Source organism: Agelaius tricolor, unplaced genomic scaffold (assembly GCF_023055355.1).
Source record: "Agelaius tricolor isolate 1412-34295 unplaced genomic scaffold, bAgeTri1.0.p SCAF_2, whole genome shotgun sequence".
NCBI classification, from domain to species: Eukaryota; Metazoa; Chordata; class Aves; order Passeriformes; family Icteridae; genus Agelaius; species Agelaius tricolor.
This window is the reverse complement of record NW_027269262.1, coordinates 30,089,396-30,309,766: the sequence shown is the minus strand read 5'-3', so window position 1 is coordinate 30,309,766 and position 220,371 is coordinate 30,089,396. Positions and strand designations below refer to the sequence as shown.

The window sequence follows — 220,371 nt, the reverse complement described above, 5'->3', positions numbered from 1 at the left end:
AAGGGACATATCTCTGCCTTCTCCAGCTATCCTCCCTTTTTGAGCTACATTAATTTGGCTTCTTGACTCCTTTGTTTTAGGGTGATTGGGAGAGATCAGCTGTGGAAAATGGTCCAAGCACAACCAGTGGTGGACACATTGCTCTCTATCAATACATTTTGAATGTTAACAACAAATGAAGTTCTTCCTTTTCTGTTTAATGTAGGAACATTAAAAGAGAACTTATTGTATATTGCCCTTATTTGTCATGATAAAGAATTCCAGAGCTGATATATGAATATCTACCTCTCCCTACTTTTTCATCAAGAATAATCTTTACCTCCAGAGTATGAAATTTTGACAGTAAGATGGAGCTTTCACAGTTTCCATCTGACGTTATTTCATCCATGCTGGAGTAGCATGACTCACTACTGCCAAAACAAAGAGCTACAGACCTGAGCAATTCAAGGCTGCAAGTAATGAAGCCAGTGGGGCTGTGAGGGGAACTGCTGCAAGTGGGAGCATACAGCAAAAGCAGGTGCAGGCATCAGCCCTCTTGGCTCACCAGCCAAACGCTCACACCACAACATAACCAAATATGGAGAGAAGACAAGTTGGAAAAAGAACTTAATCCTTAAAAAAAGTTCTACCTGATTGTGCCTCCCTCAACAGGCAGGATTTGGCAGTGGAACAGCCTACAGACTTAACTGGAAATCTGTGTGTGCTGGCAGCAGTTTATTGCTGGGTTCATTATTCTGCATGGTTTTGCCCTTGCAATTACTACAACTGCCTCCTTTTTCCCTTATGCAGTCTTTTTGTTTGCCTGTTTTAAGTCTGAGGTTTGAATCTGTTCACATGTCCTTTGTTTAAACACATCCCTGCTGCCTTCAGGTGTGTTTGTTGATCCCTTGAGCTGAAGCTAGAGAAAAAAAAAAGTGGCACTGGATAACAACACATTGCATCACCCTCACAGAGAGTGGGAAAGCACATCACTTCCTCCCAGCCTTTTGTCCCTGGAGCCCTTCAGGTTTCTGCAGCAACTTAGCAGGCTGACTTCATTCCCATGGTCTTTTCAAGCTGCTGGGATTTGCTCATTTACCTTAAGGAACTGATAGTATAGAAGGAAAAGCTTTGACAGTAGTGTTGAATGGGCTGGTATTTAAATCTGCATTCATTGAAATGACTCCAGATGAAGTAGCCAGTGTATCAAGCTATCTTACCACTCTTTGCTCTTCAGAAATCTGCATTGTATGTGAGAGCAGATACACATCACACAGAAATTACCCTGCCAGGGGATGCTTGAGCTAGATTTTGTCTAAAAGTATGTGATGATATTTGGTTTATGATCTTGAGAAATCGATATTGACCTGCTGTTTAATTTAAATTTAAAAAACAAACAAACGAACAACCAAAATAACCTAAAAAAAAATTTCAACAATTTAATATCATGTTCAGAAAATCTTGTTTTAAGATAAATTTCAGGTGATCTATGCTGGTCCCCTAGTTTTACTGCTCGGCAGTGACATGTTCAGCACTGCTAATGCTGTGTGTTGCTTTGTGCTCCTCTGACTTTTATGGTCCCAGGGTCCTCCTGGAGTCTGCAGGCACAGCTTAGGGAAAGCTATTCATCCCCTTGTCTGAGAAAATAGATAGAAAAGTGGATTAGAAAAACAAATGGAACCTATTTGGTTTTGTGCAGCATCTGGAAAGCAGAATTCATCTCCGTAAATGCAGAAGCTCACCTCAGAGCTGGTCGTGGGGGAGTGCCCTTGACAGACAACGGAGAGAGAATCAGTGCTCAAAGGGAACAAGGGCATGGCTCAGCTCCTCCTAAAGGATGTGTCTGGAACAGATCACACGACTCATGCCCTCAGCATGCCTGGTTCTCTCCATGACTGTGGAGACAGCCTGGGCTGACCACCTCACACGCACGGATCTACACCACAGGTGTCTGGAATTCAGGATACAGCCTCTCCTTTAAACATAGCTGGAACAAGATTGCACTTCCTAAAGCCTTTTACACACAGCAGCCCTGGTCCCAGTGTGTGCTGTGCCTCTCACCTGCACACAGGTGATGTGGATGTGTGCTCCCCTAGTGCCATGGTTGGCATCTCTGTGTTTCATAACCTCTCAGCTCACTGCTTCCAGGGCAAGGCAGCAGTTTCAGCACAGTTTCTCACCAAGTGAGCTTTACCTCTTCCAAAGAGAGCTCTGGCTCCCTTTTCTCTGCTTGCCCCAGTCCTGTAACCTGTGCAGCAATACCAGAAATCTTTTTTTCAAACAAACACTGTCCTGCTGTGTAAATTTAGCATTTTAAGGTTCTTCAGTTAGAACAGAAAGGCAAAGATTACCCAAATGGTCTGGATGACACCATAACACACCTCTCTGCACCAACGTGTTCAAGACTTGGTGTTCACAGAGCACTGGATAACAGTCATTACCTGTAGTGGAAAATCTGTGCTGTTTAAAGGACCAGTTGCATAAACCTGATCCATTGGATGCCAGTTAGCATCCACCCTCAGACTTTTGGCATATTCCCAAATCAGCCTTCAACTGAACAAGCTTTGATCAGTTCCACAAAATGAATGACACATGATTGTAGGTTGCAGCAAGATATTGAGGTGAGGGCAAATGTAGCATTATAAGGAAGCAGGTAAGAGCAGGACTTGGTTATTTTGTCACTTCAGTGACAGAAGTGGGAACAAGCATCAATTGCCCAGGTTGTTTTGATTTTTTTTCAGACAATGGTCATAATTATAGATACGAGCCTCTTGGAAGATCAAGGACTGCAATTATGGGATGTTTGTCATTTGAACACTTGGCAGTAACTGACATAGAAATGTATGCATCACTCTGAATGTTTGGAGTCTGTCCAAAGACATAGATGGCTGATACCACTTCATACTCTTAATTTCGTAATTGCAACGGACTGCTATTTTATGTGAATTTTACTCTTCCTGGTGTTCTGGCTAAACTTAACAATATTGGTTCACTTAACTTATTAAAAGTTTTCAGATTTGATGTTTAATCAAATGCATTCACTCATACAAGTGTGACCTCAAACAAATAGCACAGATTCAATTGATAGTTTCCACTTCTGTGCTGTAAAAAGTTGGAAACAACTCAGACTGTACCTTTGATCTCCAAAGATTGAGGAACTGTTTTAATTCCTTACATGTTTCATTCACAGGAAGAATTACACAGAGGACAAAAAAAAAAAATCTAAGTATTGCCTGTGCAATTTTTATACTATCTCTCTACAGAAATCTTTTATTTATTTTTTTTAACAGTTCCTTCCACTGACATTCAAACTATGCTTATCTGATACCCTATATGAGTTTGGTAATGTGCTTCATTTGAGAATGTGATTATTGAGAAGTCACCTACTGCAACTATATGTATTCAGACAATGCAAATGAATACACACTCCTCTGCGAACACCCTTCCAAGAGTTTCTGAGCTTGCAGCTCTAAGTCATTCACCTCATACTATAAATTGTCAGTGCAGTAACCTTAGGACATCCTAAAACATGACTCTGAAGTTAGTGGATTATGGAGTAAGAAGCAAGTAGGTTACGCATTTATTATATGCATTATTATCTTGGTCTATAATAATGCTGGCTGGCCATGTTAAGTCATGTAGAGAATTATGTTTCAAGACTCAGGTAAGCCTTTGGAATGTGTCAGTATTAAGTGCAATCAAAGGACATTTCACAAAAAGCTATTTCTCCACATCCACTTATCTTCAGTTCAGTGTTTCCCAGCTTAATCTCTGGGCTACCACCCATGTTAAGGATTTTAGTATAAGCAGGACAGTGGATAAATAAATATCTATTGAGAATTGTCCTGCAGGAAGAGTATGCAGGGGGAAAAAGCAGTAACTGCTTCTTCACAAACCACACAAACAATATAAGTCCTGAAAGCTTTTGCAAATTTGTTTTACTTTTCAAGCTTATATGAGTCCTCAGTGTATCATGTGAAGAATGTTACCATCATTTAAGATGCCTTCAGCCTGACGGTGAAAGTACATGGATTATGGCAGCAGAAGCACAGGCAGGAAAGCCAAAGCAGATCCTCTTGTTCTTCTCACAGCCCAGCTACTGCTGTCTTCCCAAGCAGAGCAGGTGAAAAATTATTTGCTCTAATGTCCAGAGGAAAATAAGTTCATTGTTGTGCCTTTTACAATGTTCCCCATTGAGGAAGGCTCCTTGTGAGCAACACTGCAGAAGTGGGTGAAAGTATGCACAGAACCACAAAATTATTTGTGTTGGAAGAGATCTTTAAAGATCATCTAACCCAAGACCTCTGTCATGGACAGGAAAATTTTTCCCTAGACCAGGTTCCTTATAGTACAGACCAGTCTGACCTTGGACACTTTCAGTGATGGAGTAGCCACAACTTCTCTGGGCACCCCTTTCATTTTGTTCACTGAAGTATTAAAAGAACTATAAGGCTCCCATATGAGTGAATTTAACCTCTGGAAAACACAACTTTGCATCAATCTGTTCAATCTTACCTGCACATGAATAAAATAAACCAAAACCAATCTTTGTAAGCATTGTTGAGTTTCAGTTTTCAAAGAGACAGAAAGAAAATTAGGGTGAGGATTTAGACCTATTGAGTATAATGTAAGTAGTCACAGGCTATAAAATGAGAGATTTTATTAACCTAGGTGAAAGAAAAGCAGGAAATTGCCACATTATATCATTTTCCAGCGAGGAGCCTCTGGTGGAATTGCTATTTCCAGGAGGGCGTAGTGATCCTAGAAGTGCGAATTGATTTAGATTTTTCTCTCATCATTCCACTGTGAAAATAAACTCTGAGCTTTTGCCAAATTCTGTAGGAGTGTCTCTTTTTTAAAATCATTATTACAATAAGGTCAAGTTCTTCTTAAACAAAACACTTTATATGCTTAATATCTCATATGCTTGGTGTTTATCTGCCACATCCCAATATTTTACAAGTGTCCCATAATGATAGCTTCCTCTTTCACGCTGCATTTTGTAAAGAGATTTCAAAGCATTTCCCAAAGAAAGTGAACTGTAATTATGCACGTGGTAGAGATGGGGAAACAGAAACACCAAGAGGTAAAGCAATTTGCCCAAGGTGACAGGACAAATTAGAGGCAGAGTCAGGCATAAATCCCATGTCTCTTGCTTTTTGCTTCCTTGCTAACCACAGCCTCACTTGGAGATAGTATCAGCAGCTTGTAAAAACAGTAGGGAACTGCTATGGGAGTACTACAAAGTGCACCCTGATGTGAAGCTGATATGGGACCAGAATCAGGTCCACCTGCAGTTCTTGGTCACAGGGGTAACAGGTAAATGCTAACTGATCTGAGAGGGGCTTGCAGAGCAGTGCTGGAGACTCCTCACTGAACCTTGGGTGGGTAGAGGGGCTGCTGAAAGGCAGAGCAACCTCCATGGCTGCTGCATGGAGGAATCCTCCCTTCAAGCACTGAGGCACTGATAACCTCATGCTCCTGAAGATGCATTCCTCAGAAATCAGGCCCACACAATTTTTCCCCTTCAGCAGCGATCAGAGTGGCTGAACATGGAGACAGAGGACTCTGTAGAGCAATGTGGAGCTGCTTTGTCCCTCAGGACATCGCACCTTGGAGAGATGCAGCGGCAGCCCTCACCACCTCATTGTGCAGCAGAAGGATTCCTGCATTCCCACAGTGCAGAAGGCTCCAAACTCTCCCGCTATTTGTGGTTTATTTGCCACGTTAAGATTGATTTGAAATTATTTCCTGTGCATTCGCAAACCCAGCAAGCAGTTTCCCTTTAAAGTGCACCAGCTGTGACACAGGGCAGGTTCTGTAATTTCAAACGAGGCGCTAAGAGACTACTCCTTTCAACAGCTTTTTTTTTAATGAGGGTGGGTACCTGTTGCAATGAATCAATTAAAACTCCTCTGACACACAAGTTGCGTGTTGCCAGACCCGTTTCACAGGTTTCTCAGGAGGGAGGCTAACATGTGACAGCACACAGAGAAGCCAAGAGTACTGGAGAAGATCAGAAGCCTGCATGAGTGAGCTCAGCTTTCCCAAATATTTTCTTAAAGCGCTATTCAAGGGACCACTGACCTCTGCAACAGACAGCACCATGGTGGAGCAAGAGATGCTGCTATCGTGTGCTTATCCTCCAGAAAAGTGTAAGTGACCAAATATGATTTTGCATAAGAAATGAAAACAGGGTGCTGGAGGAAGGAAATGAAAGAAATTATCTAGGTTGTATAATTGAAAAGACTGAGGGAATAGAGGGGAAATGCTGAAAGAAGGAAATAAGGAAGCTATTAGCTTTATATTGTAGGCATGCAATTGAAATACGATTAGCGTGCTTGCAAGCAAAAGAAAGGATGCTTGTATGCACAACTCTGATATAAAAGCTTCTTGAAGAAACTTGCTTTAATCTTCGGCTTTCTGTTTGTATTTGCAAAGTGCTGTGGTGTGGAGCTGCTTGTGTGGTAGAGAACATGAACAATGAGCTTTGATTTAGTTACTTAAGAAGCAGACTGGAGTGCAAAGAAAGCATTTTCAAGGAAGACATGATTAAAATCAACAGTTTAGGCTTTTTTAACAATGCAATGCCTGTTTTTCCTGACATCAGCACACTTTCTGATATTTTATCCAAATATCAGCTGAAATTAGGGTACAGTGGGAGCATACCCAAATCCATCCCTCCTTCCTGAAAGCACACTGTCACAGAACCTCTTTGTGAACAAGAAATTTTATTTTTATTACCAGAAAATATAATACATACTATATACCAAATAAAATCTCTACATATTGGCTTTTAAAATGCCTGAGAATGTTTTAAAAGACTAGTGAAATAACTAATTCAGATTTCCAGCATGCTAAAGATGAGTATGACAGAAAGGTAGAAATGTAGCTGACTGCAATAAAGTCAGGTAACTAAGTGTGGACTGGACATGTCTGAACAAAATATTAAGCAAATGTAGAAATAGAACTGGTATGTCCTGAAGCCGCTTCAGTGCACTGCCAGAACAAAATCCAGTGAAAAAAAAAAAAAACCCAAACAAAAAAAACCAAACCTTCTCCTTTCAACTAAAGAAATTTGCTTTTTGAATGGCCTAGCTTGCTTCATGATTAGGTTATTTAAAATTTACTCCAGAATGAAGGATTGTCTTTGTTCTGTTTGTAAAACTATCACCTTGCACGGGGCTTTGTGTTCATTTTTGGGAGCAGAATAGGACAGGGATGTCAGCAAAATGCAGTTTATCTGTTGAGAGACGTTTTCACTTTTGTCTTGTTTTCTACTCCCTGCTTTGTATATGCAAAGGACAAGAGAGGGATAAAAATCATCCTTACCACAGTGTCCTGTTGAGCTGACTTAGAAGCTCATAACCAACTGACTGTGACAGAGTTTAAATGAAACCTGGAGTTAAAATATCTGTGCTATTAAAAAACCCCAATCAAACCACACTTTCTTTTCTGCTGCCTAGTGTCCTATTAAAAGGTTTTTTAAAAAGCAGGATTACAATAGTTTATTTTTAGCTTTGCTGTAACCTCAGCAATATAAATTATTGGTTTTGTTTCATGGACTGTTTTTTTTTTCTGTTGTTCATTTTAATGTTAGATAGAAAATGGGAATCATAGTGGGTTAAAATCATGCAATTGCCTTTTATGGAAGACTTAAAAAGTCACTGAACCTCTCAAATTGCTCAGTTTTGTGTATGAAATTTAACTTCTTATTGTGTGTCATTGTATTTGCATGTGTGAGAGAGAGAGATTTCTCAGTCTAAGTTTGACTGTCAAATTCACAGAAATCTGACACGCAGCACTGTAGGTGCTGAAAAAATTGCATAGAGAAATCAAATCAAGCCCAAAGGAACTAAATCCATAGGAGGAAGGAAGCCATGTAATACCTCAGGATGGATGAGCTGGGTCCACTAATTACACCTTCTGGTGCCATGAATCAGGAGTGACCCCCCTGAAGCCAACAGAGTTACCCCATGGGCTTAGGAAAGGACTATGGGGAGGAACAGCCTTGCTGCATTTACAGTATTAAGCTCTTGTGTGTATCTGACATGTTAAAAAGACAAACAGAGCACTGAATGGGTCCATTCTAGCTGTAAAGGGTCAAACTATGCCTCAGTGGGTGATGCTTTTCAGCTCAAAACTAAGTGATATCTTGGATTGTTCCAAGAGGTTAACCTGCTGGAGATTTAAGTTTATAAATAAAAACCTGAGTCTTTTAAGAAATTCTTTCTGCTAAGCATGGTATGTCTTTGGAAGTCTGGACCTACTTGTTGGGAGCTGTTGGTTTTCTACCTGTTGCTATGTGAAGTCAACAAGAAACTCAAAACTTTATACCTGAACTAAAGGTCTGGCTGTCTGTCATGATGCGTTTTCCATGCGCCTTCTGCTTAATGCCATTTGTCTCCCTAAAAGTCTTGCAAGGGAAAACTAAGATATTTGGGGTTTTTGACCTCTAGGACAAACCAGAATGGTCAGAACATTGAAAAATCAGCCTCCAGTTAGTCACATGGCATGTTTTCCATAGAAATGTGAGGGTCTAGTGCTGTAGTGTCATGTTATTCAGTCCGCAGGTGAATATTTTCTCTTCCCTTGAAGGGAATATGAGCTGGGGTTTTCTGTGGTCTGTAGCCATATTTCACCAGGTATTTAGAGCAAACTCTGTTGAAGCTATTAGAAATTCTCTTGGCAGAGGTGGCTTTCAAAGGAAAAAATAGTAAATTAGCCATTACAATGGATTTTACTCCTCTTAGAAAGAAAAAAGTGTATCAAATATGTTGTTGCTACTAGAACAGGATAAACAGACTTCTAAACTATGTGACATAGTTACACAGTATTCCTAAACAGCTGCTTGCAAATGTAAATTTCTAAGGAAAATTACAGAAACTATCTTTTTTGCACTTCTCCCTTTGCATTATCATCTGTTTTAATAATAGTTTCATATCTTTGGGTATTTTGAATATCTTAAGTTAGGCTGTTTCTTTAGGTAATATTTGTACATTCCCAAAGCCCAAATATAGAATTATTTTTTTATTAATTTATTAACTCTAGAAGAGCATATGACAAAATCACACTGGTCTAAGCCTTTATTAAAAAACCCAAAAAACAACCAACCAAACAAAAAACCAAGCAAACAAAAACCAACAAAAACCCAAATCAAAACAAAAAATAACTCACCAACAAACAAACAAAAAACCCTCGAGAAAAACCCCCACACTTTTGTACTTGTACTTTAATTTTCTGTCATGCAGTTAATAACTACTTTTTTTTCAATTATTCTAAAAGCAAACCAACTTTCTCTTAGAAGCAAACAAAGATATTTCAACCACAAATTATGTTTGTAGGGAGGGTTGGGGTTTTTTTTGTTCATTTGCTTGGTTTTGACCACTGTTTCTCAGCTATAAAATGTCAAACACACTTTCAGGATGTCTTACTTAGATTTCAGATTTGAAAAAATATTGTATAGTTAATATATTTCATGCTTGCTGTCTAAGAGCAGCACTGTGGTGTTATGTGTGTGCAAATGAGAAGATGTGGGAAATATCTGTTCTCTCTCTGTCTCGAGAAGACAAAAATATGGTGGTTGCCTAGGAGGAGTATTTAAAAAGTCTTTATTTGAAACACTTTTCCCAGACACTTGCTCATTCTCAGTCTCTTTTTTTTTTTATTTTCATTTTTTTCCTTTTCAAATCTAAATGTTTTGTTTGGTCATGTCAGAAGGCATTTTTTTAGACTTAGACTTTTAAATTAATGATCATCCTCAAAGCAGGGTGATTCCTGTTAGCAATATCACTTTTTATAATCACTTCTCAAATTTGCCTGTAAAGACTTCTTTTCTTTTGTTTGGATTGTGGATTAACATATTAAATAATGTCAGACTAAGAACTGGTCTCAGGTGGACCACAAGAAAAACAGCCCTAGCTATCTCCTGATGAACAGCTACCTTCTTAAAACCTAACAGGGAATCAATTTCTAATTTATCTAACACACTCTTTGTAAGTTCCAGTAAATGCACATTTTGAATTAAAAAGCCATGTACAGTTAAATTGCATGTCTTGGAGAAATCAAAATATACTGTTCCAATACAGATACAGTTCTTGAACAGAGCTGTCATACTGTCAAAACAAAAGATTTATTTAAGGAAATCTGTTTTCCAGGGAACTGTGCTGCCTGTCAGCTTTTTTGGCTGATTTTTTTGGTATCTTGCCAAATTAACACATCAGTTTATGTCAATCCAATCTATAGCTGTAGTCAGCTAATAGGAAATGAAGTCTGTATCACTCCTTAATTTCTGAAGATCAGATATGTCCAAAGGAAGTGAAAATAAACTGAAAACAAGCCAAAAGCAACACACATGCTATTCACATGCTTCTCCACTCAGAGCCACATTGCAAGATACTTCCATGTGAATTCCTGTGTGCTGAATTATCTTTGGAAGAAGGGCTTATGCAATGCAAGGGTGGAGCCCAGGCAGACATGTAAGATGGACAAATGTGCCTGTCAAAGGTTACAGAGAAGTATATGTGGGGAAACAGCTTATGTTCTTCCTGAGTCGAATGGCCACTAAAAATCTTCTCTGCACAAAGTTGGTATAACCACTGCTTACTGCTCATTCTGCACAGGTTATTTTATATGTCCCAGAAAAATGCCAGGCTTAGCTGGAAAAGTGGATGGAACAAACTGCCAAACTCTGCAGGCTCCTCCAGGGGCCTGGCAGCTGCATAAAGGCTGCTCAGGAGCCTGGAGGATGCAGGGACGTTGCCCACACAGCATCCTTGTGTTTAATGTTTGGCTGTTTGTGCTGCTGTGGTAACGCGGGTGGGAATGCTACCAGCAGCTGGAGGCGTGCAGCTCCCCGTGCAGGGAGATGGGCTCTGGGGGACAGTGGGAGGCTGGCCTAGGCTAACTCTGCAAGAAAGAGAAACAATGTGCAGGGACAAAACAGCAGGAGGAAGTTTAAAATGGACTCAGAATATATCTGCAGTATCACTTAGGATACATGTCGCATCTCAAAGGCATCATACACACATCTATGGCCCACACATCTGGTTCTGGGTCCAGGAAGGTTTCTGACTCTCTTGAGGTTTTTTTTCTTCAATCACATCTGCAAGTATCTTCATCACTTTTGCATTACTGGGTTCCCAAGGGGTAGAGGCTCTACTGCATTGGCCACACAAAGCTGTTGGTAGTGAGGTGTCCACTTGTATTTCTCGCCATACCATAGCACAACCTTGCCTATGAAAAATAAAACAAAAAGCCCTAAAAAGCAATCCTGCTATCATATCTTTGGCCCAGTTATGCTGTCAAAGTTGTAATGATATAACTGAGAACAAAATTTTGTATGGTGTTTCCTTCCAGAGTGATGGAGTTTGGAGCAGGAGACTCTGTTCTTTGATGCTCATTTAAAAGGAGCAAGGTGTCAAATCCACATCAGATTTTCTGACCTGGGACTTGACCCAGCTGAGACATTTAAGACTAAAATCCCAACAAAGCTGCTGGTGATTAAAAGCTTTTTTGCTCTTCAGTTTACCAAGATCTTGAAGCTGTTTATATCCTGAGATGTCCCAGTCTTAGTGGAGTTGAGTGGGTAATTCAAGTGTCACTTTGTACATACCCCTAACTAAGCCTATTGTAGGGACAATTGGTCCCACAAATGTGTTCTAACCATACTCAGCTTCCAGGAACATATTTCTCACCTTATTATGTAGAGTGACTCTTGCTTTTTGCTGCCAAAATTCAAAATTCCTGTTCTCTGCCCGAGCACTTCATAGTAGACTGAGTATTTACTTTAGAGGGCTTGGAGATTTTCATTCCCTATTTGAACAGAGAATGCTCAAATCTTTTCAGCCTCTTGAGACACAGCCATGCCAGCAGCAGAGAGGCTACTCTGGCAACAGGCAGTCCCACTTCAACCATGCCACCAGCCTGGTGCTGGTTACTCACTCCAAGCAGAGCTGCACAGGCCTGAGTTTTAGTTTTCCTACTGGGACTTCTTTTTCTTGTCATTCACATTCAACCACCAGTGGATAAAACACAAAAAACCAAGCAGAGACAAGGGCCAGAAGCCTGGATGCCCTCATGCCAGGTGAGTGTCCTGAGCATGAGGAAACCTGACTCAGTTGCCTAATATGCTCTTTCTCTTTATGGAGTAGTTTCTTGAAATGTTTCCTGCACAGTTGCAGATGGAGGATGAGGAGCACATCCCTCCATCCCACTCAGACTGACCTACTTTAGAGCTGCTAAAGGCATAAGCTTGGAGGGAAGGAGGGTGGGCAGGAGCAGCAGCCCCCTTCCCACGCACACTGTGCAGCCAAAGCAAGGAATCAAACTTAGGACATCCAATTCCCAGGTCACTGCTTCAGCAGCAGGGTCTGCTGTGGTTGTGTGGAAACTATGGCAAAGAGGGAACATAAAAAGCTTAAGGCCTGCACAGTTCTCTGAAAGGAAGGAGAAAACAAGAAAAAGGAAAATAAATAAAGGGGGCAAAAAAGCCCAAAAAATTTTATTTTGGAAAGGATCCAGTTTGCAGATCACAACCAGATGCAAGTATCTCCTTGCAGGTCTGACAGGTAGGTTTTAAGGTTTCCCTCCCCACCCAGCCAGCTTTATTGGCTAGGTCTGTGCAGGTACATGCTAAGCTCCTTGGGGTTGTTATTGCTAGCTCCTAACACTCTTTGTGCACTTTATAGATCTATTGCTCAGGATTCAGACTCTGCTCAAAGGCCTGAGATCTTAAATACGGGGTATTACGCCAACTTAACGCTGAGTCACCAAAGCCCTTTATTGAATCTGGCCCCAGTGTATTTTTCAGGCTTATTTGCAGAGCAGCAGGTATTATTACTAGGAGTAACTGGGTTAATAACAGGGCCTCCTAGAGAGAAAGCAATTTGTAACACCTCTGATGCTTTGGCTGAAACATGTTCATTATCTCCATTCCCAGTTATGTAACAGGGAGAAAAGTATCCAAAAAATACTTCTTGCAGAAATCTCTGCAGTACCCGCTGCCTGTATGGCCACTGTATCCTGTTTGCTCAGACTTACAGGGTTACAGTTGCCTGGAACATCCTCAGCAGAATGCCCCTTGAGTTTTGGTAGCTGGACATGGGTTAAAACAATAAATGCAACAAGCACACACACACAAAAAAACCCCAAAACAAATAAACAAAAAACAACAACAACAACAAAAGAACAAAATTAAACAAAACACTGAAAAAACCCCAAATATCAAAACAAATGAAAACCCCCCAAGAAAATCAACAAAAACTCAGACAAAAAGACCTTTATCTTCACTGTGGACAGACAGTTGTTGCAAACTCAAAGTCTGACAGATGTGGTTTTCTGGCAAGTGGGTGAGAAAAAAGTAATATCTGAATCATGTTAGGGAGAAGGGTGAGTCTTTTCTTCTTCTGTTTGAGAGAAAAAGATTTGAAAACTTTCAAAGTTGTCCTTAGCAGCTCTACATGCAACATATGGTCCTTCCTGAGCTTTTGACTGTTCCCAATGTGGGACTCTGCCAAATGAAAGTTAAACAAAAGCTACCCTTACAAAAATATTTAGGAAGCCCTGTTTTAGAAGTGACTGCACATGTTGGCTGTGACTCAGAGCACACCCACACACTGGGTAGATAGATTATCATCTAAACCACTAGGCAAGTTCCAATTCTTGCTCAGAAGGTCAAAAAAGCCTGGGAAATGTCCATTGCTCCCTTTCTCCTCAGAACAATTATTTTTTTCCAGATTACAAAGTCATTTTGGATGGCACTGAAACAGTGAAGTCAACTGATTTATTGTCATAAACAATTGCATTCAAAGTTCAGAACCAATTTTGTAATTTCAGGACAAAAGAATAAAGTAGAGATCAAAAAACAAATTTTAAAAAAGGAAAAGGAAAAAAAATCATAGCGAAAAGGCGCAACACTCCAAAAGCCAAACCATTTCCTTTAGATTGGTTTCTTTTAACATTTGTTCTTGCTGCACAGAAACCAATGGGATTCATAAAATGTTTGCTAGGGAGGTACATATTAATTGAAGAGAGATGAAAGCCAAAAGTGTCCTTCATAACGTTTTGTCCAGAATTAGAAAAGGTCAAATCTGATGGTTTTTTTATTTGATTTCATATTATGAGATCACAACAGCTCAAAATACTGAGACTGCCATCTGCATTTCCCTTGGCTTCCACATACAGTAGCTGGCCTGTTTCCAACACCCCTGTGACTGAAGTCCCTGCACCTCCTTTGCTATTTTTAGGAAGGCAATGGATGCCCACCTTCCCTGCCCTTCCTCCCACCCTGAGGAGACAGGGGTGAAGCTGGGGTACAGCTAATAGCACTGGGAGAATTTATGAGGCTAGAAATTAAGTTGTCCTGAAGTTTGAGGTACCTCCTAACCAGGAGAGAAAAAAAGATTATCAATAAACCTTTTCCATAGTGGTCCATATTTTATGGGTTGTGGCTAAAGGCTTTTAGTATAGAACTAGAAGTTGTGGGTTGTCCTGAAGACCAAGGTTTAGTCTGTTCTACAAACCTCAGACATTCATGCAACCTAAAACATGAATAAGAATATTTGTGAAATCAAAGTAAAGAAAATAAACTTCTAGAGATGACAAAAAATATGTAAAGAAGAGAGAGGCAGAACTAAAGTCAGAACTAAAAGCATTTTACAGGTTTCCAGCTGTGGTATCATATCAAATCTGATTGCAAAGGGAAGCTGGCTAGTTAGGTAATTCTTGTGACATAAGGCATTCTAAGATAGCTCCAGGCTTTTTGTCCGTGCTTCATTCTGTACTTTTACTGTTGTGGCTGAGATAATGAGAAGGAAAATAACATATGGTGGGAATGGAGGGTGACAGAAGAGTCTGAGTAGAAGAAAACACTTCTTCCTTTTTCTTTTTAATGATAATGGGGGAAAAGGGTCAGAAAAGCACAATGATGTGAGTTTCAGTAATATAGAAACAGCCTGGAGCTATATTCACTGTTGCAGACTTGCCATGGAGGAAATACAACAGATCTACAAGATGTATGGCCATTATTAATATTTCAGCTGCACAGGCAAAGCAGGGATTAGTTAAATCTTTATTAATAGTTAATCCCTTGCAAAACCAGGGGCGGAAATACTAACTCACCTTGATGGCTTGTGGTTTGGATTTCTTTTCCCCCAGTGTGGCTTTTCACTGAGCTGCCTGCTGCTCTCTGTGATTCAGAGACAAATGGCCTTGTGAGCCTCCTAGAGAATTCTTTCCCAACAATAAAACCAGCAGGAATGAGAAAGAAGAAAAATAAATGGCATGAAGGAGATGGCTTTTCTATTTCATTCCTCTCACTGGTGCTGTGTGAGAGGTAGTGCAAGAAATTGGACAAAAACCAACATAAGTGTCTAGGACCAGAGTTCAGTAAAACCTGCTTTTCTTCTGCATTTACAGTGTCATTTCAACAAGTTATATCTTGTTCCCTCTTCCAGAGTAACCATCATGTGTTCAACAGTGAGGGTGCTCTTGCCAAAACATTTTTCTTATCAAGATTATTCTTTTGCATGATAAAATATCAAAGACTTTGTATGATTAATCTTTTGAACTTTGCCTGTTAATAAATACAGAATTCTCTCTGGCCTCAGAAATGTTTTCCAGCAACTCTTTTTCTTCAAGTGGAAGTTTTGATGTTTATCAGAACTATTTGGGACACTATTCTTATTTGCATTTTTCTTCTTTATTGAAAAAAAGAAAGAACCACATTTCATGAAGAATATTTTCATTTTCGTTCAATTTTATTTTAATTATTAAATTAAAGAGAGCATGCCTTTTCCTCCCTGCCTTCCCTGCAGGTAGGAGCTAGCCAACCATCCTACAAGAAGCTCATGCTCAGAGAAAGCAATACTGGGAAATTCTGCTAGGCTTTGCTAGAGAGAAATTATCCAGGGGGAAGACAAAAGCATGTTGCTGTAGGAAGGTGTTGTTCTATCCATGGAGATCACCCTCAGGAGCAGTGAGGGACCGTTGTTCCTCTGGAACTGTGGCATTCCCCAGGCATGCCATGTGACAGCCACCATGGCCATGACACAGGACAGGCTGGCAGCACCTGCATTCCTCTTGGTTTGTAACTATCTGAGATGGCAGGAAGCTATTGACCATTAAGTCTTTTTCAATAGCTAGTAGTCATGGCTTCTGTGACAGAAAAGCCTATGGAAACTATGGTTCTGTTCTGCAGTTTTGGATTTGGCCTGTGGGATTTGTTTGTATGTTGTAGGAGGGCTCAGGCAAGCTGTCTTCCTTCTACGTCTCAGTATCATAGTTAGCTGTTTTTCCTTGCTGCTTCCACTTTAGTTTTTTCTTTCTGTGCAATATCAACTTCTCCTCACTGGTGATCACTGAGGGCTCTGCCCTCTCTGGCCATGAGAGGAGAAGACCTTGGATGAGGACTGATGACCAGCCTCACTCCAGGGAGGACAGAAGGTGGAATGTTTGTTGTATTGGGTTTGTGTGCTGAAGTTCTGATAGCTGGAGAAGGGGATACAGGCATGGATTCTGTGAGAAGTTGATAGAAAATTTCCCCATGTTTGATGGAGGCAGTGCTAGGGGGCTCCAAAATGGACCCACTGCTGGCCAAGGCTGAGCCTGTCAGTAGCAATGGCAGGACTTCTGGGACATATTTAAGAAGGGGGAAAACTTACTGCACAAAAGCAACTGCAGCCAGAGTGAGGAGTGGGAATACAGAGCTGAACAGCTCTGCAGATCCAAGGTCAGTGGAGATGGAGGGGCAGGAGGTGCTCTGGGCACTGGAGCAGTGGTTCCCCTGCCAGCTGTGGTGCTGACCATGGTGAGGCAGCTGTGCTTCTGCCGCTCATGGAGGAGCACAGTGGAGCAGAGATCCGTCTGGAGTGCATGGAGGAGCCCACAGCAGAGCGGGTGGAGGTACCTGAAGGACCCCAGGTGAGCCCGGGCTGGAGCAGGATCTTGACAGGACCTGTGGAGAGAGGAGTCTACATGGGAGCAGGGTTGCTGTCAGGACGTGTGGGGGGCCCACGCTGGGGCAGCCCATTCCTGAAGGACTACCTGCTGTGGGAGGGACCCTTTGGCTTTAATGAGCACTTGGTTTCCAGTCAGAGTCAGTTTTCCACAGATGGCTTTCATCTCCAAAATGCTCCTGGTGGGGAAGTGCAGGTCTTCCCACTGCCTGTGGACACAGATGAAGGCTGTGAGGGCTCAATCCAAATCTATGAGGAAACAGGACTTTTGGAGAACCTCAGGTAACACTTTCCATCAGCCCTGCAGTTTTACTCAGACCACCTTGCTGCTGTGATTCCCTCCAACTCTCCCTGAAGAGCCCCACTGGTATTATGGTATTTATAGCTAAAGTGCTCTGGCCACATCAGGAGAAAGGTGAGCAGGTTTCTCCTGATGTGTCTTCTTGAATGACCTCCTGTAGCTTGAGCTCCCTGCCCACAGGACAGCATGCAGAAGAATGCTCCTTGCAGAGTGCAAAGTGAGGCCACCATATCTGTTCCCTTGGTCAGACCAGACCTGAGGGAAAATGTGGGGAGCTGTCAAGTTGCTATACTGCAAGCATGTCAGAAAAAGTGTAGGAGAATGTACAGGCTCCCAGTGGCAGAATGGACAGCTGTTTCCAGCTTCCAGAGGGACAATTGATTGAATACCACTTTCATTTCTGCCTTTCTACTGTTGGGGTTTTTTTTTCTGCTGTGTAAAGGCATAGCAGCAGCAGCAACTGCCAGACAGCACTCTATCCCAGCTCCAGCTGATAATATGTAACAAATATGTGTAAAGTGAAATATTAATTTTCAGCTCTACAAAAGGAGAGAATTAGGTGTGGTGTCCATAATAGAAAAAAAGAATTTTAGCAATATAAACTATACTCCTATTAACATTGGAGTTAATATGCCATTTTCTTAATTGTATTTAATACAATTAAGCTGGAACTGTTTGTTTTTTTAACAATAACTTTTATTGCTATTGTAGTATTATTGCTTGAATTTTTAATGAGGCCAGTGAAATAGTATTCATCAGTTTAATTTTCTGAAGCACTTTGTCAACCCTAGGATATTAACAAAAAATTATAGAAAAGAAATATCTGAGACATGAAGCAGAGCATATTAGCAGTAATCGAGTTCATGCTTATCATCTTTACAACCTCATAGGTACATGTGGTTCTTTGTAGGCAAATATAATGACATTCCTGTGCTTTTTCTATAGTAGGCAATAATCTATCAGCAGACTCATTCTCCCAATTTGATTTTATATCCTCAGATAATCTAATATTGAAAACCTGGAAAGATGCACCAGACTGGTTACTGTGATGAGTAAGCAAACAGCATTCACCTCAGGCTCTCAGTGAAAAGGCAAGGCTGTATTTCAACCTCAGACTCACAATTTGGTATTTTCATGCCACATTTTTTTTTTTAGATTTGCACCAATCTTAAAAAAGAGATTTTTTAAGATTTTAAAAATCTGTAACAGATTAAATCTTACTTAGCCAAGGGAGGAAAACAGTCTGTGAGATGTTGTGTGAATCAAGTATGCCCTTATATCCACTGAGAGCATGTCATCACGGTAACAAAACTCTTGCAAAATCTTCCTGCTGCCCCCATAGCCACAGTTCTTTCCTAAACTGGGGAGCAGGTGTTTACAAAACATCAGTGTTGATTCTTACCAAAGTGATAAGGAAGAGGAAGAAAGCTAAAAGCTGACAGCAGAGAGCATCTACTTGGCAAGTTCTGTGTGCTTGAAGAAAAGACAGCTATCAAATTGGACTTGTTATACTAACTTCTTCCCTTCATATGCTAGCTTACTGCCCCCTGAAAGATTCTTGCATCCTTTTCTGCTGTGACTTGTCTGCATGGAATGAATCTGCTGTATTTTGCGCCAGAAAAAATGAGTTAAACAGAAATCTGATTCATGAAACTGGAATCTTGAGAGGAGAAGATTCCTGGCAAAGGGGACTCCTCTCCTCTCTGGTCTGGTTAGTACTGATGATTCTTCTGGAAAGGAATACTTAATAAATAACAAACTATAGAATGTAAAGATATATCAGTGTAGGAGATGTTGCCATCACCCTCAGGGCACAGTGGCAGCACAGGCTGCCTGTGCAAACTGAAACAGGGCAATTCCTAACCCTGCAGTCCATGTGATTCTGGGTACATGGAAAATTTAGCTTTATAAGGGCATGGCAAATTCCTTCCTTGCTTCTAGTGCCACTGGAAGATCTGTCTACTGTGTCCAAGATGGGTGTAGTGATTTTCCTGAATCTGAGCCACAAGACATCTGCTGGAGGACTAAAGGGAGGAGGAATTCTGCGAGTAATTCATGGTGGCAGATGATAACAGCTTCCTCAGGGCTCTGAGTTGTCTGCTGTGGGAGGGGACCCGGCAAGGCAGACAGCTGGGGCCCAGCCCAGCTCAGCAATACCACCCTCAAAACAGCCTGAGCTGCCTTTCTTCTTCACCTCTCCGGGGTTTCACCCCTGCAGTGCCACACCTACTGCCCACCATGTGCTCTCCTCACCCCACAGTGCAGGTGCTCATGGCTGGAGACCCCTTCTGTGGTGTTCCACACATGGGCAGACCAGTTCATGGCTTGGGCTCCCTTCTGAGTCTCTACAAAGCACTTATTCTGTGCCAGCTTTAAAAAAGCTTAGATAATGTCTAGTATGTCCAGAAATTGTCCTCTTGAGTTTCTTCCTTGTCTTCAACAAAATTCCTTGGAGCCATGCATCCTGGGTGGGTGTAAGACATGTTAAGGAATTTTGATTTCTTTTGCTGTCAGCCAGGGACTGTAAAATGCATAGGGCTGCAGCAGTACTTTGATATCAAAAAAAGGTTCCTGTTTTAAAAACAAACAGGCAGCTGGCTGTACAGTGGTCAGAAATTGGAAATGACTAGCAGCTTTTAAAAGGAAGTCCATCGTGTCTGAAAAGTACCTAAGAAAGAAGGGGAAAGAGCAGATAAGCAAACAGGACAAGTGAAGGATACTACTTTCATTTTCTGGTAGTATGCCAATTTGCAATTGCTGGATATTAGCAAGGTGAAAGGTGTGAATTACAATGACAAAAGAGTCATTAGGCCAATTTTCAACAAATATCCTCAAACTTTGCCTTGTTTCTGATGTAATATAATCTCATTTTAGATCTATGTTTATGTTAAAAGGAGGGAATTAACCCTCCTGGTAATTGCAGACCAGTTAATCCTGCTTTTGCTTACTATGAGGGAATACTGTCATGGGGCAGTTGCTACAGAGCACTCCATACAGCCTGGCTGGTTTTGTTGCCTTGCTCAGGAAATCTCGCTGTCACCTGGCTCTGTAGAGCCCCCCAATCCCTCAGATTTGTACACCCAGGCAGCAAACCTGGCTATGAACTACCTACAGTGGAGAGTTTTGTTTTGAAGAGAAAACAGTGAGGTGGGAACTCACAGGGAGCTGCTCCAAAGAAAGTCTTGTTTCCTCTGTCAATCATTCAAAGACCATCTTTCCAATTTTGGGATTTTTTGCTTTTTAAATGGCTTTGGGCTTTACACCATGTTTTCCCTCAGGCTTGCAGTGCAACCTTTTTTTTTTTAAACCCTACTTTCAACCCTTCTCAAGTGTGATCTTCATTCTTCCTCTGCCTTGGGCTGTATGAGCCCCTAGTGCAACCACTCCTAGTGGGATCCCAGTATTGCCACATCTCCCAGCTGTACTTGGAAGTTTAAGGCTGCTCTTATGGAAGATATGTAAGTGATTAACCAATAACCTGTGAAGAGTTTTTTCAAAACATTACAGATTCTTCTATTCACAGTCATAGTACATTGTAAAAAAGGATTAAATGGGTCCAGTGTTCTATCTCTGAAGACTTCCTTGAAAGCACCTGTTTGCTCTTTTCAGCCTAGATCTCCATCACTGTCAGGGAGCAATGTTCTGTATGATGGGGAGGCTTTTTCTTCACTTTCAGGGCCTGCCTTTTTGCAATTCAAACTTCTTCATAATTCTCACAGATCATTCAGCCTCAATAGATTTCTAGATTAAATAACAATAGTTCAATAGTTTGGACTCTTTTCTTCTTTTCTTTTTTTTTTCTCTGTGATCAAATGTGGGAAGAAACATCCTTTTAGACCATTCCTAGCTGAAGGCAATTCCTGAATATTTGTCTTCCCCAGTGTTTCTTCAGAACCTTATCCTTGTCTCTATTTTGCTGTTTCTTGCTTCTTTAAAACTTTTGGGTTCTCCTTATGTGTTCAGCCAGAAGACCATCACACAGAGAACCTGAATTCCCCAACACTGTTAATGAGCTGATTTGTAAGTGGTGGGACCATAATGAGAAATTCTGGTGCAAATTCTCCCATGTTTTATAAGATTTATATTTGTTCTTATACCCTTAATGGTCTATTAATAGTGTTTCTTTTCCAACTTCACTCAAAAGCCTACTTTTCTGAGACTGTAAGAATTGTAGAACATTCTGACACATTTTGTCAAAACTAGATTCAAAACCTTTTGGGGGTGTGGGAAGAGAGAAGGAGGACAGGCAAGCAGAGACACACTGAGAGAATGATAATGCAATCCTTATTTTCTTAGGACACCATACCAAAGTGTATCACAGACAACTTTTTCATCCTCCACAATATCTCAAAATAAAAATTTAGTGAATCTGAATAAAAGGTCACAATTTGAGTTTGTTTAATGAAAACAGTTCAATGAATAAAAAATACGTTTTTTTCATTCTTTTCACATCATCTGAAATCTCTCAACTAGTTTCTTTATTCATTGGCCAAGATTAAAAAAAACCCACTTAAATGAAAAGCAGGGAAATACAAATCTTTATCTTATGTAAATAACAGGATCAACTCTTTGATTATGATGACAAAGGCCATACCTCTTCTGTTCATCTCTATTTTCAATGCAAAACCATTCTGAGTGTTGCTCTTTCTAACCAATGATGCAATTCCACTGTTAGGATGGAAAGCTCCACAGCTTTCCCAAGTAGGGGATCATAATACAGGTTTCGGAGTTTTTTTCCTTCTCTCTTTCTTTCTATTTTTGGACTTTGACTAAAGCTGGTGAAAATGATACTTTTCCTTCTTATTGGGAATCCAAAGATACCAAGTGAGGACAAATGGAGAAAAAAAATGTTCTAAATGTTCCACAGTGGCAGAACAAAACAAACAAACAAACAAACAAAAACTCACAAAAAAAACCCTCGACCCCCTCCACCAAAAAACCCAAACCAACAAAAAAAAAGTTTTGTAAACAGTTAAAATCTTTTGTTTAGGAATAAAATTGAGTTTGAAAGTTCACTTTCCATTGCTGCCACATGGCTTTTAAGATCCAATGAGAGGAGGGACCAGCTGTGAGATAAGTCTGAAAACCTCTGAATCAACAGGGATTTGAGGCTTTCCAGCCCTGTATTGCAGAGTCTAAAGCTAAGGTACAGTGAAGATAAACCTCAGGGTTGCCAACCCCTTGTTTCTGCAGCAGAAACCTTGGAGATTATTTTTCACTCCATGTGGCAAGGCTGTGCAGGAATCTGACTGAAAAACCCACAAGTAATTACAAGCATTACAAGATGTGAGAGCACCAGAGCCCACTGAGTATCTTCTCAGGAAGTCTTATTTCCCTGTTCTTTAACAGTTACATTTTGGAGAACCATTTTAGTTCTCAGAAATTGAATTTTCCAGTAAAAATATTTTGTTGGAAAATCCCATGACCCTGATTTCTGCTGCCTTTATTAGACAGGGTGATTCTGAGACAGAGGAATTTGGGAGCAAATAGGTTGTAAATGTGGTGGACTTGCAGAGGGCAGAGGACTTACTACTTAGAGATCTTGAGGTTGCACTATAATGGGTGCTGTCCTACGAGGTGCTATGACTACATCTTGTGTATTATACAGGTTTAGCCACATTTTTGTGAGCTATTATTAATGCTGAGTTGCAGCATACGCCTTTGGAAGCAGTACAGTCAACGCATACCTGCTTACAGGGAGAAACAAAAAAGCCTCAAATTTCCTCTTGGCTGGCTCCTTCCTCCTCCACCCAACTCGGTTCATGCCATTCAAAAACAGAAGTTGACATCAAGTCATTTTCTATTGTTGGAAAAACAGTCATAAGAAAACCCACATCCCTTGTTGTAAAGGCATTGGCAGGTTGTGGAACAGGTAAATTTGAGGACTACTTCATTTTAGATTGTTTGCAAATGTGTCATCTTCATTTTTTGCCCTAACCTACTATTATTTTAGCAGTGGTAGCAGGAATGGGCACCTTAGCCACTTTCTAATCAAATTAACCATGCCTCCTCCCACTCAGATGGAAGTCTGGTTGGATTTGCCAACTTGGATTTATGCCCTATGGACATGAGTTCAGAGGCACTTTACCCATTCTCACAGCTTTAGTTGGTTTGTTGCTGAGGTCTAATTCTGTGGTAGTTGTTGGTGATACTTTTGCATGGCTGCACAAAGATGGATTAGCTACTGCACCAAAAAACCCCAAGCAACTGAACTCAGCTGAGATGATCAGACTTGTTATTAAATGCAGAAATCAGAATCAGAGAACAGAATAACTGAGATTGGCAGGTTAGCAAGGAGAATGTCTGAAGAATTTGGATTTGGCTCATTTTATTTTCAGGTGAAGTCACATGGGTTTTGAAATATCTATAGAATAGGCAGGTGTCAAACCACAGTTCTTTTCTGCTTGGAAACTTGGATGGTTCAGGCACTCTGCTGGGATTTATTAGTACAGCTGCAGTTATTTCAGTGGTGATTTGATACTTCACAATAACTAAGGGGTTTTTGCCTAAGGTATGTTTCATCTCACAGTCTTAATTGTGCAGATAGAAAAGATTATTTTTCAGGAAGTTTTATAACCCAAAGTCTAATTTTGGATTTACTCTGGTATAACCAAGAAGAAAAAAAAATCAGATTTTCTATTTAAGATGCTTGTGTTTTAATAGCTTTTTATCTATTTCTGTACTAAAGTTGTGCTGATTTCCAGCTTCTTTAATTAATTGATGCCATGAGTTTAGCATCTGCAAAAGATTAATTTTCTAATACTCCCTTTGGAAATGGTTCTTCTTAAATGACCAGGTATTTAAAGCCACCTTCCTGTCTGAGATGGATTCACTTTTGGGGAAAATCCCTGCATAATTAAAAAATGTTTTTGGATTTTTTATTTATTCACAATTTTCTAATATGCTTGAAACTCATTAGGACGCAAGACTTCATTTATTAGAATATCCTTGAGCAGGAGCAATTGCAGTAAGATTCACTTCCTTAAAGACAAATGTAATCCTTACAGTAATCGACCTACTGTTCACAGTGAAGGACTTCATTAACCAATTTTGATTTAAGGCAGAAATCTAAAAAAAAAAAAAAAAGAACGAAACAAAACACAACCTCAAAGTGAAGGTTACTAACTTTCTTTTATCCTTTCTTTCCCAGTGGCATTGCCACTAGGTTTTCTCTCCACGTATCATAAGATGAAGGCACTGAAATGATCACTGGCTTCAATAAACAATTAAGTTTTCATGCACTATGTTAGCTGTACATCCAGTCTAAGCTGTGGCTTTACCTTTGGGACCATTGGTAATGTTGCGGTTGTCGCTAAATTGGTGTTGGATTCATTTTGTAAATAATTACATCTATTTTTAAAAGAAAGAGTAGCTGTTCTTTTGAGGCTACCCTACTTTTTCACATCAGTTCATGCTGTGGATCAAGACATCTAGAAAAGGTAAAAGCTGAAGGTGTGTTCTGCCCCCCTCCCTTCTCTCTTTCCCCAGAGAAATGCTGGAGGTTTCAGAGCTATCATGGCCTGGAGTGCACTTCATACACTCTTTGCCATTTGTTACCTCCAGCACCAGGGCCCAGGCAGGTGCAGAGCAGGAGGAAGAAGCTACAGGCTTCCTTGCTAATTGGCCCTGCAAAGGTTTATACCTTTAGAGATGCCCTTTTTCTTCCAGGACAGGATCTGGTACAGGGCTAAATGCCAGTTTCCTGCTGCTTGTGCAATCAGTTTGTATGTTCTAGTTGTCTTAGAGATTAAAAAGCCACAGGGTTACACTATCTCTGTACAGCACCTAAATCATCATTCTCCTCAAAGAGACTCTTCAAATTCACATAGATTACTGCTTAGCAACACATGTAAGTCTTCAGGAGACCCACCCAAGCCTGAAGAGAATGTGTCCCTAATACACAACATTGGGCAATCCAGACCAAGCCATGGCTTCCGATCACCATCAGGAGTACCCACAAACCTGTGTGTGAAGTAGTAGCCCAGCATTCAGTGATGATCTACCTTTCCTAGTGTGAGCATTTCCAGTGGACACGTGGCAGATTAGCCAGGCAGAGAGGCATTTCTCCAGTGACCAGCCTTTCCCAGGGTGATATTTCACAAAATCTCAGAATGGGTCTGGTTGGGAGGGACCACAGTGGGTCATCTGGTCCAATCTCCATGCTCAAGCACATTACACAGAATTCCATACATATGGTTTGTGAATATCTCCAGTGAGGGAGGCTCTACAACCTCTCTGGGCAACCTGTTTCAGTGCTCAGTCACTTGCACAGTAAAGAAGTTCTTCTTCATATTCAGGTGGAACTTCCTGGGTGTCATTTTCTGCCCATTATTTTATTGCTCAGCACTGCTGACAAGAGCCTGGATCCATCTGCTTCAGATACTTATAGATACTAATTGCCTCCAGTTTTTGTTTTTCTTAAGGTCCTGCAGGAATCCAGCTGAGCAACTGAGCACTTTGAATATTTCTTTAGCAATACAAATATCAGCAGATTACTGAAAGTTGTGCATGAAAAATGCAATTATAAATTAAATCCTACCCTGATTAATTCTGAAGGTCCAACTTCCACAGCAGTAGTTTTGGGACTTGTTATCACAAGGTGCTGGACATTTTGTTTATTGCTATGATTGAAAGATATTTAACACTGTAACAAACTAGGAAAAGTTAAAGCCCTTGAAATGAAGTTGCACCTGCTCTCATCAGGCCACACATTGGGGTTCTCATCAGGCCACGCATTGGGGTGAGGAAATAAAAGGTCCTGTCTTTTGATCCTGAAACATAGTCAGAGAGCTTTACAGCCTTATGAATTTGAGGAACCCAGTGAATGATGTTCATGTGGATTTTCCTTTCAGCTAAGCACAAAAGCACTGAGGTTCAGGAAAGCTCTAAGAGAAAAGAAGAGGTGAAGGACAATGTTGTGATGGCATCTTCCTTCAAAGCACGCAGTACCTAAAAGGCCATGACATTTACACCCCTGTTCCTTTCTGAACTTAATAGCCTCTGTTATTGGAGCTCCCTGTGACTCTCAAGATTTATTTATCCTGAGAAGCATTATACATTCAATAGTTACTGTAGTTCTGTTTTGGATGGTGTGACTATTGGTATTTCAGCTTTATGGACAGTTCTATGCAGATGATGAGATATAGATGGGTGTGTTGTTCTGCATTTGTTCAGGGCAGCTCACTGCCCAGTCACCAGTCCCAAGGCCAGTGGGAAGGCAGGGATCATCATGGAGGCACAGCCACCACAGCAGCACTTGACACTGGATTTCAGCACTGCTGTGGCCAGCAAGGGTCCCACTCAGTGGCTGGTTGATGGCAATAACTGGGAGCAGAGGAGGGCTGCTGGATTTTATCTCTGGAGATCACAGCTGTTCAGAGGCTGGCACTCACTTCCCAGGACTAGGTTATCTGCAGCATGACTCCCTTCATGACTCTGTGGATGAAAAAGTCACAGCTCTGGGCAGCCAGGGCTGGCTGCATCCATGCAGGTCACTCAGAGCTCAGCCACAGCAGTGGCAGCAATGGGCACAGTGCAGCCAGGCCAACCAGCACACCCCAGCACCTCGCTGGTCTGCAGGCACAGTGGGGGCAGGCAGAGCTGAAGTCACCCCTACCTTGGGCAGTGCTTGCTACAGCCAGAGAAAGCAAAGGGTAAACTCAGACCCAGATGTTTTTTGTTGCTGTTGGAAACAAGTAAAATGCAAATTTTAATGTAAAACAACAGTGGTAACTGTATGAGCTGGTCAAAACTGAAGTTAGAGTTTGCTTTCCCTCTCCTTCTCTGGTATCAGAATGGAATAACACATTTTCTGCCTGTGATAATGTTTCCTATGTTATTTTTTCCATATAATAATGCACTAACATTCATTAATTTTCTTAAAGAATGGACTGTTTGCTTCCTTCCTGCATTTGGCATTAGTTAATGAAGTGCTAGCAAATGTTAACTGAATTCTCAAAGATCTGTTCTTTCATTTTTCTAATTAAGGTTTAATGCAGGCAAATGCATGTAGGGGAAATCTTATTCCTATATTGGAAACAAATGGAAGAAATAGCATCAAATAAATGTTAATTTCAAAACTGTTAGCTGATAAAAATAGGACTAATTACTGTGTACTTCAGAGTAAACTGGAAGAGCATAAAATTGATCTTGAGCCTAATATTTAGAAGTCAATGGGGTAGCAACCTTCAAACTGCTCATTAAAGCATGTTTAAAACCCATATTAAACTTATGCAACACACCTCAGTTGAAAATTTCTGCGTGTACTTACCCTGTTCCCATTCATTATCTTAGGGAAATGTAAAAAAAAACTAGAAAATATCAGTAAGTGTTATAAGGATTTGATAAAGCCTGTTGATATGCTTTGCTGATCCAGCTATTTTTCATTGAATGTCACCAAAAAAAAATATTAATTTTACTTGGCTGTGATGATTTTATTGCTCAGTGGTAAAGGAGAACTACTTCTTTACCCAGTTTCATGGAGCTATGAAATCTATGAAAGAAAATGTGGAGTGTAGTCTCCCTCATTTTGCTGTAGTCCCTTTGCACTTTCAGCAATGTCAGGAAGAAGTTTCCTCTTACCTTCAGTGAGAAATGGATTGGACCCCAAGCCCCCAGTCCAGCAAGTCCTTATGCACACTGACAGCCTCATCAGGGAGTCAAATGGTTATCACAGTTGGAATGCCAAGGAGAAGTCCAAGGACTCAGTTGGCAGCTGGGGAAAGCTAGGAATCTAGCTCTTGGCTAGAAAAATGACAGCCATGGACACTGGCTATAGGCATGTAGGACAGGTCCTGACTTCACCAGAAGTAAGTCATAAGCAGTTATAACCTGCGGGTCTTGAAGTCTCTGCTCTCAGCTTATACCAGAACAGATGGCTTTTAGTTTGTTTTTTAAATATGCCTCATTTGGATCCAGGATCTGAACCCCCTCAGGGCTGCAGGGGAGGTAAATCCTCAGACCTACCAGCCAAGGAGATGGAACGATGGCTGGTCCTGCAATCTCAGTGCACGTGGCACTGTGCAGCACTGTCCAAACACAGATGATCTATAAGTGACTAGGAGCTGCTCTTTTTCCCTAGACTCTGCCTGTGTACAAAGAGTAGTGAGGTAGAGATAGGATTATTGTGTGTTTAACTTCCTGTTATGACCACATGTTTCCAAAAATATTGCTATCATTGTGGGATTCCTGGGAGTGGAGAGGGTCACTCTTACACAAGATGACCCAGAACTGGTATCTGAGCTACAGCACTGAATAGTTTAGACAAGATTACCACTGTAGCTAGAAAACTAAAATTAAGACTTTACAGCTTTCTGGAGAATTCTACCAAATTCTACCTGCACAAAGGTGCTGCCTGTGACAGAAACTCTAGTAGCATTGCTCATGTCCAAAGGGAGGTGAAATCCTCTTTGTGATAAGCTTGTGTGTGCAGTTATGGGTGTATCTGTAATTATAGGCAATGAGAAACAGCGTGGCTTGCTCAATAACACACCTCCTCCCATCGTGACAGACACAGACAGGAACATGCCACATGATGGAGTGGTCACACTCTTATTCCTCCTCTTTCTTTCAGGGCTTTTGGCTCCCCTCTCTGATGTTAACTCATCTCCTCTGTTCAGTCTCAGTTTGGAGCTCTGCTGGCTGCCAAACAGCCAAGGACCTCCAGCAGCCAACATGTCTCTCAAGCCCTCATTTTACATTGCTTCCTCGCTGCAGAAAATCTAATTTGATCTACATTTTAAGGCTCAAACACTTATAAAAGCGTATCATCATAACAAAGATAAGTAGCAAAACAAAGCAGAGTTTTTGGGAGCATCCTTGGAAAATGGCAAACTGCTTTCTGAAAAGAAAAAGGCAAAACTTTTGAAAATGGTATTGAAAAGGAACTGTGCAGTGTGAGGGCTGCAATACACATCAGAAAGGGTTTGAGAGAGGAAAAATGGAGTTACGGAATGAGATCCTTAGATCAGGGATTTGTATTTTGTGTTTAGCAGGAGCATCAGCAACAACGAGCCCTCAGCTCAGTCCACCAGGGCTAACACAGCTGGAAATTCCACTGTTTTCTTTACAGCTAATGTCACATAGTTTAAAACAAAAACAAAAAGCCACCCAAATCAAAACCCCTTCATTTCCAGGAGTCGTAAATTGTTATTACCATGCTGCAACCTAGTGTAAACAGGTTCCTGGCCAATGACTAAGGCTGGTCAGCTGCCCTGCAATGCAAACAGCAGCATGGATCTCTTCCAAAGGTGTTGTTGGACGCCAAAAAGGCTCTGCTTGCTTAGAGTTCCAGACTTCCAGTTTACAGTTTCTTGCTTGATTGAGACCTTCAGGTTTGGGGTATTTCTACAAAGAACTTGAGTGCTGGAAATCTGGAGCTTTATAAAAGTCTGCTTTGCTCAGGAAAAAAGGAAGCTGCGGGATTACCGGGGACACCCAGGTCCGGGTTTGCGTACAGGGCACACCTCCAGCAAGCGAAGGAATGCGTCTCCCCGGAGGTGCAAGGCTGTGTAGTAGCAGCCGAGGTGCACAGAGCAGCACGGGCAGCGTGGGCACTTCTGCAGCAATGGCATTTTCCCTCCTTGCCCGCGCCCCGCCCTGCGCCGCTCCCGGCGGGGGAAGCGGGGACGGGCGGCGGGCAGCAGAGGGCGGCACAGGACTGGTGCAGAGGCACATCAGCATCTTCCTCCGGCAGAGCGGGGAAAAGTCTTACAGCTTTCCTGGTGAACTAGCTCTTGTCAGCTTAAAAGCTATTTTTATGTTTATGTCATTCTTTCTTCCCTTTTTAGAGGGGGGAAAAAGGAAACAAAACCTGCAGCAGTATTTCCAGAACCTTATGAACTCTCAGAAGTGCTATGACTCTGAGAGCGTTTTGTTGCCTTTTCTTTTCTTTTCTTTTCTTTTGGGGATTTTTGTTTTGTGTTTTTTTTTTTTTCCTGGCTCTTTCTGAGAACGATAATTTTGTTTGTTACTTTCTTTTGGTAACTTGAGGCCACTTTCACAGGCTTTGCTCTTGTGGTCTGACTGATCTCAGCTCTCGGATTTGCAAAGACTTTTATTGCTGTTGATGTCAGAGTATTTGCTGTTGAAGACAGACATCCTTTGGAAGGCAGTTTAAGTGTGAAGGGTTTTTGTGAATTCCACTTCCTGCAGGTTTGTCACCAGAGTTGCTCCTGACTCATCCATGAGTTACCCACCTGCAAAGCAGCACTCCTCTCCCACAACCAGCATATTCATGCACAAAATTACTCACGGGTATCTTTCTACTGTTGTTCACACCCTCTCTTCAGTTCAAGTGTTGACTTTATTCAACAGATATTTCCTTTTGCATCCAAAGAGGTATTGTGATGTCCTTTACTTGTAGTGCTAGAAAGTGAGCAGGGCTGAGCAGGAGTTTTATGCTGTTCTTTTCAATCATCAGGCACTGTTAATGACCTATTAAATTCCCACAATGTAGGCAGAAATGGAAGCAAAGTATTTTCTTTTTAGAAAGATGCAACAGACACTGCAGAGGTTCTATGTCCAAGCACAGCATGGTCAGTTCATCTAATTATATTTTCCTTCTCTCTACAAAATCTGCTTTCTTGGGTTTTGCACTTCAGAATCCAATAGAAACCTGTAAACTTTGTGGCTACCTTGGACAGTGAATCCATTTGACTGGGTGTCACTGGAAGTAATGCCTGAGCTCTGCTGTGTCCTCTGTGCCCCAAGCATCCAGACCATTATTTTTTAACATGGACACTTGCTATAAGTACTAGTTGTCAATTTGAATAAAATTCCATGATTCCATCATTAGAAAGTTATTTTTGGCCTCCAAGAAAGCAGTTTATATGGACTCATCAGTCTGGCCTGCTAGCCAAGTATAGCTTTATTCCTTACCCTTGAGTTAGGGTACTAAGAAGGCAAGTAGCCACCAGAAAGACAGGGAAAAATGGATTGATACAAACCTAGAAAGACAAGCTTGGCAGAAATCCACAGTATTTTTTGCTGTTAAAGACTAGTGGTTTTCCCAGCCCAAACACTTTCAAAAACACTCAAGACACCATGGGATTTATTTCATTTTTGGTTTGTTTTTTTTTCTTAAAGCTTCATGAGTTCATGGTGCTATCATAGGAAATGCTACACTGCAATTTCACACATTTCCTATTTTTTTTTTCTAACTGACACACATTTATGGTAATTTCCATCAGTTTTCCAGGGTAATGAAAACAGAGGTGGCAGTTTTCTGAAGAAGACAATTTTCTGGGAGGTTATCACCACAAACAAGCAAACAAACACACACACACCTCTTTTTCTTTAGGCATTTAACTGAATGTAAATTGAATTAGGAGACCACACCTAGATTGCCACCAAATGAATTAATGCAACAAGAAGAGAAAGTGGTGCTTGTGGGTTGTGCCTCAATATAATTCTGCCATTATGTAGAAACTATATCTTGAATTTTAAATCTTCCCAACTTCTATTAAGATGATAGAGTTTCATTTATATTTGAAATAAAAAATAAAATCCCAACCTCTCTAGGGCAAAGGAGAAGTGCTGGTGGGAAGAAAGCTTTATGTTTGGGAGCAGGGGACTAGCCCTCTAAAGCATAATTCCTTACACTAGATTAGACTTGCAATATGGATCTCTTTAGTAGGCCCTAGAAATTAGGACAAATGAGTTTCATGTAGTTTTACTTCAATTTCTTAAAATTACTGAGAGGTCTTCAAACTGGGGCAGAGTCAGATAAAATATCTCTCTCCTCTGAGATGACTAATAATAGTGATTTAAGGGATTTGTTTCTGAGCCTTACTCCCAGTCACCAGAAAAAGCATTCTTTAAATATAATCTATTTGCTCATTCTCGGCTAAATGTATGACTGTAATAAAAGTGTTTTCCTCCCTTCCATATGCTCAAAACCCCCATGTTGCAGTTTCAGAATGGAAAGTTTTATTTGCTTGATCATACCATCTTATATTAATTATAAGGTCATTTCCTTTCAACAAAAAACCCCTAGAATTACCTCTGGAACCCCACTCATCTATGGGACAAATTGTCTTTTTCCTTTTGAGCTATTTATTTTTCAAGCCATTTCCTCATGTTGCATTTTTGAAAATGATAAAATAAATTAAAAATACAGTGTATGGCAGATATGGTCCTTTGCCTGCATTTTAAAGTGGAGTAAATCTGTCTTCTGTGTAAAGGAAGATTTTTTGCATTACCAGAAAACAGCACTGTTGACTGTTTAAAAAAAGTAGTTTATGCCATTATGAAACAGAAAGGCCTGGTTTCTCAGGCAGTCAGCATCATAGAAATTTTTGCTATGACTCAGCTTTACCAAGTCATTTGAGTTCATGCTCAATTTATTTTGTTGCATTAATCATTTTCAAGTTGTCCTCAGAAGTGACTGACAGGCAATGCTTTCCAGTGCTTAGATCCTGGTGTCACTTTCTAAGTCTAAACTCTCATATTTTCCCTGAAATACAATCTGGAGGAGTGACTTCAAGATATTGGAAAAACATGTCCCATAGAAAACTTGCACAGTTGCACAGTTGGGCTGACAGTGATTTTTATTTCCTGCATTTCATTTCTCTCCTATGATGTGTAGAGTTACAGAGCAGTTTTGTCTGATACCAAAAAAAAAAAAAAAAAAAAGATTTACTGTACCAAATGCTCTTTTCACTGGAAATATAAAGGCAATAAAATGATGGTTCCATAATGAATTTTTTAAACTAGCTCTTAAACTTACAACTGTATAGAAATGTGTTTTAGCTTCATGCATATGAACAGTCCTCTTCAGTGTCCATGGGACTCTTTATGGGCACAGAATAAGGCACCTGGGCATGTGCAGTTTAGAGTCCCTAAGTATATAATGTGATTTTTTAATACCCATTTTAACACAAAGATACTAGTTTTTTCAGCAGTTGGGCTTCTTATTCCCATCCTCTCTTAGAATAGAAATAAATAAGATTTAAAAGAGACTAAAACAGTTATTGATTTTTAATATATACCAAGGTCTTCCTGACTGAAAATTTTAATGAAAATCAATCTTCATGTTTTATACTCTTGGCAGAATGTTATTTTCAGCATGTAATATTATATTGAAATGAGTTCTCTTTGTTATACAAAGTACACAAGAAATATTTCAAAAGTATCTACCTTCATATCAAAATGGCATAAGTTTTGTTCCAGTGTTATATAGATTACCACTGTCAATTTCTTCAAATAATTCTTTAACAAAACTCACCAATCCCCTTATAATAAACCCATCAAAAAATTAGAGCTATAATATTTTACTTAAGACTCTTTTTCTAGGTCTTCACTATAAAAAGTAAATAACTAGTTCTGAATATTTGCATGCTTTTGATGTGAAAATCTGTGTTAGTTCCATTAATATTTAGGCACTTGGTACTGCAGGTATCAACCAAATTTTTGCATGAAGTTTAGTGTTGCAAAGTTAATGGCAATAGCATTCTACAGCTGGTACCCCACAAAATAGTCTAGGTACTAAATACTCCTATTACAGCATAGACTACAAATCTTATTTAATTCTGCACTAAGTTACGAGCATTATGAAAGTGGGTTATTTGCAACTGCATCCCCTTAAAAATACTGGATTTTCATGAACATATGTCTAAACATATAACCATCTTCATGGTGACAATTATCCCAGTGTGTGGAAGAGAAACTAAGATATTTAACTGCAAGAGATACCAGGAAAGACCATGAAACCCCTAAAAGGCATGCAGAAGTTGCAGACATTGAAGAGGTTGCATTGCCCTCTCTGCCACAAATCTCCAAAGACTCCCAGACAAATGTGACTTGCAGGAAATGCCAATGTTGTTGTTGTTAGGACTCATCACATAAATAAGCACGGGGAGATCACAAGCTCTTCAGCATTTGCTTCAGGCCTGCTGTATCTCTTCCATTTCTTTGAGCTGCACTTCCCGAATTTCACAATAGATGGGAGAAAAGATTTTTATAACCTAAGGTCTATAACTTTAATGCTGATTGTCAGCACAGTTGCCAAGGTTGAATTTATTGAACATGCTAACTCAAAGAAACTCTTGCATGTAACAGTTGTCTTGGTATTGACAGGAAGAAATCAGCCAGACATGCACCCCCTCACATATAATATTGTAATATTTCCGTAGTACTTTTATCTACTTTTTTATCTTTTACCTTCTACCTTTACAAATATGTTTTCAAGGTGAGGTTATATACACACCAGACAATCTGCATAGCAACACAGGACAAGTTAAATTCAGGTACAGTTAAAATATTCTCCCTTAATTACTTCTTTGGTGTCATTATAATCAATGTAAACTGTTCCATTAACAAGCTACCAGAGAGCTTATAAACAGCTTGTGCTAAACCAGGGATTGAAGGGCAGCTTAAACTCTGAGCTCTATTGCTGTGACAGGATGAGCTTGGGCAATGCTGCACAGCAGTCACCCACGCCAAGGGGCAAACCCTGTGCTCTCGTGCTGTGCTCACTCCTAAGAGCCAGCCAATTCATTCAAGCTGGAGACAGGAGAAAGGCTGGCTGGACTGGGTTCCTAATAGCTTTTAAATACCAGAAGCTTTTTGAGGTTTCTTATCAGTAAATGATGCCAAAATTTCCAGGGAAAGAAAGCTGCTGTTTGTTTTATTTATTCTGAGAAATAAATAATTGTTTAAGTTTGTCTCTACAGACATTTGCAGCACAACAGCAGTGAAGTTCATTTTTCTTATCTCTTTAGAAATATGCATATGTGATGCAGGAAAGGGGAAGTGGGAAAAAAATAGGTTACCTTTTTTATCATTATTTTGAAGTTTCCTTTCACTTTTTCAAATATGCAAAGAAAATCTCTTGAAGTTGTGTGACATATTTTTGCATATAAGCACTCAGAAGCTTTGTATAGCAATATATCACCCCTTAAACCCACAAACCTTTAGCAGTCTATCTGAATTACTTTTTCACTTCATGCAAATCATGACTGAAATTAAAAATGACCTTCAGAGACAGCACTGCAAATGATAGGAAGAACATTTGTAGTGTAGTCTCTGGGTTTATATTTTCAAAGGACCTTGTAAAATTCTTCACTTCCTTGCCTGTGTTGTTTTGGTGGCCAGCAAAGCAGAAGTCATTATGTTTGTTTTACCTCTCTAATGACCATACTTTGCCAAACATGTGTTTGTAAGATACATCACAGTTCTTTAAAAACAAATTGTGTCATGTAATAAAAAAAATAGTTTAAAAGCATTGTGTCAAAGGCTATTTCTGTTCCCAGCTGTTAAAATCCTAGCACGACTTTGCTATTTTCTTTGCCTTTAGAAAGCTGCTGATCTTATATTAGTAAGTGAGCCTAACTTTATAATTGGAACAAATGATGAAATACAGTGAAATCAATAGTAACAGTGTTAAAATAAATATTGTGCAGAAAAACAAATGTTACTATTTATGAATCAGGAAAGGTCACAGACTATAGAAAATAATGAGCGCATTTATCTGAACTACTGTATCAGAGTCAAACTGAAAGCTCCCTGATCTGAGTCACCCCTTTGCAAATGATTCTCTCTTATACTGCTTATAATGGAAACAACTTGTGTAGCCTTTGCCTTTGCTGTCACTGTGGCATAGCTGCAAGACCCCATCATATAGCCCTCACTCCCCTTTAATTCAAGTGGAGCCTTGTTTGATGATAAAACCATTGCAGCAGGGAACTATATTTAAAACTCAGTGACTCATTCATCTTACGCCCTTTTTTGGAGTCATTAGTGGGTCATACAACTGTATATATTTCATTCAAATTTCCATTTATATTCCCTACCTATAATTGTAGCAATTTTGCTCCAAATAATTCTCTGACCAGAATAGCAGCCTCTATGTAACCCACTGTGAGCAGCTACTGCCACCTCCCCTTCTCCTCACCCCCCCACCCCCTCTTTATTTTGTGGTCTGTTCCTTGACAATTTTTTAAACACAGTCTAATCTGAAATTTCCAGATAGCAGCATACCAGGTTGCAGCAGTGTTCAGTGTGTGGTACTTGGAGCTACTGACTCATAAAGAAAGGTTTGGAGGAGAAGCATCAGGAATCATTTGCATAAAGGCCAAATATCCTACTCTTATCAGCCTAATTTGTTTCTTTTCATACTTATAATAGTCTTTTAGCAACTAGAAAATTTCAAAAACTCTTTTGCTTTGCCATTTCCATCCAGTAAAGAAGTTACCATCTTTTTTCTTTTTCTTTTTGAATAGATATGAAAATTAAGTTTTGTTTCAATAACAAACACATCAGTTTATACAGAATCTTTTCATGTCAAAACATCTTTATGGACAAGCATCAGTGATGAGATCAGCTCTGCTTTGAAACCAGTTTTTGTCAACTATCAGGCTTTACAGAGATAGTCCTGCCAGAGGAAATGTGGGTGATTATGTCATATTGTAATTCAAGAATTATAAAAATTTCACATGGAGTGGAAGGCAGGAAAGGAAGAACATGTGACAGTGCTATATATTTGTTTATTTATAGGGGTGGTAGTCAACCAAGAGTACACATCAGCAAACTAGCTCCACACAGGGTCCATATGCATCTGTGCATCAAAAACTGCAGATCCCAGTGGAACTAGATGCCTAGTGGCATCTAAAATTCTTGTTTTGTTCCTACCTTTCCTAATAAAATGGCAAAACACCTATATGTGACCCTTTAAAAATCAGTATGTCCTCCTCCACCATCCTGAAGATTTCAGAGCCATTAGATGCCACTCTTACTACTTGTGTAATCTAGAAATGCTGGCATTCATCTTTTGCTAGGAAAGTAGGAGATAATGATTAGACTTCTTTCTCTAACTAAAACAATTCTAAAGGTTGCTTAGGCACCTGGTCACTCTGGGGAAAATATGCCTCACTCTGCTTGGAATAATTAGAAATGAGAGCACTTGACTGCAGTGCTGGGACCTGGATAATAAATTTTGTTCCTATTTACTCTGGACGGGAATGAGTCAATCTAAGTATCTAAAGTAGCAATTCAGAGCCTATTTTCCTATTTTTGCCTTGCAAGGACATCAGCTTCACTGCAAATTCCATCACAAGGTGATTCAGTGAGAAGAAAACTAAACACCATTGTCTGGATATCTTTGTGCTGCCTCGAAGACTAACTTTTGAGAAATCATGTTGAACTTAAGAAATTTTTGTAACAAAGAGGGAGAAAATCAGGAGGTTATGTTTCTTCTCAAAAGTGGCAAATATTTTAACACAGTTCAGTAACCTCCAAAAAGATAGCTTTGTGACAAGGAATATGTAATATTCCAATAATAAATGGGATGTTGTAATTGAGGAGTTTGCCAGGAGGTCAGAATTATAAATCTGAATTATTTTAACACCTTTCAATCGATTTCTTTCAATTCTTCTCTATGTGTGTAATCCACAGAATGATGACAGTCTTTTCAGAGCATCAAATCATTTCTCATGAGAATTAGTTCATAAGTATGAACAGCATGAAAAGTCAGGTACGGCATGGGTATCTAGAAAGTCTAAAGTGGGATTTGGACTAAATCTAAAACTCCTGCATCTCAACCCTTTATGTTTAGCAGGCAACAAACTACAGACCTTGGGGCTGCACCTGGGGTTGGCAATGCATGGTCAATGTCCCTCAAGCTCCACTCCTGCCCACACTCACATTTGGGGTAACAGGGCTGTGAAACCACAGCTTGGAGAATACCTGGTCCTGATTAGAATCCAGAAATAAGGGATGTAAACTTACTTGCACATAAGAACACACTGGTGGAAACAGATGCCAAGTGAACAGAGGTGCCTCTCTGGAGCACCTGAGGCAGAGATGTGAGATTGGACAGGTACCTGTGTAGGGAGCACTTTCAGCCACTGACACCGGCATCACTCTGCTGAAAACAGTGACCAAGCACTCCTGATTTAATGTGCTGACACAGTTCTCCAACACAACATGAATTGGAAAACTTTCCCTATGTACTCTGTTGAAGCAGCCCAAGAGCTGAATGTAGGATTTTACTCCAGAGCCAGGCATCTGTGTGTTCAGTGCTACAACATTCAGCTTTTAAGTTTTTGGATGCACTCTGCTTTTTTGTGCCTGTCACAACCAATAGCACCAGACATATCTGAGACATGTTTGGAGGGCTCATAGGAGGATAACCTCTCCAGCTGTTTTATATCCTAAATACCTGGAGCAAAAGACCTCATAGTTACTGAAAGTTACTGGAAGTTCATAGTTAAATTTAGAACTTCTTCTCATCCCTCCAAAAAAGGAACTCATTAGTATTTTCACTGTATAGGTTTTTAAAACATCAGCCTGCAAAATCAATTAGTCTAGCCAAGCTTTTGACTTCCCCAGACTCCAGACCTAATTCTTTATGTCTTCTCCCCTTAGCTACATTATAACCCCACGTGCTACTGGACTGAATTGTGCTGAATACAAAAATGCTGAGGCATTTGCACATTTCATTAAGAACTTCTTAACAGAAGTATATTTAAGGGGTTTTTTGTGTTTGGCTTTTTTTTTGGATTTTTTGGGTTTTTGGTTTTGGTGGGTTTTTTTGTTTTGTTTTGTTTTGCTTTGCTTTGCATTGATTGTAACCTTTAGAAAAAAAGCTTCTCTATTACTCATCTCCTGAAACATAGTTTCCTTGTCATGGGGTGGGGAGTGGGTGGGAAGAGAGACCTGTTTTTTTGGTGGCAGGTTTTTTTTCCCCATTTTTGAGTGTTAATGAACACCATTGTAGGGTAACACAGGGAAAAGGGAAGGCTTTTTGTTCCATTCATATAGGACACCGAACAAGGCAGAAGCACTACTGTCACTAATTGGCCTGTGTGCCATCTGTTGGAAGGTGCTTTTGATTTTCACAGTGGTCACAGCAGTGTCACAAGCAATGCAGGCAGAAACAGTTACCCAGTTAAATCCCCTGGGTAGAAATGGTTCACAAAGAACTTGCAAGTGCAGAGTTTTGCCTTTTTAAAAGAGAAGTCTGATTGCAATAGGTGTGTATGTAACAACAAATTAGGAGACTGGTCCAGCCTCTCTTAATTAGAGTGATTTTATAGGATATCAGGCAGTGGTAAGACATAGGATGGCAGCTAAATCTGGCCTACCCTGCAATGTAAATCAGAAGAGGAAAATAAGCTTTAGGTTTTTTTTTTCCTTTAGGGGACATCTCAAGTCTCATCATTAAGGTTTGTTGGTTGTCTGCTAAATTCAAAACAGTACTTCTCAGTGAACCAGGACAGTGACATGTTAGGTTTAAAGACTTTTATTCCACCTTGTTTATACACATGTGAATTGGGAAAAGAAAAAAAGAGAAGGCACTTGCTCAATATGAGACTAAAAATAACGTATTGCAGCATATGATATTCTGAGTTGACTTAAATATCACACTTTTCAAGAGTGTATATAGTGCTATTTTACTTATTTTGGCCTGCAGCACAGTGTACTAAATCTTGTGTGCTCGCCCCTCACTTTAAAGCTGACACAACCAGTACAAAATTAAAATGGACAGCCTGATCAACAACATTCCCCACCCACATCATGCAAATCAATCAACCAGAATGACAAGAAAAGTGCCCAACACTCCCTAAAGGCTCAATTCCATATCTTTTAATCTTCAATTAAAGCAGCTTTCTTCAATGCTCCATCTCAAATTCAAATGATGCAGAACTTAAAATGGACTCCTGTTTTACTTCAGGGAGTGGTAATTTTGAAAAGAAAGAAGTACGTTTTACAGAAAATTAGCATAGTACCATCTTGCTTCTCTTGTGCAGCTATAGTAAATCTATATGCTGGGTTGATTTAAATAGGATTAATTTAAATATGCTTTTCATGGTTAATTGCTAAATGTAAAACATTTGCAAATTTTAGACAAAACAAAAATTATTTGACACTTCTTTCCTATGAATCATACTTTATGATTAACAAAGACATGTCCTGGAGTGGGGAAATACTGTTATAGGCGAATGAAAAAAGATTATAGGAGTTCCAGCAATATGTCTCCATCTTTCATAATTTACAGTCATTATATATTACTAATAAGAGGAAAGTTTGAGTGGCCATAAGGAGCAGTAAAGGAAGACTATGCCAAAATGATAATTTGAGTTGAACACTTGTCAGTAACAGAAAGGCCAATATTCATGTAAATACATATTCAGTATACTACTGATCAGATAATCCAAGTAGATATAAAAATGATTACTCAATTTTTTTTATGCACCTACATGCAAATTTCCCAGCTATGTGTTTAAATGTATTGAAGGTTAAAAGGCTGAATTGATTGTACATTCACTGTTTCCCTTAGAAATGCTTTTTTGCAGCCTGGTACAACTTTCAATGTTTAGGTGTAAGTGCAACATTGTAGGCATATCCTCAGCTTCAATTTTTTCTGGCACCCTTCCACTCTGTTTAACCAATATTTCACGATACACATTTCATGAATCAGCACATGACTTGCTTCATACATGCTTGTAAGTAAATGCAAGCACTTTCAGAAATGTCAGCCAAAGTGTGGGAGGAGGATAATATCCATGAAGACTGTGCAAGCACATAAATTACTTTGGCCAGACAATTTACTGTCAAACTGCTGGGAACATTCACTGGCTGTGTGTATTCACACTCCCCGGCTGTATTCATTTAGACTGGTGTTTTGTGATAATGAGAACATACTTTAAGCCACTTAGGATTTTTTTTTTTTTTTAAAGTTCACAATTAGTTTATGTTTTTAAATGTCTTGTGAACTTGAGATAAGGACAGTGGTTAGAACTGTAGTGTCTCTGGAAGTGGAGAGAAGTTTATTCTGTGCTTGCATATGCAGATCTACCTATAAGGCAGAGTAACCACAGCTCAGATTGCCAAATATTTTTCTTATAGAGATCCTGCTTTTGTTATAACTGTGTCAGAATGTAATCATTTGGGATGAAGTTTCACATCATGAGTTTCTGCTTCTGGCTAAACTGATCATAATTCTGCCTTCTCAAGAAGAATTAAGATAAGGAATTGCTAATTGAAAACAATCACACAATCTCCCTATTTGTAACCATTTTTTGAGAAGCTTTAGCATACCCGTGATTCTGACAGCAAGGAGTCTTTTGTTGACAAGAAGGAATTCCTCCTCAATTTGGCTGATTAAGTTCTGAAAATCTGTGTGTGTGTGTGTGTGCAGATATTTTAAGATATTTTATGGAATCATAGAAGGGTTTGGGTTGGAAAGGACCTTAAAGATCTGGTTCCAACCACCCTGCCATGGGCAGGGACACCTTCCACTAGACCAGGTGGCTCAGAGATCCATCCACCCTGCCCTTTAACATGTCTTGGGATAGAACATTGACAACTTTTTACAGCTGCACACTTTTCCTCAAATCACTACTGGCTAACCTAACTGCAGAATTTATCTATATTAAAAGTAACACTACTCACAGGTTTTTCCTCATCTGGTTTTAACCTGATCCCAGGCTAGGCAGCTGCTCAAACTGCCCTCAGAGTTGTTTGTTACTGTGACAACATTTCATGATGATGCTGAGAAAGTTACTCCAGCTGGACTTCTTTCCTCTGATCAGTAATTGAGTTTTTTCTTTTTGGGGTTTTTTTTTGGGGCTTTTTTTTTTTTTTTTTTCTGAGTAAACTGACCAGAGGTTCAGGTTGTGATTTCTTTTTATTTAAAGAAGTGCTCAGAGATATGAATAAACACATTCAGAAATTTAGTTGAAAAAGTGTGTCTTAGATGTCTTCAGCTGGATACTCAAGAGTATGAAAACAGACATCCAGTCTGTAGGGATTAAGACATCCAGTGAATGGAAGAGAATCCTGAAAAAAGAGAGTTTGTTAGTGTAATTACAGAAAATAATAATGCCTCAGCCACAAAAGGTGAAAATAACAGACACAACTTTTATCCTGTTTGTTTTTATGGGGTTTGTTTGTCTGTTTTTCTTTTCTGAGAGGAGTAGTGGTTTTTCTTTTTAACTTGAGGTTGTTATTCTCATGGAATTAGTATCTTGTCCACATTTTTGATTGTGTGATAGGAAAACAAATTACACTAAATTAATTAATACTTATCTAATTTAGCACAACTTTAACAAGTAGGTGAGGAGTAGAGGATTCAGAAGTGTTTGCTATAAGCTGATACCAGATTTGGAGGGACAAATCATCTCTGGGTGAGAGACAGTGCTTCTATGGTATCCATTGTGTGGCAATCCTAGGTAATAATTTATCTTTTCTCTTCCATGGTCTTAATAATATAGGATTCTCTACCTTTCCATAAAGTCAAGGAATCTGGGAAAGTGCTTTCCAAGAACAGAATTTTTGAGCTGAAAGTAATTGTGTGCAATAGAATCTGTAGTCTGTTCCTATTAAATCTGCAACTCCAAATCAAAAGTGGGGGTTACTCTTCTTCACTGGCATGACTGATTGCCCTTGATGAAATAAGTAGTAGTCTTTACTCAGGAGAAGACTGGGATTACATATTTCTTTCAAGGCCCAGCAGTAGAATTTCTGATGCTTGTAATGAAAGAGTTTTCTGCTGCACAGATTTGGACCTGAGTCCAGGAACTGCACCACTAAATCAAAAGCCTGATGCCCTCGTATTTCATCTCTAAAGTCATCAGGTCCTGACTGTGATTAATTGGAATGGATAGGCTCTCATGCCTCTGAATTAATGCTCCTACAGAACTACATGGGACTATGTGAAGGGCAAGATGCAGTAACCTTCAATATGAGGAGCAGCAGCTTGGCCCTTGGTGGTGTGTTCACTTTGTGTATTTGTTATGTAGCACCGTTTTCCTGCACTCTCTCTAAAAGAAAAGATGTTGACTATTGCTTGCAAACTACTTTGGAAAATGCAGACTATCAGTTCAAAGAAAATTTAACTTCCTTCCATGGGACACAAAGCATTACATGGGTCTAATCCTCACTTACTGAGTAGTAGAGGTTCTGGTGGAAACACACTGACCTAATGGGCTGATTTGAGATGGCAATGCCAATGTTTTTTAACCCTTATTGTTCCAGAGTTAAATAAGCTCACATTCTGGAGTAATGTTATAGAAATAACAAATGAACTAATTCTCATTCTGAATCTCAGAAACAGTTAAATAGAATGAAGCCTCAATATTCCATTAAGGTTTAAATGCATGGAAAATTAGGTTTATGTACCTTTAATAAATGACGGGAGATTAGATTATTAGATGGTTTCCTCAAACATTTGGGAAAGAACACTTTTCAGGGTAGGTATTAGTGAACATGAGCATAAGACAGAACCATTCAGAGAAGGCTGTAGGAAATCTGCAAAATCCTATGAATCAGCTGTGCTGAGCAGCAGTGGGCGTTGTACCTGGTGGGAAAATCTGTGACACGGCTAGGCTCCTCCCAATACTCAAATTCAGATAGGCAGTACTGTGTAGACATGCTCAAACTGGCTCCTGTTCTTCTGCCTTCACTGGAGCTGCTGCCTTCATGTTACTTTCCCCAAACTAGCCAAGAACGTGGCATCCCAAGAAATGGCTCACTAGAAGGGCAGTACAGACAAGCAGATGGCAAGAGCTAAGGTGCATTTTGGAATGCCCCATCTCCACAGCAGACATATTTAGATTGTGTACAGCATAGAGGTCCCTGAACTAAGCTTGGAATGGCAATTTGGAATTTGAAACAATACAGCCATGTCAAAGGAATCATCTGCTAAGTTTTTCTAGGGCCTGTCTCTGGGGTTTTCTTCTGGATTTGGGTCCCTTGCAGGGAACTCGTGGCGCATCAGTTCACTCTCTCCCTGCTCCCACCCCTGCATTTGAGTTAACAGAGATGGCTGAAGGCAGGGGCCAAAACAGATCAGGAGAGCACCATCCAAGTTTCACACAATTTTGGAGGGTTTTTCTGAATACTTTAACCGGACTGTTTCATTGATCTCATGTACAGTCACATTAGCACAAGGGCACATGGACCAAGCACCAGGAAATTTCTTTAAAACTGGAGAAAACATGCCACAGGATTGCTCGACCATTGAGGTACTCTGCTCCAGTTAATTAGCGCTGCAAGAAGGCTCAGCTAATTAGCATGGGTGTAGAGTTGCCCTGACCCAGTTGCTCCGCTCGCAGGACCTGAGCTGATCCCTCGGCACGGCGCTGCAGCGGTGCCCGGCGGGGAGCAGGGACGCGGGGGAAGCGGGAGGCACCACACGCATCCCCGAGCCAGACCTGCCCTCCTCCCGTGAGGGGAGGCGATGGGGCAGGCTGTGCCACACACTGCGGCCTCTGATGACACTTCGCACCTCCTGTGTCGGTCCCGTTCTTCCCCAGGCCATGGCACGAGGCACGGCCGGTTCCTCGTCCCCTGGCAGGGTCCGCCAGCCGGCGGCGTGGTACGAGCTCATGTCAGCCTCTGGAGCCAGCCGCCAGAGCTCCTCGTGCCGCGCTGCCAGCGGGCACAGCCCGGGAGGAGCTCTGGGCACGGAGGGACCCGGGCGGGACCGCGGCCGCCACGGCCGTGCGGGAACAGGTGGCGGCGGGGCAGTCCCCGCCAGCGCTGCTGCGGAGCGGGAAGGGAGGCGAGGGAACAGCCCCGGCCCCGCCATCCGCGGTGACCCCACTCCGGTTCCCCCTGATGGAACGGCGAAAAGCGCCGAAGGGCTCCGAGCGGAGCCGAGGCGGAGAGCAGCGGCGGGACGGGCGGGGGCCTGGGCCGGGCCCGTCGGGGCGCTCCCTCCGCTAGGGGGCGGGCGCGGGCGGCGGGCTCTCCTCAGCGCCCCGCCCCGCCCGGCCGCGCCCCGCCCGCCCAGGCGCAGGAGCCGGAGCCGGCGGCGGGATCGGGATCGGCTCCGTGGTGCCGCGCTCCGCACCTGCTCTCCTCGGTCCGCACGGTGGCGGCGGCCGCGACGGCCGTGACGGCCTTCTGCGCCCCGTGGGGCAGCGGGGCGGCGGCGGCGGCGCGGGGCGGCGCGGCAGGTACCGGGCAGGGCGGCGGGAGCGGCGCGGGGCGCGGGGAAAGTTGGCGCCGCCGGGGCGCCTCCGGGAGGCGGGGGCGGCGGTGCCGCCGGGGCCGCCCCCGCGCCTCCCTCCTCCTCCTCCTCCTCCTCCTCCTCCTCCCGCACCTCGGCGGGGCGGCGGAGTGCCCGGGCGGGCGGCTGGCCCCGCGCCGGTGCTTGGCTGTCCGCCGGCCCCGCGGGGGCGAGCGCTGCTGCCGGCGGCTGGCGCGGGGGAAAGCGAGCGGGAAGGTGCGCGGCCGTGCCGGGCTGGGTGTCAGCCCGTCGGCCGCCGAGCCGTGCCGTGCCCTCGGGGAGCGGCGCTCCGCGTTGTCCCTCCGTTTTCTGTTCCGCTCCGCGTCTTGGGTGCTTAGCGCCGGGCACGGGGGAGGGCACGGGGAAGGTCCCATCCCGTCCCGTCCCCGGGCTCCCCTGCGCTTGCCTCTGCTGCCTGTTAATATAGGGCGAGTTTGGCTTCTTCTCTATTCCCGTTTTTTTCTCCCCAAATCATTGGCAGAGCACCCGACTTCAGAGTATTCTCGAGTCCCGAGTGCCTCGGGCGTATTCAGGAGACAGGGGAGCGCTGCGGGCGCAGAGCGGCCCTGCCCGTGCCCCTGCCCCGATGGGTCTGCCGAAGGATCAGAACCCCAAAGCCCGGAGATACAGTATACCACAGACTGGTTAGCAGCAGCTGCCCCACCTCAAAGGCTGCCGGGGCTCCACAGCGGTTACTTTTCAGCATTTTGGATGCTGACTTGCCCTGTGCAGATAGAAGAATTATCCAGTGTATCTGTAATATAGCTAAGATATATATGATATATCCATGTATGTCAAGTGTGACAACTATTTGCCTCGCTGATGTTATGGAACAGATGCAACAGCGATAAAATAGGATGCCTCTTTTAATATAAAATTCTCATTCATCTTGCAGCACTTCTTGTTTCCTCTCTTGAATGAACTTATCCGAAGTAATTAGTCAGTCTCTCCTTCTGTTGCTCCTTGCTTTCCTCTCTTTCAAAGATACAGTTGGGATTTTTTGTCTTCTCTGCTACAATGGTCGCTTCCCTTGTGGCACTCTTCAGCCTGTCACAAATTGCTACTGCTATAATAACTGTGTAACAAAGCAGAACAAGTTAGTTCTTAAATGCTATTAAATATTGGTATTGCTACTCTATTATTCACAAACTGTCTTTATAGTAGAAATGCGTATGTTACTGAAGTATTAATTTTGCACAGTGTTGCATTGAAGGATTATTTATGTGAATGTAGATGTGTAGAATACTTAGCTTTGGAGAGCAGTCGCACTTTCACTTTTTTTTAAACAAATTTTTTCTGGAACTAGTTGTACAAGAAGCACGTTGTCCCTATTACCCGAGTGGGTTTGATCATAAGGGAAAGAGTCAGAAAACAGAGCTGTGGGGAAGAAGAGTCTCCTCAGTTACCATCTCTAGAAGGGCTTGCTCACCAATGCAATACAAATGCTAAATTTTTATGATGGTGATGTTCTCTGGCATTGTCCTGTGGCAAAAGTGATAGGTTGGTGACAAATACCTAATACATTTTTGTTTTCTAGTTAATAAGAAAAAAATGTAATACTTCACATAGTTCTAAGTACACTTAACATAACAGCTCATTGGAAGGACCAGCTTGTGATGATAAGATTAATTTTGTTTCATTAAACACTCTAATATTGCTGGCTGTGGATTCCTGGAAGAACTCTTAACACTTGCCATCTCTCTCTCTGACTTAATAAGCATTTCTAATGTTACCATATCAACTTTTTTGCATCTTCTAAGACCAGGACAGTTCATTATTTTAGGACATAAATTTGAGTAATATCACAGTGCCATGTTTTACTTTACAGTACTTAACTCTTTACCTTCATGCTTCCAATATACTTTCAGTACAAAGTAAGATGCTGATAAAGCTATAGTTAAGTGATATGCTATTAAATTGCAAAGCTCCGTGACTGCTTCTCAATTCATCATTTTGTATTATTGGTGTAATATGCTTAAAGCAGTAGACAGAAGTAACAAAAAAGTAGTAACAAAAAAGCTAATGGTAGTACCATCATCTTCTTGAATATGTTCATGGCTTACCAGGTGGTAAATCATGTTTTCATCCATTCCAGGAGTCTAAAATATCAGCTGATTTCTAAAGATCTTGGGTGGACTGTTTTTTAGCAGTCAGTATTATAGCAGAGACAGTTGTGCATAGTTTTCTAAGCTGTGACCTACTTTTTACACTGATGGGTAAATGATAGTTTTACATAGACACTGGAGGAGTAACCTTACATAGGTACAACACCAGAAGTCTTGTGCACAGAAGTCATTAATGTTAGATTCTCCAAAGTGGACTAAATGTCAGTACAGTGAGCAGTTGTTCTGTTGTGTCACTTCATTCACAAGTATATATTTGCCATGCTGGCATCTAAACATAGGGGTATTTGTTCATTAAAATTCAACCAGTTAAAAGTAAAATGTAGTGGTGACAAGGACCACAGTTACCAGTCTCTTTGTTTTAAATGTGGTAAGTATTCATTGTAAGTTCTATAGAAACCTTGTGGTGTGGGTTTGGTTTTAGTTGTTGGGGTTTTTTTGGTCTGTTTTTTTGTCTGAGAAGCACATTCCCTAAGCTTCATAAAACTGTGAACTTGAGAACTGATGTCTTTCAGAGGCAACACTGTGTGCTCATCTACTGGAAAGTTTGCACAGAAAAATCAGAGAGCAACATTTTTCAGCTGTTTTCCCAAAAAAGTATATTAAGCAAAAAATATTTATTTTGCTTCCCTCTTGTATTTGTTGGTGTTTGTAGCATTGGTTTCTCTTCTGGCTACCTGTGTGTAGCAGTGCAGCGTACATTTTGTTCTGTGGTGTTGAGTGCATGATGTTAGTCAGCAAGGGAGATTTGGCACAACACTGATGAGAAGCCATAGCTCTGGCACTTTGGCCCCTGATGGAAGCATCCCATACCTTGGACTGGAGCATGGGATGGTTCACTTGAATCAATCAAGTAACTCTGAACTGGGGTTATCTCTTAAGAGAGAGACAGAGTTTAGGCAACTTAATCTAGCAAAGGGAAGTGTCAGTGTTAACTAGAAATGCTCTGCCTGCAGTTTTGTCTTGGAGTTGGATGCTTTTCATGATCTGTAGTGTTTTCCTGTTCTCGAAGCCTAGAAGTCAGAAGGTGTATGTGGGCTTTCTTCATGACAAGTGGGAATTTATGGGAGGTAAATTATTCTTCTGTCAAGGTGTTTACTAAGGAGAAAGAGCAGGTACACAAGCAGTTGGAGTGGAGTAACAGATGTGCTGCAAGTTTCATCCTGACATACCTTGAGATAATTGATTCTAATCTCCCCATACCCTGTGATACCATTGCCTTCAGTCAGCATGCACTGAACCTCACTGAGTAGTTCTAATTTCTATTATTAGCATTGTAATATGAAACTGGGTCACGTGCCCACTATGGGACTTTGTGTTCCTTCTCTTTCTTCTTTTCATACCCTGGCATTCATGAAATGCTACAAAATCAGATACTGTAGAAAACATTGTCTAATAGCTTGCTTTATAAAGCTTTTTTTTGGACTTAATTTTTCTTCCTATTGTCCAGCTGCATTCACAATCTTGAAGAGCCTTCTCGCTGCAGAGAACACTGATACTTCGTACATAATTTGGTTGCTTGAGTTGTGCTGAAATCTGGTCCATGCTGAAGTCTAGTCATGCCTGTCTGCTAGATTTTGGTTTAGATTTCCAAACATTACACATGAGTAATGGTAACAAAGGGTTCCCGTCTTCTGGGTCAAGAGGACTCAAGAGAGACTTGAAAACCTTGTAGGTTCTTGGTGCACTGCTGAACTGTTGTTCACCTGGTGAGTCTCGCATGCTCTTGGCTTACAAGTTACAGATGTCCCAAAATAAGGGCTCTGGACATACATTTGGAATACAGATTATCTATCTGGTACTCCTCAGGAAGATGCAAGGTATTTTTTAATCACTTTCCAGAAAAAAGTTGAAAAAGATACAAGCAGAACTGTATCTGCCTCTTCACCAGTCTTAGAGTTCCTCTGGCTTTGTCTGTCACACTTCTGTGGTTGGAGAGCCTTCTTGTCTCACATTATCTTACTATCCCTTCTCAGCATCTGTCTCCATCCAATAACAATACTTCTCCTTTTAAGAAATGCAGTTCTTCTGTCAAAGAACTGTTGCCACTGATTTAACAGGAGAGCATATCACTGCGTAAGGGATGTGGTGGCTCTCTGCAGGCTCTAGGTCCCTAAGTCTGAACCAGCACATTATCCTAATGGCCTCTATTTGAAATGAAAATCATTAGGAGTGGTCTTGTCTGATGTATCTCTCTGACTAAGTTCCCTCTGTTAAACTTCTCTCTTCAATATGAAGATTACAGAACATTAGACAGGTAATGCAGTTTTACAAATAAAACAGAAATCCCAGAAGCAGTGAAGCATGTGCATGCTATGAGCATATGTTAATCTGTCATATTGGCTGTAATTTCATCAGTTCCCTCTCTTGGCAAGTTTAGGTTTGATACAAGCACAGCAACATATGTTAGGGGGGGAGAGAGTGTCCTAAGCTTTGAATTATGACTAAAAACACTTCTGAGGAAACTGTGGTTTTAGAGTTTGGAGCTGAGAGCAACTCTTCAAGATAAGTGATCTCAATCCCTTTTTTGGCAGGAGGAGTATTAGGCTTTCTAAAAGGTGTTTTGCCAAAAATTAAATTGTTCTTTTCCCTGCATCACAAAGTTGAAATACAGCCAAGCTAATAAGTTGCATGCTTGTTTGTATTGACCAATTCAGTGAGTATGTTTCAAGAGGCAAGGTAGTACCAATCCTTATCACAGCCACCTACTCTATCATCTTTGTCAACAGCCAGCTTTTATCTTACTAATTCAAGCTGGTGGCTGGTGCACTCTGAAATTGGTTAGGTAATTACTCTCAATCAATACTGTGTTACTAAGGTAGTAACTTACCAGACACAGGTTCAGTCACTAGTTTTGTTTTTGGAACTCTTCCACTAATGTTAATTGGTATGCTCATAGAAATTCATAAAAAGTGAAGCAAAAGTCAGTCTTCAAACCTGTACATGTGTGTTAGTGAGAGGTAGAGTTTTACAAGGAGTTCAAGAGGTTTTAAATAATTCAAGGTGAAAATAAAATCAGTGTGTTTTTAAGTTCTCTGCAAGCAGAAGAAAACTGGGTGTACAGAAAGTGATTCCAACTCTTTGTTCTTCTATTGCAATGTAATATAAAACTAATTGTGTACTCTTTCTTTCAGTTCACATAAGTGTTCAAACAAGATAAAATATTTAATTTATGATGTTAAGGTGGACAGTACAAAATATGCTTCACTTTAATATTTTCTGAAGAAGAAGTAATGCTAAAATTTGTCTGAAATCATAAAATGCTTCAGCCTTTGTAGCTGGCAAATACAGTTGCAGTGTTTTGGAGGTAGCTGTAATTTTGCTGATTCTGACAGGTGCCAGTAGTGCTAACCAAGGCTTTTGTCTCAACAATATGGTTTAAAGGTCAAATTAAATGTGCATATGCACAAAGTAAAGCTACCTTTTAAGTTTTTGTGTAGCAAGATGCAAAAAGCCTCTCTTCAAGTAATTTATTATTTATTCTGATCCAGACTTTTTTCTTCTTTTAGCCTGAGCAAGACTTCAAAAAATAGTTCTAGAGAAGGAGCAGCTGAAATCAACAGTGAAGTATTTCACTACTAAGTCAAATGCTGTTTTATTTGCACTTTGAAGTGTGAAAGTAGTTATGATTTGACATCTTGTTCATTGATTTCCTGCTATCCTCTCCCTCCACCCCCAGAGAGACTTTAATCTGGTGTGTGCAGTGTTATGGAAAGCCAGCAGTTCATAACACCAAGCTGTGATGAGTAACCATGGCTATTTCCCTAGCAAGTTATGTGATACAGTTACGCTCTCTGGAATGACGCATGTTATGAATCAAAGCTGGGAGCCTGAACTGTGACTTGTATACATGTGGGATTTCCTACTGTAGTGTTGTTCTTCACAGCCTGCAGTTCTGTGACTATGGATCCTCCTGTTCAACATGGGGTGTTCCCCAGGGATTGGCCCAAGTATGCAGAGGTCTGATCCTGGCAGTTTCACTCACTTTTGGTGGTTTTTCTTTTATACTTAAGGTTTTTATCCCATGTATGTACAGTAGTATTCTGTTTCTACATCTGTGTCAGTCTAAATGCTTTTCATAATTTTTGTGATTTGGGGTTTTTTTTTTGCATATTCTTACATAGATGGGGAGGGACTGTGCTTCTGGAACTATAATGGTGTGGATAGAGGCACAGCTTTTGATTGAGGCAGATGTGAATGTGTACCTGAAGTTAAGGACATGCAAGTTTTTCTTTTTGTTTTTTTTTTTGCCATGGTTTCAATGCTAGTGGTTTGGAAGAAGGTGTCTTCTTGACTGTGTTGCTGATATTCTAACTAGCACATTAAGAGCCTGTAGTTATAGCAGATTGTACTTTGGTCAAGTTGAAGATCAGCTAGCACATGGTAAAGTACAGCTTGCCTTATCTTCACATTGTTCTTTCAGAATATGTGAGTTCATGTTTATTGTAGGAAAGAAAGGCATCTTTGAACAACCTAGTAGCACAAGCTGTCCTTATTGGGTTTCAGAGGTTGCTGTAGGATTAGATCATTTCTAGTTTTTGCACATGCTTCTAGCCATATATATATATCTATATCTATATATATATCTGTATATCAGTAAAGATTTATTAAAGCACTTTGGAAACATGTTTAAAAACATTTGTTTAACATCCTGACCAACTGGGTGCATTAAATTCATACTTATGGTATAGTTCAAGCTTCTATGATGTCCTTGGCTTCTTATTTTTGTGTTCAGTGTGTCAGTGGATTGTGTTGATTATCAAAAGACTTTAAAGAGATAAAATTATTGCACTCAGCTAGTTTCTACTTTCACATAGAATTGCCTGGACTACTGCTATTTGATTAAGGTTTACACCCTTTCATATGCCTAACTCAATTTTAAGTCTTGATTCTCTCAATTTGTGAATCAGTGCAGTTGTTTATTAGAACAATCCTTCTATTAATAATAGTGTAAACTAAACCTGGTTGCCATTTTAGTATCTGTTCTGCCCATTGCCACTTCCATCTATGACATTCTCAGATGCCTAAAAAAGATGTCACAATTTTCACTTGATGCAAACTCATTGGTGAGCTTGACTTTGGGTAGAGCATAAGCCACTCTAAAAATTGTCTTTTGCATTATTCTATTAATAATTAGTTTGAAAAGAGATCATGTCTTTTGATAATATTTTTACAGAAAGACCTTATTGTTTTAATGATCATAAACCTTTCTGTCTTCACAGCATGATTTTGTAAATATAGTTTATTTAGTATGATGCCTGAAAAGGTTGCTAAGAATTTAGCTAAGCATGAGTACTTAGTTAAAAAGCTTAAGTTTTCCATGTATTTAATAAAACAATTTTAAAAATGCAATAGTAGAACAAGACAGTATAGGCTGCTTGGAGAGGTATGTAGCATTTGATGGCTGTTTCACAGAAGGTTGCAAGCCAGTGATAAAAATCCAATACTTGTTTATAACCAAGAATTGTGGAGAACAGTTTGGGGTGGAATCAATTCTTTCTGGTTTACTCCAAAAGTATAAGTAATTTGAGCTATCACTGAGAAAATTCAGATGTGCAAATATTAGGCAACTCCTAATTTGTCAAAATGCTTGTGATGCTATACTTTGTGTATGTAAAATTAACAGCTTTTAGTAAGACTGCACATAGGTGTAGGGTTTTACATTTGCAGCCATGATGGAGGTTTTTCCTTCTTCTTGCTTTCAGATTTGTTTGACTTTAGCAACACAGTTTTTCTTTGAAGTAGTTGCCAGAAAATTTAATAAGTGGAGGAAATTTTTGTGAGACCACACCATTCAGGGAGCACTAGAAATCAAGAAAAAAATCTCTGACATATTTTAGAACTCCCCAGAATACTCTTGTAGTAAAGCAGCTGTCCTAATAGTAGCTTTCTATTCATTAAGTTCAATTTTTGTTAAGTTTATTCTCCAGCTTTGGTTAATGTGCTTCCTGTTCATATTGTAAATGCACATCTGGAGAAAAAGTACCTATCTTAAGGAAGCTGGTGATTTGGCACTTGGCAGCTGATAAGGCTCTAGGATTAAGGGAAGCACAGTGGCTCTTGGTAACTAGGAAGTGATTCAGTGTTTGATAGCGGGAAAAGCTGTGGGTTGTGTGTTTTGTGGTTTTTGGAGTTTTTTTGTCTTATACCTTTTTTGAACAGATAGTGCTTTACTATTTTTCAGATAAATATTTAATCTTTCAATTCATTCATGTGATACTTGGTGCCTTTGACCAGAGGTACCAAATAACTGATGTATCATGTTAAGTGTCCTGTTACTGTTCAATTACAGAGCCTGAACTGGCCAACAGCAGTCTGCATATATCAGGTAGTATCTCCCTGGAATGAATTGGGAACATCATACTTTTGTTGGAGCAGATTGCATAGGGTTGCAGCCTCACAGTTATTTCTCCTTGTCACTATGAGCAGAAGAATTACACAGTTGTTTAAAATTATGCAGTTGCTTAAAATCAGTGCTAAACTGGTAAACCCTGTTTATTATATGTTAGTATTATATTGGCTTTAGATCCTGAGATTGGCTTTAGATCCTGAGATAGCAGTGCATTTGATTTTACTGTGAGTGTCGTTCATCTAACTATACTTGATTTCTAACTAAATTTATGTGACTTGCAAGCCATCAGAGATCTTGTGGTATTCAAACACTAATGCAGTGGAATATGATGTTTGGCATATTCAGAATTAGGAAAATTTTCTTCACCAACTGAATTAGCAAGCTTTGGAACAGGCTGTCCATGGAAGTGGTGGAGTCACCATCCCTGGGGATATTTAAAAGGCATGTAGATGTGGCACTTAGGGAAATGGATGAGTGGTGCCAGTGCTAGACTAATGGCTGGACTTGATGATCCTAGAGATCTTTTCCAGCCTAAATGATTGTATGATTCTGGTGAAGGTAATTGATCACTGAAATAATTTCTTCTTATTTGCGTTGACTTCTTGATTCTGAAAACACAATATAAATAATGTTTCTTCAAAACAACCTTCCGTCTTCTTGGAGCAAAAGGATTGCAGAAGAGTTGTGATTGTTTTATACAGGAAACCACCTTTTCTCATGATATGTTACCTATTTTCATTGGCTTATAAAAGGACTCTAACCCTTTATTAAAAGAAGTTTTGAAGGATAATTCGCTCTGAAAATACAATTTTCAGAGATTAATTAATGTGGTCTTAAAAGCAAGCCTCTAGAATTTGTTGTGTTGGGGTCTAAAGTTAGCTCTGTCACCAAGTGAGCATTCTCAGGAGCGAGTGATTTTGTTACTATTGCCAGTTACAGCCTCTGTTACTTGTTAACCAGTGCATGCTACATTGGACTGACTCGGAGTAGTGTCGTGTTGCGTACTACGGTCATCCGTATTTGGTTTTGCTTTTTCTTTTTCCCTGATTACCCAGGAAGTAAATCTTTCCCAGTATAAAACAAGTGGCTTAAAATATCTCTTTTGGGTGTCAAAGTAAGCTGCCAAAGACAATTACAAGCTATGTTAACTGAGTATGAAGGAAATTAATCTTCATGTTGCTTAGTCTCCCAGATGTCCAGCACTGCGTCTTTATTATCACCTCATTTACCAAAGGCAAAAAGTAGATTTTTTTGGCCTGTGTTTGTCCCTCTGCCTTCTGTCCCCCAGACCTTTGTGAACACATTAATGTAACCAACAAACATGGTCTGTCTCCTCCACTGCTTATCATCATAGAATCATTGAATGGTTTAGGTTGGAAGGGACCTTAAAGGTCATCAAGTTCCAACCTCTGTGTTGTGTGCAGGGACATCTTCCACTGGAACAGGTTGCTCAAATCCCCATCCAACCTAGCCTTGACTCCCACAGGAAAGAATCTTGTCCTAATACCTAATCTGAACCTACTCTCTCCTTGTTTGAAGGAATTTCCCCTTGTCTTGTCACTATGTTCATGTAAAAGATTCCCTCTCCTTTTGTAGTCCCCCTTTGGGGACTAGAAGGCTTTGTTTATTTAATTAAGTAAAATTACTTCTAAGGTCAAGATACTATGCTTATTCTTACAGTTTTTTTTACAAAAGTAGATAGGAGTCCTAATGTTGTAGAAGCTGTGAAGAAAGTGTTGCTGTAGGTGTCACCTCAGTTGTGCACATGGTCACAGCACTGCAGGAGTCCTGTGTCTTATCAGTGGTCCTCAGCTGCCACGTGCCAGCACCCAGAGCTGTGAAATGGCCTCTCTTGCTTAGAGACTGCTCACAGCATTCTTTACAGCACATTTGCTTTTCTTTTCTGGCAATGTGGAGAAAAACTGGCTTTACAACCATCTGCATGTTATAAGGCAAAGTTGAACTTTTAACATGGGTAATAAAAAAGCCTGTTTTACTGGATTGATTCGAGGCAACTTCAAGGCAATCAGCAAATGTGCCTCTTGCCAGCAGATAAGGTTAGACAGCATGAGGAGCCTGGCTTTATTAATGTCCTTTTCCATTCATAGGGATCCCTTTTGGCAGTTGATGTGTGACAAGTAAATGAGGTACAGGCTTGTGTTTCTTTATGTACTTAACTCTGATGTGCTGTCAGGTGACCTCAAGCAACATTGGGTCAAATAAACACTCCACTTCTGAGTTTTGCTGTTTAAAAAGTGTGCTGGTTGTCCATCCCTGCTCCTGTAATGCTCGATCATCTTGGTTTCAACACATTTTATATATATAATGTCTTACAGACCTCAAGCTGTGACCTACATCAAGAGCTTACTGCCTGCCCTAGGGCTGTGAAAGACTCTGCAGATGTCTGTATTGCTCTGCCCACAGGGCAGAGAGTGAGCAGCTGCTTATGTTCACTCACTACCTACACTGGTGCTCTCTGCATCCTCTGTCTGACAGCTGGGCAAGACTGGCAGTATGGAGGAGTGTGTGGGACTCACAAAGGCCTGGGATCTGGGAGAAAAGGGGAAGGGCTCAGGCTTGGAGAGTTGGCACCTTGGAACCCTAAGAGATGAGAGTAGTAGTAGGTGCATGCTCAGAGGCATCTGGGAATGCTTATGTGACTCTCTTAGGATAGTGGATGGTGCCAGAGGTACTCACCGAAAGGGATCACCAATATTTTACCAAGTTATTTAATAATGAATATGGACTTGACCAGTTACATCTATTATAAACCTATAGTTACTTGAAATAAATATTCTGCAGACATTAAATTCTAGTATTCTGCTTTTATTTGCAGGGTGCTTATATTTACTGTTTTCTTCATTTTTGGTGTTTTTTTTTTAATTAGATGCCTGTATATAAAAGGAAAAATATTTGCTTTGAGAACTATATAGCTCTGGGAATAGATTACATAGAGAAGTATTGAAATCTTCCTTGCTGGAAGTATTCAAGGTTTGACCTAATGGGACCTTGGAAAATCTATTTTAAAGCCCTACTTTCAAGAACAGTTAGATCAGATGATCTCCAGAGGTCCCTTTCAACCTAGATTTTTCTATGATTCTGTGATCTAGGTCATGTATAGCCATGTATTTCTAAAACATTTGTGGTAGTATAATGGAAATTACATTAATCTTGTTAAAATAAAGGACATTTTTTCTGTTGAAAATAAATGTGAGAAATCAGTCTGCCACTGCAATACCATTGCCAGTATACAATGATAAACTTACCAAAAGAATTTACATTGTTGTTCTATATTACAGAAATAGCTATAATGCTGATACTCAGTTATTTTTACTTATATGAGAGCAGAAAGAGCTCTTAGTGAGGTTGCATCCTGTAAGGAGTTTGCTTGACGCACACCATGCTGCTTGAGTAGTGTTAAACAACCTAGTTTCAAACCTAATCAGAAACCATTTGACTATTAGTAGCAAATACCTTCCACCCCCCTTTATTATTGGTTATATGTAAATGATGAATGCCTGAATGAGGTTTTATGGCATGTTGTCTATGTATATATATGAAAATAACATATATATTGATATGTTTGTTGCAGAACAAATTGAACGGGTTAAGACAAGCTTATAAATGGTGGAGCTATATTTGTTTCAAAACACTTTGAAGTAAACATACCCTGTTTGTAGTTGGTTTCTGGGCATTTTTGTTGGTGGATTTTTTTTTAAATTTGTCTGTCTGTTTTCCCAATTGGCCAGCTGTAGTGGTTGGCCTTTTTGGTGTAAGTCTTTTTGGTTTTGTCCCAGCCATTCATTGTAGAAATTGTTACAAAGTCAATGTAATCTATTGGCATTCCCTGTATGACATTTCAAATTAGCCTTTCAAATTTTGCCAAGGTAATTCTGCTGTCTGCTGGTTCAGGAAATAGTCCTGAGGTCTGTGGAGATTTCTGTGCATATATTATGTAAAATTTGTACAGGAGACCTAAAAGTTTAGACCTGGCTTTCAGAGTGGAACTTAAAATTCTCTTACTGGAGATAGCAAAATCCTGTAAGCTACTTCATGGGAAAGTATACTTAAATATTCAAAACCTTTTATGTTAACCTGTGACTGATTTGCATGTAAAATTAGGTGCAGGGACTACTTGGTTGAGTATATTTAGTAAGTTTTAAATGCTGTTTCCAGTGCTTAACTTTGCAATAGAAGAGGAGTACATATATACAGATATACTTTACAAGCCTGTTTTATAATGACTCATCAGGTTCTTTTTTAACTTTTTTATTTCTTTTCATTATCTAGTAAAATTATTTCAAGCAGGGAGAAAAACAGTTGCAAGGTCAGCATTTCTCAAAATGAAAACTTTGTATTTTTTTTTACCTGGTGTTGCTAATGATTTATTCTTTTCTTTGTTGCTTTTTTAAATTATTTGATATCTTTACTTTCTTTGCATTTAGATCAGCCCTATTTTTTTTTGTTTTCCTGGCACCTAACCACTTTAGGACCTGCTCTTGAAGTGGGCAGAAAGGTGTTTGCATTGCGCTTGCCTTCCAGAAGAGATGTTTGATGTAGAATTTTCTTATTCTTCCACAACTCCTTAGCATAATTGCAGCCATCACAGACCGTGTTCAAATAGCGCTGCTCCAGGCTCTGGTGTGCTGTCACCTTTCTCTGGATAGCTAGATTTATAATTAACTACTGTTTGCACAATTAAAAATATTATAATTTAGGTGACAGGGGAGGGAAGGGGGGAGAAATCTTCAAACGGATTAGTCCTAGAACAGAGGAGCTGGTGGTTTTGAACGCCCGCTGTCAGCATGAGCAGGGTTCAAAAGCCGGGGCAGGGGCTTTCCTTGGAGTTTGTTCCGGGCGAGAGCAGGCGCTGCGTTGGCTCGGCTCGCAGGTGCTCTGGCACAGCCCCATCTCCGGGCGGGCTTCGGGAGCCTCCTGCCCGGCCCTGGTTAATGAGTAGCTTGGACCTCCGTGTTCCCAGCGCGGGGCGGCTTGACGGTGTCACTGCGGCAGGGTGTGCTGGGCTGGGGACCTGCAGCTGTGCTTTTGGGGGTGGCAGTGGCCCAGCACAGCCGGGCTTCTCTTCCAAGCTCAGTTTCAAGCCTCTTTTGGAGGTTTGCACAGCTGAAAACCAGAAGGAAAGTAGCCATCTAAATCTGCATTTTTGAATTTTTAAATCCTTTTTTTACTGCATTTCTAATGGCAGTTGTATTACTAAATTTTGTAGGTTTGATAACACTTTGTAGTAGCTGAATTTCTAAATTTAGGTGAAAAGTTCTACAGCCTCCTAAGGATTTAATTTTACTTCAACTACGTTGATATTCTACTCTTTTTGCTCTCCAAGTGTTTGATTAATTGATCAAAATAATTTTGGGTTTTTTTCTGAAGCAAATTACAGTATGGTTCCTCTAATTCCACCTACATGAGTAAGAATGCACATTTCTTTTTTACAAGCTTAGTACGCTACATTTGGTACATCTTTGATAGTGTTGCCAGTTTTTCCCTTCGTGACTTAATATTGGTCATTGAGCAAAAGGTTCTTAGAGATAAGAAGGTGATAGTTTGCTAAACTGTTGCATACTGAAAGCTTGAGGTAGAAGAAAGTAATTAGCGTGGTCTATGATGATGGTTGTAGTAATACCACCAGAAAGAGTTGTCATCCTTGTTCTTCTGAGGTTTTCATTTCCCTCTCCTTCTGGAGATATTGATAAGGTGGACCTGAGGAGTTGATCTTGAAGCATTAAACGTGAATGATGGCAAAATATTTTATACTGTGGCAGATCAAATCTTTATCTGTAAAACAAGATGTTAAGACCTGTATTTAAGTGTAGTAGTGCATGTCTGTCACAGAAGTTAAGGTGTGTATGTGGTCACTGTTAGCTGTCTGTACATGAATAATTTGAGTCATGTTGGAGAAAAGGTGACAAATTCAGTAGTAAGAAAATGTCAGATGAGATGCTGAATGAATGCTGAAAATGTTGAATGAGATGCATCTGATTTCTCACCCAACTGTGCAGATAACATTGCTTGAGACTGGCTGGGACTAAAAAGAGGTGCTTTCAAGGAAGCCCTTCAGACTCAGCATGAAATCATGCAAACATTTATGAAGGGAAACCCACAAAAGATACTGAAACTTCAATAGACATTTTAAAAACCAAGCAACCATGACCTCCCAAAAAATGCCCCACACACCATATTTTATTTCACAATAATCAATAGTTTAACCTCTCTCCTTTTTTTTTTCTTTTTTTTTTTTTTTTTTTTTAAAGGGTAGTAGTAGGAATTTGTACAAATCCTTAATACTTTTTTGGTTTTTTTTGCCTGGCACTGATCTAGTTCTTCAGGAGCAAACTTCATTCATTTTTTTAAAGATGCCAGGTAATTCCCCTTCACTATCTTATCTAATTTCTTCTTCCAACCTCTACATGGTTGTCATACCCATGTTACCATTTGCTTTGTTCCATCCCATTATGCTTTAATTCATCCAGCACTTGCTTTTATGTTTGGTCTTCTGCTTATTCTACTTGAAACCCCCTATATTCTTCAGAGCCTGTGCTCATTCCTGATTCAATTAGTCTTATCAGTCCTGATTTATTTTTATGTTTGAACTCATCTGATATAATGCTTTTGAAATTTATGGAAAGGGGAGCTCTTTCTTCATGAATATGATAAGAAATAAACCGGGAGGCATTCTCTTCTTGATTTTTCCTCAAGGTTTTGAAGTGTTTCCCAGCCAGAGCTCTGCTGAGGTCTATCTCTTCGACCTCCCTTCCAAACATGCTGCTGCAATTCACTTTGGCTGCTTTGTGTTTGCTGGTTCAGGGGAGGCAGCCAGCTTGTCATTGCATTCAGTCCCCAGCAAAACTGTCCTACCAATTATTCTTTCTAGTCTTGCAAATTGCCTTTACTTTGATAGAATTTCTGTTCTTGTCATATTGCTTCAAGAGGGGGGCTCTATGCTGCTGCATGAATTTAACCTGGTTGAAAGTTACATACCTTGCAAGTTTTGGCTAGATCTAGCAGTTAATTTGCAGTGCATGCTGAAGCTGAATCCCCACCCCATTTTTGCAAGGGACAAACTTGCTTGGGTGAAATACTAGGTTTTATTAATAGTAGGAAAGTGTATGTGGTGTAGGTCAGAATTTGTACTTTAATTCCAAAGATCATGTAGCCGTTGAGAGCATTCAGCATGAGTAAACATTGATGTCACATTCAGAAAGCTCTCGTGGGCAAGCAGACCACTTACTTGGTCATGACAAGGTACATTTTGCACTAGGAAAGCAATTAAGATTAAATAAACAAAGCTGAGTATTTTTATTTAGGTGTAATTTAGGGTAGGTAATCTGGAGTAGGGGTCATTACCTTTGTTACTGATTACAGCATAAGCTTAAATATTAGAGATCTATGTAAAGGTTTAGCTAATAGCTTTCAAAATCAAGTTGCTAATCTCCTTTATTCAGTTGCTAAGGTAAAATAAGCTTGATGACATTGAAGAACCCATTTCAAATTAATTTCTTCTTTAAAGCTTTCATGACGATCAGCTATTTCCAGGAAAAAAGGCTGGTTTGTCATTGATTTGCTGTACTGCTCATTTCTGGTCAATTGACTAGTCTTAAGCAAAACTAGAAATACAGTACTGTGTTTTCAAGTAGTCCTTGTTTTGATGCCTTTCCTTTAAAATGCACTTCTGGTGTATTGCTGGGTCATGAGAGAAACACAAAGGCAAAAAACCATTAGTAGTTGTGGACTTCTGTCCTGGGTCTCATTCCAGCTGTTCTGTGATCATGGCTCTAACCTGATGAGATGCTGCAGCCAAACCCCTCCAGCTCTCCCAGCCCTTCCACATTAGGTTTTGAGGAATTTGCCTGTGGGGAGGCATTGCCCATTACCTCTGCATTGTAAAAGTGCTGAGCAGTGAGGAAACTGGGAGAGATACCGGATCTCAGGACAGTAAGCAGAGCTTTCCTTTTTTTGCTCCTGTTTCCAGTATAAACCAGCAATGCTGGCCTAGTGCCTGCATTCCTCTGTAATCTGTTGCCACAGCATGCTAAGATTGTTTTGTGGGAAGAAGATAAATATTCTACCTGCCAGCCAGGAATACAAAAACTGAAATAGAAAGGCTTGAGGCATGTCAGATCTACTTGGCAAAATTTGGTGTGTTTGTTTGAAAATGCTTGGCATTGTCTTGTGCACTGAATGATTTGAAACTTAAAAACCAAACTAGCCTCTGAATGATAAACTCTGAAAAATAGCAGCAGTTGATACATAGGAATGCATTCTCAAAAATAAGATGTTTTAATTCTGTAAATTATGTGATCTTGGCTCTGCATGGGAGTTTTAACAAGGTTGAAGAGACTTGCATTACTTCAGATGGCAACAGGAGGCTTTTTTATAAATGAGCATTTGCTGGACAGCTGTGTTAAAAATGAACAAAAAAGGATCTAAATGGCCTGAATTACTTGTGCCAGTGTTATATGTCAGTAGGAGAATTGGAGAAGAAACAAAAAAACACCAAAAAACCTAAAACAACCCCCCCCCTGTTTCCCAACAAAACCAAAGCAGTACTTCACCCAAGACAAGCAGTTCTTTACCAGACTCCTTTACAAAATCTCACTCTAATCCATTCAGTTTTACTCCCTCAAACTCCAGTTTGGACTGCATGGCTCATGTTCACTCTACTTTGGTGGCCTCATGGCAGAAGGTTTATCAGGTATTTGTCTAAAAGCTGCCCCAATATACTTACCCCAGCCTGTGATGGTGGAGGAATGCTCTGCCTTCCCTGGTCTAGGGTGGTATCTGTGCTGCCAGGGACATGGCTGTCCAGCCTGAGCTTGGCACTAAACCTTGTTGAATCCTGACTGGGAGGTTGCTTTTTGGCTCTTTGGGGGCTGAAGTTTTTAGGTGAATGCTTTTTGGAGCAGTGAGGTGCACCATGGTCACAGGGTGTGTGTTAATCTTGTAGGGTGGTCAAAATATTGTCTAACGGGGATGTAAAGATGTAAATGTTTAGATTTTGCTGGTTTGAAGCATACACTATTTAAATACTTAAGGAAAACCAGAAAGCACAAATTGTTTGCAAGCTAGGACGTGTTCTGTAGTATGTTTACTTTATTTTTTCTTCACTGTGTGGAGGAATTACTTTCTTCTTTTAAAGTAAGGATGTCCAAGCACATGCAGGAATGGGAAAAATGTCTATCCAGATTGAATGGCAGTGTTGCTTTTTTTTTTGTTTGCTTATTCTCTTTGTGCAGGAGGAGGAGGACTTGTGCAAAAGGTACAGAGCTGCAGTCAGTGCTACTGCAGGTCCTGGAGAATAGTTTGAACTTATTGATAACAAATTCTTGTGATACTAGATATTTTGAAGTCTGTAAAACAACCTGAAAAGGGAAGAAAAAGGTGTCCTTCGGTAAGCTGAAAATACAAGTATTTCTGTTAGTCATAAATGCAGGAGGAAGATGAGATGAAGAGAGGAAAGAATGGCAGTAAGCTGTTCATCTCTGGCGATTGTTTACAAAATGCAGATGTTCCTAGACTGGCTTTCCACAGTGTGTGTTTGCTTTTTCTTCTTGACTTATAAACCAAATATAATGGGTTGGGTTGGGTTGGGTTTGGAAGGGCCCCAAAGATCACCTAGTTCCAGACCCCCTGCCATGAGCAGGAATATCTTCCACCAGACCATGTTGCTCAAAGCTCTATGCTGCCTGGTCTTGAACACTTCCAGGGGTGGGGCATCCACAGCTTCTGTGGGCAACCCGTCCTAGTGCCTCACCATCCTCATAGTGAAGATTTTCTGCCTAATACCTAAACTGAATTTCTCCTCTTTTAGCCTAAGTCATTACCTCTTTTCCTATCACTATGCCCATATAAAAAGTTGTAAATTTTCTGGAGATGTTTGTCTCCCTTAGTCCCCTCACAGGGCAAGTAAACTTCTTACGTGAACATCTTCAGTTTATCTGAATATGTAAAAACAAGACATTATGTTCAAAGTATCAGGAGGTGTTTTAATTTTATCATGTTGTTTAGGTTTTGATTCTAAGATGCAAGATTTCTGCAGCACATTTTCAAATGCTTTCCTAATAATCATGAGGTAGAACTTTGTGTAATTCCTTCAACTACTTTTGTGAGACTTGAGGATCTCCTGAACTCATCATTTTGAACAGTGCTGGAGTATAAATTGCATTATAGAATTATAGTCTTTAAAAGAAATAGTTTTTTCTCTTCATACAGCTTGAAGTTCCCCTTCATAACATAACTTTCAATTTCCAGATTGCTATTGTGTCCTTCCTTTTTCTTTTAAAGGAAGAATTGCTGTCATTTGATTATTCTACCATTTAATCTTTTTCAATAGTATTCTGCGCTTAACTGCAGATTGCTTGTGCTGTGTTCCAAATCCCTCTGGGGACCTTTTGAAGCCATAGGTTTTATAACAGAAGTCTTCTGTCATGCTTAATGGAATATATTTCAAAAGCTTGCAGCAGAATGTGTATTATAAAATATATGAAACAGGAATGTATAGAAAACAGTTTTGTGAAGTTTTAAGCTTTAAGTTCTAAAAGAAGTATCTGGGTTCAGAAAGATAATTCATAATAATTCTGAAGAGTTTTTTGTTCATTGACACAATTTACAAGATAGGTTTTCTTCTGAGGTCCAAAATGTTTCCTTGCAAAACGTATGAACTGGGTTTTTTTGTTGCCAGCGATAAGACCTTTTCTTCCCAAGCTTGAATGGTACACAGTCCTCTGTTGTGTTGAGAAGTAGATTGAGTATTGCCCACAGTGGAAAACACTGGGTAACAGTGGCACATCTCGATCTGCTACTCAGCTATGCCTGTGCATGAAGGAAACTTCAGTCATCTGTAATTTCAGGCTATTTCTCAATTTCAGGCTATTTCTTAACAATCCAGCACTGAATTTTTTGTGGAATTTCTGTTTTCTTTAAAAGCTGAGTTAGCTTTCCATGGCATTAGCACTCATTAATACTCTCACATCCATGATTAAGGTGTTTTCTTTCCTTCTTTCCCCTTTGGCAAAAAATGGCAGTCACCACTTCCAGCAGCATCTTTCTGAGCTGACAGATTTAAGGGCCATTCAGTCCTTCTGTAGAACAAGTTATTAAGTTTATCCACAGTCCATCTACCTATACCCCTGCTTTTTCAAAGTTTTCAAAAGTATGCTTTGGCAATTATTTCTGTCCTGGTCCATGTTCAATTTGAGGTGGAGGAAAGTGACCAGTTCACAAAATGTCAATAGTGCCAGCATCAGAAATAGTATGTGAACATTTAGATTCACAGCTTTATGTTGAGGCTATACTCTGTTCTGCCTACAATCTGCTGTTTACCTGCTCCTTAAAAAACAGCTAAAATTTCTTTTGCTTTGTGAGGTACAATGGCATGAGTGCTGTTGGAAAGACTGAAGTCTTTGATAACTGTAGCTTTGACATGCAAACGTACTGTGTTAATTGGAGGCAAAAATTGTAAAAGGTCTCTTTTATTTGTCTGGTTAATATGTACAGGAAAAAATTACTCTAGGCATCTATTTGAGATATGAGGAGAGGATTGTTTAAGAAAGCTGGTGTTTGGAGTTTTTTTTAAACATGCCTGTTCTCATAAAAGGCATTTTCTGCAGTTTGTGATTTTTTTTTTTTTTTTGGTAGGCCATCATCATACTGTATTGGCAAATTAAATATTTCAGTGTAGATCAGTAATCTTTTAACTCATAGGTGGAGGACAACAGTTCAAAGTTGTTATCAGAAAAGAGCGTGTCTCACATAGGGAACATTATATGGAGACTTGATACTTTTCTGACACTCTCAGCAACATTCTGAAAAGTGAAAATTGTATGTATTTCTTTATGTTACCCTATAGGGGATAGAGATTTATATTAACCTGTAAGCATGGTGGATAGTGTGAGATTTGTGTGAATAATCCCAGTTTTACTTTAGAGTATTTTTAAAACCAGAAGTAGAACAGAAAGTTTCTCGACTGTTTGATTAGTATCGTACTATGGATATAGTAAAAAATTAGAATTTCCCTCTAAAAGCGTGTTTTGGAAATATATTTTAATACTTAAAGCTTTGGTTATTTTTCTACATCTCATCCTGAGTCTGTCATGCAGATGATTATAATTCTTCTTAAATATAACAGCTTTACTTGGCAGGAGAATTGACATGATGGTTCTTGTTTCATGTTATGTGTCATACAAAAGTTTCATGACACACGGCTTATTGCCAATGGAATGATGTATTTTTTGTATTTCAGTTTTGGTGTGATGATTAATTTGGTAACTAAGATTTCAGAATATTTTTTTGCTTGTCTTTATAAATTTCAGTGGTGAATGCTTATTTACTTGGTTTTGAAAATTTGAAGGTGTAAATTACTTATTCTATATAAACTCATATATTTTTGGGAAATGTTGATAGCTGGGCACTGCAGTGCTCAGCTTTCACTTTGACTCAGTGTTCACTTCCACTCTTCAGTGTTGTTAGTGTAAGGCACTACCAAGCTGGGGAAGGTGAATTTTGGCTTTCATTCTGCAGTTTTTATTTTGAATTCATACAACATTGTTAGTTACTTCCCAAAGGTATTATTTGGAAAATAAAGTAATGGTAGCCCTTGCATTTTTTTGGTGAGATGATTTTCTTTTGTTCTGTGGTCTGCTTAAAGCTGAGGCAGGCAATAGAGGAAGCCCTAGAGTTCCTGAACGCTTTGATTGGCAGCGTGCAGGAAGTGAAGCAGCATGCTGTTTACTGCCCTCAGCACACTGGCTGAAGGTGTTCTTTTAGAAATGGTTTTTAAAAATGAACATCATAAAGATCTCTGACATGAGCAGTAAAAGCTGCAAAAAATGTGAAAGCATTATAAGTGTGTCTTGTTCTCACCTGTATTTCGCAGTATTTTAGCAGTGTGGGGAGCAGGGCTCTTGCTTTTTCTTCCCTCTGCCTTTTCTGCTGTCAATCATTCTGCATGCAGTAGATACCATCTCTTTACTTGTGCTCGTCCTGTGTCTCAGGTCTAGCAATAATGCTTCATTCTCCCTGAAATGACACATTGGATCCTACAGTGCCTTAGCTGTGTGGTTTTATTGTATGTATGCAAAAGAGCATTTGTGAAGTTGGCATTACCAGATTGATACCCTGGAAGTTTGAGGAGTTATTCATACAATCTTGTTTGATCCTTTGCAAATGTGACCAAAATATTTACTTCAGAAGTTGGAATAAAGGATGCTAAAAACACAAGATCTGAACAACACTGAAATTGATGGTCAGTATTGTTTTTCCACCAATAAGCTCTTCTAGAGTTTAGTTACCATTGGGTTATCTGATTTCAAGATTAAGTTTTCAGATAAGCAGTCTTTGCTGCTGAACATGTTGCTGAAAGGCTGGGATAATCCTTCTAACCCCCAGTCCCCCATGTAAAGGCTATTACTATGTAAATAGTATGGTTATTTTGGTCTAATAATCTCTGTTACCCTGATGGCAGCCTGTTCTGCCTCTTCAGTCTTAACAGCAAGAGCTGTGGGGATGGCTGAACCTGTGCATGTTTTACAACTCTTGGGTAAAAATCTCTTTGGTAAATCTTTACAGGTGAAGCACACCTTTTTCAAAAGGGAAGGACAGGAAGAAAGAAGGGTCTCAAAAAAGTTGAACTGAAATCTTTGTCTCTAAAACTTGCACTGGAATGAATATATATGTATGTACAGAACAAATGTTTAATGTGGCTATTCCATTTTTTTTCAGGATAATTTGGTTACTTAGTGTTTTTACTCTGCCACTGTAGGATGGTCCCCAACAGAAATAATGTTCCCAGTGCAGCTGCATGAGTGTATGTAGGTCCCAGGCAGCAGAACTGAAATAAGGATTGGTGGCTTAATGTGGTGCATGGCTTTTCTGCACCAGATACTGCAGCTGCTCACACTGCTGGCATTACCTTCAGTATGATATTGGTTTAGTGGGATCTCAGTGGCATGTCAGTCAGGGTGCAGTATAATGCTGGAACTGAAAGGCATCTCTTCTGGTTTGTCTTTGACATTCATGTCTGGTCCTGCTGAATCCAGAGTTTAAAATAGCTGGATTTCCCATGAAAACACTTTGCAATATGAATTTACCAGGGTTGTGTTATAATGAAAAGCTAAATGAAGTGCAGGGAAAGCTTGCAAATCACTTAATTACTCAATTTATGCACTAATTAAGCGTCTAACCTCTTGTAGTGGTATAGGGACTTTTTAAAATTTATTCACCTGCATATACTGGGTTCTCTTTTAAGACGCAGTGACTACTGTAGATAGGTAGGTAACTGATTCCTAGACATTACTAGGAAAAAATCTAGTTTATTTCCTTTTGGCTTTTAAAAGTGAAATAAAAAGCTAGATTCCAATTCTGTGCTGGTTAGAAGAGGAAAGAGTATTCACAATTAGTTGTGGTCTGGTTTTTGTTTTTAGAATGAGCCTTTCTTTCTTGTACCTACCTTCATTGAAACTAAAATGCTTTGAAGTATGCTCTAAATAAACAGAGGTGTCATACTGTATGTGGTCTACCCTGAAGGCTTATTTGTGGGTGAACTCTGGCATTAAGGGCTATTAAATGGAGAAGAGGTATCATTATATTTTACTGTGGAAGGATGTTTTCTCTTTGCTCAGTTCTGTACTGGTTCTGGGAAATTATGGGCTGGCAATGTGTGTTATGCCTGTTGGAGGTATAACTTCAAAATGCCTATGTTTTTTGCTTACATGGACTAATTTTCTGTGAAGAATCTCTGCCTATAGGTTGTTTTTTTTGTTTTTTTTTTTTTTTCTGGAAAATCAAAGATGATAACTAGAATGATTTAAGCACTAGTAGTTCAATTTTTGATATCATTCTTAGAATACTTAGCTAGACCTATTGATTACTTACATGGCAGATAAGTAGTTTGCTGTGCTTGAAAATATCATAGGTATTTTATATATCATATATAAAAATCCAAGAAAGCCAAATCTTTAATAAAATTAATTTTTGATTTTAGCCTTGCTGTGAAGAGTCTCTATTATAATGATATTGCTGCCCTTCTTAAAGAGAAGTGGTTTGAAAACTTGCAGCTACTGCTTTGGAAGTTCTGTGTGTATCTACACACATGCACCAACTTTCAGTATGGATATTAACCTTTATTCCTGTTCTAAGGAAGGCCATGCTGCAACAAGTCTTTTATTCTTTGTGTCTCAGTTTGGAGGTATTTTTTGGAGGTATTCCTACCATAATCTGTAAGGCTTAATCATCTAAGGCTTTCATGCTTGTTCTATATTTATGGTTTAATTGCTTTGGATCGGATTTTTTTTAGCTTTTGTTTTTCCAAGTAATGTGAAGTTTCATCATGTTGCTTCTGGCTTCCCCACTTGCTTTCTATATAATTTACATGAATATGTCAGGAAAATTTTGTGAAGAAATAACTACAAATAAGGATAAAATGGTGATCTGCACACACTGCTCAAAATGCTGTTTATCTTTTACTTTGGTTATTGCTATAGTAATGCTTGGTAATTTGTATTGTGCTAAATACCTCTTGGGATTTTCCCAAGAGAACTAGAAGAGCTGAATTTTTTTTTCATAGGGAGGCATTTAGTTTCTTATTGAGAATGTGGAAAAGATGAAGCATTTCCTCTGCAGAAGGTGGAAGCAGAGCCTGGTTTTCGTACATAGTGAGTTAAGCCTAATTCTTCTATTTGGAAAATCTGGCTGAATAATTTAGTCGTCATTAAGATGCACTGATGATAGATAGGGCTCTGTGTAAGTAATTCTTAACTACGTGGGCTGATGCATGCTGAAGAGCATTTGTATCAGTTGTCTTAGGGATATACATTGCCACAAAGACACCTTTAATTTGTTATACCTCTTTCCATTCCCATGTCAGTTATTTTGTACCTTTAGTAAAGGAACAGATAACCATAAAATGTAACTGTTATTGAAAGGGCACACAAGACTTGACCATGTTGTTAGTTCTACTGTTTTCCCCTTCCATGTCGGGGTGTTCACTCAGACAATGAAGGTGAGTTGGAAGCACTATCCTTTTGTATATGACATTCCCACAGATTCTGTAATATCTATGATTTTTGAGAGACCAGTGTTTTCAGTCAAGACTGTAATAAACTGAGAAAACTTAGTGCAGTAGTCTCCTCCTACAAAAAACATGAGTGTACCCATTTACAGGAGTAAATTATCCCTACTGACCTGAAGAAGTGGAGGTAATAAATAATTTATTAAAAAAAAAAAAAACAACAAAAACCTCAAACAATCACAAACCCAACAAATCTATTAACAGTTATACACACTATGATTATATGTAGAAGGTCTTTGAGTGTATACTCAGTAAATCTGCCCTTAATTTAATTACTTGGTAAAAAATAAGTTAATGGCAGTTATACTGATAATGGAATCTTAAGCTTTTTTACCAGCAATTTCCAAGCAGTTGGAAAGAAATCAAATGCTGGTATGGAAAAAAAGTATTTTTAAAAGTCAGTCTCAATACAAAAGATGAGGAAAACGTGTTATTTTTGTTCTGCTTGACTGCAACATTACTGTAGGAGAAGGCATGCATAACCAAACTTGTCCAGAAATGTGTTTAATGTACTTGGAAAACATTAACTTCTTTTCATATCTGTACTTGTATTTGTTTCTCCTGTAAGCCTACTGCATGATTTCATTATGGGATAGAATTCCACATGTTAGTTTTATACTTTATAGCTGTGAAAATAACTGTGTTTTCGATGTGTTTTGTTTGTTTGTTTAATTAAAATATACCTCCCAACTTCCTGGATTTTTTAGGGAAAACATGCTTATTTTAGGGAAAGGGAAAAAAGCATTGAAGTACTGACTTGTTGATAATATTAAATTGTCTTACAGGTTTTTAAAATTTGGTTTCATTTCTGAATCAGCCTCCTTCCTGAGGCTACAAACAGGAACTGAGATTTGCATGTAGTGGCTGGTTCTGGTCACTCAGGGCTGGAGGGTGATTGCTAGGGCTTAAGAGCCCTTGTCTTAGAAGTGTAAGGCTTCTGGTTGTGCTGGGCATCTCAGTGGCCCCTCTCCCTTCCCCGAAAGCAGTTGCCATTGCAGGTTCCTTCATGTGCTTCTACATGTTGCACTGGGGTCCATAAGCCATTCCAGTAACCTGGCCTGATTTAAAATACAGCTTTAAACAGCTCACTTATGGATGAAAAGTCATGTAGCAGGTGCCAACAGCTCAGCTGCTCACCTGTCTCCTGTTCTCCTTCCCTTGCCCTTTAGGCTAGGGATTCACTAAGTTGTTTCCTTGCAGACTTGCTGAGCACGTGGCACGCTGAGGTGGGACATGCAAAGTGGTGTGGGCAGGTTCCTGTGGTGTGACACTCGTAACACAGCTCCCTGAGGAGCTCACTTGGCACAGTGGTGCTCAAGGCCATGGAGGTGGGAAGTAGAAGGTGTGGCTTTCTCTGCTGGGGACTCCAGCTGGTGACAGTTTCCTAGGCCTTGATTAGTCCCCTTGAGCTCCAGTTGACTGATAGCTGTGGCATCCAAACACTCAGCCATTTGTCCCTGTCTTGGCACAGTTCCTGTGGTCAGCTGGCTTTGTTGAGGACAGCCTCAGCTGGGGCTCTTTGCTTGCCGTAAGCACAAACCATGAACTCTGTGTTCCTGATGTGATTTTACATAAAATGGTAAAAATAAAGGAATTGCAGGTTTTCATTTGTGAACCCAAACTGGTCACAGTAGCAGGTTTGAAGTTCTCATGATAAATTTCCAACTTACTGCTTCAGTTGGGGAATTGGGCATATAACCCAGCATCCAGCAGATCACCTGAAGGTGTTAAAGCAGAGGTAATTGAAAAACTGGCACAAGGCTACAAATTTCAAACTAAGCACCTCTCATTTTATAATGAACTGCAGTATGAAAGTATGTGTTACTGTTAGCTCTTCGATAGCTTTGGTTATCCAGGAGACAGGCTGGGTTTCCTGCAGAGGGACCGTGGTATGAAGTTGACCTGTAATTACTTGTGGTACTATGCACAGTCACTTAAATAAAAATCATCAATTTGGTTTATTCAGGTTAATTTTTTTGCAGTTATAAGAGTTTTCTTTTTTTGCTGTTTTTTTTTTCTTGTTGTTTTTTTCTGGATTGCAAGCACATGTGTATATAAATGTTATTGATGCTATTTTATTGGCTTCTGCATTTGAAGCTCGAACAAGTGAGTAGCATGATCTGGCTATATTGTAACACTTGAAAAAATAATGCTCTGCTGGACAGGGATTAGAGTTAGGTATCAAAATGTCTGAAGTGTCTCCAGGTGTAGCTTAACTTGAAGCATGTTCTGCACTAGGGCTTCAGGGGCTGAGCACTCTTTGCTCCCTCTCTCTGGGTAGATCAGGAGCAGGGTGCTGGAGACTCCTGTGGACTGCTGTGCTCTGCTGAAGCCTGACAAAGTTAGAATATAATTAGGGCATAGAGATAGGGAATGGTGGAAGTGTAAGATAGGTTGGACATTATAAGCAAAAGGGTCAAATAGCCTTTTTTCACGAATGGAGAAGTCTGTGTGCTGGGACCATTAGGTGTTGGAATGCAGACTGAGCCCTTAAGGCCAGGCTGATGAAGCTTTGAATTTGGCTACCAAAACATTCTCTCTCATCTAGTGGCTGGTCCACAGTGAAGGATAACCTTCCACTTAACCCATCAGTGGACTAGTGGATAGAGAGCTATTTCTGCAAATGAGAAGGTGTTTTTTGCCAGCTGAGGTGGAGAGTGGAGAAAAGACTTTGTAGTATAATTAATGTAGTCACTTGACTTTTTGGTGAAAGGTGAACATGGTGCTGAATAAATAGTTTAAAACTTAGCTGCTAGAAAATTAGAGAATGTGAGACTGAAGACTTCATTTACAATCCTAGTTTGTCATCAACTTTTTGTATACTCCTGATAATTGGATAACTGTATATTTTATTTAACAGCAACCAGTCATGAATTACCCCATTTTCTGGATATAAAAAACCAAAAAACCAACAAAAAACAAAACCTGTGATTAGATGCAGACTGTACATCAAGAAAAATTTCAAAGCAATAGGAGTGTTTGGTGGTTTATATGGAAATATTGTTCATAATTCTCCTAAAGATTACCTCTTCCTTTTTATCCCCTTATTTAAAAACAAAAGAATAAAAAAAGAGCCAGAGAAAAGAAAAAAAGAAACATCTAAAACCCCTAACCCACACCTTTTCTGAGGAAAAAAATGCATGCTGGCTAAAAAAAATGAGTCTTGCTAGCTTACAGTTTTGATTTTAGAAAATATACAATGGTGAACTATCAACTGGCTGACAAAAAAACCCCATGAGAGTGTTGTTGGAAGTGTTGAATGCTAATGTGTGTCTGACTTCTGAGCTGTCTGTGAGAAGGCAATTGTTTTAGCTGCTTCTGAGTATAGATTACACGGACTTGAGTGGAGAAGGATCACTGCACTGCTTTGTTGTCTTTGCAACCCCAAAAAGACCACTTTATGCAATTTTACATTTCATGGCTCTTCATGCTTTTCATGTCTCCCTTTCAAAGAGATATGTAGTAGAGACAATGCTTTGGTACTTTAAGTGATATTTTTTTTTCTAAATTGTTCCATTTCTGTAGCTGTGTAAAAGAAAAGGCAGCCTGTGTTTTAAGGCAGATAGACAGAAAAGGGAAGATGGCAAAATAGTGCTCATATAGGTCCTGTCTAGCTTGGCCAGCAGTCTATGTAACACTCATATTATGCAAGTCCCTTTGTAGCTGTCCCCTTATAAGTGAGGAATGGTTTGGTAATTGGTATGGTAATTAACCTGGAAAACTATCCTCTGCTTCGCTTGCCAACTGGCTTTAAACGCTGTGATGTTAATTGGTAAACTGATCCAGTGAAGAGAGGCTTGAAATGTTTACAGGCTTGTCTGAATTTAATTCACCTCTTATTTCAATGAATGGCTTTTTGTTGTTTGATGGGACTTTCCTTTGTTTGTTTTAATTTGTAAATCCTGGTTTTTAGAGTTTTGGTTTTCATTAAGAGGTTTTTTTTAAAAGAAAAAGCCTAAGCAACAAAATAAGTGTTTTCTTGTGGGATTTTCTTTTCTGGCTTCATGCTAGACTGTAAAATATTGGCATGTTTTAAGAGTTAGTTCTGCTTGCCTTACATATGGTGTTTGCATATATATTCCTGAAACAAAGTGTTACTTGATAGAATCTGATTTGCATTAACTCAAGACTGTTTTGTCAGCTGAGAGTAAACAGAATTATTGTAGTGGAACTTGTATTGTAAATGCAGAAATATGTAGGAAATGTAAATGGGGGTAAGGGTTTTCCTAGTTACAGATGATAAAAACTTGTCTTGATGTTGCCTTCCTACATTATAGTAGGTGTTTGGGGTTTTTTACTGATTTAAACTAAGGCACTGACTCATGCCTAACCCAGGTAGACATTGCAGGGATTACCTGTAATTCTCTTGATAATTTTCTCATCTACAGTATGGGAACCCCTCTATATTTATGCATTTATGTTCTAGTTTACAACAGGCTAATTTTACAACTTATTCTTTTCTAGAAGAAGCATTTGTTAGCTTGGGGTGTAATGAGGTCTTCATGATGTTGTAAGTTACTCTGAAAAACAAACATAGAGAATTATAAGAACTGTCATTAAACATAATTTTTGTTTTATAGGTTATTCAGCAATAGTTATGAACTCCCGTTTACGAGCCTTAGGTGGGAGGATAAATAACATACGAGCATCAGAGCTACCAAAAGAGAAAACCCGATCAGAAATAATCTGTAACGTCCACTTTCTGGATGGCTCAGTACAAAGCTTCAAAGTCAACGTAAGTCTGGAAAACTACTTTCTTTTTAAATACATAGAAATTTGTTTGAAAGCTGCAGATGAAATATGGGACCCTGAGGCATGGTATCTCTAAAAGATGTTGAAGATGTAGCTTTGTCATAACAAACTGCACAATTACTGCTTATGAAGTGGATTTAAAAAATTTGTTTTCAAGCCAACCAACTTCAATGTCATAAAATCATGTCATGCAGATGGTATCTGGAAAAAGGTGTTCTACATGATATGGGAACCACGAAGAAACAGATCTGGTGATCATTATCAACTATGAATAAGTAATTCATATTTAAAGGAAACTCCTGAACTGGGATGTGCTTCTCCTTCAAAGGACTAGTAAAAGGACTCCTCCTGAAAGAAGGAGGCCTTATAAATTCCTGTAGTGATGTCAGTACATATTTTCAGAAATGCAAAGTTGATGTAAACAGTGAAGACGTTGTGGCTCAGTAGGACTGTTCTGATCAGTCTTTTGTACTTCAATACAGTCTCTTTATTTGGGTGTGGGGAGGGAAAGGGGATTAATGGGGGTTTATACTCCGTATTTTTAGTGTATTTTATTCTGCAAGGATTATAACTTTTAGTACTGATTTAAAATATCAGTTCATTTTTGAATGAAAACAAGGGAAACTTCTCAATCAGCTTTCAATAGAATTATTTGACCATGCAGAGAAACTGTGGATAAATTTAAGTAGAATTGCCTTGTTTGAGAAGAAGCATTTTGCTGAGGAAGCTGTATTTAGATATCTTAGACTACACTATGCTTTCTAATAGGACATTCAAAAGTGCACCCAAAAGTTGTATTTTCCCAAGTCTTATTACAGTTCTCTGCAGACTAATTTTGTTTTTTAACTTTGTCTGCTGGATATTGGATACTGATTGAAATATAAATTATCTGATAGGTTAAAAAGGCTACTTCCACCATAGTATATCCAGAATTAGTCTCATTTTAGTATGTATTTTGCATGCTATGTGTTCATATATGTGTGTAATATTGGGGAGTGGAGTAGAAGGAGAGTAAGTAAGAGAAGGAGCAGCACGTTAGTATACAGTTTCCATTGTTTGTCTCCAGCATGCCCTGGGAATTGTCTTGTCTGTCAGTGAGCTGGCTTAATTGCCACCTGCCCTGCACAAGGATCTGTGTAAAGTGAGGAATTCAAAATGGTTTTAAGTCCATGCATAGTAGTATATTTGTTCTTTGTAAACAGATGTTTCACAGCTTTAGGTGTAGTGCTTGGCCTGAATTCCAGCATTATACAAGTGAAATTTGCTCCCCATTTCCTCCTTTAGGCAGTGAGTGCAAAATGGGAACCATTGAGAAGGAACTGTGTAGACCTTAAGGCAGCCTTCTGGTACCTAAAGAAAGCTGGAGAGGGACTTTGTACAAGGGCATATAGTGATACAACAAGAGGGGACTAGCTTCCAACTGAGAGAGGGTAGATTTAGATGAGATATTAGGAAGAAATTCTTTGCTGTGAGGGTGGTGAAGCACTGGAACAGGTTGCCCAGAGAAGTTGCAGCTGTCCCATCCTTGAAAGTGCTCAAGACCAGGCTGGATGGGGCTTTGAACAACTTGGGAGGTGACCCTGGCCATGGTAGGGGAGTTGGAACCAGATGATATTTAAGATGAAATTCTGAACTCAACTGATTTCTCTCCCTACCTTCAGCATATCCTTAGGTTACCACTGCTGGTTACCTCCTCCATCCAGGAATTGTAAGGGCCTCCTTTACTGCAGCTGTGATGCTGAACTGTTCACAGGGGTGATATAGGACTCATTACTGCTCTACATGAAACAAGCAGGGAATGCAGCTACCCTGCTGTGTTATGGCCTAAGAAAAGGCTTTTGCAGATTTATGTTCTTTGAGTACTGAGCTGGTAATGAGGGAGGCTGCATTTTTCTGTGAGGATGGCCCTTCTTGATTATCTAACCTTACAGCAGCCTAAGAATAGGCTTTGCCACACTCTGGTAGCATCATAAAGTCCAGTTCTCAAAAGGATTTGAAACCAGCTGCAGAAAATTTCTGTATCCAAGTTTTGCTTACATTAGCACAAAAATTCTGCCTTTTTGTTTGTGTGTTTATTTTAATTGCCAACATAATTCAGTTTTATCTCTGTGAGCAAAGAATAACTTGGGTCTGTGGTCAGTCTGGGAGTCAGCTGGTCATGAACTGAAGGGCATGTACTTATTGAAAAACGATAAGTTTTGCTCTGAACAGATTTTCCTCACTAATGAAATCTTTCTGTATTGCTTTAGAGAAACTGTTTCTCTTATTAAGATGTTTTTCTCCACATTTAAATAATTTCTGGATGATATGTTAATTGATAGTTCCGTATTTTAAAGAAATTAAATATGCATATCGCATGGCATAATTATCCAGAAGACAAATTAACAGAAATTTATTAATGATGTAGTAGTACATTATTGAAATGAAGGTGCTTTCTGAAGAGACTAGACATAGATACAAGATACATGGATAAAAAGACCTAATCTGTCTTTTGGATATTTTAAATAAGTTTTTTCTAAGCTTTACAATTATTGCTGAAATATGTTGAATTTTTCTCCTCTGTCAGAGATTGGAGAACTAGACCTGAGCAGGATCACTTCTTCTAAAGCATAGAGTTCAGTGTTTTCTCTTTAAAAGAACTTCAGTATTATCAGTGAAAAATTAAGGTTGGGAATTCTTCAGGGTTGTTTGTGGTCTAGTGGTAGCTGGTTCTGATATGTGAAGGCTCAAAGTTTGGATGGATGTTGCACTTTGAACTAACATTAGGCTAATATTTACATATGCTTAAGTATGGTTTATGTTCATTGACATAATTATATTTTTCAGCAACAAATAGTAGAAAGTAACAGTGGAAAAGCAGAATACTTGAAGCTTGGCCTTTGTCCATATAATAGCATAAGTGGAATTGGAGAGTTCTCCCATTCTAAAGACAGTGGGATGGAAACAGCCAGCATTGCTTGTCATGTAGCAGTTCTCTGAACACAGAATTCTTATTGCAAAAGGATTTCTTTCTTTCAAAGTTGTAAGAGGATTATATAGGAAAATAACATTAAAGAAAAGGAATCTCATGGGTAAGAAGAAACTTAAGATAAATTTACTGTAAGCTTAAACAAATGGATATTCCTATGTTGTCATTTCTGTTATCTTGTTGGCAATGTACATATGCTCAAGACTACAAAATATGGGGTGGATTTAAATTTAATAGAAAGATAATTGATTAAATAGTCTAAAGTTACAACACTGATAAAAACTTATATATTTTGGAATTTTGAACTAGTACTAACATCTTGAAAATGATGGTATCTCAAAATACTGAATCTTTTGGAGAGTAGAACAGGGAGAATAGAGATAAAACTTTCATTTCATTCTCTAGACACAAGGTCTTTATAGAGCCTACAGAGCTGATTTTCATCAAATTTTGTTACCGGATGGCAGGGCACTTTTGTAGTTACACCTATATGTTTCTTTCTTCTTAATCATTCTGATGAATGATATTCAGATGCTACTTTGTTTTCCTAGTGGTTCTGTCCGTAGGAGGGTGAATAAAAACCAAGTATTGTAAAACTGGACAAAGGAAAAAAGAAGGTAGATTTTGCATATGGATGTAACCAGAGGAACTTTCTATCTATTGAGAAACCTGAAGATAGCTGCATAATTTCCTTTCTTAAAAGTTGTTCTTATTTATCATTTATCCCAAAAAATATTGGTATTCTGACCAGCTGTAAACAAAGACTTAATTGCAAGAGAGCAGTGCCGTTTTTCTCAGGGACTTGTTACTTTGGCGGAGTAGTGAAGTGATTGGCTATTTTGTTCAACGTTTTTATATAAAAGTGTTATTCCACAGTTTCAGTAAATCTGAAATGTGGATTCATGGTATCACAAAGAGTTCATCAGTATTAACCTGTGGTATGTGCTGATTTTAGGTCATCATTATCAAGAAAGTTCACATGGGAGAACACACAGACACATTCCACTATGTTGCTTACAGTCCACGGAGTATGTTAACTATGCAAGGCTGACATGGCCTTTCTTGTTCCATTGTTATGTGTTTCAGTACTTAGATGGAACATGTCCAAAGTCCAGGCAAAAAACTGAAGGTGCATGGAAGCTGAGAGTTGGAAATGTTATTTCAAAACATATTTGAGGCAAAGACTTGACTGCATTTAGTGCTGAATGTTGCACTTGACTTTAATTATATCCAGGCTTTCTTGAAGCCTCCTAGTAAATTTTAGGTGTTTCAGTTTTATGGTAAGGTTAACTCACCTCTGTCCCTATTTTCACCTCTGTCGTGTTCTAAGACTATAATGCATAGGCTTTTCACCTGGAGAAAATGTTAGCTGTCATACAGATATATAGAGAATTTGCTCATGTGTATGTATGAGTGTGTTTAATAGGTATTTATTATATTATGTATATTACATTGTGCAATAATACAAATCTGTCTGTAACTTTTGATATAAATATGCAGATATTTTCTGGTTTTGCTCTACTTTGACTCATTTACCAGGAATGACCACTTAGGAAGCATGTCTCAAGTAAACTGACTTTTGAGAAGATATAAAACTGACAGTGGCAGATCACTTCTGAATTGCATTGTCTATCAGCTAGACAGTTAATGTTTTTGTCTTATTACCTGGGATTTTTGCTTTTAGACTAGTTGTCTTTTAGTAATAGTGTTTCTTTCTAGAAAAAAAATGATGACGCTGTAATAATTCAAAAATTTACATTAATTGAAGCTTGAATCGTAAGGAATGTTTTTCCTTTTCTTCCACCTCAGTTAAGTTTCTTCTTCCAGTATTTGACAAGGAATATGATGGTTAAAATGAACACCCACAATTATTCGTGGTATGTTTAAAATAATCAACTGAGGTACAAGTCTTAGAGGTTCTTTTTGATTGTGTGTGTGTTTTATAATTTTAAACCATTCATGGAAAAATGCAATCTTGCAGAATTTTTGTGTATCTGTCACCAAGTTTTCCTACTTGGTATTGTCTGATAATACAAGATGGTTTAATGCTAGTCTGTGTCCCTGCATGTTGAAAGAACTGCTGTATGAAGTTTCAGGCTGGCAGCAAATATTTAGTTTTGTATTGAGTCAGGTCAGTATACTTGACTGGAAAGCAGTAAGACAGTATGAAATTTGATGATGCCTCTGAGGACAGTGAGAAAGTGATCTGCCCTACAGCAGGCTTGTTAGTCTTGGCCCTTTGTGGGGCAAGACTTCATAATAAATGCTGAAGGAAAGAATTAGTGGAGGAGAAATTTTCTAAAGTTAGAATGGAATGACTAACCTCATATATATGTTTGTTTTAAATCATTTTTGTGAGGCAGAGGAAACGCAGTGAGTTAAAACTCTGTCCTTGGACAAATATTTTGTATGACCTTTATGTAGGAAAATACTGTGCTAAAGTGTATGGAATCTAGAAACGTTACAGGGTGGGCCAGGAGTTGGCTGAGGAGGTAGTTGTAGATCTTGGTGAGAAGGAGATATTAAATAGTGCAAGGACATTAAAGGGAGTTCTTGACTGTCAGATTTCCTTAATGTGTTGCTCTTGAAACTTTTTCAAAAAATCAAAAATATTAAGTTTGAGGCCTTATTAGCAACAAAAAGATACAGGAATATGAGGTAGCAGGTTATCTTGAACGAGGAGTAATTGCAGTGAGGGGAATCAGTAGTGCAAACAAATAGCTTTTATGAGATGAGGTAATGTTTTTTTAAGCTCAATTTTCAGTTGCAAACAATAGAGAATGGTGGCAGTTTGCAGACTGAGCTGCTCATGTATTACTGTTCTGAAAAAGGTAAGTGCTTTCATGCACCAGGCAAGAATCTTCAGCCAGTGTCAAGGAAGTATTAGCAGTGTTAGTCTTGGCATTGAGGCAGTCCTCCAGGGAATGTCACATGGGGATCCTGGCCACTTGCAGACAAAAGAGGGAAGTTCCAGTGAGGCAGGCTTAGAAGGTAAAACTAGGCTGCTCTGCAGAGGACTGGACCTTAGGAAAAAGCCAGTTCTGTTTATTCTAGATGAACAAAATCTTCCATGGTTGAATAAGGGCATCAGGTTGGTAAATAAATTCCAGGAAGAGACAAGGACAGAGATAGCAGAAGAGCAAATTAGCTGTGTGTTGAATTACTGCGGAAATGAAAAGAAAGTGGTAGCACTGTGTTCAGGCTCATGCACCTTTTAGGACCAAAGGACATAGGCTCTCTGGTTGCAAAGGAGTGTTACAGGCTAAATTAGGAAAGGATGACCTCAAACAGCACGTGGCGGGCAGTGGGCATTGTGTCTGAAGTCAGACTGAATTTGCAAAAGCTTAGGTGGCGCTTAACTGCGAGGTTATCATTACCAGAGAGTGGGGGCAAAGCTTCTGCAGGGGACGGGGAGATATGCTTTACATTGCACTGTCCTCCAAAATGGTCACTTTGTACCACTTCCCTTGTAGAAGTTAACAACCTGAAGAACTTTGCATGCAGATTTACCTCTTTAGTCCCAGGTTCTAACAATTTCCCCTCAAGTTTATGCAGCTTTTCGGGCAGTGAGTCTTGATCACTCCAGGTTCTAGGCAGTATTTGACATTAAAAAGTAATGAAGGGCTTTTTTCTCTTCACAGTTGTTTAACTTACTAGAAATTGAATTTGACTAATTTAAATTTCCTAAATGTTGTAGGAATTTGTTGTGACATGAGTAGAATGTAACAGGTGTTAATTATGAGTGCTCTAAGTATTAATCTTTGACCTATCCAACATAAGCTGTAATTGATTTGAAGACAGATTTAAATGGAGGTGAATAGTGTGTAGTTATGAGGTGGTTGATGCAAAGCTTTTAATACTTCAGAATAAGGATTGGTAGATATCATGAAGGTGAAATAAATAGTTCTTTTCAGGTGGAAACGCACAAACTTCTTGAAAATGTTTCTTTTCAGTAAAAACTTTGAAATTCTCAAGAGTTTGTGTCATTAATTTTTTAAATTACACTATAGAAAAACAGGAGCTTAATTAGGAATGCCTTAAATATTTGCCCTAATGGTTTATAGGGTTAAGGAGAACTTGATTCTAATGCCCAGTATAGCTGAGCAGTGTTCATGTTGGTTTTGCCCTCCTATGGCACAGGGGAGTGAAAATAGGATGTGTTGTAAAGCACTTGACACATTGTAATATTTGAATATGCTGTGGCTATGAATTGTATTGGAATGGATGTCAAAATTCAGAAGCTCTGATGTGACATGCTTAACCTGCCTCACTTTACACATAGGTCTCAAAACTGTTATTTTACAAAGTAAGTTGAAGATTGTGCAGCATGAGTTGTGTGGCCATTTTTAGGTATATAGACCAAAAAATAACTCAAATATTTCTTAAAGCAGTACCAAAATTAAGTAAATAAACATTTCCTTGAAAAACAACAAACCCCCTTATAACTGGGAATTTTAACAAGACTTGAACAATTTAAAATAACATTTTTTATTTAGTTTAGATATCTTGACTGGATGCTTGGTCTAGGTACTGGGAAAAAAACTGTGCATTTAGTACCAGAGGGCAAGAACTGGAACTACATAAAAGTAATGCTGGAAATTATTTTTTTTTTCCTAGGAAATGTGGAGAGGAAGAAGAGAAGTAAATAGATGTGTAGGTGGATGAGACTAGTGCTGGCTGAACAGCTGGGTTTCGGGTTGGGAGACCCATGGGAGCATTGCAAAGAGAGAACTCTGCTGAGCAAGATGTCATAGTGAGGAGCTTGCTTGTCTTTACAGGAAAACAATGGGAAGGCTTAGCAATTCATATATGCTGGGGGAGAGGCAGGAATGCAATTGGGAGGGGCTGGGGAGGGAGAAGGTGAAGGCATCTGAATTGGGATGAAAGACTGGAAGCATGGAAATTGAGAAAGGAATTTGGAGATAATGCTGTTGTGAAGAAAGGAGACCAAAAGGAATAGGAAGTGTTGAAATTCAAACTAAAAATTAGCAGAAGAATCCACCCTCAGTGGACTTGTTCCTGCTCCATTTATAATGAAACCTGATATTCCTGAACACCTTCTTTCATCAAAGTATCTATCCCATCCCCTGTAATTACTCCTTCTGGTCATAATATAACTTTAGGAGCTCCTTTAGATGCTGTCAAAAGTTCACACCATAGGTGTGCAATTAAATTAGGCTTCTGAGTTGTGCAGGTGTCATGATGACACTTAAAAGTGTTTTAACTTTCTGCTTATAAAAACCCAACCCTGAGGAAATGAATATAGTCAGTGCTAAAGATGAGCTTACAGTTGTCAGGAAATGCCCATTATTTCATGAGATGCAATCTGCTGTTTCCATGGGGCCCACTTCTGTACACATATGAATAATTTCTGATGGGCAAATCTCAGTCTGCATGGTGGAAGCAATGCCACTGATGGTGCTGGACAGAGCTGCCTGACAGGTGCATGGTGCCCTGGCTTTGTGTGACAAGGAGTGCATGGTTGCGTGGCCTTACCTGTGACTGGCAGTTCAGTTTCTAAGCTGCATGTTAGGCCTATGCTATTTCAGAAAAAAGTGGGATTTGATCAGTGCTGTGGTTTGACTATGCCAGCAGCCTGTTTGAAAGGTGGGAGTGGGAATGTGCAGCTGGGTTGGTAGGAGGGTGCAAAGCTGCTGCTCTTAGTGGCCACACAGCCTGTACAGGCCTGTGTGGACTCACATTTATTGTGAGATCTCAACTGTTTTCTCTGAAAGTTAGATAAGATGGGAGAGTGCTGGAGAGGAAAAGGTAGTCTCAACATCTGGATGTTGCCTACATTGTTTTCTCCACATGTGCCTTTACAGTGTCAGTTTACATGTGACAGAAAAATGGACATAGCTTTTCACTGGAGGCCAACAGCCTGATATGGCAATGCTGAACATTCAAATCACAAATGAGCTGCTAGGAGTTGTGCTCTATTGAAATGTTGAATAATATTCCATCCTCCAAAGTAAGATGTGTGTCCTTTGCTTGCAATTTTGTTTTTCTTTTCCCATCTTTTTAAATTGGAAGAATGCTCCTATGAGATAAGGAAAGACTATGGAATATGATGCAGTTTAAAGCACTCAATCACACCAGTGTTGCACACTATTAAAAAAATAATAAAAATCTCTCTTCTGAACGGGACTTATTGGACTGCTCTATTATAAAAAAAATGTTTAAGCAAAGAATTGAATTGGCTTATAAGTGAACATGTACATACTGAGCAAGACTGGGGCCAACCACAGTGATGTGGCTTATGCATTAAGTCCTTTGTTTCAAGAGATTATTTTCAAAAAAATCAAGACTTTTTCTTAAGAAATCAGAACATAATAAAACCAGAGCTAAATTTTTAAGAAATTTGTTCAAGAATAAACTGCTTGTCTTTTGCAGTTCAAATAATTTTCCTCTGAGTTTTTGTTTGTTTGGGTTGGGGTTTTTAATTTGGGTGTGCAGATTATTTTGCTTTTAAGAGAGACATTTGGAAAAATCCTAAACTAATTAGGAATCTTTGTTTTCTTTTTCTTTTTTTCAATAAAAAAAAGCAAACTGTCCTGATTTTTGCTCTGTCCAGCAATTCTGTATATAAAAATCTAGAGCTAAGATGCCACACAGCTCTGCACTCACCAAATACTGTTGCAGGCAAAACAGACTGAACTTGGGGATAATAATAATTGAATTTACTACAAACAAAATCAGAGCAGGATAAGAAGTAAAATAAATCTTAAAAACACCTTCCCACCACTCATCTCTCCTGCTCAGGCTCTACCTTCTCCCCTGCAGTGGCACAGGAACACAGGGAAGGGGGATTTTGGTCAGTTTGCCATAGATTATTTCTCCTGCTTCTCAGGGAGAGGAGTCCCTCCCCTGCTCCACAATGTGGTCCTTCCCATGGGAGACAGTTCTCCACAAATTTCTTCAATGGGCTTCCTACAGGCCACAGTTCTTCACAAATTGCAGCTATATGGATCACTCTTCCCTGAGGTGCAGTCCTTCAGGGTCACAGCTTCTACCAGCAAACCTGCTCCAGTGTGGGTTTCTCTCTTCATGGGTCTGCAGGTCCCTGCCAGGAGCCTGTTCCACCCCTGGCTTCTCATTGATTCACAAGCTCCTTTCAAGCATCCCTGCTCTGGCATGGGATCCTCCACAGGCTGCAGGTGGATCTCTGCCTCTCTTGTGGGACTCCATGGGCTGCAGGGACAGAGCTGCTTCACCATGATCTGCAGGGGAATCTCTGCTCTGGTGCCTCCCCAGTACCAAAATCTAGCCACACAAACCCACTACAGCAACCTCTCTATTACTTATTAGCATAGTTAGGATTGCAGTCTTGTTGAGGGGGTTTGTTTTTTTGATTCAGTGTTTGGTGGCTTTTTAAAATAGAATTGGTTCATGGTGTTCTTTGGCAGAAGTTGGTTAATCTGTTCTCCACAATGCCATGGCATGGAGATACTTTTTTGGTTTGGGGGAAATTATACCAGCCTTAGACTTCTGATCTCTGCTGTTTGATACCATGTTGCACCAGTTCTTCTGTGATTCCTGTCATGGGGGACATCTAGGCAGAAAATGGGGTGCCTGAATGGAAGCTGAGTATGTGGACACAAAGGGCCAGGTGAGAGTGCAGTCTGAAGTATGGGGTCTCATGGCTGGATCACAGGATCCCCCTCCTTTTATTTCCCATCCTGGTGTATACTTACTTTGCCTTTTATTAGCTGATGCGGAAGCACAGCATGCTGCTTTATGGCGACAGCAGGGGCCAGAGCAGCCCCGTGTGTCTGCAAGCCATCCCTGCAGGCTGCCACTCCAGGGAAGGGCATGGCTCCCACTGTGGGCAAGGGAGGGGTGACCTGCTTACAATTAATTTGCTGCACTCACATCAAGGGCTGGAATACATGTCTGTTCATATTAGGAAATTTCTTGTGCCTAAAGTATTTTGGAAAGAAACCCAAACCTTTATCAATACCTTTATTGCTGAAAACCTTTGAATTGATGAATTAGCAGCTATTTTATTCCTGAGTTATATTAGGAAAAAAACCAAAACTAAACAAGCTTCAATTAATTGTATCTTAAAATGTATAAGTGTTGCAGATTTTGCTTATAAACTTTTCTTATTTTCAGAAACAAGACACTGGACAGATTTTGTTGGATATGACCTATAACCAGCTGGGTGTGACAGAGAAGGAATATTTTGGTTTACAGCAAAATGAGACTTCAGTAGATTCACCTGTAAGTATAGTAAATAATAAATGTGTGTGCATGTATATGTGTGTATAAATATATACACATGTATGTATACACACATATTCATGCACACACGTGCACATAAACAGTATTTATTTGTAACTATTTTTAATCCATCTAATAGTTTTTCATTTCACAGCGATGGCTTGAACCAAGCAAACCTATTAGAAAACAGTTAAAAGGTAAGACTTATTTTTACTATCTTGGTTGTAACTTTGCAGTTCTGTTTTTCTGCATTCTTATGGCTAGAACAAATGCATATTGTCCAAATGGTAGATTTTTCTTCAAGAGCAAGTCTTGTGTCTTCCAGTCTTTTCAACAGATTCTTCTGCTTTTCTTACTCCTACCTGAGAGGAAAGACCTGTTAGATCATTAACTTTGATGCTATAATAGCAGCTAAACCTGGTTTCTGAGCAGTATTAGACATGCTTAGATGGCCATGAAAGCAGTAGTCATATTGTGGTGCCAGTGAATTCCTCCTGAGAGGGAAGCAAAGGAAGAGGGGTTTTGATTGAGGGAGGAATAGCCAGTTTTGTGTTCTGAGAATTAGGTTCTGAGAATTTCTTACCTCACATACAATAAGAAACCCCAAATTTATGCATTTTTATTAAAAAAAACTAACCAAAAAAACCAACGCCACACACTTCCAGGTGCATCTGTTGTTCTAGTATGTCTTGTTTTTTGCAGCTTTGTCTATCACAGAATGCCTGCCAAGAGGGACAGGCCAGCCAGCATAACCCTGGCTGGAGAGCAGCTTAGGAGTGACACTGAGTGGCCCTGTCCCAGTTTGGGCTGTGGCACTTGAGATATGTTTTTCAGCGCTCTCATTTCTACGTTGTGCGACAGATCACGCATTTTTATTTCAATTCATATACAAAAGTAGCATGTTGGACTGCTGTAATTTAATGTATTTGTATGTTAGATAGAACTGAGCATTAGCCCAGCTGAGATACCTTAAATATATTTAGTGCTTTTCTCTCTTCCAATACTTAGGAGGCAAAGGAAGCTCAGTAATGCCTTTTATGTAGCATATGCGAAGTACTTTCATTTAAAGTGTTACTACATTTGAGAGTATTTTCTTCTCAAAGTTGCTGTTTGGGCATCAGGAGAGACTTTGCATAGTTTCTTTGAGTTTCATGAAAAAAATGCATGAGATGTCTATGTGGTTGTTCATGTAATTTTTCTGTAAGTATAGAAATTAAAATATTATGCTCTTTCTGTTTTAAACTAAATATTGATTTGCTCTTCTAAAATATTGCAGGAGGTTTTCCCTGCACACTTCATTTTCGTGTAAGGTTTTTTATACCTGATCCTAATACACTTCAGCAAGAACAAACCAGGTAACTTCTATTTGCCTTTATGAACTAAGAATGTGTCTTACCCATGTCTGCAGCTTGGCAAATTATGCTTTATTACATGGGTAACTTTCTATTACTCTTGGTATTGAATGCATTTGGAATGGAGAGCTTAATGCCATGCTCAAATGAGTAGTTTCTGATACACTCCAGCTGTACCTCAGAGTTGTAAGCTGTGTATAAGTTAGTACAAAGATGTCGGTGTTAAAAGTACGTTTATTTGTGTCTTGAATTTTTTTTTTTTTTTTTGGGTCTGCATGCCCTAGGTCTATCTATCTTAGAAGTTTTGTATCAACACTGAGTCAGTTTTAAACATGTGTAGTAGATTTAATGCTGAGGGTGTGGAAGGGTGGGGTTTATTTTTTTTGGTGAAGAACTGATAACAGTTCTTGTTTTCTAGTTTGACCATTACTTGTAACATGCAAATATGTATAATGCTTCAGTTTACAATAGACTTCTGAAGTTTTATTTTTAAACTTGTCTTTGAGTTTTTGGGGTGGTGAGGTGCATGAATTGTAAGCAATTTGCAATTAATTTGTCACAAGATTTTAATTGTAAGCAATTTGCAATTAATTTGTCACAAGATTTTAATTGAATACTTGTTTTGTTCAGTGCCTGTAATTTGGAGTTTAGAATTTGAAGGCACGTGTTAATCTGGCCATTATCTGGCATTTCTGTACCACTTTCATTGCTTATTAATTTCAGTGACTTGGGAATGTAAGTAGTACAACATGTGAAATTATATTTCTTGTAGAAAATTTAGCTTTTGACCTGTTTTGGTATTTGTTAATCATGCACTTTTAAGCTGTTTTGCAGTTTAAAACTGAAATTATTCTAAGATCTGCTCTTTAAAGTTATTCGCATGCCCACTCTTCAATATCACTATAAACTAGCATTATCAAACCCTCTAATAAGAGGAAGACTAAACTGCTCTTGGGGAATTGTTTAAGAGCTTTTTTGTCAGCATATGCTGCTAGAGAAATGTCTCATCCTTCATTGACTAGCTCCAAGATAGACTTTCACAGTTAAACCTTGATTGAGATTTGGGGTGTTTTTCCTTTTTTTATTTTTTTTTTAATTTGCATTCAAAATGAGTATTCTAGGGAGAAAAAGAGCCCATTTCAGTGGTTTTTGGTTTTTGTAGTGTCAATTGTGACATTATTACTGCGGCTTTGGAGTTGCAGTAGAGACAGCCAAAGATCCTTAAAAATGTTGTGAGAATAAGTGGGTGTATGACTGTGTATTTGTAAATGCCACTAATATTTGTTCATCTGTTTGTATAGCTTGCTGGGAAATCTAATGAAGTAAAACTTATATATGTTGCTATTTAAAACATACCATTTAAAAATAAATGCACATTTGTTTCTTTTCCAAAAAATTTTTTTCTAGGCATTTATTCTTTCTGCAGTTGAAGATTGATATTGCAGAAGGAAGGTAATAAGAAGAATCTTTGCTTTCTCTATAATTCTTTTAAAAATAAAATTAAAAAGCCTTTGACTTGAGGGTATTGTTGCTGAAAAATTATCCCAGTTATCCTATAAATATGTCTTGTGAAACATTGCTTTAAAGGAAAATCATGTTGCTAGGAAATGATACAAATTTTCTCATAGCTCACTTATTAAGAACGGTTTAGAAGTCTGTTGTGAATGAGCTGTAGGAGATGCTGTGTGTCAACAGGCTCAACATTAGCCACAGAAATATTTATGCAAGGCTTGGTGTGCCAGCATGGAATTCCAAACCTGGGGACCCAATACCTAGTGCAGTAATCAGGAATAGTAACGGGCAGTTCATGCTATAGTTTCTCATTTCAGGGTTATATTACCTATATGGTGGGCATATACCCAATGGTTTATTTGGCTGTGATTTCTATGTGTTTGTAGATTAAAAAAGAAGTAACAAGGAAAACATGGTCCAAGTATTTGCTGCCAAATGTCAGTTACCTACTGGTGTTGGCTTTTTTTCCTTTATAGAGTCAGTTTTGGTCATAAGATCAGAGCTGTCTTTGTGCTTGGCATTTGGGTAATTTTAATGTTTGTGTCTCATTTTAAATACACCAGAATACAGCTATTAATGTCCAGAGCCCCATAAAAATATTGTCTCCTTTTTCTTTGCTGACTAAGCATCCAGCAAGAGTTTGAGCATGTCGTTTTCCGATTAGTTCCTTCCGTTCACTTAAGGGACTTAAGTGTTTAATGTCTGGTACTGTGCTTTAACAATCAAACTGAGTAAGAAAAAAATCAGATATTCTTTTGAAGATAAATTAGTCTTCGCATACTGAACTAATTGTGAGACAGTTTCAATAAGACGTACATACAGCCTATGTTTAAATAAAAATTATTTCCTCTCCTTTCCAGGTTGTCATGCCCCATTAATTCTGCTGTTGTCCTGGCATCATATGCAGTACAATGTAAGTAATATCCAACCATTATTTTGTTAATTAATTTATTTGACTGACTACTTTCTTGGCTCTTTGGCACTGAAAAGTCAGGAAAGATTTCTTTCCTTATCTATTTGTGCAGAGTATTCAGTATGCAGGTGAAGGTTATTAGAGCAGCCTCCAGAGGCAGTCTAAATAGAAAAAGAATACTTTTTAGGCCTGTAAAAAAAAAAAAAGTTGATACAAGAATAATGTTGCTATTTATGTGTGCTTCTGACTGCTGACTAAAAAGTCAGGTTTGCATTGTCAGTGGAAACAAAACTGGGAAACTTACTATGTGTTATAATAGCTACGAGAAAGCATTCCAAGGGAATAAGTGGTCATCTAGAGAATAGATAAGAGGAAGGTAAACTCATGATTAAGAAACTACAGTGTTCTTACACAATGTTTGTTTCATGGAATTTGGTTTGTTAGATATGTAAAACTGGCCCTTTGCAACACATTTAAGGTGACTTTACATATAAGAACTTACATCCTTCTCATCTGCCTTCAGCTAGCAAAAAAATTTCAAATGATGATACTAGAAAAGCATCTTCTGTAGGAAAACCAAACTGGAGTCTGACAGTGCCTTGCAAGCATCCTCAAAAGATAGTGAAAAACAGCTGGAGGAGGACCTTTCTCATTAAACAAATAAAGAAAAAAAGCACTTTGGGGGTTTAGTGGAGTTTGCATATTTGTTAAAATAGTCAGGGGAAAATAAGCGAGAATAGTTGTGTAATTATTTGGCTGAATCTCATTTCTTTTATGGAAAGGCTAACAAGGCCCACAGAAACAATTGAGGTATTTTTGTTTGAAATGAGAACCAAGCTAAAATAATTAAAGTGTGGTTTTCAAAGAGGAATGTGATAAACTCTTAGTATCTATTGAAACCCTAAGAGTCTATGAAACATTTGCTTTTATGTTGAAGTATATAATATGTTGCACCCTTTTATAAAATGAAACTGTAATCAGATTCAAGCTTCAGTAAGAACAGTTGAAATTTTCCAAATTTCCCATAGTCCCAGTTTTTGGTGCCAAATGAAATGCATCCTGCTCTGGTGTTTCTGAGGCCCAGTAAGGGCACTTGAAGGCTGAAACACTCTGCACCATTAGGATTGCTAAATGAATTGGTGATCCAATTGTGCTAAAGCTCAAAAGTGAAGAATGCAAAGGTTTTATCAAAAGGGAAATTAATAATGCTATATCGAGTATACCCCAAATCCCCAAGATGTTCCTGCTTCCCCTTCAGTTTTACGACTGTTCCCTTTTTAGTACTTAGGCTAGGATACCTACTAACACAGTTATCTGTACTAAAGGAGAATGATAGAAGGACAGTGAAGATTGTCAAACAGTGCTAGTGTGTTTTAATCATTTCTTTCATGGTGGATTCTGGATTTTCCATCGAGTTATTTATCTGTTTTTTCTAACTTCTTATGGTGCTGCTTTTACCAGGTGGTGCATATTTTTCTTGTTTCTTTATTAATTAAAAAAGCCACAGCACAGAAAACCCCAAACCCAAAAGCAACTATTTTTTGCTATCTGATTTCCTTTCTGTTGCTGTTTGTGTGATACTGATATTTATTCTCTGCGTTGGTAGGGAATGAAATGCTTATGAATGCTTAAATGAAAGACATATTCCATTAAGTTTTGGGTTTTTTTTGCTTTTACCTGAAGATGATGGCATAGCAAAGACATTTGTGAAATCAGGGATTTCAGTCTCCTTACTGAGTCATGTTTGCTGTGATTCCTGTCAATTGAAATAGTTTTAAGTAGTTTTCTATTAGCATTTTCATTTCTAATCATACTTAGTAAGGAAAGCTGAAGTTCTTGGTATGAGGTAGCTGCTTATGAGAAATCCATTGTCTGAGGTTGCCATGAATCAGTTCTACCTGGGCTGTTTACTGCCACTTCTTGGAGGCTTTCAGGCTGCTCTCTCCTTCTATGCCTTCCCTTGTATGCAGAAGGGGAAATCCATGTTGTCTGATAGCCTTGTGGGTTGTTTATTTAAAAGGTGTAGCAGTTGTTGCTGATGGGAGGGCTGAAGGCAGATCTCTTTCACAGTGTATGATGTCTGGTATTTGATATTTCTGCTCTTGCTTCTTAACTGAAGTTCTTCTGTGTGCTGGTTGTATGGTTGGCTTCAGAGACTTTGAGTTTCGCAAGGGGACAGTTTTTGGTCAAATCTACTGGGATGCTGCTTCTCTGTAGTGCCCTGTGTGCAGGCATTTGGTTCTGAAATAAATCTCTGAAATAAAGCTCTGACGTGTCCCTCTGCCCTGCTGCAACACACCCTGCCTTGCGTGGTGGGGCTAAGTTACAGGGGAATGCAAGTGGGTGTGAATACTGTGTCTGAAGAACATGTGACTGAACCTGATTACGAAAATACTTCAGGCACTTCAAGAATAAGTTGTTAGTGTATTATCAGGAATGTGCTTTGTGACAAAACAGTCAGTGGATTTTGAATTTTTTTTTTTTAAGAAGAACTTGTTAAGGTGCATTTCAAATAATTTCATCATTGTGAAGTTGGAAGGATAGAATCATACTGAAAAAAAACCTTGATAAATCATGTGTTTTTAGTAGTGTAAAATGGGAATGTTGTACTGTCTATAAAACCAAATAAGGAAACCCATACAGTATGACTCTTCCTTTTGTAAATTTCAAATGGTGATTTAGCAACACTTGTTTTCTGTTGCTTCATGTAGCAAATTGCCATTTCCAGGCCATTGTTTAAATGCCCAGATACTGGTATTTAAGAAATCCCCATGGGTTTTGTAGGAATATGCTCTTATGTTAATAAATCCATTGCTGATTTGGACCTTGAATCTGAAGCACAGCAATAAAGCCAGACAAGATGTTATGAATGCTTCTAAGTTTGTTTTTTCCTGAGCATCAGTTGGTCTTGTCTCCTGTGGTACTGCTCCTCTCAGCCCTGCTTTGAGAACCAGGGATCATCTCTAGCACACTGCAATCTGTCTTTGGGACTTGTTCAGAAAGGGGTTGACTGGTTGCTAGGGCTTCCAATGGACTTAAACCTCTTCTAAGGAAAGGAAAGCTGAGGAAAGATGATGCTGAGGAGTCAAGGAAAGCTGAACTTTGTGAACTTTAGTGTGAAAGTCTCTCAGGAACTGGGAATAAGAGTATTAAAATTTTGGGAATGCCAGAAGATTGATGTCCCAGAGAGTGGGCTGTAAGACTTAGAGAAACATCAACACCACAGTGAGGCCTGACTCTTTCTTCTGACTTGCTATCATTTTGCCTTTATAAAAATTAGGTTGACCTCTCAGACTTCCTAGTTTATGGAAACCTCTCTCTTTTCATGGTTAGCATTTGGGGATTTTTCTGTGTGTGCTCCCTACCCATGCTTTCTTCAAGTAAAATAGTGCTCATAAGGACATCTCATATAAGCTGAGAGACTTGCTTACAGATGATGCAGATTTCTGCTTCTTTCCAGGGCATCTTTAACCCTTGTGTCTTAGAATCAAAATCAGACTGGATTAGCAGAGAGAAATTTGAGCTGAATTTCCAGGGTTTGAAATTACTTACTAGGTGTATTGGGTAGTCTGAGGATTGTGTGCATGTCACATCTGTTCTTCTGAAGCCTGCATCAGTGTTGTTCAGAGACACCATTTATCATATCTTACAGTACCTGTCATCAGCAGTGCCAGTGTTATCTGTGTGATGGTGATGAAACTCCCAATACAAGAATCAGCTTGGAGAGATTAATTGAAAAACATTCCCATTTCCTTCCACATAGTTCACTGAGTTCTAGATTGCTGCTCCTGAGCTTGCTAGCATCTCTGTACAACAGATCATCTAAGTGTCCTGATTGTTTACATACAGCAACTTTCCAGCTCTTTTGGGCTGGTTTTCCCTAATTATATTTTACAGTTGTGTTAGGCAATACAAAAGCCACTTCAGGAGATCATTGCTTGAAGTATTTGTGATGGTCTTCCATTAGGCCACAAATAATTTTTGAACTGTAACACTTAAAAACAAGGTATAGTCCCCAGAGTGGAGAACCCCAAATTGGGATACTGGCCAGTGCTGTAGCTGAAGGAGCTGACTTTCTGCAGTGCCTCATAGATTTGACACTACTATTCTTCTGCATTTTGAGTTGGATGACTCTTTTAATTGTTTTTTGTGTAACATAACTAAAAAGGGGGAAAGAAGAGTTTCCCAAGGTCAAGGTCCATGTAATACAGAATTACACTCATGGAAACAGCCTCAAGTTGCACCAGGGAAGGTTTAGGTTCTGTTAGAAACAATTTCTTCACCAAAAGGGTTGTCAGGCTTTGGAGGAGGCTGTCCAGGTAAGTGGTGGAGTCAGCATTCAAGGAGGTATTTAAAAAATGTGTAGATGTGGCACAGAGGGATATGGTTTAGTGTGGGCTTGGCAGTGCTGGGTTAAGGGTTGGACTCAATGATCTTAGAGGTCTTGCCCAACCTAAATGACTTTGTGATTCTCAAATGAGTAGTGATGAATGCTGAGAAACAACATATATGGCAGAGGATGAGATGCATTAGTTTGGTAAAGCCTCACAATGTTTTGGGAGTACTGGTAACTATTCCTTTAAGTCTTTTATTCCAATGTCTCCTCAAAATGAATACTCCCTGTACCTTGGATTATACTTTGCTTTTCTCAGTAGTTTTTTTTTGATTGTGTCTGTATGGTTTCTGAAGTACATGTTGTATTTGAGATGCAGAAACAACAACTCAGTATAATTTATAGTTTCTAATTTGTTTCTTCCTTTTCCTTGTGACTATTGTTTTGTGTTGCTGTTTGACTGTGTCTGGGTTTTGAGCTGCTGATTTTTATTTTTTAGTTCTTTTAATAAAAGGCATTACAATGACTGGCTCATTTTTCATTCTGGAGTGGTAAATAACTTGGAGACTACCATTGTGCATGCATAGTTTTCTCTATTTTTCCTCTACAAATGTTCCTTTGTTTTTATTAATGCCTAATTTCTCATTCTGTCTTACCACAAAATGGCCAGCTGTTGTAAGTGGTCGTAAGCAGCTATTTACAGTCATGCCTATGCTGAACATTTTGTAAGGGCTCTTGAGTGTGAAGCATTATTTCCTTTTGCAAAACAAATTAGTTTTAACTCACATGATAGCTAGTTCTACTTGTCCTGTAGGGACATCACAATTTCTTAGGGACTGAGTGGGTTAGTGTTCATGTTCACATCCTTATCTGGATACAGGTTCCACTTGTTGAAACACCTTTCCTTCTCTCAACATTCACTTCTGAGGGTTTTGGTCCTTTTAGAAATTTCTCTCTCGAAACCATTTTCAACATGGTATCATTTTGATCATTCCAATGTAACTTTTTACCTTTTGCCTTTTAGTCTGTCTTTAGTAAGTGTCTGCATTTTTATGCTGGTTCTTTGAAACTGAATTCTGCTGTAGCAGATTGTTTTATGATTCCAGAAACATTTTAATATTTGAATAATTTTTAGTTACTGTTCAGAAACAGTTTATGCTAGGAAGTTAATCTTTCTTCTGTTCTCTTTTTGTGCCAAGAAGCAATCACTTAAAATTTCTAAACTGATTGAACTGTATAGATTAAGTATCTTTTCTTTTTGTACCTCAGTGTTCATATGAAGATAAATTAATCATTAACCTTTAATACTACATTTCACCCTCATCTCAGGAATGTGAGTCATTATTGCTGTCTTGATTTGGAGGCCAGTCATATGATCCTATGATTTCTATGTTTTAATCCTGGACTACAGTTTTATATGTGAGCGATTTTACAATTTATATGCAAGACTCTTCCTGTGGTTTGTTTATTCTGTTGCCCTCTGAACCTGATCTTTATATGTAGTTATCCTTTTTTTAAACAGGAAACTCAATTCACTTTTGTGCTTTATTCATGTGACCTAGAATATTAAAATTGCAAAAAAGTTACAAATTCAATATGAACCTGCTTGATTATTTTCTGGTACACTTCTCAGGTCTATGGAAATTTGATATTTAACCAGTTTGTAAAGACTAGCTTTTGTAGGCATTCCTTTGGGTCAGTTTGTCCATATGATCTATAACTGATTTCTCATCATGGTTAGGCAATGAGCTATTCATGCATTTCCCTTCTTGTATGTGAAGTTACTTGAAATGCCCGTGTGCAGAAATAGGTTCTGGTGCTATTGCTTTGGATGCAATTCTTTTCCTTGTTATTTACAAGCAAAGTCTGTAGAATTAGAGAACAATGTCATCTGCACCTTGAAGGATATCTGAACAAATTACATTTGAAAAAAGTATGAATATATGACTTCTTTAGGTTTCAATAAGGCATAGAAAGATCCTATGCTTTTTAAACATATATGATCTCAAGACTTGTGTTTCAAGCACTTATAAGCTCTTTCTTTATTGAAAGTTTGTAGAACTAGTGTTTTGGCATGGCTACTTGGCTATTGAATCTTCTTTTACTAGAAATTAAAAATAAATACTCTGGTTTTACTGAATATGTCCTTCTAAATTAATGGTTCATCACATTCCTTCCTTTAAAGCTTTTCATATTCGATATATAACTCTAAAATACAGTATTCTGATATTCAAATATCAGGGTTTGTTTGTTTTTTGACTCATCCTTGGTTCCACTTTCTCTCACTTTGCTCTATATTGTTTGCCAGTTATAATAAATTAAAGAGCAACAGTGGTCTAGAATGGAGAAAGGTTAAAATATTATTTTTATACTCTATCTTCATTGAGTTAGTATCTGTTGTCTCATGATCAGAGCAGAAACTATGTCAGAAGAAACTCAGATTAGAAATAGGTCTTTAATATTTTTTGCCCTTCTTTTCTCTTCTGGAGAAAACCAGTAAAGAGATAGAAGCATCATGGGTTATTATTCTTGCTGGCATCTTGATATGTCCTAACTTTTTTTTCCTGCTTGGATAATTAAATTTTACACAAGATCATTAGTCTAGCAAGATGTTTCTCTTCTACTGCAACAGCTGGCTAGGGAGTTGGAGAAGCTAAATTGCTCCCCTTGTTGGCATGGCCTCAGGTAGCTAGTAGCAAGAGGAAAAAAACCCAGTTGCCTATTTAGAAGATCAGAAAGAAGACTACCTCATAATGTATGGAGGAAATAACAGTTGCCTCTTTTAGAGAACGTAAAATTACAGTAACAATATCTTTTCCTATTGCAAACAAAATTGAAGTAGAAAACGACATTATCTTATTTCTGGTAATCTGCTCTTTTCCCACTGGCAAGATTGGAATTCAAACTGGCTGCAGCAAACCTTAAAGATGTAGATTGTTTCATAGAAAAGATGGGTTGTGTTAATGACTAGCAAAGGAAGGGATCCTCAGTCAACTACTGTAATTGTGAAATTGTGAGTTTTATTTTACACTGTTATTAGCATACTACTTATTTCTAAAAGTTTCGAATTTTCACTTTTATTGTTGTTGCCTTAGACTTAGCATTGTCACGCTTGGACTTTTATCAATATAGAGATATTTCTAAAATCAGTTTCTTGTGATACTTCTGCATTGTCTCTCTTGGTTGATTTGGTGATTTTTTTGTTTTGGTTTGTTTTTATTTGTTCTTGTTTTTTTTTTTCTTCAGATAACTTTACAGTAATGTTCAAATACGATTTTTGGCTCTCATGGAAAATATTTAGTCCTTTGCCTGCCATTTGCTAATTAATTTAAAGTTTAGGCTACCTTTTAAAAGAAAGAACTAAGTAGGCAAGACTTTCTGCATTTAAAGTAAATTAGTTTATAATTCCCTTTTTTATTTAAATATTTCTCTTGATGCAGACAATTAGGTGTGCAACTTTATTAGCTTTGGACTGCATTTCCCTGGGAATTGTACTGTATCATTGTAGTTCCATTGGACCATATAAATCATGCAATTTGAATATATATATATGTGGAAAATATTAGTTATCCCCTGCATTACAGATCCTACATAATTACTATGTGTAAGTTATTTCTGATGTGCCTCTCATGCCCCTCAACTTGAATCACTTAAATATCTATTTTGTATTTTTTTTAAAAAATTTTCTGGAAAATAGTGTTAATATAGTTGATAGTATATCCTAAAAGCGTGCTCTTGAACTTTGATTTAGTTGAGGAGCTTTTGATGCTGAATTGTTTGCAGCCTATCAGTTACTTTCTTTTGTGTTAATTTGCAAAGCATACCAATAACTTCTGGGAAACTTTAGGGCTTTATAACCACTATTCTATACTCCTTATGAAAAAGAAGGTTAGCACAGGTTATAGTTATTTACTTTTTTTAGCAGCTTGGTAATGTTATGTGTCAATCGGCAGTTATTTCACTCTTTCTGTTAAGTAATTCACAGCTCAATTTCTAGGACAGTGTTACAGTTGGTAGTAGAGTGATTTCCACCTGAATTTGGGAAGAGTGGATGCTTTTTAAGTGACAGATCTTGTTGAAAACTTCTAATATGTTCTAGTCAAGTAAATGCGTCAAATTGGTTTCATTTAACATCTCTTACTGAAGTAATTTGGTGTTCTCTGATGTTACAGTGCAGCATGTGTGTGTCAGCACAGCACATGACATCTGTCTGGTGCTGTTACAGGTTGTGATGCAAAAGTGAGGCTACATAAGTAACTAAATAAAGTACTGAGTCATTCAGTGCCTGAGATTATAGTTATGGTAAGTGTATTTTGAAATAAGTCTTACCTCGCTGAGGTCATACAGTTCCCGATGCTCAACACTTCTTGTCTGTTGGGAAATAATTGGTAATTTCTGCATTTTCCCATATGTGTATGTGTTTTAATGAGAAGGAATTTCTTCTAAACAAAAATCCAATTAACTATGAAAACTTTGTATATGTGTTTCTTGTTTTTTAACAGCACAACTTGGAGACTATAATGCTTCAGTGCATTGTTCAGGATATCTTTCAAATTACAACTTTATACCGGAGCAGAACAAAGATTTTCTTACCAAAGTAGAAACGCTACATGAGCAACACAGGTAATGTGAACTTTTAGTTCTCTCTCACCTCTTGAGCTTTTAAAGAAAAAAAAAGATGTCAAAAGGAAGACTTGAGTTCTTAGTAGTTTCATTAGAACAGTATTTTATGTAGCTGTTAAATGAAATACTCTGGTTTATCATAGAGATGCTAGATTAATTATATTCAGAGTGTGATGCTAATGTGTTGAAACATTTAAATAAATTTCTAGTTATAACCTCCAGGAGATTAGTTAGCCTTAAATATTATTAAAGTCAACAATTTAGAACACTATACCAGATGTTTGAGGAGTTTGCTGCATGAAGAACATTTGATCATTTTTCAAATTCTACATATTTTTTTTGTCTAAATATGTGGGAAAAAACTCCAAGAAATGCCATAACCATAAACCACTTCAATTAACTTTGTGCTTTCACTCCTCTCTCCTGAGTTTAATACAAAGGCTGCAACAGATTATTCCAGTCAGTGCACTGCTAATTATTTTTTCTGACCCTGCTGATTTGTCTCTTGTAAGACTGCAGCTTTGGAATTAGTGGTGTTGATCAGATACTTGCAAGGGGAATGCAAATAGACCAATCTAAGAAATTGTCTGTGAGCAAATGAAATCCAAATCTCTGTAGACTTGTTTTCTCTGTCTGTATCTTTACTGCGGCAGAGCTAATTCCCTGCTCTCTTAGTTTCTTTGATTTATACCCTGAAATATTTCCATTTTCATGTCTTCCTAATGTCCCTCAGCTGCCTTTTTCTCATCTTTCAATACTCTTATTTTTTCCTCTGGTTTCTTTACTGCTAGTGGGTGTAGTGAGTAGTTCTGAACTTCACGTGTGGTCCCTAGACATCCAGCACAGGCCTTGTCATTTTTTGGGGCAAAAGAAGATAACCGCTGAACTCTAAACTCCAGCTGTCCTTTCTGTTGGAGATACTAATCTGGGCTGCTTTCCAAACAGTCCATGTTCAGGCACACAATAGCTGATGCTTCTTTCTACTCCTTCCAAATTAATTTGTAGTTTCCAGTAGGCTCAGTAGTTTTTTGAGGGGAAGTTTTTAGACAGGAATGAATAAAGCTGCTTGTCTTTTGGAAGCAGTCACCTTGGAGACCACTGAGGGAAGTTTCTAAAGAGTCTTGGATTGGCTGGGTTGAGCTCAGGTATTTAGTGCCGTGGTAGCAAGAGATATAAAACTGCAGAGTAAAGATCAGAAGTTAGCATTGGTCCAGACTAAGGTGTGGTGGGATCTGTTGGAAAGACACCTTTCTTCTCTGTGTCCTTTCAGTGATATCAGTGCTTTCATTGAGTGTCTTTGGGGTGAAGAAGCCTTGACGGTTGAGAAGTTTAACATCTGTATTGGAATTAACAGAGATGTTGGTAATTGAAGGTCTGAATAAAAATACTGAGTAAATTGGACTTGAAATTTTTTTTTTTTTATTGTTTTAACACGTCTTTAGAAACTTAGCTCTTGAGGCCAATTTACTTCAGAGTGCGAGGAGAGGCAGACAAATTATTGTATATCCTGACAGTATTTCTTGCATACTCCTTTGGCATTCCTGTGTCTCAGATGTGAATTTGACTACATCAGTGCCAAGAGCATACTTGACAAGAATGGCTCGGGTGTTTACCAGAGCTGCTAGGAAAGAAAGATGGAAAGGAAGAATTCACTTTTTTACCTTTGAGAGAACATTGTTCCTTTGGAATGGAATTTCTGCTAATCTGGAATAAAAAATATTTCTGTAAACTGTATAGGTTATCTGTAAGTTATTATAGCTTTGAAATTGGTATTCTTATATTACAGGGTTTCAAAGCCAACTCTATAAACATCTATCCTTTTTTCATTCTTTAGTGTCTATGCTTTGGGAAACTTTCACAAAGGAAAATAAAAAGGCTTGAATTGCTGAAATACAGACTTGAGAAGTTATGTCTTGTTATGTGCTGTAACTCAGTGCAAAGTTTTTGTTACCTAGGTCTTATGTTGCTTTTCAAAATCTGAGGAAGTATTCCCTGAAGAAGTCCATGTCACACTGTTCAGTGGACAGTATGTAGCTGTTAAGAAAGCAGTTTATTGTCATATTGCACTTGTGTAGCTTCAGAAATTTTCCTTCTGTGTTCATCCCTAAATCCATAGGGGGATTTTTTTGTATATAGTTGGTTCTAATGTGGTTTTCCTGCTGTGTTTTGCTGAGTAACATAAGCAGCCTGAGATCTTAGGATGCAGATATTGTCCAAATTGGTAAGGTTTTCATAGTGCTTGCTAGATCCAGTCATCAGTTTGAAGAGAAGGATGCATTTGAAACCAAATAGGATGCTTATATTCCAGATGAGGTTCACTAGTCCTTGGGTATCAACAACTGTAAAAATTGGAACATCAAGACCAGTTTCCTCTTGCCTGTTTATCTCACAGAATAATTACCATCTGCTTAGGGACCTGAAGGTTTCATTTCACCTCTAATTGAGTAGGAGAGTGTAACAACAAGTAAAAAACCTAAGTCTGTGCTGAGATACTTGTTGGCCCTTCAAGACACAAAGCATGACTGGTCTGGTGTAGATGGAGTATACAAATTGAGAATTAAAATTTGCAGGCATATCTTGTTAGTGTGCAGCAGACCTTCTGAACAAAGTACTTGATCAAAATATTTAAAATGACAGCAATGTACTTTTGCAAACATATTCAGCATACTTTTATATAACAAATTGGCCATTTTACATTGGTTTGTTTCTATAATTTTCTGACACAGTGAAAGATACAGGGTCTACTAAAGTTTTTCAGAATCAAGCTGACAAAAGTCAGTATACATGTAGATCTGAGAAACCAGTTTAGCTCAGTATTATGACAAACAGACGTTTTCTTCATCTTTGCTCTCTTTTTTCCTGATGTTATGGCATCCTCAAGCCACACTGGCCATGGCTTTCCAGTTCAAGGTAGCTTTCAGTTCTCTGCAGCATGATGTAAGATTTCCTAGAGTGACTGTTTCAGGGCATTGTATTTGGATGGCTTTGCATTTAAAAAGAGAGATGTTAATTGGGAATAATAGAGGCTGGAGTTCTTAACATAGCTCAATATTATGTCAACTTTTTGCAGGTTGTACCTAAATTGATTTGATTAATGTAATTTTATGCATGTTGTTTTGGAAGCTTACCCAGCAAAGAGTTGTTTTTACCTGTACTCATAGAAGCTTTCTTGAAGACGAGAAGGTCAAATGCTTTTATGATTTTAATGTCTTATCTGCAGGAGAAAAAATATTTTAGGACTTACAGATTTTAGGTTATCTCAGATGGCTTTTCCTTGGTGTGTTTCATATCTTTAACTTTTAGTCTGTTCTCTCTCCTTTATTTTATTAGTGCATTCGTGCTTCTTATCTTTCTTCTTCATGACTACTTTCTGAGAGACTATGAAATACACAGTATTTACAGATACAGCTTCTTATTAAAAATGTCAGATTTTATAGGGGAATTGTTTCCTCATCCCTTTGAAAATAACAGATAACAAAGATTTTTCTAAAAATAGCTAGTCCAGAATGGCTAAGGTAATAAAATCACACATAATTCACTTAATTTTTTGGGAGTACTTTAGCAGGGTATTCACCAGTAAATAAATTGTGGCACTACTTAATGTAGGGTTATTTCTGAGACACCGGACTTCAGCATTCTTCTGGTTTTATGCTTTTGGAATAAATATGATATAATATCTTTTACTTTTGACTTGTCTGTGGTTCAAATTTATTACTTTTTCCCTTCTTCTAGTGGCCTCAAGCAATCTGAAGCAGAGTCCTGCTATATAAATATAGCAAGAACACTTGAATTCTATGGAGTGGAATTGCACAGTGGTAGAGTATGTTTACATTGTAATTTTTCCCTTGGAAAGTAAATTTATGTGGGTTTTTTTTACATTAATTAATAGCAGTAAAAAAAAAGTAATATTTAAGTACTGACTTTATCATCTCTATTTTTAAGTAGAGCTGGGTAATTTTTCAATAACTTATGTATGACATAGGTGCTAGAATTTCAACCAAATAAGCTAGAGCTCCTCAAAGTGTAATAAAGTATTTTTAAGATAGTTTATGTATATATATATAGTTTATCTATATAAAGATATATATTAAGATAAAAAAAAAATATATATAAAATAAATATATTTTACTTAATAATTTTACAAAGGTTTCTGAGTGTCTTAGCATGAAAGAAAATGAAATGCTCTGTTTAGTGCTATTAGTTGGCAGGTGTTTTGCGAGTTTAATTTATCTGAATTTCTAGCACTAATTTCTTTAGTGTTAAGATTATAGAGGGTTTTTCACGTTTAAATTCCTGTATTCCTTGATTCCAGGCTAAATCTAAGTATTTAACAGCATGAGTGATGACCAGTAAAAATGTATTTGAATTCTTTAAATACAGGGTGTTTATTGATAAGAAACATGTCTTAGTATTTCACTGTCTACTGCAATTTAATTTCTTTGCTACACTATTCATCTGAAGTGAATCCCCAAAATGCTTTTTTATTTGCATTCTAGGGTGCAAGTTACCTTTTGTGCTTCTGTGTAATAGTAAATTGTTTTTGTATAGGACTTGTAGTGTAAAAACCAAAGGAAGTGTACTACAGATAATTGATTTCATATGTGAAGATGACTTCTAGTTTTCCTAACATTTTTGAGGTCTGTTAATAATCCTGACACTAAGAGTTAGAATGAAAAATTGATAAATTTCTTTAATGATGAGGAAGGAATAGAATGAGTCATTTGCTTCCTTCAGCATATTTTCTTCTTGTTTTTCTTTATGCTGCCACAAATAAGTGAGTGTTGCATTGAATTTCTAGAAATTCTTAAAGTACTTCTGTATGAAGCCACTGCAATTACATTCATATTCATGAAATACAGTGCTCAAAAGGTAGACACTTTTTTAAATCATGGATAAAAGTAGAAAGACAGGGAAATGATTAAATCTGACTTTGTATAGTCTGTCCATTAGGTTATCTGTCACCTTTCTACTTTATTGAAGAAGTTCTTAGTGTTATACTTGAGATCACTATATTCACTTAACTTGATTGGATATTTGCCTTTTAACTTCTATTATAGCCTAGTACTTTGATAAGCCAACTTGAGTGCTAAGATTTCCACTCTAGAGCGTGACCAGTCTCTTAATATTGACAGGATGTTGTTTCTGAAAGCTCTTCCAATTTCCATTATCCTTCCTGAGCTGCAGGCTGCTGAACTGCATGCAGGGTGTCAGTAGTGGTTTTACCAGTGCCAGCAGTGATAATAGATTGGATTCAGACATTTTCAGCTAAATGAAATTTCACTGCAGACAATTTTGCTACTGTTTCAATTCAAAATAATAGTTTTATCAAAATTCATTTTTTAAGGATGAAATCTGTGATCTGTTTTTTCTAGCATTGAACTAGACATCTAGATGTTTAGAAGCTGAGAGGAAGGAAGTAGAACCCAAACCAGAAAATATCATGCCACCTTTCAAATTGAGTTTCAATATCATTTGAATGTTGATCTTCATTCTTCCTCTCCCTTCCTTATCTCAGAGTAGGTAATGGAAAAAGAAAAGTACAGAGAAGGATAACAATCATGAATGTTTAAAGGAAAAGCCTTCTGTAGCAGGTGAACAGCATGGAGAATGTGAATAGCCAACAAGATCTTCAGTCTACCCAAAAAGAGACAGGTTTAAGTAAAGAACTTTTCCCACAATGCTGCAGTTGAACTGTAAGGGTTACTTCTGATTTAATGGATGCTCAAGGTGAAATAGCTATCACAAACAGTCAGGCAGTCACTGGAGTCCATTAAACATAAAAGAAGCTTCGAAACCAGGAAATCCTCTACCTGTAAATGACCTGAAGCTGAGAAGGGAAGTCATCAGTCAGGGTTTAGTTAGTTGTCTCTGAAGTTTTGTCCTTCTAAAACATCAGTTGCAAGTCCCTGTTTGGATTGAATGCCATGAGGCAAACCTCTCAACCAACATGAGGTTGGCCTTGCTCCCTGTAAGAAGTTTACAGAGAAGGTTTACAAGCTGCTTCTTCAGAGGCTACTGTGTCCTGCCCCTGCTCTGGCAGGGATGTTTACAGTGCCTCCTGGTATCCTCCCCCCTCTCAGTACTGCTTTTAAATCATCCTTCCAGTTTTGTCACATCCCAGTGCCTTGACAGATTAAGCAGGGGCTAATTAAACTGTGTCTCTGTGAAAGGGTTTATCTCTGTGGATTCTGATGATCTTGTTCCTCTTAGATGGTGTATGGAAGAAGAACCAGGTAACACCTGGCTTTTATACTAATGGCCCAAAGAAGCTGGTGCTCCTGTACTGGTGGTTGAGAGTGGGATACTCTTGGATAATGTTTCTTGAAGAGCAGATGGATGTATAGCTTCCTTATTTTTTTTTTTTGTTTTATGATACAAAGTTAAATATTTAATATAAGTGTGAGCCTTTGTTTTTAGCAACTTACTAAATATGCAACTTCAATCTGAGCTCAGTTTCCATCTGCAAACACTTTTGCTTTTTTTCTGATGAAAAATCTGAACTGCTAAAATAATAAAATATGTGATAGTGGTAGGGGAGACTCAAGAGAGTGAATTCAATATCTTAAAACTATATTGATATTCCTTGAATTTCTAATCTCCTTTTCACTCTGGACCACTACCCCCTCTGCTCAATAATTAATCTGCTGTTAACTTATCTTTCATTTTTACTCAGAGAGTTGAAGATAGGAAATTTTTTGAATCAATATTATTTCCATATCTACAAAAATAAAAATGGCAATTGTAAATTAAATCAAATATGAATCGGTATTTAACTAGCTAGATGCCTGGCATGACAATTTTTTACAACTTTTCTTTACAACTTTTTATTATTATCTTCTTCATGTGACCTGTTTTTTAATAAAAATATGCATGTTATTTCTTTCTTATGCAATTTAACAGCATGCTATGAAAGTGAAATAACTGTACATCGATATCATTTTTCGTTAGAGAGACCCTCTCTTTATGCTATTCCAGCATCTTGATTTTGTGTTTCTTAGGCCTAATACAAAAGAATTCATAGTAACAAATAACATGGGAGCTTAGTGGTTTGGGCTGGTGCAGAGGAGGGTAAGAAATGAACTTTGTTCTGACAAAGCTTCTGGAGAAAATAGAGTAGTTTAGCCTAATTAATCCCCATCAAGTGTTTTAGATAATCCTTTGTTTCTACTTAATCATGTTGATTCTAAGGTTTTACTTTAAAAGCTGTTTTTTCTTCACAGTATTGATTTTTAAAAGCAGGAACCTAGTGTAAGCTCAGAGTGCTAATAATACAATTTTCTACCCTGCTTTAGGTTGGCCATACCATGGCAGAAGCAGCTAAACTGTAGGCACTTAATCTCCTGAATACCTCAGTGTTTTTACCAAGTATTTAAATACAGGGATGTCACTTCTGGATTCCTGTATTATGCTTTGCAAATTAGGCTGGACTTCACTCATTTATGGGCCTGAATCACACTTCTATTCAACTGTTTTTAAAGGATTTATTATAGACTTTCCACAGTATTGCCAGAGCACATGCTACCTGTTATATTTTCCCATACCTTACTAATATAAAGAACTTGGGATTGGACATGGAGGAAAGCCATATATTAATTGAGCCCAGAGTACCATCTAGAGGAGCAACTGTGCTACTGAAGGCTTTAATCTGTTACCATTGGCTGTCCTTTAAAAACAATCTGAAACTGCTTTTGAGTCAAAGCTGATATTTGAAACGATGGATTCTACTTACATGTGGATTGATGTATACATTTAGGTCTGTTTAGAAATCTGTGTAATGACACATTAGTGTGTATTGATCATAAGAACTGGGAAGCCAAGATTTGTAACTTCTTTAACATCGGACTGGGTTTAGGCTCAAAATGACCATCCATCATCCTCCTCTCTGCCTTTTTGTTTTTGAGGTTTTTTTAAGCTCAAATCTTTGCTTATATGTTTTCTCTTGAGTATCTCAGTACCTAGAAAGGATTGTAAAATTCTGATTTTTTTTTTTTTCCCAGTTGCATGTGTTAAGCTAATGCACAGCTTTTGGTTTAGTTAATAATGGATTTAATTTATTATATGAAATGTTCATGTGTATTTCTCCAACATATTCTCATGTGTGAAATTATGGTCACCTCCTGTGCAGTCTTTCTTGGTAAGACCTTTTAGGAAAAAGTAAGGAATTATTTCCTCTCCTTTTTTTAACAGCATGTAATCAGGCAATTTTTGTTCAGTTCCCAAAATTCTGTGACATTTACCTGACTAATCTTTGGAAGTATTTCAACTTCTTTCCTGAAATAAATAAGGTTAGACTTGCAAATTTACTCTTGATGCAGACCTAAGGAACATCCTGGGTAGTAGAATGAATGTTACAACTTTAATGAATGAATAATATTTAGAATGTGTAATAGATAACATCAAAGGAAAGACATGTGCAAAAATCAAAACTCAAAAATGTCATTGATTTTATTCCTCAAGTGTAGCAATTTAGGTATAGAAAGTGTGAAAATAAATTTATTAGTAGATAAATGTGAATGACACAAACTGCATCTGTATTCTTACAGTATTTTTCTTTTTTAGGATCTCCATAATCTAGATCTTATGATTGGGATTGCATCCAGTGGGATTGCTGTATATAGAAAACTCATCTGTACAAGCTTCTATCCCTGGTAAATTCCTGTATTGTAAAGAAATGTGTCCAGTTTTTTCAATCTTACGTCCATTTGCTTTCACAGTTTTTCCAAAGAAGCCTACAATACACATATTTGTTCTTTATGGAGTATTGTATTATTTTCTTGTGCTTAGATAAAAACAAAAACTTACCTAGGCTTTTAAATCTTTAAGACTTTTGAAGTCCTTACACTGTGTGAAGTCTTGATCAAGTTAATTTACATACAGGTCCGAGTACATTATGAGGACCTTGTGGTCTTAGAGATTTGTTGCTGTTGTGCTCCATAATATGTCTCTTTAAAAACAAAACCAATCAGTATTGCTATTAAAGTTCAGCCCCTAATTCAGTCTGAATTAAGTTCAGTCTGAACTTTTTAACGTGGCATTCAGCAAGAAGACACTACTTGAAGTAGAAATGTAAAATTAGGTTTTTGGAGTTTCAGATTTACAGGAAGTAAGATAATATAATTTAGACATTTTTAAATGTCATCAAATATGGGTATATAACATTTACAAGCAGGTGAGAGACCTTCACATTATTCTCTGATACATAAAACATTAGAATGCATGATTGTGCTGTAGAAAATAACCTCTGCAAAGAAATAATGTGCACAGGAACTCTGATGTGAATGACATGAGAAGTTACATAAGCTATCATTTTTTTAAAGTGCTTTCGGGCTTTATTAGTTATATCATACTAAAATTATAACCTGAATAAGAAATTATATGGAGGTCAGGCATTTCCTTAAGGTTTTTGGATTGGATCAGAAAGAAATTTTTTCCAGTCATTCTTTTTTAAATGAAGTATGAACTTTTTTTTTTTATGCTTGATAAAACTATAGCTTTGTCATGTTATATGTGAATTCTTTGAATTTGTAACAATTGTTCTGGATAACTTTTTCAGTAAGATAGGACAGTGTTCTTAATCATGACAGAAAAATACATTCCAGTGAGTTGTACTTGCTTTTTGGCCCTTAATTATAAAAAAAAAAAACTCCCTAGCTGTAGTCTTTAAATACTAGTGTTATTCCATCCTTCCATTTATGAACCCAGCCAAACAGCTATTTCCTATAGAAAAACAATAAAATCAGTTTCAATTTAAATTCTAGGGGAAAATATACTGCATGGTCTCTGGATTTTTTTTCTTTGTTGTGAGTTGCATTTCAACTCCCTGGGATGTACTGCAATCATCCGGGGTAAATGCATGTCAGTAATAATGCTCTCATGTAGCAGCAGAGTGAAAGCTTGTATTTTTCCATTTCTAATGCACATTGAAGCATAGAAGACTTGACTCTCATCTTTATGCCTTGAGTGTTTCTCTTTCATACATCAGCCTCTCAGCTTCTTTCAACCTCTACAGGTTTTAAAAACTGCCAGCTGGAGGAACATTTTCTGTCTTCTGCCAGTGTTGTTCTGCCAACTTAGTTGACCTAAGATATGAATTGATAATAGTTGTTCCTGAAAATCACAGGAGTAATGGCATTTTAAAATCTGTGACTATGAATTTTTTTAAGGAAGGGAAAAATAGTTTGTAGCACACAGGACAGGAGGAATCTACAACTTCCTGTGCTACTTTTACTCCTGAAGAGCACAGAGGAATAAAACACAGATGCTAAAACATTTTTCACAAAAGCCTATTCTCATTTACAGAAAAAAAATTGAGGGAAGTAAAACCCACAGGTTTTTCAGTTCAAATAATTCCCACTCTAAAATATGAGGTTTAAGCAGTAATATTTTAAGCTGACAGCTCATGCAGTTGTTCCAAGCTTTCTTACTCACTCACTTTCTCTCTGCTTCTCTCTCTCTCTCTCTAAAAATTTCATTTCATCTTGAAAGCAAAAGCTCCCTACACAGGGGCTAACTTTTTGATATTTTATTTCTGGCATCTTGTTTGAGTTAATCATAATTCTTTGTGCAGGAATGGTGTCCATTCCCTGATCCCACCAAAACAAGCAAACACTGAAAACCACCAGAGTGGTTGCTTGGGATGTATTTGTAGTTTGAATTCTCACTTTTATTTTAGATCTCAAAGCAGGATGTATTTCTGTAATGCCTGAAGTAGTATTTATTTAGGCTCTTTATGTAACACCATTTGTATCAAGTGGTTTTTCCTATGGACTGTGCAAACTTCACCATTAACAAGTTAGAACTCAAGGTGGCAGCAAACACCATTGAAGCACTCTATCCAAAATTTTAAGTAAAATACTCTGCAGTGGATGACAACAATACAACTATGCCATATGGTAGTAGTCAAAGGGGCCCAAAAGTTTTCAGGAACAGAGGCAGTGAGAGAGCTCTGCCTTGGCAAAAAGATGCTTTTCAATCAAAGCAACCTACGTAAAGAGCTGACTGATCAGTCAGCGACAATGCAAGTCAAGATAGGTTTAAAAAATAGCTTTGTATTTAATGCAGTATTTTGTGCACTCTGCAGAGTTATTCTCAAGGGTGCTTAACAGTTATATGGTTATTTCCAAATTTTCCAAGTAAATATTAATGGCAAAAACATACAAATACAGCAGCAACTGAAGTTAGGTAGTAAATGCTATTTTGTGTATGCCATTTCACTGCTTTGAAAATTTCAGAGAAACTGGTTGAGGAATGCATAATACATTGCTAGTTAAAACTTGGAAAACAAGTATCTTGCATAGCAAATTGGACAGAATCTTTTTTCAGTGGCAAAGTATAGGGTTTACAGGTAAAGAAACTTTCTCTTTGCTTCAAGTCTCAAGTACCAGCTGTTAGTACTAAGTTCTAGGACAGGACTGCCAGTTTAATCAAAAATTAGCAATTCTGTGGCCCACAGAGTGACAAATCTATTTTGATGCTTGTGAATGATAGGAAGATGGGACCCAAAAGATCTATCATTCTTAATATGCTACAACTAGTGAGTGCTTTTTAAATAAACCATGAAATTTAATGATTTGTGAGTGTTGCATATCTGCAACACTCACAATTTGTGAGTATGCATATCTGTCACTGAACAGATTATTGGTGAGAGAAAAGGGCCACTGAACTACCAGTTATAAGACTAGTAACTGCATTCTATTAATATAATTTTTGGATATGGCATTTTCAAGAACTTGTTAAGTCTAAGTGCTTTGACACCTTAATCTCCTAGATTTTTATTTTCTAGGTGTGAACATTCAGTCAGTTTGTGGGCATAACATTGCAAATGATTTTTAGTTATTGTTAAATGAAAATGTCAGAGTAGCAAGTGTTCTTCATGCCTGAACTAAGTAGGTTTAGTTGTACTTGAAGAAGAATGAATGGAATGGAGAGGGGTATTCTATTTAGGAGAATGTCAAAATAAAGAGACTTAATGCTCTGATTTGGCTTGAAGTGATTATGTGGTCATGCACTGAATCATGGGGGCTGTTTTGGTTTTGATGGAGTTTTGGTAGTTTTTTGTTTGCTTGTTTTGAGGTTTTTCAAGAAAAAGCGGGAGGTAGTGGAGAGCGATTGAGGGAGTTTTGGTACTTGCAGCTCAGGAAATACAACTGAAAATTTCTGACTTGTCAGATATTCTGAATCAAGAGCTTTTAGATGAGCAATGCAGATCACTGATCTTTGAGGTAGCAAGTCAAATGACACAAGTATTTTAATAGTTGACCTAACAGGAGAGGTGGATATGATTTCAATTTTCCATTAATTTTCACATCAGTTTGTCTTGTTGAAGAATAGTGTTGAAATACCTGTTTCTTTGTGTTTCTGTAATTGATGGAGAAAAGCATTTTCTGAAAATGGCATTGTTTTCCACCTCTTGTGCAGAAAGAGGGATAGGTAATTCCATTAATATTCTTGTTAGTAACTGGCAAATATAGTCTCCTGTATCCATGAAGGATGTTGCTCTATAACTCAAGTGCCTCTCCCATGAGCAGTTGGGAATGAGTTTTTATGCCATCGCACTTAATGAGAGTAATGCAAAAACTGTGCCAAACTGAGAGAACTTTCAACAAAGTTCATACCTGGTATCTAACATCCTGTGAAACATCTGTTCTCGAAAATATTATGAGACTTTTAGCAGTAAATTTACAAAACCCTTTCATGATTTTTTTTCAGGCAAATATGACTTGATCAAACCTTAAATAGGTTTCCTAAAGGCCTCTGTAAGATTCCAGCTGACTATAGATCAGAGATTTCTTTGTCCAAAAATGCAGGTTTTCAGTTACTGAAGTAGAACTATTGCAGAGAAAATTTAGGTATTTTAGACAAATCTTGTTTTGCTGTGGGAAGGTGTGCAGGTGGGTGGAAGTTTGTTTAATTTAGAAAAACTGATAAGTGTATAATTAAAATGAAAATTGCTTGAGCACCAATTTCAGTTGTAATCTTTACCTTAGAAAATATGTATTCACGCTGTGTATATTTAAAAAGATGTGTTCAGTTCTAAAATTACCACATAAATTACGTAGCAATGTTAATGAAGTGAAAAGTATATTAACACTTTTTCCTACAGTTTTCATCCTTCTAAAATGATGATTTTATCTAGAGATTTTGTTTAGTGATTAAGACAAATACATGATATCTTTCACGTTATGAAACAAATTCTGCAATGCCTCTGCAAAGTTTCAGTTGTTGTAAGACCAACCTTGTCATGTCATTAGGGTCTTCAATTTTGTTCCTTTAGTCACAGTTGTCATATGACTCTAAAGTTATACAAAAGTTGACACATTTAACATTTGTGCAGCTTAGTGTAGAAGATGTCATCGAGTTTTTTGCTGCAAGAATAGATTTGGTGGGAGAGAACTGCTGTGAACTATTTAAAGATTAAACGAGGACATTTATTTGCCACTCAACACAAGAGATGGCTGCATATTATTCATTGAATATTTTACAGCTCTAATCTTTCAGGCTTACTGTACACAATATTATTTTTCATTGTTTTATCACTCTAAACATTGCTCGGTATTTCATGGCCTGTTTCTGTCTTTTAGGGTGAACATTTTAAAAATTTCCTTTAAAAGGAAAAAGTTTTTTATACAACAACGGCAAAAACATGTAAGTAATCCTCTAATATTGTTTTGCTCTAGTGTCAATATTCAATATTTTATATTGAATGTAACCTACAAACTGCTGATCAAAAGGCTCTGTTGGGATAGTGTGCCTTTGAAACTCTTTCGTTAACTTGGTCTTGCTATTCTTGTCTGCTTATTCTCTCTCTTTTTTCCCTTTTATTGTTTCTTTTCCAACACTGAATCCCTCCACTTTCAGTCTGTTGGAGTGTATCTTTCCCATAGAGGCTTCTTTTCCCTTGGGGACTTTGGGTAAATGCAGATCTCTGTCCTTTCTCCAATATCTACTAACAGCATATTTCCCCTTTCTCACCAGCATCTTCTGCTCTTTCCCTTGTTGCTCTCCCTGCCCTGTAGAGTTCCCTAATGCAGTGAATCTACTAAACTGCTTGTCCCTTCTAGGGGGAGTTTGTGAGGTCCCTTCAGCTTATGCGGCTCAGAGCTCAGGAAGAGAGCAAGGTTCCTGGAGGAAAGGAGAGCTTTGCAGATGGCAAACATGAGGTTGAAAAGGGAAATAGCCCACCTGCTGCTGTGTGTAACATGGAGGGCTTTAGGAGTTGGCAAATTATATGAAGAGAGTTGATAAAGCGCACATAAAATTTTTGAACTGTTAAGAGATGGCTTCTGTTGGTTGCTTTGTGCTCTTTGAAGAACAATTGAAATATTAGTCTATTTAATGGGGAAGGAAATCTTGATTACTGATTATTATTGTGCTGCCACAATATGAAAAAAATATTTTTTACAAAGAGCATAGATTATTTAATATGACAGAAAAAAACAACTTCTCAGAAACTAGTGATCAGCAGATGTATAAATATTTTAGTTCAATTGAGGAAAAAACTTCGTAAAAGGTAAATGTTAACTTGTACCTAAAGTTCATGGAGGTTCTTTCTGGTAGTACACAAGCTCTTAAATTTATAGGAACTGTGTTACAAGACTGTGTTACAAGATCCACATAGATTAGAAGGTCTGCTGAACACAGATTTCTAAGGAGGCCTTTTTTTTACCCAAAAGGAAAATGTTTTCTTCTTTTTTCTTTTCTGTGTAACCCTTCTTTTTTCCCATTTTGGTGGGCTCTTTGAAATTTGAGGAGTGTGCAAGTAAGTATATGTTACATTTCAGGATTCATGTATAAAAAGAGTTAGTTTCCGGACTTAGTGTTACTGCACTTATGCTTGCACACGCACATAGCACACACAGGGTGTGTCCTTACACACAGTAGGGTGATTGTAAGGTTTTTTTACTAGCTGTAAGTTTTGAAATATGTTTTTTATATGCAGACATATCAGCCTGTTCATTTATATTTCACTGCATTGAAGAAATGAGTGGTTGATAGACCATTCTACTCAATTGTGAGTGTAAACACTTGCAAGTAGTAACTTCTCTCCTGAGTTTGAGGATTAAAAATTCACTGATAAATAGTAATTTTAAAATCTAAATATTTTCAAATATACGGAGAAGTGCAGGCTTTCAGACAACTTTTTCCAGGGCTTGGAACTCAATGATTTTTAGTCCCTTTCAACCCAAACCATTCTATGATTCTCTGAAAATGAGTGTATTCACAATGATTTTGTAATATGAACAAATAAAGTGTCAATATAGAACTATCTGTGGACTTAATGTAAAATATGTGTGTTCATTACATAAAGACTTGGCTGCTGTCAAAAGTAGAATTTTTGTCTCTGGAGACCTGTGTCACTTTTGAAGAGAGCAGCAATCTTAATTTGTTCAATCAAACATCTGATAAATGATGACAGTTCAAGGCTCTTAATTCTTTTAGCTTACCTTCTCTTAAGTGATCATAGTTCTTTGTTTCATAACCTCCAGAGATGACAGTAATGCATGCAGTGTCATGCTTAAAGAGCTACAGAACTGTAAGAAAAGTAAGGCCAGCTGCATGACCTTTTTACTCCTCCTCAGTTCATGTGAAAAAGCAGACCAGGTGTGCCACTGAATCTGTGGATACATCCATCCTTGTCAGCCTGCTTTGTTTGAAATTTAGGGCATCAAGTGTGCAGTGCTCTGGTGGTATTGCTTGGAAAAGCTTGCTGGTGCCGTGCAGAGGGAGAGAGGAGAGTGGAGTCCTAGGGGTTTCACCAGAATAGTGGGATGCTTGAGGGGTGTGCGAGGACAGATGACTGCATTGGTGTCAGTCTTCAAAATGATCACTTTTTTGCTTGGAAAGACAGAAGCAAATAGGTAAATGAATCTGAAAGTAAAAGAGATGAAAGAGTGTGGGGAAAACAGAGCAGATACTGTATATTCTTAGGCAAGGTTTGACTAAAGAGGACGAGAGTGCTATAGAACCTCTTTTGTATTTTATATGTCGTATGTAGATTCAAAAATCTACAGAAAGTTCTCAAAGGCAATGGATTTGCAGTCCCCTGGGATATGTCCCATGTTTCATTGATTTGTTCTCCTTATTTCATTTACTCCATTTTTCTTTCCTTATGCACCTTCTCTGAAAAAAACAACTTACCTTATCTCACTCTTTCCCTTCTACTCACCTTCTCTTTTACCCTCCCCCTGCTCCGGTCTGTTGATCAGCTACTTGATTAGGAGTATGCAGTATTTCTTTTTCTACTGAAGAGCCAAATAAGGACTGGGGAGCAAGACTGATGAATCAGTGAATGTCTGATGCTAGAGAAGCTCATGACATGTAGGCTTAATGAAGGGTGGAGGATTTAAGGTAGGAATAGGAACTATGCTGTTTAAAGGCAACATTTTGTACCTTTCAGAAATGAAATTTTATTTTCAATGTGCTTACCTAATGCTTAAAAACAACTTCATTTGTTGCATACTAAAATATATCTTCGCTTTTTATGCTCTAGATATTTTCAGATTTTCTGTTAATGGAGTGAGTAGGCATACAACTGATGCAGAAATTCTTCCATATGCTGAACTAGCAAAAGACTTTAGTTACGAAGAATTGTTCCCTTTACCTCAAATTTCTCTAACCCTCATTTCTTGATAATCATGAAAATGCCATTCTTTTAGAACTTGACTTGAGAAGTATAATGGGCATTATATCCTGGGATCCCACTAGAACTCTCCTCACCTTTAAAAACATACACAGATTTAGCAGCATAACTTGCAAGGTGGCCTGTTAGTGAGGTAGATTGTAATTAACAAAAGATTATGTTAGTCTAAAAATTGAATAAATTTTTATGAAACTTCTCAAAATATTTTTCCTAGCTTAAATCCATGTTGAAACTTTCAGCCTTAGAAACTTAAAGGCTGCTAAGAAGGTTCTGTGACAACAGAAAAGCACACATGTAAAAAGTAAAATTAATTGCTGCTATCAAACCTAAATTTAAAAAGAGAATATTAGATATACTTAGTTCCTTATCTTTATACTATAGTCTTTCAGTATAACTGAAATATTTGAATAAAATAATTTTTGTGGCAATTGAAAGGCCAGTACTTCAGGCCAACAAAAATATCTATACACTTACTTTTACTTGTCTGCTGGAGTAGTAAAACCCTTCAAGTGGGATTCAACCAACAGGGAGTATGTCAGAAATAGTATTTGTCATTAAACCTTTGTGATGTGTGCTTCATATATTTCAAGAAATTCTGAGTTAAGATTTGCTATGCTTTCCTGCTTTGTTTTGTGTAACTACTTAGAAGCAATTGTGGTGAACTGACAAATTGTTTCCAATATGCAAGAGACTCAAATAACAAACCCACATCTTGAAAAGAAAATATGTTTTAAATGCTTTAATAGATATAGGGAAAACGTTCCTTAAAGACTGTAATCAGTTAAATGTTTTTCAGTACTTATGTAAAATCAAGAGGAAATCTTTTTTCTCTTGAGAGTGTCACTATTTTTCTTAAAAGCTGCAGATTCTCTGGACTAGACATGAAGTGATTTGCAAAAAGCCGGCTTGGTCTCAGATACTTGTCAATTGTAAAAGGCTGCCTAGAAATAAAAAAAACACAAGAAAAACAGATTGACTATACCAGCCAAAATGGTTTGTAGTTATTTCCCAACAGAATTGTTGCTGTGAACAAGCAAAAGGTTGCCTGTCTAATTATATGTTGAGATTACAAAATTAGTCATAATTTAGAGGAGCTAGAAAAGGTGAGTGATGAAAACTTGTTTTTTCACTGGTGTGCTGAGCTATGCTGGCAATTGTCTCAGGTCTCATGTTACCTTTATTTCTACTTTTTGCATTGCTCTCGTTCCACTTTCTTTGCATCAATAACTAGATTAACTAACCAAAGCTTTCTCTTGTACAAAACTCTTGGGATAAACATTGATGGCACAATTGTGTTGCACTCATGTTTCACTGGCACTTTGGCACTGAAGTTACTCGTGAGAGTTTGCATCAAGACACGCAAGTTTTATATTCTGCTGCCTTCTGAACCTCCTCATTGTGGCCTCACATTATCATCCAAGCAGGAGTGGATTTCAACAGCAGTAGCAGCAGCTCCAGTCCCATCAGAAGTATTTTCTTTCCCCAAAGAAAGATCTCGGTTAACATCTTCAGTTTTTTCTGAAAGAATGAAAAGAATATGCATTTTGCATATTATGGCACTTGAAAGAACATTATTGAAATGAAGCCTTACATGAAGAGTTTGAATTCAAAGAATGAGGGTTTTTTTCCTTTTGACATTGCACCCTTAATTGAATGTTTTAAAGAATTTTGTTTGTCTTAAGAGGTCAAAATCTGACTGGAAACCTGAAAATATATTTATCAGTATGACATGATACTCATATATACAAAATCTTTACTGCTCTAGAACTTGTAAAGTGCACATTTTGCAGTTTTTAATTTCAAATAGTCATAGAGGTATTTTGGCCATCTCCAGCTCAAAATCTACTGTATGCTGGTTTTTTGTTTGTTTGTTTGTTTGCCACAATGTATTTTTCATGTTTAAGCTTAAAATAATTCTTGTTTTTTTATGATCTTGTTTACTGTTTCATCTACTTGTATATGTTGAAACATGGTGTTCCCTACTGTTACAGAATGAATCCAGAGAGCATATTGTTGCCTTCAACATGTTAAATTACAGAGCATGCAAAAATCTTTGGAAATCTTGTGTAGAGCATCACACATTTTTTCAGGCAAAGAAGTCACTACCTCATGAAAAAAAGATATTATCACATTATTGGACTCTGGGTTCTAGAAATCCAGCAAAGTAAGTATTGTGTGAAAGCATGTTTTGCTCTATGATGGGAATGGGAGGATTTGTGTCAGTAGTAGCTCAAGTTGGAGTGGCAGAGTTGAGTCCTGTCCATAGCTTTGTTCCAGTCTATATATGAACCATTTGACAAGTTATATGGCTGTGGTTTCACTTTCTGCAATGTGATCTCCTTACAGTAGAACTTTTCTTATAATTGCCTCAAAAGGTGTTTGGATATATGTTTTACTACTATTTTTTTCAACTTGTTGCTTCAGTCTGGAGTATAAAAACACTGGAAAGGAAAAATGTCATGTAGCTAATGATCTCGTAAGAGAATTTCAGAACAGATTTGTTTTGAAATGTTTAGCCATTAGTGTCATATACACATTCTGTTTAATATGTTAGGGCAGTTTCTGGACTGCATCACACCAACCACTTATTACTGACACAAAGATGAAAAACTTTTTCCCATTCAGGTATTCAAGATAGCCCTGTTGTGACACTTCTAATCCTTTATTTGTCTCATTGGATTCTTCTAGTTACAAAGCACTAGAAACACTAGTCTCCTGGTGTTGTTTAAGATTTAGTTACCAGGAAGTAATTGTTTAGAGCCTGTGATTTTCCTATATGAAGCTGGGATTATTCCTCCCCATATGCAGTTACTGAGCCCTATTGTCATTAAAGTTAAGCTGCAGGTTTATTGTCCAGTCACATGACGTTGTAATGTCCCTCTCCATTTCTTTGCAGTTAGCCCTTATTTGGCTATCCTGTGTGATTTTTTTTTTACTCTGCTCTTTTATTTTAGGGGCTTTTACATTTTTTTGATAAGTATCAGTCACAGTGATTTCTTCCGTTATGTTCATTTTTTTCTGTTGTTACATTTATCAGCAATTCAGCTACAAAGATGTCATGTCCTGTGGCTTCATTGTCTCATCCAACCTGTCCCAATCCACCTACCCCACCCCCCAAAAACATTCTGTAATGAAACATATAAAAAAATATTTCATATTAATAGTGAATGAAAAAGAAAGTCTTGTGTCATTATCCTCCCTGGATGTGAGATTCTGGGGGGTTCTTTGACCCTTTGATGATCTGTAGACTCTCTAGAAACCTTCTTCTTCTCATGATTTTTGGAGAAGTATTTTATTGTTTTGTTTTTGTTCATGGGTAGTGTGTTTTTGTGAGTTTTTTGTAGTGTGTTCTCGTAACAGTTTAACTTTACATATAATTTGTCAGACTTGGAGATTTTCTGTCTTCTATTTGGATAAGCTTCAACTTCTGAATGATATCAACATGCTTCAAATGCCTCCTCAGACTTTGGTGGCTCTCTGGCTCTTCACACTCTGATGTCTCTTGATACTGCAGAAATTAATACCAAGTGCACTGGTATTGCTTGTAAATGAAGCAATTAACCCCTGAGGGCAATGTAGGAATTCTGATAAAATGTTATGCTTTTTACTGGAGTATAATTCCATGTTTTCACCTAGTACTAGGTCATAGCTAGATGATCTGGTTTTTAGGTCATGGGGAAAAAAACCTAGTTGTACAAACAGTATTCTAATTTTCTAACATTTCAAAAATACCTATTTTTAGAATTAACTCATTTATGGAGTGTTATGACCTTGTTGTTCCTGTAGTGGAGGTGTTGAGGTGACTCAAAGTTTGTTGGATTGTCAAGTCCTGGAGTCCTTTATTTCTTTCAAATTCGCAAAGAGATTGAAAATCCTGATCTTCCTATAGGACAGATATATACGCACAGTGATTCCACAGCCTTTGTAATGTTAAGAAAGAAAACAGTATGAGTTCCAAAGGGTACCAGTTTAGTATAATTTCATTTTTTTACCAAACATTTTAATTTTGACAAATCTGCTCTTACAATTTCTTAATACTCTGTAGCATACAGGACAGTTCTCATTGTTGATCTGAATTACTAAGAAATAATTCCATTTAAGTAATTTCAGTGCTCTGAGGCATTTTCTGCTGAATTGCTTACTTAGAGTTCTAAGGAATCTCCAGGAGGAGAATCAGTTATGGAGATACTTTCCATCAGCTTAGGATAACGTCTTTGGCCTTATTTATACCAGCAGTAAGCATGAATTTTGGGATCTACATGAGGAAGAGGTAATTCAGCAACCATTGCTATGAAAGACTCCTTAACTACATAAGAAGCAACAGTAATTTTGAAAAACTTTGAGTAGTTCCTATGAACTCAGCAAATTATTTTCTCAAAAGATTTAAAAAACATTGTGAAAAAGTCACTTCTGAGGTCATATTTTACATATTGAAAATTTTTACTTTCCGACTTGTTTATGGTTGTGGAATGCTGTAAGATTTTCCATGTTCCTTTTCAAGGATGCTCTGAACTCATGTGGAAGTTACACAACCAAAAAAGTGATTCTGCATTCTCCCTTTTGAAAGGGAAAAAATTTTTGCATTGTATAAATCAAACACAGACAAACCAAACCACAAAACCAAATGTGCACACAAAAGCTCCACTGACCACAGCGTGCAGTCCTGGAGGTTTTAAGACTGACTTGTATTCAAGAATTCTTTTCATGCAGCTTCCATCAGCTTTGAAGGCTGCTACTTTCAGGTTTTACCATCTTAAGTATCACAGGTTTTCCTATGCAATTTGTGGCTTTCTTGTTCTACGCTTATTTGAGGCAGATAGCCTGGCAGTTATTGCATCAGTTCAAATAGTTGCAGTACTTGAGTACAATTTCTTATTTGCACGTACCTGTGTGCTTCTTGATTCTCTTAGCTTAAGGCACTAGAGGCATTCCATTTAAATTAAGCTGCTGAGTTGTATAAATCACTTGTAAGCCTTATTCAAGGAGCAGACTGAATCACTTCTCCCAGATTCTGAGAGGTAAATTCTGGCCTGAACGCTGAATAACCTCTCCTAGACGCATTCTCATTCCTTGTTGAAAAGCTAAAAAATGTATCTGTATTTTTCACCAAGGATAGCTTCAGTAATAGATAGGAGAAAGGAAGCATCATTTACAGATAGTACAGTCCATTCCAGAAAGGCTTTGGCAGCCTTCCAGAATGTTTGCTGAGAAATATGCTGATATTTGGCATTTGAAGGGCATCTACTTGAATTCAAGAGATTATTTATCTTCTGTGCCTTAACTGAAATATCTAGAGACTTACCCTATAAGTGATTTTGTGGTCAGGATTAGGGGTTTAATATTAGAATTAGGGCTTAGGGTTCTGGCTTCCATCACATGAGTTATGCTGCACTTCAAGTTGTCTGTGTTGGAAAATGCCTCAACAGCCACTTGTAAAAATGAAAAGCTTATTAATATGGAGTTCTTTGCAATGCATTTTTCATAATGCATTCATCTTTTTCCAGTCTTTCCCTCTGCTCCAACTATCTAAGGGTTCTTTAAAAGACATCTGTTTCTGAAGAAGATGAGTAGCTGGTACCTTGTCATTGTATTCAAAAGTGTTAGAAAAATAAAATGGGTAGTATAGCCAAAAGCTTCTCCTGAGTTGATGGACTTTGTTTACTAGGTATGGAAACATACATGGGTAGCTGATTGTAGTATGTAGATGCTTCATACTAAGTTTTTCCTCTGTTTTCTATACATAGAGAAGCTTCTAAAGTACATTTGGAAAATGAGGGAATTGATTTCCTTTAAAATCATGAACAAGATATGCAAAATACTTCAGTATATATGAAAAAAAATAATGGGTTTCTTTTTCTTTTACTTATATTAGCAAAAAGTAGTACAATGCAAAGCATGCTTAAGGTTTGATTTTAGCATAATAACCACAGCTTTAGCGACATTTTAATTTTATTTATTTTTTATTCTTTTGTAATGCTATGTAAAATTGAAGCTTTTCAGCTCTCTAGTAAGATGCTTACATAGCGTGCTAACCCAGCTGCCCATTATGTACAGTTCAGGGCTTAATGGGCCAAAAGCGTTTTCTCTGTAACTAATAAATTGTTTCTTCTATGAGAAATCCTAGGCCTGTAAACTTAAAGGTGAGCAGCTTATCTCTCAGCTTGACTCGTGGAATGCTGTATAAAATGATGCATAAGAGTTAGTTTATCTCAATTTCAGTCTACTTCAAGATTTTCTTTATGCTGTGTATTTTCACTATTAAGATACTTTTACTGCTTTCCTAGCTGTGGTACTTATACTGTTGCAGCCCTTTTCTTCTCAAATCTTTCTTCTTCTTGTCAAAAGAAGCAGTCCAGACCTGGAGATCTTATTTTCATGTCAGATTTTTTTAATGGTTTATCTCTATAAAGAATACATCACTCCAAGGTGGCTTCCTTTCACAATAGAGTCTCGTCTGGTTTAGCTCTGAATGAGCCAGCAGGTAGATGGGTAAAGTTGTCCTGTGCTCAGTGAAGCTCCTGCTGAATTGTTACCCCTTTGTGAATATTAACAGGGAAGCTTCAGAACATATTACCTGTATTTGAACTGTCTTTTGTCAGGCACTCAGTTCAGTACCAGTAGGACATACTGAATTTCCTGTTTTCCCCTCTGTCTTCTTAAACACAATTGGGTTAAAAATAATTCTCAGAAAAAGTTATTTTTATCCAGGCTTGTGATAAGCAATGGAGCAGGGATTAACAATCACTTCTATTGTCACAGATGAGGGACAGCAAATGTCTCTGTGAGAATGTAAACGCATAAGTAAGGAGGGGTAAGCACAGGGGGATGCTTTAAATTATGAAATTGACTTTCATAAGCATATCTTAAGTTTTCTATGCAAAATAACTCACATATAGCTGTTTTATATTTTTCCAGGTCCGTAAACAACCAGTACTGCAGAAAAGTGATAGGTGGGATGGTTTGGAACCCATCTATGAGACGATCCTTATCAGTTGAGCACCTAGAGACCAAAAGCCTTCCTTCTCGATCACCTCCTGTTACCCCCAATTGGTAAATCCATTTTCAGCCTTTTCCACACCTTCTAGCCTCCTACCATTTCTAATTGTATGTACTCTAGCAGAATAATTATGTAGTGTGTACAGATATATTTAAACATTTTTATTCTGAGAATATATATGACAACAGAAGGGTGGGTGTCACCTCAACTTTAACAAGGCTTTCATGCTGTCTGCCAAAATCTTTTACCCAAGTTAAGTCATTATGTTTCCGGATGGGTGGACAAGAGGATGGTTTAAAAAAAAAAAAATGTTCAAATGGTTGGATGACTGGACTAAGAGGGGAGTTGTTAATGTGTCACACTCTACCTGGACAACAAAAAAAGGTAGATGGCTGCAGGGGTTGCTCTTGAGACCTCTCCTGCTTAACCTCTTTATGATCTAGAGGAGGCAATGGTATGGTTGATCATAAAGTTTGCAGATGGCACCAAACTGGGAGGTGAGTCAATAAGCCTGGGGCCAGGGCTGCTCTTCAAAGTCATCTCTATAATCTGGAGAAATGGGCCAATAGGAAATGTATGAAATTCAACAGAGACAAACATAGTGTCCTGGGAAATAAGAACCCAGTGTAACAGTATTGTCTACAGTGCAGCTTTCTGGAAAACAGCCTGGTAATCTTTATAGGCAGAAGTGGTACATGAGCCATCTGGTATGCCCTGACAGCAAACAAGTCCAACTTGGCAAAATTGACAGGGTTGTAGGTAGTAGGTCAGTGGAAGTGATGCCCTTTTGGCCCAGCATTCTCTAGATTTCATTAGAATGCTGCAGCCCTTTTTGTCTGCAAATGTAAAACAGACACAAACTGGAGCAAGTTCAGCAAAGACCACCAACCCCAAGGTAGTCAGGAGGCTGGAGCACCTACCCTGTGAGGAGAGGCTGATGTAGTGACACATGTTCAACCTGGAGAAGCAGGGGTTGCCCAGATGCCTAATAACACTACTTAGGAGGAGGCCAGCTACAGGATTAGGCCAGGTTTTTCACTATTGCAGAGTGGGAGAATGGGGCAACAAGTATATGTTGAAACAAAAGAGGTTTTGTCATGATACAATGGAAAAACTGCTTCACCACATGGACAGTCATTGCCTGGGGAAGCTTTGTGGTCTCCATCCTTCAGATTTTTTGAGATATGAGTGAATAAAGTCTTAAGCAGCCTACTCTGGCCTTAGTTGACCCTGCTTTGAGCAGAAGATTGGACTAGGTGACCTCCATTAGTCCTTTCCAACCTGAATCACCCTATGATTAAAACATGATAAGTTGCATTTTACAGGGGGAGAAACACCAATCAGTTCAGTGTACTGAACCTAGCAGTGTATGATTGCCTCCTACACCATACGGAATGGTTAAAAATTGATTATTTTGAAGTGAGACTTATATGAAGATTCAGATCATAACTGCAATAGGATATAAGTTTTTCTTTTATAAAGTTTCATGAAATATTCTAATCTTCCCCTTTGTGTTTGTATTCTGTGTTTTTAAGGCGGAGTCCTAGACTACGCCATGAAATCCGCAAACCACGACACTCATCTGTAGATAACCTTACGAATGAGATTAGTTATATTACTGAAACAGAGGATGTTTTTTACACATATAAGGGCTCTCCAACGTCAAAGGACAGTGATTCAGAGTTCTCTCAGAACCGTAGTCCACAGAGGAGGTAAGGACTTTGGCAAAGAATCCATTGCTTATTTTGATTTTTTTAAAAGCACCAAACAAAAATCCCAAAGAGCTGTAGTGTGAAATAGTCGCAATCAGTTGTAAGGCTACAATGAGTTCAGTTTTGTTTGCATAAGCTTTATTTTGACCAATTTCTATACTGCAAATGCCATGATGCAAAATGCAAGTCAAAAGCATACCAACCCTTCATCATTAAACAATACATAGTAGTTGAGCTGTTAGTAAAATTAGAAGAACTACTAAGACATGTCTGTTCAAATTGGTAATATTCTGTTTCCTAGTAGCTTTTGCAACCCTTTCCTAACTGTCAGAAACTCTTTTTGTGGGGAGAAAGACTTAGTGAACTCTTCTAAGAGTTCACTCACGTTCCACATCATCAGCTCAGCCTTGTCAGTTGAAAGAGGTATTGCATTTAAGTATACTCAAGAACTTCATAATGCTGGTGGCCATCCATCTTTTTCTTCTTCAGAGGAACTGTCAGTGGCTTGTCTAAAGGCAGTGTCTGCTTTTTGGCTGTATCCCTTGAGGACCTACTTTGTTCTCCTCTGCAGTGCCTTAACAACTGCTAGGTTTGCTGCCAGAAGTTGAAGCACCTGTCTTTGTGCACTCTGATTATTTGTTTGTTCATATATTACATTATATGTATGGCTACACTCATTTCTTAATGAATATCAGATTATCACAAATGTACAAAATCATTAATTGTTCAGTCTCAAAAAGAAAACAGTTAATTTAAAACTTGGAGCTGGGGAGAATGCTGTGTATTGAAATGCGTGTTCCTTTGTAGCACTGCAAAAGAAAAATGGTATTTAGTGATGCCTAGTGACTTTAAGCCAAAGTGTATTTTGAGAAGCAATGTCTTAATGGAAGCTGATGGGACACACCTGCCTCTGTGACAGTGTGCAGGTACTACATATCGCTTTAAATTCTGATTGAAACTATTTTCTTTAGATTCTATAATAATATTATTGTGACATTATAACAGAGAGTTTTCAATTTAAAAAAAAGAGAAGATTGACATGTTGTATGCATATTTGGATTTTGTTACTCTTTTGAGTATATTAAGTGTTTTGAGTTTGTCACTTCATTTTTCTATATTTCTGACTGGAAGACAGCTGAACCTTAATACAATTTATTATTACTAATGGCAGTAGTAACTATGATAATACATAAAAATTAGGCCTTTAGATGTTGTGAATAGTCATAGGTAGGAAGCCATGTCTTTGCTGTGTTTTAAAGTTTGCAGATGATATACTTATAGAAGTATTTTCTGAGTAAAAATACTGAGAGGCAGACATAAGAAGAGATGATGAGGGTAGAAGCTGTAGACAGAAAATTATGTTCCCATGCTGTGTTTTGTGACTGGCAAATTGTGTCCTGCCTTCTAGCACATTGTAGGACTTCTTTTATTTTCCTTTTTCTTTTCTTCCCCTGTAGGTTTTTCTTTCCTTCCTGTTTCAGTTATCTTATATATATTTATATATTGAGAACGGAGTGGAAATTCCTGCCTTCATGCCTTTTCTCAGACAATGAAAAAAAGGATGTTCTAAATTTGAAAATAGCACATTCATTTATTTTCTGAGCCCTAGTGACTCTGTTGAATCTTAGAAATATCGCTCACTGTGGAGATTTTTACTGTTACTACCACATATAAATCATTGGTTTTTTTCTTACATCTTATCCCTAATACAGTATCAGGTTTTTTGTGTATGTTTATAATATTTGATACTCTGCAAGTAAATGAAAATCTGCATAAATCTCAGTAATTAAATTCAATTTGTGTGGTTTGGAAGAAGAATGGAATAAATGATCCTGTGTTGTATTCACTGTTAGATTTTTGTGAAGTAAAACAGTCATTAATAATTTCCTTTTTAACAATTGAGGTAAAATAGTAGCCATTAAAAAATCCCACTTTTTCTCTACACTGAAGTTTGTTAGTCCACATTCCAGTTTTTTTCCTTTTGCAATCTTACAGTAGTTACTACTTACTTCACTTCCTTTGTTGAAATATGCAAAGTGAAATTAAGCATGTTTGTGTAGTAAAATCTTTCCATGGACACTGAACATTGATGGATGGAATCCTAACCTATCAGCTAAATCTATTTTGTAAGAAAAAAGTTTACCTTGCATATCCTTAGTATTAAATGTGGATGTTTCCCCTGGGCTTTTGCCCACACACATTGAGCAGGTTTAACCCACAGCTGGTTATTTTTAAAGGCAGACTGATGGGCTTGTCCAGGGAATTCTTTTTTACTGCAATTTTTGCTTTGTCTAGCCTGGCATAGTGCTTGAAGATTACCACTGTTGCAGTCTGTCTTGATAAATGTACCACTACAGTTTCCAAATTTGGAGTAAGGAGAGACTCACAGATGTAGAGGAACAAGTCATCCTTGCTGATTTGCCTTCCCTGACACCACTCTGATCTGTATGCTACTGTGTCACTTAAGGGGAAAAGGTACAGGAAAAATAAAGTAGTCATACTGAAATATGTGACACGTTTCAATATCAGGTTGGGAAATTCCAAGACATCCTTGATTTATGCAGTGACCTTCAAATCAAACTTGGTTTTAACTGGGGCATTAGACTAGTTGTTTTGCAATCATGTACTTTGATATGCTTGATCTTTTATCAGGTATTAGGTTTTCTCCTGAGAGGCTGCACTGGCCATCCCCAGTGCAAGGTCTGGTTCTTGGCATTGGTAGCTTAAAAAAAAAAAAAAAAAAGGTAACTTAATATGTGTAGGATTCTTCATACGTGAACTCTTAGAAGAAGCTAAAAGAAAAACTCCTTAAAATAAACTAGCCTGCCCTTTGCCCTCAAGTAAATAAGTGACAATTTAAACTGCTATAATGATTTCACTAGTGTCTTTATGTTAAGGTAATTGGTATAAATTAAAAATGTAATTTTAAATTTTTCAATAATATATTTTTTAAACACTTGGTGAACCTGAAATACCAAGGTCTGCCATGAAAACTTAAATCCAATGTAACCGAATACTATTTACAGATCTTTGGGCTTTATTCTTTCTTATTTTCATTTTTCCTTTCCTTTTTCTCAAGCATCTTTGGGTACATGAGGGGTGATACAGATGTTCACCCTTCATTAGACAATGAGAAATGAAAACAAACTAATGACAAGAAATGAAAACTGAAAAACACAGTGTTGTTTAATGCTCTTAACCTCCAAGAACCTTGCTGTGGGAAGCTGCATGGTTTTCTACCATTCAGTATGGAAAAGGAGTATACTCCATTCTTCTCTCTTCATGGACTTAAGGTTTTCATCTGGCTTTGTGGGAAGGCCTGTGTTGTGGCCAGCACCTGCCCCTGCCCCTTAACTGAATGTTAGTAAGCTCAAGTTTCTTTAAGAAAAGGTGTTACATGCAAACGATTACTGAAACAAACAGTAATTTATTTTGGCAGCTCAGAATAATCTTAGTCATGTTACCTGTACAGTTGTTTCCCCTTTCCCTTGTATGAGGAGAAGAGATTTTTGACCTTTTAAATTCAGGTTTAATGGCTTGTGTTTTTGAAAATATTTTTAAATTGTTTTTTTATATCATAGATGAAATACTTTGGTGTGTTAATATAGCTGTTGTTTGCTCTCTTAATGCCTTTCTTCCTGTTTTTGAATGCACTTTTCTAATGGGGAGAGTACTTGTCCGGAAGAATATATAAATTTGCATTGGTTTAACCCCAGCCAGCAACCAAGCACCATGCAGCCACTCACTCATTCCTCCACCAATGGAATCAGGGAGAGAGAATCAGAACTGTAAAAGCTAGAAAGCCCATAGGCTGAGATAAAGACAGTTAAAGAGGGAAAGCAAAAACCATGCACAGAAGCAAAACAAAACCAGGAATTAATTCTCTGCTTCCCATAGGCAGGCAGGTGTTCAGCCATCTCTGGGAGGTCAGGGCCCCCTCACATATAACAGTAACTTGGGAAGACAAACTCCATCTCTCCAACTTATCCTCCTTCCTACTTCTTTTCCCCACTTTATACACTGAGCATGGTGGCATATGGTCTGGAATATCCCTTTGGTCAATTGGGGTCACCTGTCCTGGCTGTGTGTCCTCCCAAGCCCCCCCAGCCCCCTCACCAGCATGGCAGTATGAAAAGCAGCAAAGGCCTTGGCTCTGTGTAAGCCCTGCTCAGCAATAACAAAAATATCTCTGTATTATCAGCCCTGCACAAATCCAAAACACAGTTCAGCAGAAATACAAAACAGGGCCCTATACTGGACACTGAAGAAAATTAGCTCAGCCAAAACCAGCAGAGTATACAAGGTGCTAAAGAGAAAAAATAACTGGCTTATTGGCTTGGAAAAGCAACCTGATAAGCTGTGTGGAGGAGGGTCTTGTTGTCTGATTTGTATTCAGTTTCTCCTGTTCACCTTGTAATTAAATAAACTGAACATGTCTGTTTGGTTTGGAACAGCAGATTGTGTAGGAGCAAGTGTTTTGGTACTTTTTTAGAGTAGATTTGCTGGCCTAAACAGAAGAGATTAGTGGAATTTTCTGTCTAACCAGAAAGAAGATTATTGTAAAACATATTTCTAAGTGATAAGGTATAGTAACAGTCAGCAAGAAAAGCCTCCTGACAGGTGAGATGGTATAGATCATATATTTAGAGTCATACATTGATTGATGAGATAAATCTGGCAAGATATTCACAGGTGCAAGCAGATGATGCATGAGAACCAGAAGGCTGGGGGAGTCGAGGTGGGGTTGGTCACATTGGTGCCTTGCTCTGCCAAAAGAGGATTATCAAGAATATAGAGCCAACTCTTCTTGGAGATGCAGAGCAAAAGCGTGAGGCATTGGATGCAAGTTATAGCTAGGGAAATGCTCAAAAGATAATTAGGGGAGGGAGAATCACATTTTGATTATTTAAGCCTTTTTATACACCAGCAAAAAGGTGGAGTTATTTCCATCCTTGGAAAACCTCAAAACACAACATGGCAAGGACCCAAATACCCTCATGTAGCTTTGGTGTCTATTCTTTGAATAAGAGTTTAGGTGACCTCTCAGGTTCCCTTCCAACATAAATTATTTTCAGTCTATAATTCTTCTTGTTATAAATGGAATATGTCTCTGCATAAACTTTTGTCTGAAATGCTTGCAAAGCTATAAGCATCTTTCAATTACCATTGTAAAACTATCTTTTGCTAGTGATACAGATGGAGTAATGTGTGCAGCCCCAGAGTTGGAGGGGAAGGAAATGAAATGATGAACTAATATACAGAACGGAAATTCACTTGCACTGTGCTATGAATTTCTGGAAGTGCACATACGTTCCTAGTGTGAGTGTGATGCATCATCTGGTGAAGGTATTGCACTGAAAATAGATTTCCTGAACGGATGCTTCATTTGTTCAATTCTTTTAGCTTAGCATTTGATAGACAATAACTGTAGCTGCGTAGTGAGCTTTGGTGAATGTACTATGGGAACACATCATTAGTTTAACTAAAATATGATTTTTCACAAGAGGAAAATTTTTAAAGCTTTACTATTGATAAAATTACTCTTCAGATTTATCCAACTGAGTTCCTGTAGCTACTTTTTGGGTAGAAAATTACAAATAAGTGAACCTCCCCCTTGTACTTAATCATACACAGATATGATAATTTCTTTGTTTCTACGAAATCTGTTGCATTTCACAAAATTCTATTATCCTTGTTTGTGTACTTCAGCCTTTCTCAAAGAAGATATTCTAATACTAGACAGTGGAGCTGGGAATGTTTCAAATTAGAATTACAATGCTACTACTAAGTTTTATATTTGAGTATAAAGACTAAGTTTTATATTTGAGTGCTTTTCCACTCAAATATACATGAAAAGAGTACATGTATATATTTTGCTTAGATGCAAACTTTGCTTTTTAAATATATATCCTTATTCAAATGTACTATACTTTCCTTGCCAGTTCAAAATGCAATGATTTTGCATCTAAATGGAAAGTCTCAAAGCTGAATTACAAATCTGTGATAAGGCAAACCTTGTAGCAATACAAGCTGTTGCTGTGTATCAAAACACATGAAAATTTCTTGGCAAGCCAGTAAATTATGCACAGTCAATAGAGGCAATGCAGAGTAACAAAATATCCCTTTAAAGATGGTAGCAGCTTACAAAGGTGAATGACTGAAATTTCTAGGAAATCACTGAAAAGCTTGTGTATGTCATGAAGTCCTCGAGTTTTCTGTATACAGTACAAAAAACTTATGACACCTTACACAGTTATTCTCTTCACAGAAATGCTGAATATTCTGTGTATAAATTCCTCTAAAAGGTAGGAGAAAGGTGTTGCTGCAAGTATCTTCCACTTATTTTGCTTATGAATAAAAAACCCCAGTTGTAATGGTGAGTCCTCAGAAAAGAGGTGATAATGGAAATGCTGGCATACTCACTTTCCCCAGCCCTGCAGGTGTTACAATGAAAGAAGCTTTAAGAACTTCAAGAACAGCACAAGGGCAAAACCTACAGATGTTTCCTTCACTTGTTTGTAAAGGGGGAGTTTTGCTACAGTGCTATTGTTTCAGTTGACCCTTTTCTCTCGGGGTTTTATTCTGCTGTAGTTCATCATCCTTGGTTCTCAGAATAGCAGAATTCCCTGGTAGGTCACACCAAAATGAGGAGGAGGGGTCTTTCCTTAAAACCTTTCTATTCTGTCCTCTTGACAGAAGAGGAGAGTTAGATTTTTCGGGGCAAAGACCTATATTTAAAGATAATTGGCAATAGATCAATCCATACTGAATGCAAGATTGAAATGGCATAATTTTAGTTATATTGCAAAGTGAGGAAGAGAAATTACCTGAAGTTTTGAAGTGATTGCTTGTTTGCTGCACCAATGGAAAGCTTAATCTCTTTGCAAGGAAGGGCTCTCTTCCTGGATGAAAAAGTAGAATGGCTGGTCTGGTGAGTGTTGTCTTTCATCGACTTAAAATACAATCCTTGTGTGTTGTTAAATGAGGATGACTTGGTAAACTGTGCAACACTGTGTAGCCAAAAAAAATCAGCTAGTTATTCATGTTTAAAGTATTTTATCATATTGCTGAATAATTAAGTGATAGAAATAGTTTTTAACTGTGTTAGGGTGCAAAATTCTGCAGTTCTAACATGCTGACCTGCTGAGAACTTTAGGAATACACAGCTGCACTGTCTCTGATGAATTATTTTAGATAATGAATTTGGTCACTTTTCTCGGTCAAATATTTGGTCACCTTTCTTCCTGATTTAAAAGGTTACCAAATTTTCAGTCAATCATTTAGAGCTGATATGTTTGAATTAAAGTGAAATAATTTAACAAATAAATCTTCATCAAATAGTACTAAGAATTTATATCCTATATTCAAGACTCCAAAGAGAGATAATGAAAAATTTACTGTAAGTTTATAGAAGGTCTATAAATGAAACCCTAAGTTGGTTTTTTTTCTTTCTCTTTACCTCTTTCATTTGGGAAGATAGAGTGCAGATAATATATTAAAACCAGGGCATTTTATTAATTGTCATCACAATTCTATGTCTGTAAGTTTTTGATGAAGACTCTTGAAAGGGTTAACTCAGGGCAATTTTGATTCTGCACAGGATTTGGTAATAGAGCTGCAGGTCTCCTGTGGCAAAAATGTAAAAAAGATGTACAGTTTCATTGTTCTTTGCCTCACAAGGAAATCCATTAGCTTAATGAAAATAAATTCAATTTTTTTTTTTTTTTTAGTGTGACTTCCTAAGGAAATAAGGCTTATGTCATTGTACAGCCCCTCTGCCTCTGTTTCCACTCGAGAATATTTGGACAATGCAATCAAATGTAATGTAGGAGATGAGTTTTTGAACATGCAAAGTTTCTTAAGATTAGTGAAAGTCAGTGACTAGGCAGGAAAAACTCCCAAAACTTTAAGATGACATTGTCCTCTCGCGGAGGAGTTAAAGTACAAGTTCGGTATTTGTCCCATTTAGATGTGGGTTGGTCAGGCAGCAGGTGAACTTACATTCTAACAGGATCTGCTTACACTTGGAGGGTAAAAATTCTCTGGGGATTGTGGACAAACAGAACAAGAGATATTAGTGGGTGAGTGGAGGTGGATGTCAGTGGAGTCAGAAGTTAGATATGACTGCAATAAAAGGGGAAAAAGCTTAATGTTTTAAAAGTATTAAAAGTACATAGAACTCAAACCTCCAAGATTCCTCAGGGATCAAACTTTACCGTCTCTGCCTCTCAAGGAAGAATTTCTTCATATTGTCAAATTACATACAAGGAATCTTAACTCAACTGATACTGGTGCTATTTTTACTGTAATTTTAGTGAAATGTAGTATGTAACTCTTAGTATTAATGATGATTTAGAGAGCATGAGTTGAAAATTTAACTGTATACTGTGAATGACCGCCTATAACTTGGCAATTTGACAAGTCTACTTTCAACTGAACTACTTCACATATTTTTTCCAGCATGGACATATATCAGTCCAGGATTTTTGGTCACTTCTTAAATGAATTTGTAAAATTATCCAATCTGCCTTAAACTTTGCTTTGTAAGCACGTTTTTTGATAACTTTTACTTTAAATTTTGTCTTAGTAGCACTGCTACTGTTTTAATTTATATCATATCATTTAGCTTGCTGTTTCAGGGGATTTTTGATGAAGTTAATTGAATGCATTGGAAAATGCTGTGCAGTGTAAATTTTGATTTCTTTTCCCTTCTAGATTGCCCTCATTGCTATAAACACTTCTACTTTCATTATACTTTGTCTCAAAGTTTTCTGTCAACACCTTCTCTGCTCTCACTTCATGAGAAAAAGCATTGGGAATGTCAAGCTTCTGAAGCCACCTGTGCTCATTTCTGGCTAACTAAACATAAAGATCTTGCCACATTTTGACTTTTACAAAATACAAGCGGTGACATCTGTAGTCATTGTAATCCACACCTAAAACTTTCTAAAATGATCTATTGTGTCTGGCTAAATAATTGCCTGTGTAAACTCCTGCAGAGCTTGAATTGCAGTAGCAGATGTGTGCTGCCTGTATTGGGCTTGTATCAAAAGTGGAAGTCAGTGACCAGAGCTGCCTGGGATTTTTGCAGTGTCTCATAAACACCCTAATTATCTGATTCAGACTTTAACCATTGGATTAAGTATTCTTTAATTCATTATGAGCACAACTTTTGGCTTTTATGCGGTTTTTTGGGGTTTTTTTGAAGTTGGAGTTTGGTTCTTGTTTTTTTTTAAGATTTAACTTATATCCATTTAATGTTGTTTTTGTGTTTGTGGTTTTTTACCAGGTCATCTGAACAAGAATCACCAAAGTGAGTTTTCTTTATACTTTCTCCTACCTTTTTAAGATAAATAAGGAAATATATAACTTCAACTGATTTTTCAAAGTAGTGGTTTTGTATGATTAAAAGGCACAAATAAATATATAAATGAATGAAGATTGTAAAGATTTGTAAAAAAAAGTAAGTTTTGGGGTCAGGATTTGGAAAGTCTTAAGTTGTAATAGATCTCTCATCATTCTTAACAGAAAAACTTGGTTAGAAACTGTTACAAAAGTTTAATGATGCAAAAATCCACTGGCAATTTTATGTGGTGACTCTTTATATAGTGCCAGATGACACTGACTGAAATAATATTTTTCCGGTATTGTTAGATTTCTTTTCTACATAAAAAAATCATTACACGGTCTGTAATTTCAACTTGTAAGTGAAATGTTTTTTTTGGACTGTGTTCTGAAAAACGTATTATGTATTTACATGTACAGTGTTCCTCCTTGCTTAACATTGACTTCATCAGAATCATGAAAAGTCTTGGAAGCTATCAGATAAAACCAGAATTTTGACAGTGTAATTATAGTTCACTACTTCAAAGCATCCTGAAACTTTGAATTCATTCAAAAAGTGCCACTTTCTGTAGTAACTGAAAGTACTGCAAGTGTTGCAGGAAATACCTCATTGCCATTGCCAAGTACACATAGTCTAACTGAAAGTCAGAGGTATTATGGCAAGAATACATTTCCTTGATGGCACCTCTCAGGACATTTGTATTTGTTGTGATCAGACTTTCACAGGCCAAAAAAGTGGCTGCAGTATCAAAGTTTGCTGCAATACAAGTCCTGTATGCTAAAAGCTACACTCCTTGGAGTAGAATTACTTCTTCATTGACAGCTCTAAATATCTGCTGGAAATGGTTCAAAAAAGCTCACATATATCGACAAATACCAAAGCAGAAATAAATGTTTGAATTCACAAATTTTAATGCCAAGGTTAACTTGGCAAGATATGTACTTCTGCCACTTTAACATTGTCTAAATGTGATGTTGCTATACCTTGAGCTTTCCTCAAGACAGATATTTTCACATTGGGTAGTATTTATAAGGATGGAGCAGTTAGTCTGTATGGCATCCATGATTTTGGTCCAATTAAAAAGGGGGTTAGTTGTATGAGAGGTCTGTATGTCATCCTTTTCAAAAGAGGGAATATAACTAAATGAATGTTTGGGAAGTCCTGGAGCACCATCAGGCAACTTGGCCAATTGCCAGATTTGAGGGTTTTAGGTACTGACTTTTGTTATCATTGAATGCTAAAGTTCTCGAATGCCAGATCTGTACCCTAAGTTAGTTCTGGGTCCTTTAGTATGGCTATAACTACCTCAATAACACAATATTTTAATTGCAATTAAACCTTTAATTTTCACTTTATTTCCTGTTTCTCTGACAATTTACCCTGGCTTTTCTGCAAACTGCCTTCACCTGCTGGAATAAGGTTGAGATGGTACTCGTAAGAGGAGGAATCTTAAAAAAAAAAAAAGTACTTTGAAGTAATGAGAGCGGAATCAGAGCGAAAGATTTTTTCATGGATAGAATTGGCAACTGAAGGGCCTTTCCTTGTGGTTCAGCCCTCTCCATGTGTTACTGTGAATTCCTGTACAACTACAACAGTGCCTTTCACTGCTAACATCCAAATATTTTGCATTAAATGGTTTTGCTATTCCAGAATTTTTGAATATTTTTCTGGATGTTCACTGATTAATGATAGGCTTAGTTCACAATCCAATCCTGTTTCCCTGCACTTCCACTAAGAAGTGGTATTAAATCTTTTAACCCTTAGAACTTGCTCTTTTTAAATCTTTTTTTAAATTTAAAAATCTGGATTAACAATATCTTTATAATATTTATCCTTTCAAAATAAAGGAACGTATTGGGAAACAGTCCGACACGGAGCTCTCTGACCCATCTCTCACCTAAAGCCTTGGCTCGCTCTCCCAATGGAGTTGGCAACATTTCTGGCTCTTACCCACTGGAAGGGGTGGATAAGCAGTTCCTAGAAACGTATGACAACGTTACAAAAAGCAGCTCAACAGAAGACTCCAGTCAGTACTACTGTGATAAGGTGTGTGCACTTGTGTGCTTTTGAAGTCAGGGCTAGCAGTGAGTGTGACTCTGAGCTGTGGTTTGAGAATGGGCAAAGTGGTGGCTGTGTCCAGGATGGGTATATTTTATGTAGTAATGAGAGTAGATCTCATGTTGCTACTCACATTTATCCAAGGTTGTGTGATAGACAAGCTTACCAAATGCTTTGGTTTCCAAAGTGTCCAGCATTCTAGAAGCTTCAGGGAAAGTTCCTAGTGGAATAGAAATCCTTACATGATTGAATCTTGTTTCTTCCAAGGGAAAAAAAGATCAGCTAAGTCAAGTTGCTATCTGTCTGAAAAGCAGACACAGCTCTGCTTTATCCCAGGCATCTCTTAAGGATGGCTAAACATCATCCTTTTGAGTTCTGACCTGGCTGGAGAGCAGCTGCTCCCTGCTTACTTTATGGTCGTAGATCATTCTTCCCCAGCCTGTTCCAGAGGGGTTCTGCCTAAAAGTGGGCATTTAATATTAATTAAAACAACTAACTAAAATTAGTTAGAATAGTTCTATCATTTCCACCATGTCTGTTAGCTGCTGACACTTTTTAATTCTTCTGCCTTGTGGATCTGTTGCGTAAAAATAAACCTATTTAAAGAAGAAAAGTCCTAAAAATGGTCACTTCATTGTTCTTGGAATAGAGTCATTTCTATTCATATGTTGCACCTAAGCTTTTAATGACCACAGGTTGGAACTTTAATAGGATTTGTCAGTTGGGAAGGAAAGCTAGGATGAGAGTAATGATGTTAGGACAGAGCAACCAGAAAACGTTTGCTGAGATGTACATTGTTATTGTTACTATTGTAAGTGTATTCTACAACTATATCCTCTTCCTATTTCAAAGGTGGATATATGTATAGTATTTTTGTTCAGCACTTCTAAATTTAGTCGCACTGTTTTCTACTTTGCTGATATTTTCTTCTAAAAATAAGAACATTTTCTTTCTTTTTCTATATATTGCAGAATGACCTAATTGAGGGAGATTTACTTTTGGTGCGTATCATACCAGATGAAGAAGGGAAGTTTGGATTTAATCTAAAGGTAAACCAGCTGTCTTTTAATTATTTTTAAATGCTTTATGGATAAGATGTTTTTACTTCATGATTTTAAAATTTTTTTAGCATAATGATTTGGAGAAAGCAGTCTATTTTACAGGAATGTCCTGTGGACTGAGAGTTTTTAGAAGTGGCAGCCTAATCTTTAAGTGCTAAAGCAACACTTACAGAAATAAGCATCTAATAGTTCTCTGGTTTTCAGTTGCATATATTATGGGCATGGCCCATATCCAAGGCACACTGCCTATTTGGCTGCTGAAATATGAACTTGAAGGCCTAATTTAAGGCATCGACTTTTGGAAAATTGGACCTCTGTATTATAAAACAATTTAAATAGTTTGTGCTGTTCCACTGTTTAATTGTACCCCTTAGAAATCATATTGAAATTTTGAAAATTAATTTGTGAACAAAATTTAAATTATTATTGATAATTGACTATTGTAAATGTTTTAAATTCCCTCACTGAAATTCCATTTAAGCAGAGTATTATAAATTTGCCATAATATCAAAATAAGAGTTTGATCATTTCACCTTGGCTATTTATTGGTGATGTAAAGAGAATAAAGGAGTACAGTTGTCTGGAACTTTGATCCTACCAGATTCCTTGCACATTTGTCACAAAATCTAAGAAAACTGTCTGCCTTGGAAGTTTTAAATTGGGCTGGCTTCAAGGACAGTGTTACAAAAAATGTTCCATTTTATCTGTTTATGCTTTTTAAAATATATGGCCTGAAACAGACACCCAGTCTAGTTTACTGGAAATTGATACATTTAAAGACATCACAACCCACCCCATAATTCCTCATTTACTGATGAAAATTCAGTCCTAACAACCCTGTCCCTGTTTATGATGACACAGCATAAAAAAACTATATAAAAAGAAAATTAGCAATTACTTCTTTTAAATGCTGCTTATGCTTAATGATAGATTTATGGTTGCTATTTACTTGATATTCCTCTCATTCCTCTAGGGTGGAGTAGATCAGAAAATGCCACTGCTGGTATCAAGAATAACTCCAGGATCACCTGTAAGTAAATTCTTGAGGTTTCTAATCTCTTCCATTGCTACTCCTTCCACCTCTCAAAGGTCTGTACACATAGAAATTTGGACACCTGTAACCAGTATGAGATAGCAGCAGGACTGTTCTCATTAGGGATTGGTTTAACCATTGATTTCTTAATCACTGAGCTAAAAGAGCTTAAAAGATCTGGAAGAGTTTTTCAAACCAGATATAAGTAGAAAGTATATTTGTGTTCTCCTGTCATCTGAACAAGTGCATCCTGAACTGGAAAATGCTTGATGAGGGGCAAGAACTGGGGAAAAGGAACATCATTACTGAAGAAGTAAATAATTTGGGCCCCTGCACCCTAGAAAAAATAGCTGGTTTGAGGGAGATGTAGTAGGGATCTGCAAGATTAGGAGCACTATGAAAAAGGAATTCCAGCAGAAATATGGACTACTAAAATTAGGACTACAGAAATGTGGACTACTAAATTAAGTTTGTGAAGGTCAGGTTCTTCATGTTTGGTGAAGTAATTCTTTGTGTAGAAGATAGTAGATCTGTGAAACTCCTTGACAAAGGATGTGTGGTTAAAATAATTTTTTGTGTCGTCAGGACAGGACAAATACTTGGGTAAAAAAGCTATTGTTATTGACTACGCTAGCCATAATAGGCTGAGGAAATCCTTAGTTCTAAAATTATTTATAGGATGGGAGAGTACTTGGCAGGAGAGAGGGAGCATTAAAAGGGAGCATATGTTTGCTCTGTTCCTATTTTGCCATAGAATTTTTCTTATGGAAATATTTATAGACTAGCTGAAATGTATAAGAATCAGCAGAGTCATTGAGTTCTTCTGTTGAATTGTGAAATAATAATAGGAACATAAAATCTTTTAAAACTTTTTTTCTAAATAATTATTACATAAATTTGTGAGGACAAATGTTATATCAAATTTTTTCACTTGCCGTTTTCCAAACTATATTTTCTAACTCTCATCAAATAATTTCAGTGCAGACTTATTAGGAAATATTACTTACTTAAACCTAAAAATACAGTGCACTCTGAATCTTCTGACTCTTCTGAAATTTTATAAGGAGTCACAGGACTGATACCTAAATGTCATGATGCTAATCCAGCTGAAAGAGATTGCTTGAGAAGTTATTTTTTGGTCACATTTATGATTTTGGCCTGATTTACACAGTGCATAGCACTCCTTTATGAACCATAATAATTATTTGAAAAAATGTTTGGTAGGAAATTATAACTTACATCTAGGAATTGAAAATAAAACAGTTCCTAAGACATTTCATGGTCAACCTAGCAAATATTCTAAGGGTGATTTGAGATTCTGAAATTACATAGGGCAAACAGGCTCATTCTGCAATCAGAGAATGAAAGATGTTCCTCCAGAGGCAGTAATTTCCTTTGGCAGATTTGGCTGGTCTTCTACAAAGTATTGATCTGTATTTTTTTCTCCTGGATTGAAGAAGGGCTGGTCTTCCAACTTTAAACACTTCACTGAAGTTTCTCCCTTTGGTGTCATAGGCATGGACAAGAGTGACTAATTATCTCTCTAGCCTAGTGAACCACCAAGTGAGCAAGTTACCAGGATCACAGAAAGAAAATGGAAACAGCTAGCCAATATATAATACTCTGTAGCAGTGTTAGGGAAATCATGCCATGTTATAGCAAGAGGAAAATAATACACATATTTTTAGAGAATAGAAGTATTAACATTGATTATATTTTTTTCCATAAACAAAACTTTACCTGTCCTTTACTGTTTAATGAAATGAAGCTGATAGTTCAAATTTAAGTCTGTTGAATGCATTTTGATATTATTTTAGCTCAGTTTGCCTTACCTTCATTACTGCTATTTTAACTTCCTCTAGATTCACTCATTACCCTGTAAAATGTCTTCACAGATGCTATTTGGTAATATTATTTGCTAAGATTATTTCTCAGGTTTGTAGGTCACCTTTTCCTCACTTTCCTACAAAAAGATGTGTATTTTTTTTTTGAGGAGGGGAAGCAAATCTACTCCCCAAAATAAGGCAGCATTTTTCTTTACACCTCCTAAAGTTCTTTTTAAAAAATCTTTTAATAAAGCAGCAATGTAGTATGCTGGGAAAACTGAAGGATAGACTGCCCAAGATTTTTATGAAAGCACATTTTAGTGAAGGAACAACCATTTCTTTCATATGTTTGGCTTGAGGGTTTTTTTAATTAAAGTTCTTTACAGAATTTTTTCACAAACAGTATTAATGCTCTCAGGTGCTAAAGAGGTCATTATGGTTTTATGTAATAGAGCTTTTAATGGAAAAAACCCCCATGCATGCTCCTTGGAGCAATAGCAGGTGACATAGCATAAAAATGACACATTGAGTGTATCAATAGGACAGAGAGCCTTTGACATAATAAATTGTCTGGAAGAGCTCAGACTCTGAAAAATCTATAAATTATGCTTGCATAGGAGGAATTAATTCTCCTTTGAGATATATTTTATATAGTCAGATGATTCAAATAAGAAGGCTGATGCATTAACAAATCACATGATTAACAAAGTTTGTTTGAGCAAAGATATTAGTCCATCTGTAATAAAGACTAATAGCAGTCAGCCAAGAAATCTAAATTATAGGCAAATATAGGAGCTCAGAAACCATTCCTGCCAAGTCCTTGTTGACATCTTGACTCTCTTAGTCAAGATATGGTCTTTATATCACCTTTCTTTTCAAGTATTTTTATTTCAAAGAGAAAAACTTAACAATATTTAAGAGTGATTAAATTAGTCATTCATGGTTACATTCTTTAGTCTTGCCTTTGTAAATTGGACAAAATATGGCAAGGGTGTTCTTGGGGACCTGTGAATACCTAGTTAAATCAGTATTGAAGAACATCATGACTGCTCCTAATTCCCATTTTTTTCCTGTTTACATTTTTTATGAATCATTGTCAATCTTCCCTATCCTTCATTATTTTCTTTCCTTATTTCTATGAAAAAAGTTGTGGGCAACTATTCCTCCTTTAAAATTTTAATCAGCTTTTCTGCATGGGATTTTTTTCCTCTTGGATGCATCTTTCCTCTCTCTTGCTTCTTTCTCTTCTTCTTTATCTGTTTTTTGGCACTAAGACAGGTCTTAAGTTTTCTATTCTTCAACTTTGTTTGCTGGTACAAATGACTCCCGATTTATTTTCTTCATATTCATGCCACTATTTTTTTTATTTTGTATTTTTCATCTTTGTGATATTTTTTGTGATATAATTTCTTCTTTCCATCTCCTATTTACTAGTTGGTAATATATTAGGAGCCATTGGTGCGGGGCATAATCAGTATTGGATTTAGTCTTAATTTCTTGTTCACAGGGGATTGGTAATGGTTGTTTGTTAGGGCTAATGATATTGGATGAATAAAGCTCAGGGAACCTGTGCTGGCTATGAAGGAAATACAGGGAACACCTATGAAAAAATAAAACCAGTAAAGGTCTATGTCTCATTCATACAATAAATGGAATGAAGTGTTTATATATCACTTGTGTAGCTGGAGACTTCCTAGACAAAATAAAGATTAGGTTAGTAATGATGAAAAAATTGCTACATTACTTGACACTCAAAGATTCTAGAATCCTGCATATTCATATTAGAGAAGCACAGAAAGTTGGAAGAGACCTGGAGGTCCTCTTCTCCAATCCCCTCTGCTCAAGAGTCACCTAGAGTTAGTTGCCCAGGACCATATCCAGGTGGCTTTTGAGGTCTCTGAGGTGGGAGACTCCACAATGTCTCTGGGCAACCTGCTGGAGTGCTCCATCACCACAGCAGTAGAACTGTTTCCTGATGCTTGAATGGAGCCTCCTGTGTTTCAGTTTGAGTTCTTTGCCTCTGATCCTGTCACTAAGCACCTCTGAGAGTTTGGCTTCATCCTCTCTGTGTCTTCTATCTAAGTATTTATGTACATTGCAAGATCCCCTTGAGCCTTTTCTTTTCTAGGCTAAATACTCCCAGCTCTCTGAGTCGTCCTTCATGCAAGAGCTGCTCTAGTGCCTTAGACATCTTTGTAGCATCATCATCATCATATTCTGGCCATAGCTTTGATTGCTTTTTGCTGGACATAGGGCTAAGCATACAGAGAACTGTGGCAGAAAAAAAGCGAAACAAACCTTGGAGTCCAGCAGTTAATCTAAATCTAAAGAAGACTCTACAAAGTAAAAAAGATATGGAATGTGTGTGGATTTCTTTGAAATTTAAAAAGTGCATGCCTGGGGAATGTCATGTTACTTAAATCATGTTTGTGAAAATCATGTTTGGACTGCTTAGTATTCGCCGCATAAAAAGTGAACTGGATTATCTCATGTGCCTGAAACACTTTATCAAAAAATTCAGAGGTAGTTGACACTTGCAGTCTGAAATACAGATCTTTGAGAGCAATTTGTTTGATTAATGTGAATTCTTTTTAAAGCTATCAATATGCTGTTTGAATTGTTTGTTCCTTGTTGTCAGGGAGAAGCTTTGAAGCATGAGAGCTTTAGAGCTGAAACCTTTGATAGAACCTCTGATACAGAGTATGAAACTTTGCCAGGAGAACTGTGAAGAACTGTACACTGCTTACACAATGTACTTAATATCCTGATATGTTCCTGCTTGCACAACTGATTGTGATGACATTAATGTGTTTCTTTGGTCTTGAAACAGGCTGATAAATGCATTCCAAAGCTGAATGAAGGTGATCAGATAGTATTAATTAATGGCCGAGATATCTCAGAGCACACGCATGACCAGGTGGTCATGTTCATAAAAGCCAGCAGAGAATCCCACACAAGAGAGCTTGCACTTTTGGTCAGGAGGAAAGGTAACTGGGCTAATTTTATTCACTTCTAATGTTTTTGAGACTGTTGCTGTTATGCTTGGTGGTGTACCTTACTCTCTTCTGTTTGCATAAGCATGTTCTCAGAGCACTTGGAATAGGTCTGTGCAAAGAGTAGGTCTCAGTAAATTTGAATTAGTAGTACAAGTAGTTTAAACTATATAGGTTCTTACCACTGCTACAAAGAGTCTTGCAAGTTAGAATTTCTTCTTATTTTTTGTTCTAAAAATCTATGAGAATAGATAGTCCCTTGAATTTCTTTTTTTGGTGACGTGGGGTGTTGGTTTTTTTTGTAAATAAAGCATCATTTTGAAACCCCCCAACTGCAGATTCGCAAAAACTCATGGGCTGTTCCCCTGCACAATTATGTGATGAAACTGCATTCTTACAGCAGACATTTTGGGACAATACTGAGATAAACCTGTGCTGGTTGCTTGCAGAACTGCTGCCTGCAAAGAGGAGACAATCTTTGAAATATGCAGGGTCTTAAGCTGTATGTTTAAAAATGGAAAACCCATCCAGCTTGGCATTGCTTGCTCCATATTTAAACACCTGTAGATCCCAAGAGCACTCAGATGATGTCAAACTCTTAATTTTGTTATTTGCTTTCCTTAAAAGGTATGATAAGACATTAGCACACACAATTACACAAAGTTCCTGATTGCATGAAGACATAAAAATCTGAAGGGATTAGGCATTACTAGGAAATAGGGGGGAATGAAACAGCCTAAGTGATATGTACTTCTGTAACACTGGCTTTATTTAAAACTTCTTGTGTTTCTAAGATAGAGGGGCTCTTTATTTTATTTTCCGCTGGCTTTATGCAGCATTTAGTTTTCCCTTAATTTTCTAGTCCCCTTCCAACTTGCAGATAAGAGAAATCTTAAAGATGACCCATGGCCCCATACTAGCAATTTTTTATAGGCATGAGCATAACCAGCTCCTCATTCTCTGAAGTTTGGCAGGTATGAACTCTTCCCATCACTGCAGGATAACCACAGCTGGACATGTCTGCTGATACAATACATTTCATAGGGACAGAAATGCTATGTAGATTGCTTCATTAATGTTTTTCATGTTCTTCAATAGCAAGGAATGTTGTAGAAAATTGACTAATAATTCTTTTTAACTTCAGTTAGTTCCTTCAGTGTTTGCATAAGAAATTGTAAAAGATAATTGTGTCTTCTCTAATGGCAAAGGAGTGTGATGAAGGGATTTTTGCCTTTGTTTTGCTGTTGGAGGTCCAAACTGATAGAAGTTTCTTGTAGAGATATTCCACTAATTACGATCTACACTTCTTTAGGTAAAACTCCCTTGTTTTTTACCATGGTGGATGTTGTATTTCATTAGCCTATTTAGCAGTTCATTAGGCAAGACAAGGTTGAAAAAACCTCCTTGTGCTAGAAATTTAAGTTCTTTGCCTTCATAAACAGCCATTTGGAGTTTTTCTTTCAGAAAGGTCATAGGGACATTATACTCTTTATAGTTTCTACAGTAATATAGTACAAAAAGAAGCGTGATTAAATTGTTGCTTTTAATTATTTGCTTTTCTGAGGTTTTGCAAACTCTGTTGTTTCAAGCTAGTAAATTTTAATATCTGTTAAAAACACATTAATGCTCTATGTAGTGGATTATAACTTCATATACATATTTCAGTAGTCAAACAGTTTGTGGATCCCATATCAGAAGATGAAGCTGATTCTCACACTCTGCCAGAATCTATTCTTCCTGTCTGTTCTGAATACGGTGGTGATACACTGGAGGAGTCTATGGAGCAGCTAAGAAGAGGGCTAGAAAGTGGGACTGTCCTTATTCAGTTTGAGGTAGGTAATGCTCAACTCTGTAATGCTGTTAGTGTAGAACAGTAGCTGTAACCAGTGAGTCATGGAGGGGCTGCAATTAGTTGCAAATCTCATTGTTCCTCTTCAATCTTATCTCAAGAGAGCAACAATTTGACTTGCCCATCAGTTTCGCACTTCACTACTTAGAATAGGGAAGAATGAGTTTTAAGTCTTAGACAAAATACCATCTGCTGAGAAAAATGTATTTAAATTAAGATGTTTCTGGCTCAAGCACCCAAAGTTTACTAAATCAGTTATTTTTTTGTATTTGTTTAATTGATTAGAGTAGTGCGATTTTGACAGAAGTCAGTCTTGTATTTTGTTTCCTTTTTTATGTTCTTCAATGTGTTAACATAGAAAACTAGCTAATAAGATTTTCATATTTTATTAAATTAATTCCTTCAGTGTTAGTATAAGAAATTCCAAAGGATAATTCCTCAGCTTCTCTAATGGCAATGGAGTGCAGTATGTATGTTTGTGGTTGCTTTACTCTTGTAGATTCAAGCATTTGTAGAAGCTCTGAATAAACCTGAGTTTATTATGGTTTATAAAATTGGCATTGGGTTCTGGGGTAACCCCTTCTGTCACTGAAAACTTGTAGAACAGCAATGAAATTTCTTCCTCTTTTGATATTTTTTCCTTTACTTTTTTTTAAAGCTGGAAAATGTAATGGTAACAGCTGAAGAGTTGTGGTATTGTTTATTGTATAACCACTCTTTTATGAGGTTTCCTTTTTTTCTATGATTTTTGAGAATTAAAATTCCCCTGGTTTTAAGGAATTGTAGACAATGGTTCATAACTACTTTCCAAAATCCACAGTACTGGATGCAATGCAGCAATTACAATGAATCTGTTGCTACTGCTATTGAAGCTGTAGCTCAAAAATGTGAACTGACTTTTCAATATCTTCTTAATTGTCAAATTTGTTGACTAAATTTGTACACAAATTTCCCGTAGTGAACTTCATAGGATATTTGATCCTTTATGATATTCTGATATATGATATTATGATATTCATAGGATATTTGAGCCTGTATTTTATCTTTTTTATGGCAATGTTTATAAAAGGATTTTACAGAAAAAAATGCAAAAGCTTTTTGAAATCTAATAAACTAGGGTACAGCTTAGTGGTCTTCTTGCTTTGAGTTCATTGTTTAGTGATCTTCAGAAGCAGGGGCAATGGCAGTGTCTCCTCATCAGCTTTGGTGACTCAAACTATTTATTCACTTTAGTAAAATAGTAAATAATTAGCCAGTAGACTGTGAATAATCAAGTTTTTCCAGAATATCTTCCTCCATTTAGTCAGAATTTAAGAAGTCTGTCAATAGCAAATGACTGTTTGCCAGGCAACAGTGAAGCTCAAAAATGGTTACTTGACTTTAAATTATTCTTCTCGGTCTTCCTAAAAAAGGCAGAAGTTGCATCCAGGCTCTAGTAAAGTGGAACTTGACTTACAACAGATAGAAGCTTTTCCATTACATATATTATCAAGTTCTCTTCTCACATGGCTTGTTTATGTTGTATAAGTTGAAAAGTTCAGTGATCTGTGAATACAGAATTTTAAGGTCCAGCAAATCTCAGTAGAATAAATATTTTTGTGTATTGCTCTTTTTCTCTCAACCAGAAGTAGGGGATTTTAGCCTCCTATTTGTTTCATTCCATTTTATATGTGGAACAATATTCAAAATCTTCATTAAACATATGAGTTCATATATAATGAACTCTGTGGTAAGTGTTCAGTGGCACATCCAGATTTAATAACTCAGTCGTAAGGTGCTTTCATGTATATTTAATACACAAAAGCTATAGTTGTATAATTACAGTTCTTGTGGGTTTGTTTGGTTTTGTTGTTGTTGTTTCCCTTGTCTACCTTTTTTTTTTTTGTCTTGTTTGATGTACATAGAAGCAAATATCATTAGGGTTTGAAAAGATCTTCAAGATTGTAGAATCCAACCATTAACCTCACACCAACTTCAAAATTTTGGTTATACACACATTATATATACCCCATTACTGTGTCCATTTACTCCAGATAAAGTCTGCAACATAGGGGTTGGCCCAAAAGCAAAGAAGTCACATGTTAAGAGATTGATACATTGAAGTTGTGATTTTTTAGTTACTTGCAGGATTGAAATGGATAGGTTTATTCCAGAGACTAAAACTTTTCTGAAATTTTTGTGTTATAGTTGATTCCAGAGAGTAAGTCTGCGGCTATTTTTTTGTTCTGATGCCGTTCGCTGCTCCCTTGTTGCACCCTCAATCACTGTTGTCCCTCTCGTCTGCAGTTTTAAAAGCAAAAGGCAAACTTGCAGAGCAATGGTTTATATCAATGATGCTCACTTGCTGTTTTTGCTTTTTTTCTAGAAATTTTTCTAGCTATCCTGATGGGCTAGCAATAACAGAAATTCTTGTCATGTTAAATGCAAAAACCTCCCAAGTGAATTTTGCAGAGGGATAGGAAAAACATTAAAGAAAATATGTAGTTTTTTCAGTCTATGTATTTTTGTGTGAATGTAATTAGTGTGTGTATAGCATAATCACATCCCCCAAAATCTTGTAATTTTTCATTCTACTTTGCAGCAACTTTACAGAAAGAAACCAGGATTGGCTGTTACATGTGCAAAGGTACCTCAGAATATGGACAAGAATAGATACAAAGATGTTCTACCTTGTGAGTCTAAAGTACAGTTTCTGCCTATTTTGCTTTTTAAAACTGCTGTATTGAACTTACTGATTAAAGATTTAATTATATAATTGAAGTCATGTAATTGGTCATTTATTTTCTAAAAGGTAATTTATTCTGTTTGTATTCTGCTGTTTGTGTTTCTGCAAGTCCTCAGGGTTTTTTAAACTTAATAGAGGGGAAGTATATCTCTTAATTGCTAATTTTATTCCCTCTTTCTTGTGTGTGTGCAGATGATGCCACAAGGATAATATTGCAAGGAGATGAAGATTACATTAATGCAAATTATGTGAATGTAAGTCATACAGAGACCTGCATTTACTCACTTTCTGTATTACTAAGCAGAAAAAAAAGGGCTTTTTTAGGGAATAAGGATATTTTGTTTTAATTTGGGGAGTTTTTACATGTGAAAGATGTAAAATTTCATAACCTAAAATATAGTGTTTTTGTGAAACAGGTGACCATCCTAATACACAGTGGGTGCTGCCATGTAGTGATACACTGTAATATGTGCAGAGTCTTTAACCAGTAAAAATTGTTTTATTTTTCCATACACTTCAAATGCTGAGATTGTCTCCATAAAACTAAGCCTTTTTTTCCCTCTAAATCCACTTATGACCATAGCTATGCTATGAAGGATCCAGAAGATAAACTAGAGCCTTGATTTTCCTAATCAATCAAGTGTAGGCTGGGAGTCAGGGAAAAAAAGGAGGAAAATGTGTATATATTTCTGTCAGATACATAAGCTAAGCACCTGAATCATATAGTCAATTATTAACTTCCTGTGTTTATTATCAGGCAATAATCAGCTTTTGCTGTACCTTTGGTGAATATACCCCAACATCATTCCTTACTAAATATTAAAGAAAATTTAGAAAGCTTTGCAGTTTCAAGTTTTCAAGTACATTTTCACTATTAATCTTCTGCTCATAGTTCAGCATGAAGGACTATAGAATCTGTGCTTTACATCTGTTCTAAATTAATGGTTTAAAAGTTTTTCACATATCAAATTGTAATCTTGATTGTCTTATTACTTAAGCTTTTTTTGCCTTCTTCCCTCAAAACTTACTTGAATGAAATGCAAAAGTTAAAAAAGTACTTGAGTAGTGAGAGTGAACTTAACATAGGATTTCTCTTTCTCTCTGTAGATGGAAATTCCTTCTGCTGGCATTGTGAACCGGTACATTGCTACTCAGGGGCCTCTTCCACACACATGTGCACACTTCTGGCAAGTAGTCTGGGATCACAAATTATCACTGATCATCATGCTAACAACTCTCACTGAACGAGGACGGGTAAGCGCCCAGGTCCTTTGTATGCTGAAAAATGTACTGTAACTTTGAACTTTTTTCCATTGTTATGGTTAAATAACCCTAAAGGAGGCCAACTTATTCAGTTGAATTATTCTTCTGAGGGCCAGGTTTCCTGAATTACTTAGACAGGGCAGATAGTCCTCCTTTTGCTTTTTGTTATGCTGTTTTGCAAACAAGCCAGCTGTCTGATAAACAGAAATCACTGCATTCACTCTGTTGTGCTGATCAGACAGGGACTACGTGCTGTTGTTTTTCTCCCTGAGCATTGGCCTCCATGTGGCATTTTCTCTCCAAAAGATTCAGCAGATGTCTGGAAACATTGAGTAGGTTGAGGAAACCTTGTAGTCTGCTGTAAAAAGGAGTCTGTCATTGTGGTATTTACTAGTGGTTAAAATTTAGCTTGCTTATTTTTATTTACATCTCAGGTTCCTTCCTAGAATTGCTCCAATAATTATTTTAATTATGTTTAGATAAATTCTGTCTCTCCTTGAATTTTGGAATAGCACAGTGAAAATCTGATGTGTTTTGATTTAATTTGTCCTTTGTAGTTTTAAAGATTGTTTTTAGATTAAATGGGAAGGTATTGGTTTTAAAGTTTTAGAAGCTGAAAACTCAACAGCTGGATTTTTTAAGAGGTGGAAAAGGTGGTGACTCCTGTATGCCTTCACTGTAGTCTCTGTCTGTATTTCATATGTGATCTGTCTTACATTATCAAATTTATCTGACACCCCAGTCAAAACCCAGTGTTTTTAGAAAGCAAGGGAGTGAGTATTTTAGGTCTTACACAGCATAAAGATTGAGATGTAAGGAAGTAGAGTAAAGCAGCAATCAGGTTTAACCACAGTCACATTATGTAGCTGCTCATGGAAGCAGACATTATTGAACATCACCTGATACAGAAATGCTTCCTTCATCTTTTGAGTGTATTGCTGTATTAATTTCCTTCAATTGAGGAAGACAGATCAGTATTAGTCTGGATTTCATACAGTTAGTTGGAAACTTCAAGGCAGTTGTTGATAGCTTCTAATCATCCTGCTGGTACCTTTGCACACCAGACACACCAGAGTTTTGTTTCCCTTCAGAAATTATTTAGATTTGCCCAGTTTGTGGGACAGCTTTCAGGCACAGAAAAAGAAGTATATTCTTGTCAATATCCCCATTGACAAGTGCCAGACATTTTCCTAGTCCCTGGAGGTTTTATGTTCCAGACTATCTCTTTCCAATGGTGTTAAGATTTGTATGATAGGACTTTTTTTTCCTCCTCAGTAATGCTTATTTTTTTTCCAAAATGAATACATTATTTTGGCTTAAATTTGAAGAGGAAAGTAGTTAAGATAAATTACTACAGTGAAACTTTCAGGCATAATGGTTATAATTTGAGTTTCAAGCCTCTGAAAATTGAGCTCTATTAAAGGTAAAATTAAAAAAATTTTAACTTTCCAAAAATTCCAGCTCGTGCTACTCTATCAATTTAAAAGTTACAGACAAAAACAACTTTGAAATTTATGCAGGTTGCAGTGTCACATCAAAGTTTTAATAATTTCCACAGGTGGAGATTCCACATTCTCATAAGGCTCTTGCTTCTGTGCTTGTCCTTCTTTGGGGAATTTTTTTGCCAACATCTATTCAGAATTTCCCTTATAGCTTCTTTACAGTTGCCTCTTGTCCTTTCGTTGTTCACTTTCAAGAAAAGTGTGGCTATGCCTCTCCTGTAATCTGCTATTAGATGGCTAAAGTTAGTTTGGCATTTAATCCCTGCACTACTTTTCTTAAGACAAAGTAAATCTATCTTTATTTTCCCACATTATGCCTTGAGAAGTCATTCTTGCAATTACAGATAAGCAGCAGACAAAGCATCATGCATCCAATTTACCTGAATATTTATTATAAATCACTAAAACAGAAGTTTATGGACAACTTAGCCTAATATGTCCTGTTATTTTTCAATTTGGATGGAAAAAAATCTAACCAGCAAACTAAAACAGATTTAGTACCACTCCTTGAATTCCCTGAACCACAACACAAGAAAGAAGGCTGGAAATGGAAGGGCTTATATACAACAGTCTTGATGTGTGCCTGATTTCCTTTACAGACCAAATGTCATCAGTATTGGCCTGATCCACCAGATGTAATGGAATATGGCTGCTTCCGTGTCAGGTGCCACTCTGAAGACTGCACAATTGCTTATGTTGTCAGAGAAATGGTCATTACAAACATTGAGGTAAATGCTCCCTGCCTTTAATCATCCCCAAACAAGCTGAATGAATACATTTGTAGATGGGTAGATAAATGTTAGAATCCCAAATGCTAAGAATACCCTTATACTAAGATAAAAGCTATGCGTTTGGCAATGTATATGTGTATATCTTTGTGTATGGATATGATGCATGTCTATAAACACACACAGACACGTTCATTTTTAAAAATAGAATATGTGTGTTTTATATGGATCAACACGGTATGATTATTTCTTTAGATCTTCTTCAAAGACACACTTTTTGAAGTTCTATAATACATTATGCTGTAATGCATTATGCTATTATAATACAGGTACTGCAATAAGCATCAAAAGGAAGTTTAGTGCTTTTCTTTAAACAGTTTTGCAATCACTGACTCTTCGTAAGTACTTTGATTTATAAAGAGAGTTTTTTCCCTAAGTAACTCTGCTGTTTCAGGGATGAAATATGGGTCACTTGGTTAGTAGCACATGCAGCTAGAACAGCTAATAAAGGAGTGAAGCATAATAAAGTTGTTTTGAGAGAATATGCAGAATCTCACCAGTTCCTTTTCATTGTCTTTAGTCAGATTTTAAAAATGAAAAAAGATACATACCTCTCAATTGAGATCCATATGTATCTCAATTGAAATGTGTTCAATTTATGAAAAATACTTATATTCCATAACTCCTAATACTTTCATGCTAATGTCTAGGGAGTTAGAAAACAAAGAGAAGGCAAAACACAGCATATTGTCTTGTGAAATCAGTGTTCAGATCACATCTAGACTTCCCACAACCTGAATTGTAGGGGTTGAAGTTTGGTTTTTGTTTCTAAGTAGACCTACATTTCTATGTTTTCCTTCATCTTTTTTCCAAAATTCTATGGTCACAGGTATTTTCTAAAAAGATGAAGGATTTATGCTATCATAAAATGTGTGAGAAATCACTGTATACTGTCCAAAGGCTAATTTTAAGCCAGTCTTTTAAATTTCTGTAGAGTTAATCAGCTTTTACTGTTACCAGAATTGCTAGTAGTAATAGTAAGTAGTAAGCAAGGAAAAGGCAATATCTGTTTTAAAATATAATATTTAATCCATGTTCTTACAGCATAACCAATCCATTAGTCTCATACATTTGTAACTTGACATTCTCTCACTTGACAGTGCATCCAAATTTGCTTTAATGTGATTAAGTTTCCTTTGCAGTCATAAACATGTGAGATGTCAGATGTGAGTACTTAAAGGTTTTTCAGTTAAGGCAGTTTGTTGTACTTCTATTTCTAGATATGAGAAACCACCCAGTCAGGGAGCAGCATGATATTTGTTTCTGTATTTTGGCCAATTTCTCTGTAAGTGATAAACCTGACTAAAAAGAAGTCAGCACAGAAGAAATTAACCTCACAAAAGTAGTACTGCAGCTATATGTACCCAAAATTTTAGTTCTTTTCACTCAAATTATTTGTAACTTTTATATATCTCATAAAATGAAGAAAGGTTTAATTTCTGGCCTTTTCCAGAACAAGATCAAAAGCTATACTGTAGCACTAACTTTGGGGGTCTTTGTGGTTGGTTGAAACTTTTTATTTTCTAAAAAAAGCTTCAGTGCACTTTGGGGACCAGAACAAGCAGACCAAAGGAAAGAAATCATGTCGTGAGAGTGCAGAGTTCATCACACAGTGCACTATTTTGTAAATTGAGATATGTATTTCTTTATGATCCTGGACAAAATTGTGTAAGAGGCCTGAAACAAATTTTCATTGTTTCCTTTGACATGAATGCCTTGCAAAGTATGATTGGCCATTAAATTTCACTGGTTTTGGAACATAAAGAACGAAATAACAAAAGTAAGTGAGAAATGTGATGGCAAGTGTGTGCAGCAGCATAATAATGTATGAACAGTTGTCCAAGAAATGACAAATGCCACTTGCCAGAGTATCTACTCTTTCGAAACTGGGCTTCAACCCCGATTTTTCAGACTCAGCTTTCAAGGTATGTTTGTGAAGCTCAGTGGCAAAGAGCTCACCTTTTCCTGCTTAGAAGATAAAAGAACCATTTCAGGGTTAATGTAGTTCTACACTGTGATTTTTTTTTTTTGGTCTCATTATTGAAGATTATGTTATAACTTCTGTGAAAAAGGACATTAACTGAAACATTGAAATGCAAAATCAATTGCTTGGTTTTAAATAAGTAGGAATTAAGGTTGACATTTCAAGTTTAAATTTCCTACTTTCTATATGATTATTATGATTCTGAGTTCTGTGTGTTGATTTTCTGAAGAGGGCACAAATCTTTTATTAATCAGGGAGAGTCTATCATTTAAGGTGAATGAAACAAGGAAGTTTGCCTTTTGATGTAATTATAATAAGCAAGGTTGCAAACTGCAGAAGGATGAAGATTGGATATTTTTGTGTCTGAAGGTCTTGACAGTACAGCTGTATTGCAAGTGCATTTGAAGCACTACCTGTGACAGATGTATTCTTTGTCAGGAATTTCAGCCCTAATGACAGACTCACTGGAAAAGATCGTGTGCTTCTGAGCAAAATTTAGGATGTTAGCTTAACCACAATGAAGCTGCTTCTGCAGTTAGATATCTTGAATTTGCCCAGGCCAGGTAGGGACAAGTACATAATTTTGTTGGAGTTATTTTGCTGAAGAGTTTCGCTGTAATAACAGCAAAGAAGCACAATAACAAAGAGCTGGTGATGTCTTACACCTCTGTAGTTCCTTACTAAGTAATGTGGATCAATGCCATGAAGAAGCTAAATGTTGGCCAAAGGGCTGACGATAAACTGGGCAAATCACTGAAGTGTCCCTGGAGTCTGTTGTTTGAGCTAATTTTTTTTTAATCCATAATTTTTAAACTGATTTGGAGAAATACCAAATACATTAATTCCATTGAAATTAGTCCACATGAATGCAAAAAAAAATTAAATAATTTTGGAATAGCAAGGTGTACAAGGTCAAGTTAAGCAAAAATAGCAACCAAGCCATAAGCAGCTGTTGCTGTCTCACTTTCTCTAAGACTCATAAAACAGAACTAATAAAGCCAGATTTTTATTAAGAAAAATTATTCATTTATCAGTCGTTAGGATGATTGTCATTGAAAACCTCAGTGCTAAAAGAAAAAAATTGCGGATAAGATTTAAACTGAGTTGTAGAGAATAGTGGTTTGATTAATAACTTGAATATCAGAAGTTACCTCTTATTTTCCATTATCAGGTTTGTATTAAGGAGCAAGATCTGAGAGTAATAGTGTTTAAAAATAAATATTGCTAACAGAACATGTACTGTAGGGCTAGCTATAGAACCAGTAACGTTAATTCTAGCATTTTTTCATGCAGAAGTGCTAGATTTTAGTAGCTGTGATGGTCTTTTAATGTAAGTTATTTCTATGTGGGGTGTTGTTTGGCTGACATTTTCTGTATTTAAAAACTGACTTTCACTAGACTTGAAGATAATATGGTTTTAAAAAAGCCAAAAACCCTGCTAAAAATAACTTTAAAAATCTGGACTTCAACAGAGTACTGCTTTGACATTTTTCTGCAAGAGATATAAAAACTCCTACATAGAAAAAGTAATTCTAACATACACAAATATATTTACTGTGTACATTGCTAATAAAACATAACGTGTTTTAAAATACTTGTGCATTTTGGAAAGCAAGTGGAAAGCAGAATAGTCAAGTTTCAGCATTTTGAATCATCTCAGAAGAGCTCAACAGAAGAATCAAAATTGATCATGCTAAAGTACAAATAGTTGGAAGACTACACCGAGGCTTGAGGCATACCTGGAATAATTAACAAACACCTATATTGGTCTCTAAGGATGATTAGGGCACAAAACCAAAATTGAAGATGCTTACACCAAAAGCAGCAGCTATGAGGACTAAGTGCATGTTCTAGGTGTATTCTTACTCCAAGTAAGTCTTATGTAACGAAGTTTTTGTACCTAATGTCTGTGAACTATTTGACTAAATGCAGCTCACTCTATCTGAGCCTGAAGTACTGATATGTAAAAATTAAGTCAGCTCTTTCCTTTGTTCTAAGCTTGTAAAATGACTTTTTGCTTCTACTGATCACCGTCAGTGTTTCTCAGGTGTGCCACTGGCACTTATCCATGTTGTGTAGCTTTAAGTTCTTGAAGCACATGGAAAGCAACTGGATATTCAGTCTTGGATAATTTTCAAATTAATCAAGTCTTTGTTTCACCAGGATGCTGTAATTCAAACATCTCTGATTTAAGAGAATCAGCTCAAACTCTTACGTGTAATTGCTGCTTTATCTCATTTCCCTTTTGAAGAGGTTCTGATTAAGCAAGTACAGATTTTCAAAGGAGGACTTTTTAATGATATTTCCTAGACATATTTTTGTATTTTTTTTTTAATCTGTGGCATTTCAGAAAAATGTGAATGGTAATCATTTGATCAGTGTCAACTTTTCCTACTCAGTAGAGCTGGATAGCAAAAGGCCATGCATGCTTTTTCATGCAGAAATCCTGGTCATTGTGCATCTTTTCATGACATGGGTGGTAGATCCCAATGTAATTTGTATTACAGTGAGCTTGGTCATTAATGTTAGATTATGTTGTCCATGTGGGCCTTATGCTGTACCTTTTAATTGTTGATTGCTCAGGCTTTGCTTTTAAGAAACAAAGTATGAGCTGTGTCATTTTTCTTTTTGTCCCTGTGGGCAATTGTAAATTTCTGCAGTTGTTTTGACTGGAATAAATGTATTCCCTACGACTCTACTTAGTACATAGGGAGTACTTATTCCATCTTTTGTGTCCTACTAGCCTGTTCCCTGGCAGTGGAACATCCTCAAGTGGGAGAGGAAAACAAGCAGCTGAAGACATTTAAAACAGGTCCTATTTCTTGTGCAGTTGTGAGCACAAGAGAAAAGGGGAAAAACCTTTTAAAGTCACTAGCATCACAGAAACTTTCCTGTGTGGACCACTAGGGAAAGACCAGCTTTTATAGACTAATCCTGTCATAAAGGAGAGTCTTATTTCAGAAGGGTGCCAAATGTTAAGTCTGATAATGGACATAAATTAAATGCAGGTAACAGCTTAACTATTGCAAAATGTGTGGAAGGCATAAAGGAGCGTGAAGACTTGTCTCAGTTTGTAAAGATTGACATCCTCACTGCATGATGTTTCAGAGCTCATGAGCATCTTAGGTTTTTTCCTTCCCACCCTAACCATTAGTTACATCTGTAACATATCAGTTCAGCTCAATCTGAAGGCATAGATGATTGAGTGATTTCATAATCAAAATTAACAAAAAGCTAAGCTGAAAGAACTTCTGTAAAACCTCAGGGTTTTTACATATAATTCAAAAATTCAAAAAAAGAACTCTCTGTACAACAGAATCTTTTAACTAATTATATTGCTTCCATACAGAAAAGTATTCTCCTGTGGATCATACAGATGTCATTCATATATGTACAATAAACATGCGTGTATGAATGATATATATGTATATATACTGTTTTCTAACAGAAACCAGATTTGGCAAATGTTGCAGGCAACTTTATTATACCTGAATCTGTAAGAGTGCACAGACATATTTAAAATAGATTGTATAGCCCTAAATCCCTTTTATATTGGTATTGTTTTCAGTAGTTCTGCTGTTCTCAGTTTCTTCCAGCCAGTTCTAAACTATTGTGTAGTACTGTTATGCTTATGTCTTAAAGCATTTTACCTCAGGTGAATCAATGATGTCAAATTATAATAGGTCAGCAGTCAATAAATCAAAAAAATTAAAATGCTTAAATCACGGAAGTTAAACTTCATACCTCATTTATTTAGAAAATGTTGTGCCTCATGAATTCTTTCTAAGAATTACATGTCCATACTTCACAGTGAATTTTAAAATCACAAACGTTTTCTACACCATCTACCTCTTATTGCATCTGCAGAAAACACTTGCTGTGAAAAATATTACTTGTATCTAGTAAACATTAATACAGGAGTCATAACTCTGGCCATTTTTTTTAAAACTTTACTGTATTTCAGACAGAACAACAGCACACCGTCACCCATCTCCAGTATGTAGCTTGGCCTGATCATGGCGTTCCTGATGACTCCATGGACTTCTTGGAGTTTGTGAACTGTATGAGGCCAAAGAGAGTAAAGAATGAGCCAGTTCTTGTTCACTGCAGGTACTTGTGTTTTAAAACTCTAATTATAGATCGTTGAATGAGATGAAAATGTTAAACTGCAATACGAGCATTTACTGCTGATGATGTAAACACTGATGTTATATCTAAAGGATGAGTTTACTTTGTCTCCCCTTCTCCTGCAACCTTTTGGTGAAATGGCTTAGTCACATAATTATCACAGATCTGATAATCTGCAATTTAGTTTGTTTTCTGATTTTTATCCTCTACAATGTTGTAATCTCATTTTGAATGGTACTGCTAAAATTCTTTTCCCTGCTGTTCAAGTGTGTGTATGATAAAAGCAGTCAATTAGATCTTACCTTTTTAAAGACAAAAATATCAAACCTGTACAGTTTGAGCAGTTCAGTTGTTTAAAAATGCATCTACTTTAGGTGAGGTTTTAGTTTTATTTATATTTAAAAATATTTTCTTTTTAGTAATTACCAGAAAATATTACTGAAGTTGCTGTAAAAATAAACTTTGCACTCTCTTTGGATTTTACTAGGGTCTTCCTGTAATTTCCAAGGCTGTCCTACTATTAAGACTGTGATATGAATTTGGTGTTTTGCAAAAACCTAATTTTATAGAGTATTCTTCTGTTGTATTTCACAGTGCAGGAATCGGTCGCACTGGTGTGTTGGTCACTATGGAAACAGCCATGTGCTTAATTGAAAGGAACCAGCCTGTTTATCCACTGGATATTGTACGGAAAATGCGGGACCAGAGAGCTATGATGGTGCAAACATCAGTAAGTGATGGAGAGGAAGCATCATTTTCTGTGTATACACTGCACTTGTCAAGTTATAAAACAGGTCCACAATTTTTATAAAGGATCTAGTAGTATGAATCTTCAGTTGCCATTATATATCAAACTTTATATCAAAGATTATATATCAAATAAATTTAGCATAATTTAGCATAGCAGCCAAGGCTGCTGCTAATGAGGTATGTATTTTTCTTTTTTTAAAATATCTCTTATCTTACCATGAAAAGATAATTGATTTTGATACATTGTAAGTAGTTAGAATGCCCAAAGTCAGACTTGTACTGATCATCTCCTCCTGGTCCTTTGTCTAAATTCTCTGCTAGGCTAGAATAATTTTTTGCTTTTTATTCTGGTACAGAACACCATAGGAAGTTATTAAGTTGAAGGTAAAATCGAAGTGTTTGTGGCCTGGTTTGAAAAGTAGGAAGTAGCTTTTCAAAAGGCCACTTTAGAGTAGAAATTCTATAAGAACATATAGATTTTTTTTTTTAATTTTGCCACTGCCTAGTCGGAAAAAAACTAAGGGCAAGTTGTGTAGCACCAGTAACAGAAACATGAAAGTAGATGGCAATTTTAAGATGAAAGTGAGACAACTTGAGTTCATGAGAGCCATTTTTTGTCAGCTTTGGAAATGAGCATATTGACATTAGAGATGGATGAAGGATGAGAGTTTGTTCTTTCTTTAGGAGAGGCTGATGACTAGAATTCTGAGTGTGGGTTATATTGGAGAGCTAAATGCCCTATGAGAAATGAAAGTAAGGGGGTTTAAACACAGAAAGCCAACAATTAAATTGGGCATTTCTGTCTCATCTTATGGAAGAGGGTCGGGACTGTGTGATTGGAAGGGAGTTGTTTGAAGGGTGCCCTGCCTGTTCCTTGCTGAAGTGAAAGCTGAGCTGGTGACAAAAGTGGTCATGAGATGAAGAATACTAGCTTCAAGTTTAAGGAAGCCGAGTGTTAACTTCTGGAGTTGCACCTGTCTATACCCCTCAGGTTCTAAAATTACTTACACAAATTGAAGCTTCAACATTCTAGAAGTGGTTCTCTTCATGAGAATCAGATGTAAAAACCTGAAGTAAACTTCAGCTTGCCAGAAGACTGAATCCCTTTTGTTACAACAGAAATCAGCCAGAACTGTCCTTTCACTCCACACTTTGACATAACTGAAGAATACAGGAAATAGTAATAAATACAGCTACAGTCAGGCTCCTGGTGTGGAAAATGAATATCTAAAATAGGATTCTTTACCTTGCTTGCTGTGTCACAGAGTTTGCTGTCAGCACAATCAGGAGAGGGATGATCTGTAGCAGCAATACTGTGAAACTAAATTTGCTTGTTATTTCTGAAGAAGGCAGATACTGTTGTGAAAAGCCAGTGAGAAAACTGGCATTCTGTGCTGTAAAGGAGACACAGAAGCAAGCACTGAACTGTGAGAAAACAGAATACCAGAGAGCTGCGTGTTAATATTCCGATCTATCCTGGGTGCTCTATCCCATTCCCATCCCATTCCAGCCAGCCTCACTTCTCATATTTGAGATCCTGCTTAGGGTATCTGGGAGAAGTTGTTAGAGATTCTTCAGTTGTAATAAAGGGATTGTTCAGTTTTAATAGCCTTGCCTAGAGCATGTTCAGCTGCCCTATGGGGACTGTGTGTGCGCTCCAATTCCAAGGTGATATGATTTGCCGGGTACATGTTGTGACAGGGCATACTCAAAAAGAATGAACTGATCAGAGCTATTACCTGGTCAGTTTAGTGTCTGTTGTTAATCCTATGGAAGCTGTAGCTTCTCAAAGACCCCACTAATTTTGTTATGTGAGCAGCAAAAAAAGCAAATCCATCATTCAACCAAAATGACGAATCTATAACAAAGTTGGTGTAACTCTATGACCTTCCATTAAAAAAAAGAAAGATTAACCACTAAAGAGAAATTAGGTAGGTAAGCAATGCAGAATACATTAGGATGTACATAATAGAAGTAGCTACCAGCTGAGTGAGCAGTTAGAATACATACAACAGATAAGAGCAAGAAAAACAAGTAGTCAGAGATTGAGTCAGAGGAAGCAATGGTGAAGTGCTGATTCTTTTATTTGTTCAGTAACTTGATCACCCAAGTTAACAGAAGTATTGAACAGAGAGCTAAATACCACACCTGGCTTGTTCAGGCAGTAGAAATATGGAAATGACAATAACAGTGAAGAGACAAGGTAATTAAGAAATAAGAACAAAGTGTTATTGAAGGTGGGAGTAATTGACTGAAAGGTTGAAGAAAAGCTGGGAAAATCAAGATGCAGAAAACTCATTTCCACCTTCCTGTTTTCCTTTAAGTTTTTCTGTACTTAAAAGAAAATGTGTTGTATTATGTTATAGACAAGAATAACATTCCTAACTGCTGGTATATAGAAGCAACCTAAGGTCCTTCACAGTCCAAATGTTATCTTTTAGCCTCTTCCTTTGGGAGATGGTGGGAGAATGTTTCCAGATGTTTCAGAAGAGTTGATGGGAGCTGACAATACAAGAGCAGCTGGGAGAACATGTCAAAGATGGAAAAAAGGGATATGAAAAATAGGAAGCTTTGCTTCTCTGAATATATGTCATGAAACTTTGGAGAAAAGGGTTCATTTGGGGGTTTTGACAATAGTAGTTTCACAGAAGAAGTGAGGATGCTTTGATCTTTGCAAGTTCTTTTAAATTTCAATCATCTTGTGTTCTCAGGATTGTGTTAGTCAAAAAAATTTATTCAGGCTACCTGGATTTTTAGTTCTGCACTAGTCCTATTGATAATGTGTCTTTGTATCACTTTTTAGGAAGAGGCTTACAGGCTAATTGTTTCTAACAAATAGTTATGTTACAAGGTCGTGGAAGAGCTAGTCTTTGTAATAGTATAATGCAGGAAAGAAACTCTAATTTGTGAAGACTTTGAGATCTAATTGAGATAAAAATGTTGACTGAGAGAAGAATTAATGTGGCTGCTCATCTTCAAAATATTAATTTGAAAGGTTTTGATCCCCTTCTGTTACAAAAGGAGATATGTGGTCTGATCAAAAACTGAAAATAAAGTGACTCCTTCTGCAGTACTGCAGGTTGTTTGGGGGAAAAAAAATAAGGGTTTCAGTTAGGTAGTCACACCTATAGATCCTATATGTCAACCTTAAATGTGCCCAGTAATATGTAACTGCAAGACTGGCAAGCTCAGAATACTCATAATAATCAGATAACTACCAAACCCCTCCCAAAATAGATGAGATATATAAAGAAGGTAAATATCAAGTTAAATTTAGTCAAAGTCATGCATAGTTTTTACAAATAATTCCTTTTCCCTGAAAATTAAACACGTATAATTTTAGTTTGGGGAACTATATTTTCCTTGGTGTGTGATTCTTTAATGCTTGTCCTTCAAGGAAGAGTAAATGTCAGCTTTGTTTACCGTGAACACAGACAGAGGAGTAGGATTTTCTCCTCCCATCCTTGTAGCTCCTCTCCTGTCATTGCTCAGGAAAAAAGGAAGCTGTGGATCTGTTAGTCCTATTCAATAATACTGTCTAATCAGCAGTTTAACTGAACATCCATAAATGTTTTTGTGTTTTCTTTCCTCCGCAGAGTCAATACAAATTTGTTTGTGAAGCTATTCTTCGTGTTTACAAAGAAGGATTGGTTCAACCACTGGATTCCAGTTAGCACAGCAGTGAAGGATGATTTTTTTGCCTAAAAAACCTGCTCTTTAAGTAAAGCAAGGGCTTGTTTCTGAAAGCAACTAGAATGGACTAGAAGCCCATGAAAAGACAGATGAGCACATATGAACTGTGGCACTTTAAATTTCTCAAGAAGATTGCTAAATCATGTACAGTATAACAAAGTCACATAGATAAATATATGACAGCAATTGTGTGTAATATGCTTTATTCACATAGACAACCATAAACAATCATGGAAACCTTAACACACATCTTTTACTGCCTTAAAACACCCTTTACTTTGGAAGTGACAAAGTTCCTTGTGTTTCCTTTGAAATACCAAAAGGAAAACTCCTATTATTGAAATGGTTCATCTTAAGAAGGTATTTAATATATTTGTATCATATGAAAGCTCATTGAAGGTGAATATTTGTAACTTTCTTATTGGGATACTAGATATCCGTGGAACTGTAACCTTGACTAAAAGGCTGATGAAGAGCTTTAAAGGCTAATGCATAACTACTGTACACTGAGCTGGAGAAATTTAGTATTCAGTTACCGTAAATCTATTAGTGAGTATGCCAGCTGTTATAATATGCTGCTTAGAAATCACATCTACTGTATGTGATGTGAAAATAATGCTGCAGTTAGGTATCTATGCAGGTGGTACAGTCTACATCTTCTATTGATCAATTTTAGTTGCAACTTGCCCTTTTGACAGTGACCTACTTCATACAGTTTTAGTTATTGCACCCCTTTTCTTCTGTTTCTGCTGTCCATCTCCTTTATAGTTTTAACTGCTGTTTCTTTATGTGTACTGAAAACATTTTAACTTAAAATGAGGTTTAATTCTCTGTCATGTTTGTTTCCATGTGTATTTATGAGTTCTCAGATGTAAATGTGGATTAATGTTGCACACAAGTACTAGACTTTTGACTTACTGTATATGCAAAGTAGTCTAATCCAATACTGGAAGAAAAATTACTACTGAACCCATCAAACACGTTGCTGCTATTTCAAGGTGTGAAGCTTACAAGGGCACAGGTGTTGCTAGTGTTCAGATGGTGATAAAATATTGACTTGCTGCCCTCCAGCAAAGCGCTCTTATCCAGCGAAACACGACTCCCTTTTGCAAGAGTTCTCCAGATTTACTGTGTTTTTTGCTTATGCAGAAATGCAGTTAAATTCACCTGAAGATTTACATGGAAAGAAAGAATGAATTTGTACATTGATGAATAATTCACCCTAAGGTACACTGGTCTCTATTTCATTTCAGATGAGAGAATTGGACGTTCTGAACAGTATAACCACATTTATATAATGTTAAATTATTTTGTGTGTGCTTTTTGATTAACCTGAGATAGTTATTAATTTTTAATAGTGTTTAAAAAATATTCTAAGGGACTGTTTAAAACTCTGTTATTTAAAAAATTAGTCCTAAATAGGGTAAAATTTTTATGGGGCATATTAGCCAGATGTTTATATGTATAAAAGAGAAAATTAGATACTTTTTTTTTCAGAGAGATATATATGCACACACTTATTCAGATGTATTTTAGAATTATGGTTTGTATTATGGATATTATCATTTATAGCTGGAGTTTCATTATAGAAACTGTCACAGCTGTACAATATGCATCTCTCATGTTACTGGAAGACTATGTTTTTTTCCCTCAGGAGGTAACTAGAAAGTGCATATAGGATGAGCTAAATTGCTGACTTGTCTTTTGTAGGCTTGATCCTTTCTCCAAGATTACAATTTTAGCTATAGCTGAAGAGGATGTCTGGTTACTGTTATTGATCAAAAGAGTTTTAATTGAGATGTGCAGAGTAGTTGGCAACATGGAAACCTTCTTGGCTTTGTTAGCTTGAATGGTGAATAGGTTTGTGCTCATCCTTACATAGTGCATTCCAAATTTCACTTCAACTGGAGTTTTCTGTAATATTTTGGATCATTGTCATCTTGCTTGATTGGGCATAGATTAAAAACCAAAAGACTGGTTCACTCTTGTCTTGCTAAACTGCATCAGGTAGCTTAATTAGTCTGTGACTCCAAATGTAAAATGATAGTGGACTTGCACATATTACTTGGGAAGCTTTGTTACCTGTGTGCCTGTCTGTTAAAATATCTATTTTTTTTGTTTTTTAAGTTTTCCTCTCCCAGGTCTCAGAGTCATCCCTTGCAGTTGGCATGACTTGCACTTAATAGTTTGTCAAGAAGTGAAAAAAGGCAAGAAAATAAATTGTAAGAAAATATTTAGAGCATCTTTGTGACATCTGTGTCTTTCATGGAAGTACTCATTGTTTCTTTGTGGTCAAGGTTATTCCTATATTCCAATTGCTATTTATGTTTCTTCATGTTTAATATGTACTTACCAAAGCACTGTAAATGTATTTCTCATATAATTCCAGTCTCAAGATACATGATATAGACTTGACTTGGCTTAGTATTGTGTGCATTTAAAGGATGACTGTCATGTTGTGACAACAAATGCTGCTCTTGTTTTGGTAAACTTGGATGGGTTTGGTAATACCATTGGGGAGCTCTTGGATTTTTTAACTTGTTTGAAATTGTGGCCACAGAGAGAATGCTCAAAGCTATATAAATAGTAGTCTCTATAAGTTTTTTGTTTGGTTTGATTTTTTTTTAAAACCTAGGAGGAAATATTAACTACACAAGTATCTTGTATATTGTGTCCATCTTTATTTCAGTCTTGCTGGGTTTTGCACATGTACCTGTAGGATCCATATGGGAGAATTGAAGGGGTTTTGTCTTCTCTCTGTAGTGTGTGATGACTTTGCACTGAATGAAGTATGCCTTAGATCTGATCTTGCAATGAAAGCATAATTATGAAAACATCTTACTGCCAGCTTTTGTTTTCACAAAAATTAAGAAATCATGAAGATTTAGATTTAAATGGTCAGTTTGGGGGGATTTTGGTGGGAGTTAAAACTCGTGAGCACACAGTTTTTAATTGTCAAGCAGTTGGCAAGTGGTAGAAGATGCTGTGAAGAAAAGATTCTGTATAACCTTCATAAGCATTTTACCCTTGATTTTTCCTGTGCTGGCATGGTCATGAAAATAAGTATTCAAAATGTCTGGTGTGGTGGTGATGGATGAAGAGGGAGCAATGAACCCTTGATGTTTTCATCACTGTGAAATACACTAACATTTATTTCTATGGAATTAAACAAATTTTAACTTAGTGGCTTTATATTTGATGTGGAACTAAACTGCCTATTCAGCATGTCTTCAGAAATCTCACAGAGGAACACTTCTGAGATAAAGGTGAAAGGGAAAGGTCTTGCTATTTGTTAAAAATAAGAAAAACAACATCCTAAACCATGAATGCCTTTTGTGTAACCAGATGTATGAAATACAAGTCATTAAAATACAACCAAACCTTGAACAGTGGTGGTGTTTTACACAAAAAAAAAAAATGTAATCTAGGGGTTTGCTTTTAATTATCCTGTCTTTTAAGTGTTGATACTAAATTATATGCAGTCAAAATGTACCCACAAATTCAGCAATAAGTCTTCATATACACTCAGTTTTTTTCCTTTTTTGGTGCCTCATATTTCCTACTCTGCAATACTTGGTTAAATATATATCTATTTTAAAAGAACTCTAGTTCTGAACTATATAATGAACTTTGCATTGGCTTTATAGTATGATACCTTTTTACAAAAAAGCTCTTCCCTATAGACAGTATTCTTATACTATCAGACTAAATGCATAAATGTTCAAAATAGATGCACATGGTTCATATTCAGTCAATTATAATTTAAATGTAGTTATTTCACTGATAATGGCTTTATTTTTCTATCCTGAAATGTAGCATTTAAGTGCAAGTTTATTTGATTCTTTCAGCCTTTCCAGAAAACATGTGCTGGGAAATGTTTGTATTTTGATTAGTAACCTGCAAGCAGTCTGCTTGGTTAAAAGCATTTATTAATTGAAGCTATATGGAAGGTAAAGTTTTCATTAAATATTTTGTTCAAAGGCCATGTAAATGATTAATTCATTATATAAAACAATGTTTTGATTATATGGGTTTCTTGCATTTAAGTCCTGACACTGATAGTGCTCAGCCATCTCAAATGGCTGTCTGTTTTAACTGTAGTTTACATTAACAGTTTAAATATACCAGTCTAATGCAATATGATTGAGTTTTAGAGTACTTAACACTGTATAAGCTTCAAACAGTAGCATCTGCAATCACTGAAGCCTGTCATTCTAAAGAAAAAGGAAGTTTCTCCAAATCAAAAGTAGAAGTACCACCTAATATCAATGGATTTAACCATTTTTCAGCTTAGAGTAACTCTGTGACAGTAGCATTCATACCATTCATATAAAGAGCAAATGTTGAGGATCAGTAATGTTATGGGAAAAAACAAATTGTATGGACTATAAGAGACCAGGAAATATTGTTGGCCTTTTTTTTTTTTCTTTCTTTTTTTTAAAGAAAATTCATCTCAAGAGGGGGCATTTTCTTGCAGACTGCTTGACTAAGAGTTGTCTTAGTTTGTGCTTTATTTTGAGTTTAGATGCAGGTTAACCTTTAATTAAAGTTGTATTTAAAATATTAAAGTGTTTATTTTAATAGACATTAGTGAAACACTTCCGTTTACTGTTAACTGTTTAACTTCTGTTTACTTGACTTACCTGATTTTGTTTCATGGAAATGTCATTGGTTTGCCTTATAAAATTACTTTGAGGTTTCCTCCAAGTGTGAAACTGGCTTTGTCTCAGACAGGCAAAATTACTATTGCTTAAGAAAGGATGTTTTTCTTTCACCTGCTGAAGGGGCAGCGTGGTGTTCAGACCAGTCTCAAACTGATCTCTTTTCAAAACTGTGCTGCTAGCAGTGGTAGAAATCATAAAGATATATGGAAAAGCATGTAAGAAATGTTTTCCTTGGGACAGATAAGACCTGGATTTAACTTAAATATAAAAAGAAAAAAATTAAACATTGTGAACATGAAAATGTTTTTAACAGATAAAGTAGAAGTGGAAAAGATATTATTTTTTTACTCATTTTCCTTTAAAACACTTCTGTGAGTGATAGAGAGCCATACTGTTGGCCGTGGGATGTAATTTTTGTCAAACCCACCTAGAAAATAATTTTAAGTGGAACATTTTCCTCATCTACTGGTTTGTGCTCTTAAGTAACATTAAAAAAAAACCTCTTAAATATTTTCCTCTTAGAAACTATATTGTCTGTTTTCATTTGATGTCTTTTCCTGAGACATAAATGAAATCTGCATTTGGCTGGGTTGCCCTGCTGTTGAGGTTGCCTGCAATCCTGTTGAGGTCACCCTGCATGCTTAAGAGGAAGATGATGCTTTGTTAGGGCTATTTAACCCCTCACCTAACATCACTTACCAAATTAAGCCAGAGTAGCATCATATTTGTATCAGCCTTTTGCACTATAAACATTTTGTAAACAGTCCTTGGAGCTTGCAAGGAAGTGGTCCTGCACCAAGCTAGAACTTAAGCTTTAAAATTAAAGAAAAAATTTATTATCTGAATCTTCAAGTAAGAAATGACTGTTTACTAAATTCTGTACAAAATATATCTTTTAAAAAGAAAAAAAATAGTTTTTCTTACAAGATGCAAAGGTTAGCTGCTAGAAGTACCTTCTTAGCTGTGGGGGCAGCTGACCTAGTCATAAAGCAAATTGGCTCTCAGCTAGTGTGCAGTACGGCCACTAAAGCACAGAAAGTGCATCATCAGCCCAAATGCCTCATTATTTGTCAACTTTCTTGTACATGGTTGGTTGCAATCCTGATTGCAAGGAAGTAAGGAAAAAGGGCTGCCTTCCTTTGGGAAAGAGAAATAGTAAATGCACAGTAAATCCACAGCCTAGATTGATCTTAGTGGGGTTGTATTTGTATTATCTAACCTCAGCAGTTTAGTTCAAAGCGAGATTAGGTGTATCTGTATGGGTTTGCAAGGATATCATAGCACTTCATTCCAGAAAACAGAAAAGCTCAGCCCAGCAATGTTAATGGAAGTGGGCATCATTATCTTCAGTTAAGCAGCAGGTGAGTGTGGCAGCACTTGGGTTCGTCCTGATCGGGGCCCTTCTAATTCAGAGCTTTGCATACATGATTGAAAACTTGGGGCTTAGCAGGAACTGAATTACTGTCTGTAGAAATTAGGTGGGGAATTAGTATATGCACTCAAATGTAAATCTATTTCTAATCCCAGTTTTGCCAAAGAAATGATGAATATCAGTGCTTACATTCCAGTAACCTGTGCAGTGAGCACTACACATAATTTATTTAGATTTTCACACTTCACTGTGTAACTTTGATAGAGAAATACAAGGTATATAATGGGGACAGTCCTATAAAACTTTAAAAATCTGCCTGCCTTTCATTCTCACAAATAATGTAATGGTTAAAACTGATTACAACTGATATGGAAATGTGTTTATAGTATTGGGATAAATTGCATAACAGTTGGGAAAGTTGTTTGGGGTTTTTTGCAAGTTTTGAAGAAAATTTCCCTATTCTAGTCACTAAGCTTGTATTTTCATAAAAGTTCAGTTAGCATTTTTGTCAGCAAAATCTTGGAAGGGAATATCCATTTAGGGACTCTATCTGAAGGTCTTTAAATTTTTTTTTTCTTTTCCCTGAAGCACTCTATAGTTTCTTCTAGCATCTTAGGTGCCAGTACATTAAAGGAATAAAAGAATGTATTTGATGCATTTGGAAGGTAAGGAAAGAGATTATCTTGTACTCTACACTGTACTTTTCTTTTAAATAATTTGAAATGGAAATTGATGTTGATATTACAAAGTTTAATTTATTGTTTAAAAGTGTAGACACCTCTTGAATGCATAATTTTTCTTTTTTATTTTTATAGGAAAAAAGGGTTGTTTAATGTTTTCAGTAGAGCTTTCTTGGGATTTGGAACTGTTTTGAAAAAAAATATAGCCACCATTTTATGCATATTGGTTATATGGCTAATGGTCAAATAAAGCATTTTTGGCTATATGGTTTTACTGTGGCTTATTCAAAAAGCAAATAAGAATTACATTTAAAAGTTATTGGCCTTTTTGATAGGAATCATCTAAGAAATCATACATGGATCCAGCTTGAATTTTATCTAAGCAATCAAGCTTGTATGGGAAGTGTCTGGTCTATAAACCGCAGTAAAAAAAAAAAAAAAAGAAACCAAGCAAGTCACAAATTCTTAGGAATATTTCACTTGCAATAAGTTCTATGAAAGAGGATTGTCTTCATTAATTAGGTGAATAAACCTTTGCAGTCATGTCATGCAAGGCCACATAACCATTTGAGTGCAGATTTTCTTTTTTGCTCCTATGTATGAAATCTGCAGCCTGTCCTTCCTTTTGGGATTTCACATGTTCTCAGGGGACTCACCAGCATGCCTGAGTAATCTTCTACACCGTCTGTTGCCCCATGGTGGTGATCACGTTTTCACAACAAATCAGAGCCCAGTGATGCTGTTCTTGAATTATTTCTGTTTACATGCATATTGAAATGCAAGTTCATAAGTTTCAAAATAGAGAACACATTGAATGAAACACTAACAGATGGATAGAGCATTGACCTGAAAATATGTTTGGGAGTTTGTTAAGAACTGGGATGGTTGTTAGCCAGCACGTTTTGCGGTCTACAAGGCATGGCTCTGCCTACTGATTAGTCTTTTCAAGCTTGAGGCCAATAACCCTTCATGATGAAGTTACAAATTCAATAAAATCTCAGTGAAAGGGAGAACAAGGCCAAAACCACCTGTCTGGACAGCTCGGACATGGGATATGTGTGCACGTTGGGATCTCTTCCAGGTACACAGCTATTCAAGATGGAGGTTTTGCTGGAAATCCAAATGAAGCCATTTATGGAAAGATGTACTGCTATCTTCACAGCTTGATAGCAAGATAGGGTGCAAGAAGGGCCTTTTGGAGGAGATAAGGCAGAAATAAACTCCAAGCTTGTAGCTGTATCATGGCTGATTGCTAGAAGGGAGAAGAGGGCTTTAACTTGCTGAGTGTTACACGTGATTTTTGGTCATGAAGGTGTTCCATTCCTCCATACAAGGTAATCCTTTAAAATCCTTATGGTACTGGCTACCCCTTATGGTACTGGCTACCAGAGGAGTGAGGTGCTCCACCAGGGAGCCAGGAATGTGGAAGGATGCCTTTATGTAACACAAAAGACTCCTAACAAGCAGTCATAGGCAAGAGAACTCCCTTTTAACAGTCTTGCTTGAATTTGTTACAATTGGGAATATAAATGTCAAATGGCATTCTGCTGTATATATGTTATTTTTATGTCTAGCTTTTTCATGCCTTAGTTCAGTAATATAAGTATTTTCAAGCAGTGAATCAATTTAGCTTATCTTCCTTTTAGTACTCAAAGTAAAATATTTAACTAATATAATAAAAATTATTAATATCTGGTTTCATGTCCATTTGGGATTAAGTTTCTTTTTTTTTGTCGGTCCTAGTACAATGTCATTAAACTGGGTTTCATGTACTAAAAAATAAATATGCAAAGGTGGCATGTGCAAAAGCCAATCTGCTAAGAAAACTTGTTTCTTCATTTTGAGTGGCAAAATTAAGAGTTCACAATTTGTTAAAATGAACCCTATGAGACTAACTCATTGGGGAGAGTCATTTGGGGAGACTGGGGTCATTGCTGCTGGTCTCTGGGTTCAGAGCCAGTTCAGATTCCTAGGTCTATCTTCAGGAATAAGGGGCACCAATGTTCTGCTGGAGCATGATAAAAGGCCAGACTCCTCTGTACACTCCTGTACGCTTGTGTGGCCTGACACTGCTACTGGGGAGCTCAAAGAACTGCAACACTATTTATAAGCAAAGGTGTTCTGATTTACTTCTATTTCATTGTATTTAGCACCCACCCACGAAAGATGCAGCATCATTTATATCAGGAGCCTTTTAGTTCATCTGTACATCAGCTACAGTTTAAAAAATTAGTTAATTGGCACTGATAGAAAAAGGTTTCCTCAGCACTAGCTGTCTCTCAGTCCCAAGGGTTAATTGCTTAAGGACAGTCAGGTTGCACTGGCACAAATAATGATGTGAACTGGGGTGTCAGATGGTAATAACAGGGTGGAAAGGTGTGTGAAAACCCTCACTGTATACTTTGATGTAGCCCAGAGTGCTGTGGGAATAGGAGTGCTGATTGCTAATGGGTTTGTTCCTGCTGAAGTGTAAATTTGGCCTTCAGAGCTTTCTGTGTCAGTACAAATGCCCTGTTCTTTTAGACCTGATAAATTCTCATTTAAATACTGGATGTTGCTCCTTGCTAAGTGGTTTGTCCTTTTTGAGCATGAGAGTCCTCAGCCCTGATCTGGGTAACTCTGCTCATGCATGTTCATACAAATGTCATGGAAATGTAGTGTAGCTCTTTGCATTCAATTATACAGATTCCAAGTTAGCATGAGGTTGCTGCTTTCAAATGGGGCCAATTTGCTTCTGTATAACACTTAACTTAAAAGGTTGCAGTGACTCCAGCATTCAGGTAACCGTGCCAAAAACTGAAATACATTTTGCCTACAAAGTTACTCATTGCTGCTTCCTGATTGGTTGTGAGTGGGGGTTTTTTGTGGGTTTGGGGTTTTTTTGGGTTTTTTTGGGGTTTTTTTTTTCGTTTTTTTTGGTTTTTGGGTTTCTTTAGGAGAGTCAAGGCTTAATTATTTTCATCTGTCCATCTGGGTTGATTTTTCATTTGTTTTGTGGTATTTTTTGTGTTTTGTTTCAGGTTTTTTGTTTTGTATTGTTTTGGGCTTTTATTTTAGTTTTAGAAACACTATTACAAGAAAACCTCCCCACATTGTATTGCTGACAACACTTGCATTTTGAATAGAGGATGTTGTTTTCTCCATAAGAACAGCTCTCAGTACTGTGATATTCCATCTCTGCTAACTCAGTAACTCTGCCTGCTCTAACAAATGTGATGTCAATGCATGAGCAAATGTCTAAAGCTGTCTCGGGCACCCAGCTGGGAAACTGCCACCTCTGTAGGAACTCTTTCTTATACAGTGGATATTTCCCCTACTTTGGTAAGAAAATCAGGAACTGAGAAGAAGTAGAACTTCCAGCTGAAGGAAAGTTAAGACTGAACATAGCCTAGATGCTATGCAGGATGCAGGAAATCTACAGAACCCAAGAGTTATTAGACCTGCTGAGGAGGATAAGACTGGAGGATAACCACTGTCCATCTTCAGTCCCTGTGGCAGGGAGTGCCACAGCCAGTCTGAGCTCCCTTTCAAAATCATCTGTTCCCTCATGGCCTGATGCTGGTTTTTTCCTCTTTGGCCTCTGTTACTCAACTTCACCCTCTATGGCAGCAACTGCTCAGAACTGGCCTGGCTTACAACTCATCAGCTGTGTAACTGAGAAGCTCCATCTTGGCAAGTGCTCTTGCAGGAGTCCTAAAGGTTTGTTTAAATGGCATTACTTTCAAATACTATCTCTTTATCAAGACAGGATAGGAAGGGCGTGTCTAGAGAGAGAGAGAAAGATGTGTATGTGAGCACATGTATAGAAAGAGACAACAGAACATTTAAGTGAATAACAAAAGTAGCTCCAAAAATGGGCAGAGAACACATATATTCAGTTTGACATCTCAACCATAAACAGTAGTCTAAAATGAAGCTGGCCATACAGGTAGTATAAATAATATATATAAATAAGGAGTGGTTTTTTTCTAGCTTGCTACAGTAGTTTTTGTATTGAAGTAAAAACTTGATTCAAACTATTGAAAAAAAATCTGCATATAAGCTGGTTTTATTATTTATATGCATAGGATTTTGCTTTTGTAGATTCCTGTAATACATGCATAATTTACTACTTCAAGTGACACTGAATCTTGCTTGCTTTATTGCCATCTGCATAAATTGTTTGCTCTTCTGTCATAACAAGGTTATGTAAATTGAGGATTATTTTAAGGGTAATGACTTAGGAAAGTGATTTCCTGGCATTTCAGGGAGTTTAGATGGCAGAGAGCAAAGAAAATAAAATACTTTATGTGGCAATGAGTACATTCAGTGTATATTCAAGCACTGGTTTACATATCATGCCTTTTGCCCTAATCAAGCCAATTATTATTCAAGTTTGTAATCTGATGCAGTTAGGGTTCTTGACGCTGAGCACATAACTATCAAATGTAATCCCACTTCCAATGAGCTTTTGGGTTAGTGCAGAGGAGGGACAGAACAGTTTATTCATGCAGTCAACCAAGCCATGGTATATAAGGAAACAGAGGTGTGACACAAAGGTTAAATATAGGAGAAAATAACTTCTTTAATAACTGCTCAATTACAGAAATGAGGCAGATATAACTTCAGCAGATATTTGAAGAGCAGTTTAGCTGTGTGAGCTGATGGAACTACCAAAGCATCCAAGTGCAAAGGGAATGATACCGCATGGAACCTGGATTATCCAAGTATAGCAAGCAAGAGAGCATAAAGTCATAGAAACTGGAAGTACAGCACTGGCAATGTGCCTTGAGAGGAAGCCCTCAGTGCTTTCTGCACAGAGCCTTTCTGCAAAGATAATTGAAACCCTGGGCACAACCTTCTTCTCACTGTGTTCCTGTTGCTTCACGGAAATTGCTCCTTCATGGAATTGTGCTAATTGTTTAAAATGCTTACAGAAAAAGGTCTTGGTAGATTTCATGCATTCCCTGTTGGGGACAGTGGGAGGATGTAGCTAGAGCTGAAGTTCAGCAGAAGAGAATGCATTTTTGTATAGCTTCCCACAGACGAGGTACTGTGTCTTGTTGCCAAGCAAAGTTTGTTTTACAGTCCTGTGAGAGGCAGTAATTTGTATTTCCCCCAAGGTTAGGTGCAGAATCTCATGGCCACAGAGCAAAACCATTGGACGAGGAAAGAGAATTTGAGGGCCAAGTTGTATTCCTCTGCCCATGCCAGGGCTGATGCCAGAATTCCCAGGCTGACTACCAGAATGATTTACTCATATTCCATGAGATGCCCTACCCATGGAAAATACTCTGTGGAGCACAGTACTAGAAGATTTTCACACTCAAATATGATTGGATTGCTGGCTGTGGCTGGTGGCAAGGAGGCAATAGGTTTGGATGGCTGCATCAGTATTAGGCAGTTTGCAAGATGGAGAAACATTTGGTTATCCCAAGATGAATTTTTCTCACCCAACTCAATTGTGGCCAACTCGTTATCCTCTCAAAAAGAAGGATTCATTGCAGAGCTGCACTCTGCTCCCCCTCTAGCAGTGATTGTCCCTTCCTTATCCTAGTTTGCTCTCCTCCACCACTCACAACACATGTGCCTCCCCTGCACATGCAGCATGCACTGCTAAATTCTGGTCATGCTGAGTGGGTAGAAGTGGGTGAGTTGCTGTTGTGCTGGAACAGATGGTGTCTGCAATGCAGCCACTAGTTATGTTCATGTGTTGTAGGAGGTTGCTAAAGGAAAAGGGGAAAATTTGGAGTTTTTGTTGAAAAGGCTGGTTACTTTTCTCTTAATTATTTGGATTGAAACAATTGGAAAGTTGAGGTTAGTTTGTTGGGTTTTTTCAGTGGCCAGTGGTTTGATTTATTTAGATGATGTGTATTGAGCCAAGGTAACCCAAGGAGGAGAGGAATTTAACCAATGATTTTTTATGTCTTGATAGGTAAAACTTTTGAACCACGGTCCACAACTTCCAGGTGTTCCCATCTTCTTCTGTTATGTCCCCATCACTTATTGAAAGCAAGACCCCTAGTCAGGTCAGCTGCCCCTTGTAACATGCCTGCCCAGCCTGGTACCACAGCCTGGAAGCTGCTCACATTCCCTCACAAGGAAAAGCCTGCAGCCACCCACTAGGTTTCTCCTGTGGGTCCCTGAAATCTCTCAGTCTCATGTCCCTCACCAGAACTTCCCCAGGCCTACATGTCCATCCTCAGGCAGCTGCAGCCTGAGAATCTCTTCACCACCTTCTGCCCCCAGGGCTGGCATGTTGTGCCCCTGCCCTCAGAGACCCCCCCACTCCATGTGGGGTGATAATTCACATGTGTTGTATGGTTTTCACAGCTTAACTTTTCTTGCTGAGTGGTGTAAGGTAATTATCAGCCAGTTTCACATCTTAGATCTCTGCCTGCACCTCCCCACACTCGGCTGTGTGCAGATGGAGGCTGACAACTCTGCCTTTATGAAACCTTTCCTTGCTCAACCCCATGACTAATGCACATAATTATTTTTAAAACAGCTCTGGATGCCACTGCAGTACGCTTTCATGTGCACACAGAAATGTGTATTTACATTCATCTGGCGTTTGTGAACCCCAGATTTCCTTGTAAACCTTATTCCTACTGTGCTGCTTAAAGAAATACTTTGCAGCACCTGTGTCATGGTGGGGAGCCAGTGTGAGTGATCTGGATAACCAGAGATACAAAGCACTGACTGTAATATATACAAATAAAGAGAAACATTTAAAGAGATCTAATTTCATGGCACATTATTAAGCTCCTGTATTACCAAAGTCCCCTGAGGTTCCTCTGTTTCACTCAGTGACCAATTATTTCTCCTTCCCAAACCTAGCTGGATGTGGGGAAAAAAAAACCCAGCTCAAACCCAAAACAATGGAGAGGGGATCACAAAAAAATCCCCAAATTATGCCCACAAGCCTCTCTCAGATTTTATATTCTGGTATGGCAATGTGTTAAAAACTAGATTGATTTGATGTGGGTTTTATTAATGAGTTGGAGATGTTGGTTGCTTGTAACATGTTTGCTTACTGCAGGTTCACATATAATTAGATCATTTGTTCCAGTGCCTTTCTAGGAGTTGCAATTGAAACCACTTGCTCTGTTATCACTGGACATTGAAGTCATTTTTTTAAGGACCATTTTGCTCTTCTGTTTCCCATTACCAAGTGCCATTTTTTCTCCAAGTGCTCAACAAAAATTTCTGGTCATTCTGACATGTTCTCCCATGGGCTGATGAGCAATCTGGGTATATTTCCTCAGGTGTCATCAGTTAAACAAGCTTTCAGGCATTTTCTACCTTACCAGACTACTCTATGGCTCGTTCTCTTCTGGTATCATCTTGGCTCTTTTACTCTTTTCCTGGGTGTTATTCTCCTGCCCATCCACTCCTAGCTGTGTCAAAGCAGAATGCTCCATTCCTCAGGGCTCCCTTCCCACTGAGTAGTGATCTCTATTTTCTTGCTAATGTATTAATTTACATGCTTTCCTGGTGATATTGCTGTTCTCTGCGCCTGTTCTGTGTCTTTGGCCTTTGATTTTACCCTTATAAATCCATGCTCTTCTGTCATGCTTCTCCTGAATAGCTTCCCCTATGTCCTATTTTTCTATTCTTCCCAAGTCTCAGGCTGTTTCATAGCTCCCAGCAGAGCCAAGTTGCTCTCCTGCTATGCTTCCTCCGCACTGGCAGAGCCTGTGTGTGTGTGTGCTTTCAATACTGTTTCTCCAGAGAGCTACCTATCCTCCAAACCTCCCTCTTCCCTTTAAATTTGCAGAAAATCATTCCCATCATATCCCAAGAAGCTCTTGAATCTCTTTCCTGTTTCATTGCTTTGTGTTGGAAAGGGAGAAGGCTACCAAAGTCTTCAGCTAATGAATTCTTTTTTTCTTTTAAGAAAATAAATTAAAACTCTATATCTATTGCTGCTTGTTGGATGACCTGTAGCAGCCCTCTTGTATCTCCTAGGCTGCTTCTTTCATTTTTCTTACTAAGTAGGGACTTCTAGGTTTATCCTGTGTGCTGTCAGACTAAAAACAATATATATATATATATATATATATATATATATATATATATATATATATTTAAAAATTATTCATTGACATACTAGACTAATTCTTTTAACTTGCTTGCCCTTTTAAACAGCTATAAACTTATTCCATAATAGTCCATCCACAGGTGTCACATATCAAGATTTTGGCATTCCAATTGCTTTGAAATCAATTCCTTTAACTCCATTGCTACTGGTCTGTTTGCTTTTTAAAGGGAAGCTTTCCTTGGAGTGTTTTGATTTTTAAAATAAATTGAACTAGTAAGTAGTAGTAGTAAGTTAGTAAGTTTTGCTAAAAAGGGAGGAATTTTTGTTGAAAAGTAATCCTAGGAAAGCTGTTGGCTTTTTTTGCCCTCCCAGTGCACACAGGCTATGGAGCACAGGGGGAGCCTGATACAAAGGGATGGGAGAAGCCCCTGGGTGTGGCAGCGGGGCAGGGAAAGCATTCTTGTGTCAGGGCAAGAGGACAGTTTTGGGAAAGAAGGTTCAGGATATCCTCCCTGAATAACCCTAACTTCTGCTCATATTGAACAACAGAAGTGCAAACCTGCAAACAAACTAACTGACAAAACCAGCCCACACCGAGAGCTCTGCCGTGGTTCCCTCACGCAGGCCTTTGAAGAAGCACACAGGAATGGTTGGCATGTCCTGCTCCCCACCTGAGCCTTGCAGCTGTCCTGGGCCCTAAGGCTGCTCCAGCTTGAGCTCAGGGCAGGCTCCTCAAGGGCTCCCTTGCTCCTCAGACCACTTCTGCTGCTGCTCACTGAGGATAGAGGAGGAAGCCCAGCAGTGACTGACATGAGCATGGGCAATGCAGCTGGCACAGCTGCACACAGCCTGAGGGAGCGGCTGTGTCTGGTCTGGATCCTACCACAGCATCCATCTTATCAGGCTGCCCATCAGAGCTCAGAAGCAAAGCAAGTGGTTCTGCATTTTTGTTATTTAACCTCCTCTGTTTAGCAGCAGCTAAGCATAAAATCCCACAAGGTTTCAGAAGAAGGTTATTGTGAATTAATAGGGCTGTTTTCTTTTGCTTTGCAGCCCACAGCATTGATTAGCTCAAGCAAAATATGTCATTGTGACATTTTATCCTCTTCCTTGAAAATGGATCAAGGCAATTAGGAGGCTGGAGAAGCAGGTTACCCCAGCTGCATCCTGCCTCACAGGGGCTCCTACGAAATCTCTTGGTACTTTAGGACTGCTTGGATTTCATATGTGGTTTGTAGTTGGGGGTTTTTTGCACATCAGTTTACTACTCATGGTGAATCCAAGAACAATACAGATGGATTTCTGGCATCCCCATGCCTCACTTTCAAGGGGGCAATGTGCTGATGCATGCAGTGATTGTTTAATGCCCCCATACATCTTTTCCCTCAACTGGTGATGGAGCCATGAGCTGAGCAGCAGCTCTGTGCACTAAAACCCACTTGCTGTCCAATCTACCTGGCCTGTTTGCCATCAGTTCCTGATGGATAAAACAGGAAGACTACTTTGCTTGCTGTTTTCAAAGTGCAAGGTGGTATTCTGAAAGCTGACCCAAAAGATTTCCATTGACATTTCTGTTGGATAAATTGAGCTTTCACAGTAATTGTGGAACGTGCTAGCTATTCACAGGAGTAAAGGACTTCTCACCATGAGAAAGAATACTTCCAATAAAAATAATGATTTTTAGTTAATCCAGATATCATAATGCTTCCTGAATTATATTTTAGCTTTTACCAGGCAGGTTCTCTTTCCTGACATTGCCCACAGGGAGCAGCAGTCTTCTTCCTACCTTATACTCAGTGAAGAATACTTTGTGTGAGCCTGAGTGGGAGCCCTAGTGTGCAAAAGAGACTAGTCTAAAAAATGACAAGGTACAGCTTTTATCAGGCCCTCAGTGGCACTTACAGCTAAAACAACTCCAGTATTTTTTTTTTCAACCCCACTTTCATCTCATTTTCCATGAAAACTATTAACAAAGTGACTTTTTTCATCAAACTTTTTCCCTCAGGCTAAAAATTCATTTGCTGCCCTCTTGAAATTCTTGTTTGTTGGACCTCAGGGGAGAAATGCAATATCTGAGCCTGGGATACTGCAGTAGCACATGTACAATAATCTGACAAGAAATTGGAAAGTGAATCTATTGTATTTGCATCTCATAGCAGCTGATGTTAATGTGCGAAGTTAAAATGAATCCAAGCGATATCACAGATTAATGATCAATACTTAATCAGGTTGTTTACTTAGTAATCAAATAGGCTAATGATGATTAGTTCTGTCTGGAAATATGCTGGCCTGCAATAAAAAACATTTTTATCTGCTTGCATAAATGAATTATGTCTTAAAGCGGGGAAGGGCTTAAAAAGTAAACAAAATCTTTCCTTCGATCTGTGGAAGCCTTAGAGCCAGTCCGTGGTTTTTTTGTATTTTTAAACAGTAATAGGTGCTTTGAAAGCTAAGTCTGTTGGAACACTTGTGCCAGCAAAAATTGGAAAGAGGAATGCTGTGAATAGAGCTGATCCAGAGCAGCAGTTTCAGCCTGGCATGGCTATTACCTGAATTGGCTGCTGAGCAGTACAGGCCCTTGTCCCTGCATTTATACAAGTGCTGAGTTGCTCCCCAGAGCCTGTGAGTGGGAATTGAGAGCCTCTGTGTTCCCTCTCCTTCCTCCCTTCCTTTCCCTGGTTTCTAGATATACACAGTGCCTTGAGACAGCAGGGGTGCATGTGTATCCTGAGGCAGCAAATGGGGGGGTTCACAAGATCCCTTAGGGCTACTTATTTTCCAGCCTCTGTGCACTTTGTGCCTGAAACTAAAATAACACTGATGAAAACATCTGCAGCTTGTCAGAGCAGGGAGATGAGCAGCTCCCACAGCAGTGCAGCACCCATTAAATGGATGCTCAGGCAGCCCAGGCTACAGCATGTCCTTAGATGAGCATTTTCCCATCCAGTGGAGTGGGATGACATTTTCCCAGCTACAGCTGGGATTCAGCAGCTCTTACAAAGGGACTTGCCAGGATTTAACTCAGCCAACCCTCTGGTTAGAGAGGAACAAAGAAAGGAGAGGCAAGGCACTCTGGGCCAGTGCACCAAGTAGAGCTGCAGCAAGGCCAGGCTCATCCCCTCTGTCAAGGGCAGAAGTGGCTCCAAAGGTGCCCATGCAATGCTGCCAGCAGGTAAAGGCAGCCATGCTTTGAGCCTGGTGTCTGCAGTGTTTCACCCCTGGGAAGCTCCTCAGCAGCAGTCAGTGGTGGGATGGGCAGGGCATGAGCAGGGCCACTGGCACCTGGTGAGAGTCAGAATCCTGCTGGGAAATGGTCACAGGTTTCAAAGCCTGTGAGTGTGGAGAGCACAGGTTTGCTGCTCACGAGGATGGTTCCCTAGAGCGGAGGCTGCCTGGAAGGAGGGAAGAGCTGGCACTGCAGGCAGTGCTGGGGATGTTGCTATGGACACCAGGGAAGTGGAGAGGGGGGGCAGGCTGGAGTGCAGAGTGCTGGTGATGGCAGCTGCAAAGCAAACCTCTGTTAATCATCTTGGGGATAGTCCTTGCTGATCAGCAGCACGGAGCAGCCCAGCCTCCAGCTGAAACCTCTGACAAAGTTCTGCTGCTGTTTTGCCGCATGTGAGCACAGCACCCATGCTGCTGGAGCAGAAGTGTAAAGAATGTGTGTGAGAGAGTGTGAGTGTATGCATGCTCTGTGTCTGCATCTGCTGCTGCAGTGTTGAAGGGGAATTTAGGTAATAACAGAAGCTGTGCAGAATTTTTTGCCTCCTTTGCTCCTCTGACAGGTGCTGCTAGCCAAGCTGGTACGGCCTCTGCTACAGTGCACTGGGCTTGCACATAGCTGGAAAAATGTTTTCCATTCCCATGTATTATTCACTGTAAGATTTGAATATTTTATCTAAGGCAGGTTCTTGATATTCACTTACACTCACTTTCTCTTTCTTTGCCTTTCCTCCTCCACAGCCCAGAGAACAACTTACGTGAAAATAAAGTCAGTATGTAATTCATCTCCTGCAAGCAAGGAGAGTGAGAGATGCTGATGGAAGCTGGCTGTAATTGAAAACAACTGTTGTATGGAGAAGGCAAGGCTGGGAGAGATGTAAAAAGCCCTTGTTGCTTGCCTCAGTGCTTAGGAATATGTGGATAATTTATTCTTGGGATGAGAGGTGCCACTGCTGAAGAAAGGGATGCAGGCAGCAGAAACCTCTTCTCTGGGAGGTTTTCCTGCATTAAGTATCTTTTAATTTCTATTTCTGCTGCACATAACATTTTGGCATGTAACAGGGGACACGTGCTCAAGTTTAAGAACAGTGGCTGAGAGGTGACAGGTCTCTCTAGAGCTCCAGCTATAAACCTGCTGGCTTCTGCAGTGCTTGAGAGAGAACTCTGTCACCATCCCATGTGTGGCTGGACATACCATTTAATCCTGTGTAATCATGAGAATTTCTAAATGGGAAATGTCTCTTGTTGTGCCAAATTGCCTTGACATTTCTAATTGCAAAACCTTCCCTGCATCCATGGGTAAGCAAAGGGGGCTCTCACACAGCTCAGTCAGCAGGTTTTACAGATGTTGTGTGGTCTCTGCCACTTAATGTCATGGCTTTGTTTATTCAAGTGCAAGGCTGGAACAAGCAAATAACCCTGGAAAGCCCTGCAAGTGGCCAGCTCGCATCAGCAAGGTGGTCATGGGTTCATCTCAGAGCTCTTCAGCTGGAAGCTGTGTCCTTAGGAAAGGAAGGGATCCCAGAGGATGCCTAATCTTACACGTGACATGAGTCTTCCTAACAGCCTCCCAGCAAACTCCCAGAGAAATCCCAGCACTGTGGAAGTCAAATGGCTTCAAAAAAAGAGGAGAGGTCTTTTTGAGTCCTAAGCCAGACCTTTCATGTTTTTGTTAGTCAGGATGTTCAGAAGAGAAATATTCTGCTTTGAGAACCTGGGCTTTGTTCTCTTACTGGGGCTGATGCTGTTTTGGTATACAAAGAGCAATCACCATCATTTGTGCAGTATCCAGGACAGATTTCCTTCCATTGGCATTGGCAGATGTCACTGGTGGGTTTGCTGACTTGATGCTAGTAGGGAAAACCCACCCCTAGCTTTTTCATCCTATGTAAAGACAGTGAGCATTTTAAAATGCAATTTTTCTGGCTTTATTGTGCCAGCTGGACAAATATTCTGTGCCCTCCCCTCTCCACTGACACCTTGCTGGGGAGGTAGATTTGCTCTGTTTAGTTTGGTGAATATATTGAAGAGGCGTGGGCTTCTTTGCTCACTGGTTTTTCTCATCTCCATTACTTTTGTTGTGGCAGCTGGTCTTTTGGAGCATGCACAATGTTGAATTACAGCAGTTATCAGGTGTTCAGACTGCAAGGTCAGCTCACTGCTGAAGAGCCAAACTGGTCTTTGGGTTTTCCTTAACTGGTGGAGTGCCAACATCTCTTTTGTAGCAGAGGTGGTTGCTTGCAGGAAATAACTCACTAATAACTCAAAAATAACTTTTGAGAGCTTGCATCATTCTTTTCCACACGGCACATCCTCTACTCCCATTATTTCTCCCAGGCACTGAGAGAATAATTTCTTCTTTTCAGACCTGTTAAGTCTCCCTTCTCCCAGCAGACCCAAAAGAAGTTCAACACAATGTGCTGATACTCTGTGCTCTCCTTAAAATTCACAATGCTGACCAGTCAAGCTGCTGTACAAGGAATGCAACACAGATCCTCAGTGCTGGGAAACGTGATCGTGGGACTTTTTGTAGTTACAAACTCTTCCACTCCCAAGCTGCCCTCATGCTGCAGCTGTACAAGTGGTTTCAAGCTTCACTGTGTAAACACTCTTGGTTTTTCTAATTGGAAAGGATTGTGATGAAGAGCTGAATGTTGCAATGGCCTCTCACAGAAGCACAAATAACCTTTTAGAGGACAAGTAACTGATGGCAGGATTGAAACGCTGATGCGTTATCCTTGTGCGGTCCTAGGTAAATGTAAGAGGTCCTAGCAAATGTGTCAGCCTTTCCACTTGATAAAAAAAAAACCTTGTCCTTTTCCACCTGGCACTGAGCCAAACTGTAGCAAACCTTTGCTTTACCTTTCTACTGAAGCAGACCAGATTATCAGCTACTCAAAGCCCATCTTCTTTTATCTATATGCATTTACTAACTTTAGAGCCAAGGTCATCTCAAACCATATACAAAGAAACCTCCTCTGAAAGAAATTTCATTTCTTTGGGCCCAGAGTTGTGGTTTCCATGGGTTTCTGTCAAAATACAGGTAATAAACCTACCAGCAAGCTCTCACAATCATGAAATTATTTCTTTCAAAATGAGAATCCTTTATTAAAAAAAAAAAAAGAAAGAAAAAAAATATTAAAAAGCTCCAATCACTAACACTACAATATTTTTTTGAAGATTAAAAACTTGCTCGTTAGAAATAAGCAATCTAACAGGGCCACCTAGTGATATCCCTATAGACAAGGCACAGCAAGGAGCATGGCAGATCCCAGCCTGATCTTCAACCTTCTCCATACAGATGAGGAGGAACCAAGAAGGACAAGCTGGTGCCTGTGTTCCCAGGCACTCTGGGGCCCCAGTCAGAAACTGGCCTCAGAGATCTCTTTACAACATCTTGGCTCAAACAGAGCACCTGGTCTGGATGGACTAATGCTGTTTCTAGAGAGAGGATACCAATCATGGGTGTTATGAAAGAGCCTGCACCAGAACCCACCTCCCGAAGCTCAAGATAATACCTTCTCTGGAAAGGAAGGTTACCACATTGTTCCGAGGCAAAACTGTGACTAAATCCAGGTGCTTTTATACTTTCTTCCCTTTTTTTTTAAGGTTTTCTGGAAAACCATATAACCACTTTATTGCTTTAGGCTGCCTGATTTCTCTGCGCCTGTAAGGGCAGTGTGGTCAGCACACTGCAGGCTGCAGCTTTGCATGAAAAGCTTGGCACTTAGCTATGCTGCAAGGAAAGCCCTTTATTTCTCCTATCAATTCCACAGCAGCCAGATGCACTTCACCTCCTGACTCATAAAACTGTGAGTGTGACAGGATCGATGCCCAAGGAAGAAGCCTTGAGACAACAGAGTGAAAACATTGAGCAGATTCACTGGTTTCTCATGGAACTCCCACAAGGGCTGTTGGGCTCAACACTGTGATCACCTTTTGTGGGAATACAGGTGGGTAAAATCATCCTGGCTGCCCACCCTCAGCATTTTTGGAAGGGCAGTTGTGAGCCCATTCAATGACTCAGATGAGGACAGGCGATGAGGTCTTTGCAGAAGTTGGCAAATTGGCCTAAGGGATTTTCAATATGTATTTTCTGCTAGGAAAAAGCTAGGCCAGGTCAGCTGAGGCAATCTTCTTTTGGCAGCCCACTGTTTCCTGGGACTGTGGGAATGTGTGCATGTTTTCCAAGGAGCAAATTTGGTTTCAGTGATCATCTGATGAAGCCCACGCTTCATGTGCAAGCTGCCTTCATCAAGCACCACCAAGGACTTGCAGTGCCTATACTGAGAGCTGGCAGGGGCTCTGCCAGGGGTTCCTACTGCTCTGACAGGTCATGGGGCTTTCTTTGGCAACAGGAGGAAGCCCTGATGACAGTTTATCACATCATTATCAAGGAGGTTGATGAAAATTCATTCAGCTGTCCTTGTGCTGGCTGTTACATTCCTTTTTTCTATGACTCACAGTTCAAATAATAGCACAGGTCTGTGTGTGTCACATTTGCACAAAACTTGTACAGATTTGTAAGTGCAAAGATTTATGTGCCCTGGGCTTTATTTGAACATGCTTTTACTTATGGGGAAATTGAAATTAAATAGTCTTCAGAGTTTCTTGCTCCACAAGAAGGCAGAACCTCAAAGAATGAGCAGTTTCACTCCATGCTCTCTTTGCCTTGTTACCCTAATATTTGCAGAGGAGTATTATGTTTGATCAGACATTTTTCATTACTTAGAACAAAATCTCCACTAGTAAATATTCAAAGAGAATTTTTAATATTTTTTTTAACCTGAGTTTTGGTCCTAGAAAGACATGATAATATCCCTTCTGCTTCCCAATGCCATGGAAAATGCACAGTCACCATCTGTTTTGTAGGACAGTGGAGCAGCAGAGATGATGCTGACTGATTCACCCAGCCCTGGTTCAACAGCAGTGGCAGACAAATGGCCAGGACCCTGACTCTGTGGCCTGCTCTAGGAGCTGGAGCAAGACTCTGGGTTGTGAATGGTATGAATCCCATCAAGTCCTCCTAAAGAATAGCATTTTCCACGATTTCTGGAAAATCATACATCTGGCCAGCTACTGCACAGCATGCTTCTCTTTTCTGTCTCTTGCATGTAGGAACTGCTGCACCTGGACTCTGGGATCTCAGAGCTACCTGAGCATGTCTGGGGTGTGCTGCAACCTTCAGGTGCCAGAGAGCTAAAAACAAGCAGCAGTCACAACTTCTCCTCTTAACGGTTTTACTGGGGCACCCAATACCCAACATTCACAATATTCTAAATACCAATGTAGTAACCAGATACTTGATCCCAGATCAGCTTCAAATATTTTGTATCAGAGCAACATAAGCTGATTACTTTTTCCTCAATTCATCCAGCTTTATTTCTTCTAGGTAAGCAGAATTGCAAGAGCTGGATTTGATATTTAGCTGACTAAGTTCCACAAAGCCTGATGAGGCTAATGCAAATGAGGTGCATGGATTGTAATCATCCCTGCAGAATGAAGGATGGAAATGCAGCATATCACAGCAATGAGAGATAGGGAATCACCACATTGCTGGGGTCCTGTGCATCTCCCAGGTCCATAAAGAGTCCAAGCAGTGGTTAAGACCTATAAATTCCAAAGCAGACAAGGACTTTGAGTGTGTTACAAATTAGCCATGAAATGCTTCTCTTTCAGTGGTTTTACTCACGAACATCTCAGCTGTTTTTCCAGTGTCAATAGGAGATATTGCTCCTGGACTGCTGTTGTTTATGTGGCAAGACAAAACCAAGCCATTTGTGCAGAGGGATGTTCTGCAGTGCTGCAGCTGCCACAGTGAAACTCTGGCTGCACCAGAGAGACTGCACTGCATGGTGGGCTGTGCAGAGGAGGGTGAAGCATGAACTCCTGTGAGACACCTTGGCATTGTATCATAAATTAGCTACTGGACTTGAACACTTGGATTTAAACCCATTCACTCAAGCACAACTTCCTTTCTCTTGGAGCAGGCAGCTGTTCAGTGTCTGCCACAGCAGCACACCAGCCTTGCAGCAAGATGCCATGCTGTGGTTGCTGGTGGGAGGGCTGATGGACGTGTCCTGCTCTGCTGCAGGTGTGCTTGCTAACCCCAAAAAAGCAGCAAAGTCAGCAGCCAGCAATGCCTGGAACCTGGACAGAATGCCAGCAGGACACCTGGCTGGGTGTGAGGGGAAGGCAGGTGGGCAGCAATGGAGAGCTGTGACTCCTCTTGGCTGAGGTGGAGTTTCCCCAAAGCTCCTGCCCATTCACTCACCCTGTGTCTGCTCTTCCACCAGCAGCCAGAGAGGTCAAGCCTTGAGTATGGATACACCTCGAGGCTTTCCTGCACTTACCCCTCTTGTCACAGCAAAGGATTAGGGATTTTGCCTGCCACAGTCTGAAACTCTTGGAGAGACACAGATGCTATCAAAGCTCTCTTTGCTAACAGAGGGTGGTTTGTGCTTCTATGTTGCCTTCTGAAAGAGTCTTGATTTGACACCCAAGGAGTTACAAGAGTGTCATGCTGATGTCTTTCTGTTGCTGTGACACCTTGAAAATAGGCTAACAAAGTCACACTAATTTTGCCTCTTATAGTGAAATTCTCAGGCTTTCTTGTAAAGCTGTACATGCCATTTTATAAAAGCTGAATGTCTTCATTAGGCTGAGGGGTTTTTCTGTGGCTATTATGGCAGGGAAATTGCAGGCTCTTCTTTGCATGTATGGCACAGTAGAATTGTGGGGTAGGTAAGGATGTGCTATAGGCCACCCAGTATGATAAATTATTCCAAGCAGGCCACACCAGCAAAACCAGTACCATTTTATTCACAGTCCATCTGACCTGCTGCCCTGGGTACAACATCAGCTGGCTTTGTCAGCCAGATATTGCAGAGTTGCATCTTCTTTTCCTACATTTCCTGTGACACACCAGAGTTTGCTGCACAGAGGTCACTTGGGGGAGCAGCCACAGATGAGGAACAGGAGATAAGCAGGAGGTCAGCAGCACTCACTGCTACAGGAACTTCTGCCCCAGCCCTAGCAGGACTGAGTGACTAGTTTGCCCCAAGTAAACTGGGACATGACTTTTCACAGGGCAGCTCTGACCCAGAATACATGGCTGGGTTTGTAAGCTGAGAGAATCAAAGGAAATAAACTCTTTGAAGCAACTTGTCCAGCCCATTCTGAATGCATGTGTGTATGTTAGGATTGCTGGCTTTTCCTTTTTCTTCTCTTCAGATTGTTGTATGTGAAAATGGAAAAAAACCTCCAACCCTAAACACAGTTAGCCTTAATATTCAAGAGCTAAAAATCTGCCCCCACTCAAACCTGTGAGATGCTTTCAGCTTACTGAGGCCTCCCTGGCCCAGTGAATCAGAGTGTTAAATGTGTGGCCAGTGGGAGTGCCCAGCACAGATCAGTGTTCCTGATATTTCTCCCTGCTGCTTGCAGATGTTGCCTCACATCCTCATCCTTGTGCCTGTGCAGATGAACCTTGCAGTGCTAATCAAACCCAGGATTTCCAAGCAGTTTGTGAAAAGGGGCAGAGCTGTTTTTCCAGAGGAAGGAAACAATGTAAAATAAACAATAATTCAGTGGTTTGACCTTGCACTGACTGCGAGTGGCCCTGACTCCCAGTGTTCAGAAGTGAAACATTTTTTTTTCACAGGTCACAGATTAATTGCAAAGAAAAGAAGAATCCTGCCAGCCTTAAGCAGGTGGGAAGATGTTCAGGCCTTGGCTGCCACTCCCCTGCTACCACATCCAGCGGGCAGCCTCATCTGGAATCCAGTCAGAGGGAAAGGGCTTGAAAGGGCTTGAAAATGTGTTTGTTTGGCAAAGAGACCCAGCTCCAACAGTCACTGCAAGAGCTGTTCACCTGCAGGAATCACACCCTTTTTGCTTCCTCCTCTCGCTACAAGGTCATGTCAAAGTTTTGATTTCTCATCTAAAAATTAACAGGTTTTAATTTGTACTTTTACCCTTTCCCTTTTGGACTTTACCTGAAACGCTTTCACATGCTGCTTTTACAACAGAGATATACAAAAGATAAAACAGGATAGGAAGAAAAACATTATCAGGAATCTGGTCAAAATCACCTTTGTGGAAGCATAGATCTAGATCAAGAGTATTGCACACAGCAGTAAAATATACTAGATGGTTGCATTTGATGGAAAAGTGTTTTCATTCAGCCATTCAACAGAGTGAGTCCAATGTCAATAAAAACAGTAATTCAGAAAATAATTTCCCTCACTATGTTTGGAAGCTGACGTGCACACGTATTAATGTGTGTGTGTGTATGTGTGTGTTGACTCTATGTATATACCTCATACATCAGTGCTTGATTTTATTACCGCCTTTCAGCTGCACATTAGCTCTTTGCTTCATTTTCTAATTAATCAGTATCTGTAAACGTCATGAACAAGTTATTCATCATTTCTAGTCACCCATGGAGATGTTAAATGGAGCCCATCCTGAAGAGGGTTCCTCCCTGAAAGCCTTTGCCATATCCCTGCCCACCTGAGGACTTGGCCTTTAGAGGCAGATGGCTGAACCTTCCCTCTGGCCATCACCTTTGTGAGTGACAAAGTAAATCTCTCTCTAAAAGCACCTTTCCCACATCTCTTCCCTCAGCATCCTGGGCCCTCTGAACCTTCCTGAGTCTGACAGATCTCAGCATTAGAAACTTTTGAGGCAGCATTGATGTTTTACATTTCTCTGAAGAGAGAGGAGAGTGCATTTTGGTGCTTTGCTGGATGGGGGTGTAAAGTTTTCTGCAATTACTCATATAATTTAATTTCTTTAAAAAACTTATGTTGTGTGCTGACAACTAGCACACCCAAGCAAGGCTCTTCTTTCATATGGTCAACACTTAAAGCCACATGTCCTGGAGTAGCCTATTTAAAAAAAGGTGATTTATATCAGCCCAACTTCTTGTGGAACTCACACACTTATCCTGTGATATCTTCAAATTCTGCTATAGCTATATTGCTCAAAAGAAGATAAGCAGAATTTGAATGATTAGCTAGATACCAGCTCACTTGTCTGTACTTGAAAGCCTTTCTATCTTCTGTAACATTTTGTTTCCTTTTAGATTTTTTTGTTGTTTTGTTTTTGGCGTGGTTTTGGTTTTGTTTTGGTTTTTGGAGTTTTTTTGCCACTGGCAGATTGTCAAGAGATCGGTACTAAATTCTTTATTAAAATATAGTGTTCTCTCTTCTGAATTGATGTGCTCAATTCTGTACCTAGTATAATTTGGAAACAGCTCAAACTACATGCCTTTAATGTGGCAACATTTTTCTGGTTTTCCACCTTTCTCCACTTTCCTCTGGAATGCACCCCAAATAGCTCAGTGTCATTAGCAAATCTCAGAAATGGAACTCAATTTCAAATGGTGGAGAACTGTTGATGGAGTTTGGTGTGTTCCTGTCTGTTTTTATTTTAAGCACTCATGTAATGTTTAATTGAGGCCAATACAGCTTCATTTTTAAGCCAGTGTTTAGGTATTGATGCCAAACTGAAGGCCTCACACAGCTCTGTTATCTTCTGTATCCATGAACCCTGGTCCCACCCAAAAGACTCAAATATTTTTTGAGTGGACAGCATCTCCTGTGCTGCTGAACAGGCTGCTGGCTCTGCCTTGTTCCTGGAGCCTGGTCTTCCTGTTGCATAAAACATTTGCAGATTTCAAAACCAGTTTAAGAAATATTTCTGTTATTTTTTCTAATCCTTAAAGCAGTATCCTGGGGCTTTGCCGAGATTGCAAATATCAAAGAGCTGATTGAAACGCTCTGGACTTTCCTAACCTCATAAGGAAAGCTCTGTAATCCTTTTGTTATGCAGGCATTAGTTTCTCCTGAGCTATGATGATTTATGGACAGGAGAGGATAGTTTTGTGTGTGAAAAGCTGCATAGTTTCTTTCAGGAGGCAGAAGTTCCTTTGGGCCTTATCATGTGGATGATGGCTGGGTTTGTCACTTGCAGCTTCACAGCAGTGCTACTCCCCATGGGCTGCAGGGTCTCCATGCAGCCACCCTCCTGCTGTGATTGCCAGGTCCTGCCTGCCTCTTCAGGGGGCTGGATTTCCCAAATACACACGCCCTGGGTGTGGGTGGTGCAGCCAGAGAAGCTGGTGTTTATGCACAGGTAAATCCCTGTTTGTTCCCAGCCAAGTGCAAGACTGTATGAAGCAACCAGGATGGTAGGCTCCTTTCAAACTCTGTTTTCAGGAACAGGCTGGAGCACAGCAGCTTTTGCCACTTGTCCCCAGGTCAGTCTGGACTGTGGCAGGGGAAGAGCAGCCTGTGCTCAGAAGTGATAGCCAGGAAGGGTATCACAACATTTTCATTGCCCTGCAGTCCCCTTCCACAGGCATCACATATTGCATGTTGAGCATCCCTATCCTAAAGAAGAAATGTCCCCCTATCAGCGCATTGTGGTGATTGAAAAAAAAAAAAAAAAAGAAAACAGCCCAGACCTGTGTGAAAATGCTAAGTAAATTAAGACCTCTCATCACAAGCAAAGCAGTCTTGACCCAGGGATTTTAATTTAATTCAATAATTTCCGATTAACAGGAACTTTTAATATCTACTTTGGTTATTGAGGGGAAAAATAAGGGGTTGATCAATAAAACAAACCCTGAGGGAACGTCTTTCTTCCCCTTTCCCTATATTGGTCTTCAGTCCAACAGTTCTCCTCCACCTTTCCTGGTCCCCACTTGCTGGCATGTCACTCTCAATCCCTCCCTGTCCCTTGAGTGAGGTGACAGGTGACCCACGAGGTTGGGCTAGCTCACAGAAGGTTTTATTCTGCTGATCCATGCCACCCACTGCTCCTCATCCTCTTGTGGGTCCTTCATGGGCTGCAGTCCCTCCAGGATCCTCCTCAGCAAAAAGATCCACCACACAGGTGTGTGTCTCCAGCCCTGCCCCCTGCTGCCTGCCTCCCCTGTGTAATTTCCCCAAATTTTGGAAGTCACAGTAGAGTGTTGTTGTCTCTCTACTGTCCAAATTTATTCTCTTCCTGACACATGAAGCCTTTTCTTCAATTAAGGTTATGTCTCTTTTCCTTGAGTCACTGCAGTTTGTCCATGCTGGCTCAGAGGGTTTTTTCCCACATTACTGGTGGTCTTCAAGTTTCTTTTAATATTTCTTTTTCCAGGTGGAAATGCTAAACATGTAAGATTAAAGCTCCCACTTTGACAATTCCTGGCTGAATAGTTCTTATTTTGACACACATCAAAACCTCTCCTTTTCAAGTATTCAAGGCACATTTTAGGTGTATGACTCTTAAATATCCTCTCTCAGGTTTATGTGAGAAATTTGTGGAGTGTGTGCTCAGCTGAAGGAGCACTTCTCTGGAGTTTACTGTTGAAATGAAAAGGTGTGGATGTTCTCTGGAAAATACAAACTGCTCAGCACGTAGAGCAGTACCCCTGAGTGTGATGTGCACTGTGATGCAAAAATAGCTGCTCTCTCTTTTCCTCCATTCCTCTTAAGGGACTCAAGACACAGCAGTTTGTTTATATTGATTAATTAGTAACTGTGCAGCTTACTACAGTTTTTGAACTAGCTATGAATGCTTAATCAAACATGGCTAAGGACTGTAGCAGAGATATCTACAAGATAGTCATGTAATACAAGGACTAATTTTTCTGGTAATGAGTTCCCTGACAGAACCATGCTTTCTATCTACATCTAGAAATGGATAAGGAGCAATTTTCTTGGCTATTCTTAATAATGTAGGGAAGATACTGGCAACATGTCTATCCTCAAAATTCCCCAACTCTGTTGTTTGTGTTTGAATACAGGTATAAAAAGGCTCCTCTTTGGTGGGCTAAGAAATCTTTGCAGATGGAAAACACTCCAGTCTATGACCTCCACTCCACTGATCCAGAAATATGCTTCTGTGATTCTTCAGATATTGTGTCTTTGAGAAGAGACCTTTCAGCTTTATCTCCACGTTCCTAGATCCCTTTCACTGCAGGTAGCTTGGTCCTGTACAAATTATTGTTACAAATCTGTTTGGTATGAAGCAAATACCCTCCCTGACTGAAGCCAAATGTGCATGCTCAATGAATGCATGCTGTCCTGAGCTAATGGCCATAGTTCTGCTGTGGCATGGAGGAGTGAGGGGGCTGACACAGGCTGCCACTTTTACACATGGGCTCTTCAGAGCTTGCTCCTTCATGCTGGACAGCACAGCAGGCAAGATCATCCTTGCTGCAGCATTGTATGTGAAATCCCTTTCTAAACCACATTGCTGCTCACAGTTGGCCTGGTGGAAATGATCTGTGTCCCCTCTGATCCTTAAAACAGGCAGAAACAGTGGGCAGTCTGCCCTTTCTATGCCTTGAGCATGAGGTCCTGGGCACAGCGCACTTACACTGCAGGTGCCCTCTGGATGTTGCAGTTGCCCTGGGGTTTGGGGAATCACTGCAAGCTGCCTGCCAGAGGCTGGCAGGAGGCAGACATGGCTCACTCCTCTGCCCCACCATCATTCCACCCATAAAAATCCCTTCTGTCCCATGGCTGCTCAGCAGGGCAGCTCAGGGGCAGCTCTGACACGCACAGCGCCGGCTCTCTCCTCGGCTGTGGGCACAGCTGCAATGGTTTCAGCAAGGGCTCAGCCCCTGAGTCTATGATTTTTTCACCTTCAGCTATCTGGGCATTTGCTTACCTAATCTGAGGCTTGTTTTATGAAACTTACCTCTGTTGAAGCATGGCTTTTCTGTTAAGTCCTTTGATCTACATTGTGCTGCTTTGGGAAAGGCTGGGCCAGTCCTTTGTTTCTCTGTGTTACTTCAGTGCAGTGCTGGTTGCTGTACTCTGATTTTTCTGGTTGGGCCAGGAAAAGGTGGTGGCAGGTCTTATAAAGTCTAAACATTAAATAATATTTTGCTGCCTCTCATGAGGATTAAATCACAGGAAAAATGTACTGTATTTGGAGCAGGAGCCTGACCAGTGTCATGTGCCTTCAAAGACACATTCACAAATCCTTTTTCAGCTAAATCCCAAGCATAAAGTAAGTTAAAGAAAAAAAACCAAACAACATTGGCAAAAAAAAAAAAAAACCAAAACCAAACCAAACAAAAACCTAAAACCCACAAAAACAAAACAAAAACAAACAAAAACTGAACAAAAACCACCCAAAACCAAACAAATGAAACAAAATAACCCAAAGAAACAAACAAAAAACACAAAAGGAAAAAAACTCCACAGATTATCTCTGCTGTACATTAATATCTGAGCTGTTAGTTACATGTGTAATAGCTTGGGACCTGACTGTGCTGCAGTCATTGAACTTCATCTTATGATGAAATGAAAGTTGTTTTCATGAAAATTTTCTCTGACCCATCTACAAGCAAAGTCACTGTGGCTTTTTTATCTTGTCTTCACATCCTGCTGAGATAGCAGTGCTGAAACCAGAAGCTGCTGAAATGAAAGATTTTGCTGTCTGTTTTGTCACAGTAAAGGGTTGTGGAGAGGGAACATTTGAGGATGGTGACTCCAAGAAGTCATCCCAGAATTAGTTTCTGTTGAAGGAATGCCAGACATGTCTTAAAATCAGCTGTAATAGCCCTTGGTGATGATATTCATGGCAGACAGATCCAACTCCAACTTCTATGTGCATCACTAGCAGTAAAGAGACTTATTTCCTGAAAAGTTTTGTCTGTTTGGAATATGTTTGCAGGGAGAAAACAACGAGCAAACATTTAATATACAACAAATTGAGCTGGATGCAGCTATTTGCTGCTGGTTCTGTTCTTTCAGCTGCACCAGCCATGGGAATAAATCAAACCTGTTTCAAAGAGGAATGCACTCCTAGTCCTTAGATGTAGAAAAGCTTTTTAAATTCAAAGTGTACCTTGAGAATTACTGGAGAGCTTGTAGCAAAAATTTGTGCAGACCTGTGCAAAACATCCCATTCCTTGCACCCGAGGAAAGCAAGTGATGCAACCTTACTTAGCATTACAATTGACTGACACTGACAGCTGAAGATAAAATGAAATGATCACCTACCAGCAGAATATCTGAGATCTTTCATGATGCATGTTGACTTCTTCAGATAGAGTCACCTCTATCTGTTGAGCATTTTAAAGAATGGAGCTTCTTCATAAAGAAGTGGGAGGACATATCTATTCTTCCTCCCCAGCAGATATGTTGTGTCATCCATTACACATGAGAGGCCAGTTTTGCAGCTATTGCAAATGATTGTTAACTCTATATTAGTGAAAATAACAAGAGCATTCTGATTTATACCAGCAGGCTTTTATTTTGTCCATTTCTGCCATGAGTTCATTAATGGATAGTGTAGGGACCTTAACTTTTAGGGATTATCATGGCACAAGCATGGCAGCGAGCTGTACTCTCATGGGTGGGTACCCCAGTGCTGTACTCCAGCCCTTGCCACACAACTGCTTTGGGCCATGGAAATGCCAAGGCAGAGCCAGCAGGTTCTTTGCCCAGGCACCAGAGATGCACTAGGTTATTATCCCATGCCAAGAACAGCAGCCAGCTGAAATGCTCTCTGCTGTGGGAGGAGACTGAGCCAAACCTGCTGCCCAGTCAAGGGTATGGAACTGGGGAGAAATTGGTACAGATTGGTCAAACTTCCCCCCCAAACCTGACTCCACTGAGGATGTGAAAGGTGGATTTCCTAAAATATGAGAGGAAGGACTCTTTCTGCCCTCATTAGTGGCTGAAGGCAAGCACTCATGTGATTGATTGAATTAACAAAACTACTGCCTTTATAATGCCATGGCTGAAGCTCTCCAGGGAGGACACTGACTCATAGGCTACTCTTGCTCATCCTTTTCAGCCAGAGCAGGGAAGGACATGTGCAGAGGTATGACACATTTGAATCTCAGGCAAGTGGGAGAGGTACCCTTCTTTCACATTCCAACTTCAATGTCAGGAACAAATTGATATGCTGTTCAATTCCAGGATTCTAAATATGGATGTTTGCATTAGTAAATTAGGTAGCCTTATTTTGCATGAATTTTCAAGTTCTTTTCTTATTTCCCTCTTTGTTCTAAAAATAAAAGGTCAAAAGTAGAGCTGAGCAAGGAATTTGAGTGCAAAGAGGGATGAAATTGATATCTAAACTGAAAATTTGGAGGGAGGAATAATTCTCTTGCATCTTCTTTTTCTTTGGTTGAGGTTTTTTACTTTAAAATGAAGGAGGGAAAAAATCTCACCAGTCTGATTCCAAATGAGGCCTTTTGTATTAAACCTGGTCTGTGAAATTTGGGGGTTATTTAATTGCATTTTCACAACTGATGTTTAAAAATTTTATGCCCAGGTGATAATATAAAAGGGCTATTATATTTTTATTGAGAAAACCAAAACAAACTGGCCCCCTAATGTCTTTGTTTTTGGCAAAAGGTGTTAATTTGATTTCCTCTGTATTTCTTGTTTCTTTTAATAGAGATTTGTGTTTCTGGTCAACTTTGTTATGAGTCTACATCAATGCAGGCAGTGTTAGTAATAAAGAAGAGAAAAATAAAGACCTATTTTCATAACTCTCAGAAGAATTTTCTAAAAACTTGTCTTTCTGCTTTCTAGTTAATTGAAATTTTCTTCCCTTGATGCACTAATTTCAAGGGCAAAACCAAAGGGCATCTTCTGAGCTCAGTTCCTGTGAAGAATTGTGCATGGTAGTCACTGCCCACTGCCTAAAAATGTATTTTCTGAAAGTCTCTTGTAGCTTTTTTCAAATATATTTAGTTTTTTGTTTTTTTAATCAACTGTTTTCTCAATAGTTTTACTTATGCCATTTAACATGCACACAAAGAGCTGTATGTAATCTATAACATGAAATTACCACATAGCCAAATTACTGTTAATATACCAAAGTGAGTGTATCCTTTCTTCTTCTCCTAAAACAGTGTGGAGTATGACACAATTTCTATGTTAGACAGTAAAGAAAGTGTATTATTTGTTTTGTGCTCCCTTCAGTTTCTCGCAAAAAACAGAGGTCAAAGGAGCTGGGGACTTTCATTAGCTGGGGACTTGCATTTTCTTGACATCAGGTTCATGGTAAAAATACAGCTAAATATAGGTTATCAAAGCCCTCCCTCCAAAAATCCCAACTCCAAGGGAAAATGAAACAAAAATCCAAACCAAACTCCACAAAAAAACCCAACCAAACAAACAAAAAAAAGCCAAAGCTTAACGAAGCCTTGTCAACATTTAGAAAAATAAAAGCCTCGTAATGCACATTAGAAAATTGAAGCTCTTTTTGTTCTCTTCTGCTTGAGGAACCAGACCTTGTCTTTTTCTTGGTGGTACCTTACAGAAAGAAGGGTAATTCCTCCAGCAACCACATCAGATAAAGGACCTTTGTTAAAAACCTACTTATCATTATTGCTCGGAAATGTGCTGAAACTGCAGTAACATGTCCCATGATAAATTTACAAGCAGTTGTGCCATTGCTTCTCACTGTGTATCTACACAGACTCTTGAGTGTGAAAAATAGATAAATCCTGGGTAAAGAAATCAAATTTTTTGCTGTCTTGTAATAAATGGCTTAGAGAAAGATGAGGCATGCAATAGTGTCTCTGTGTAGGGGAAATACTTGTCTGCAGTTATATTTTAATTAGTGACACACATGGATTTCCTAGAACTTTATGCCTTAGGGTGTGGATGGAAAGTCCAAGGACAACAGTACTTGCTTACTTTCCCAACTGACCTCCCATGTGATGGAATAAAGGCAGCATCTAGGTACATACACTCTGGAAACATGTATACATCACAGAATTTGAAGGATTATAAGAAGAAGGGAAAGATCAGAGCAGGACAGATTGTGTTTCACAGTGTCATGTCAGAATCCCATGTAGAACCCTTACAAACTTAGGGAGTAAGCTAGACCTGCTTTGAAAAAAGGGTGTCAGTCAAAGACTCTGCTATACCATGCCCTTCTTAGTAATTTGCTGGCATTTGCTTACTGAAAACCCAATTTATGTCTTTTTATGTTTTTGTACATTCAAATTCTCCGAACTAAAACATATTAACTTGAAAATTCTGGAGTTTGATTTTTATCTTGCCTTTGTACTTGATTCTGGAAAATGAATTACTAGTTTAGTCAGGTCTACTATAAATCAGATGAAATTTTTGAACTAACATAAAATGTTCTTATTCAGAGGAAAATACTGAGGTGAAAATACAATGGATATTACATCCCCCTCTATTCCCCTCACATTTTCCATTAATGCCTCCCAGTGATGAGAAATGCACTATTATGTACATTTCTTGCTGGGATTCTGTTTCTGGGGAACATTTTTTGGTTTAAATGCTCCTTTGGTAATCCATATTTAGCTGTATTTTTACCATGAGTCTGATATCAGGAAAATGCAAGTCCCCAGCTAATGAAAGCCTCCTTTGACCTCTGCTTTTGGGAGAAACTGAAGGAAGCACAAAACAAATAATACACTTTACTGTTTAATGTAGAAATTGTGTCACACTCCACACGGTTTTTTCTTTGAACATTCCCTTAAAACTAAAACTAACTTTGTAACCAGAGCGGACATCGCATTTTTACTTCTGTGTGCATCTCTCCACAATGTAATGAGACTCTGTCTATTTCCATATGAAAACCCAGGGCATCACTTGGCCCAGGTGGCTGCAGTCACTGGACCTAGGGCAGTGTGGATGTGAGAACTTGCAATGGGAATGTCCCCACTGCCTGTGCTGCTGCACAAGGAATGTCCCTGCAGAGAGCTGGGAGGCAGCTCTGGTGCTGAGCTAACCTCAAACACTCTGCTTGGTGAGGGGCTCTGCTCTGGTTCTTTTAACAATAGTAGAAAAAATACCAGGAAATATTTGCTTGGTGTTTCACTTTTTATGACAGCCTTTATAATACTTTATGTTGCAAATTTGTGTTAAGAAGGTTCTGCAAATGAATATTGCCTTAATGTGAACTCCTAAATTTTTCCCCAGGGGAAAGTAATGTGTTTTTTAAGATATGTTGTAGTCCTTTTCTCCATGTTTTTCTCTCATGGAATACAATATAACCATTCTTTATTTTCTGCATTGCCAATTCTTTTTGCTACTGTCCTCTTTGGAGAGAAAAAACTCAGGCAATAGACTGAGATATGGGTGAGGAGAAATAAAATAGAAAGTCTCTCCCAGGCATAAGTTGCACTTTTTGAAATTGATACATCTGGGAACATCCAAAAAGGAAATATTACAGTATGTGATTTCCCACATCCCTGCTTCTGACAGTCTCTAATGATGAGTATTCAAAAGCATTTTAAATTCAACCTATAGAGGATCAGAAAAAGATAATTATCATTCTGAGGTTTTAAATTGCTTGCCAGTAAGATCCAGGGGGGAATTCCAGGAGGATTGTTCTTGTCTTTTCAGGAGGTGAGCGGAGGACAACAACTGGGTTTTGAATCTTGCTGTTTCCAGCTGGTTTTGAATTAGGATGTATTTAAAAAAACCTGAACTACAGCAGAGGTGGTGGGAAGATGCTTCTCTTCAGTGTGGTATGGGTCAAATACAGATTTTGACCCTGGATTGTTGCCATTTAGGAAGTTTAGAGACTTGAGCTCAGGTATCTCCTTTAGGCTTTCCTTTAATAACTTTGCATCGTGATGGCACATTGAAAGGCAGCTGGTTTGCATGGTACCTTAGACTGTGGGGATGAGTTTTAAAGTTTTACTAACTCCAACAGGATTTATTCAAGTGTGTGTATTAAATAGCTGCAAAAGGATTTATTCACAATGATCTTGTGTGGACTTAGAGATGGCAAGATGAGCAATGTGCATTTCTGTATTTTATATCTCTGTGCATGTGTGTGTGTGTGTGTGTGTGTGTAAAATAAGGCATAGGAATACTGGCAATTCTCTGTGTTCACTCATAGATGGCACTAGAAATTCTTGTAATTCCTGTCTTTGGAAAGTAAGTAAAATAATTTTTACTTTTCTACCAATAGATGGAAGTAGTAGTGTCTTTGCTACTTATGCACTGACTCAAGGAGCAACGCTTTCTTCTTCCTACCTCCATTTAGTTAAAAACTAAAATGCAAGCAAACAATCTCCCAAATCCCAATTTTCCCACCTACACCTCTCAAAGAACAGCCCTCTCCCCTAAAACAGCAGTATTGAGTTTATTTCAATACAGAGGAGAGCAGGCTAGCAGAAGTAAAAGAAGAAATCAGTGTGATTTTGAAGGGAGGATGCTGGCATTATCCTGTTCCCAAACAAGCTGGAGAACCAGATAGCCTACCTCTATCCTTCATTTTTATAACTCCATCCTTCCATCTGAAATCAAACCTTGAATGTGATGCAGCACAGTGACCATGCTGCCTGCCAGCTGCTCTCAGGTGTTCATTCTATCCTCATCAGTATTCTTGAGATAATGCTAAATGCATGAAAATTAGGGCAAATGGTCTAATTTCATCACATTTAAATTAGGTTACATTCACCTCTGATGGCTAAACTTAGAAATTGTCCTCCTTAGTCTCCCAGCATTTTTTCCTCCTATACAATGCAGATGTTACTGTTTTAATTGAAAATTATCAAGCATGCAGGGCTGATGGCCTCCTAGATTGATGCTACTGGAAAGAAGCACTTCAGGAGAAGGTGAATGAGGCACTGTCCAAAATGAAAGGATGTACTGAGAGCCCCTGAAAGGGTGAATACATCTCTTATTAATGTACAGCAAGGGCACCAGGATGAATGGGGCTGTGTGTGTATCTCTTCGCTTTTTGATGAGCTGAATGAATTAGGCTGTCTCAAAGGTTTATCAGTACCCTTTCTTGGCTGAGTGAGTTTTTCCTTTGACAGAATAAGGGAAGAGACCCAAAAGTTATCAGCTGTATTTTTCTCACCTCACATTCCTTGGTTGCCTTTCAATGGTGATATGTACATCTGTGTGTTCATGAGGAAAGAAGAGCCTGAAATATGCACACGTGGGAAAATAATTCCTGCTTGTAAGAGCTAGCTGAGCAACTCAGCAAGCCAGCACTCTCTCAGATACTCTGCAGCACTGAAAACAACCTCTTCTCCAGCTCTGTTCTCACCCTCCAGCTTAGTACTGCTTAAACACTGCACACAGGCACCCTATACACTGGAAAATTTATGGATTGCACACCATTCCCTGCTACATAATATTTTCTGTCTCCCAAGGGTCATGAATGGTACCAGTAGCAAGGCACTTTTTGCATCTGCCTTGCTCTGTAGGTATTCCTCAAGTTACTCTCTGGTTAGGAAAATATTTCAAACCTCTTATCTGCTCACTTGCATCTGCCTTGGCAGGGTCTCCTGCATGGCCATTCCTTGGGGAAGTGCCTTCCTGCACTGGGAACATTTCACTCCATATCAAAACAGCCTAGATGAGTCTTCTCCAGTAGTAAATTTTCAGTAGATACAGATCTTTGAGGAGAAGAAAGTAAGGAAAAAACCCCCAGTTTTCAATATAAATTTGTCAAAAAGAAAAGTTTTAGTTTTATTTTTGAATACTCATCTTCCCTTTCCTAAGAATGATTTTTCTTGACAACTCTTTTAAATTGTTCATTGTCTGTATTACCTTGGCTTTTAACACCATCCCTGGTGCTGGCAATACTTATTTATCCATTTTTATTGCCTATAGTAAAAAGAAGAAAATGACTGAAAAACAAATAATATTGAGAAATAACTAGGATTTTGCTTGCTTCCAAGGGCAGTAAAGCAGGTTGGTCAAAACAGGTCAATACACACAACAAAAGGATGATTTCTCTGGTACTCAGGGCCATGGTTTTATTACTTTATGAAGGTTTTTTTTGGCTGGGATTTTTTTTTTGTTGTTGTTGTTGTTCATTTACTTAGTTTTTCTCTAGCCTGAGTAGCTCTGCAGAGCTTCTCCAGAATTTTGCCATTTTAATAATTAGAGACCTTTAGTTTCCATAACATTCACTTCTGGCTACTTTACTGTTATTATAACTATTTTTAGCTGGCTCTCTCCTCTTGGAGTCTGTTCACTTTTCGGTGTGAAGGACAGAGCTGTTGATGTCTGTTTGCCCTCTGAAGACACCTATGACTATAAGGTGCCATATTGTCTACCATATTACCTTAAAAAAATCTACTATTTTCACACAGAGAGAAAAAAGAAGCTTGTTCAGGGATTGGTGAGAAGGTGCATCCTCAGGCAGCACATCTGCCCATCCCAGCATGAGTTTGTTTGGTCTACTGGACACTCTAATATTTGTGCTCCTAGGCTGGTATATCAGACATGGGCTGTGTTGGTCACAGCCATATTAGCAATGCAGTATGTTTCCTTATCACCTGAAAAGCAGTTTGCTGCTGCAGAAACTGAACAAAAAAAGGCTACCTCATCCCATGAATAAAAGTTATATTAGTTTCAAGATATTTCCCGTTCTACCTGTCAAGAAGGTTGCAAATTTATCTCCAAAAAGTGTAAATATTTCTTAGCCAACTCCCCAATGGTTAGAAAAGTAACCTAAGAGGAAAATGTCCAGCTTCAATTCTCTACTCCACCCTGCTGCAGTGCCTCACTTAGACCCAAGTTACTCATTTATTGTCATTCACTGAGCAGCTTCTCAGTGGTTCAAGTAGCAGCCACTGGGCGCGCTGGTTGTGCTCAGAAATCTCACCCAGAGCGTGAATAACTTTGCTGTGAAATGTTTCCATTTGGGGGAATCATCATGAATAGCTGTGTTGTCAAAACAACCTCTGCTGGTGCCTGATGAGCGACCAAGGAGCTCTCGCGCAAACGCTTGCAGGAGCGTGCGCGGTGGGGACAGCGCCGAGTGCTGATAAACATATTCTCCTGGAAACCACGCAGAAAGCTGGTAAACTCCCTGAACCTGCAGGGCATGGAGTGCCCTCAGCCTCCTCCAAAGGCAAGGATAAATGGGAGCTGCCTCCGCTGAGGGGACATCAGTCTGTGACTACTTATCTGTGCTCCTTGAAAATGCAAAAAAAAAGCTGTAGGACAGCAGCTGTGGGAAAGCCACCTGAAGGTCAAGGAGTGCCTGTGGCCACAGATCCACATTCAGCCATGAGCTGAATCCACCTGAAACTATAGGAGCCCTTCTTGAGCAATGCTCAAGAGCAAGATCCTGTCCCAGCTACTCAGTATTATTGTCTCCACACTGACAACTATTTTTTCCCCATTGAAACAGCACAGTCAATAGAAATGCCAAGGAGAAGAAGCACTTCTGAATGAGGCAAGGGTAAAATGACTGGACTTTAAAATTTCATTTCTTGTCCATTAAACTGGAATTCAAAAGCAAAATCAGTCTGAGGAGCGTTTGTATTGTTAGCTGTTATGTAAAGTGAGTTTTGACATCTATTCATTAGTACTCACATGAAAATATAAGTTTCTCCTTGCAATGTTTTAGAGACACACAGCTTAAAATCACAGGTGTACTAGGCACTTTTCATTTAAAAAAAGTATTACTGCAAATAGTATATAACTGAAATACATTAAAAGGAAAAGCCCACACTTTCACTTTCCCAGATTGAGTATTTAATTCTGTTTTGCATGAAATTTTGAATCTGCATCTCCTGTCAATAGAGGAGAAAAAGGTGTTTTAGGAATGGCAAAGCCCAGCTGGCAGTGTGACGGACAAAGAAAAGAGACAAACGCTTCCCAAACTTGTTCCTCAGATTTTAAGTTACTGTACCCTTAAGAGAAACAAAAATTCATTGGTTCCTGCACTAATGCTGCTCAGTAGCTACAATGCAACTAGAAAAGATATGTAACCCCACTTGCTGTCCTGTATGCTTAAAAGAAACCCTGAACTCAGACAGTCCAAAGTCAAGCCAAGACATTGTCCTGACTGTGAGTATTGCTGCCTTGGTAAACAGAAACTGAGATTTTGATAACCAGGAATCTTGCTAAAGTAATAAAAGTTCATGGAAGCTGCAACCAGAGAGAATTTAGATACAGAATAATTAACCATGAAATTATGATCTCAGCCAAAAAAGAAGTGCCAAGATTCATTCAACTAATTTCAGAGGCTTTTTTTTCATGGTCATTATAAAAACAGATAGGAGAAAAGCGATCTTATCTTTCATTTCTCCTCCTACTACGCAAGAGAGTGACTGCCATTACTTTTTAAGCTGATTTGTCTGAAATTACATTCACTGGTAAAAAGATAAGACCGTTTAGGGTGTAGAAAAGAAATAAGAAGCCTGATTTGTGGATGTCAGCTGTTTGCAGCAATATCACAGGGATTTATGCACAAAGATCAACGACTGGAAAGTCCCATCAGCTGTTGGCAGGGAGGCAGGTTACAGCATGACATCCCTGTGACAGTGCTTATGTCATGGTCAAGTCTGACTCAACTTCTGCAGAACCACCTGGAAATTTTCAGGACTTTGAATTGACCTTGATTTTTAAATTTTTGTTATTTTTTTCCATCTATGTTGTTCTGAAAATCACTGTGAAAAGGACTCTGTGATTAGACCTGTGGAAGTTGAACATGTGTGTGGGTGCTCCAAACTATTCACAGTGGCCGTGGGCTGGAATACAAGAGTGGGTGAAGTTTTTGCAGCAGAGGAAAAAGCATTTTAAAAATGGCAAATAACTTAAATAGAGACCATACCATCTTTGAATATTTTTCTTGTTTCCTGAGAAATGCATTTCAGCTTTTTATTCTGTAAAATATCTATCTTATAGATTATAATGTAAAATTCTTTTTCATGGCTGAATTATATAAAGTTTAAATTAAATATGATAACACAGAAATGAAAAAGGGGGTCCAGATGGAAGATCTGGGGAGGCACAAAAGCACTGTGCAGTTGGTAAGAGTTAACTAAAAAAAGCCTGTTGAGCCAGAATTGACATGTCCAAGTGCAAGAGGAGAGGCAAGGCCTGCTGTATAGGGAAAAAAAAGGAGGTAAAGTCAGAGTCTGCTCTATAGCTACTCCATGAAGAGGCTGTGGATAACCTTAGGATATGAATCCTAAAATAAGGGTAGAAGCATTTAAGACTGAGAGCAACATGAAGGTGTTTCTTGTTGAGGACAGAAGCTACAAGTATGGATAGACTTAAAATTTTTGCTGATATAGAACTTGGGTTTTTTACAAGAGCATGACAAATCATGCTTAATAAACTCTGTCTCATTTGCAGTTAAATTCTGTCTCCAACTTGAAAGAAAATAGTGTGTCTTTCACAGAATCATCAAGGGTGGAAGAAACCTTCAAGATCATCTTGTCCAGCTGTCAACCCAACACCACCACAATCACATCTAAACCATATCTCCAAGTGCCACATCCAGACGCCTCCTCTGTTCCAGAGACAGTGACTCCACCATCTCCCCAGGCAAGTTATTCCAGCGCCTGACTGCTCTTTCAGTGAATATTTTTTTTCTTAATATCTAATCTGAACCTTCCCTGACACGACTGAAGGCCAATTCCCCTCATCCTTCCACTTGAGACACGACAGAAGAGCCTGAGCTCCATCTCACTACAGCCTCCTTTCTGGTAATTATTGGGGACAATGCAGGTTCCCCTGAGCCTCCTTTTCTCCAGGATAAACAACCCCAGCTCCCTCAGCTGCTCCTCACAGGACTTGTGCTCCAGACCCTTCACCAGCTTCCTTGTCCTTCTCTGCACACAGACCAGCACATCAATGTCATTTTTGCAGTGAGGGGCCCAAAGAACACAGTACCCAAGGTGGGGCTTCACCAGCTGACAGTGAATTTCTGAACAGAAGAGGGGAGAAAACTGCCTGCAGCTTCTGAGTGCTGTGTACATTCGTGAAGCTCTGAGACATTTCACTTTTACTAAGTGACAGGGAACATGAGTAACAGAACATTTGCAAAGCATAACTCCACAGTGACCACAGCATTTTCCCACTGTTTATAATTCAGGGAAAAATTAATCTGGTGGGGGGAAAAATATGTACCATGTGGAATTAGTATGGGGTTAGACACAAGAAGCCTTGGTTCATGTAACTCCCTGGATGACACACCTGACTGGCTGGAGGCCTGGTGCTGGGAAAAGCTTTTCCAATGTGCAGCTCGTGTTGGAAAAACTTTGAGCTCAGTGGACAAAGTCATGTGCAAGGCTGGGAAGCTCCAGGCTGAGCTCATCTGGACACTCATTTTGTCATGCACTGGAGTGAAGGAGGCCAGCCCAAAAACCTGTAAGGTGCCTCGTGGGCTGGGAACTGTGCATTCCTCAGGGCAGGGAGCCCACAGCAAACTGTGCCCGCCAGGCAGGATGTCATCAGGACAAACCCACACATGTTCTGCCACAGATTTACAAAATGGGTGTGGGGCCCTTCCCACAGCCCTCACAGCCAGCAGGAGCTCTGCCAGCACATCATGGTGCTCCTGCAGCCTGGATGGGTCAGTGCCTGCAGGACACTGCTGTTGCAAGCAACACCCCAGTGCAGCTACCTTCAGAAAGGAAAGGCCAGGGGGAAAAAAAGGGAATAAAATATTAATTTCAATTGTATTTCATCAATTTTTAATATGGTGAGACCAATGAATTGAAGGCCAAATCTACTTTCATTAGAAAATGGAATTACAGTATTTTTTAAAATGAAACCAAAGCTGGGATTTTGAAGAGTAGGGATTTTTTTCTGAGCTCTACTCCAGCAGCAATACTGTGAGTCACTCATTTCAGCGAATAATAGCCCTGTGTTCCACTCCTTGGTGCTTTCACATAATTTACATTAATTTGTGAACGCAGGTCTCTTGTACTGGATAAGCTGCTTTTCAAGGTGACATACAGCCATTGTGGCTTCTCACAGAATCTGTGACAATTAGGAGATTTTCTATTTTACCCACTTTCATTCTGGGAACACTAAATATGGCAAATCAAGATAAAATATTGACCTGTCTGTGAAAAGAAATGTGATTCAGTTTGAAGAATAGGGTGTTTTTCACACATGAAGAACATTACATCCCCTTTTTGAAACTGTTTTTTTGCAGGCCTGGGGTTAATGTGCAGTCTGAATTTGTCCCTGCTGGCAAAGGGTTTGTCAATGTACAATATATTTTCCTTCAGATCCAGGAGAAATTAATATACTCTCCTTCAAACTGTAAGGTATATGTTGGCATAAATAAGTGACTGTTGTAGGAAGAGAGAAAATAGTAAGATGGAAGGACTGATGCTCTAGCTGCAGCTTTTTTTTATTATTGGGTTTTTTTACTTGATTAGCTAGAATCATGCAAGTTGGACAAACAGATTAAATCAGAATCTATAATTTCTATTGCATGCCAGCTGCAAGAGAGAGGTCTTACTTCTCTCAGTCTTACAGGTAATACTGTTTAAAACATCTATGTTAGAAAAAGAAAATAAAACCCCAAAACCAACAAAAGAGAACCATGAAGTCTTTTTGTTTGGCTTAAACATCTGTATTCTAAAACCAGGCAAAAAGCTTTGATTATGCCCTAATAGAAAGCACTGAGACACATACACTGACTTTCATAATGAGAAGAAAGAACAGAGATCAGAGTCTGAATTTTCCAACACACAATGGTGCTTTTTCCAAACCCCAAAAGATAGTGTTTGGCTTTTTAACAAAATCAGTAGGAACCCCACCCTCTAAATATGCTTCAGCTTCCTTTAAAACTACAGAGCATAAATGGGGCATCTAGCAATGAAGTCAGATGGGAGCTGCATGGTAGCGATGAAGGGACATGGGTGCAAAGCTCTGCAAGTAGCTCAGAGCAGCAGTTCATGAAGTTTCCACAAACCTCTGGCTGTCAGGCATGATTGCTCACTCTTTGTCTTATTCTGCACCGATGAACTTCCTACTTTACTTCATCTTTTAATTTGAACTAGAAATAATCATATGCAGAATTGTGTATGCCTGTGCCTGGTGTCTTGGAGTCTGCCAAGCAAGCTGGGGCTGATACATTCCCTGAAAAGGGCAGGGCCCCTCCAGCTGCCAGCTCCATCCCCCTGTCCTCCCCTCCCTGCCCCTAAGGGTGCAGGCCCTTGGCCAGCAGCTGCTGCTGAGCCTGGGGAAATGGCTGGAAAACTGGGCCACAGGTTTGGCATGTGTTTTTTTATAGCTTTTCAATCTTGTACCATTTTTTTATGTCAGTGGGAGTGGAGAGAGGGACATTCAAGACTACCGCCAAAATACACTCAGGATTGTCTGTGGTTTGTTATTTTATGTTTTGTGCTTTCTCAAGATGCTGGTCATTTGTGTTTCCCTTTGAGTGCTGCCTTTTGATGGGCTTGACTCAGGGTCTTGTGCTGGCTGCCTTGTTTATCCATTTATCACCAAAATGTTTGCTGCAGTGGAGACTTCTGGGTGCTGAGACTCCACTGACCCACTGCAGCTCTGAGCAGCACTACCTGTGCCCCTTGGCATTTTTCTAAAGGTAATCTTTGATTCTACAGTTTTTCCAGCTAACTAGTGTACTTGGTAGTTTAAATGCACTGCACATCCAAGAGGCATAGAGATCTTTGAAAATGGAAAATACCCAGATTTCTTAGACTACTGATTTAGATTTCAGTTGGAACTTTGGCTCTGGAATAGTGCTAACAGTGAATTGGTAACTTCTTGCTAGCTTTTAACTTCCTTTCCCTGTTGTTTTGAAGCTCTGCTGCAGCCAGCAGCAGGGTCAGACCTAAAATAAGGAGGAGCTGCTGAGTGCATTTACAGACCCTCAGGCTCTTGTCTGCCTAAGCCTCTGGGGTACCAATACCAAGGTGGGCACCACCCAGTCACTTCACAGCAGGAGCTGAAAGCCTTTCCAGCCCACTCTTGGGGACCAGAGCAGACTCAGCAACTGGCTCCTCATGCATCTGCTCTGGGCATTGTCCCTGCTCCTTTCCCCTCCCTGCCTTCTAGGCAGGGCTTAAAAGCTGCCTGAGAGCAAGACTTACCTCAATATTTCAGGACAGTATCTGTGCTTCCCTCACTACCCAGAGGATGAAATAACCTCTGTTCCCTATGGGAAACTCCCTGCCACCAACATGTCTGCATGTGTTGCCCAGTACCTATGTGGGTAGGGGGACCTGACCTAGAGCACCCAAAAAAAAATTATATTCCAGCATGGATCCCCATGTAGTTTGCTACCAGGCTACAAAAGGTCTCCACTTAATTTTTTTCCAGAAATGTACGAATAAATTTCCCATATTTATTCCTTACCTTGATTTCTCTCCTTACTCAGACAGTCAGTGTGTGGTTTAGCTTTTATATCCCAGTTGGCAAGGGTTTTGTTTGATGTTGTTGTTAATTTTGCTGGATTGGAAAGTGCTCCTGTGAAGGACGCTGTCTGAATGAGCAGTGCTGTTATTTATTAGTGCTCACACATTTGCACACCAATCATGAAGGACAAGATGATTTCTGTTGAAGCCAGGAAAAGACAGCATGGGTATCATTTGTTCAGGCAGAGAGTAACCTTGAAAGGGCCAGCAGAGAATGAAGTTGCCTCACTAGATGGGGAATAGTAGGGAAGTTTGCTGTATTGAGTAAGAGCGAGCAGGATTTAGTGAATTAATAGAGAGGGGAATAAATTTCTACCTTAAGGGCATGTTGTGGTTGTATAATATCTCTGCTTTCAAGGCCTTGTCCTCTCCTACAGTCAGCATATATATTCTGCTTTTATATAAATACAGCCAGTATAACTTATGTAAGAATTTTGGTCTAGGATTTGTACAACTATTATAAGTATTTGTGTTCAGTATTTATAGTATTCTATATTTGTACATACATATTACTGTAACTATATATGGAATACATTATTACAATTTTACAAATTATTTGTGTAATAAACCCATAATAGAATCAGGCTGTATTGGTTGATATTTTAACAGGTAAATTCTCATTATTAGGAGTAGACTACATCTCCTGCCCATGAACAATAAGGCAGTAGTTAGAGCACAGCTGCAGATGCAGGACATTTTGTTATTTTGCATTTCCTTGTAGCATCAAAACCTTTATAAAAGCACTTTTTGTTTTTTTTCAAAAGGTGTTGATTCAGCTAAATTAAAAAACCCTTGGTTAAATTGAAACGTTTTGTTTTCATGCAGTTGATGTGGGTTTTATTTTGACCACATATAAATATATAGCATTTGATTAAATTGGAATGGATTATGTCAACTTTATATTTCCTGTATAATGACAGTATTATGTCAGCATCAGGTTCCATCCTATTCATTTTATCAGATTTAAATGTGACTTTATTCTGTCCCTTGGGAATACCAGTGTGTCTGGTTTTCTGTCCTGGTTCTAGCCAAGCAAACAGAACCCGGAGAAATCAAAATTTCCCAATGGTGCCAGAATTGATTTTTACTGACCTTAATTCTCTTAAATTGAGGTAAGATTTTATGAAAAACTGATTGATAAATCTCTCCATTTCCGTGGGGTTTGCATTCAGTGTCGTGAGTGCCACAGCCCCATCAATGTCCTTTGACAGAAAATGAGTGCAGAATGAGACTGACTCGGCAGGGCAGCCGGGGGATGTGAGCAACACTTCGGGGTACAAAAGAAGCAGGCCTGAGGAGATACTCTCACAATCACAAATTAGTTTTTCCATAATGGATCAAAATGCCACAGTTCAGGAGTTTTTGCTCCTTCCTCTTTTCTCAGGTCTCAGGGTTTGGGAGAGGTATTTTGGCAGCCATCTCTACAGGTAGGAGAAAGAGAAGCAATAGCTAGCAGCTGGCTGCAGAGAGGCACTCATAAAACTGAAATATAAAAGAGCTTGCCTGGATTTTCCCCCCTCCTAATTAGGTGATTTGTGACTATATTCTTATCAGTGACCTTGTTAATGCATCTGTAACCATTCTCATTAGCTTCTGAGTTATCCTTGGGATTTGCCTAATGAGAGTATGTGCTATCAGGATGTCAGATGCATTGCATAGTGGCCCTCACTGGCGGTATAATTTCCAGAGAGAACAGTCTATGTGGGACTGCCTAGGAGAGAAGAAATGGGCTACGTGTAATAGATGCATTTATTGATCCCCATAACATATTTTGCAATTTTATAATTCATCAATAAACCTAAGTGGTGACAAGGCAGGGTGTTTTGGTGCCCTCTGTGCTGAAAAAAGGTGTTCCTGGCAGTGCTGAGGGTAATCACGCAGACAAGCAGGAGAGATGGGCTCGAGTTGGGACATACTTGCCACACACTGCAGATGATATTATCACAGCAGTTACTTTAGGACTTATGATTTGATGTACCCACTATTTAAAAGTGTCAGTTTCAACAATTACAAAAAAAAATCCATGCAAAACAAATCCCTATTTTCATTACAGCAAGTGGTTGGAAAACGAGCCACAGAGTATCATGAGACATGAAGTATTTTGTTTGATTCCTTAAAATGGAATAGAAATTAGAATTCTAAAGACTATTTGATGAGAATGAGAACGACCTGAGGAAAACTGCATCACATAGGAGAAAGTGATTATTCTTTGACTTCTCATCTCTGCTATAGTCCTTCACACAAATATGTAAAATCCTACCAGATCAGAAAGGGTCGATTTTATACCCATGGAAAAGATCATGGAATCATAGAATATACTTAATTGGAAGGGACTCATCAGGAGCATTGAGTCCAGCTCCTGGCCTTGCAAAGGACCACTCCAAGAGTGACACCATGTGCCCAAGAGCATTGTCCAACACTTTCTGAACTCTGTCAGGTAAGTGCTCTGACCACTTCCCTGTGGAGTCTATTCCAGTGCCCAAACACCCTCTGAGTGAAGAACCTGTCCCTGATATCCAACCTAAACCTCCCCTGACACAACTTCAGGCCATTCCCTCAGGTCCTGTCACTGGTCACCACAGAGGAGAGATCAGTGTTTGCCCTTTCTTTTCCCCGCACAAGGAAGTTGTAACTGTGGTGAGGTTTCCCCTCAGTCTGCTCTTCTCCAGGCTGAACAGACCAAGTGACCTCAGCTGCTTCTCATTCAACTTCCCCTCAAGTCTCTTCACCTTTGTAGCATTCCTTGGATGCTCTCCAACAACTTTTCAATCTTTTTCATATTGCAGTGCCCAAAACTGCCCCCAGCACTCAAGGCAAGGCCACCCCAGTGCAGAGCAGAGCAGAGCAGGACAATCCCCACCCTTGCCCAGCCAGGGATGCTGTGCCTGATGTCAGGACATGCTTGGCCCTCCTGGCTGCCAGGGCACTGCTGACTCATACTCAACTTGCCATCAACACATGGTATAGATGGACCTGTGGAGAATCTCTCTGCATTACCCATTCACAGCAATTTACATGTTTGAAGCCCCAGCTGGAATTGAAATTTGCAATGAACTGATCTAAAGTAGGTCTAAACAGTGTATTGTGTGTATAAGGGCCCATTACCACATACAAAGGCACTGCTCTGAGGTGAGCTCTTGCTGATGTCCTTACAGAGCACCACAGCAATGTACCCTTAGCTGTGCAAGGTGCTGTGCTTGGCTGTCAAGCTCTTCTTGGAGGTGTCTCACCCAGGTGTGTTATCCTGGTCACCAACCATCTTCTCCAAGCCTCTCTTGTGGTGTCATCTTGGGAGAATGGGGAGCAGCAATGCCAGCACCACAGTGGGAAGCCAACAGGCAGCAACAACGACACTGTTGGAGGCCAGACACATCATCTTCTCCTGGGCACCATTCTCAAAATGCTAAACTGTTTGACTTGTCACATTGCTCACTCTGCGGACAGCATGATGACCTTTCCACTAATGACAGCTTTTCCTGTTTGCTTCAAAGTTGTCAAAGCTGCAATTCTATATTGGCAGTGTTACTAATATACCTGGGCCATTTCCACTCCATTGTGCTTATTGAACATAGACACTTATTTTATGAATCCTCCCTGGTGCCAAGCAGCAGGTCTTTGAGCTACCCAGGGCATGTGGGGAGGGGGAAATTTTTCTGTGTCAGAGGACAAGGTTAGAATGATGGCAAGGCAGCTCAGCCCCGAATTAATGAAAGTGCACTTGATTGCTTGATCTGCGGCCAAGTTGCTCCCAGCCTGGAGCAAGAGTGAGGCCTGGAATGGGCACATGTCACTGAAGGAAGTTCATCTGCAAGCTGAGGATTGTAGATGGGAAAATAAATTAAAAAAAAAATGTCCCTGAATATATCTCTCTTTTTTGCCACCTCTTTTTCTCTTTCCTTTCATAAAGAACTTGAAATTGGCAACTTCCAATGGAAACAGCATGCCACTCTTCAACCAGAGCCCTGAAAGTGTATGACTACTGTGCTGTACACTACTGTACACTTAGCTCTTCCCTTTATTACTATGCAAATTGGCTTCTTTCTTTTGCTTTGGGTAGTTTCATGTTCATTTTGTCCCAGGAGAGACAGCTAAGTCTTGCATTATGAATACATTAGCTGTAGCTTCTCCCTCTGTGTCAGTTTTGTCTCTTCATCATCAGATTCACCAACTCCATTCTAGAATACTCTCACTTATTATTAAAAAAAATCTTATTCTGCAAGTGCTGAGGGTATTCTACCTCCATCTGTAGTTTCAGAAAAGATATGCTCCAAGGGCAGTGTTTTCATAGCAATACATCCCCATTCTGGGAGAGAGGGTTGCAGGAAGAAGCACTCCAACCTGGCTTGCCTTTACGTCTCGCATTCAGACATCAGAAGGCAAGAAGAAAAACTCTTCTAGCTCATGAGAGAAAAATTCTTCAGCTTTTCCCCCAGGCTGGAGCACAAGGAGCAGGGCCAAAAAACAGATTACACCATATATGAACAAACAAGGATCAGGACCACACTATCCATCCCAGAGGTACAGTCAGTTCCTTATACACAGTCTTCTTGCTCAGGGGTTGTGGCCAAGCCAAGGTGCAGCCAGCAAGTTTGGTGTTGGCAGCCTTGTATGGCACCTCCAGAGGGTAATCTGGGGCTCTAAGTGTAGTGTCAGGCTATGACAAATGCTGGTTTTTAGAGTGCTAGCTATGTGACCACAATTCATTCAGCTGCTCCTTTGTCTTGAGCAGGCAGTTTACCAGCTAAGCTACCCCTGATGCCACTGTGAATGGGTTGCCTGTTGAGACTTCACATGGAGAGAAGGAAACAAACTCAAAAATGGCCCAGGACCTGTATTCTGTGTCGTGCTTGAGCTGGATTTTGATTGCTCTGTGCCTTTTGCAACCTGGATTACAGGCATTTGCAGTTGTACATCTCCTCTGTTACAGTCTCTATGTTCCTGCCTTCCACGTGCTGCAGGGAGAGGAGGAGGAGGAGGGGAAGGATGAGCAGAGAAACTGCAGCAGAGAAACTGCAGCAGCACTAAGGAGCACAGCAATGTCAGTGCCAGCAGGCAGAGAGGGGCTGACATGCAGAGAGACCAATTTAGCCATGCTGAGCCAAGGGCTCACGCCAGCTGAACAGAGCCAGACAAACTTTGCTTCCCAATAAGTGCCTTTGCCTTATGCTTTCATAGCTGCTAAATAAGGGTACTCTGGCAGAACCATTAAAACCAGGGAGGTTTTACGAATTTCAGCAGGATCGCACACCTTGAGCCTTGACTCAAAATATATCCTTTGGCTATGATCTTAAAACTAGTTGTACACACCACTTTTTCTTTGTCTTTTTTTTCTTTTTTAACATACTGAAATTGATAAACAGAGGCACTCTGGCTGCTTTGGGGCTAAATCCCCTCATAAGAAGTGGAACTCAGATAAATGGCTTAAAAAAAGAACTGCCATTATCTTGCCCCTAAGGTGTTAATAAGGATTCTCTACATCATTTCAAACTGTAAGGGTTATGTAGGAAAGGTATATCTCTATGGTGCCAGTAAAATACCGACTGCAGCCAAAAGAAGACCTGGATATGAGCACTGATTCAACGTGAGCCAGTACTGTAGTAGACATGCTTTTTAAAAAAGGACTGCATTTGCTTTAGCAGGCGCAGCAGTAATGGAGCCATGAGAGTTCGGCTTGCTTGATTTGTTCTACATGGTTTTTCTGCTTGGAAGGTACTTGTAAGGGAAGGTACCTACAGTATTGTTGTGGTGATTTATTGTTATTTGACAGATAAGCTCAGATATCGTCCTGCTCACTGAGTCCTCTGTTCTTTCAGTAGAGCTGTGTGTGCCAACCAAGTGAAATTTCATGTGAGCTATGTGTGCATGTCTTGTTTTTGCCATTGCTCTCATCAAACCATCTGTGTTTGACCAGTGGAAACAATATTCCTCATGCAAATCAACGCTATATGCCAAAGCAACATACTCATGATATTGAGTCTGGGGGATCCTTCCATCAAATATGTAGCATTGTCATGAATTTGCAAAGATTATTGCATCTTTACCAAAAATATAGAATTTCAATCCATGCTTTCAAGTCCTAATAGGAATTATGAGAGAACAACTTGCATGTGGGATTTTTTTCTGTAATTGTTGTAATTTTATTTCTAAGAAAAGGGGATTCTGCTTTTTCTAGATACACTATATTTCTTATTTAAGGGACAAAAGACATATTATCACTATTTCATTTCTTCACTCTTCTATCTTCTAAGAAACCCCATTAATACTTATCTCTCCGCATTTCCTCTGAAACAACTGGGTTATGGAATGTTTAATAGCTTTATCTTCTTTAGTTAATTCCCTGTGATTTAGATAATTCCCAGTCTGACAGTGCCTTGAACTTTTTACAGCACTCCTCATTGGAGGATCCCAGAGTTCTTTAGCAGCAAGTCTAAATACAACTTTACATTACATTACCTTGAGTAAAAAAAGGGAAAGTAAGAAAAAATTGCATGTGGGAGGAAACAAGTGACAATAGCTGAGGAAAAGGCTGAGGTACATTATGCCTTTTTTGCCTCCATCTTCAATAGTAAGGCCATTGTTCTCTGGATATGCAACCCCTTGAGCTGGGACATGAATGGAGAGCAGGATGGAGCATAATCCAAGGAGAAATGATCACTTACCTGTCATGAGACTTAGACACACACACACACACACACACACACACACACACAAGTCTATGGGGCCAGATGGGATACCCCTGATGGTATGGGGGGAGCTGGCAGATGTGCTCACTGAGTCACTTTCCATCATTTACCAGCAGTCCTGGATTATTGGTGAGACCCCAGTTGACAGGACTTGAGAAAATGTGACAGCCCTCCACAAGAAGGTTCAAAGCAGAATTCAGGGAACTCCAGGCCTATCAGCTGGGCAAGGTCATGGAACAGATATTCCTGGGTGCCATTCATGTGACACATGCAAGACAGCCAAGGGATGAGGTCCAGCCCACAACAATTTATGAAAGGCTGGTCCTGCTTGACCAACTGGCTCTCCTTTGCATTTGGAATCCTGCGTTCAGTTTTGGGTTAGTGTGTCCAGAGAAGGGCAATGAAGCTGGAGAGGGGTCTGGAGCACAAGTCCAGTGAGGAGCATCTGAGGGAGCTGGGATTGTTTAATCTGGAGAAAAGGAAGCTCTGGAGGGGTCTCTACAACTAGGTTGTAGTTGGAGGTTGAAAGGAGGTGGTAGGGAGATGGGGTTTGGGCTCTTCTCCCAGGTACCAAGTGACAGGAGGAGAGAAATTGGCCTCATATTGTGCCAGGTGAAGTTTAAATTGGATATTAGGTAAAAATTTCTGCACTGAAAGGGTGTTCAGGCTTTGGCACAGGCTGCCCAGGGAAGAGATTGAGTCAACATCCCTGGAGGTATGTAAAAGACATGTAGATATGGCACTGAGAGACATGGTTTAGAGTCACGTGCTTGATTTGTGGTTGAACTCACTGATTTTAAATGTTGTTTCCAATCTAAGTGATCCTGTGATTCTATGAAAAATTGCATCTGTCCCAGATCAGGAAGCCAAGGGGCTTGTTCAGTTCTGTTCTGCAGACTTCAGCCGCTCAAGTCTACAAAGGGATGTTCTCTTCTTGTGAGTACATTATCTTCTTTCTTTGCTTCCATTAATATTTTTTAACCTAGTCAGTCCATCTTTTGAGATAAAGCTGGATAAAGCTCTTTGGAGAGTTTTTAACATGCACCTGCCTCTGCAGTCTGATTAAACAGGCTTTGAGATTTTGAGTGAGAAGTTATGCAGTGCAAGCTTCTGCTACATGAAGCTGGTAACCAAACTTCCCATCTCCTGCAATCTCTTGCAGAAAAGACTCACAGCAGTTTGGGGTTTTCTTCACAAAATTTGCTAGTTTGGTAGATTAGCTGGCTACATAGGGCGGTAAACCAGAAAATCTTAAGGAGATATATTCACTTGAATCTTCATAATTTAGCCAAAAAAGGCCAAATCAGATCAGATGAAGGTGAGGATTTTGTGCACCTATAAGTTAAAAACTCATGAACCAAAAATCTCTGAACCCTGTGCTATATGTGCACCTCTGAGTCTCAGACCTGAGCCTGGGCCTTTCCTCAAATGTAATTTTTATCCTTCTGACCAGCACAGGTATTGAAACATTACTTAAGGACGTGCAAGTTACAGGCTGTAACTTTCCCTTTTTCTGAAGTACGAAGCTCTGTAGGCCACCAGCAATTATGCTTGGTTCTGCTGGATGTTGAGACACATCCTCAACAGGAAGGGAAGAGGGAGGTTTGGTGATGCCAGATCACTGCAGCATGGCAGTGAGGGTCTTCTCCCAGGTTCACTGACAAAGTATTTGTAAATGAAATTGGAGTCTTAAGCATAAACATACCTCAAACTGAAACTGGCTTTTGAGTTGGAGACCTGTGCACTGGGATGCAACATGACACACAAGTTAAATCCAAGTAAAGTTGCTTGTCCATGATTGCCAATGGTCCAATCCAGAGCCCAAACAGTATAATTGGATAATAATCCCTGCTTCCCTGATTCCAAACCAAGCCAGTATTGGAAAGAGTGAAACAAGAGCATATAGTGATATCCAAGAGTCCATATTTATTGGGCAAAACTAGGAACAAGCCTGAGGATTCCAAGCTATTTGTGTTGGCGACTCAAAGCAGACAATCCTTTCAGTTCAGTATCAAAAAAGTAGTGAATGCTGATTTATTTGTCAGGCAACAAAAAACTGTGTTGGATACTGAACTGTAGCCTCTGCTAGTTTTATAGCTGTGCCCTCTTTAATTAGCAGTATGCGTTGAATTAACATTTTAGGAATTCACAGAGGAATAATTAATATGCTAATGTTGTTGGTAATAATCTACATAAAAGCTTTATAACAAGTTTGGTGGTTTAGACCGGCCAGAAAAATTAAAAAATACTCAAATAAACAGTTCCTTCTATTCAGGAAAAGATATCTCTAATATCAGTGCTATTGCAAATGAGTCTTTCTAGCTACCATCAATAAAGCAAGGAGGGACATGAAATTAGTAAAGTTCCAGTAGAAGGGCAGCTGTGGGGTTTTTTTACAGCCATCTTCTTTGGAGAGAATTGCAAGAAGAGGAGAAGTAGCACTGTGTGAATGGTAGAAAGTGTAGCTTTCTGAAGGGAGGAGATGCAAGCACCATTTCTGAGAGCTAGAGGGTATCTGCAGTCAGGCCTGGAGGTGATGCTTTCTCTGCATTGCCTTCACAGGGTGGATTTAGCCTGAATCAGGAGTCATTGTCTCTGGAAGTGAGATCCTCTCCCCCATGTTGCAGTGTTTGATCACAACTCAGAGCCATAGCACCAGAAGGACAGAGGAAACTCACAGTGCATAGGGTACACAGACTTCTAAGTCTACAAACCAGGAAAAGTTGTGAACATGAGCTGTGGAGAAGGATGTACCTCAAAAGAAAAAAACCTGAAAACATATTTCACTAGAATTAAGTAACTTTGTCCCAGAAGCTCACCCAAGAGTAAGGATATGTACATGTTATAAAGAAACAAAATATATTTCCCCACTCTAAATGCTCACCTTGCAACATCCAATGTAATGTATTTACCCCCTACGCAGAAAGGGGGATGTTAAAAGCAGTGACAAGCTGCTGTTCACTCCTCCAGAGACAGATGAATATTTCCAGCCTAGTTTTGTAAATCAAAATCATCCAGGCATAGTCCTAGCTACATTTGCCCATGTGTCTCAATGGTAATCCAGCCAAGCCTCCAACCTCCTTCAGGTTTACACAGGGGGAAGATCCCCAGGGATAAGCTATAGGGACTGCAAATGAAACAGGCTTGAAATCCTTAGAGGGAAAGCTTTGCAGCAATGCAAACCTATTCATAATGATAGGTGTTTTTTTCCTACTCAATACGTGTTTATTTTAAAAATTTACATAGTCAGATGCTGTAAATATAAATCACTGGTTTAGTACTCATTTAATAGAAAAGAAACCAGTGCAGATATTCCACTGGGAAAGCTAGGGTATGTTTTTCAAGATCCCTAAAGCCAAGAAATTCTCATCTGCTTCATTTAAGAAGTAATAGTTATTTGTATTTGCTCTTGGAGGCAGAGGCACCGAATCAGAAGGGATTTAGGAGGACTCCATCTTCCAGGACTCAGGGGGATTCTGCATATGTTGCACATAATAAACTCAAATTCAGCACTTTGTAATTGTTGTTTTGTGTTGTTTTCTGGCTTCACTCTGCCTTGACTGAGACACAGCTATCTTTGCAAATGGCACTTTGGGTTCTGTGCCAGGGAGCAGTAATGGTAATGACAGGTCTCATTGCAAAGGCACAGTAAGGTTAATCAAAACACAGATGACGGGTTCCTAAACTCTTTTTAAGCTGAATTGTGTGTATGAGGCCACTGAGTGGCTGTTTTGCATTATGGGTGTTAATGACAATGAAGGTCAGCAAGGGAGAATTAGCTGATATTCTCCATAGAGAGAGAGAGAATACTGTGTTAGAGCCACGCAATACAATGCCCTTCCTCTTTCCACCTACCACTTTGTTAAACTGGATTATAGCTGTTGTTCAACAGTAAGTAAAACCAATGGCAGTGTGTATTGGTGTTACCAGCACAGATAGATCTAACTGTTGGAAACCTTCTTGGAAATACAGTAAGAAGCAGCCAGTGACTGCCCTGTGCCAAACACAGCCATGTCTGCATTGGGCCCACACACAGCTGAGCCCATCAGCTGGTTATGGGCCCACCATGGACAGCTCAAACTCTTTGCATTGTCTCGGGTGGGGTGATGAGGAACCAGGTATGAAGGAGTGAAGCTGACTCTAGGAAAAAAGAAGGGTGTAGGTAGGGAGAAAAGCTTGTTTTCTTTTTTTTTTCTTTGTTTCTCACTACCCAAATCTATTTTAATTGGCAATAAATTAGCTTTATTATCCCCAGGTTTCTTTGCCTGAGATGGCAGCTGGCAAGCAATCTCCTTGTCTTTACCTCAGCCTCCCAGCATTTTCATGATATTTTTCCCCTGACCCTGTTGAGAAGGAGGAATGAGAGAGTGGCTGGCTGAATGCCTGGCTGCTGGCCAAGGTTAATGTAAGTGAATATCCAAGTGGTTTATTTACTGGGTCCCTTCTTATTCCAGTCTTATACCTGACACTGTTTGCCTCCATAGCCCATAGTTCATGTTCTACTCTTGTCTCACTGCCAGCTTTTCAGCACTGCTGCCTCTGAGCTAGGAGGAATCTGATTTCTCAGAACTGTATGGGGAGGTGGAATAATCTGGTCTGCCTGTGGCAAGGGTGGGATTTAGGAAGGACCTGCCGAGAGCTGACACATGAAACATAATGGGGTGGAGAGAAAATTATACAGTATCCACATCAGCTAGGGGAGATGTTTTCTATGTGTCTGGCACAGAGGTTAGAGCTTAGGTTATCAGGTGGCTTCAGTTCCCCATCCCTGTTTATTTGGTAGCATGGCTGATGTACAGTCAAGTCTTATTGGGACAGTGCCATATCTTGTGTGCAAATATTTACTGTAGGAGAGAAAACTATATGTGTTTAAAAAATACATGGAAAGGAGGATAATTTTGACACACCTGCTTATCTGCTTAGTATTGTTACCAAATATAGCTGGTATCACTGAAAATTATTTTTAGAAATCACACAGAACACATTACTTTCATACAGAATTATCCAGTTTTTATGTTTGGTATTCCTGGGTATGTTTATTCCATCGATTCCACATTACAATGCATTTGCACATGATACACAGATTTTTTTTCCCCCTGAAAGATCTCCATTATTAGCAATAGCTTCCTGTAAGGCATCATGTTTCTGTGTGCTAGTTCTTTGAGTGCCTTTGCCCATACAGTATTTATCAAGATAGCAGATCAAGACATACTCTGGGATAATTATATTAAGTAAATGGCAGACCTATTTCTCTGAGAGTACCTTTTTGGAAAGAGTTTATTGCTGGAAATTTAGAAAAAGGTTTTCATGTATAAGCTGTTAGCTGCTTTGCATCTCCTCCCATTTAGTTACTTTGATATACACCCTAGAATTCCTGTGGCAGAGAAAAGTGATAACCAGTTTCTATGTCCAGGTAATTTATTGTGAAAGTTTGTAATTGTGTAGCTAGTCACTCTGAGTGCTAATTGCTTGCCAGAATCAGCTCCTGACGATCAGCATTTAAGTATGGTGTGTTTGTAAGAAGGCTTAGCTCAGAAATAAATGACTGTATAGGGTAAATCTATGACACAATAAGGGCTCTATTATAGTACATTCTATATTGGGATGTACTCATCTAAAGTGAAGAGGAATAGGCCAAAGCTTGGGTAAATATTTACCCCAAGAAATGATTACTTTTATTATTAGTGAGAGGGGTAAGAGAAGAGTTAGCATATTGAGTTCCTATCTACTAAATCCAAGAATGGGTGAGGCACATCTATTAGCGTGTGGGCACCAAGGTATTTTCTCCTCTTCCTTTGCATCCTAGCATAGATGTTGTATGATTATAAGTAAGTGACATACAAATTACAAAGCTGACCAGATGGTTAGACTAGGCAGGTAACTAAGTGATTGAGCCATGTTCAGTGTTGTATCCTGCCAAATTCGCTTGATAGGTGCTATAAAAATACCCTCTCTTACAAATAATCTGGCATTCTGAAGTGTTTCCACCTCTGACTGAGTTGTGCAGGTTTATTTCTCTATCTACATCTGAGTGAATGGTGTTTCATCCACCACAGAGTCTTTCCCACTCTTTTTAGGAACACTGTTTAACATTAAATTTCCCTGTCCATAGCTAAGGGTTTCTGCTATGGAGCTGGAGTTTACAGAAGTGTAGCATAAGTTATGTGCTGGCTTTTTGTACAGGTGATTTTCACAGTCAGCTGAATGCCTCTTTGTTACACATGCTGTCTTTCCTCCTACTACCTACTGCAAATGCAAGCATCTGGATCACTCAAGTTGAAACCTTCAGCAGACTAATATGAGGAAAAAATGAAGAGGGTTGGAGAAAAACATAAATTACAGTATACTTATTGGAATGACCCAAAGCCTTATCATACTGATGGGCCAAAGTCACTTCTGTGGGTAATTCTTATACTATACTGTGTAAGTGTGAATTGTGTCCATTGCATGAAATTGGATATATCTGGCAAATTACCTTTATTCTTTTCTTTGAAAAGTGGTGCATTATGAATAATCATGCCATCTTAATTCCTTGTTATTGTTATTTTAGCAATGATTATTTGGAATGTTTACTTGGGACATTTTTATTTACTGACTTTCTCTGAGAAATACCTAGCAGACCTACAACTATCAGCAGTGCTCTGTCATCTTTCCTTATAGCTTAAAGATGGGCTGAAAAGCCTTCTGAGGCTCCTACAGGCATTGAAGTTCTGTGTCAGGATGACAATTTGTGGCAGAAGAGTTCCTTGTATGTCAGATCTATTCACAAGTGGAAAACCCAAATTCTTTTTCAAGTAAAATGCCTAAACAATCAAGCTTAGCATAAGGCATCTCC

The 220,371-nt window shown here is 38.7% G+C and overlaps 1 protein-coding gene across 3 annotated transcripts; it reads left to right on the top strand.

Annotated features, from left to right (window-relative positions):
* The first annotated feature begins 44,966 nt into the window (after positions 1-44,966).
* PTPN3 (protein tyrosine phosphatase non-receptor type 3) lies at positions 44,967-167,749 on the top strand. 3 transcript variants are annotated; one of them, XM_071455187.1, is made up of 27 exons: positions 44,967-45,137; positions 74,327-74,481; positions 85,582-85,689; positions 85,829-85,886; positions 86,966-87,044; positions 88,449-88,493; positions 89,414-89,466; positions 98,302-98,422; positions 102,155-102,242; positions 106,982-107,070; positions 112,003-112,066; positions 117,053-117,225; positions 121,977-122,111; positions 123,594-123,770; positions 133,060-133,083; positions 134,964-135,162; positions 136,146-136,223; positions 137,209-137,265; positions 141,925-142,081; positions 143,753-143,919; positions 146,518-146,608; positions 146,854-146,915; positions 147,769-147,915; positions 150,026-150,154; positions 156,163-156,308; positions 156,921-157,056; positions 160,673-167,749. In XM_071455187.1, exons 2-27 carry the CDS (start codon positions 74,344-74,346, stop codon positions 160,748-160,750), a joined length of 2,799 nt encoding a protein of 932 aa, XP_071311288.1. In that variant the 5' UTR covers positions 44,967-45,137; positions 74,327-74,343; the 3' UTR covers positions 160,751-167,749. The 3 variants fall into 3 exon arrangements, with proteins under 3 accessions (XP_071311288.1, XP_071311279.1, XP_071311296.1); XM_071455178.1 differs by having other exon boundaries at positions 45,008-45,137; positions 85,844-85,886; XM_071455195.1 differs by lacking the exons at positions 44,967-45,137; positions 74,327-74,481; positions 85,582-85,689; ... (2 more) ...; positions 88,449-88,493; positions 89,414-89,466 and having other exon boundaries at positions 102,155-102,237.
* The last annotated feature ends 52,622 nt before the right edge of the window (positions 167,750-220,371 follow it).

Excerpts from the sequence above, each read along its gene's own strand:
- PTPN3 (XM_071455187.1), top strand. The coding sequence starts at position 74,344 with ATGAACTCCCGTTTACGAGCCTTAGGTGGGAGGATAAATAACATACGA. Across the intron at positions 107,071-112,002 it reads TGTACAAGCTTCTATCCCTG|GGTGAACATTTTAAAAATTT; the intron begins GTAAATTCCTGT and ends TCTGTCTTTTAG. Across the intron at positions 150,155-156,162 it reads TGGTCATTACAAACATTGAG|ACAGAACAACAGCACACCGT; the intron begins GTAAATGCTCCC and ends ACTGTATTTCAG.